Here is a 288,358-nt window from a genome sequence, read left to right on the forward strand (position 1 = left end):
TTGATGGTGTATAGTGACCTTGGCAGTCAACTTTCATCAGACAAACCAATTGAGCTATATTTATACACGTTTATAAATACGCCCTAATGCAATGATATAACGTATAACTCGCTGACAAACAATCAAGGTATTTGAATCCAAACGGGACTGAGCTGTATAAGTTATCACATGTTTTTTTCATATCATTATATCATGCCTTCAAAATTCACAATTAGACTTGAAACATATGTATCAAATTCTTCTTTCCCTTCAGCACTTTAATTACGCTTTCTCTAACCATGTTCCCAAATATGCATAATATTTGTGATTACTGAAAGTATATATGCACATGAATGTTCGTGATGAATCCTATTGTATCTAATATAAAATGTCTAAATCTAAACATGTTCGTAAATTGTATAATATAAAAAGATTCAGAAATCCAGACATTTTACAATTTATAGACTTCTCCCAAAAAAAATGCCCATCCGAAGAAAGTATAAATTTACTGACTTCGGTATGACAACTGGTAAAATAGTTGTATTACAACCGAGGTTGGAGGTTTTAGCGGGATACAGCTCTGTCCTGGTGTCTCGGTAATCTCCCCTTATAAATGGGCTACGTATCCAACTTCTTTCAACACAAAATGCCAGTGGACGTGTTTTTGTTAACCGTCTTTTGGTCCATGTGTTGGGATGTTTACAAACACTGTGTCCTTGCTCACGTGTATCAACGATGGTTCAAAGGACTCATTTAGGCAACACGTGAGACTCCTTAGATCAGTTTATGTGGCATGAACAAAATACATGAAACTTTGTATGGATAATAACTTCTCTATATTCTTTATCACGGCGTTTCAAAGCTCATTTCTTCTCCTTCCTCGTGTGAAATCATTTCATCCATCATCATGTATTCATGTTCTTCTAACTTCTTGGTTGGTTTGCATTTGCTCCATTCATGTATTTATAAATGTATTCGCTCGTTCGTTCGTTCGTTCGTTCGTTCATTCATTCCATTGCTTTGCTTATATTTATTGTTGCTTTTGTTTGGTTTTCACGAATAACATGTACTTCGTTATTTTATCGTGACTCGATCATGGCCGGAGATGTTGAAGTACAAGAGACGGTCATTTGATAAAAAAAATGTCTCCACGAAGAGGATGGAGGTAACAGATATCTGGATTACAATGGAAACATGTACTGACTTGCAGTCAAATTCTAATTCATCGTTTTGTTAAATAAGGAATGCACGGAGTGCCAGCTATTGCCTCTGATCTCTCGTTGCATCTCAAGCCACAAGGAGGCCAGCGTGTTGTGTGATCACTCTCAAATCCATACACACATGGACGGTCATTTGTGATATCCTGTGCTCCACAGCAGTTAAATGAACATTTTGATTTATTAATAGGAAACGGAAACATTTGACGAAGGGTTCAATACTTCTTCTAGGTTGCGTTAAATCATTTGGATTGCAGCCAGCTCTAAACCGAGGTCTTGTTGTGGTACAGTACGCCATTCCGGTTGGACCCGATGAAGTCAGATCTGACGATCAGATGGGAATAATGTTTGACCTGGGTGGTGGTGCGCCATGGCCACTTGTGATTATATACAGGAAACTACATACCAGATGGTAATTACATTAACGTATAAAACAGCTTTAACTCACCATTCTCTAAATAAAGCCAAAGCAGAAACACTTTAGGATTTATTGAAATGAGATATAACAGAAAGGGCGGTGGTACATTTGGCAGCTTGGTACCCGGTCACGCTTGGACAACCGGTTTGATTTCTCAAACAAAGAATACAAAGCGTCCATTTATTCATTTTTCTGTGTTTGCTTCTTAGATTAACGCCGCACTCAGCATTATATGTATGCGACATCTTGTACACACGTCGAAACAGGATCAACCCAACGGGATACATTGACATTCGATCAAACATACATACATACAAACATTTGTCCGATATCCATTTCACTCGATCATTGGATATCCATCACAACGGCACATCGTTTTTTTCAATCTCAACTCCCTGGGGAGCATACAACTCTTGCTGCCTACTAGGCGCACCGAGTTAATGTGGCTTTTCCACCCTTACGAGGTACCCATTCACAGCTGGGTGGACTGGGACAAATAGTCACAGTACTTTGTCCAAGTTTACTGCACGTTGCTGTACCCGCAACTAGGTGTCCAACCGATCTACTCAATCGTTTCTCTGGACAGGCAAAGGTTGCTGGGTATCAATACCTTTTCTCTACCCGAAATGCAAATAATCCACGCATATCGTTATGCTAAATGTTTGAGGATCTTCGAATAGTTTCGGGTGGAAAACAATGCGGGATAGTTTTGAGATGCATGCTTTGTAGGGCTGCAACGAGTCGGTTCGATTCATCGAAAATCGAATCTGACACCAATAAAACAATACCCTCTCTATTATAATAAAACATTGTTCTTGTTTTATTTAGCCACCGTAATCCTCTTTCTCAATTAAATCGTGAATTTCCAACATGAAAATACATTCTGATGGCAATTTAAACAATAAATAATAACTTGCTTGTATAGCATTGAACTCTATACACATGTATGTCCAACAAGCAAATCCTATCACCGGTTGTAAGACCACATGGACATCAAATTGTCCAAGATCTCTGAAGTAAAGTAATATCGTTCTGCTATTGCTCCTTGTTTATATAATATCCTTCATACAACAGAAATACGAAACCAACCAAAAAAGGCTGACGTCAGTTTACAATGCAGCTATCACTTCGTTGTGACTTTGGCGTTGACCTTGCATCCCTCTCAGGATATAACGCCATTTCCTCAGCATAACGCCTCGAAGGGCAGCTCGTAGACGCAGTTGAACGCATGTTTTCACGACCAGTCGTGATCAATATTTCACTAAGAGAAGGCTCCGCCCTCGAATCGCTTTCCCCACGTGGCATCTGACCAAAGTCGTTCCTTGTTCTCATCCATGGTCGCATATCGGGGGCAAGAAAATGGGGAGCTTCCGGGGGACATGCGCGAGTCTCGAGCACCATATATTGGGTCTGGTTGCAGCGTAGCCGTTGACGTTCCGCTTCGTTGTGTGCCTCTAGCTCGTTAACTGCTTCCGTAACTACTGGCGAAGGAGGTGCTGTGTCCACTTTGTGTTCCGGGCCAAAGAGTTCTTCATAACTTGGCGGCGCATCCAAAATAGCCCGGAGTTCAGCTGTTGAAACAGAGAAACAAATATGTGATAAACTGTGTTACCAATAATCAAGACAAGGTCTGAATGCAGACACGTGTATTCCCAACTAAGCAGCCGAGTACACGAGGATTGCATATCAACAAGAGGGGCGGATGCAGGGGCGCACAGTTCTTTTTCACCCATTTTCACGAGAGTTTCAATGGTCATGTAATAAACTTTCAGGACAAAAAACCGGGGGTGGGGGTGGGGAAGATCCCCCCACCCATCTCTGGATCCTTCTTTGACAAATGTAGTTTCAAAAAGCCACAGACATATCAGTATGAGTATTCTGCGTCGCAGATTCCCTTAGCTGTAATGGGTGAGGTGAGGTGAAATTGGGTTTAACGTCGTGCTTGAGAATATTTCGCTCATATGACAACGTGCATGCGTGTGTATGTGTATGTGCGGCTGCTTGTACTAGCCAAGACTTAAGCTGTTTTTTTTATAGTGCTAGCCCACTGAGATACCACGCCGCAGTGAAGCATGAATACCCCACTCAGACACATTATACTGACTCCGAGCCGACCAGTCCTTGTTGAACCCATTAATGCCGAGCGCCAGGCAGGGACCAACAAGTACGATATTTTAACGTCTTTTGGTATGACGCGGTCGGGGATCGAACCCGCGACCTTCCGCTCTCCGGGCGGACGCTCTAACCACTACACCACGGAGGCGGTCTTAGCTGTAATGACAGAGATGGAATTGTATAAATGGATCATTGAAAATCGGTCATGGCACAATTAAGGCTATTGGATCATGAAATAAACATTTGTCTTAAATTGAAGATCACGAAACTCAATCTATGGGAATATGTTGTCTGAGACATAAACATAGCGGAATATTGTTTTGGCTCTGCCAAAGAGAAAACTACGTGCTCAGTGGACTGAGACCGATTGAACTTTCTTGATGTGACAAACACCATATTGGAAACTACCGGTGTTGTTGGCCAACATATTTCATTTTTAACATCGCAGAAAATAACCACCGCGCGCCACTCATCGTTCTCAGCCTCCCACCTCTCATACAAGTTCCTGCAGTTTCTTAAAACTACGACTTTCATCATTTAGTTAGACAGACTAATCTTTTAGTGTCCCAGGGAGTTTTTTGCAGCAAGTAAACAGCTGGTAGGCGTGTCTGCGAAGCGGCGGATTCTCTATGCAATGTGTCCAACCCTTCCGTCAGTTCCCGTGGCGTGAAACGTACTTTCCATACTATTGTCGGTACGTAACACACACAATCGGACATTTAAGCATCAATGTAGCAATCGGAATATACAAACTCACGACAAAAATACATACGGTTCTCTCCCGAGTTTCTGGAGGCAGCCATTATGATCTAAAATTAGAACGCTATCCTCCGAAACATAGCTATACCGTATTCGTACTAAAAGATATTCAAATACACTTTCTTCTTCAGTGCAAGTAGTATGTTTACTGGTTACATAGTGAGCTGGCTGGGTTAACGCCTCGTTTACAATGTTGCAGCTATATCATGAGGTACCAGCTTAACATGTGAGGGATGGGTAAAAAGATGTTGGTCTCAGGCGTTTATCACTGTGATTTTTTCCAAAACCTACGACTATGATGCTGATAGAAAAATATAACATTACCGTGATTCGAAACAAGCATAGCTTTCTAAGAGTCGCAACACCGCACAGCGGATAATTGTGCCTTAAACCACTGGGCCACTCCAACCGATTTACACAATTGTAAAGCGCAGCACTGTCATTATTGTAAGAAATCCTCCATCGATTTCCGCAAAGTTTAATAAACTACATGTAGGCAGTTTTATTACCTGTATGAACATTTTATTATGAGCGTGAAGATCCGGATTAGAATTGATCTATCTGTGTCAACCTATGCTTGCGGTAAGAGACGACTAACGGGATTGGGTGCCCAGAATGTCAGTCACTAGATTGTCTGGTCCAGACTCGAGTATTTAGTGACCGCTGTCATATAGCTGGAATATTCCTGAGTACGGGGTTAAACAAACAAACAAACAAATAACAATGAACGTTTATTTAACACTGTGGTTAATCGATGAAATAGTATTTCACTATAAGGGTCATCCTTGTGGCATCGAAGACACAGTGAATGAGTTAGTTTCGATTTTTAACACTTCGTCTTAAAGTGTTTTTAATGCGGTAATTTATATCAGAACTGTAATTACTAATGGAAGACAAAGTTGAAACATTGTTAGAGGTTAATTCCTCTCAGACCAATCTCTTTCAACCTCCGTACAGTTTGACCGGATATCCTCCGAAGTGTAGGCACCCTGGCTGCTGTGCTCTAACCCGTGGCAGTACTATCACGCAAATGTAGTACCCGGATGTACCGAGCTTGGGCTGCAGTGGTGATTCGAGGTCTGCCTGTACGGGGACAGTCATTTGTTATACCTGTTTGGTTGTAACGAGCTGCAAGCCGTGATATCGTGCTCAGACTAACATTCAGACGCCTGGCAACAGAAGATTGGTAATCTCCAGCGTGTATTCTTTCAATGGCGATGTCAAGACGTAGCGTGGTGATTTGACCTTGAAACTCCTTCAAAACGAATGCCAATTTCCGAAAGCAATATGGAATTATATTACCAGACAGTGCATACTCTTTGTTGCACAATTTTTAACTGGAAGGTGATTTGTGTTGCGTTGTGGTGATGCCTTTTTAATCCTTGTAAGAAATCTCATCACAATCTACATTTTCAGGTAAAATCGATTTTTACTTGTGCAATTGTGTAAAATCATGTTATCAACACTTTCGTTACATATTTTGACGATTGTTTAAACACAATAGGTAATTAATAGATTTTTAAAAATACAGATCGCCTATGCGTTTCTTTTTTGGTGATAGTATATATGTACTACCGTGTAACGCTGAGATTTGCCTCTTCGTCGTTGACTTGGCTTTGGTACCCCTCATGGTGATTATACAAGTCCCTAAGAACCTATGAACTTCACAGATCCAGACAAACTGCCCATCATATATTTCGCCATTACCCAACTTATTTCGATTTGCTTGAGTACAAATACGCGGCATGAAAATGGACAAGCACTCAAGGTGGCCTTTACAGCTTGACAGACAGAGAGTTTATTTGCGTAATATCGGCCTAGTGGCCTATAATACAGTTATATAAATCGATGTACAGTGGTCAACTGGATCCAGCTCTTGTTTGGTGAGGTGAGGTGAAATTGGGTTTAACGTCGTGCTTGAGAATATTTCGCTCATATGACGACGTGCATGCGTGTGTATGTGTAGGTGCGGCAGCTTGTACTAGCCCAGACTGAAGCTGGTTTTATAGTGCTAGCCCACTGAGATACCATGCCGCAGTGAAGCATGAATACCCCACTCAGACACATTATACTGACTCCGAGCCGACCAGTCCTTGTTGTACCCATTAATGCCGAGCGCCAGGCAGGGACCAACAAGTACCATATCTTAACGTCTTTTGGTATGACGCGGTCGGGGATCGAACCCGCGTCCTTCCGCTCTCCGGGCGGACGCTCTAACCACTACACCACGGAGGCGGTCAGCTCTTGTTTGGAATACATTATGCAGAAATAAAGCAGTGAAATGTATTACCTGACTGTTGCTTGATTTGAAAAGATATTCTAAGGTTAATGGACCTCTATACACTTTTCGAAGTTGTAGCAAATATTTTTCACGCCAACATTCATAATATGTACATTAAAAAAAGACATTATTTACAGTTTGCGTGTCTATATTTGATAAAATTTTCACATTTTGTTACAGCAAAAATCGCGACCGGAGACAGCATCACAATGTATTGGGATTATTCTTAATATATTCGTTTCCAAATATTCAGCAGACTCGACACAAGGGAGCTTAAATACGTATACCCAAAGCAAATTATCAACATACACTGTGAACGATAACGTCAGTAAACATTAGCTAGCCCAGATACGTGTCTTGTGCCCTGAGTGAAACCTATCGACAGATAAGAGGGGTTTACCACGTGTGTACAGGACGCGTGATCTCTAGACTTGACTTTTGTTTGTTTTGTTTGTTGTTACACTCTAATATTCCAGATATATGGTGGTAGGCCGTAAATCAATGCGTCTGGACCTGACAATCCAGTGACTATCATCATGAGCATCGATACGATGGGATCCAATGACAGAAAGAAAAGAAAGAAGAAAAGTTGTTTATTACAGTGTGTCACACCCTGGTACAGAGTCCGGCCTCTTAATGCCTATGACACACAATAAGACAAGGATAAAACTATGATAATATTAAAATGGCATGCATCTAGTCACAACAGTACTGTAATAACCAGGGGCGGATACAGCTTTTTGAGAAGGGGGTGCGCACTATTGAGAAAAGGAGGGTGCACACTTCATTTTCACCCGAGTTTCAATGGTCATTTAACAAACTTTCAGCACAAAGGGGGTGCGCACCCCTGCAAACACACACCCACCCCCACCCCCACCCCATCCCCACCCGGATCCGCCTATTATAACCATCATACAGTGGCACCAACACCCCCCATGCTCACACGGTTCCGGATCTATACATAATACCGTACTGAATAAAACCCCTATATGAACAATTTCTTACATTCCCTCACTTCAATGTCAATGATATGTGTCAACCAAGTCAGCGACTCTGACTATCCGTGAGTCGCCTCTTCCGACAAGCATGGGCTGCCATAGACCAGAGCTCCGTTTCACAAAGCTATCGTAACGCTACGACTGTCGTACCTCCTGTACTGTAACATAGACTTACGACAGTCGTAGCACTACGATAGCTCTGTGAAACGGTCCCAGTTCTGCTCGGGTATCTGCACCAGCACTGCAGTGCGTGTGTCAGTCAGTCGGTATGATAACATCATGTGTCAGGTAGTCATACCTGTTTGCCAGATAACTGCAATGTCATGATCACGAGTGTTGAATTTTTTTTTATCTGTTTCAAACATATGAACGTTTGTGGTAAACATAACAAAACACGAATATTCCTCAAACTGCACAACAAATAAGACAAATGTCACTTTAGGATATTTTTATATTGGATTGTCTTGTTCAGACCCGATTTATTTACAAACAACACCATACATCTGTAATACTGCTGAAACAAATATCTGCTCATAATATAGTCACAATTGTACAATCGACTCTTCTTTTGGCAGAGATTTCTGTGGAAAGGGTTTTGTCGCTTCTATCTATTTGATCAAGGTTGTCCGACTACTTGAATTATAGTTAATTAGAATATTTATTCTGCCTTACTTAAAAAGGGAAAAAACAACGATGTGATTCTTCATCAGTGAGTATTACTTGACAAAGCTTTAAACGGCATTGTTAAAAGTAAGTATGTTGAAAATGATTATTATAATCATTCTTAGAAGTAACAGTTTATATAACAGCAAAAATAACACAAAAGTGGTTTTATAAATGAACAGTTTCCAGAAAAAATATTTTTCATAAAGATAAATGGAATTGTGATGGTAACAGTTTCATTCTTATATATTATTACTTTAGTCATAAACATCATAACATCATAAAAATATACTCTCTCTCTCTCTCTCTCTCTCTCTCTCTCTCTCTCTCTCTCTCTCTCTCTCTCTCTCTCTCTCTCTCTCTCTCTCTCTCTCTCTCTCTCTCTCTCTCTCTCTCTCTCTCTCTCTCTCTCTCTCTCTCTCTCTCTCTCTCTCTCACTCTCTCTCTCTCTCACACACACATACACACAAACACACACACACACACATAATGCACAACACTATCAGTGCAAGAATAAATCGTCTTACCGCTATAGTACGACGTGTTCTGCTGCGACATGGCGTAAGAGTCGCCGTCGACGTTGATGTATTAGGGTGTCAGTATCCCTGCCGCAGGTGTCACAGATTTCAAAGATCACATATCACAGTTCACGATGATAACACAACATCGTTTCGAAAGCAAGACTTAGAACCACAGTTTATCCATCACTGGTAATCTTCAAAACCCGCAGTGACACACTGAAAACACACAGAGTTGCATATACAATAACACTGTCTGACACAGCAGAATCAGAGATCTGGTCCTGCTCGCTTACATGCGATTATTCAAATCAAACATCAGGTTAACTTGTCTCTATGCGCTGTTGACTTAGTGTAAAGACACGTGATTTGGTTGTTGTGGTGATGATCTATATACCTGTATCACGTAGGCTGATACATCACGTGATATTAGTCATCACGTTACATTACTTACCAACGTTAATATGTCGAAATTGTCCGTTTGCTCAATAACATCCGGTTAGCGAGACTCGTGGGTATTGTACGTACGCTTCAATCAATACACGATAGTAACGTTGTTTGTTGCCTCCCCATTCAGAAATATTCCAGCTGTAGGTTAACAGTCTGTAAATAATCGATACTGGGCTTGCGAATACAGACGCGTCTTACTGCCAGTATGAGTTGCTGAAAACGAATTCTATTCCCGACCTTTAAGGGACTTCGTATAATTGTTAGACACTTTTTCCTATCTGCAGAACGGTGAAGATCCGGGTTAGAATTGGTCTTCAGAACCCATGCTTGTCGTAAGGGCGACTAACGGGATCGGTTGGTCAAGCTCGATGACTTTGTTGACACGTGTCATCGTATCACAATTGCGTAGTTCAATGCTCATGCTATTGATCACTGGATTGTCTGCTTCAGTCGTGTTTATTTACAGACTGCCGTTATTTGGCTGGACTATTGCTGAGTGCGGCGTTCAACAACCAACCAACCAACCAACCAGCCAGCCTATCTGCAGTTCTCTTTCTATTCAACCATTGTCCATCATCATGTGTTTGTATCAGTACTGGGACTTCGGACAGACCGGTTAGAAAAGTAAAGTTTGTCGTGTTTTTATTTATCTCCGATTTGTTGACCACCCTGCAGCTTTAGCGTATCCATAACTGTGTTAACTTCATCATCAGCTAGGGCGATGTTGTAGACATACAAATAAAACACGAGTTCTATTCCCATATACATATAGGCACAATGTGTGAAGCCCATTTCTGACTTTGTCTGCACTGATATCGCTGAAATGTTACTGAAAGCGGCGAAAAACTATCTTCACTCAACAGCAGCTGTTGTATGTCGTCACTGGGACGCTGTTAAGTCACTTAAAATATTGCAAAAGAACAAAACTTTTTGAGCTAATAAGTATAAGGTAAGACACAGACCCGATGAAAGCGTCAATGACGTTTGTAAATCTGTCGGGGCACCTGCACCTTCATCTCTTTCATCATAAACCCCTTCATCTGACTGAATTCCCTGGTGTATTCATACATATTGACAAACAGTTTACATGCATGTGTTATCACAGAAATAAACCATTACCTAACACAGAAGTAGTTATAATTAATATGATTAACTTACTGTCTTCAAATTATATATACAAACAGTCAAACGCATTACATTAAGAAGTAATGTATTGCCTGCTACAAGCAACTTTGATTTGTTAACGCCTCCAACATAACCATTGATGCTCAGGTAATGTTAATACTGTGGTTTTTGTGTTGTAATATGGGCCGGTGGTCTAGTTACGGAAATACTACGAAGTGAAACAGAGATTATATTTAACATACTTAAATACATGTAGTGTGTGTTCTTGAGTGCGTGCGTGCGTGCGTGTGTTTGTACTTGCGTGCGTGTGTGTGTGTTTCCAACAAGTATATCTAACATACAACAATAAGAACTAAGTATTCATGACCCACAAATATGTATTCGAATAACATACTTTTTAAAACTATTAAAAAACTATTGATTGACTAACTAAGAAAGCAAGTTATAATATAACCAATTCAGTTAATTGAACACCTGTTAAACTGACGTAAAATACTCTCTACAGTTGAAACTCAAAGTCTTGCTCTTAGCGCAAATACCTTGCAATCATTCTGTATCGTTTTGTTTCTTTAAAATGACAGTACGCCCGGCGAAATCTTTGAAAACGAAATTCGAGTGGCTATATTCCCTTTTGTGCATTATGTTATTAATGGGTGGTATAAAATATACTCCATGTCAAATATATTGTTTTTATTTGTTATTTGATCCATGTAGAAACGACTGTACCTCAACATCGTCTATAGAAGGGCTGCATTCTAGCCCAAGAATATATTAGTATTTATAAATTTTGGTTCAGCAAACCCAGAATTTTACATGTGGCATTTTCAATCAGTGATGATGAAGTTTATTGTTAGTTTACTTAAGTTTTACTTAAAATAGCCCTTCTTGTAAAGATTTTAGTTTGATTTTTAATACATAAAATATGCATTAAAAATCGCACTAAACTTCCCATCCAAAATACCTGTAAAATTGCAATGCAAATGATGATGAATGTTAAATGGTAATTTATATCCATCGCTCAAGAGGACCTATTTCAACATTCTACATTTTAATTTATTTTTGAAATATAATATTTGTTTAGTTTGACCTTCTGGTGTACAATTGTCCCATTGTCCCGTCCCATTACAATTTCTCTGTGAAATGGTTCGATAGTTTACACTTGCAGTCATTGCATGTAATTAGTTATAACTTAGTAACGACATGATATGGAACCTCAAGTATCGATGCATTTTAAAGCCAATATACCAATGTACTACACAGTATCGACTGACTGGTATGCAGTTATGACAAGGTCAGTAGAAAGTGCTACAATTGACCTCGGTCTCGCCTTATCATGGGAAAAGAAAAAGCTATTTAATCTGGAGAGCATAATACACTTTCCTGTCATTGTCATCAATTGTCATTCAAAATTGTGTGGCATGGCACACCTTTAAGTGATTTATTCTTTACATCGCCATGCAAAATGTGGTACTAATCACACCAATGAAATAATCATTATCTGGACAGAACATATTTCAATTTATACTTTTGGGCATAATGTGCAAACTATCTTCATAACCATGACACATCTTACTCTTGCATGCCAATTTTGATTACAATTGGACAACAATTTATGAATTGGATAATAGTGTGATGGGTGAAAAAACGGACGCGCAGAGCTCCTCTTGATGATAATAGTAAGAGTGTCATCGAAATTCATGATTATGCAAAACAACTTAAAATTATGGTTTCTTTTGAAACATGACTACACAACGACACTCTCTAAATTGTCCCACTCTCTCAAATCCCTCAAATCTCAAATCTTTTTAACGAGGCACCTTAATAAATATGCAATGCAAAGAAACGCAACCACACGTGTATTTACGTATGTTTAAAACTTTTATTACAATTTACGTAAATATTTATTACATTTTACCGCAACTAAAATAATTACAATTTACGTCAATTCTATTACAACTTTCGTAATATAATTTACGTCAATGCTTGTTACAGTTTACGTCAAGGGTTATTACAATTTGCTTCAAGTATTACAATTTACGTATTTATTACAGTTTACGTCGTAACAAAACCCCTTTTATCAACATGACTCACCATAGACCATTCTTAATGAGGCCTCATGAATATTCATATATGTACCAAAACGAGGCTAAATTGGGCACGGACACAATTGCATAATGGCGACAAATCTCAATGTATACTTCCTGGTTTCAAATTTCCCTTGAACGGTACATTACGAAACTGTCCAGTAGTTCAGGGAAATCGCAGAGAAATGTCGGCGATCTAGCCCCCTCAGCCACCTCGGCTGCCACAAAATGGAAGACGGACACCTGGTAATCCAGATCACCTACTTTGAGCGACCAACTGAGTGTACGTGAAACCCCAAATATAACATATCTTAAATTGACCACTTTCTGAATGGTATTGTGGATTCATTGTCTTAATCAGAAACTCTTGGGGTTTGGTGCTTCCCTTGCGTCGTGTACCCCTTGGCTTTGGTGATATCTCTCACTGATGTTCATTATCCATACTCCAGCGCATTGTATAGATGAACAACTGCATTAAATGACATCCTTTCATCCACTCGTTATATGCTTTTTGGGCATGCAAAGCCCAGCATCCTTTATCGCAAGTCACATGACTGAAAATTAGATGAATGTTAGACCGAACTGGTAGTCTCTAAATTTCATTTGAAACCGAACGCGTAGACCATGTTGTGTAGACCATTCTAAAAGGAAACAAATATACCGTTTACCAGGTAAGCAAATCTTACTAACGTTTTGTTGTAGAATTTGTATAAATAGAGATGTATATTCCCAAGGCTTCCTGATGCGTTAGACATTGTTGTATATGAGTTTGAATATATCATTATAATAGAAGGTAATATGATAGTGAGGTTCCCTGATAATTGTGGAGCAAAACTCATATAATTGTATTTTTCGAGTTTTAATAAATGTTTTGTTATTAACATTTCCATCACGTCTGTTGTGTTGATAGCAGCCATGTTGGTGGTCAAGCTGAAGTAGTGCGCAGTGTTGTATACATGCGCAGAGAAACGGTCTTAAAAACAGACGTACTTTCAAATTGATAGTGTCTAATATTATTGATTGTCCAATCAAATTCGCGTATTTCACGTAGTCATGTTATGTGCATCAAGTGACGGCCATACGGACAACATGCTTATATCCACGTGACCAATGTTGTATTACACCTTGTATATAACGGTAATTTTGCCAACACCTGTCACTCGAACCACCGTACTCGCACATCAAGGTAAGAGTGAGATACTGTGGGATGTGATGATACCTACGTATGGTAATGATCAGTCATATCATGACTTTAGCTTTCAATGATTGAACGAAAACCTACACCTTCCTACCCAATCACCATTTCCGTGTACTGCACGTACAATTTGAATACCCTACTCTTAACTCTGTGTGTATTTGTTTGTGCTTGTGTGTGTGTGCGTGGGTGGGTGTCCTTGTGTTCGTGTGCTAGATGCGTTTCTATATGTGTCCGAGGAAAACAGGGAGAATATTAAATCGATCAAAATGTTTCTGTCGGTGCAGATGTTCCGCTTTGTCGTGGTTGCCGTGCTTGCTGCTGTTGCCGTCGCAGCAGATTTGAACAGAGAGTGGGACATATTCAAAAGTACTTACAACAAAGATTACCTGACAAAGGAGGGTGAGGCCAACAGGTGAGAAGACATGTATTGTTGCGATAGACCCACAAACACATCTGAAACTCTCAATAGGTATGTGTGAAAAAATGTATATGAAATGATTTCACTATTTCAGGTCGTTTAGGATACATCGCCCTTTCATTTTAACGACACTTGCTTCCAAACTTACCATACGTCTAACCAATTATTCTAACTGAATGCTTACATGGAACTATACATGCATTTTATAGGTTTAATAAGGCCATTGCAAGAGTTCCCAAACCGTGGTCTGCCCTTTACCAGTTCGTGAATTATCTCCCTTGTATTCCAGACGCATGGTTTGGGAGAACAACGTGAAGTACATCCAGATTCACAACCTAGAGGCTGATAGAGGGTTGCACTCCTACAGACTCGGGGTCAACGAGTACGCAGACCTGGTGAGTTAACATCCATGGTCAATGTTCAGCCACGACAGGTTCAGGAATGAAAGAGTGAGGAAAACCTAACGTTACTATTGTACAATTCAGACTTAATCATGACAATGTGTTTCTGAAATACGATCAAATAGTAATGAGGCCAAGTATTCGCGAAAAGGTGAGCGTGTCCTACCCCTGGTGACACCCGTCACAAACACATGCACGGGCAAGTCAGTTTCTTCACATAGTACAAGACAAAGTAGCGAGTTGCATAAGACATCAAAATACCCTCTGCCTTACTGAGGTTTTGAATGCTGTAAGCTTTTGAAGCAACGTCTGGCAAGTGCCCCACGATCCTTTTCGAGGTTTAGTCAACAGAGCATGCTCGACTGTGCCTCAAGGTTGTGTTATATTGATACTACAGGAACTTAACTCGACATATTGGTTGACCATTAAAAAGCTGAAGTCATCCATCTTGTCATACAGCTATGTAGGTGAGTGAGTATGGTTTTACGCCGCTTTTAGCTATATTCCAGCAATTTCACTGCGGGGGAGACCAGAAATGGGCTTCACACATTTTACCCAAGTGGGGAATCGAACCTGCGTCTTCGGCGTGACAAGCGAACGCTTTAACCAATCGACTACCCCACCGCAACCTGATTTGGTATGAAATAGATGAGGATGCTCTGCTGGTCTCCCTTATTTTTAGCTGAAGCAGGTGCAGGCCCTGGAAGGGAACTGACTATTTGAGGGCTATTGAACTAAATCAGATCATTGATACCCTCTGTTGCACAATGTCAGTGCTAGTTCAGACTGACGACCTTGCTCACTCGCCGAACGCCACAAGCATAGACAATATTAGACATGTCATTGAGACTGACAAACCAAGGCTTATGAATAACGCTATGTCTCTCAGACCACGGAGGAGTTTGTGAAGCAGATGAACGGACTCTGGATGACCAACACCACAGGTGGCTCCACCTTCCTGCCCCCCAGTGTGGGAGAACTCCCGGCCGAGGTGGACTGGAGGACCAAGGGATACGTCACAGAGGTCAAGAACCAGGTAGGCCTACCGATCTACGTCTATCCATTACTAACGCGATGCAGACGTGGTCAAGTGGAGAGAGTGTGTGCCTGGAGAACAGAAGATCATGGCCACATCATACATTACCACGTTAATATTCCTTATCACTCTCAGTCAGTTTACTGTGTCTGAGTGTGTTATCCAGCGTAAATATATGATCATTTTAGTGGAATCACAGATAGAATCCCGACAGGAAATAACGTGAAGATGGAGGTGTGGACATTGTTTGTGTCCAGTGTCTGTGACGTGACGAGCGAACGCTTTAACGTAAATGATACCTCCTTGAATATTGGAGGAAAATAGAACATGTGAAACTAGTTCGATATGTCCATTATTTGTCATGGCATAGACTAGTGAATACCATTTCAGCTTGACTGCGGATCCTGCTGGGCGTTCTCCGCCACCGGCTCTCTGGAAGGCCAACACTTCAAGAAGACAGGACAACTCGTGTCTCTCTCCGAACAGAACCTCGTTGACTGCTCATTGGGTACATTACTCTGACTGTTTTCACTCATCTTGTTGGTACACATACCATGGGGATATGGTTCATTATCGAAGTGCATCAAGACGACTGAAGCTATTACACGCAGGATTACTAAATACAGTGTTTATTCCCAATATAGCCCATTTCTGGGGTCCCCCGCCGTGATATTGCTGGAATATTGCTAAAAGTGGCGTAAAACTCTCACTCACTCACAAATACAGAATATTGACCATCAACACAGCACACTCATGCAGAACCTTGCTGATTGAACTTGCACAAATCTCTAAGGTAAAAAGTAATGGGTTCAATGATAATTTCTGAAAAATAATAAATAACAGACTGGGGTTTTGACTTGCATCTACGAAGGATAAAATTACTATTCATCCATGGGTTCAGCATTCAGTATAACTTTGCTGATCTGAAGTGTTATTTACTGAAAAGTTGATTCTGTCGCAGGAAACAATTCCACACTTTCAGTCGGAACTTCAAACTAGTATTTTCTCCAAAACGCTGAAGTCAAGCAATTCTATTCTACGTGAATGGGCGAGTGGTGAAGGCTTGTTTCAGAACATGGGCAATGCTACAAGGCTAATGTCAGTGTGAAGAGGTGATCTCCAGGATTCCCTAGTTGATGCATGTCAACGTATCCCCATAGATGTCAGTCACTGGATTGTCTGGCCCAGACTCGTTTGTCTTGACCGCCGTCACACAGCTGGAATACTGTAATCTACAGACATACAAGACTACATTTTCATGATTGTTCCAGAAAACGCAGGTTGTGGAGGCGGGGTGGTACAATGGGCCTATCGGTACATAAAAGTCAACGAAGGCATCGACACTGAAACATCGTACCCATATGAAGCAAAGGTGAGATTACTGATGTCTCCTTGTATATTGCTGTTGTATCGAACAATGCTTTGAGAAAATAATATTTCAATGATTTATGATATACTAATTTTTAAGATATGAGTGGGTAAATATATAAATATCTTATTCCATACTTCCAATATGGGGACAGTGACCCGGGCTGGGATATGGGATGGAATGTAACGGTCAGAGTTACTTCAGTTTGGATTAACCCGTTAGCCGGATTACTTTCATCCAGTCTCAATTACACTGACTTTGGTTTCAGAGAAAGACATTTCTCGTGTCCCCCGCCGTGATATTGCTGGAATATTGCTAAAAGCGGCGCCTAACCAAACTCAGTCAGTCAGTCAGTTCAGAGAAAGATCAATAACAAAATACGTCATGAAGAGAACATTGTTTGGGCTTTTGTCAAGTAGCATGATTGTCTCATCTCTTACCTGTCATTGTTTGTTTCCCCTCTCATTCGATGAGATATACGGGTAATTTTAATAGAAAATACAGACATCATCTTGATATCGTTGTATGTGATCTCTGTGTCCCTAACATGAAGACCGCATGTCTTTATTACGCCCAGCTCAACTCTACAGAACGTAAGAGTGTGTGAGTGGGTGAGTGAGTGAGTGAGGGTGGGTGAGTGAGTGAGTTTGAGTGAGTGAAAACAAGCTCACTCATTCAATGTTTCATCTGACGTTCCAGGACGGGAGATGTCGATTCAAGAAGGCCAACATCGGCGCAACCGTTACCGGGTACACAGACATCCAGAAATATAGTGAGGCTGATCTTCAGAATGCCGTTGCCACGGTCGGCCCAGTCTCAGTCTGCATCGATGTCGGTCAGTTCAACTTCCAAATGTACAAGAGCGGCGTCTACGACGACTGGATGTGCAGCTCGACGCGTCTCAACCACGGCGTTTTGGCTGTAGGATATGGCACCAGCGAAGGCTTGGAGTATTGGCTGGTCAAGAACAGGTGATTAAATTGGGTCATTATGGGGATGTCTGTATGTACCTAGCGATAGGCTTTTGAAACAAATGTGTGGTTCCATTAAATATTGGAAAAAGTATTTGCAACCATTTTCTTTGTTATGGGAAAAAATGTTTCTCTCACCCTTCCAAGGGAATACTAGCCACAAAACCCATTCCACATCCGTAGGACTGTTACAACTCTTTGTATCACTTGCTTGATAACAGTGCTACTATCCATAGAACTTGGTTTTCATGTCTTCATTTGTTAACACCACTGTCCTCATCTGTTTACATCGTTGTCTTCATTTGTTAACACCACTGTCCTCATCTGTTTACATCATTGTCATCATTTGTTAACACCACTGTCCTCATCTGTTTACATCATTGTCTTCATTTGTTAACACCATTGTCCTCATCTGTTTACACCATTGTCTTGATTTGTTAACACCACTGTCCTCATCTGTTTACATCATTGTCTTCATTTGTTAACATCACTGTCCTCATCTGTTTACATCATTGTCTTCATTTGTTAACACCACTGTCCTCATCTGTTTACACCATTGTCTTCATTTGTTAACACCACTGTCCTCATCTGTTTACATCATTGTCTTCATTTGTTAACACCACTGTCCTCATCTGTTTACATCATTGTCTTCATTTGTTAACACCACTGTCCTCATCTGTTTACATCATTGTCTTCATTTGTTAACACCACTGTCCTCATCTGTTTACATCATTGTCTTCATTTGTTAACATCACTGTCCTCATCTGTTTACATCATTGTCTTCATTTGTTAACACCACTGTCCTCATCTGTTTACACCATTGTCTTCATTTGTTAACACCACTGTCCCTCATCTCTTTACATCATTGTCTTCATTTGTTAACACCACTGTCCTCATCTGTTTACATCATTGTCTTCATTTGTTAACACCACTGTCCTCATCTGTTTACACCATTGTCTTCATTTGTTAACACCACTGTCCCTCATCTGTTTACATCATTGTCTTCATTTGTTAACACCACTGTCCTCATCTGTTAACACTGTCCTCCATTGTCTTCATTTGTTAACACCACTGTCCTCATCTGTACATCACACCATTGTCATTGTCTTCATTTGTTAACACCACTGTCCTCATCTGTTTACATCCATTGTCTCATTGTCTTCATTTGTTAACACCACTGTCCTCATCTGTTTACACCATTGTCTTCATTTGTTAACACCACTGTCCTCATCTGTTTACACCATTGTCTTCATTTGTTAACACCACTGTCCTCATCTGTTTACATCATTGTCTTCATTTGTTAACACCACTGTCCTCATCTGTTTACACCATTGTCTTCATTTGTTAACACCACTGTCCTCATCTGTTTACACCATTGTCTTCATTTGTTAACATCACTGTCCTCATCTGTTTACATCATTGTCTTCATTTGTTAACACCACTGTCCTCATCTGTTTACACCATTGTCTTCATTTGTTAACACCACTGTCCTCATCTGTTTACATCATTGTCTTCATTTGTTAACATCACTGTCCTCATCTGTTTACATCATTGTCTTCATTTGTTAACACCACTGTCCTCATCTGTTTACATCATTGTCTTCATTTGTTAACACCACTGTCCTCATCTGTTTACATCATTGTCTTCATTTGTTAACACCACTGTCCTCATCTGTTTACATCATTGTCTTCATTTGTTAACACCACTGTCCTCATCTGTTTACATCATTGTCTTCATTTGTTAACACCACTGTCCCTCATCTGTTTTACATCATTGTCTTCATTTGTTAACACCACTGTCCCTCATCTGTTTACATTCATTGTCTTCATTTGTTAACATCACTGTCCCTCATCTGTTTACATCATTGTCTCTCATTTGTTTAACACCACTGTCCTCATCTGTTTACATCATTGTCTTCATTTGTTAACACCACTGTCCTCATCTGTTTTATCATTGTCTTCATTTGTTTTATTGTCCTCATCTTCATTGTCTTAACACACCACTGTCCTCATCTGTTTACATCATTGTCTTCTATTTGTTAACACCACTGTCCCTCATCTGTTTACATCATTGTCTTCATTTGTTAACACCACTGTCCTCATCTGTTTACATCATTGTCTTCATATTTGTTAACATCACTGTCCTCATCTGTTTACATCATTGTCTTCATTTGTTAACACACCACTGTCCTCATCTGTTTACACCATTGTCTTCATTTGTTAACATCACTGTCCTCATCTGTTTACATCATTGTCTTCATTTGTTAACACCACTGTCCCTCATCTGTTTACACCCATTGTCTCATTTGTTAACATCACTGTGTTCATCATCATTGTCTTCATTTGTTCATCATCTGTTTACATCATTGTCTCTTCTTGTTAACACCACTGTCCCTCATCTGTTTACATCATTGTCTTCATTTGTTAACATCACTGTCACCATCTCATTTGTTAACATCACCATTGTTCATTGTCTTCATTTGTTAACACCACTGTCCCTCATCTGTTTACACCACTTCGTCCCTCATCTGTTTACCTCATTCATTTTGTTTTAACACCACCGTCCCTCATCTGTTAACATCCATTGTTTACATCATTGTTAACACCACTGTCCCTCATCTGTTTACACCATTGTCTTCATTTGTTAACACCACTGTCCTCATCTGTTTACACATTGTCTTCATTTCATTGTCGTTTCATCATTGTTAATCTGTTTACATCACTGTCCTCATCTGTTTACATCCTCATTGTTTACCACCACCGTCCATTCATCTGTTTACATCATTGTCTCTCATCTGTTTACAACCCATTGTTCGTCATCTCATTTCACTTCATTTCTTTACATCATTGTCTGTTTTACGTTGCCGTCTCTGTTTAGATCACTTCCATTGTTCCTCATTCTGTTTACATCATTGTCTTCGTCTGTTTACATTTCACCGTTTACCCTTGTCATCTATTTGTATACTCCTTTTGGTATTTTTGTTTACATCATTGTCTTCATCTGTTTACATCGTTGTCTCTCATCTGTTTCATCTGTTTACATCATTGTTCTTCATCTGTTTACCCATCATTCTTTACATCACTATCTTCTATCTCTACCGTTGTTGTCTGTTTACATCATTAACCCTTTACACACTTCATCTGTATACATCTGTTGTCTTCATCTGTTTACATCATCTGTCCTCTGCATCTGCATTGTTTACATCATTGTCTTCGTCTGTTTGCATCATTGTCTGTTTCACACCCAGTGTCTTCATCTGTTTACATCTTTGTCTTCGTTTATCATCTTGTTTACATCATTGTCTGCTGTCATCATTGTCTTCTGTTTACTCCTGTGTATTCATCATCTGTTTACATCATTGTCTTCATCTTCTTGTTGTCTTACCCATCACTGTCTTCATCTGTTTTACATCATTGTCTTCTCTGCTCACATCATTGTCTTCATCTGTTCACCACATTATTCACCTGTTTACAGCTGTTGTCTTCATCTGTTTACATCGTTGTCTCATCTGTTTACACCGTTGTCATCTATATCGTGTTCATCTGACCGTTGTATTCATCGTTGTCTTCATCTGTTTACATCATTGTCATTACATCTGTTTAATGTATTCATATGTTGTCTTTACAGTTACAGCTGGGAGAATCGGGAGACAAGGGCTACATCAAGATGTCCAGAAACAAGAACAACCAGTGCTGTAGATCGCCACCAAGGCCTGCTACCCCGTTGTGTGAAGAAGCACTTTTACAAATAGGGTTTTCTGATCTCATATTAGGGTCAGATGAATCACTCAGATACTATACTTTCTGTTTATTTATTTCTTGTTAAACACCGCACTGAGCAATATTCCAGATATAAGATGACGGTCCAGGACAATCCAGTGATCCACATCGTGAGCAATTGGGATACGATGACATGTGTCAAACAAGTCAGCGAGCCTGACCTCACCTTCGATCTTTGTTTGTCGCATTTTACGACAAGCATGTTTTCCTGAAGATCAATTCTAACCTGGATCTCTCACACGGGCTTCAATACTTTCTGAGGGCACATGCCAACACCTCCATACTGGGTCGCGTCAGGGGAACCCCTTTTAAATGGATGGATGAGTAAACATTCTGAAACGACAGTCTTTAGGTGAAACTTACGTGCGTCACCATTCTGAAACCGTCGATGTTAGTTTACAAGATTACAAAATCAGATGCACAGTTCTGGAACATAACAACGAGAATTTGCACAGTTTCTATAACGAAATTTGTTCATATGGCGCGACCTAGTATGGGAGATATATGAGATATTCCTACTGAGACGTGTCCTATCGGAGTATAATACTCTTTGAATGTAATGAGATTGATTCTTTTCTAAAAAAATGCGGTTTAATATATACTTCCCAAAAAGAAACGCATATAGGAATTTCAACTGTATTTTTATGATTATTTTGAAACATCTTGTAGGCTTTATGGAGTCAATGAAATATAGCGACATTGCACATTTGAGAGGAAGACTTATCTGTTCTTTTGGCACCAAACCCCGAGGAGAAAGCAGCGGGTTTGAGTCCGTCACATGGAGACGTGTGGTGGCGCTGAAGTCAATACCTCGTGTGATCTCACAGTGGGCATCCAGAACTGCACGGCATCGCGCACGAATAAGTCTCAGAATCTCGTGTTGCCCAATCGCAGCCTACTCTGCCTGTAGTGCCTGTGCGGACAGCTGAAGCGCCCGTGGCTGAGGGTTACGGCGTCGCACCCGTCTGTCCAGGGCACCCCACAAGATGTCTGATCGGGTTTTTTAAGTCCGGTATCTTTGAGGGCCAGGAGCGTACATTGATGTTGTGGCTCTGGAGGAAGTCTCTAGTGTGACGTGCTGTGTGGGACTGGTGCATTGTCCCTGTTGAAACAACTTCCATCGTACGGCAGGTGATCGCTCCCCACATCATAACACCGCCCCAGCCGAATCTGTCCACCTTGGCAAATACAAGCGTCGGCGAAACGTTCATCATCGTCGACGTCTGTACACCACTTCTTTGCATCGCGTCGTTCCAATCCGTGGAAATCGTGATCTCATCACTGAACCAGATTCTACGCCAATTCGGTAGGTTCCATTGTTCTGGAACGTTGGTGCACTATTGAACCTCTAGATGTCGACGATGCTGTTGTCGACAGCACAGTGCCAAAAATAAGGTCTTCTAAGGCACGTAAACTCAGATACGTACCCTTCAAACTGTTCTGGATTTGTGACTGTGCAGAAAGCCTCCTCAATCCGGGTATTTGTCGAGCGGTCTCTCTGGTCGCGAGTAGCTGTTCTGATGACGCAGGTGATGTGTAATTCCTGTATTTCAAATATCAGCTCCGATGAGACATTTAGATAAATGATTTTGTAATCAAAATATTTTCCAATAAAATATAAATAAAAGAACGTTTGAATAGTCAGTGATACGTAAAGGTTCCTCCATTTGACATCAGTGCCACTGAATACACAGTATTACTGTCCTTTTTGGCTAAAATGCGGTTTAATATATTTCAAATATCAGCTCCAACAGAAACATTTCCATAAATGATTGTGTAAAGAGCTCGGCTAACTGGGCTTGTATTGGGTTCAGGCTTTGATATTAATTAATACGTTTGGATTATATTGACTGTATTAGCAATAAGTGACTGTGGAATACCTAGTGTCAAATATTGGCATATTTTGCTATATTTGTGTATTTCATTCTTTCGGTCTAACCATACAGCACCACGTGGCCTCAGTTTTCGCGCATTGTGTTTGCATTTGGGGAAACCTCGACAGATGCCGAATTTGCAGAGAAACATGAATCAATGATATCCAAACATTTGAAGCCAAAGCATGAGGATGGCCGAGTTCTGAGTGATGCGACTTCGGCATTACCTATCAAATGTGTTGTCATTTTACATTCTGTTGCCCCAAGATTACCTTTGACAAACTTGAGTCCAATTGCTCTGGTTTGAGATAATAAATCTCTGACCGATGTGCAGTTTGATATCGATATTTTGCATGGTCAGTGAAGTATGATGTGGTCTAGCAACATTTAACTTAACTTTCCCTCCTGGACAGTGACCTTTCAAAATTAGTTCATATACCGGTCACAAGTGTTAGATTCAAACCAGTGTGTATCAAATCCACCTGTTACATCCCACGTCAACACTCCACAGGCAGCCAGTCCCGTCCTTGGTACTTCCCCTCAAACCTTTTTAGTTTTCTTGTTTGAGGTGATTGCTGGATGGGTTAAAGCAACAACCAAGGAGGATCAGACCAATCGCCTTGTGTCGGAGGCAAAAACACATCTCCGCATCGATGTTTCCAGGGATCTCCTACCTGCACTAACTGTTGAGGTATACTAATAGACAATGCCTTGGTATTTCTAACCATAATGCAATGGAACTGTACAAGACACCTTTCTTTGGCCAGAGAGTCATTCTTGAATGAATGGTTATCTTGGTCTCCGACAAGACAGACTAACAAACAATCTAACTACTAAAAATCCTCGGAGAGGTGGTTGTGCTATACATATTAAGTCTGATTTGTCGCATATGGTTCCCAAGTTACCAAACCGCCATATAGCTGGGATATTGCTGAGCGCGGCGTTAAACAACAAACCAACTCAAGTTACCAAAAGCAGTGTATGAGGCTAATGCGGTAAACAATCATTTGGGGAAAGGTAAAACCATTGCTATTGGTAATATCTATAATGCAGGTAAGCCAAACGGATTACAATGGTCAAATTGTTGAACACCTTTTAGATGCAGCAGTCTTTGTCCTTTTAAACGATGGTAAATTACTCGCATGGATTTTGGTGAAAAGTCTTTTCTCCCTTGGATCTTTCAATGATATCCCAATTGCGTAGATAGATGTTCATGCTGTTGATCAGTGGATTGTCTGGTTCAGACTCGATTATTTACAGACCGCCGCCATATAGCGGGAATGTTGCAGTCAGGCGTAAAACTAAACTCACTCACTTCAATGATGTCATCACCAATAGTCAGTAAATGTAGCTGGGATGTATTTCAGGAAGATGCGTTAGGTAGTGACCATTTTCCTGTTTTTATTGAAATTCAGGCCCGACCACATCGCGTTTCTTGTGATAATTCAAGAAGACTAAAGATATACTCGTAACCACAGGGGCGTGTCACGCTTAGAAACAGCGTTAGAAAGACATATAGGTATATAGACCCTACCCTAGTACTATATAAAAAGGAAAGGGATGTAACGACGGAACCACCCCCTCCTCAATCTAAGTTAGATTTCACCACGTAAACTATTTTTAAGTCCCCGCCGAGGCCTACGGATCAAAAGCGAGGTGATTTTCCTACAAAATGAGCTATAAATGGTCACAATCGGATCATTATTTCAAAAGTTATACGCCACGACTCACCGAAAACAGCTACCTTCGCAATTCCAAGCCAAAATCATGGATCACCCAAGACAGCGAAAACTCACCTATTAAATTCGTTTATTAATTCCAGCCACGTTGACAGCACCTATGTAGGGCTAGATTCGATCGGCAGCTCCATTCTTCGGGTCTAAAAACTTATTGCAACATCTACAAATCATTTCCTCGACAGTAAGCAGACATTTTCTCCAAAACCATCGGCAATCATACTCATTTGTCGGCCATAGATGGCCTTGACATTCAAGTGATCTGAGCAGATCCGCAGAAACGAAATTGGGCCATCCGATTGGTGGAAAATATAGTATGCTGTAAGATTTTGACTGTTTGCTAATGGCGCGAAATATGAACTTTGCAATAATCCTTTATTTTGGATTATGTACGGAACAGTAAATTGTTAAGAATAGTTTTAGAGGTTGTAAAAATGCTTTCGATATTGATTCATTTTTAGGAAATTATATTTATAAATATTTAACCTCTAAAATTATCCTTACAAATTTACTGGTCAGGTCACTTAAACGTCAAGGCCATCTATGGCCGACAAGTGAGTATGATTGCCGATGGTTTTGGAGAAAATGTCTGCTTACTGTCGAGGAAATGATTTGTAGATGTTGCAATAAGTTTTAGACCCGAAGAATGGCGCTGCCGATCGAATCTAGCCCTACATAGGTGCTGTCAACGTGGCTGGAATTAATAAACGAATTTAATAGGTGAGTTTTCGCTGTCTTGGGTGATCCATGATTTTGGCTTGGAATTGCGGAGGTAGCTGTTTTCGGTGAGTCGTGGCGTATAACTTTTGAAATAATGATCCGATTGTGACCATTTATAGCTCATTTTGTAGGAAATCACCTCGCTTTTGATCCGTAGGCCTCGGCGGGCCTTAAAAATAGTTTACGTGGTGAAATCTAACTTAGATTGAGGAGGGGGTGGTTCCGTCGTTACATCCCTTTCCTTTTATATAGTACTAGGGTAGGGTCTATATACCTATATGTCTTTCTAACGCTGTTTCTAAGCGTGACAAGCCCGAACCAGCACACGTCCGAATCTCTCTCCCCTTCATAGGAAAGACCTCCCACCACATCAGCCGTCTGTTGAAGCAACAAGCCGGCATCGAAACCTACTTCGCCAACTCTACACGACTGAACCCCTACTGCAAGTCAATGGCAGGAACATATCTAAACTACAAAAAACAAAACAAAGGTGTTGTCTACAAACACTTAACATCTACCAAACATCAGACCGAAAATCGGCCACCTCAGAACACATCACCAACTGTCCTAATCACAACGTCAAGTGGGATAATATGGAAATATTATCAAGAAAAAAACCCAGGACTTCACCAAAAGGAAATTTGCAGAAGCAGTTTAAATCTGACCACACAAAACATCAATCGACAGAGACCGATGATATATGAGCCCATCCACATACAATGAACAGATAAAAACAACAGAACTGCAACCGAGCTAATTAGTCCAATCTGCTATCATGTAAATTCTGTCCAGCCCCCTTCAACTGTTGGCTTCCTCTTACTGTTACTATATTATTACCAATATCTATTGTTGTTGTTGTTGATGTTGTTGTTGTTGTTGTTGTTGTTGTTGTTGTTGTTGTTAATCCCTTTGATATATACCCTCATGTTGTCTTACATAATCCCTGTAATATGTATATCAATTGGTTCTGGTCTGTATCGCTTCAGTCTTGCTGGACAACGATATAAGAATCTACACCGAAACGTTGCATCATAATATAATAAAGAAATTGTTCTCCATAAAGTATCGTACCTTTCTTATTGCAGCTTTATCAAGAACACATAATTCATCACCTGGTGCAGATGAGCTATGCTATGAAATGTTTAAGCGTATGCCAGATTCTGCTCTAGCTGTTAGTCGGGAACCTTTGAATTTACGTTGATGTTCTGGATCCTGTCCTAAGACACTAAGACATGCCAAATAGTTCCAGTGCCCAAACCATGAAAAGATCCATCGCTTCCTGCATCATATATACCGATTGCTCTCACCTCCAAGCTTTGTACAATCATGGACAAAATACTAACTAATCGCGTGAACTATTATCTTGAATAAAAAGAACTTCTTAATCAAATCAAGCCAGGATTCAGAAAGGGACGTTCATGTGTAGATCATGATGTTCGTCTTGAAACTGAAGCACAGAAAGCTCTATGCAACCAAGAGTACATGTTATGTGTATTTCACCTACTGAAATACACTCTTGTTTGACAACGGTACAAGAATCTGTATCGGAACATCGCACTCACGACAACGGTACAAGAATCCGTATCGGAATATTGCACTCACGACAACGGTACAAGAATCTGTATCGGAACATCGCACTCACGAAAAAAAAGTTGTCATCTATAAAACATTGTGCTTTTTTGTACGTATCAACTTCTAAAATGCCACTCAAACAAGTGTGTATTTCTTGATATCGAAAAGGTTTATGATTTGGAGACAAGGCTTGCTCGTCAAATTGTGGACACTTTTAATTAGAGGTAACATGTTTAAGTGGATAAGGCATGAATATTTATCAGGCTTTATTTGTGTTTATCACAGTCAGTAAGCGCGTATGATAAGCACAAAGCGATCTTAGCGCTTAAGTGACCTTAACACGGGCGCTTTGTAGAAAGGGGCTAAGGGCATTTCCCTAAGTCATGTTCTGGCCACAGAGTGAGTGGGTGAGTTTAGTTTTACGCCGCATTTAGCAATATTCCACCAATACCACGGAAACATGCTTCAGACATTGTAGGGGGATTGAACCCGTGTCTTCGGCGTGACGAGCGAACGTTTTAAGCACTAGGCTACCCCTACCGCCCCGCTTGGCCACAGGACGCTTTGTGAAACAGGGCACGGGACAATTCCACAATGTCGTGGTGGGCCGTAGAGATACGTTATCGTAAACAGTCTATATTAAAAGTGCTCATTCAGTAAACAAATATTTGGCCAGACAAGAAACACACTTCGTTCACATCGCACAAGGTTGGGACCTTCAAAATCTCTTTTGGAAGAATGATGTGCTCTGGCATGTCGGCAATCTAGCGTTTGTTTGGCAGATAAGACTTAGGACCTAGGCTGTTCTGGCTTCAACCGGGAAGGTTGTTATAATTGGATACCATTACAAATTACAATGGGGAATAAAACAAAACCAGAATATTTGGAGACAGATGTTTCGACACATCCGGACCTACTCTGTGGAACAGTCTGCCATTCAGCCTGAGGTCACATCATGAACTGTCAGCGTTCAAAGCAAATCTAAAGACCTACTTCTTCGGAAAGGCTTACGATGTTCCTCAACAGGGACCCTTGACAAGTCTTTCAACTGCAAGTTCCTAGCTCAGTATAGTTGTTACGACGTAAATTGTAATAAAAACGCAAATTGTAATACTTGCAGCAAATTGTAATAAACTGGGCGTAAATTGTAATAAAAACATAAATTGTAATAAAAATTGACGTAAATTGTAATACGCAAATTGCAATAATAATTGACGTAAATTGTAATAATTTTCGTTGCGGTAAAATATAATAAATATTTACGTAAATTGTAATAACAGTTTTAATCACTCGTAAATACGCGTATTACGACGTAAATTGTAGTAAAAACGTAAATTGTAATACTTGCAGCAAATTGTAATAACCCTTGACGTAATTGTAATAAAAACGTAAATTGTAATAAAAGTTGACGTAAATTATAATACGCAAATTGTAATAAAAATTGACGTAAATTGTAATAATTTTAGTTGCGGTAAAATGTAATAAATATTTACGTAAATTGTAATGACAGTTTCAATCGTTCGTAAATACGCGTGTGTTCGTTTTTCATTGCATTTCAAACATCATATAAGCTTGTGAGGGCGATAACTCAAGAAAAAGAAATGATGGATTTTGTTCAAATTTGGTACCAAGGTTGTCGTGGCGAGATTCACAGACAGGGACGCATTCCAAACCGATTTGCGTAATGCAGTTGTCATCGATTCCTCTAACGTCAACATTTTGAGTGAACATTTCATAACTGGCCTTAAATCGGTTTTAGATAAACATGCACCATGCATAGAAAAAGAATGTAATTTTAAGACCAAGAAGTCCCTGGTACAATGAAGAAGTCAAAAAGTCCAAGTCAGAGCGACGCCAAACTGAAAGACGGTGGAGGAAGTCTGGTCTCGAAATCCACAGACAAATCTTCAAGCAAGCACGAAATAAAACAGCCTACCTGATGAAACAAGCCAAACGTAAATACTCAAAAAAAAGACAAGATTAAAGAACATAGAGGAAACAGCAGAAATCTGCATACTTTCTTGAAGTCTCTCCAGGGAACTCATAAAATCACCAGATTGCCAGATCATCAACATGAAGCTGATCTAGCCAACAAGTTCAACATATTCTTCCTTGAGAAAATCAGTTCTATTCGAGAAAAGTTAACGTAAAATGTTCTACGAGATTGTCAATGTTAGCTTACAGTCTGGCATATTTCCAGAGGTTTTCAAAGAAGCAGTTTGTTAGCGCGATAACTCTAATGTAGAAAAATTGATAGATTTTGATTGAAAGAGCAATCAGACTGATAACTCAAGAAAGAATTGATAGATTTTTGATTCAATTTTATACAACCAGTTGATTGGGGAACTTGTGCTCATTTTGAGTTTACAGCGAAAATTGTATTGTTTTGCACATTTCTAACTTTTTAGTGCGAAAACACAAGAAAGAAGTAATATATTCTGCTTAAAAGTATGTTAGGAAAATGTGCTGGGAGTATAGTCTAACGCCAGTCGAATTCAGTGATCTTCGGATAATGTTCAAGGTCACAGCGAGTATGCTTGCGATATCCCCCAAACTAACGGATGGAATTTGTTCGCTTTTTGTATCAAGGCATCCGATTACAGTTTCGATAACGTTTAGATAATTTGCAGGGTCACGCAGAGGATTATTGCGATATACAGATATTGACATGTGGCGGAAGTAATAGCTGTGTTTGTGACAAAGACCTTTACATTACGGATTTTCAAAATTTTGTTAGCTATTGGTTTCCATAATTTCATGTTAATTCTACCAGCTGTGAAATTATTTGTGACACGTCTTAAAACTACCAGAGATTATTTGTGTTTGCTTTGAATATTAAAGTTAATTGTTTGCCATTATGGAGTTATTTTCACTGTTGACACAAGGAAATAGTTTACGAGCAACAGCCTTCAATATTTTAATGTTAATTACATTTTGAAGTTCTTCATGGCATATCCAAAAATAACAGGATATTGTTTGTTTACGCTTTGAAAAGTACGTTTATTCTTGGTTTAAACATTTTTATTCATGAAATTATGAATGGATTGGCCAACAAGCTCCGAGGAGCTTATTTGAAGGCCGCTCCAATAAACACATACATGTATAAGTAAATGCAGATTTAGAAACAGATGACTCATTGTTACAAGTCTTACCAGCAATCAAGATAAGGATAATGCATGAATATCGATTCGTTTGTTTAGCAGTCAAAATCAAAGTATTTATGAAACATAAAATCGATCAGATCTTATTATGTAATCATGAATAGATTTTGATAATTTGTGTAGATCATTGCTAGTGAGGGATGTACATCCCCATAGTACAGTGTTGATACTAAACCCCTTTAAATAGAAATATGATTTTTGTCTCAATTCCGTGTATTTATTGCATGTGAAGAAATAATGCACAGCATTTTCGACTGGATGACCACATGAGCACGAGGGGCTGTCGATGATGTGTCTATCAAACCAAACAGCATTCAAATTGCTACAACGGAGCCTGAGACGAGAATGGATAATTTGGCATCTTCTTGGTCCATAGATTAGGTCAAAGATAATAGTTTTGTTATTTAGTCTTAATATCGAGTTTTTGAATCGTGATAAAGTATCAATATTTTGAATTTCAGAACTTAGGGAATTCCATAGTTTTATTGTATCAGGTAGAAATGATCTGGCACATGTCATCGTTCTACATTTAACTGATCGCACTGATAAATTAGTTTTCTTCTGAAGTGTATTGATTTTGTTTTGTTAGGATTGAATGAAACCTTCCATTCTTTGGCCCAATTTGACATTCTTAATAAGTTATTATTTAAAAAGTCTGCAGCAATGTCAGGATCATCAATTATAACATATAGAGACGTGTCGTCTCTGCAAAAAGTCTAATATTACTAGCAATATCATCTACAATATCATAAATATATATTATGAACATTAGGGGTCCTAAGACTGATCATTGAGGGACGCCTGCTAATTATTATTATTAGGATATTTATATAGCGCACATATCCACGCAACTAGTGCATGCTCAAGGCGCTGGGTTTTTTTCCCTCGATCACGGGGTGTCAATCTCAACGGCACATCGTATTATCAATCTCAACTCCTCCCTGGGGAGTATACAACTCTTGCCGCCACTAGGCGCACCGAGTTATTGTGGCTTTCTCATCCTAACGAGGTACCCATTCACAGCTGGGTTGACTGGGACACATAGTCACAGTACTTTCTCAAAGTTCACTGCACGTTGCTGTACCCGCAACTAGGTGTTTGCACGTATTCATGTGGCCAACATCTGTTCATATATCAACGGATTCGTGGGTTCTTTTAAGTGCACAGGGTTGTGTACTGTACACTAGGGGTTGTGACAACATTGAAAGAGTCTGCACACAAAGTTGAAAAAAAAGGTTTCTACACCCGTGGACATGTTATCCCGGCACCTCCAAGCTCACTGGATCACTAGCCTGGCGCCTTAGCCAGCTCGCCCAGAGCGCCCCTCATACTGGTCAAGGATTTGATGTGTGTCCATTAATTACAACTCGCTGGGTTCTACCATTCAAATAACCTTCAAACCACTTTAGTAGGTTACGTTGAATTCCATAAGATTTCAATTTATGCAGGATTCCTTTTTGCCAAACTTAATCAAACGCTCTGCTAACATCGCAAAATACCGCTCTTACTTCTTTTCCATCGTCTAGTGCTTTAGCTTTGGAATCATATAGATAGGTTAGCTGATTAGTTGTCGAGTCGCCGGGAGTAAAAACCAGATTGGAGATTTGACAGAAGGTTATTATCTCTCAGAAAATTAAATTCAAATACTTTAGCAATACAACTTGTTAATGCTACCGCTCTATAATAAGAACAATCGTATATATTACCTGTTTTATGGACAGGAATTACGTACGCTTCTGTCCAGAAGGTGGGGAACTTAGACAGTTCTAATGACAAATTAAACAATTTAGTTAGGATCGGGGCTAGTGGGTTGGCACACGTTTTTAATACTTTGTTTCCGATTTTATCAGGACCTGTTGCTTTAGTAGTATCTACAGATAGCAATATATTCTTAACTCCCCCAATCTCCAATATTATATCTGTCAAAGTACTATCACAACGCTCATTAAGAGGAGGGGGGTCGTCATCAGGGTCTATTACTTCAGATTAATTGGTGAAATGCCAATAATTCTTAACTAGTTTCCATCAACTTTTTGTTCCAGTTGATTCACCTATTGCGATATCAATTTGCTTGTGTGCTGCTTGTTAGCTTTACGTACAGACGATATTACCTTATTTCTAACGGGTCTGAATTTTTGCCATTCTAGCGGACGGTTAGTTCTCCTAGCGATTTTGTGTTGCCTATTACGTTTTCTAATAAGTGAGCATATTTCATTATTCATCCATAACGGGTCTCTTGGCCTAATCGGCACGGTTTTGTTTGGTATGTTCGCGTCGCAAACGTTGAGTAAATCGTCGGTTAGTTGGGATGCTATCAGATCGATTTTTTCAGTTTCCGTTAGCTTATTACCAGTAGCAGTTATGTCTTGTTTCGTGCGTTCCATATTCGCTGGAGAGTAATCATAGATTTTCCGCTTGTAGCACACTTCTTTCTGTATATCTGATTCGATGTTAACATAAACCGGACAATGGTCACTGCATATCGGATCTAGCACTCCCGAATTCCGTACTTTATCCAAACATGTGACAAATATCAAATCAATCAATGTACGAGAATGAGAAGTGATCCGCGTGGGTTCAGATATTAGTTGCTTGAGTCAATATGCAGCTCTTAAGTAATAATTTTTTTGTTTATTTTCGCTCAATATATCTAACTTAAAATCACCTGCAATGATAGTATACATATTTAAATCCACGGCATTTGCAATGCTGTTGTCAATAAGATCCCAATATACTTCACTTCTGTCTGCTCTATAGAATGTACCTATTAGATATGTTTGTTTCTTACATTTAAGTTTTATCCATATTGCCTCGAGCCCAGTTATATCCAATTCATCTATTTGCATTGCACACATATTATCTTTAACATACACCGCAACCCCGCCGCCTCGGCTTTCTCTATCTTTACGAAATGGCGCATGAAAACCCGGAATATTAATTTCTTTGTTATCTATCGCCGAATATAACCATGATTCGGTCAGACATATTGCATCATAGGTGCCCAACTCAATTTCTAATATATCTACTTTTTCTCTCAAACTTCTAACATTCAGATGAATTATTTTCAGGTCAGTATGAATAAGAGGTCCAGGGTGGGGATGTACATCGAAAATTTGGGTAATGTTGTGTCGCTTTTCTTCATGCACATGAGGCTGAACCGTAATGGATCGCCACAATAGTTCCGGTTAGAAATGCAGTCTATTTTACCTCGTCATTTATAACGTCCGAGACGGCTAGGTTAACATGGCTAGGTTAACATGACACGTATCGTAAACATACCTACACAATCACTTATATTATAATTGTCGTCTTATATTACACGGCCTTGACCTACCTCTCAACACTTTGTTATTTATCATGTGAGCTAGGTTATGTAACTCGAAAACATCAGACATACAATTTGTGCAATGTTTGTGTCGCTTTTCTTGAGGCTCATGAGGCGGAACTGTAATGGATCGCCACAATAGTTCTGCTTAGAAATGCAGTCTTTTATCTCTAATGTTCAGCAATTAACAAAGTTGAGGTCACCACGCCTCACCAGTGGGACACGCAACAAACTTCGTCTTTGGCCCAAAGTAATAACAGGGCCTATCGTGTAGAATCTCTCAGCAGCAGTAAAAGTGTCAGCCACAAAATCAGTATGACACCTTCCACCCTCTAGAAAATCTTGTCGCCTTGGAACTAGCCACAGAATGTCCAGGTTACTGACAACATACAAGGTGAGTGAGTGTGAGTGAGTTTAGTTTTCTACGCCGCACTCAGTGTGTCAGTTTCAGTGATGTAAGTCGTACACGCTAACCATTTTGCTGAAACATTAGCAGGGTGAAACGGGTTTCGAACCCACGATCATAGGTTCCTCGTGTGCCCAAGGGACGCAACTCGGCTCAGCGACCTTCCGCGGCTTTAACATTCGTTAAATTTGCAATTGTTAGTGAGTGAGTGAGTGTAGTTTTACGCCGCACTCAGCAATATTCAAGCTATATGGCGGTGGTCTCTAAATAATCCAGTCTGGACTAGACAATCTAGGGATCAACAGCATGGGCATCGATCTGCGCAATTTGGAACTGATGGCATGTGTCAACCAAGTCAGCGAGCCTGACCACCCGATCCCTTTAGTCGCATCTTAGTACAAGCATAGTCGCCTTTTGTGGCAAGCATGGGTTGCTGAAGACATATTCTACCCCTGTATGAGGACGTGGGTAACAAGTATCCAGATTGAGATTAACCGTATAAAGCGCATGAGAATGGTGCAAACTGTAAATTTACTGTACATAAACAAACAAAGGGGCAGGTTTCAAAGCGCGAGCTATGGAAAGTTATACATTTTTATATACATAGTGTAACTGAAATATTACTATATTACGGTCAAAGAGAGCAGATATGTATTTCATTTTGATGAACATTTTTTAAATATGTAGCTGATATAACAATAAGTGTGGTTAAGTCTTCAGAGGAAACAGCAAAGTGCGACAATGGCGAGTGACTTCATGCAACAACCATTCTCTCTCAACTCTGATCGATATTGTCCTCCGAAGACTGACTGACTGAGTTTAGTTTTACGCCGCTTTTAGCAATATTCCAGTAATATCACGGCGGGGGACACCAGAAATGGGCTTCACACATTGTGCCCATGTGGGGAATCGAACCCGGGTCTTCGGCGTGACGAGCCAACGCTTTAACCACTAGGCTACCCACCGCCCCTGTCCTCCGAACACATCGTTCAATGTTTGTTGATCATTGCCAGAATGTTAATCGTAGAGTGTTTGTAGTTTTAATTTATGGCTAAATTGCTCAAAATTCGCCAACAGCTGAGGACATGATATAAATCCAGCTAGGGACCATGCACGTAGCAAAAGTAACGTAAGCCCCCATGGTCCCTAGGATGGTGATCTACCTTCAGTTGGTGGCGATCTAGAGCCCAATTTTAGATTGTTATTTTGAAACGATTTAGCATTTTACACTGAACTCAAAGTAGTTTTTATTAATGTGTGATAATCTAGTCGTTATACTGTCCTTTGCTTTAATAGTGTTATTAAAAAATATATAATAGTCTATATACTTCTACTTAGTATATATACCATTTTTGTCGTCACGATATGGCTGAAATATTGCCGATGTGACTTAAAATTCTAACTCACTCGCTCACTTGCACATTTTCTTTCCTGAAGTTTGTGATGCATGTATTGCAGATTTTGCGTTTTTGGGAGTACCAAGATAAAAGTCAACCAAATAGGGATCGTGAGGCTGGAACATAGCAAAACAAATATGCTTGAGGTTGACAGATAATATGTAGAAAAATAAAACATAACAACAGCTGCATTTGTATCATATTCTAGGTGAGGCTGACTACATTTTGAACGCCCCTCGTAGATATACCCGTCAGAACACACACACACACACACACACACACACACACACACACACACCAACACATGCATTCATATACCCGTTAGAATACCCTCTCTATACACATATCAAAACACTTCAACAGATATTTGCCCCAAAGCATGATCAGAGAACAGTTGGAGATTTTATATCGAATATATATCTGGACGAATATTATTATTATATTTTCCATAAGTATATTTATCAATCTGAAGGTCGCCCAATTCAATTGGTGTCCGCACATCCTCCCAACGCACCTGGGTACTACTTTTAAGCAAAATTTGTCCATTCTTTCTTGAGCTATCGCCCTTACAAGCTTATATGATGTATGAAATGCAACGAAAAAGGAACACATGCGTATTTACGAATGAATAAAACTGTTATTACAATTTACGTAAATATTTATTACATTTTACCGCAACAAAAATTATTACAATTTACGTCAATTTTTATTACAATTTACGTTTTTATTACAATTTACGCCAAGGGTTATTACAATTTGCTGCAAGTATTACAATTTACGTTTTATTACAATTTACGTCGTAACAACGCGTGTGTTTGTTTTTCGTTGCATTTCATACATCATATAAGCTTGTTAGGGAAATAACTCAAGAAAGAAATAATGGATTTTGTTCAAATTTGGTACCAAGGTATATTGGCGAGATTCATCGACACAAGTGAAATTGAGTGACCTTAAGATAATTTGCAAGGTCACAGCAAAATTCTGAGGGTTTTACCAATATAAAGATTGTCAGCGAGATAACCCAAGAAAGAATTAACAAATCTTAGCTAAATGACGAAAATGATATTCGTCCTGATATATAATCGATATAAAATCTCTAACTGTCCGCTGTATCATGTCTTTTCGCAAATATCTGTTGAGCTTTTGATATGTATACATATACAGTCGGGTTGGGGTGGGGGTAGGTTTCTAACGGGTATATCAAATCAAATCAAATCAAATTAGACATTTGTATAGCGCTACATATCCAGAGTCCTGCTCATGTGCGCTTAGTCGAATGCTCGTTTGAAGAGGATGGTTTTGAGACAAGATCGGAAACTGTTGATATTTTCCGACTGACATTTTCAGACATTTTCAGGTAATCCACTCCAGAGTATAGCACCCGCTCTGCTAAATGATCTGTCCCCGTATGTTGTGGTTCGGACAAATGGAATATCTAAGCTTTGCTGACTAGCTGATCTGAGTGACCTTCCAGGCTTGTGGAGGTTGACTAGTTCCTGGAGATAGAATGGAGCAAGCCCTTTAATCGACTTTGAAGTTTGAATACAACTCTGTCTTTTACAGGGAGCCAGTGTAAGTCCTTCAGGACTGGTGTTATGTGCACATACATATGTGTGCGTGTTATGGGCCTGGCACAGAAGAAATAGACTATTATGAAGTTTGAAAGTCATTTTGGTATAAACATATTTTATTATAATTTATGAAAATGAATTGGGATTGGTGAGCTTATGTTAACCCCGCTCCCATGCAACATAAAACACAAAATGAAATGGAGGATGTGACGTCATCGATATTGACTATTGCATAAATATATTTTTAAGTATACATCAAATAAAACTATTCTCTAAGTAGTCATAATTAGAGAGTTACAGTTGTGTGTGTCTAACAAGCTACTGTAGAAATATAAATCAACCATGAGAAGGTTGTTGAATTAATTTAAGTATTTCCCTGAGAAAATTTGAAGCCTTGTGTCTTGATGATATAATCGTGGACAGATTCAACTATTTTCTGGTTTACACAAGGAGTAAATTCTTTGTGTCCGTTCAAAATGGTATCCAGGTTATAACGGGTAGTGCCGGGTAAAAATAATTTGGCATAAGAGGCAGTTCGACTGTAAACTTGTATTTCAGAGTTATTTCTTAAACTATATCTTGTAGTTTCGGAGAAGGATGTAAATCTGAGTAGGTAAATTAATTTCTCTTTCAAATGATCACGAAGTTACCTTCACAAAGTGTATGTTAATCAATTTATCTTATAAAGTTTCATTAAGACTTCCACAAGATTCAGTTACATAACAAATCAGTAATTAGCTAGGGTTAATCCATTCTTTCAGACAGGGGAGTATGGTGTGTTTTCTTTGTTAATTACCTACTCCACTGTCTCATAACTGGGAGTCTCACAATTGGGAGTTCTCACAAATGGGAGTAGACCAAAAACAAACACACGCGTATTTACGAGTGATTAAAACTGTTATTACAATTTACGTAAATATTTATTATATTTTACCGCAACGAAAATTATTACAATTTACGTCAATGTTTATTACAATTTGCGTATTACTATTTACGTCAATTTTTATTACAATTTACGTTTTTATTACAATTTACGTCAAGTTTATTACAATTTGCTGCAAGTATTACAATTTGCGTTTTTATTACAATTTACGTCGTAACAATAGTGCTTTTGAGTGGTTCTACCAGATCCTAGCGCTCTACAAATATGTTTATAGATAGAGAGATGGGGAAGATATTTCATGCATTCAATACGAAAGAATATGATAATGTGACTTATCCCCCCACCAGTCAAACCCCATCAGGTTGCGTTAAAGACCATGTCACCGCATTCCATTCGCGTAGATTGATGCTCATGCTGTTGATCACTGGATTGTCTGGATTATTTACCTACCGCTGTCATACAGGTGGAATATTGCTGAGTGCGGGGTTAAATAACGAAGAAACATTCAGCCTTGCAGACAACCCAGGTATCTTTCAACAGCCCTTATCGCATGTCATATGACTGCATTATACTATTTGACTTCAACACAAGTTGCATCAAATGACGGTCACACAAACCACATGTTTAAAGCCATGTGAGCAATGTTGTAGATAACACCGTGTATATAGGGGTTACTTCACAAGCATCTGTCACTCAAGCCACCGTCCTCGCCAAGGTAAGAGGCGACACGGTAGACATTGTATGAAGTGAAAGTAGCTTAACGATTAAGTGACTTTGACTCTCAAACTATGTCAGATCATGGTCTTTATTACTGTATGAGTGAGTGAGTGAGTGAGTGAGTGAGTGAGTTTTACTCCACTTTTGGCAATATTCAACCTCTGTCAAGGCGAAGGACACATGAAAGGGTTTCACATGGTGTTCACATGTGAGCAATCAACCCGGTTCTCGATGTGACGAGTGACGCTTTCACAACTAGACTACTTCACCAGCCCAGCCTATTGTGATGTCCTCTAATCATTTAAAAAAAAAATATATTATTTTAACAATTTGAAACTTGAAATTCCAAAATTCTTTAAAATTTGCTTTTTACCGTTTGTGATGGCACGCGTACACAGTGTATACGTTACAGTAAATGTGTCAAATTAGGAAATGTGTAAATGTGGTCGTATGAAGTGTATTCATGGCTGTTTTTGTGTGCGATCTTGTCTTAGTCATTTCAACGGCAAACAATATCCCCCCACGAACCAAAACCACATCAGGTTGCTTTCAATATTAATAATACCCTAGTAACTGGTCGTGTGTGTGTGTGTGTGTGTGCGTGCGTGCGTGTGCGTGTGTGTGTGTGTGTGCGTGTGTGTATGTGTATTTACATGCACAAGTCTGCACATCTGCATTTACGTACATGTATTTCGAAATGTCTCTAAGGAAGCTATCTTTATTGATTAAAATGTTTCTGTCGGTGCAGATGTTCCGCTTTGTCGTGGTTGCCGTGCTTGCTGCTGTTGCCATCGCAGCAGATTTGAACAGAGAGTGGAACATATTCAAAAGTACTTACAACAAGGATTACCTGACAAAGGCGGATGAGGCCAACAGGTGAGAAGACAGTCATCTAAAACTTTCAGTCGATCTGTGATAAAAGTCTTGAAAAAAATTAAACTAACATCTCAAATTTAACATTCCATTTTCCATTTTCCGTAAAGATAGAAACAGAATCAGACCGAGTTATCTACCCCTGTTTCTGTCCCTATGATATCGACTGTCTGATTAACACTCATAGAAACAGAATCAGACCGAGTTATCTACCCCTGTTTCTGTCCCAACACTCATAGTTAACACTATGACGTATTATAGGCCAGACCCCTGATGGTTTATCATCATATATTGGCACAAACACTGCAACACCAGTTGAATGCTTGCACTCCGTTACAGTTTGTTTTATCTTTGAACTACGTTCTAGTTTACAGGACACAATAGTGTTATCTAAACCTGTGTGCATTATAAGTTGTTCACTGGTCACGAGTTTCATTCGGGCTTAGGGAACATGATCAAACATAGATGGTACATCAACTGGGCCCCGAGGGACCAGTGAAGAACATATTTATCTTACCGACCACCTTATCGGATGATAACAAGAAGTACCAGTTAGGCAATTAGCCAATACTGGATTTTCAGGTGATATAGAATCTAGCAGAAGATACGAAAAACGAATTGAGAGTTATTTTCCTTTCATCGATTTGCATTCGCAAAGCATCGGTAATTTCCGTACTGCATACGTGACACAATTATTCGAGAGAAACAAATTACTAACACGAAGTACCAAATGAATTCCCACAGTTCGGCATTCCCAGCGGGTAACCTAGAAAGTGTTATTCGCTTTTAAGCGGCATACATTGAAAATAATAGAAGAGCGCTCAGCCAATCAGAAAACGGCATTTATATATGTGTGAGTAAGATAAATATTCATGGAAACATCATGCTATAACTGTGTAAACTTTTTAACCCAGACATTCTCATTGATATCCCAACCCCGCGTCCCTTCGTATATTGAAGTGTTTGAAGCAATAACTGTTCAGACGCTTAGGGGTCCGGACTGGAGAGGTTTCACTGTATTCAGGTAGATATCTTTCCTTTCCTTGATATTCAACAACACCCTGTAAATAGTATGGTAAATGTGAATTCAAAGTATAGATGTCACTTTAAATATTATACTTAAACATATACAATTCATACATCATGATGACAGTGTGAGATTTTCATGATATAACGTAGAGTGACGTGACTTAACGTAACGTAACGTAACATAACATAGCTAAAAATAAGGTAACGTAACGTAACATAAAACAAATCGGACTTTGCTTTTATATAACATAACATAATATAATACGAATGACAATTATCATATACATCTATAATGATATAACGTTACTGAAACAGCAAAACAGTGGTTTGCTGGCTCCAGTCTTGTTGAACATGGAAATCAGCTTTTGTACCGATCTCTGTTTCTGTAAAACAGTTATCCAACAAATCATGGCCCAAAGGAAGTTCATATGCATTATGGGTATTCTATCTGCAGCACGACTGTAACCTTGTCTGCCCTTTACCAGTCCGTGAATTATCTCCCTTGTATTCCAGACGCATGGTTTGGGTGAACAACGTGAAGTACATCCAGACTCACAACCTAGAGGCTGATAGAGGGTTGCACTCCTACAGACTCGGGGTCAACGAGTATGCAGACCTGGTGAGTTAACAACCATGACATGAGGCTCGGACGGGCGTGGGCTTTGATCAGTATTTCAATTTTACATGAGATAAAATGAAACAGTGAATGAGAATGGTTTTTCGCCGCTTTACACAATATTCCATCCCTAACATGGCGAGGGGCACCAACCTTGAACAGTAATCCAGTCAGTGTGTCAGTTTCAGTGATGTAAGTCGTACACGCTAACCATTTTGCTGAAACATTAGCAGGGTGAAACGGGCTTCGAACCCACGATCATAGGTTCCTGGTGTGCCCAAGGGACGCAACTCGGCTCAGCGACCTTCCGCGGCTTTAACATACGTTAATTTTGCAATTGTTAGTGAGTGAGTGAGTTTAGTTTTACGCCGCACTCAGCAATATTCAAGCTATATGGCCTCGGTCTGTAAATAATCCAGTCTGGACCAGACAATCAAGGGATCAACAGCATGGGCATCGATCTGCGCAACTGGGAACCGATGACATGTGTCAACCAAGTCAGCGAGCCTGACCACCCGATCCCGTTAGTCGCCTCTTACGACAAGCATGGGTTACTGAAGATCAATATTCAAACCTGGATCTTCACGGGTCTGCAATTGTTAAGTAATACAACACCGTGACACATGCTGAAGACGTTTCTCACAAGCATAGACATGATGCTGACAAACCAAGGCTTATACTGAAGAGAGTAACGCTATGTATTGTCTCTCAGACCACGAAGGAGTTTGTGAAGCAGATGAACGGATTCCGGATGACCAACACCACAGGTGGCTCCACCTTCCTGCCCCCCAGTGTGGGAGAACTCCCGGCCGAGGTGGACTGGAGGACCAAGGGATACGTCACAGAGGTCAAAACCAGGTAGGCCTACCGATCTACGTCTGTCCATTACTAACGCGGTGAAGACGTGGTCAAGTGGAGAGAGTGTGTGCCTGGAGCATAGAAGATCAGGGGTTCAATCCCATGACCATGTCATACATTACGACGTTACCATTCCTCATCATTCTGTCTGGTACTCGGCATCAACGAGATAAAACACATTCAGGGCCTAGATTTTAGAAGCTCTCTTAGAGCCTGTTGAAGTGTCACAGAGACCTGAGATCGCCTAATCGTTTCTTACTGTGGGTATTGTTTGCATCAATGTTGGGAATCAAACCAGTGTCTGTGACGTGACGAGCGAACGCTTCAACTAAAATGATACCTCCTTGAATACTGGAGGAAAGTAGAAGACAAAAAAAAATTGTTGGATATGTTCATTATTTGTGAGTGAGTGAGTATGGTTTTGCGCCGCTTTTAGCAATATTCCAGCAATATCACGGCGGGGGACACCAGAAATGGGCTTCACACATTGTGCCCATGTGGGGAATCGAACCCGGATCTTCGGCGTGACGAGCCAACGCTTTAACCACTAGGCTACCCCACCGCCCCTCATTATTTGTCATGGCATAGACTAGTGAATACCATTTCAGCTTAGCTGCGGATCCTGCTGGGCATTTTCCGCCACCGGCTCTCTGGAAGGCCAACACTTTAAGAAGACTGGACAACTCGTGTCTCTCTCCGAGCAGAACCTCGTCGACTGCTCCAAACCTGAAGGTATTGTCAGACTGTGAGCTAGCTGGTAACCCTTGCCTATTTGAACAGTATTACTGTTATATCAAGGTATCCCATATCAATATAGGAGGAATTCTTGTAGGTCTTGGATTATTGACTGTTTATTGAAATACACGAGTATAGGTATCTTCTTTGAGTGGCATTTCAGAGGTGATCTCCAGCATTCCCTGGTTGATGCATGTCAACGTATCCCCATAGATCGATGCTTTCTGCCTTGGATCTTTCAATGATATCCCAATTGCGTAGATAGATGCTCATGATGTTGATCAGTGGATTGTTTGGTCCAGACTCGAGTATTTACGGACCGCCGTCATATAGTTGGAATATTGAAGTATGCGGAGAGAAACTACAGGTAAACAAACAAACAAAACTACTTTTTAATGATTGTTCCAGGAAACCATGGTTGTGGAGGCGGGCTGATGGATTTCGCCTTTGAGTACATAAAGGTCAACCAGGGCATCGACACTGAAACATCGTACCCATATGTTGGAAGGGTGAGATTACTGATGACTCCTTTTGTACCGAATATTACTGATGTATCGAACAATACTATCAAAAAAAGTCTAAATTAATTTACGATACACCTTTTTATTTCTGAAACTATGAGTGGGTATAGATTTATAAATCTAAATATCCAAGTATCTTAGTCTTTTCCATAATTCCGATATAGACATATTGACATGTAATAAAAAAGGGCCTCTTATGAGGGTTGGATCTAACAGTCAGAGTCGCCCCTTACGAGGGTTGGATCTAACAGTCAGAGTCGCCCCTTATGAGGGTTGGATCTAACAGTCAGAGTCGCCCCTTATGAGGACTGGATCTAACAGTCAGAGTCGCCCCTTATGAGGGTTGGATCGAACAGTCGGAGTCGCCCCTTATGAGGGTTGAATCTAACAGTCAGAGTCGCCCCTTATGAGGGTTGGATCTAACAGTCAGAGTCGCCCCTTATGAGGGTTGGATCTAACAGTCAGAGTCGCCCCTTATGAAGGTTGGATCTAACAGTCAGAGTCGCCCCTTATGAGGGTTGGATCTAACAGTCAGAGTCGCCCCTTATGAGGGTTGGATCTAACAGTCAGAGTCGCCCCTTATGAGGGTTGGATCTAACAGTCAGAGTCGCCCGTTATGAGGGTTGGATCTAACAGTCAGAGTCGCCCCTTATGAGGGTTGGATCTAACAGTCAGAGTCGCCCCTTATGAGGGTTGGATCTAACAGTCAGAGTCGCCCCTTATGAGGGTTGGTTCTAACAATCAGAGTCGCCCCTTATGAGGGTTGGATCTAACAGTCAGAGTCGCCCCTTATGAGGGTTGGATCTAACAGTCAGAGTCGCCCCTTATGAGGGTTGGATCTAAAAATCAGAGTCGCACCTTATGAGGGTTGGATCTAACAGTCAGAGTCGCCCCTTATGAGGGTTGGATCTAACAGTCAGAGTCGCCCCTTATGAGGGTTGGTTCTAACAATCAGAGTCGCCCCTTATGAGGGTTGGATCTAACAGTCAGAGTCGCACCTTATGAGGGTTGGATATAACAGTCAGAGTCGCCCCTTATGAGGGTTGGATCTAACAGTCAGAGTCGCCCCTTATGAGGGTTGGATCTAACAATCAGAGTCGCCCCTTATGAGGGTTGGATCTAACAATCAGAGTCGCCCCTTATGAGGGTTGGATCTAACAGTCAGAGTCGCACCTTATGAGGGTGGGATCTAACAGTCAGAGTCGCCCCTTATGAGGGTTGGATCTAACAGTCAGAGTCGCCCCTTATGAGGGTTGGATATAACAGTCAGAGTCGCCCCTTATGAGGGTTGGATCTAACAGTCAGAGTCGCCCCTTATGAGGGTTGGATCTAACAATCAGAGTCGCCCCTTATGAGGGTTGGATCTAACAATCAGAGTCGCCCCTTATGAGGGTTGGATCTAACAGTCAGAGTCGCACCTTATGAGGGTGGGATCTAACAGTCAGAGTCGCCCCTTATGAGGGTTGGATCTAACAGTCAGAGTCGCCCCTTATGAGGGTTGGATCTAACAGTCAGAGTCGCCCCTTATGAGGGTTGGATCTAACAGTCAGAGTCGCCCCTTACGAGGGTTGGATCTAACAGTCAGAGTCGCCCCTTACGAGGGTTGGATCTAACAGTCAGAGTCGCCCCTTATGAGGGTTGGATCTAACAGTCAGAGTCGCCCCTTATGAGGGTTGGATCTAACAGTCAGAGTCGCCCCTTATGAGGGTTGGATCTAACAGTCAGAGTCGCCCCTTATGACAAAATACGCCATGAATAGAACTTTGGTTGGGTTTTTGTCAAATAGCATGATTGCCTCGATGAGATATACAGGTAATTTTAACAGAAAATGCAGACATCAACTTCATATCGTTGTATGTGATCTCTGTACCCCTAACATCAAGACCGCATGTGAGTGAGTGAGTGAGTGGGTGGGCGGGTGGGTGGGTGAGTGAGCGAAAACAAACTCACTCATTCAATATTTCATCTGACGTTCCAGGACGGGAGATGTCGATTCAAGAAAGCCAACATCGGCGCAACCGATACCGGGTACACAGACATCCAGAAAGGTAACGAGGCTGATCTTCAGAATGCCGTTGCCACGGTCGGCCCAATCTCAGTCGGCATCGATGCCAGTCGCCCCACCTTCCATCTGTACAAGAGCGGCGTCTACGACGACCCGATGTGCAGCACGACGCGTCTCGACCACGGCGTTTTGGCTGCAGGATATGGCACCAGCGAGGACTTGGAGTACTGGCTGGTCAAGAACAGGTGATTATCTTTGATCATTTTTGTGATGCTATGGTTTCTATGTACCAGGAATATGCTTTTGACAAAAATATGTGGTTCCATTAAATATTGGAAAAGTATATGCAACCATTTTCTTTGTTATGGGGAAAAATGTTTCTCTCACCTTTCCAGGCGAATATACGCGACAAAACCAATTCCACAACCATAGGAAATCTCTACTGGAAGTGGAGTCGACGGTACAATTCCGATTATACACCGATTATGTGTTTATGAATGGCTGTCAAAGTAGTGATAATACCAGGTGTTCTCGGCAAAGATGAGCGTGGCCTGTTCCGCCTAGACAAACGTCATATAAACATATGCAAGGGTTAATAAGCTGTTCGACTTCTTTGAGTGGCATTTTAAAAGTTGGAAGTCAGATAGAACAAGTATATATGGATGACAACTTCTTTTATTCTAGAGCACGACGTTTCGATACAGGTTCTTGTATCGTTTTCAAGTGAGATTCAAATTTAGGCACGTAGAGCTCGAGTCAAAATAAGTAATTGCACCGGAAGTCGTTTTTTGTCACTGATGTGTCAAATTTGAAATTTCCTCCACATGTTTACCATGAAACCTTGTGAAAGCTTTACTGAGACCTTGACTGTGGTAACCTGGATCGAACAACTTCTGAGTAAAAGAGGTATGTCGTGAAAGAGCGTGCTGAATTGTCCCTGAAAGGTTGTCAAATGTAATATTCAAATACTGAAGCGCCTGTAGTACTGCTCACCTTGAAGGGACAGCTGACTATTTGAAAGTTGTCTTTCAGCCTTCTGGAGAATGTCTTTCCTCAGGGACCACAGAATGGGATGGTCTTCATCTGTTTATATCACTGTCTTCATCTGTTTATATCACTGTCTTCATCTGTTTACAGCACTGTCTTCATCTGTTTACATCGTTGTCTTCATCTGTTTATAAATATTACTGTCTTACTCTGTTTACATCGCTGTCTACATCGTTGTCTTCATCTGTTTTACAGCTGGGGAGAATCGTGGGGAGACAAGGGCTACCTCAAGATGTCCAGAAACAAGGACAATCAGTGCGGTATCGCCAGCCAGGCCAGCTACCCCCTTGTGTGAAGAAGTATATAGGGTTTCCCGATCTCATTACAAATCAGATGATTTGCACAGATATTATACTTTCTGAGTCAAGATGTGCCGACACCTACATACTGGGTCGCGTCAGGAGAACCCCTTCTAAATGATGTTCATATGGCGCGACCCCCTATGTTCTCCTCCAGAGAGACATTCTTATCCGAGTAATACATTTGAATGTAATGATATTGATTTTTTCTAAAATGCTGTTTAATATATTTCGGATATCAGCTCCAGTGTGATTTGTCAATCAATGATTCTGTAATAAGAGTGTTTTTAAATAAAATATAATTAAAAGAGAGTAGTTTTCGAATAGTCAGTCAGGTTCCCTCCATCTGGAAACAGTGCCGGTGAATACACTTTATAACTGTCCAAGAATCGTACATAGCAGTGAGTGAACTGGGTTTAACTCTTTGGACAGTATTAATATTAATTATTTCTAAGATGCCTTGCGGTTAGAACAATCGAAAAAAAAATACATTATGAGACAATAAAGGTATGGTTTTTTGATGACGTAACAATTGAATGACGTTATCCCGTCACTGCGCCATTCTAGTGTGCCCCCTCGTAATCGAATTATTTTACATTATTGTATGTGACAATGTAAGTGACGTCACGATGCATGTCAGTTGTCATCGCCTCGTACGGCCTCCTACAGTAAACTACTCCGTTGCATCCCGTTTCTTGGTTTGCAGTTGCTACACGCAGCTAACATTACTGGTGGAAACATTACGTTTATGTTTTACGACGTTTAAAATGTGTCAATTCGACTAACAAGTTTTCAGCGACACGGTAACGTTCGCAATGTTTACATTCCCACAATGCAATCGTGGAATGTCGCTTGACTACTCAGCTTCATCTGGATGTACTGATCTAAACTTACGTTGGTAGTAGAAATGCGACGTTCAGATTGCCCCATATGGTTTACGTTAATGACAGATGTAATTAAAATAATTCAGAGAAGATATTTAATCCGAACGTAAACCGTCATCAAACTGTTATCATTTTTTTTTTCTGGTAACGTTCGTCTTAACGTAGGGGGGCAGACACATCAATAGAACAGCGCATCAGTTAGCCCTGTGCGAGGATTCTTAATTAAGGTCACCGACACCGTCATTTGTTTTCTGCCTTAAATTAATCGTAATTATCCTTAGAAAGTATTAAATTTAGTATCTTAGAAAAGATGTAAAGTTCGCTCTACCCCAATGTGTTTTGTAATAAAGTATAGTTTTGCCCTGAACTATTATAACATCAAAGCACTCGGACTACCGTCCTCGTGCTTTAATTATGTGTTTTGTAATAAAGTATAGTTTTGCCCTGAACTACCGTCCTCGTGCTTTAATTATAATACTTCAGGGCAAAACTATACTTTATTACAAAACACATTTGGGTAGAGCGAACTTTATTTCCTAAATAACACATGATGTTGATTCAAATTAATGTGGAAAAGAAGCCCTTAGGCATCTACATGTCTCATTCGCTTACTGCTGGAAACCCATGAAAGAGGAATAGTGTTGTCAAAGCAGAAGCATTATTTAAGTAGTGTGAGCATCAATGACCAGCGCATCCGGAAACACAAAGGGACGCAACACTTGACAGAAACTTCCATCGACTTTGGACTTTCGATGTTTTCAAACCAGAACTGTGGCATCTTGATCGATGTGAATGAGTCCGTCAAGTTCAATTTAAGTAAATAAATGCGACGAAAAGCCTTGCCATACTCGTAGGCGGTATCAAAGAGTCCGTTACCTATAGTTAGAAAAGGCGAGCCTTACTAAAAGCATCGGTTGCACCCATCATTAAGACATAGAATAGGCATGTTACCTGTAAACCTGAAAATACATATCAACAATGGTACAAGTCAAACGTGAGAATGGCATTGGAAATCATATTCGCAACTGATGCGCAATAACGAGAAATTACCTGCACATACCCGAGGAAGAGCCGCATGACGCTCTTCGAAAGCATGTTAGAAAGAGCATGTTTTGATTGTACCTCAAAAGTTATACAATTTAAACGCCAAGGCTAAAGCTGTTGGAATATCGCAAGACATAAACGGAAGGTGAGGTCATCCCTCTCTTCCTTTCGTCACGCTGAATGACATTTGATGGTGAAACAGATGGTCCCTGGTTTCTCGTGTTTATGAATCACAACGAAATTAGTAGTGTTCCCTTGTTTTCCCAATCGAGCAGAACTTTCGATCCATATGTATACAATGAGCAAACAATCAAACAATTATCTGTTCATTGTATAGAAAGGGCAATAGTTGTGAATGGTAAATAATTCTCCAGTATTGTATAGAAAGGGTAATAGTTGTGAATGGTAAATAATTCTCCAGTATTGTATAGAAAGGGCAATAGTTGTGAATGGTAAATAATTCTCCAGTATTGTATAGAAAGGGCAATAGTTGTGAATGGTAAATAATTCTCCAGTATTGTATAGAAAGGGCAATAGTTCATGAGCGACTTCAAATGCAGTGTTGGCCTTCAAAGGTCGGATAGCGTGAAACTTGGTCAGATATCCTTGATAATGTGGATTGATTCTGTAGCCGCCATCCTTGTCGGTTTACGCGTCAACTAAGTCGACTTGACCTCTCTCGTTCAGTTCCCTGGCAGATAGGGGTTTCACAACCACTCCCGAAGCTGTCTCCTTCCTACTACGTTTCTCAATACACGCCCCACCTTTGTACGATAATATCAAGCATCTAGAGATATCGGATTACGTATCTTGGGCGCTTTCTTCTCACCACCATGGTTCTGTGTGAACTCCACTATTGTTTCCTTGGTGAACATGAACTTGCCGCCTTTCTTCGTTACTTTGTCCACTCCATCCATGGAAACATCACGTTTTACATTTGACCACTTTCTAAATGACATTGTGTGTTCAAGAGAATACCTTGTCAAGAAGTTGTACTCCTTTGACATGGTTTGTCCAGTCTTTCCTTTGTGTTCAAATACGTTTCCATGGGAACATTTCAGTTCAAAGCCGATTGCATTACACTAAATTTTATATTTCAAACAATAATGAGAAGTATACTAACGGACAATAAAAGAAATCAAAATCCGTTTGTAGACGTAAAGTATAAATAACTGCTTTACCATCCATCCATAGTTGTTACACGGCTACACATATACAAGAAACACGGCATGAATACTACTCACACTTTGCTAAGGATCAAATCATGGATTCAACAGAAAACTATGATGTGAGGTCAAATTTGGTTTAAATATCTAAGCTTATTGTAAGCATGGATCCTAGGTTTCAGTGTGTCATTTCATCTTGTGGAACACATACCTGCTATTGACAGGTGTTGTGTACTTGTCAATGACACGTTCCATGATTTGCAAAATGGTTGATTGGTGCCATGAAAACCATTTTTATGGTTACTCATGTATCAAGTGCATGAGGTTAAATTAAAGTGACTGCTTGCCTAAAGAGGGGTTACCATGTTATCATTTGTCTAGTTTTAAATGGATACAATTTTAAATTATATATCTACTTTTAAGTAAAGTTGTGAATTTTTGTGATCCTTTGCAAAGTGTGAGTAGTGTATAATGATCAGCCTCTATTTGTATCTCAGCATCAAGTTTGAAGATCTTAGCGCTACTTAAGGTGACCTTAACATAGGCTTACGATCACAGCTGCGCTCAGCTCGCTTTGTGGCGGTGGGGTAGCCCAGTGGTTAAAGCGTTGGCTCGTCACGCCGAAGACCCCAAATGGGTACAACGTGTGAAGCCCATTTCTGGTGTCCCCCCGCCGTGATGTTGCTGGAATATTGCTAAAAGCGGCGTAAAGCCAAACTCAGTCAGTCAGTCAGATCACTTTCTGGAACGATGTCATAGTAGGTCACAGGGCTACGTTATCGTATCGCTTTTTCAGTAAACAAATATTGGGCCAGACACGAAACACACATTGCGATCACATCTGGCGATATTCGGAATCTCTTTTGGAAGAATGCACTGCTTAGGCATGTCGGACTTAGGACCAAGGTTGTTCAGGCTTTATCCAGGAAGGCTGTTTGGATACCGTTAAGACAGGGAAGATATTTCATGCACCCGGTTGAGTTAAAGGCCATTATTTATTATAATTAACTCAACTTTCTGTTTACGTCGATCGAGTGGTCAGGCTCGCTGATCGATGCTCATGCCGTTGATCACTGGATTGTCAGGTCCAGACTCGATTATATACCGACCGCTGTCATACAGCTGAGAGGTTACAGCTGGGGGAGGTTAGAGGTTAAACAAGAACAAAACATTCAGCCTTGCAGACAACCCAGATATATTTCAACATCCCTTATCGCATGTCATATGACTGCAATATACTATTTGACTTCAACACAAGATGCATCAAATGACTGTCACACAAACCACATGTTTAAAGCCATGTGAGCAATGTTGTAGATAACACCGTGTATATAACGGTAACTTCACAAGCACCTGTCACTCATCCCACCGTCCTCGCCAAGGTAAGACATTTTATGAAGTGAAAATACCTTCACGATTAAGTGACTCTCAAACTGTCAGGTTATGGACTTAGAGATGTCGTTAATGTACTTATAGGAAACTTGTCTTAACTTTGATCGTGTTCTCTTTATTGTGTGAGTGAGTGAGTGAGTGAGTACTATGTTTTTTACTCCACTTTGGGCAATATTCAACCGTTATCTAGGCGAAGGACACCTTAACGGGCTTTACACAGTGTTCACATGTGTGGAATCAACCCATCTCGACGCGTGTACAACTAGACTTCTCCACCAGCATTGTGATGTGTGAGTGCACACTGTCCGCTTATCAATTCAAGTTTACTAAAAATTAATTTTAACAATTTGAAACTTGAAATGCAAACATTCTTTGAAATTTGCGTTTAACCATTGTTGAACACTGGTACAGATAAATGTATATATCCAAATTGTTCTTTTCAACCTTTTCATTATTTAGTTAAATATTTTGGATTTTACCTTGGGTCAGAGTACATCCACTAGATCCATGTGTTTTGCACGAAGTGTCCATGCACCGGTGCATTTAAAACGGGGGCGGTGGGGTAGCATTGAGGTTAAAGCCTTCGCCTTCGCTTAAAGCGCCGTAAAACCATACTCACTCATTCACTCACTGAATTTAAAATGCATTTGTGATGGCACGCGTACACAGTGTATATAGGCAGATCAAGGTGAAACGTCAACATCAAGGACATCAGACTCACAGCCCAAATAGTTGTTGTATTGTCTTCATGTGTAGTCGTATGAAGTGTATGCATGGCTGTTTGTGTGTGCGATCTTGTCTAGTCATTTCAACAGCAAACAATATCCCCCCACGAACCAAACCACACCAGGTTGCTTTCAATATTAATAATAAGCGCGCGTGCGTGTGTGTGTGTGTACTTACGTTCGCAAGTCCTGACATCTGCATTTACGTACATGTATTTCGAAATGTCTCTAAGGAAGCTATCTTTATTGATTAAAATGTTTCTGTCGGTGCAGATGTTCCGCTTTGTCGTGCTTGCCGTGCTTGCTGCTGTTGCCGTCGCAGCAGATTTGAACAGAGAGTGGAACATATTCAAAAGTACTTACAACAAGGATTACCTGACAAAGGCGGATGAGGCCAACAGGTGAGAAGAAACATTTAAAACTTTCAATCGATCTGTGATAAAAGTCTTGAAAAAAATTAAACTAAAATCTCAAATTTAACATTCCATTTTCCATTTTCCGTAAAGATAGAAACAGAATCAGACAGAGTTATCTACCCCTGTTTCTGTCCCTATGATATCGACTGTCTGATTAACGCTCATAGAAACAGAATCAGACCGAGTTATCTACCCCTGTTACTGTCCCAACACTCATAGTTAACACTGTGACGTATAATAGGCCAGACCACTGATGGTTTATAATCAGATATGGGCTCAAACACTGCCAGTCCAGTTGAATGCTTGCACTCCGTTACAGTTTGTCTTTATCTTTGAACTACGTTCTAGTTTACACCACACAATACTGTAATCTAAAACTGCGAGCATATATTCATGGACACGTCACTCTATAACAGTGCACACCCCTTAACCCGGACAGTCTCATATCCCAAACCTGCGTCACTTCATGAAGTTTTTCAAGCAATAACTGTACGGACACTAATGGGTCCGGAATGGAGAGGTTTCACTGTTTTCAGGTGGATGTCTTGCTTTGACAACTACATATTCAACAACAACCCGTAAATAGTATGGTAAATGTGAATTCAAAGTATAGATATCACTTTAAATATTTTACTTGAACATATACAATTCATACATCCCACGATGACAGTGTGAGATTGTAATGTACTTTAAATCTACATCCACCCAGTTGTGTAACCTGACATGTTTTATATATAGCATAATATAACGTAACGTGACATAACATGACTTAAAGTAAGGTAAAATAACGTACATAAAACAAGTCTGACCTTGTTTTTATATATTACATTAGATTACAGTATAGGATATTTCCACAGCGCACATATCCACGCACTAGTCCATGCTCAAGGCGCTGGTATTTTTCCCCTTGATCATTGGATGTCAATCTCACTGGCATATCTTATCATCTCAACTCCCTGGGGATCATACAACTCTTGCTGCCAAAAGGCGCACCGAGTTATTGCGGCTTTCCCATCCTTACGAGGTACCCATTCACAGCTGGTGGACTGGGACACATAGTCACAGTACTTTATCCAAGTTTACTGCACATTGATGTACCCACGTATTCATGTGGCCACCATCTGGTCATTTACCAACGGATTCGTGGGTTCTTTTAAGTGCACAGGGTTGTGTACTGTACACTAGCGGTTGTGACAACACTGAAAGAGTCTGCACACAAAGCTGACTCCAAGGTTACTACTACCAATCAAAAGTTTAGTAAATGTAACCACTTACTTCAATCAACTATTCTGAACTAGATTTTGCAAAATATTCCATACTGTTTAAAAGTCCTATTTACACATGACCTGATGTGTTGTAAAACAAATTCGTAATGTTGAAAAGAATAGTGTCACGAGTTCAATAAATGATGAAACTCAGTGAAAATTGGCGAATTCTTAACAAACTTTACAGCAAAACACAGCTGTTCACATGCACGATATTTGCACATGTTTTTCAGCAATTTGATGCATGATCCTCATGCACTTTTCCCCTAAGTTAGTGGAGAAATTCATCTTCGATGTAACCACATATATATGCATATTATATAGTGAATGCTTTAAGCGAGTCTAAAGTTTGATGAGTAGTATAATATATTATGATACGATACAATACGATACAATGCAATATAATATAACATACGTCACGGACGTTTTTGGTTCTGTAGAGCAATTTTTTTTACAAATCACGACCCAAAGGAAGTGTACATGCATGGTCGTTGTCTGTTCTTTACCAGTCCGTGAATTATCTCCCTTGTATTCCAGACGCATGGTTTGGGAGAACAACGTGAAGTACATCCAGATTCACAACCTAGAGGCTGATAGAGGGTTACACTCCTACAGACTCGGGGTCAACGAGTACGCAGACCTGGTGAGTAAACAGCCATGACATGTGGCTCGGACGTGCATGGGCTTTGATCAGTATTTTCATGATAAAATGAAACAGTTGGTTTTACGCCGCTTTTAACAATATTCCATCCCTAACATGGCGAGGGGCACCAACCTTGAACAGTAATCCAGTCAGTGTGTCAGTTTCAGTGATGCAGGTCCTACACGCTGACCACTTTGCTGAAACATTAGCAGGGTGAAACGGGCTTCGAACCCACGATCATAGGTTCCGAGTGTGCCCAAGGGACGCAACTCGGCTCAGCATCTTAACGCTGCTTTAACATACGTCAGTTTTACCGTGACACATGCTGAAGGCATTTCTCACAAACAGGCATGCTGCTGACAAATCAAGGCTTATACTGAAGAGAGTAACGCTATGTATTGTCTCTCAGACCACGGAGGAGTTTGTGAAGCAGATGAACGGACTCCGGATGACCAACACCACAGGTGGCTCCACCTTCCTGCCCCCCAGTGTGGGAGAACTCCCGGCCGAGGTGGACTGGAGGCCCAAGGGATACGTCACAGAGGTCAAGAACCAGGTAGGCCTACGGATTTACATATCTTCCTTCACAACTTTGATGAAGACCGGATATCTGGTTAAGTGGATGGAGTGTCTGCCTCGACAATGGTGAGTCGGTGATTCGATCCCCAGAACCCCTGGCATTTAGAATATGTCTGAACTGGGTATCTCAGTTAGCTGCCATTGTAATACGGACATACACCAGCCATCTCCAAGCACACGCGTGTACGCACGTTACTATATATATGCTTGAACGCGACATTAAACCCTACTTGGCCTACCCTTCTCTGTACTACTACCGCAATGAACTGATATTGTGTTGACAAACTAAGAATCCTTTAGACGGATCTGCGTGATTGTTGGGTTTGAATCCCCGATCATCAGATCCTGACACTTCAAAGGTACGCAACTCTGTTCACTCGTTATATGTGATGTCTTATAACAATCTTTGGCAAAACATATGCGCAGTTTGATTTATTCCTTTATAACTATGAACTCCAAAGAAGAAATTCGAACTGACTCAGAAAACTGAGATTGCCTTATAGTCACATCACATCTGTTGTCACTGTTGTCCATTAGCCATGAGTAAACGTATCAACAACAAATTACCCACCGATTTTCAGAATCATGGTGAAACACGAAAGATAGAAAAATAGACAGGAGACATGCGCATGAAATATCATGATTTTTCTCTGTCGACCTTCACATTCAGCTTAAATGCGGAGGGTGCTGGGCGTTCTCCGCCACCGGCTCTCTGGAAGGCCAACACTTCAAGAAGGTTGGAAAACTGGTGTCTCTGTCGGAACAGAACCTGATCGACTGCTCCAAGCCTGAAGGTACTGTCAGATTGTGAGCATGTATATCAGCTAAATGCTAAATACTGAATCACTTGGATGTTTCCCAATATGGTGAAAGACACGGACATGGAGTTGACAAACCAAGATTTTGAACGGAACGCAGATCTTTTAACGGGTTGTTTAGTATGTACTCATGAACATTAATCAAGCACCACCATTTTTATAGTGCGAAAACACTACACGCTACCGTGTATGCTTTTAAAACCAAAATGGTAAATGTAACGTACTTGATTCTGATTGACAAAACAACTAAAACTGAAACTGAAATTTGGTAACAATCTACCTGCAAGTATGATCCCCTGTTTGGACCAATGAGTGAGTCAGTTTACTTTTACGCCACACTCAGCAATATTCCAGCTATATGGCGTAGGTCTGTAAATAATAGAGTCTGGACCAGAAAATCCAGTGATCAACAGCATGAGCATCGATCTGCGCAATTGGGAACCGATGACATGTGTCAACCAAGCCAGCGAGCCTGACCACCCGATCCCGTTAGTCGCCTCTCACGACAAGCATGGGTTGCTGAAAGTTCATTCTAAACCGGACCTTCACGGGTGTGTTTGGACCAAAATTGTTTAAAAGTGCCCATGGATTCAGGTGGTGATTAATTAATGGTCATGTGTATAGGACTAACAACAGAATTCCGTAAGTTTTGAGACATCCCTGACCTGGTAAAATATTAGTCTCTCTGTTATCCATAAGGTCGAATGCTTTTTTCACTTAACCTGTTTCTGCAGCTGCGATATTGATAGCTCTCATAATCAAAGTACACCATCACCGATAACCTCTTGGTTTGAACTGTTCATCTCTGAGAAGGGATATCAGCTATTGGGTTCTCGTGGCTGCAATTGAAGTCGATAAAGCGATGTCCCCTCTGGGTTTCAATAATAATGTCATTTAAATAGATGCCCTCTTTCGTCTACCTTCATCAAAGGGGCGGTGGGGTAGCCTAGTGGTTAAAGCGTTGGCTCGTCACGCCGAAGACCCGGGTTCGAATCCCCACATGGGTACATTGTGTGAAGCCCATTTCTGGTGTCCCCCGCCGTGATGTTGCTGGAATATTGCTAAAAGCGGCGTAAAACTAAACTCAGTCAGTCAGACCTTCATCAAAGGTGCAACCAATCAATTTCAGGTCGAGTAGTGCCGGTTGTAGGGTTAATAAGGGCTTGTCGCTGTAGTGAAGAGTTCCACTATTTGACAGGTGTAATGACCCCGAGATGATCTGGGTTAAACTGGTTATAGTGGTCAGGATTTGCTGATGCATATCATAGTGTCCACCCAATTGCTTTGATAGAATCTCATGATGTCAATCGCTACGTGTATATTGTCTGATCTAGATTATTTTCGCCTTTATGAAGCTGGAATATTGCAGTTTGTGGCGTTAAACAACAACAACACACACACTAAACAAAACAACAAACAAACAGACCATTAAACATGGCTATTAATAATTGTTCCAGGAAACAATGGTTGCGGAGGCGGTCTTATGAACTTAGCCTTTGAGTACATACAGCTCAACTTTGGCATCGACACTGAAGCGTCGTACCCGTATGTAGGAAGGGTGAGATTACTTACGTCTCCTGTTGTATCGAATACTACTTTTGTATCGAATACTACTTTTGTAGAATAATGCTATCAGTGAGATTATTTAACGTGTCGTAATGTATTTTGTTTAAGAATTTCCAATCCACTCAAATCTCTGACTGAATGAGATATATAAGTATGCTAAGTATCCTTTCACACTTCCGAACTAGAAATATCGGATCGGTCTAAGGCGAAAAACGGACCCTGGTACTGGTTAGATCCAATGGTAACATAACAGTAAAATTGGCTTGCGCCCTTCATTGAAATAATACGGTGTATAAGTCTCACTTGAGCGAAATAACACTTTTTGTCTTTCCTCAATTGCAATAGATATAGTTTCAGAGAAAGAATATTAATTCAGTTAGAAAGTACGGTATGAATACAACTTTTGTCTCTTCTTACATAGAATATTGTTTCATCTCGTGTCTTTGTTCGGTTCATCAGGTCACTCGATTAGATTACCGGGTTATTTTACAATAAAATACAAAGGTCATTTATATATCTTTATATAAGATTCGTTATGCCTTGCAACTGAATACCGTATTTCATTTATTGAATGCCTGCCCCAATGACCTATTACTAGATAAGGTTTTGAAAGAATTAGATTAGCTAAAGGCAGATTTCTCTCCAGTACATTTGAATGATATTAACATGCCTGCCCCCATAAATGACCTATTACTAGATAAGGTTTTGAAAGAATTAGATTAGCTAAAGGCAGATTTCTCTCCAGTACATTTGAATGATATTAACATGCCTGCCCCCATAAATGACCTATTACTAGATAAGGTTTTGAAAGAATTAGATTAGCTAAAGGCAGATTTCTCTCCAGTACATTTGAATGATATTAACCTCTTTAGATCTCTTGTCGATCGTACGATTGAAATAGAGGTTGTGCCTTAAGCAATATGGAAGAAAGTGAGTGAGTGAGTGAATGAATAAGTCAGAGAGTGAGTAGATTATTGAGTGACTGAGTGAATGGTCAATCTTGTGGGCGAGTATGATTTTAAGTCTCTTGTAGCAATATTGCAGCCTTATCAATCAGGGTACACCAGAAACTGACATCACACATTATACTCAAGTGGGAAACCGAACCACTTACATGTCTTCTGTGTGATGAACGAATGCTGTAACCACAAGGCAAGCCCACTACTTAACAGATGGGTAGATCGACCCCCCACCGTCACACTAAACTACGGACTGTGTCTAAATGTAAACTGACGTTGATAAAGCCTCTTCATACGTATTCATTATGTGAACGTAACGTATATGTTTTAAAGTAAACGCTTCATTTTGTGCAGCCCTTACTACCTCGGTTTTTCCATTGACGTTCTGGGAAGGTGGGGTAGCCTAGTGGTTAAAGCGTTCGCTCGTCACGCCGAAAACCCGGGTTCCATTCCCCACATGGGTACAATGTGTGAAGCCCATTTCTGGTGTTCCCCGCCATGATATTGCTGGAATATTGCTAAAAGCGACGTAAAACCATTCTCAATCACTCACCCGTGATTAACGTTCCAGGACGACAGGTGTCGATTCAAGAAAGCCGACATTGGTGCCACCGATATAGGGTTCATGGACATACAGCGAGGCGATGAGGATGACCTTCAGCATGCCGTTGCCACGGTCGGCCCAATCTCGGTTGCCATCGACGCCAGTCGTCCCACCTTCCACCTATACAAGAGCGGCGTCTACGACGACCCGTCATGCAATAACATTACTCTCGACCACGGCGTTTTGGCTGTAGGATATGGCACCAGTGATGGATTGGCCTACTGGCTGGTCAAGAACAGGTGATTAACTTTGATGAGTACTGTAGTGATATCATTTGAAAGTACGAGGCAATATATTCAACTTGCTTCATCCATTTTACATCCCTGTCTTCATCTGTTTACAACGCTGTCTTCATCTGTCTACAGCACTGTCTTCGTCTGTTTACATCGCTGCTTTCGTCTGTTTACGTCGCTGTCTTGATTTGTTTACATCGCTGTCTTCATCTGCTTACATCATTGTCTTCGTCTGTATACATCATTATCTTGATCTGTTTACACGACAATCTTCATCTGTTTACATCGCTGTCTTCATCTGTGTAAATCATTGTCTTCATCAGTTTACACAGTTGGCTACATCGTTGTCTGCATCTGTTAACAACGCTGTCTTCATCTGTTTACAGCTGGGGAGAATCCTGGGGAGACAAGGGCTACCTCAAGATGTCCAGGAACAAGGGCAACCAGTGCGGTATCGCCACCCTCGCCAGCTACCCCCGTGTGTGAAGAAGGACCCCACTGCAAAACACCACTTGTAGACAGAGCAGAGTTTTGCAGATGCATTAACATCACATTTATTATTCCGATACGATACCTTTCTGTGTGAGATCTGAAGCCTTCGTGAATTAAAACGTGACACGACCTCCTATTTTATGGGAAGTTTGGCATATGGTCCTGCTAGAAGACATCGTATTGAAGTAATACAGCGGAGTGTGATGAAACCTTTGTTTACAATGCTGGGATAAATATTATGTCAAATAAAAACCATGTTGAAAGATACCCATTTTTGTGATAGAACAAAATCAATACCATATGAATGAAAGAAAGTGTCTGAATGGTTTGGAATACGGAAAGGCTAACCTATTTGAGATCAGTACCAGTGAAGGCAGGTTCAGCGTCCTATAACGCTGTATGAGTGAATGAATTAGTTTTAAAGCTTTGGATAGTATTTGAATTCCATAATATTTGACGGACAGTCAACTTAATCTGGGAGAATTGCCCACAGACATTTATTCCTTGAAACCTAAGAATGTAAGCAAGACTGGAACGTTAGTAAGAGTCTGCGGATCCCGACATGCCAAGGGACGACACTCTCGACTGAAAATTGACAATTTGGATAAGCTGTGGCAGGATACGCTCACCTTTTCGCGAACATCTGAGTTTGACAATTTGAAACAGCTGAATTTTCAACTATAAAAATTTTCAAGATAAAAAAGTTCAAATATCGATTTCAGTTCATTCTGGTAATTAAATGCATTTTCCTGCACTTATGTCAAAACTCAGACTTCAGTTTGTTTCGAGAAATCGGGACCTGGTATCATCACTATTTCATAGTGATTCATCAACACATGCTCTGTCATCGTATCGCATGGTCACAATCACTGGATTGTCTGGTCCAGACTCGATTTGTTTACAAACAACATCGTACAGCTGTAATACTGCTGGACCAAATATACATTCGTCAAAATTGTACAATCGACTCTTCTTTTAGCAGCGATTTCTTCTAGATGTGGACAGGCTTCTGCCACTTCTATTGTCAGCATCTGGATGGGTGTGAATGACGTCGTCAAGCTCATACTATATAACTAGTCAAACATGATATCCATTTGGAGGTCGGGTGCCTAAGTACTTAAAGCTTCTGTGGGTCATGACAAGCCTGGGTTCGATTACCCACATAGGCACAAAATGTGTGACGCTGGAAAAAGTAGCGTTAAACAATCATCCTCGGAAGGGAGTCCTTGAACAGACATACTGACAATCTCAACTCATCAATCATTTACATTCACATTTCTAATACTCCGTAAAGTTTCCATCCTCGATAATCTCCAGGGTATACGTTCCGATAAATCTCCACTATGCCCTGGATGCATCTACGGCTCGAGCCGATGATTATATTACCTCCCTTGGTTGGCTTTTTATCCAATCAGGTGTCTACGCTGGGAAGTTGAGCGTACCAATCACAACTCACTTTCGCTTTTTTAAATTATTTAACCGATTAAACTTGGCAACACAATAATATATTGTTGCAGAGGTACTCTAAAAGAGGTAGGAGTTCTCACACATATATTTTTTTAAGATTTTAGACCTGTCAATTTGTCTGTATCTTTTTTCCCCAAAATCGCGGCTGCGACCGCTATCTTTGTTGACACTGGCAAGCTCGGTTGTAACGGCGACTTATCTGATTGGCTACAGTGAGAATGCGGAGCCAGCAAGGGAGGTAATAAAATCGTCGGCTCGAGACGTAGATACATCCAGGGTATAGTGGAGATTTATCGGAACGTATACCCTTGAGATTATCAAGGATGTAAAGTTTCGTGATGGAATCAAACTTCAGCAGCCCAGGCCTGCAAGTTGCGACTCATGGTGTCTCAGTGATCAATGATAGATCCAACAAACAACATATTTATCATAATTTCCAGTCTTTTATATTGTAACCAAACTCCTCATATGAGAATCTTTTAGAGAAAATATCGTGTGTGTAGTCAATTATTTTGTTGATACGCCGCTTTTGGGGCGTTGTGTAGTGCTGGAGAGACGAGGTTGTATTTCTCCTGTGGAAACTTCCTTCTGGGTTTCCAACAGCACTAAATCGATTCCACCAAGAATACTAAACACACTAATAATGTCATCCACACAGTATATACTCATGTTTGTCATCTTATTCCACCAAGAATACTACACACACTAATAATGTTATCCACACAGTATATACTCATGTTTGTCATCTTATTCCACCAAGAATACTACACACACTAATAATGTTATCCACACAGTATATACTCATGTTTATCATCTCATTCCACCAAGAATACTACACACAATAATAATGTCATCCACACAGTATATACTCATGTTTGTCATCTCATTCCACCAAGAATACTACACACACTAACAATGTTATCCACACAGTATATACTCATGTTTGTCATCTTATTCCACCAAAAATACTACACACACTAATAATGTTATCCACACAGTATATACTCATGTTTGTCATCTCATTCCACCAAGAATACTACACACACTAATAATGTTATCTACACAGTATATACTCATGTTTGTCATCTTATTCCACCAAGAATACTACACACACTAATAATGTTATCCACACAGTATATACTCATGTTTGTCATCTCATTCCACCAAGAATACTACAAACACTAATAATGTCATCCACACAGTATATACTCATGTTTGTCATTTCATTCCACCAAGAATACTACACACACTAATAATGTCATCCACACAGTATATACTCATGTTTGCCATCTTATTCCATCGAAAATACTACACACACTAATAATGTCATCCACACAGTATATACTCATGTTTGTCATCTCATTCCACCAAGAATACTACACACACTAATAATGTTATCCACACAGTATATACTCATGTTTGTCATTTTATTCCACCACGAATACTACACACACTAACAATGTCATCCACACAGTATATACTCATGTTTGTCATCTTATTCCACCAATACTACAAACACTAATAATGTTATCCACACAGTATATACTCATGTTTGTCATCTTATTCCACCAAGAATACTACACACACTAATAATGTTATCCACACAGTATATACTCATGTTTGTCATCTCATTTCACCAAGAATACTACACACACTAATAATGGTATCCATTCCACAGTAGTATATACTCATGTTTGTCATCTTATTCCACCAAGAATACTACAAACAATAATAATGTTATCCACACAGTATATACTCATGTTTGTCATCTTATTCCACCAAGAATACTACACACACTAATAATGTTATCCACACAGTATATACTCATGTTTGTCATCTCATTCCACCAAGAATACTACACACACTAATAATGTTATCCACACAGTATATACTCATGTTTGTCATCTTATTCCACCAAGAATACTACACACACTAATAATGTTATCCACACAGTATATACTCATGTTTGTCATCTCATTCCACCAAGAATACTACACACACTAATAATTTTATCCACACAGTATATACTCATGTTTGTCATCTTATTCCACCAGCTACAAAATTAATATCAATAATGGCTCAGCTGTTCACGCGTGGGGTTGTGTTCTGTTTCGATTTTATGAAGGTCCTATAATATGTGTCAGCACAACACGTGTTACAAACTGATTTTATTCCACAGAGGTTTGACAATCCTGTTCACATTTCTGCCATGAACACGGTTGTTGGACAATTAAGAGGTCGCAATTCGCTGTGCAGAGTTGCGTCCCTTAGAATTGCCAGAAACCGTTGATCGTGAGTTCGAGTTTAGTGAGCGAGTGAGTTTAGTTTTACACCGCACTCAGCAATATTCCAGCTATATGGCGGCGTGAGTTCGAAACCACGTTTACCATCATTATTTCAGCCCCCTGCCTGTGCTGCTTGTTTTCACGAAAGAGTTTAACATTTTAGATCTGCATTATCTAGGCGTTCTTCACAGATCAACGTGGCAATCTTGATATAACTGAAATCATGTTCAAAACAGTATAAAAACACTTCATTTACTCACACTTCCGCCAGGCCTCCGTAGGCGCTTTGCCCTTTAGTTGTCCTGAATATATTCTGTTGAAGTTGGCAACGATGGCGTCAAATGGGTTCCTGATAATCAGCAGGACCTTGTCTGGAGTAAAGGTGTTGTTGGGATACCTGAGGTGAGTCTTGATAGCCACGACGGAGTTGTCCGCTCGCTCTTCTCCGCAGAAGACACCGCTCAGGATTTTGGCGTTGTGGACGGAGCCTGTTGCTAGCCCTTGCGTGAGAAAAGGGGGGAAAATCAGTTAATGCGTTACCTTTTCACAAACGCTATCATTTTATCGGCATAAATCATCTGATTATTCTCATTGATCATTCTATCCTACATGAATCATCAAGGTGCTTTCGTTGGCCATTCACTCAATAATGAATCATCCACCGGCTCTCTCATAGTTATCAGTCCCTCTGACATGAATCAACTAGGGATTCTCAATGATCAAGCCTTCAGGCATGCATCAACTAGAGATTCTCAATGATCAAGCCTTCAGACATGAATCAACTAGAGATTTTCAAGCATCAATCCGTCTGATATGAATCAACTATGGATTCTCAATGATCATTCTCTCTGACATGAACCACTGATCATCAGCTGACATATAGGTGTTCTTGCTAACCGTTTACGAACCATTTAATCTCTGTGACAGGAACCATACTTTTGTATTTGTCATTTCCTCTAACATACCTTAACTAAGAACCATCCTATTGTATCCCAACTGCATATATCAATGCTCATGATGTTGATCACTGGATTGTCTGGTCCAGACTTGATTATTTACAGACCGCCGCAATATGGCTGGAATATTGCTGAGTGCGGCGTAAAACAACAAACAAACATAAGAATCGTCCTCGGATCGTGTTGGTTTCCCACACGAATATTCCCACGTGTCTGTCCTGACATATACAGTACAACCAGAAATTATTGAGAATTTAAAGATCGTAATTTATTTATTTTTTTCACTCATTACTCACGTATTAAATGTGAATATAAGCAGAACATAACTCCAGATTCAAAGACAGGTGAACAGTTAGTATTTTGTCAAGTCACCATGGGCAGCAATGCAGGCTTCTATGCGGCGGGGCATAAACTACTGATCAAAGAAGTTAGAAAGTCGTGGTCCATGCTGTCCCAATATGGGACCACCTCTTCTTTCATTTCAGCAATATTTGTCAGACCATTCTTATTGACACTTTCCTTCATAAGTCCCCAAACATTTTCTATTGGGTTTAGGTCAGGGCTATAGCTTGGCCAATCTAATAATGTCATATTTTGGGTCCGAAACCTGGCCTGTGAATGCTTTGAACGATGTTTTGGGTCGTTGTCCTGCTGGAGCAGATGGAAGTAAATGTCCCTCGAGAATATCTGTGTACCGCTCACTGTTCGTATTCCCTTCAAATACACAGAGGGGCGTTGCCCCCAACACATATATGCCACCCCACACGTTAAATTTCGGACTGTACTTTGGGCGCTGATACATAGGTTTTTCAGTTTGTTTGGTCCAGAATTTCAGTGTATTAGGAAACAGCCACACAGAACTTTCATCTGAGAAAATCACATTGTCCCAGTTAAAATTTCTATGCTGTAAGCACCAGTTCAACCTTTGCTCCTTTTGTTCAGGTTTCATGATCGGTGATGGAATTCCTCGACTTTTCTGCCAACCCATTGCATGCAGCTCAGTGCTAATTGTCTCCTTACAGACAGCCACAGTTCCTCTATCAAGCATGTCCAGCCTTAAGTTTTCTAAACTCCTTCGTTTGTTTTTAGAAACAAGAATACCAAGCCGCCTCCTGTCAACGACAGTCAATTTTCTTGGCTTACCTGCGCCTCCCTGGTGCTCAATGCCATATCCATTTGCAATATTTTTCAAAACACGATAAACAGTGGACAAAGGGATGCCTGTTCTACTTCAAATCACTTTAGCTGATCTGATGTCCTTGTTATAATACTCTAAAATCAACTTCCTCTTCTCTAAATCATCCATACTGAGGACCACTGAAAATGTCGTCTGCTAGCAAGTAAACAAAGGGGGATAACTCTTCACAAACTAATGAAAACGGATTAACGGAGTTGTCTCTCTTGAATAAACCCAAGCACTTGATAGCTGGTCAAGGTTGTTTATACTAGAAATCCAATTAAACATATTCCTAAAATTCTCAATAATTTCTGGTCATACTATACAACTGCCTCACCTGTCATTTGCTCTATGAGATGTCTCGTCCAGGTATTGCCAGTCCCGGGGAAGCTAGCCAGTGCAGTCAAGGGGAGGGGTCGGTCCGAGAACCTTATACCTGATCTACAGCCCGGTGAGGTGTGGTTGTGGTCAAGTATGCCTCTCAGTTTTAAGTTCACAGCGTTGACGTCAACTGTTTGATGCTTTGCGTCCGACCATCTCGGCGTTCCGTCAACATCACCTCGACGTTGTACATCAGAAAACATCCAGGTTGTTACATGCAGAAAGAAACTGGTGATGATGTAAATAAGCATCATTAACACCGTCAGGAGGATTAGAAAACATTTCCTATTAACAGTTCCCATCGCACAATATTTGAAAAACCCAAAATATGTCAGCTTTTACGAACACTATCTTTAAAAGAAACCAGTGTGTGGCAAATCAAGTTGATTACATAGGTGTGTGTCGGGGTTACAGAACAAGACACAGATGTGGCAACACATGACTCTGAAAAGAATTATTAACATATATTGTGTACTGTCCGCTGCTCAGCCGAGAGCAGATGTTGCAAAAGAATGATTCTGTATGTCAATAACGACTGAGGTACATATCCGCTTGTTATTATGAAAGTACTACATGTGTCGTAGTGTGTATGCGCTCGTTCCTTTACGCTGAACTCGGCAATATCCCAACTGTAGGACCGCAGTATGTAAATAATCTAGTCTGGACCACACAATCCAGTGATTGCCAATATCAACATCCACTGCAACATCCACTCTTTTGGGTTGCGTTAACAAAGTGTAACAAACAAGATCAATGTAGTCTCCGTTTACGATCAACCGATATTATGAGGGTCCAAATATCACCCGTAAATACTACGGACATCTACATATTAGCAATGATTGGATATGGAACATGTGTACTTCTGAATATATTATTTATTGATAATAAAGTGAATTTATGGTTGGGTGAGTGGGAGTGAATTTATGCTTGGGTGAGTGAGTGACAGAGAGTGAGTGCGAATGTAAGTGTGAATGTGAGTGAGTGAGTGAGACTGGTTTAACGCGGATCTGGAAAAGTCAGTTCAGTTCTATGCATTCTGCATCTTCTGGAAGATTCGAGTACAACTATAGACATATTTGATACATGCTTATTTCTGTTTTAGATACGATTTAACCTTACGAATGTCGTCCCCTTTCTTCTCCGGGGTACAGTGTTAGTGCCCCGCTGTTAAGAGAGAGGAAACCATAGCATAAACAAAAGTAGATAGAATCTGGCGTAACGATAAATACATGGGACAATTGACTGACAAGTCAGGAAGATAAACAGAATCATCCTATTAATGTCATAGTGGCATTCAAGAATATTCAGCAGGGAGAAAATTGAAAATAGGAAACTTGTATTGATTACATATTTAGGAAAGTTTAGCCAGGATCAGTTGTCCCGGGGAACAGATTCTCACGCAATATAATGACAACAGGTCTGATAGTAAACACCGGTCGGGGGGTGCAGACGGGTGGTGGGATAACGGTAGACTGACGTTTAGTCTCTGAATAGTCATAATTTTGATAGAAACAAATAATTCCATTTGAATTGAAGGGGAACCCCAGTGAGATGGGGGATTCGGAACATAAGGAAATCTAAACGTTCTTCATTAAGGGCTTCACCATAGCATAAAGGGGCGGACGCAGGGAAACTAATGTGGTTCAGGGACTGAGACATTCTAGGATAACGGTAACAGGAGACAATGCAGTAATACAATAATAGATGGCATGAACGCTCAGCTGACCGCAGAAACGGGGAGCATCAATGTGAAGGTCTTTTATGTCCGCTTCTTTGTGTTCGCAATTTGCATGGTGCGCAGAGACGAGGTATATCATCCTCGATACTGTAAATCACGAAATTTTTGCGAGCATGATATTTTTGCGAAAATTCGAATGACTTGAGGTCGCAAAATTATCATGACGTAATTTGATGGTCAAACGCAATAAACAATTAACAAATAATGTGTCTCATTATCTCTAATATTATTCACCAGTTCATATAATTAACATCGGATCTATACAATACATTAATTAAGCAATGACAGCAACTTGGGGGAAGACTAATTACTTCGGGGTATTCGTTCCGATAAATCCCGCTCCACTCCGCTCTACTAGAACGTATACCCTAGAGATTATCGAGGATGGCTGGTATGTATGTATTGTATGTATATATATGTATCTTGTGATATGTGTCTCCTGTCTGAAGGAGTGGGGATTCACCCCGGTTGTGTTTCTACGTTTGTGTCATTAATATACTGGCGTTCTGGTGGATTTCACTGTGTACAGTGAAACGTGTGAGATGTTACGTGGCAATGTTATTAATTGTGTGAGTTCCATGCTCAAACCAAATGGCAAAAGAGGTGGACCTCGTCCTTAAAAGGACGAAATATCTATGGCATCGAGTCTTTTGTGACAAAATCAAACTTATCTCGAAGCAATCGTAGAGAAGAGTTCTTTTAACCAGACTTCGTCTTGGGCATTGTGGTCTTGGTGCATGTCTTAATATTATTAATACAGATGCTTTTTGCAAATTGCACAGTGTGTAATCGGCTAGATAATGTGGCTCATTATTGACCTCATTGCCAAAAATATGTAAATCAACATTAAGGCGATGGTGGAATCTCTTACAGCTCTCAATATTGACCCCTCATTGGCTGGACTGTTATGCTTGGGGAATATCGTTCGCCATGAAGTTCAGCATGTCATTCTTGATTATATTACAGCGTGTGGCAGCTTTACTACTTTATAAAGGTTTATAAACTTAGCAAACCTTTGTGATAGGCAAGGTGTAAATGGGCCTATCAAACTGCTACTAATCAATCAATCAAGGTTGAAGGTACTACCACATATATATGGACCTTTCCAGCATAGTCTGACCCAGAATAGTATGGAAGTTCCAGGAGTCACGCCATATAAAAAAGGTACGTTTTTTACTCGGTCATCGCACATTACAAGAGTGAGTGAGTGAGTTTAGCTTTACGCTGCACTCAGCAATATTCTGGACCAGACAATCCAGTGATCAAAAGCATGAGCATCGATCTTACAAGAAGACCAACAGTAATTGTTATGATCACTTTTCACCCGGATTCTCAGCCTCGGCCTATTTTGGAGGCTTGACCACTGTAGTAGTGAGGTGAATATTACCGTCACTGTCTTATTGCTATAATTACTTCCCTTATATCATAATGCAACTGCATTTGTAACGCCACTCTGTACTGTCGTTGTATTCCATTTGTCGTGATTTGTAAACATAGTTACTGTTATAATTCAATTGTTAATTATATCATGGTGTGTTAACTATTTTAACACGGAACACTGACACGGGAGCGAAAACTGGAGAGTGGAAAACGGCACTTATTTAACAGTAGATCGGTAATAACCATCCAGCAGACTTAACTGGGATCCTCGAATTTCTGTGGACAGACGCTATAACAGGTATATATAATTCATTTGGAGTGACCTTGTGATGAACTCAACTCACTAACTGGTTCGATTATACACGTTGATAAATATACTGGAGAGACGAGAGTCGTAAAATGTGAACGTCAGCGTTTAAAGGCTTTAACTACTACTGCTACTGCTACTTCTTTACGGACAACCCGTGAAGGTCCGGGTTAGAATGAACTTTCAGTAACCCATGCTTGTCGTAAGAGGCGACTAACGCGATCGGGTGGCCAGGCTCGCTGACTTGGTTGACACATTTCATCGGTTCCCAACTGTGCAGATCGATGCTCATGCTGCCGATCACTGGATTGTCTGGTCCAGATTCGATTATTTACAGAACTTCGCCATATAGGTGGGGAATATTGCTGAGTGTGGCGTAAAACTCAACTCACTCACTCACCCTTTTACGGACAAGCCTGTAAAACGCGATATTTCTCTCCTCCGTACATTATTCATTTTCATTTCAATGTAGTATGTTAAAATTCCTTTGAAAAATAAGCTTTAAATTTGTAAAGATCTAAGATCTATCTTCGGGTGAATTGGTAGGGGCCCATTCTACAGAGTGACCCTGGGTTGAAGTACGATCGTCTCAGCGCTAATTAATCACCCTGTGGAACGAGCACCTCTGATGTTTCAAGCTAAACAGTCAAGAAATCGGAGGTTTAAGAAACGTGATTTTAACGTTTCATTAGATCATAAAATAAATGTGTACTTTACTATACAAACCCAGTAAGTATACTTACATTTCAGAAAGGGCCGCAACTGGGAGTTTGTGAGTACGGCGAAAGTGGTGGTGAAACTTCTGAACTCCGATTGGCGACTGAATCTGTCAAAGCAAAATATGCCTGCACTTCAGGTGACAAAATATTGGATCTCTTTTTTTGTCATCTTTTTATTGCGTAAAGTAAGGTCAAATACTCCGACACGCAGTCTTCACACTAGAACAAATCTAGCGGGGAAATGCACTACAACGTTTGCAAAGTTGCACAACCCTTGGAATTCACAAACTCTTTATTTAGGAATGTGTGCTGCAGTCATTTCACAAAGCAGAACGCAAATATTTCAAACGATTTGCAAATAAAAATGTGCCCATTGGCACACAGAATATTCAACACAAAGGTTTGTGAACATGCTATTTGTTATAATTGGGCAAAATGTTTTTCTCGTGGTATATGAGATCAGATAGGTGTTGTTTTTTTCGCCCGAGGCAAATTCACCCGAGCGCTGGAACAGGTGCGTGCGGTGTCTTTGTTGACGAAGGTTCAACCACGAGAGGGCGCTACGAGAAATTGCGCGGATTACAACGTGCTGTGTTGATTTCATGTGTGGAAAGTGACACGCGTACGCAAGAAATCCGATCTTTCATATATCTCTCTTCGCATGTAAGTATATCATATTACACGTGTCGTACTAGACACAAAGCTGGATATGCATTACACATCTCCGCTTACCAAGATAGTCAGTTGTGAAATGTTTTGACACAAGTTTCCGAGATGAGATTTTGACAGTTTTATGACAGATTTTACGTCGGCGTTTTGTCACAGGTGTTTTCTAGTTGCTGTTATTGGTTTGGAATATTCCTGAAGTTGGATGCAAGTCACTATTTGGTAGGTAACCCGCCTAAGGCCTTAATGAGGTCATTTGTGAAGAAATCCTTTGCTCTCGATAGTTGACAGTGACACATTGCTGGACAAATTGGCTTCTTTCATCTCTAATTAGGCGAGGTCAAATCTTTCGGATGAACAGGTTCTTATGGATGTTTTTCCCCTGTTCTCGACTGAAATACAGACTTTGTTGTAATATTATGGATTTGCAAAATGTTTTTGACATTAAGTTTTTCTTTACTCTCCAATATATGTTTTATGTTTGGGAATATTTACGAACTTTGACAGAAGTATTTTCTCAGAGAAGCCAGACCTCGAAGTCAGACTCAGAGTAACATGAACGAGGAGACCTGCAATATTATAAGGTATTCCCCATTATAAGGTGTGGATCTACCTACCATGTCCTGGATGGTCAGTCAACATGTTCTGTAAGAAAAATACACCTCCCTGGAATGTATAATGAAGCATACTTTATGGATAACAACTTGATGTGTCTTGCATAGAACATGTATATTCTGACTAGGGTGTGGCCTTTTGTTGTTTTTTTGTTTCAGGCTAAAATATCTTAACACATTCCAAGTTATATCTGTCACCAGTTTAAAACAATTGTCTTTGTCTATTTATAACTTAATTTGAATTGGTTTAAGTTTAGTTACGGTCAGTGTTTCTTTGCTCTGTTCTCCTAACATGTCGGCTTGTTCCTTTGTCTCAACACCTGCCCATAGACTGGGAACACTACCTGTACATATTAGTGATGCCTTAGCCACAACTCTTAGTCTGTCGTACAGACCCTGAAGCAAATATATCCAAGAAAGTCCACGCAAGTCTAGAAAATGTGGCAAGTCTAGATTTCCTCAGCTTCAGGGCTCCTTTTCATTTTATTATATATTTTTTTACTATGAACTTTTTTCAGTAAAATATGTTCATTTCAGAGACTAGTTGTTAGTCTATCACAACTCCAACAACCATTTTTAACAGATAGATACTGAGAGCACAGGTGGCCCAGTAGACTAAAGTGTTGCATGTGTCGAGTTGATGTTATGCCTTATTATGGTTCTGATATCATATACCAACATGTGTTATAAATTGATAACATTCCACAAATAATTTTAAAATGGGATAACATTTCTGTTGAAGCACAGTTGGTGTATTTTACTGAGACAATACTATTCCTTTTACACAGTTACGTCCCCTTAATGTGTCTGGCACCTATATAGTCATGGGTTTGAATCCTAATTGTTCATGATTATGTTTGCTTCCCAGCACCACAGGGGTGGAAATAACTTTAAAATTGCTAGTGTACTCCGGTACAGTGGCACATGTAAAAACACTTCCCTGATAATTTTTCCACTATCCCGGCCCTTTTCTTGTTGGGCAATGGGTTATTTCCACCCCTGCACCATATCTATACTTATGACTCTCACAAAGAGCTTCAGGTCTAACGCTTGTATGACCACAGACTTTCCTCCAGTATCAAGCTGCCATGACATCTGCAACTCAAAATACTGCTCAGGGTGGTGCTAAACAGTGTTAGAACCAACTGTAAACATTCCTGATATATCAGATTGAAAAATCACTAATTCGTCTCTATGTATACTCTAGTTTTGCTAAGAACATTTTTTATCTTTCCGCGGTACACAAAGCAGATTCTCATGTTGTCTTGTACGTGTTTATCTAAACAGAGACTATCTGGTGATCCCTAACAAAAGTTGAGTAGTATATATTGCATTCTTATCTTATGTCACTTCTGCCCCAAGGTTGTTGTATCACCTCCTTTGTATGTATCACGGTACATATAAGCATCCATTTAGTAACACTTTTCAGTAAACAACAGTTAAAAATGGCCATGACATGAGCTATAGACGTTCAGGTTAAAAAAACAAAACAGCAAAGAATCCTCTTACTTAGGCAGGGTGGTGGGGTAGCCTAGTGGTTAAAGCGATCGTCAAACTGAAGACCCGGGTTCGATTCCTCACATGGGTACAATGTATGAAGCCCATTTTCTAGTGTCCCCCGCCATGATATTGCTGGAATATTGCTAAAAGGCGTAAAAGTAAACTCACTCACTAACTCTCTTTTACTTGGGCACTGAGTTAATTGACTTTTTGATGCCTCCAAAGAATTGTCTGCCACATAAAGTAAATGTTTAAAATGAATTTAATTACAGGACATGGAGTTTCATTACTTTCCTGTTGACCTTCTTTGAAGCTTGTCCATTTCTCAAATTAGTTATAAATGTCTTCTCAATTTTTAATTTACACCAAAATGTAAGTTGTTGCGAACTGTACATTACATAAATCTATCACTTAAGTTTTGAAGGGCAGAACCTGACATGTCCAACGTGTTTATGCAAATACTTGATATGAGTCATTTTTGTGTATTGTGGAAAGATAAAAATATGTTTACAGTTGAGTAATATTATAATTTTGACATTAATATCCTGTTAAATGTTTTATTGCTTCTGCAAAAGTAGACAGTTTCCAAGTTTTGTATTTTAAAGACATGTTTATCTGGTCTCAAAATCTGTTGTGTTCTAAGTGAGAGTGAGACCCAGGAGGAGCACCCTAGGCTGGAATAAATTAATTATTACACTGACCTACTTCATCACAACATTGTGGGCACTTCACATCACTGAGGTTGGCTGCTTGCATCACTGGGTACAGTCACTTCATTTTACATGAATATGTCATGTACAATGTACCCTAATTCACTTCTATCAACACTGAACATTCAAATATGCCGTTAATAGTTTATATTATTAATATGGAAAATAAGAAGCCTTTTGCCTTATATTTTGCCTATTTTAGAAGAATAATATTGAATTTACTGTGGCATGCTGTGCATTGAATTTATCATGTTTTTCAACTTTTTTAACAATATATATAAATCATCATTATGGAATTGATAACATTATTCTTTATTTATTATCATTATTATAATGTTTTCAGGTCACAACGAATTGATTCCCAGTATTAGATTTTGATGTTGTTTTTAGATTAATGTACTGCATGGGTTTTTTAGGTTATAATAGATGCCCAGGACCTGTGTTGGTTCTACGATGCAACTTCATGGGCTTGGTGGTCTCAGGGATTGGGATAGAGAACTTTGACAATGGGCCATTTTCAGGATTATTAGCCATTTTCTGAATTTAAAATGGGCCACTGCCCTTGTACCAATAGTAAACTTCAAAATTTTAATGGGCCATTTTTTATTCTAATGTCCAAAATGGCCCATTGCCCCTGCCTTTCCCAATCCCTGGTGGTCAGAGTCCCTTACGTGGTTGATTGTAACAGTTTAGCATCTTATCCTGAATGTGTGGATCATAACTCAGAATATCAGTCACCTGATTGTATGGTCCAGACTCGGCTCCTGTCACAATGTCAGACTGCCATCATAACAGGAATGTTGACATGGGGAGGGGTATGTGTATATACCCAGTGCAACAAAGAAAACAACATACCGTATTTCCTCCAATAAGTGTTTTTTTTTAATAAATGTATTCTCACTTGATCCCAAAATAGATTTATTAAGGAATGGTCCCTAACTTTGACGTAACACGCACTAAGAACTATACTATATACCCAGTAAGAGCACTAAAAGTCGGGTCTGTAATAAGTGCCGGGTCTGGAAGTCCTTTGAAAAAATAAGTGTCTGGGCACTTATTAGAGGAAATATGGTAATGAACACAGCCAGGCAGTTAGTTGATAAAGCTAGTGAATAACAAAAGGATAAGAGGTGGATGCCAGAGATGTACATATCAAAGGGAAAGTTTTGAAAGAAGATGTTGTTATCCACAAATATGTTATATTTACACGCACACTGAGGCAAGTATGTTTCACATGGTGTCTTCTCAGGCAAATTACCTTGTTCAAACTAGGCCTCAATTCTCTCAGCTGCAAATTTGTACCCATTTGGATGAGATGGCAATGTGACTTAAAATATCTGGGTGTATACTTATACTTCATTCAAGTGCACAGTGATCCACTGACCCTGGTGGTAGTGGTTTCACCTTATCATTTACTTGGTAAATGGAGCCTTGATGTATATATGGATGTATTGTAAGTGAATCATGGAAATTTTGGATAACATCTTCACATTCAGTTGATGGCAACTTTGAGTTTATGATAATACATGGTTGGATACTAGGGCTGCGCAATATAACGGTTTACCGGTATTTACCGGTTCAGACATGAAAACGATACGTATTGCAATACGCTGATTGAAAACCGGTATTTTACATGCATTCGGAAAACTTCGTAACACTCGGAAATCTTTGGATATTTCCGTTTTTTTTAATTGTTCTTTTCCCTGTTTCATTAGTGCCAAATGTTACTTACATTTTTATTTTGTCATGATTAAAGGTTTTTATAAAAGGTTAATCAATCATAGTGAGTTTGTTGTGTTTTTGCTTTATAATCAAGCATTAACTCAATTATAAGTAGTTTTTGTTAAAAACACAATCCTTGCAATATATTGCAATACATATCGCAATATATGCTTCCGCATCGCAATATATCGCAATATGAAAATTCTCTGCAATACACACCCCTATTGGATACCAGTTAGGTACTAAACACTTATTATTCTTATTTCCAGCGTTTGACAAAATGTATAAATGAGAATCCAGTATGCAGGCTTGTAAAACGCAGGTATAGAAAGCATTATAGTGCATCCTGAAGGATGCATGCATAGTTATATTCATTATACTAAAGTTCTCAACAAATATATAGATAAGTGTTAATGAGTTTAGTTTTACGCCTCTTTTAGCAATATTCCAGCAATATCACGGTGGGGACACCAGAAATGGGTATAGATGATAAGAGTCCTGTATGTACCAGTAATATAAGTATTTTTATATCGTACCTTACGGTGCACTACACTTTCACATTTTGTCTAACATTCTTTTTCCTGTAAAAACCCTTGAAATATAATTTGGGGTTCTGTTCAAATCCTACCCTCACTACCCAAGAGCTATGTAACTGACATCACTCTCATATCATGATTATTGCTGTTATTATGCCCTCATCCAATCATCACCATGTTCACGAGTTAACCAATAACTGCCACCACAATGCTGTCATCTCAATATCAGACAGCATCACTTTTGAAATCATAATTTCATTCTCATCATTTGTCTGTAATTGTAGGGATCTTTTGTTTTGTTGAAATTTATGTAAATTTATGTAATTATTACTGTAAAATATCAAAAGATATTGTTTTCTTGCAGTTTGGTTTGACAATGATGAGATAGTTTAGTGCCGAGCATCATGGGAAGTAATATGGAAGCAAGCGATGTCTTGGCTGCTGCTCTTGAACAGATGGACGGCATCATAGCTAGTGAGTTGTCTCCCTTTGTATGTTTCACATTCCTGGTGGAGGGGATTGTAAGAACAACTATTAATGTTGCAAATAAGTTTAACTGTAATTTATTATATGTAACCATGGTGATGGCAGTAATTGACGTGAATGGTTGTGGTGGAATGAATTTGTTACGAAATATATTACAAAATATCGTTTGTTGTTTTGTTCAAAATAATCATTTTAAGAAACTATTCCTCTGTCACATTTTATTTCCCTTTTGTTCACCCTCTTTTTTGATAGTTCATAGTTATTGAGATGGAGTAGTGTGTATGAAGCCAGCTACCAGATGATGACTGACAGATGATTACAATTGTACGATAATCTTTATTGTGGTGGTGGTATAGAAGATGAAATATATTCTGATTCTTTTTTTTTTCTTTTTTTTAATTTCCATTTTTATGTTACAATTTCCATTACAGCAGCTTTATGTTCTTCAATTGAAAGTATTTTAAGTGTACAGTGAGTAGCGTTGATGTAAATACATAATGTGTACATTACCTCTTATATATATAGTACACATATATACAAAATACATGTAGTTATAGTCAGTCAGTTATAGTATTTCGAAAAAGTAAATGGAAGGATGACCAGAAAGAATGAAAACTTGCATAGTTACAATTAGAAAAGGCAATAAATTTTGAGATTTCATAATATTTTAATACTTCTTTTTGAAACCATATAAAATTAGGTTTCACTGCTTTCTTACTACATTTATACAACATATATTTGATTATTATTATATATATTCTGATTCTTGATTGTCCTGAGACTTGATTCATTCTAGGGACGCATTGAACATACAATGAAGCAAAAATATTTCGTTTCATGAATACAGGGTGATGGATGTGAATATTTTACATGAATATTTTATGTTCCATATATAGGAGCTAAACTAACAAACATGTCTTGTAATAACTTAGACTAAAACATTTCAGTGATATTTTTGGTAAAGCAAATAAGCAATACTTTGCAACAATGCCTCTCATTGCCTGATACTTTAGTTAACAATACAAATGGGACTTTGCAAACTGACACAAGTTTAGCTGCTACACAGCTTGTATACATTCACTTTATATATAGTTTGCATATCTTACTTTAATTAATACCATTTCAAAACAAATTCGTACATATTTGACTTTAAGGCAATTCTATGAATTGAATTCCTGAAGAAATACAGTTCATCATAATAGCCCTAATTGATACCAACCCACAACACATGCTTTGTGCTGTTATATCTGTATATGCAGCAAGGAGGTGCTAGTTGTCAGTGTATCAATAATATTAAAGGGGGAAGCAAATTACTGCTGCAGCATTGAAGTCTAAGATCCATTTAATGTACAACTTACACTGTAAGGATTTATTTCAAAGGCTTTCAGAGGCCCACATAAGCTGAGTATCCAGGTAAAGTACGCATAGAAAATTTCCAATTACGCATTGAAAAAATAATTGTTGCATACCAATTACGCATTTAAGATGTTAGATACGAAAAAAGTTTAAAACAAATGCGTACAGAATATATTAATAAAAATCGCTTGCGTAATGAAAAGGACATCGATTGCTATCAAATTGTACTGTTAGTATAGGACAAGTGTTGTACTGTTAGTATAGGATGAGTGATTTTTTATGAAATCATTTCCATTATATTTAAGTTGGTTTTGATTAGGTATGACATAAGGCAATACATACCTGCTTAGTAAACTTACTCAATGACGTAATACTTAGGTGAGTAAAATGACCGAAATACGCACATATTTGAAAGCAGTGGGTAACGGAAAATGAAATACCGACTCAACATTCATAATACCCACTACAAAAAAATACAATGGGTACTGTACCCACATGAGCTAAATCTTATCTGGGGCTCTGGGCGTTTGATTTCCATATTTCAAGAATAAAGAACTTGTTATTTTTAACAGTTTCTTGTGTTCATGGTTTTCCAACTTCTAAATGCCCGTCAAATACTTGGTATTAATTTCATTTTATTACCAGGAATCACTTTGACAGGGGACCAGATTCAGTTGCTTGGTTACCTGACCCTTTCATGTTCATAATGCCAGTCACTGGATTGTCTGGCCCAGACTTCATTGTTGTCATTAATAGAACAGAACCACTGGCGGCTCCATACTTTTACCGAACCAGATGTTGAAGATGTTGAGATGATGTTAGTTACAGTGTTGTTGACATAGGTGGATGTGGTTGTTACCATGGTTACTGATACTTGGAACAACCCCTGAGTCTGTCCACAGCCTGTGTTCCATCAGTGGTAGGAGAACCACATCACATGTTGTATAAATAAGTTGTATAGCTGGTTAACAAATGACAAAAAAAAATTTTACATGTATGTTTTTGTTCTTGGACAATTGCTATTTTTCTATGTATTCATATTGGTGGTCCTAGGATGGGATATAAAACACCTGTCAGGTGTACAGAAGCAGTGTTCCTCATCAGTGTGTGGTCATGTGTGTGCAGGGTTTAATGCAGCATGTATGTGCCCAACAGTCTAATGCTTCAGCTGTACATGGAACATGGAGGGTCTCCATTGCTGAGGGCACATTGTATATTTATTTTTTTTACATAAATTAATTTAGTCTGTGATTTAAGAAGTCCCAGTCACTTCTAGAAACAGTTCCAGCTTCGAGTATATAAATAATGTACTTGCACAATGGGTACAAGGGGACTAAACATGACAGTGTTTACATAAACCATGATTAGGCCAGACCAGTTTTATTTATTGTTTTACAGATTTTTTTCCTCAGAACACCTAAATGCAGGAGGGAAATAAAAATCACCAGTCAAAGTGATATTCCTTTTAGATGCTAAAGTAAAATTATTTATGAAGTACATATGAGGGAAAAACAGTCTAAAAACACTTTCTGGGTAAGTTTACATTTTTGGCCAATAAAAGCATTAGGATTTTATTTATTTAGCGGGCAAAAATTAATTATTTTTATTTTCTTATTTTTGAAAAAATGACCGATGGATCCGTAAAACAAGAAATAAAATTGTCCATGCCTTACTGCCAAAAGCAAGTTCACAAAAACTGTGTTTGTTATTCTTATATCAGGGCTCGATTTAGTGCTTTGTTACTTGCGTTGGTGCAACCCAATATTACAAAGTGCAACCTAGTTATTAGTCTAACTTGCACCAGGTGCAAGTCAATTTTTGAGTGGGTAAACTTCTGAATAAAACATCTAAATAATTCAATAGCATATTTCTTTCATTACAAATTGCAATAAAAGCAGTGCAAAAGGAGGTTTTTATGTTGATGCAAGTAGGTTAACATCTATTGAATCGAGGCCTGTATATGTATTTGGATACAAATCCTTATACTAGTTATATTTAAGTAAGTTTTCACACACAAGTTGTCCTACAAAGTATTTTATGGCATTTTTATTATGTAATGTGCCAAGCACTTTGACTATCTGATACTGAAAATACTGTAAAAAACAATCTAAAAAATGCCTTGTAAGTTTACATTTTTGGCCATTACAAACATTTGGATTTTATTTTTGGAGCGGGGAAAATTCATTTTAATTTATTTTCTTATTCTTGAAAAAATACGACCGGCGGATGTGTAAAACAAGAAATAAATGGCCTTATGTCAAAAATCAAAATCACCAGTAGATCCCAATAGCTTGGTTAAATCATTAAGTCTCTGTTTAAATGATTTCCTGGGACCTTAAAGTGGTCTTAAAGCTACAACTATCACAGTCTATGCTAAATATTAGTACTATGATCATCTTAGGATATCAGTTTGTCATGGGTCTATGCTAAACCGTTCAATGTTTCTTTACCAAACTTGGCACATAGATAGGTCTGGTGATGAACTTGGATTTCTGAATAAAATGTTTTTGCATTTCCATGGCAATAAGCTTAATGTCGACTGAAATTGGTGGCTGTACTCCTTTCTAGAGCTTTTTCCACTTTGTAGGTATTCAACCTAACGACATAAATCAACAGTACCACTCTATTTCCAGTATCAACATTACTGAGGTACATCAAACCGTGGAAGCACTCAGCCAGTCTGTTGTTGATACAAGCATGCTAGTATATGAATAGTTTACATGTGTATGTTTTCAATAGAACAATGTAACATTTGACATAGTCATTACTAGTTGACATATTCATGAAGAGTATTTTACCATTGCAGGAGATATTGATGACTTTGTCTTCTTGTTGATAAGGCCAATAAAAAATATATGTCCGTTTCCTATTACATGCTTTTTAAAAATAGGGTAGGTGGGTCAATTTGTATCTTTTTTTAATACTTTTTTATATCCTTTTTCTTTCTTTTTCTTATTCTTTTTTTTTTTAATTTTTTTTATAAGTAGCACCAGGTGGGCACCTGAGAATGTCTTCCAGGATACCATATCATGTAGTGACCATGCCTTGTGATGAAACATTGAAAGATTTCTATATCAAATCATTATTTATGTTATTCATTTGCAGATTTTGTCAGTGAGAGCCCATTAAGCCAATTTAGTGCAATCCATTTTAATCCTACGTACACTGAAAAACATGAAAACATCATACTCGATTTGGATGAAAATGATGAGTTGAAGTGCGCTCCAGTCATGATATTGACTTGGTTAAAAAAAGATTTAGGGTCGGGGGGTTACTGGAAAAAGATATATATTTTGGGGGGTCCTAATGTAGAATTGCATGTCAAATATGTGTAACTGTCAGTTAAAATTTGGCAAAGAATACATCAGTGTCAATGACTGATTTTCTATTAGCATGAAAATCTTCATCTGTAAAAGGCATGATTGTTCAAAACGTGACCAATGATGTAAAGGTAAACGTCAAGTGACCGTATGTTCATGTCTTTGGCCCCATTCCAGAATAGATCGTGACAGTTAGGCCTCTTTAACCGCTTGGAAAACTATATTTCCACTTATCAATTGATCGAACCTTTTGTTTCAGTATGTTTCCACCATTAATTATTTGTATCATGATTTTAGGCACCAAATTTGATTTCCATATGAACGGATCATCAGAAACCAACGGAGATTCGTGGTTGACAGACAAGCACGCCATAGAGAAGAGTTCCACACCCTTGGTGGAAGATTTAAGGAAGACAACGGATAACATATCAGTGGATTCCTCGTCCTCAGAAGTCAATGTCAGGGTCACGCCAAGGCCACAGGTAGGAGCTGTTCACTGAAGTATTCTGACCTGCTTCAAGTCTGATATGAGTTAGACATGTTTGGCTGGTTCACAGGAGAATCTTATTTTCATGGAATTCTCCGCTGTTGTGAAGCTTTCAGCGTCTGAGTGTGTTCATCACGCTAATCAGTTTGGGTGCAGCGAAACTGAAAGCAAAGATACGAAAGATATCAGAAAAATCAGAGATGCCAGAAAAACAACACAATTTTTTGTTTTCAATGAGTGAAAAAATCGCACCAGACTTTCTTATCCGTTGACTGTCTTGAGTCTGAGTCACACATTTAACGTGTTAAAATAACGAAAGTCAAAATTATCCCAAACAGCTGATTTGTAAAATTTATTTTTAATCTCTACTTTGATAGGGTTATACTTTCATTGTGTATTTATTTTGTATCATTAAGCTTCCAGATGCAGGATATCATTTTAATACCAGTTATCGCAACGCATCAAAGTTTTTGTGTATCACTTCACCTTTACAAAACATGGTGAAGAAGCACTATGTACTTATGTAATAGCCATGCAACAATGTAAGAGGCGACTAACGGGATCAGGTCGTCAGGCTCGCTGGCTTGGTTGACACGTCATCGGTTCTCAATTGCGCAGATCGATGCTCATGCTGTTGATCACTGGTTTGTCTGGTCCAGACTCACTTATTTACAGACCGCCGTCATATAGCTAGAATATTGCTGAGTGCGGCGTAAAACTACACTCACTCACTCATTGGTCCAAACAGGGGATCATACTTGCAGGTAGATTGTTACCAAATTTCAGTTTCAGTTTTAGTTGTTTTGTCAATCGGGAATCGGAACTGCCAGTACATTTTTCCTTCAAATGCTCCTTAAAAATGTGAAGAGGCCAGTTTTATGTTATCACATTTGCATGATAACCCAGTGTAGCATGTAACAGATCCGTATTGATGGTTCAGATGCAATCCATGATCCACGACCATGTTATACATGAACTCTGCAGCAGCACATGTTGGAGAGGAGTGCTTACGTCTCCCTTACATTGATGAACATTACTGTTACGAGGTCACGTGACATGTGACACGCTTAGGTCACCACACGTCTATATGCAAAGCAGCCTGAAGCAGTACTTTTAACAGAATCTTTTACTGTAAGTTTTAGATAGACAGACTGGACCCCAAACTATAAAGAATATTGAATGGAATCGGATAAAAAAAATTCAGTGTACCCAGGTGGCACGACTAAAAGTTTCTAAATAATATATGATTCATTTAATAAATTTGTCTTGAATCAAATGAATCAAAACATTGTTTGCATCCTATTTAAAATGTTTAACGATGGCACTCTCAATCATAAAGCATTAAATGGATGTAGTCATTTCTAATACCTGTCCACATAACAGGAAGTCCCATTTTGGCTGATAACATAGTTTGTTGGTTAGGTTGATATGTTATTGCTCTCCTAGCACTATACTAATGTTCTTGTCATCAAAGAGGGGCAGTGGGGTAGCCTAGTGGTTAAATTGTTAGCTCATCACGCCGAAGACCCGGGTTCGAATCCCCACACGGGTACAATGTGTGGAGCCCATTTCTGGTGTCCCCCGCCGTGATGTAGCTGGAATATTGCTAAAAGCGGCGTAAAACCAAACTCAGTCTGACAGTCAGTCTTGCTGTCAAAACATCAAACCACAATTTTTATTGGGTGTCGGTGAAGGTTTGATGACCATACCGGAAAGTATAAAAGTTGGGATAGATATTTAATTAATTAACTGTATGTCCATATTGTTTGATGTGCCTTATTGACAAACCTTAAAGCCACACAGCTGTGTGTGTTAATTACTGATGGAGAAGTTACTTAAGTACATGCGTGGTTGAAGGATCTGTTTAGATAATTTCTTGCGCTATGGTGCAATCTTCTATATCCTATCCAGAGATGTCATTTGATAAGCGGGTGATGGGAGGCAAAAAGCTGTCTATGAACCTATTAACCAGAGATATATCGAAATGGTGTCTGTGTGGAGACACATGGCTAGGGCTGGGACGATACACTATGTCATGATGCGATACATATCGTGATATTTTACCTGCGATATGATACGTATCACGATAGATACACCTTGAAAGAATGACGCGGTATCAAGATTTCAAATGATTTTTCCCAGTTATTTGTGTTTGACAATAACACTATTGCAATAAACAAACAAGTAACTCCATCATACTTGTGTATTTTTCTCTAAATAAGTACTGTAACATGTTTAAGATAATACTGTTTCAAAAAAAAGTTGTGTATCATTTTGTATCCATACATTAGTCGACAATACGATAGCTGTCTCAAACTTAAATGTATCGCAATGCATCGATACATCGGTGAATCGTCCCAGCCCTACACGTGGCTGAGTGGTGCTCATGTGCTGGGTCAAGACAACTTGCTTATGTTATACACTTCTCAAAACAATTTATAGAACACCTGATTCTCTCATATTACTTCAACCCATGAAGATCCGGGTTAGAATTGATCTTCAGTAACCCATGCTTGTAAGAGGCGACTAACGGGATCAGGTGGTCAGTCTTGCTGAATTGGTTGACACATGTCATCGGTTCCCAGTTGTGCAGATCGATGCTCATGCTGTTGATCAATGGATTGTTTGGTCCAGACTGCCGCCATATAGCTGGAATATTGCTGAGTACGGCATAAAACTAAGCTCACTCACTCACTTCACGACATGAGATGACATTTTGGTCCAGTATCAGTCACTGGATTGTCTGGTTTAGACTTGACTATTTGTCATATTAGTGAAAAAGCAAACAGCATGGCTGGAATCTTGTGGCATAATCAATATCAGTCTTATAAACAATGGATTTTGTGTAAGGTGTTTATGTCAGTCGATTTAGGCCTGTATCATTTATTGCCTTGTCGAGGAAGAGCACCCCACTGATTGGCCTGAACTCCAACATGACGTCAGAATGAACTGACTCCAAGTAGCAGGCTGGTACCAGGTGCATCCATGTGGGTGGAGTTGCCAAAGTGACGTCATCGTATTGTGATCATGTCAAGTGACAACAGGCACCAATGATGGACATTGTCATTAATTAGTAGCAACAGTCACTGTTGACTAATGATGTGCATTGTCGCAAGTGTCGTATAACGTTGTGTTGAGGTACATAAATTGCTGAGGATGTAAGATACAGTATTGATAGATGCTAATACCCATTATCCCAGAACCTTGAATTGTAAAGAATAACTGATGTGAAATGTGATGGTTCATGCATTGGTTTGTTGGATATAAAGTCTTCCTTCTATTTTAACTTATAATTTTCATGCTTCACTTAACACAGGTTATTACTGTCTACTATCAATCTAGTCATGTGTTATTCAAAGAAAATTGATTAGCTTTCTGCTAACGTCCTTTCACAAGAATTCTTCTGTAACATTTTATTGACAAACGTAATCAGAAGTACTTCGTCTTATCTCAATGGCGGCTTATTAACGAATGTTCCTCTTACCTTAACATTTTATTGGTGTCAGTTCAGAGATATCTTTTTAGGACTATCACAGGCGTTCCTTGTGCCAAGAGGCTGAGGTATGTTAGGAGTCTGGTGCTTTGGCCTGTTAACCATTTAGATGCTGAAAATATATACATATGAATGAGGTGTTTTAAACAGTTTATTATATTGTGACTTTTAAAAGCAAAGGCTTTTATGGGTACTCTAGTGAAAACATTTTTTTCTCTTCTTTGAAACAAATACCCACTCATGAAACTTCAAACAATTTGGTTCAGTGAGGTTCAGATATATTTTTGTCAAACCATCATATGGGTACTCAGTTGAAAGGAAATTTCATGTAGATTCAAGTAAATACTCATTCTTTATGTTTTGGGTGATTTAATAACTTTATTATTACTTAATATGAAAGGACTTTTGCCTCCAGTGGTGTGAAGGTTAATTGATGACAGCCATGTTCCGGCTGCAGGCCATCCCAATAGGATCTGATGGTAGCCAGCTACATAAACACTGGCACAACCACTTCATTATCCAAACCCCTCTCAACTGGGATGTTTTCTGCTGGTTTTTCAGTCGCCCAGCGCTAGTTTTATAAGCTTCATATGCTGGGCAGGACCGGAGTGTGTGCCTCATTCCAGGAATTACACTGTTGCAGAAAATCATACCGCCACTATTCAAGGCTTGTTCCATGGCTTGACTTAATGCTCTGAGGAGCTCGTGATATGGCTGTGTTTTTGTGGGAGCAATTATCATCAAACAATTCCGGAAGCTCAGATCGAGGCAGTGATTTTATGATCCTTGTCATACATCTTCAGTTAGTATATTGCGCCTGGTTGGATTTATGCAACTGAACCGTGGCAGAAACTTTAACAAAGTTTTTATCCTTGAAAGGATTTCCATATTTCAGGACTTGTAAGTCATATTCCTGTCAGAAACTGTTTGTCTCGTCAAGAGTAGTGGTGAAGGTGGTTGTGGGTTTCATTTATTCTTTATGATGGAGACTTTAAAAAATGACCTTTTTTGGTATTAGGACTGTTGTCGGAAGGAAACCAAGGAGCAGGTATATGGAAACTGTTGAAGAAAGTGCTGTACGGAAAGTGTTGATCACTAATGTATTTCCCCACATTTCACTTCGTGAGTGACATTTGTGATCAACAAGCACCTGCTATTTATCAAGATCTCCCTGCAGCTAACACCCTACTGTTTCCATGATAGCGAACTATCACAATATCGGCTACAGGAGCTCAGAGCAGACTCACAACTGTGACCTGTGCTGAGATTATTTTAAAAAGGCACAAATCTCAGATTAATTATAATCGGATTTCAGTTATTTGATTTTTAACTGCAACCAATTTTCTCAATTCTGAATCTGACAAAAATATAGCAACCGAAGCACAATTTACTGAGTTTTTTTGTGATATAGATCAGCTATAGTCATATATATTTCCATTCTTACATTGGTTGATTGAAAACCAATTTACTGGACTTGTGTGAAGGTGGTTTTACATCTTGGTGTCCGTGGATGAGGAATTCACAAGATTGAAGCTGTATAGGATCAAATGTTACTTGTGAAACACTTTGACAGATTGCTGGGATTCCTTGGCTCACCTGTGTTTGGACATTTATTTGGCTTAACTAAACACTCGCCATTTCATTTACCACTTGCGGATGGGGATATTTTCGTCAAATACACTTCCGACTTGCAACATGTGCACCTTCTATAAATACATCAGCTGAAATTGCCATCAGCTTTGGAGGAGTCGTTAATCGATGTGCCTTGAAATTTACGGTCCAGTACCTATCTTTGAAGAGTGACTTACCATTTATACCTCACGGAATCAAAGAGGTGAAACATGTAATTGGATAACCAGATACATGGCATGAGATGATTCTTTGCGATAACCCTTGAGGACTGTTTCCATATTCTTAAATAGCAGTACCTACCAGGATGTCAGGTTCTGTCAGAGCAGTAACAGTCGTTGTGTCAGTCTCAAAGTGATGAAAATTTGTTTTTTTTATTTAAATAGAAATTGAAAAAGCAGTTCCAGTTTTTTATTCAGATGAAATTAAAAATTTATTTCCTCACTTCCTGATCTCCTCAGCGGCATCACTTAAACAGAAGGTGAACTGATTTCAAATGTCTACTATGCAGCATTAACCATTGTACCTTGCAATTGCTACTTTCAACAGCTGACCGGCTAAGCTAAACATTTAGGGTAAAAATATCTGAATTTGTTTCTGGGAAGCTGGGGTTGATGTAAACTCAAACAAGGTAACTCTCAGCTATACAATTAGATCATCCCTTGACAACTCTGTAAACAAACAGACCACAGCAACAGGGAGACAGAGCCATGGATTACAGAGGTTACCATGACTACCACTACCTGTTTTATCAGACATTACCACGGCGACGAAGAGAGGTAAGGCTATTATTTTTTGTTTCCAAAGTGTCAGCAACAAGTTGTTTATTTGGTTTAGCTATTAGCTCATGGTATCTGGCAAGGTGAGAAGCCTCTCTCTGTCAAATCCATCATTCGTGTCAGTGACGACCTTTTTTATTCCAATAATATTTGTACGCCTTGAAACTGTGTTGTTGATTTTGTGAGGGAAAGGTTACATAGTGACTAAAAAATAAACATGTTGTAATTCAGTCAAACAAAAACTTAAATACCATGAAACATACAGAAGTTTCAATTAATTTGGTAGTTATTACCAAAACATGTTTGATTTGTACTTGATTAAAATCAGCATCTAAATGGTTTGGGCGTTTCCTTTGAATAAAAACTTGATTGCAAAATATTAATGAATTCGCTGAATGGATAACTTCTATTAGTGCATGTAAGCTATCACTGCACTAAAGAATGTTGAATGAAGGCATGTTTGGACATTAAAAGATAAAGAAGGTATAACTTACATTAAGACTGCAACCAGTCTCCTTGTAACTTCTATAAAGCGGAAAAATAATATTCTTGGTAATTAAAATTCCTTTCTGAGATTTTTACTTCCTGTCTAGATTATCTTGAATAAATTTATGACAAATTTCACCCAAAGCCATTGAGCGTCATTGTCTAAACAATATCTGTTACTGTGGGCTTTGTAGCAGACCCTTGGGTCATTGTCTAAACAATATCTGTAACTGTGGAGTCTGTAACAGATCCTTGGGTCATTTTCTAAACAATATCTGTTACTGTGAGTTCTGTAGCACACCCATGGGTCATTGTTTAAAGGTCACATGCAACGTAAAACACAACTTGCAGATTTTGACACCTTTCGGTATGGACTTACAGATACAAATCATCAAAAATGCAAATTCAACTTATAAAATTGAAAAATAACGCGATGAAAACTCCCCCGGAAAATCAGAGTTCAAACGATTCACTAAATTCACCCCAGCTGGGGGTGAAAAGTGGTTTCAACAGCTGTGCTGCGCTGGGCTGGGCTGCGCTCATTGGTGGAAGGAAAAAAAGTCATAGGAAAAAAAGTCGTAGAAAAAAAGTCATAGGAAAAATAACTATTATAAAACATCCTGTTCTCCAGTTATTTACTTTGTTAAAGGATAATGGGATTAAAAGTCATAAGTCACACGATTGTTTGTTTAACTTACTTTCAGCTTGACGATATCACACCGATTAATGGATTCATGGGATTATCAGTTAGGACAACTGACTAATGTAGTGCTTTTGCAGATGGTCCCTGTTGCAGATGATAGTGTTATGATGATAGTGCATTTTATGATGTCATGTATTTTACTTGAATGATTACATTAATTTTATAAGTTGGGTTCAAATGGGGTAGTGCTGTTGATGATAATGTTGTTATGACTTGTTAAATGAATACATTATCACCTTTTTTTAGTTCATGACTTTTTTCCTGTGACTTTTTTCCTACCCAAATCTATGACTTTTTTTCCATGAATATTTTTGCTATGACTTTTTTTTTTCTACAACCCGCTCATTGCGCATGCGCAGTGAATAGGTTCGCGCAGCTTGGAAGCGGGATGTCCGGATTATTAGGTCGTGAGCAGGAGTAGTCTAATCCAAACAAATAGTTAATAATCTATTCGTTACATAAAGAACCTTTGTTAGGATCTAGATCTACTCATCTATGTGTCAACCAGTGAGGCGTTCGACATTTCAAGACGGAAAACCTTCGCTGGCGGTGAGTACACGGTGAAGGCTTTGATGTGAGCTATTTTTCTAATGTTTTGTTGATATTTCACAGGCGCGAGCTTTTTATAGGTTATGACAGTAGATTACCGATTTAACTGTTTATATAATTTCATTTGTCTATTTCACCACACGTTCTTCTTACTGAGTCACTTTCTCAGTTTGATACTTAAAAGCAATGTCATTATTTAGCATTGACAGAATTTCTAACTGTGATATAGATATGTCTTTGTCACAGACAAAACTCAATGTTGTGTTTTATTGACACCTTTGTGTCTGCCTGCTTGTATGCTAATGACAATATGCGACTTCCATCACTGACCACATGCAATTTGAACTATAACACCATAAACAAAACGCATTGATTTATGGCTCGTGCACCCGAGTTCGGTCTCTGTCACATTATGTAATTACACAGACAGACAGGTGTGATACTTGTACACATGACGTGTTATGATGTCTGTTGATTGCAAAATGTTATGCACAAAAAATGAGCATGTATTTTCAAAACCCAACATATAGACACACACAATGAGCTGTGAGGACATCGGCAAATGAACCAGCCAATGAAAGCCTTCATTACCCTTGAGTGCACACCCACCCTCTCTGAGTTGGTTCGGTATCCTGGGTGCTTCGTTTCGAGGGAAGTAAACCCAAGTACAAAATATTGCACTTTTGATTTGCGATTGTATGCTTATAATTTTTTTTAAATGTTTTTTCATAATCAGCAATGTATATTATATGTCATGAATAAGTGATAATTGTGTTTAGTTATGTTTGATTTTTGTGGTTGCATATGGCCTTTAAACAATATCTGTTTCTGGCAACAGGACCCAGTTGAGACATTTACGTCTCAGAGATTTCTGTCTCAGTGCAAAGGACTCCGACATTTTTGGGGTCCACGGCTTGAACAATGGGGTCCACGGCTTGAACAATGGGGTCCACGGCTGGCAAACATATCATGCAATCGCTTGAAACATTTTATGATATTTTTGTAAAGAAAACGAGCAATACATCGTGAAAATGCCACCTGGTTTTGTTAACAGCACTGAAAGGGGACTTGACAAGCTGACACGTTGCATAACCAGATTACTGCTGGGCTTGTATGCACATCCCAGTTTGCATATATCGCTTTGATAAATTACAGATGAGTTTAAATATTAAATGCTTGTGAAAATTCTTAAATATTTGATTCTAGTGACCTCAAGTATGGAATTGAAGTAATACGGTTTGATTCACCAAATGCACAAGTGGGTTGTAACAGTGAGCCCCGGAGTACACGAACCCCACAGAGTAATCACGTGAACAAACACAGTCTGTGCCTTCAGGATATCTCCGACATGGACCAACTGATATCACATCATATTTGTACACGTATTAGATATTTGCCGTAGTGATAAAATTAATGAGGGGTATAAATCAGAATGCTGGCCTGTCAACTTGGCTGTGGGGCGGTGGGGTAGCCTTGTGGTTCAAATGTTCTCTAGTCACGCTGAAGGCCTGGGTTCGATTCCCCACATGGGTACAAAGTGTGAAGCCCACTTCTAGTGTCCCCTGCTGTAATATTGCTGGAATATTGTTAAAAGCAGCGTGAAACCATGCTCAGCTCGCTCACTCACTCTCTCTCTCTCTCTCTCTCTCACTCACTCACTCACTCACTCACTCACTCACTCACTCACTCACTCACTCACTCACTCACTCACTCAACTGTACTACCCTGTCACACTGTCTGGTAGTAGTTCTAAACGGCTTCAAAATTTTCATAAGAAAATGTGAAGTAGTAGTAGTAGTAGTCATGGTAGTAGTAGCTGTAGCCGCAGCAGCACCAGTAATGATAACAACCATGACATATATAATATTATCACATATAACAACAATTGTGATGACAATGTACATATGTAATGAAAACAGTACAACTGAAATATTACCCAGGGTGCCACTGCATTAAGCTATCTTAGTGCTGCGGTGATTGTAACTTCTATAGCTTCACATAGATTCTGACAGTTGTCATGCTTTGGTTTTTTAATAGTCAATGACCTGGTAAATAAGTGCTTTTGAATTTCATTCTCAGCTCCCTAGGGAGCACATCAATATAATCAAGAAGAGAAGTTGTTCAGTGTCTTATAATGCCCTTGATTACAGAGGATGTGTTTTCTGAAACTGATGTTGATATCAAGGATGCTAATTATTGTTATATTGCACTAAAATATAGGACCCGTGAAGATCCGGGGTAGAATAGGTCTTCAGCAACCCATGTGCTTGCCATAAAAAGGCGACTATCTTGTCGTAAGAGGCGACTAACGGGATCGGGTGGTCAGTTTAGCTGACTTGGTTGACACATGTCATCGGTTCCCAATTGCGCAGATCGATGCTCATGCTGTTGATCACTGGATTGTCTGGTCCAGACTCGATTATTTACAGACCGCCGCCATATAGCTGGAATATTGCTGAGTGCGGCGTAAAACTCAACTCACTCACTCACTCACTAAAATATAGTGTGAAATACAAATTCTTGACTTATTTTAATCCAGTTAATAAACTTAAAGTTTTTTTGAACATGTTTAAGTTGACAGTTCGCTGGTATAAATCTCAGAGAGTCAATTGTTGAGAGGCATGAATAATGTAATGTGTCATGAGATACATGCAGTGTGGCAACAGAGAGCGCCATTGTGACCTAGTTTCGATGAAAACAATTGAAATTTACATATGTTAAATATACAAGCCTTCCTTCAGTAGAACTGAGAGAATATTATACAGACACTTTACACAAGCATGTGTCTTGTGTTACAGTGGTGACTTGCTTTTCAGGGCCGTGAAACAAGATCATTAGATGTATGAGCACAATGGCTCTTACTTTCGAAAATATCCTTCTCAAATCTCAGGTCCCTTTCTTTTTACTTCATAGACTGACCGCCTACGTGGTATAGTGGTTAGAGCGTCCGCCCGGAGAGCGGAAGGTCGCGAGTTCGATCCCCGACCGCGTCATACCAAAAGACGTTAAAATATGGTACTTGTTGGTCCCTGCCTGGCGTTCGGCATTAATGGGTACAACAAGGACTGGTCGGCTCGGAGTCAGTATAATGTGTCTGAGTGGGGTATTCATGCTTCACTACAGTGATGGTATCTCAGTGGGCTAGCACTATAAAACCAACTTCAGTCTGGGCTAGTACAAGCAGCCGCACATACACATACACACGCATACATGTCGTCATATGAGCGAAATATTCTCAAGCACGACATTAAACCCAATTTCACCTCACCTCACCTCACCTCACCTTTTAATTCATAGACTATTTTTAAGGGCATATTTTGTTATGTTAGGACCATGCCTGTGATGCTTTTGTTTATATAGCAAGGGTAATTTGTTGTCATTAAAACAACAGTACAATATGGTTTAAAACACATTTGGTTATTTTTTTACCATCATGTAGCATGATGAACAAATAAACAATGCAGCTTTTTATTAACATGTCATATTCTTTCAAGAATAGTACAAAATGTGCCCTCATAGTAAGTATAAACACAGGCAAATATTTAAAATGTGTCATTTAGGATGTATCAACCACACATGCACCTGGTGGCATAGGTTGAAAAGGTTGCAGTTTGCTGTGCAAAGTTGTGTCCCTTATGTGCACCAGAAGCCGATGATCAGCATTTAGATGCCAAATTTATCATTATCATGTTTTTAGTTTTGTCAGCACCTATGTTACACAATGGGGTTTACACAAGTACTAAACATGTAATTCACTCACCCACTCACTCATTCATGTCCACCAATCACTCACGCCCACTCCCCGTCATAATAGTCTAATGGTACATGGAATGATTTATAAGAACACCTGTATTGTCAGATACATACATTTGTTGGTATAAATCTGCCAAGATGATATTTTGAGGAGAATGGCAGCAAGTCTTGGACAATTTCATCTGTTCTTGGAGTATGCCAGTGATAAGTTTGGTTCTAATGAGGCATGTTTTGGCAAACCTCCCAATTGGTGTGAATTTGTTGGCTGATGTTTACAGTACAGCATAACATGTCATCTCTGCCTGGGCCGACACCAGCTGACTTTGATTCAACACAAACATTCATCTTATCATCTAATTTGAGGATCGCTATCACAAGTGTGTCTGGTTCCCTATTAATCTGGGTTTAACTGCAGTGAGTTCAAGAGCAGTGGTCGGGATATATGTCTGATAATGTCAGATACTGCCACAATATTTATCTGGTCATGTCTGTGATGGGAATTTTGGTAATTGTTTGTCAAAATGTTAGCTTTCCAATAAAAAGAGACAGATCCTGGTTTAACCAGTACATGCATGTGGATTGGGGATTTGGGATTGGGGTTGAGTGTTGCTTTGGATGTTATTAAATGTTTTAAATGATTTAAATGTTTTCTGTGAATGATTGAACAATTTTTTAATTTAAAGGTGTCATTTGTATGTTGATTCGACTAACAGCTAGTCTCTGAAATTAATATATTTTACAGAAAATATAAGTTTTTAAATTAAAATTGTAAATACAGTAAAAAGGAGCACAGGGACTTTCTTCATTTTCAGCCTGAAGCTGTGGAAATCTAGACTTGCCACATTTTCTAGACTTGCGTTGAGATTTCTTGGTTATATTTGCTTCAGGGTCTGTATGACAGACTATATGTTGATATAAAGTGTTTTGGCTGAGGAACTGTTTCTCTAATTGGTAGATGAGCTGCAATGATGTAAAACCCAGACATTTAAAACTATAACAGCTGTAACCTAGCCTCACTTATGACACAGGCTTGCTATGAAAATATTAGTTTATAATCACATTCTCTTGTGTTAAATGGCCTGATGTGGGGCTTGAGATGGTAAGCTGATAATGTGTCGTTCCAAGTTTGTTTGGGGCATCTTGGTCGATTCATCAGTCAGTTTTGAAATCATAGTCCAATATATACTTCCCATCAAAAGTTTAGACTCACTTAAAACACTCACTATATGTTATGTATATATATATATATTACATCGAAGATTGACTTCTCCACTAACTTGGGGGGACCAACTGCAAACCCTATGCAGATGAATTGCACGAGGATCATGAATCAAATTGCTGAAAAGCATGTGCAAATATCGTACATGCTGCGTTTTGGTGTAAAGGTTTGTTTAGAATTCACAATTTTTTTATGCCACCGCCATATATGGCTGGGGGCATATAGGGTTACCCTCCGTCCGTCCGTCCGTCCGTCCGTCCATCCGTACGAAACAGGGAATGTAATCTATCCACTTCTCCACAAAAAACGCTCTGTGGAATTCAATGAACTTATACATGGGCTTTCTTGGGACTCTAATGGTGTGCATCTCATATTTTGTTTTTGTGTTTTATTGTTTTTTGTAAGTTTAGAGACATTTGAACTTAGGTACATTGTACATGTTGCTGAATTTCTCTATGATGATAGTGTAATAGGGGATGAAGTCTATCCACTTCTCCACAAAAACTGCTCAACAGAATTGGATGAACTTCTACATGTCTTTCGTAGGGACTCTAAAGGTGTGCATCTCATACCTTGTTCATCCAATTTCTTAATTTTGTTGCTATACAGATGTTTCAACTTAGTTGAATTTGGTTCTATTCATCCTGTTCGTCCCATACAACAGGGGGTGTACCTTATCTACTTCTCCTCAAAAACCACAGCACAAAACTCATTTAGCTTACATACATCTTTTATAGAGACTCTAAAGGTGTGCATCTCATATTTTGTTTTTGTATTTTATAGTTTTTTGCATGTTTAGAGACATTTGAACTTAGATAAATTTTGTTGAATTTCTCTCTGATGATAGTGAAATAGGGGATTAAGTCTATCCACTTCTCCACAAAAACTGCTCAACAGAATTGATTAAGCTTATACATGTGTTTCATTGGGACTCGAAAGGTGTGCATCTCATAGTTGCATAGATGTTTATTGAACTTGTTCGTGAATTTTGTTCAATTATTGATCTTTATATGATAATAGGTTGTGTTGAACCTTCATGATATAGGTTTAATTGTACTGTGGTAAGTTCATTGTGACATACATTTACAAATAAGTATTTACCTTGGACACTTTGGATATATTTATTTTATAATCAACCATGATATTTATTTAGTAGAAATTAATCACCAGAGCACACTCAGTGTAGAGAACTCTTCCTACAGCAGCGGGGGCATCCGTGTCCCTGAACACAATTTTTTTCTTGTTTTTTAATAATCTTTTCAACATTATGAATTTGTTTTACAATATATATTATCAGTACATCTGTAAACCGTACCTTGAGACAGTATGGAATATTTTACAAAATTTAGTTTAGAACAGTTGCCTGAAGTAAGTGGCTATATTTACACTAGTGAGTCTAAACTTTTGATGGGAAGTATATCTCTACCTCAGTCTCCACTGGACCAGGGAAGCTGCAGACATCACATACTTCTCCCCACAAACAGCCAAACTGAAAAAACTATTTATAACTATGTAATCATTTTCCTTTTAAACTCTTTGGGACGAACCAAAGTTTCCTGTGAGGCGCTAGTAAGATTAGAGTGACATTAGCTTCTCATCCTAACGGGTACCCATTCACTGCTGCATGAGCAGCAGCATATTTTGAGCGGTCTCTTACTGAAGGAGAGGATACATGAAACTAAGACAGTTTTGGTTGTGCTCACCAACCATATTTTTTGTTAGCATTAACATAGATATATTATTTCAAGGTTTTGATATGCTTAAGCCCTCAGGGGCAGTAGGGTATGCTTATGGTTAAAGCATTCACTTGTTGAGCTGAGGGCCATGGTTTAATTCCTTACATGGTGCAATGTGTAAAGGCCATTTCTGGTGTCACCTGCCATGATATTGCTGGTATATTGCCAGTGTTACAAACTCCCAAAATTCCAAGCCAGCAAGCCGGACTGGTAACTGTAAAAAATTACCAGTCCGGATACAAACTTGCCTGTCCGGTTTTCAAAAAAAACAAACTGTGACTGCCATTTCCAACTCGCGCAAGTTCCATTCACTGTTTGTCGGCATCGCAATGAACTACATAGCACTAACAGGCAATGCACCGAGTTTAGGTAAACTGAAAGTACATGTGTTATGATTGGTTATCGTAACATGAACTGTACAATCGTATGTAGTTTAACATAATTTTCATAATACCTTAAACACCTCGAACTGACGATACGAGAACCTGTCTGATATTATGATATATTTACTTAGGGGTAAAAATATCTACCAGACCACCGTACAGGCTACTTTTGAAATTTGACCGTCCGAGATGAAAATAGACCATTCCGGACGGTCGGGCAGGCGGGAATTTTAAACGCTGATATTGCTAAAAGTGGCGTAAAACAGCTCTTTCTCACCGACTCACGGCATACAAACAAGCACATCAGTTTCTCATGCAGTAGTCTTTAGGCAATACTGGTCCCCATTTCACTCCCCTTATATAAATTTAAAGAGATTTATGAATGTGAAGCTCTCGTAAAATCCTTAAGTCACAAACCTGAATCTCACAATGACAAGAGTTGTGGATGTGATCAGGTAGGTCTCTAATCTGCCATAAGTGTGCAGGGATAGAATGAGTTTTCATTTTTTCTTCAGAGCTCTAACAAATTCAAGTAGTTTACTCTTTCCTTTTCATTGAAATTGTTAAAACCTTTTTCAGTTTGATACTTAAGGTTTATTTATTTAAATAAATTCCTCTATGCTTTGAAAGTCTGTGTGGTCATTTTCCATGTTCGTCAAATTCACTTGTGAAAGTACTTTAAAACTTTAGCCTATCCCACCTTAACCTGCCCATGCCTTATGTACATGCAGTGTTAAGGTCAAGCTGCCAGAACAGAAGGATTTAGAAACAAGGTTTTGTGTTCACTACATCAGTGGAAGCATAGAGAACATGTTATGAACACGCCATTGTAGGTGGACATAGGCCCTGTTTGCGCTGAATTGTTTGTTTGCCAAGTTTTGGGTGTATTTTGAATCACATGCCTGTGTTTTAAAGGTATAATGACTTCAAACATGTCATCTGTTCAGTGTTTGCTGAAACCTCTCTGGCTGGATCATGTGACTGCATCATGTGCAAAATGATCTGACCAAGTGATGCTTGGAGAGTTCATGAAATGTGAGATAACACTGGCAATATTTTCCCCCCACTTTATTTAATTTTAACCTACTTTATTTGAATTATTAGGTGCAGTGGGTTAGATTGTTGTTACTGTGTGCAATTGTCGTGACAAAGGCCTTATTTCGATTGCCCTTTATAATATGTATGATATGTGAAGCAAATTTATGGTGTCCCCAGCTGTGATATTGCTGGAATATTGCTGGAATATTGCTGGAATATTGCTTAAAGCAGTGGAAAGCCAGACTCACTCAAGGTTACTATAGAACGGTTTTGCAGTTTTCAAATGTAGCCATTGCTGACATTGAGCTCTCTGTAAAACATAAGACAAGATATTTGCTTGGTGCATGATGGGAGTTGGGAAAAAAATATGCCGAGATTAAAACATCCAGTGATTAATAGTATGAGCAATGGTCCATACCAGAGGGTTACGATGACATGTCACTTTGCTTGACAACCTAAGTCATTTTTTATAACCTGCTCTGGAGAGCATAGCTTCTGTCTTCAAATCAGAGGTGGTAATTGTGATTTGAAACCTTTGATTTACCAATTAGGGGCCTGTTTCACAAAATGATCTTAGCGCTAAAACTGTTGTAAGTCTAAGTTATAGTATGGGAGATACGATAGTCGAGCACTATGATCGCTACGATCGTGAATGATTGATTCATAGGAGAATCTGCTTTCAATGAGTAGTAGTGAACAGTTGAACTTGTAATTCAGTAGGTCAATGTTCTAAGTGTTTGATAACAGTAGTAACTGACATCTTTGTATAGGCCATGAATTTCGTCTTGACAGTGTTATATATTCTGATAATGTTTTTCGTAAACTTACAACTGATTTGTTTGACATTCAAGTATCCTCCTGCTAGTGTTGTAGTGTTTAGATTTGGCACCAGGTAGATGAGGGTCCTTCTGTCGCAGTGTGTGAGGTGACGACATGGTGTGAATGTTGACACCAAAGTATCACGAGTCGCGAGTCAACTGGTACGTCAGGCCTCATGAGAGAGGAATGTTCAAGGTTTGGCTCTGCCTCGACACCACACACAAAACTGATTTTGGATCTGATCATTCAAATCAATTGAGTAAACCAGTGTATATTTTTTACCCGACTTTTATTTTCATGACATGCAGTGTTATTCTTGTTTTAAAAAGGATAAGATAAAAGATAACCATTTTTCAATGAAATTTTTAAAGCACTGTTTAAAGTGTTAACCTCGACACAGCGAAGACCTGAGTTTATTTCCCCACAATGATACATTGTGTCAAACCTATTTCTTCTTCTCATTTCCCCTATCGTTTCTAAATGCTGGTATGTTATAAATGGAAAATGATATTTTATTACCTTTCACTCACTTCCAAACTATTGTAAGTAAATCTTGCTTTTTTTCATAACATTTTAGTTTTGTTTAAGGAGTAGTAAAATACCCAGTCATGTTGAGTTGCATCTAAGTTATCTAATGGTTGCCTTTATGTGATTTTAGAATCCTGAAAGTGGTCAAGTGAATATTAAGTCAGTAAGTCTCCAATAATCGTAACCAATGTTCCTTGTAGTCAAGCTGTCTATTGGGCAAGAATTTAAAATCCTGTGTTTCATGTCAGGATATTCTGTTGAACTTTAATCTTTATGCTGCAGATATTCTTGAAAATGTTTGGTGAGCAACAGAGCCATGTATCAACTTTTGTTAACCTTTGGCATGATATATTTTAGCAGTATGGAAACATGCAAACTTGTCCAGCTGCTGTAAGCTTGTTCTTTAGTTGCCTAGTATTGACATCTGTGAGAGCAGCAATGCTGCCCTGTAGCATTGGTTCTGCAATTCTATATTTGGCCATAAGTGTGGGGCAGTGGGGTAGCCTTGTGGTGAAAGACCCGGGTTCGAATCCCCACATAGGCTCAATGTGTGAAGCCCGTTTGTGGTGTCCCCCGCCGTGATATTGCTGGAATATTGCTAAAAGTGGCGTAAAACTAAACTCAGTCAGTCAGTCCTATAAGTGTGCTGATGACATTAACAACAACATTAACAACAACATCAACAACAATTATTGTGACTACAACAATAAACAACACAGGGGTGGAAATAACCCATTGCCCGACACCCGAGTCCAGTGATTTTTTCTGTCGGGCAAGCAAATTTGTATATCACACTGTACCGGTGTCCAGTTGATATTCCAATGTTAATTATGTTGTTTATTTAAAATATCAACAAGAAAATGGCCGGTATAGTATATTATCAGGGCAAGTGATTTTACATGTGCCACTGTACGGGAGTACACTAGCAATTTTAAAGTTATTTCCACCCCTGCAACAGTGATACTAAATCAAAAATAAATATTTATCACAAATATCATAAAGACTGTTGTTGAAGGATTGGTTTACACAGCACCAGTAGATTAAGAGATATAGTGTAGCCTGTTACATTTACCGGCAGGTCTGGAGTCTCAAAAACTGTTGGAATTGTATTAGCCCTCAGGTCTACACCGGGATAACTAACCCATGCTTATGAATTAGTGCCCTTTGTATCTCAACTGGGGCGGGGGGGTAGCCTATTGGTTAAAGCATTGGCTCGTCACGCTGAAGACCCGGGTTCGAATCCCCACATGGGTACAATATGTGAAGCCCATTTCTGGTGTTCCCCGCTGTGATGTTGCTGGAATATTGCTAAAAGCGGCGTAAAACCAAACTCAGTCAGTCAGTGTATCTCAGCTGACAATTGGTTAAGACTGTGCTATAATTATAACAAAGGACAACTTTATTGCACAACTGAACCAACAACTACAGGTTAACTCTGTATAAGAGGGACTTTATGTAGGTTTTCACTGATGCTGATATAAATGTCAGTACCAATTCCCTGACTAGAACTTTGATTTGCCCAATTAATATTATAGTTATTAAAAATGTTATGACTTTCTAGAGGTGACTTGGCTTCCACTGACAGGAAGATGAATAAAGACGATTAGTACTTATTTTTACACAATCATTGAACCAAATGATTTAACTATATTTATAGTTTATAGAATGTTCCCGCTGTTCCTTCAAGGAATGCTGTGCAATACATATCTTATCTACAAATCAGGCATTCTGGAGAAAACCAATGATGTCCCATTGACTTGTACTCAATTTGGGGGACAAGTTTGGAAACTGCTATGTTTTATTGTACATGGTGTACAACTTTCTGATGTGCACCGAGGCATGGGGTAGCAAATATGCTATTTTCTTCTTAAACTTTATCTCGGTTGTTCTTTCTGAACTAAGGGTGGTCTTTTTTGTCTTCTTTGTTTAAGTGAACATTGTTCCTCATTAGAAGTCAAAATGACCAGGTCACCGACATTTAACATACTGGTATGTCTGTTAACAGGAAACAAAAACTCGGCACCCTGGTTCCATTAGGTAAGGGGAGACAACTCATATGTTATGTTTTAGACAGTCTTGACACTAAGTAATTTAGAAGCTTTCCATTTCAGTTCAAAACCAATTCGTTTCACCGGACAAGACCCCTAATTATTGATTCTGTAGATTGCTTGTTTTAAAAGCCCTACAGTATGATTGGAAACTATCATGTGACTTATCAAGAACTCCCATTTGTCTCATGCTGAATGTGTGGGCTTGTTGTTGTACAGCCATTATATATCTGTACCCTGTCAGCTACGTGTGTCCATGTTTACATTTCTGACAGTAATGTATACGGCCTGTCTTAAATGTGATGTACTTCGCCATCATAGCGACATGACCTTTGACCCTCCTCAGTTTGTGAGAGCCACTTCATTCACAGAGAAAGGGTCTCATTAAAAGTCGCAGTTATCAACTCCAGAGACTTGAGTACATAGCTTTGTATCATTTAAAACAATCATTAGTGGATATGTTGATATAAGTGGGACATTTTCTTGATGATTGTTTACATTAAAACACTCGACTACTTCTAATGATATTCTTAATAATCCCTATCTTAGCACTGCCTTTGTAATCATTACCTTGGGTTATAGACTTTGTTCTGAATTAGAAATATGTGGATGAATAGTCATTCAGCCTTTTGTAGGAAAACTTGTCATTACATATAATCTGGGAATTTGATATAGACTCATAATCATTTATTACACCAATTGCTCTGCAGAGTTGTGCACTGGCAATTAGAAATCTAAGTGGATGAATAGTCGAGTGAGTGAGTCTCTTTCTTTGAAATCAACTTATTTATGACAAGGACACCAGAAATGGGCTTCACACATTGTAACCATGTGGGGAATCGAACCTAGGTCTTCGGCTGGAGGAGCGAACGCTTTAACCATTAGGCTTCCTCACCGCCCTTGCACCTTGCTGGTGCTGATATTGACCCCCAAAGCTATCATACTTCCAAGATGTCTATCCTTTAACATGTCTCAAATAGACATCCAGATAAGCTGTGGATTTGTTGGTGAAATATGTTTAACTGTTTCATTCATTTATATGTATGATTTATAGCTTTATAGCTTGAGTCCTGTGTTTTCTTGTGTATATTGACTGAAACACCTGGATCTGGGTTGGAAATTCTCTTAAGCAACCCATGTTTGTCGTAAATATGGTCAGGCTCGCAGGACCGTACGTAATTTATGGCAATTTGGGGTGATGATGATTTTTATGGAGAAGCATGTACAGTGTGAATATTACTGATTTATTTGACATCAAAGTCATTGTTGTGATTATTACGTAAATTGCCACTTGAGATCACACTTAAGCAGTAAATGTGTACAATCGCTTAGAATACTTATCACTGTTTTATGAATACATCAAATGGCCGCAAGGGAGGAAAAATATATTGAGTACGGACAATAACATGTTAGTAGAGTCAATAAATTATCATGCTCCATGCTAAGTTTTAATTTAACATGGCTGATTTCAAGTTGGAGTGGGGGCGGTGGGGTAGCCTAATGGTTAAAGCGTTGGCACATATCAAAGATGAATCCCCCATGGGCACAATGCTTGAAGCCCATTTCTGGTGTTAACGTGATGTTGCTGGAATTTCAGCGGTAAAACCAAAGTTGGAGTCAGCAGCAAGTTGGAGTGCAGAAATAAAAATAAAATTTTTAAAATAATCCCAGGATATTGAGCCTTGTGGTTAATGCATTTGATCGTCATGCCGAAGACACAGGTTCTATTCCCCAGATGGGTACACCTATGTGTCAAGCCCATTTCTGGTGTCCCTTGATATGCATCTATATGTCATCAAATACCTTGTTATGTTTTCTTTCTTACCTGAACCAACTACAACGCACACAGTAAACATAGTTTGTTAAATATAGATTGTTTATTCTTATTTTATTCTTATTACAATTATTCTTTTCAAATCTTGCATAATCATATCTCAAGCTTGAACCAAGTTGAAGTTCTTGGTGAGCCTGCACACTCTGTAATAAGTAAAAGATGGCGTGTGACGGCAAGTACTTTGGAAACCTCTCCACGTACACAACTGCTACAAGTGGGTGTGTGTTGTAAATGCTGCTTCCACATTGCGCTACATGCATAAGTGTAATTACCTAATTTAAACTACCTGTCCCAACGTCACCTGAGACAGGTGAAATCTACCTGTCCTTAACGAGATCACCTTCTCCAAACATGACAAATACCTGCGCACAGCATACAGGTCACACCTTGACTGATGCTGAGAGAAGGTAATTAGAGTCGTTGACCAACTTCCAGCAAAGACCAAGAAAACAAACGATTTCCAGACAACTAGGATTATTTTGAAATGATGTGAATATTTGTGGAAGTTGTGAAGAATGGAGAATCTTAATGTGTTGACAGGTACGATTGTGTTTATGTTTGTGTAGTTTTTGTTTGTGTTGTTCAAAGGTAATAGGTTCGTCTATATTTAACAAACAATTATATAATATTGAAGAAACTTTATGGATAACAGCTTCTTTTATTTCGTGATTGCGACGTAAAGTTTGTTCAATATTGTACTTCCCAACTTCTAAAATGCCACTCAAAGAAGTTAAACAACTATATATATAGTTATTGTATTTTGTTGTTATGTGCACTTGAGTATAAAACAAACTCCATTGAATTATTGTAATCTTATTAATGCGCACTTGAGTATAAAGCAATATGTCTTCAATTTTTGTGCGGACAATTATTGTATTTTCTCATGTAATGATCATTTGAGTAAAACACATTCCCCTTTCATGTTCTGAAAACATCTTTATCTAAATGCCATTCAAAGACTTGATTTTCGCCTTATGTATAATGCGCAGTTGAAAACTACGTTTCATGATTTCATTTACTAGAAAATGGATGACAGACCTAGTCACTGTAAACGTAAATTATGTGATTTCTAGACAGTGATTATCTGAAACACAAGACATTTGTTCATGATGTAAACAGTTTGATGTAAACATGGATTATTTACCTGTAAAATATGCCAGAAGTAGCAGTCTTTGTCCAGTGATTCAGAAAAACACTGCAATAAAATCATGTCAGTATGCTTTGCAGAGTAATGTGATATCATTGGTGAAGATGGCATGACACTGGAATGACATCATTTATCTCTTGTTTCCGGAATCTGTTTAGAACTACTGTTTATACTTAAGACTCTAAATATTACTGTTAGGCCAGACCAATTTTACTTCATGTTTTACGGATCCACCGGTCGTATTTTTTCAAGAATATGAAAAAAAAGAAGTTAATTTTCCCTGCTCAAAAAATAAATTTTGAAATTTCAAAAAATTAGGTGTGCAAGAAAATGTTTTTAGAGTGTTTTTTTTTGCCACATATATACTTTATAAATTGCCAAAAGTAAAATACTTTTAGTATATAAAAGGAATATTACTTTGACTGGTGATTTCTATTATTATTATTTTTCCCTCCTGCCTTTCGGTTTTCTGAGGACAAAAATCCGTAAAACAAGAAATGAAATTGGTCTGGCCTTAACAAACTAGAACTGTAAAAAGAAAGTATGATGATGGTGATGCATGGTCACTTGGGGTGGGACGGGTCCACAATTTTTATGTGGGTGCCCCACCCCCTATTACGCTACCCTACCCAGATACCCGTTATGTTAATTCCTAACATCAAATTTGCAAGGAATGGCAATATATTCTTCAGCTTGGAGGCTAATATTTCGAGTTTTTCAATATCTTAACCATGTATTATATTCAAAAGAAGTGACGGTAAATTATGTATAAATTTTCAAAGACAATACAACCTATTAATCATGAAAGACCATAATGGGTCCGGGTATTGAGACGGGTACCCGGGTCCAACTCATTACCCACTCGTCCCGGGCATCCCAGTAACCCATCCCAGCCCTAATGCTCACCATCATGTCTGTCTATGTCAGATCGATCATAAATACACAAAGCCATTTACAACATGTGCACAGTGGTGCAGTGGTTAGCATGCTGGCCTCTCACGCAAAAGGCCCGGGTTCGAATCCCGGTGGAGACACCAAAATCTGTGACCTGGGTCTCATACTGTGTTGTGTCCCTGGGCAAGGCACTTCGTCCACATTGCACTCAGTCCACCCAGCTGTTTAAAATGGGAACCTGAAAAGCGGATGTACGGACCTATACGGTCGTGCTTAGCGCTTAGTAGCAGCTTTGAAAGTACAATTCCGTCAGGATAATAATGTAACGCCAGAGAACAGCATCGCGTTAGATTCTAGGCGCAAAAATTAGCATTATTATTATGTTATTTTTGAGATTACACTTTCTCAGTAAAGTACAGATTTCTAGTACTTTTGTTAGGTTGAGTCACATCTGGGATTCAAAGCCACACTCTCAGAGTCAGACACCTAATTGCCAGCACAAAAATTCAGTGATCTAACCCGCTCAGCCACAGCATTTTCCACTAAAATAGAAGTCTGACAACTTGTCGTCGATATCATATTTTTTGTGTAACCCATTGGATGAGGGTAAATCAGATATATCAACAAGAAATGATAAAGTTTAAGACAACAGGCACTCAAATGAGATTCTGATTATTTCAAAATCGCCCCCATGAACCCCCCATTCGATAATACAATATATTAAGTTTTCCACTGAAAATAGGTTTTCCTGTTGTCATCCCTGGTATATTTCATTCTGTTTAGATATACACTTGACGTCTTATGAAAATAAGTTTGGTTTATCAAGTAAAATGATACATATATATCCGTGACAAAAGTGGAACAGTATAATATATGGAGGATGTTTGTTTGAACATCTCAGGTGATAGCGTTCATCAATAGAGAGATCTATTTTATCAGTTAAACGCATTATTTGACAAGGAAAAGAAATGTTGTATTTATGACATATTTTCATGCCTATCACAGGCTGAAAGTCATAGTGCCAAAAATGGCAGACCGAAATTAGTTTGACAATGAAATATTGATTAGATACCTGTATATAAACTAGGCATTTTTTCACCTATAATTAAAAAAAAATACATTGATATTTGGCATTGATGATTAATACAAAATGAATGTCACTTGTGTGGGCATGGTGTGAGTGAGTGAGTTTAGTTTCACGCTGATTTTAGCAATATTCCACCAATATCACGACAAGGGACACCAGAAATGGGCTTAACAGATTGTATCCGTGTGGGGAATAGGATCTTAGGCATGACAAGCCAACACCTTAACGACTAAGTTACCCTATCGCCCCTCCGTGTAGGCGTGGTCAAGGAGAATTGGTATTACTTCTTTGAGAGGCATTTTAGAAGTTGTATAGATGAAGGAAAACCAAGTTCTGTGGATAGTCAACTTCTTTATTGCAATGAGTGCGACGTTTCGGTGTAGGTACTTGCTTGATAACGGTGTTAGTACCTACACTGAAACGTCACACTCATTGCAATAAAGAAGTTGACTATCCATAGAACTTGGTTTTCCGAGAATTAGTATGAAACATATTTCTTTACCTATTCTCTCCATGATAGATATAAAATCTTCAATGTCCTCATGCAGTTTATGGAAGTCCATTGTGGTAGTCTGACCTAAGATAGGTCTTCATTCTGACAATTTGATCTTGAAAAGGTCTTCATTCCAACAGTTTGACCTTGAAGAGGTCTTCATTCCAACAGTTTGACCTTGAAAAGGTCGTATGTATAACTCAGTACAAGCCGTGAAAATGGCTATATTCTGCCTCACAAGAATGATTTAGCCATCTCAGATTCACGCTGACTACAGACAACGATGTTACAAGGCTATTGTGTTACTTGTACTCAATAACCATTACGCAAAATGTATTACCTGAAACTCCTATAAGCCTCTGGCATATCACGATTTGTTAGAAAACATACAAGTTAGGTAATTAGAATGCTTTATAGAGAAGCATGTCATATTCTTCAACATCAGTTTCTCTCATATTCTGACATACAGTGTATCATGAAATAGCTATCAATATTCTTTGACAGTCACATAACAGTTCTATTCTTGTTCACTTGAAATTATAAATCAAAGAAATTTTTCTGAATATTTAAAAAAAATCATAAAATGCAATCCAATTTCTGTTAAGATTGATAATAGATCCCTTCAGCCAGGTAACAAGGTGTTTATTTGTGTATATACAAGGCTTTGATAAATTGATTGTTAGAATGTCATCCTTACCTGCAACACTTACCAAACACTTCAGCGTAACAATAAGGGGTAGTGGGGTAGCCTAGTTGTTAAAGCGTGTTCGATCGTCACGCCGAAGACCCAGGTTCGTTTCCCTACATGGGTACAATGTACGAAGCCCATTTCTGGTCTCATATTGCTAAAAGCGGCATAAAACTCAACTCACTCACTCACTGACATAAGTTAACTCATCAGTTAACTTCACATTTCCCCCCTCTATTCATGGCATGAACATTATATAAAAAGTCAATGTAGTTTCTTTTAGTTAAGTATTTTAGTTTCCAAACAACTTTTGATTCCTGTATGTTCGTAGAGGCATGTTGCCCCTGTGTGTAAAGCATCAACTTCCACTGGCTGTATCAGGTGGTGCTCAGCTGAGTAATTACCTGTAGAAAGGTTTCCCAGATGGAACGGATCCTCCCAGAACTATGGCAAGAAGGCAGAAGGAATTACGTTAGCCTCTGATCCCAAACTGTGAGATGAAATCCCTTGACTAGAGTTATGGCGAGAATGAGAGGGGAGGGTGTGTTGATTCCTCCTGAGTGGTGGTACTAATACTTCAAAAACACAGCCGCTAAGCACTCATAGATGAAGGTGAAATATAATGATGGCTCAGTGAGTGCTGTGGAATATTTTCTTGTAAGATTTAATTCATATTGACTAGCAATGGAAGTACCCCAGGTTAGATCAGTTCCGATTTACATGTTTTTCAAAAGGCATGAAGATATGATGGAAGACAATGCTTAATTGCGTATTACTCACAGTGTGAATGGCCACACATCCTTGTGTATTATACATCCCTATTCAGGGTCCATTTATTGGGTGAACCCATGAAGATATGATGGAAGATAATGCTTAGTTGCGTATTACTCACAGTGCCTATGGCCACACAGCCTGGTGTATTATACATCCCTATTCAGGGTCCATTTATTGGGTGAACCCATGAAGATATGGGTTCGAATGTCTTCAGCAACCCATGCTCTTCGTTATTGGCGACTAACAGGATTGGGTGGTCAGGCTCGCTGACTCGGTTGACACCATCCCAATTGTCATTGTATCCCACTTGTGTCGACAATGATAATAATACTTTATTACCTTGAAAGAAATTCATTTTGCATCAATGCAGAGGTCTTGTACAAAACAAATAAAGGGCGAGCAGCACTGCCAGTAACACGTGATACATAAAACAAGCGCAGTCGACATACATACATGTATGTTTAATGATCATTTAAGAGAGGAATGCTGAAAGGAATGAATGTATTTTGACCTCTATTGGATTTAAAACGCGATACCTAAATATCTCCTTCCAGAAGGAACCTTGACAAATTCACTATGTAACACATGGTCTGGATCGACAGACAAAATGTTCATAGATAATTTAAATTCTTTTTGTCATAAAGATATGACTGATTGTTAAACAAAACTCCTGCTATTTTTCCCGTGATTAAAACAACTTTTTCTAATGATCGATGCTCATGCTGTTGATCATAATGGATGTGTTATTTACAGATCGCTGCCATATAGCTGGAATTTGCGGAGTATAGTGTCAAACAACACACAAGATCATATTTGGGGTCATCAGTGTTATTCTGATCTGCTGATAGCTGAGTGTAACAGACCAAACAATATTTTATACACTTCACACTTCAGACTTGCTGAATTTGCAAACTGGATTTGCCCTGCTTGGATGGGTGTTTAGCTTTGTTGATAACGGGATTGGTTCATCACACAAAAGACAAGTATGATTCCCAAGACTGGTGTTATGTGTCCGTCTATGTCTCTTGCTGTGAGCTCGCTCACTCACTCACTTACTCACTCAGACGATGTATGGAGAGTTGTTTCCCTTGTAACATGTAGGATCTGGATCACTTTGGGCTTTCCTGCCCTGTCTGACACACCATGATCAGTAAAAACACTGTTGAAATCTGTGTTGAAGCACATTCACTCATTCCAATGCAGGCAGACAGACACATTCACTCATTCCAATGCAGGCAGACACACGCACACACACATACACACACACCTTGACTTACTATTACTGTTTACCCTTGGAAATAGCAGGACACAGACGGCTAGAAATGTCAGTCTTGATATTTGAGTCCAGGAAAACAGATAGACAGATCGTGGAAAGGTCAAAGATGGAGAGATTTGAGGAGAGGTCTTGAAATGGGCCAGTTTGGGAGATTAATGTGACAATAAGTTCTCCTGAAAGGTCAGAGATGTTGTCAGCTGTCCCTGGAAGATGTTAGTGATGTGTAGATGTTGATTACCCCAAGATGCTTCTCTCCATATAATAGAATTTTGCCTTATAGTTGATGAAACGTATAATGCAGTTGACATTGGCAGTTGGCTGGTAGGAAATCTATTTGTGCAATGGAGATCTGATCTCTCACGCATTCTCTCTCTCACTCACTCACCCACTCGCTCACCACCCTCCCACCCTCTCTCCTACTCACTCTCCTACTCAACCACTTACTCGCTTGTCGTAAGAGGATACAATTATCATTTCATCAGGCAAAACTAACATCGTGGATCATGATATCATTTACTGGATTGTCTCATTCACTTGTATAACCTGCCAGTGTTGTACAGCTTTAATATTCCTGACATTTTAACATGAAACCTCCACAATACAATTACATGTAGCTGCAATTGAGACAATGCCATTGTTTTTAATGGCATCGGTCTCAAATACATACATAACGTACATAATAGAACCAGATACTTAAACTTGCATGCTCTTGGTTGCCATGCAACTAGTGTACCTGCGGCTTTGTTGTGTACAGGATCAGTGCCTGTATATTATCTACAAGAGACACATGTAGTCAGCTCCCAGTAGTTACTCATCCTTGTTATCTGTGTCTCGAGGTAACCTTTATGTTCGACTTCAAGTCATAGAATTACACCACCATCTGTGTAGTTATGTTCAAGGTTTTTCCTAATATCCTTCAGAAAAATAGCTGTGTTATTATGTAACATGACAATCTCACACAAGAGATTCTCATCTGGTACTTAGAGACCGAGACCAACCAGTTGATAAAGCCGTATGGCATCACCCTCTGAGACTGAAGGAGGTTGAGCCAGGAAGATCTGGTATTTTACTTTCAAAAATATTTTTTTACGGAAAATGCTGAAAGTTTGAACAGAGGAAACAGTTCTGTGTTGAGGTATTGATGAAAATATAGTATTCAATCTGTTAAATTAAGTGCAGATATTTAATGGTATTTGATTAGGCTGATAATAACTGTGTTACAATAACTGTGTTACAGTAGTTTCACCTGCTCATGCAGAATCAGATGGTTCTCAGATTCCTGTTCTTTACCTATTTCAAAGTAAGCAAACAGAAGCAGAAATAATTCACATTTTGTAAAGTGAATTTAACCTTTGTTTATATGAATATTTAAACAGACATTACCAGAATCTACTAGAACTGTTTCATCCAAGAGAAATGCACACCTGCAAGCCTGTTACTAGTGAACAGTAACATAATTGTTTGACCTGGTTTATCATTAACAAAGATTCCTTCTGCATGCTGGGTAGATTAGGTGTATTCCTCACCAGATAATATTCCAACGGCAAGGTTTGAACAGGGAGCTCCGGAATCAATGGCGCTACCAAAATATGGTGTTAGTGAACACTGTGAGTGAGTTTTGACAGAAAGGGCAGCAGATTGTGTTTATCTTGGCAGAGATTCTGATATTCCTGTGTGATACCATTAATAACAAGGGAACTGTACTATACATTCCATCGTGCTGCCGTGTCTTGCCTGTGCTGCTACGTTGTATAACGTGTATAACAACCGGTAGCAATTAATGAATGAAGTGCCTCCATTGGAAGCTGTGGGAATGAGTTCTCAGACAAATGAGCTAATTGACACGAGTGGCCTCAGTAAGAGACGGGAAGTGACCGTCACATTCACATATGACGTCGTCAACACTGTTAACATGGAGGACGACTTCGGTCAGTCGTTCTGGGAGCACCGGGAAAGCAGGACAGAAATACAGGTAGCTCACTTTTGGTGATTGATGTTGCAGGCATGTGATAAGTGATAGATAATGATTCCAGGTTTGTATTGTTTTGTCTTTACCCAATATTTTAATGATAACAGATGAATTTTGATCCAGATTACCTTAAGTACAAAACATTTTGACAAAGACTAATGTCAGGTGCGTCATTAGGATCTACTTTTTATGTATGTTTTTAAAAATCTCTATCAGTAACCATATATGAAGTGAATAACATTTTGAAAGAATGATTAGGTTAATGTGTTGTGTTAACTTGTCTTTATTTAACTTCTCTTTACTTTACTTTACTTGTTTTATTAGATTAATTACTTATATATTTTTTTAAATTTTAATTGATGTGGATTGTAACATGACTTAGTATTCGTGTGTGAATTATTGTTGATACAGGTCTTTCTTCACTGACAATTTTTCAAAAATTATTAGAAAACTATTTGTTCATGTGAGTACCAGTTACTCTCTTGATGTTTTGCTCAATGATGCTGATGAAAATGACACTGGAAGGAAGTAAATATCTGTCAGAAGATTACCACTTTTCATTGCCCATAGTTCATTGTAATAATAAAAGAAACATTTAAGAAAGGTAGCATAGGATTGTGACGTCCATGAAACTGGGTTTTATATTGGTCTGTACAGTCTTTTGTTTGTCTGGCTGACACAGACATTCAGCTGTAGAATGGTAAATCTGGCGCCAACTTTCAGGTTTGGCATGTGTTGTGGGAATGTGGCACAGATGCCGTGATGGACTCTGATATACCTGCTGACTTGGGGTCGGCATGCAACGTTACTCCTGGTGTACGCATGTCCGGTCTTTAATTGCCCAGTAATTTCCTTCCGAGAGTTGTAGGCAGCCCTGAAAATAGACCGTACAGAGCAGATGGATTTCCTGCCAAGGAATTGCTTCACATGTTATCTGAAGGGTGTGTGGCTTGTTGTCCGGAACACTGAGTTATTGTTTGAAGTGTTGCCCAGATCTGATCAAATAAATCTATTGATGGTGTCAGTTTGGATGGGAGTATTACTTGTGTTTTTGAGTTTGTTTTGGAGAGCATTAGGAGATAGGGTGACAATATTCACAGACAGCATTATATTTATGCCAGACACCTATGTGATAAAGTGGTGCAGGATCACCTTCTCTGCACACCGACCACAGAGCAGGTGAAGTAAACAAGCAGCTTAACTCTTGACAGTTTATAGGGTTTTGGTACTGCCACACACGAAAACACATTACATATAGTGCAGGGGTGGAAATAACTTTACAATTGCTAGTGTACTCCGGTACAGTGGCACATGTAAACTCACTTGCCCTGATACTTTTTCCACTATACTGGCTGTTTTCTTGTTAATTTTTTAAATAAACAACATAATTAACATTGGAAAGTCACCTGGACACCGGTACAGCGTGATAACAAATTTGCTTGCTCGACAGAAAAAAACACTGGACTCGGACGTCGGGCAATGGGTTATTTCCACCCCTGTAGTGTCACTTGTCGGAGGGGTACATAAAGTACTTGAGCTTCATTTCTGTGGAAGCGGTGGTAGCTGAGGATGTCAAATTGCTGAATTTGTGTGCTGGCAATTTAAGTTGTCTTGATTATCCTTTTCGTTGGGCTAACAATGTGACCCTCAGTATATGTTTTCATTGTTAGGCAGCAGATATTTTGCTCCAGTGATATGGTTTGACAGCATTGTCTCATGGTCATAGGTTTCACTACAGTGTCAAATGTAAAAAAGACTTATTTCACTTCCAACTTGCATCCTCCCAAGTCAAGCTTCCGTTATGATAAATGGAATTTTATTCAAAGTGGAGTTAAAGCAAACTTACTCACTTAAAGTTATTAGTAACGTGGCCTTGTGTGTAGTAATACACCTGTCGATAATAAAAAATATGCTTTGCAAAATAGTCTGAAATAATCAGATGTTAAAGGTCACATGCAACGTAAAAAACAACTTTGCAGATTCTGATACCTTTCGGTATGGACTTACCGAAACAAATCATCAAAAATGCAAATTCAACTTATAAAGTTGAAAAATAACGCGATGAAAAAAAACGGTGTTCAAACGATTCACGAATTTTCCCCTGACTTTTCTGGGGAAAACTGGTTTCAACAGCTGGGCTGCGCTCATAGCATGTGCGCAGTGAAACAGGTTCGCGCAACTTGGAAGCGGGCTGTTCGGTGAATACTCGGTGAAGGCTTTGGTGTGAGCTATTTTCCTAATGTTTTGTTGATATCTCACAGGCGCGAGCTTTTTATATGTTATGACAGTAAATAAACTGTTTATATAATTTCATTTGTCTATTTCACCACACCTTCTTCTTACCGAGTCACTTTCTCAGTTCGATACTTAAAAGCAATGTCATTATTTAGCGTTGACAGAATTTCTAACTGTGATATAGATATGTCGTTGTCACAGACAAAACTCAATGTCTTGTTTTATTGACACCTGTGTGTCTGCCTGCCTGTCTGCTAATGACAATATTCAATATACAACTGCGATCACTGACCACATGCAATTTGAACTTAACACCAATCAGGCTATACACCATAAACAAAACGCATTGATTTATGGCCCGAGTTCGGTCTCTGTCACATTATGTAATTACACAGACAGGCAGGTGTGATACTTGAACATATAACATGTTATGATGTCTGTTGATTGCAAAAATGTTATACACAAAAAATGAGCATGTATTTACAAAACCCAACATCTCTATATATACACACACAATAAGCCGTGAGGTCATCTGCAAATGAACCAGCCGTTACACTTGAGTGCACACCCACCCGCTCTGACTTGGTTCGGTATCCCGGCTGCTTCGTTTCCTTGGAAGTAAATCCAAGTACACAATATTGCACTTTTGATTTGCGATTGTACGCTTATAATTTTGTTTATATGTTTTTTCATAACCAGCAATGTATATTATATGTCATGAATAAGTGATAATTGTGTTTTAATTATGTTTGATTTTTTGGTTGCATGTGACCTTTAACATTTTTACATAACATCATGAATCACTTGAGCTTTAATTTAATGTCATAGTTTTTGCGGAGATCATGTGTAATGACTTTTTCATGGCGAACTAAATTCGCTTCATCAGCAGAATGCTATTTTAAGAAACTAATTCTCTGATTTGCTATTTTGTGTCCATTAAAAGCTAAGTGATGGTTCATGACAGTTTAATGGGAGTTTGGTTACACAGTTATCAAAATATTAGTTCTGAAACTGAGCCATTCATTACGAATAATCCTCAGAGGCCCCTGAAATACATTTACATTCATGGTGGCCCAGATTCAGGTAAAATGATTGTGGTTTGAATTTGATTGTGTGGATTCCCAGTTAGAATGTCCCTGGAACAACATATGCAGGTTGTAATAGAGGGTATCAAGCGGCTGGTTGATTGAGTGTCATCGTAGACCCAGCTACATGGATCATTGCTCACCTTTTTGCGAATACTTGGTGTCGGTAATTCATAAACACTCAATATATGGTCAGAACTGTACAAGGGCAGTGGGGTGGCCTAGTGGTTGAAACGTTCGCTCGTCACGCCAAAGACCCGGGTTCGATTCCCCACATGTGCAAAATGTGTAAAACCCATTTCTGGTGTCCCCCGTTATGATATTGCTGGAATATTGCTAAAAGCGACGTAAAACCCAACTCATTCACTCACTCAGAACTGTACAATCCAGAGGACTTTTGGAAGAGATACCTTGTGAATATGTTGAGGGTTTTGCCACATTTTATTCAATGACCGTGTTGTGTGGACTTCATTGTTTACAGTCCAAGGTCATCACTGAAATATTTCTGAAACATTAAACAACATACAAACAAGATTCATTGAATCATAACTGTCTGATGTAAGTTGTCACATTGGGAAATGAAATCAGAAAACATCCAGTGTCTTTCTTAGTCATTAAAGTGTGAGAGAAATGCAAACATCCCTACGTGTATTTTTTAACTGTTAGTTTGGCATATCTAGTCCAGTTAAGATCTTCAGCAACCCTTGCTTGTTGTGAAATGGACTAACATGATTCAGTGTTCACGGTAGGAAAAAAAGCTTTGCATTCCTAAAACGCATACACCCCAAGAATCTTCTGTGGGCATACACCGCATGTGTAAAATTTTGAAATTTACACATCCTTTCCTTGCATTGAAGTGCTTGTCGTCATCATTCGCAAGTCAAATTAGCTTAGAGAAACTTTATTTTGTTTTGTTGTTTTCTTGGGGAAAATATGTTTTTCAGTTACTTGTCCTAAGAACACAAAATGTTTTTCCTGCAGAACACGCAGGTAGAAAATATCATGCATGAAATTTATTTGCGTGAAACACACAGGTTTTTGCGTTAACACGAACACATACTGTGCTTGGGTGGACACTAGTCTGCCGTACAGACCCTGAAGCAAATATATCCAAGAAAGCCCACGCAAGTCTAGAAAATGTGGCAAGTCTAGATTTCCTCAGCTTCTGAAAATGAAGAAAGTGTCAGGGCTCCTTTTCATTATATTATATTAATTTTACTATGAACTTTTTTCAGTAAAATATGTTCACATCAGAGACTAGTTGTTAGTCTAGGTGGCCACTCATTGACATGGGTGATGCATGTCATCATATCTGATGGTGCTCATGATGTCGGTCACTGGTTGGCAGGGTACAGAGCTGATTATTTATTGGGTGCTGTCATATAGATGAGGGGCGGTGTGGTTAAAGTGTTGGCTCGTCATGCTGAAGACCCATTGTGATATTGCTGGAATATTGCTGAAAGAGGTGTAAAACCATACTCACTCACTCACTCACTCACTCACTCACTCACTCACTCACGTGTTCATATCAGCTTAAGGTTCCAGATATTTACAAATTAATCATCGGCATTTATCGAACCATCTACATAATGTCAAACGTCAATGCAGGCGTGTACCATTACACAAAGCTTTGATTACAGTATTCTTCTAAGGTTCAGAAACTGCTGCCTTTCAAAAGTGCATGTTGATATACCTTTATTCATATGACCTCCACCGTTGACTAGACTGCCATTGTTTGTAAACATCTTTGATCACTCAACTGATGTCCAGAAGCCGACATGATGAATCACTGGCCTTGGGATATGGTCCCAGGTACACACTTGTAGCGTGTGTTGAGGTGTGTGCGTGTGTGACGGGAGATATCTTCCTATTGCCATCATACAATAAGACGGGACACTACTTGCCTGAATGAAAGAGGAGGTATTTGTGCAGGAAACTTAACTATGTCATACGGGCAGGCCCACAATAAGTAGCTACGGATCTACTTACGATCCACGGTATTAGTGGTGTTTATACAGCCTATATGGCTGGGATTTAATGGAACATATGTAGGTAAGATTGTTTGTTTGATTTAATGTTTAAAAGCCAGTTGATATCATTTTAGGAGGGCGAAATCTGTTGTTTGGGGTCAGGTATTGAGATATATACATATGTACGGTGCTACAGTGTGTATTCAATCTCATACTGAAACTCAGTCAACATGTCCAAATTGTATAACTCATTCCCAGGCTGAGACTTTGGAGCAAATATTGATCTGAAATCTATTCTGTTTGGAATAACCAATGTATGGTTACTTAAGTCTCTCAGTATATCTTGCTCCTTGTCAGTCTCTCTCTCTTTCCTTCTTTCTGTATGTCCCAGCGGTAGTGGGAATGATTTCCCCATACTAAGCATATGATTCTGAACTTTCTCTCTCTGCTAGGTGACATAACGGGATCAGGCTACCAGCTTCGCTGAACTTGGTTGATGCTCTCTCTCTCTCTCTCTCTCTCTCTCTCTCTCTCTCTCTCTCTCTCTCTCTCTCTCTCTCTCTCTCTCTCTCTCTCTCTCTCTCTCTCTCTCTCTCTCTCTCTCTCTCTCTCTCTCTCTCTCTCTCTCTCTCTCTCTCTCTCTCTCTCTCTCTCTCTCTCTCTCTCTCTCTCTCTCTCTCTCTCTCTCTCTCTCTCTCTCTCTCTCTCTCTCACTCTCTCTCTCTCTCATCTCTCCTCTCTCTCTTACTCTCTCCTCTCACTGTCTCTCTCTCACTCTCTCTCTCTCTCCTCTCTCTCTCTCTCTCTCTCTCACTCTCACTCTCTCTCTCTCACTCACTCTCTCATTCTCTCTCTCTCACTCTCTCTCTCTCTCTCTCTCACTCTCTCTCTCTCTCATACATCATGATGATAGGTAAAACAGTGCAGTTAATGATCATGATAATGTCAATTGACGACCGATGTACAGTTAAAGTTGTGTACATTTCTGTTCTGTGTAATGCTAGCAGTGCTTGTCATATTCATCACAATCACTTCTGATCGCCAGAACACATTACTAACTGACGCAATGTATTTAAAAGGTCACTTCTGACCTGTTATTGCAGCTACACTCAGCCATTTGTTTACACTTTTGACAGTTGAACTACTGGATGGAAACAATGGACCCACAATGCAGTTTGGTGACCTTGTGACCTCTCTAATGGTTACCATGTTGCATTAAGTGCACTTGAGCACCTGTGATGCACTAGGCGCAGTATAAATAGCTCTGGCACAGATGTATGTGGAAACACTTGAACCATATGTCTTCAAACACATCATTGACATCAAACCCTGGAAGATGAGCTGGTGTCAAATTTCTTAATATTGTCTGGCCATTCTTTTGATGAAACACTCCATTTTCTTTGGAAGATTGGAAAACTTTTGGTTTCAAAATGTGAAAAATTTGGAATGACAAAGTGGAATGACAAATTCAAATCAACAAGGGAAATGAACACTTCAATTTGAACGACATGCTTGTACTTACATGACTCACTGTGAAGGGCAACACCTAACAGGACTTTACTGTAACACTGAAATACTGTATCCCACGCCATGAGATCTCAGATTTGGTCCCTTACAATCTGGTTGGTCATAACTGGTGACTTAGACTTATGCTTACTCAATATATATAATTTTAATAGTAACAAATAATACCATTTAAATTGAAAACTAGCCCCAGTGAGGTCGGAGAACCTGAGTAAGTCCAAGCCTGCTTCATTAACAGATTTAGCATTGCAGGGAGAGCTAGGCAGAAGGGGAAATAATGTGGGGAGTTAAGCCCACAATCCTCAATAATAGTTGTAAACTGTCTGTTGGTTGGTCACCATGTTGGCTGTGTATTGGTTGGTCACCATGTTGGCTGTGTATTGGTTGGTCACCATGTTGGCTGTGTATTGGTTGGTCACCATGTTGGCTGTGTGTTGGTTGGTCACCATGTTGGCTGTGTGTTGGTTGGTCACCATGTTGGCTGTGTGTTGGTTGGTCACCATGTTGGCTGTGTATTGGTTGGTCACCATGTGGGCTGTGTATTGGTTGGTCACCATGTTGGCTGTGTGTTGGTTGGTCACCATGTTGGCTGTGTGTTAGTTGGTCACCATGCTGGCTGTGTATTGGTTGGTCCTTTTCTTGTTTAAAATGATTTTTATGGCCACTTAAAGAAGTGACCGTGAAGGTCCGGGTTAGAATATTGGCCTTCAGTAACCCATGCTTGTCGTAAGAGGCGACTAACGGGATCGGGTGGTCAGGCTCGCTGACTTGGGTGACACATGTCATCGGTTCCCCTTTGCGCAGATAGATGCTCATTTTGTTGATCACTGGATTGTCTGGTCCAGACTCGATTATTTACAGACTGCCGCCATATAGCTGGAATATTGCTGAGTGCGGTGTAAAACTAAACTCACACACTCAAACACTATGGGAAATGTTTCTTTAGAAATTTAATAATCTCATTACTTTAACACAACACTTGATTTCCATGAAAATTAATTCTGTCTGCACAATAGTTCATCAGACAATAAACTGAAATATAATTGTTTCTTATGGAGAAGCATGGCTGGCCAGTGGTCTAAATATGTCAGAGAAGAGTTTTCTCCCTTTTTTGGATCTGCAAGTATGGGTTTGAATCTCTGCCAATGTTTTTTACATAAAGCTTTCATTTTCATCATTAGCTTGTCAGAAATGTCCGTTGTGACCTCATTGCTGTGATATTGTGTTGATATTGTGTCGTGCCTTTGTGCAGTGTTCACAAATCGTGATTCAAAGGAACAGGACATTGGGTCCTGTAAGTTTCAGATGTCTGTCTGACCCATTGAAAATTCACAGGACCCATAGAATAAAAGTAAACGCACATTTCAGATTTAGCATTTCTTATAATTGGCGCTGAAATTATAAACAAACATAAGATTTATAAACAGCAAACAGTTGTCACATGTCCCATATAACAACTTCAGTCAAAGTCATTGTGAAATATACAGTCAGACACTGGGGCCAGTGGGTTGTAGACTTCTATCGGACTGTTGGCAAATCTGCCGGATTTGTCAGAGGGTAAGGCGCTATTCGTGAACACTGTTTGTGTATCGTCCAAGCTCTAGTAATTTCCGTCATGATTTCTGAAAATTAACTATATGGCTAAGGTCACATCCTTGAACACTATTGAGCTCTTCCGCAAATGGCAGTCAATAAACCAGCAAATATGAAGTGGTGAAATATGTTTGCACTTAATGCCCCCCTAACAACAAGAATTCTGGGTCCAGTGGCCGTATTTGAGAAGTTCTATAAATATACAGTCCACATGTTGACGATAGTGTTACTGTAGATGAAAGTGGCATTGATTTACTATAAAGGATTCAGTTACAAAAAATCAAAGTATCTGTCTGGTTATGTCAGATAAGAATTGTTACAGTCAATAAATTCAGAAGCTTTGCGATAAATGGTTCCTCAGATTCTCGGCAATAATGTTGAAGAAGGGGCCAATGTTGCCGTAATGTGATACAATCGGCAGCCCACTAAACACCCTCTACCAAACCAATGTGACAGCCTGCCAAGTTCGGCAGTCATAAAATGTTTTTTTATCTCAGTTAGGTGTAAGTAAGTAGTTGTGGGGAAACTTGTAGGACACTGAGCATGTTTCCAGATAGGAACAAATTATTCCCTCGGGGAGAAAGCCTTCAGAGGTTTTACCCTGCTTGCAATATCTTTTATGAAAATTTAGGTGAAATGCCTCAAAAAATGTTGTATGACACTCAATATGTTTGTAGTTAATCTTTTATACCAGTGTAAAATTATTATTTTTCACCTGGCTTAAGATAACCATGTGATACGTTTCTGGGGTGGGGATACGTTTCTGGTGATCAAATGCTCTGGAAAACAATAACATTGCCAAACATTGAAGAACATAAAAATTTCATCTCCTTCCTTCAGGAATTTTGTTTTCTTTTGTCTTAAAGCTGTGGTCAATTATCTATTTTCTGTTTGTGACCAAAACCCTGGCCTGCCATTCCTTTCTTTCAAGCATTTTGCATGATGGGTATGTATGTTTTTTGGAGGAGGGATGGTGCTCTTTTATAGACGTACTGGCTTCAACATACTTCGTCAAAGTAAGTAAATAATGATATAGATCATTACTCAAAACAGATATATCATGGAAATATTTCAAAACAAGTAGCTAAAAAGTGACGTTTCTATCAGTATTCAGATAAATCACAGATTAAAAAAATGACATCAGAAGACATGAACAGAAGATATATAAAAGTGTTTCAGGGAAATGCTTATCAGTTTATGTCAAGAAGTAAAAGTTTCTGAATTGAAGTTTGTTTTCAAATGTTTCCATAGTGGGTTGTTTCAAAATAGACATTAAACTTGTTTGCTTTGAGTTGCAAAGCTGCTTAGGTAATATGCTAATCTTGAAAGAAGAACACCAATATATACATGTCTCCTATTCAGCTACCAACAAAACACACCATGTTAATGTCAGCACAACCTTCAGATTAGCCGGTATATATAGTCCACGCAGAGTTCTACCGCGACATAAAGATCTGGATACCATACAAAGGACATGAAATATCCTTGTAATGCAGACGTAACAATATAATGCCTTCCACCTTTCTTGGCTTATTGTAGCCAGCAGACGGCACATGTAGAGTGCCCTGGTTTCACAACAGTGAGCCTCATGTTGGTATGCTGTATATTTTGGTCATATCACACCCAATTCTTACATAGCTGGCACTGTGATACGGCTATGAGTACCTTGCCACTCCGAGCTTATCGGAGTTCATTCACCACCTAGATGATGCTAGTTGTTGCGGACGTTAGTGTGTTTTACCGCTTTGATACATTTTGTGATAGTAACTCGGGTGGTCATGTATCGCCGGAGCTTCCCCTGTCCAGATGTAAGTACGGATGTATATGTGATGCTGATGTGCCGTTTCATCCTCCTACCTGTCGTAGAGTGTGTTTGTTTAGTCCACGCATGTGTTTCAGCTGTGGTGTTTGGACAGGGGGGTATTTGAGTATTTCTTGTATTCACGTAACCCCAGTTGGAGTTTGTCAGAGAGCAAATACGCACATATTTCTGTTTGCTGCTAACAGGTGTGATTTCCATCAGTGATGATGTGAGCCGAGGGAGTCGTGTAGCTGGAGGTAGGCTGCTCGGTGTACTGCGACTCTATCTCACACTCATCAACAGACACCTAGCTGCAGGTGCATCTCTTGGGATGTGATGCAGTGGCTTGCTGGTCCTGGTGGATATCGGGGCAGAATGCCCTCAGTAACATAGCTGATTTTGTGTCATCGTTTATCGGGACAGAATGCTCCTCAATAACATGGTTGATTTTGTGTCATCGTTGATTGTGTGATCAGATACGTATTTATTTGTATTTCAAATCATGTTATACGAGTAATATCCCACTCTTCCTGATATCTCCACATTGACCACTCATGATCAGATGAACATAAGACACACTACATTACACAGACACTGTAGATCTACAATTACTCAGATTACTTTCATTGAACCTGTTACAACACATTGGCATTACTTTTCACTGACAGAAGGAATGTATGGTTATCATCGAAACATCAAAGCCAAGAGATAAACATAAAATGTGGGATGAATATTGGGATGAGTATTTGAAGTAGTTACAATCCGCCACAGATTTGATGTTTGGTAGTTGTTAGCTGTCTTCTTTATAGCCACTGACAGGTAATGGTGACTTAGGAGAGGTCTGTCAAATAGAGAGATAAGTTTTGTGAGGAATGTGCTTTACACATGATCTTTTCAGCTCTTTATCTACTCACATTTAGTCAAATTATCTTAAGGTTTTTTGACAGCAGAATGTGTCCTTATTGATTATGTTGTGTTTTATTCTGTGTCATGTTGATTATGTGTCCTCGTTGATTGAGTCCTTGTGTTGAGGTTAACTGTGTTGTGGTCGATTATGTGAGTGAGTTTAGTCTTACGCTGCACTCAGCAATATTCCAGCTATAATAATAGAGTTTGGGCCAGACAATCCAGTGATCAACAGCATGAGCATCGATCTACACAATTGAGGTGCGATGACATGTGTCAAGCGAGTCAGCGAGCCTGACTACCCGATCGCGTTAGTCGCCTCTAACAACAAGCATGGGTTGCTGAAGACCAATTCCAAATCTTCACGGGTCGGTCAGTTATGTCCTTGTTGATTGTGTTGTGGTTGATTATGTGTCCTTGTTGATTGTGTTGTGGTTGATTCTGTGTCCTTGTTGATTGTGTTTTGGTTGATTATGTGTCCTTGTTGATTGTGTTGTGGTTGATTCTGTGTCCTTGTTGATTGTGTTTTGGTTGATTATGTGTCCTTGTTGATTGTGTTGTGGTTGATTCTGTGTCCTTGTTGATTGTGTTGTGGTTGATTCTGTGTCCTTGTTGATTGTGTTTTGGTTGATTATGTGTCCTTGTTGATTGTGTTGTGGTTGATTCTGTGTCCTTGTTGATTGTGTTGTGGTTGATTATGTGTCCTTGTTGCTTGTCTTGTGGTTGATTATGTGTCCTTGTTGATTGTCTTGTGGTTGACTATATGTCCTTGTTGATTGTGTTGGGGTTGATTATGTGTCCTTGTTGATTGCGTTGTGGTTGATTATGTGTCCTTGTTGATTGTGTTGTGGTTGACTATATGTCCTTGTTGATTGTCTTGTGGTTGACTATATGTCCTTGTTGATTGTGTTGGGGTTGATTATGTGTCCTTGTTGATTGTGTTGTGGTTGATTATGTGTCCTTGTTGATTGTGTTGTGGTTGACTATATGTCCTTGTTGATTGTCTTGTGGTTGATTATTGTCCTTGTTGTTGTCTTGTGGTTGATTATGTGTCCTTGTTGATTGTCTTGTGGTTGATTATGTGTCCTTGTTGATTGTCTTGTGGTTGATTATGTGTCCTTGTTGATTGTCTTGTGGTTGATTATGTGTCCTTGTTGATTGTCTTGTGGTTGATTATGTGTCCTTGTTGATTGTCTTGTGGTTGATTATGTGTCCTTGTTGATTGTCTTGTGGTTGATTATGTGTCCTTGTTGATTGTCTTGGAGTTGATTATGTGTCCTTGTTAATTGTCTTGTGGTTGACTATGTGTCCTTGTTGATTGTGTTGTGGTTGATTATGTGTCCTAGTTGATTGTGTTCTTGTGTTGTGGTTGATTGTGTGTCCTTGTTGATTGTGTTCTAGTGTTGTGGTTGATTGTGTGTCCTAGTTGATTGTGTTCTAGTGTTGTGGTTGATTGTGTTCTAGTGTTGTGGTTGATTGTGTGTTTTTCTTCATTGAGTCTTTTTGAGTCTTAGTTTGATTGTTTGGTGGGTTTATTGTGTGTTGTTTTTTAATGTGTGTCCTTATTGAATGTGTGTCCTTGTTTTTGTTGTGGTTGATTGTGTACTCTTGTTTATTGTGTGTCCATGTTTATTCTTTGGAAGGAGATGGTCTGTTGATGAACCACTTTTTACTTACATTTAGAAAACTATACCGAAAAATATCTCTCCTTTTTATAATTAAGACTTTTTTCATGCTATTTGTGATATAAAATGCCATCAGTAAACATTTCTGCAGGGAATAGAAACCAAACTGCATTGTTAACACATTTAATGCATAATCTGGTTATACTTATTTAATGAAGTTTCTGATTGAATTAATTAAATAGGTGAAATCCCAGAAATAGACCTAGCAGCGTTTGTGACGAGATTAGCATGGTAACAAGATTTGGTGACATTCTATTTCTGGTGTTACATGCTGGCAGTGATGTTTTTGAATCGGCATTCGTACACTTGAGAATCCACTCCTCGGCACTTCCATGTTGTTGTCCATTATACACAGAAAAATGATAGATTTAAGAATCTCACAGTGATTCAACTAATTTGCAATTTCATGTTTCTATTTATAGCACCCTCACGTGCGTTTCATCTGGCCATTGTTGATAATTTGAGAAAACAGGCTAATATCTTATATCTCTGAAACAATGGTGGGAAGTTTGGTGATACTTTCAATTCAGTTCTATGATTTGAAGGTACATGTCATTTGAAACTGAGATAGCAATGCTAGTGACGGGTATATGTATTGGCGTGACGTTGACTTACAATTTTCTGAAATAATGATTCATATGTTCCGATGCATAGTATTGTGTAGCTCATTTTATTGCATGCATTCATTTGTCTGTAATTGTATGAATCTGACTGTAAATAATCCAAGTGACTTGTTCAAAATTGACACAATTACTGGTGATTTCCAGTAGGGGTGGGTATTACAGAGAATTTTCATATTGCTATATTGCGATGCGGAAGCATATATTGCGATAAGTATCGCAATATATTGCAAGAATTATTTTTTTAACAAAAACTATTTATAATCGAGTTAATGCTTGATTATAAAGCAAAAACACAACAAAATCACTATGATTGATTAACCTTTAATAAAAACTTTTAATCATGACAAAATAAAAATGTAAGTAACAGTTGGCACTAATGAAATAGGGAAAAGAACAATTTAAAAAACGGAAATATCCGAAGATTTCCGAGTGTTACGAATTTTTCCGAATGCATGCCAAAATACCGGTTTTTGATCAGCATATCGCAATACGTATCGTTTTCATGTCTGAACCAGTAAATACCGGTAAACCGGTTATATTGCGCAGCCCTAATTTCCAGACCACATTTTGACAATGTTTGTGACATTAGCACAGTAGACACATCATACACACACTGGTTGTATTGGCTTTGCTTTTTTTAATCTCATAAATCAGTGTCTAATTCCTGAATATCACGATGTTTATATGTCTTGTTTCTTGCATAAACCTTTCCAACAAAATGAAAATATGCATGAGCTTGACAAACACTATATTCCAGTATTTTCTTAGTTTATTGTAGGATAATATCTTTAGTGGTATAGTCATACTCCATGGCTTCGCCGAAAATATCACACTGGTCGCAGCGTTGCCCACTGACATGTGACTGATCACATTACCCAGCCATACAGAGAACCTTGCATATAGCTATAGTAGATTGCACCTGCCGAACAACAGAATCTTGGTTCTACTTTTCTCTGATAGAAGTACAGACATATTATAAACATCAAGGCCAAGAGACCAAATATGGATGAGAGAATCATTATTTCAAAATAATTAGTCGCCAAGAGATTTGATTTTGGGCTGCCACCACTAGTTAACTTCATGATAATCATCGGTGCCAAACCCTTTGATGATGAAATAGGTGCCATTAGAATCCTGGCAGATAAGGAGATATGTTTTGTGTAGGACATGCTACACATCATCTTCTTCTTCCGTTCTCCTGAGACCTGATCTTGTCATATTACTTAGCTAGATAAGCTTCTGACAGCAGACTGAGTCGGCGCTGGTGGTCTGGAGCTAGGTACTTTGCTGGAGCATAAATCATTTGTACTTATGGTTGTAACAGGATCTTATTCCATTGTGAGATGTCTAATGGGATTCTTACCTTGTTGTGGAATGTATTGAGGGCAAGTGCCAGTAATTGGAAATTATCCAAATCTAGTCTCGCTTACTGACCCCAGAAAATGTATTTGTAATAAAACAATCACCCCATTAAATTCCAATCCTCTGCTCCAGCAGCCTATCCTGTACTCATTGTCAGCTTATACTCATCCCGTTCTCAGGGGCGGTGGGGTAGCCTAATGGTTAAAGCGTTGGCTCGTCACGCGGAAGACCCGGGTTCGAATCCCCATATGGGTACCGGTACAATGTGTGAAGCCCATTTCTGGTGTCCCCCGCCGTGATGTTGCTGGAATACTGCTAAAAGAGGCGTAAAACCAAACTCAGTCAGTCAGTCATCCCGTTCTCAGCTCAGCTGCCTATACTTACCCCTTTCTAATCTCACTCAGAGATTTATGTGTTACTTTTTTCCGAAAAAGTATTTTTGTTAATTTTGTACACCCTTAATTCAGGTACTTTGTACCCCAATCCAAAGCTGAAAATGCACAATGTATATTTAAATACTATAAAATACAAATGTTCTGTGTAACACTCTCTATGTGAACTCTCTCAGTTGTAAGATAACCACGTCATCACTACGACTGTAGCTTTGAATCTTAAATATTTTATTGTCAGAACTGCACGGCATTTCCGTACCATTGCAATACATTTTTCAAATTATATTTATTGCAACATTTTATCTGAGAACTGTTATATTGGGTAAAGAACATATATGAAGTTTTTGTGATAATCTTTATGGTTTAAATTAAAATCTAAACAGATTTTCATTCACAACAAATGTTTTCTTCGTTATTCAATGACAAATGGCATACTGTGATACTATAAATTGTATCAAAAAAATCCCTGACTATTAATACTAATTTTGAGATTGATGTTATCAGAACCATAACATCTATGTTTAGGGACTTATGATATAGAAAATATGATTGACATGTACAGTTAGTGTCAATCACTGTCAAACACTTTGGTGCCCAGTATGAATCGCAATACGGGTACCTGAATCGCAATATATTGCAATACAATTTATTTGCCGAAACACAGCCCCAGACATCACAGTAGAAGGATGGAGGATGTCATGCTCAATGATATATTATTAAACTGAAACCGCAAGTTTTGCACACAACTCAATCAAAATTGTTCAGATAATGAATAGATATCATTAAGCTGAATGGCAATTTTATTAAATGTGAATAATGACCATATGAATAACAATTACACAACTTCATGGATAACGTCTTGTTTATGGCATTTAGCGACATTTCGATTGGACTCATCTAGCTGATGTGATTTCAACCAAGTAATCATAAACAAACAAAGAAATAAACAATAAATATGTTTTCTTATTTGCTTACCACTTTCTAGAATGCCTTCACACCGACAAGAAGCCATGATTTTAAAGGAACATATGCAAGCATGGTTAGGAGTCTGAATATTTCCGGGATCCATTTGTATTATCAATCTTCAACCAATCAGATTGCAGAACGCTCATTTATTTCACACAGTCATTTATTACGGAGAAAGGCAACCCGAAACATTTGCTTGCCTTGAAAGGATGACATGTATAAGCCTAATGAAAAGATAAATAATTTATGCTGACCTTCGATATATCTTCCTGACTTGAACTGCCACGTGGGTTTCGTGTCAAGTATCATCCTTGATTTACAAAAGCATCCTGAAAGTGAATATGACGTAGATTGAAGCAGCCTTTCAATAATAGTTGAGTCAGTAAATATTTCATAAATATTTCATAATGACTCATCCACATTTGTGCATACTTAACGATTACACGCCACATGAAACAGGAAGCATGGTAGGTTGGTTCGGGAGTCAAGTTTCTGGATCAGTAATCAAGAGAATTCATGATAAGACATTTTTCATGACCTTATATCACAGATAAAGGGTTATATTTTTGTCAGTCATCTTACTCACAGTTACACAGAACACCCTACAACATCCTGGAATATCTTAAATCTTCCTTCATCATCCATCAACATCCTACATCTCAGATTAAAGACAACATTGTCATCTGTTACAAAACTATGTAGACATCCCCTCTTTAGGTGGTGCAGTTGTGTGTGGCACCATAATCCCAACTGTGTCATCACCGTGTTCCCTGTGTTAGATCTGCATGAAGTCTATGATTATATCTGGGTCGGTGGGATAGGCTAGTGGTTAAAGCGTTTTCCTGTCACGCTGAAGACCTGGGTTCGATTCCTTACATGGGTACATTGTGTGAAGCCCATTTCTGGTGTCCCCTGCCGTGATATTGCTGGAATATCGTTAAAAGCGGCGTAAAACCATACTCACTTTTCACATTGAAACTGTTGTATTTTTGCAGGTGAATGGATACCTTTCTGAGACAGCGGAAGATCGCGTGCGACGACTGGAGGCGGACAAGGCGAGTTTGTCGCTGCAAGTGAGCGTGCTTGGAGACCAGGTTGAGGCTCAGGCGGAGAAGATCCGCGACATGGAACAGCATCTTGACGACAGACGGAACAGACTCATCACGTCCGAAGAAATGCTTCAGGCGGTGAGTCAGTTCTCAGGTTCTTCCTTCAGTTCACATCACATCTACAGCAGCACTCGGATGGTTGGGTAGACACGTGGTTCAAGCCTGTCATGCTGAACCCCTTGGTTTGATTCTGCATGTGTCCCAACACTAATGGAGCTGATGTATTTATATTAGATTGTGGTACCAGACTTGATTATTGACTGGCCACTGTCACACAGCTGGGATACACCATTCAACAACGATCCAACAATCAAATCAGTCAAAACATTGTTGAAAGTTACAGTGTTCCTATTTGACCTTCCACCTCAGTTGTGTGGTAGATCGCGCCTTGAAAAACGAAAGTCAGTGATTCGATTCCTTGCTGTGTAATGCTTAAGAATATGTTACAAGTTGCTATCCTCGCAACAAATCAGCCTTTGTCCAGGCTAGTACAAGTACATACAAGCTAGTCTGTCTCACACTCCCTGAACAACATTATTTTCCCTTCATTCACGGAATGAAGCTAGTTTAGATTCTCTTCAGGTTCAGCTTCAAATCACACTCATTATAAGTTGAGTTCTTTCTTTCTGTCAAAATTATATATTCAGAGACTAAGTGTCAGTCTAACATCCATGCATCAAGTTTCTTGACAAGTGAAATGAAAGTGACTTCAATTCTGTTTCACCTCACCGCACCCATACAAATGATTTGAAACAAGTCATTATGACCCAAATGGCAACAGTGAAAACTGTTTTTAGACACAGGCTTGTAAACGCTCATGATTAATACTGTAGCCAATGAAGGACCTCTGGTAAGAGTGTAACAATGTTTCTGGAGGATTTCAAACTTTGTCAATGAAATCAGATGCAATAAAAGAGCATCCAGCTTCTGTTCAGCATGGAGTTGGAGTACAGTTTTGTGACAACTTAAAATCCTATTCAGCGAGATGGAATCTTGTTTAAGTGAAATTAATATTGCTTGGTGTTACATTGTATGTTGGTTGTGCGGTATGTTTGAGGCATGTCTAGGAATCTTGTCCTTCAGATTACTGATAAACATAGCAGCATTGGCCATGTTTGTGTATTCAACAGTCAGTGGAGATCCATGGTTACAATTTCCCTTGCAGACATTCCTTTATATATATATATTAACATGGGCGAAAAGTGCTATTTTCTCTCTCATCATGACCGCCTTTGTGGTGTAGTGGTTAGAGCGTCCGCGGAGAGCTGATGGTCGCGTGTTCGATCCCCAACCGCGTCATACCAAAAGACGTTAAAATATGGTACTTGTTGGTCCCTGCCTAGCGCTCGGCATTAATGATTACAACAAGGACTGGTCGGCTCGGAGTCAGTATAATGTGTCTGAGTGGGGTATTCATGCTTCACTGCGGCATGGTATCTCAGTGGGCTAGCACTATAAAACCAGCTTCAGTCTGGGCTAGTACAAGCAGGCGCACATACACATACACACGCATGCACGTCGTCATATGAGCAAAATGTTCTCAAGCACGACGTTAAACCCAATTTCACCTCACCTCACCTCTCTCATCATAGTATTCTACCTGAGCCATTTCCTTGATGCGACCCATGATGATCCAGATTAGAATTGGTCTTCAGCAACCCATGCTTGTTGTAAGAGGCGACTATTGGGATTGGGTGGTCAGGCTCGCTGACTTGGTTGACACATGTCATCGTATCCCAATAGGTTGATGCTCATGGTGTTGATCACTGGATTGTCTCGTCCAGATTTGATTATTTACAGACCGCCACCATATAGCTGGAATATTGAGAAACTTTCCTAGATGTTCCTGTAATGACTATTGGAGGATGTATAATTATAGCGATTCCGTTACATTCTAGTATGACTGCAGTCATTGTTTAATATCAACCATCAAAGTACAAGGTGCCCCTGTCATAGCCCTAATGTTAAAGATTAATGATCTTAGATTTAAATGCCATCTACTTGTTTGTTTATTATTTGGTGTCTCAATTGTTGTATATGTTCAATAAGTCCACAAAATTGTTATTGGGAACCCATTTGTCCTGTTTACAATCCATGCCTTCACAGTTCATTAGGGGGGAGACACACTAGGGGCGGCTCATTCATCACCACATGGGTACCATGTGTAAACCCAGCTTTGGTGCCCCCTGCCATGATATGGTTGGAATACTGTTAAAAGAAGCATAAACCTATGCTCACTTCCATTCTGTTAGACAACATCCAGTTTTGTCCAGATTGTAGATAAAAAGGAATGCAATATCTTTGTGATGCAAACATAGCTCCTGTTACACTAGCTAGGTTCCAGATTTGTTATTTCTTTTAGTTATATTATGTTGCCTTGTTGAACTTGGCACGGGGTAAAGAACTCTGGAATATCTGCTGACCATGCATTTCTAATTTGCTGACAGATTTATTACTAAATTACATGTCTAGACAGGAACATTTCCTGTGAACTTGGGCGGTGGGGTAGCTTAGTGGTTTAAGCGTTGGCTCGTCACGCCGAAGACCCGGGTTCGATTCCTCACATGTGTACAATGTGTAAGCCAATTTCTGGTGTCCCCTGCTGTGATATTGCTGGAATATTGCTAAAAGCGGCGTAAAACTAAACTCAGTCAGTCAGTCCTGTCACCTCCACTGGAGTAAATGGGTCGTCAGCACTCTGTACCATGTCCTAACTGAGGTCGATCAGATGGTCAGTGGTGACTTGGTAGGTTCATGACAGTGTGGAACATGGACCATATTGTCCACCAGTGCTTTGTCTGGTCCACACTTGAACATTTATAGGGCATCAGATCTTTGTGAACTGTCACAGCTTGCATACCCAATAGACTGGGGATGTTGTTTCACGAACCATCCTTTTGTACTACGACTGTCGTAAGACTGTGTTCAGGTGTGGGAGTTATGATCACTTAGAATCATTTTCACTCACACCTTAACCTGATATACCCTGATGTCACTGAAATATAGTTTAAATTGCCGTATGGAACATTTTTTTCTCTCATGAAAACGAGTCACAAGTTATCACAGCTGAGAACAAAAAACACTCACTCACTCCACACCTGGCTACACACACTGGAAGTTGTACTTGACTCTCTTCTCTGTATTCAGTCATACCCATGACACTACAGTTGTGTGGCGAACACTGACTTTGGTAAAAAAGTAACTGGCCTTTGTTATCTCAAGCTTAGGTTGACTTGACATATATCACATGGTCTTCAGGAGTGCCCTAGCCCCAAATGAAGCAAGTCTAGATTTGCTCAGTTTAAGGCTGAATCTCCCTTCTCACTGGGGCTCCTTTTCAATTTAAAATGTATTGTTTGTTTTTTATCAATAATATATGTATTCTGAGACTAAGCGTTGTCTATCATCGCAGAGTGCCTGATTATTATTCTTTTCCCTTCTGTACGGGATAGAATTGGTCTTCAGTAACCCATACTTGTCGTTGACAGATGTCATCGTATCCCAATTGCGTAGATCGATGTTTATACTGTTGATCACTGGATTAGACTCGATTATTGACAGACCGTCACCATATAGCTGGAATATTGCTGGGTGCGGCATAAAACTTACTCACTCTGTAGAGCCCATACTGTATTGGTTTAACTCTGAATGTAGCAAGTCTAGATTCTCCACAGGTGTAGGCATCCCTAACTCACTGGGGCCCCTTTTCAGTATAAGTGTAGCTGCTTGTTTCCACCATCTACATGTTTTCAGAGACCAAGCTTTAGTCTAAATTTTGAGTTTTGAAGGTTTTCCTGGAGCTGAAACATCTCATCCTGACTAATTCTGCCACAAAAAATGTTTTGGATCAAATTATCTGGTACTGTAAGAAAATCTGAAATGGGTTGGTCAAAGGATACACTGAATTAGCTTAGATTTTCAGCTTCAGCGAACCCTTAACAAGAGCCCTAACGAGCAGCGGAGGCTCCACTTGCATCAGATTAACGGTGTACCTGCTTCACTGACCTCGATCTGTCTGCTTCAGTACATCACTGACCTCGATCTGTGTGTTTCTGTAACATGTCCATTAGCACCTATCATCTCTTACCTGAGGGGGTCAAGTTATCAATTCACCATCGTATGTTTGTAATTAGTGTGTGATTAGTCAAGTGAGCTTATGTCCTGGGCTGTTTGTCCAGGGTGCCATGCATCATATGAAACAATTTCTGTCCAGAATCCCCATTACGTATGAAATTGTAACTTCACATGCTTGTTCCAATCATTGATGACGTCACAATTTGTTCAACATCTTCACATACGATTTTCAATATGGCTGCCAAAGAAATTTGGTTCATGTATTGTTGGAAGTGGGGCTCAATATGTATTTTCCTTTTTCATGATTTTTTAAATTTTAATGTTGACTTAGCTTTGCAGTTTGACCGTGCCTGTATTTAAGTAATTACTGTGTAAAATAACACATAAAGATCAATTTTGATCTCAATGGACTATTGCAATTTAAATATGTGTCAGACACTGCTGATTTGAGAATGTTACAGACATAAAGATCAATTTCAATCAATGGACTATTGTAATTTAAATATTTGTCGGACACTGATGATTTGAGAATATTACAGACAAAAGTTACTGTAATCAAAGTGCAGTAACTATGATAGCTTGGAGACATTTGAATGTTTATTTTGTTGACCTTTTCAGTTTGACCATCATTGTAACTAAGTAATATTGTGTAATTAACACAGAGAGATCAATACCAATCACAAAGGGCCACTGAAATGACAAAGTGTACAAATCCATTGTAATTTAAGTGTCACTGATGATTTGAGATTATGTAGACATGCCCTCAGACAAAAGTTACTGTGATCAAGTTGCATTATCTATGTAGCTTTTGAATGTTGTTTGGGGTCAAAAGTCAAAAGTCACTCTAAAAATAAATTTTCTTTTTCTTTGAAAGTATTTACATTATCAAGGATATAATAAGGGTTTGGTTGATTTGAAAATTTGTACCTAAGAAAAAATAAATATAATTAGAATATTAAGCTGGAAATATAGTTTTCCCATAATATTTATTTCTGATACTGAATTGGTAATTTAAATCTACATCACCTAGTCCAACAGGCTCCATAACTTTCATTGAAGAGAAGATTAATTTCTTTTTAATTACTCTGTAAATAAGACTGAAATTCAGTTTAATGAGCTCCCTTGCCCAGGTGACAGTTTTATTGCTACCCCCCTTTTGAGCTTTTACATCATCTTCACCATAGAGACTGGGGAGCATTATTGACATGTGGGGGAGTAGGGTACAAAGAGTTACCTCCCCTAGTTAATGCCCTTGACCTTGCTAACAGAGAGCTGTGATAAAGAAGTTAGAAGTGTTTGTAATTGTTTTAACTCAGGATTGAGGTGTTATTTCACACTTTAGGTAAGTCAGATACATTCCTACTCACTTTTTAGCCATTTTCCCTCAAAACTGGCCAATAATGGGTCCAGGAAACATTATGAGGGAATGTTTACAAACATGGACAGAGCCCGTCTGATTTTACCATGTGGTATTCCCCTGGTTGGAGTGATCCTCGGCATGTAACCAGTGCATTGTTATCTTCCCAGGTAGGGTCAGAGCCTGAGGGGGGCTGGAGGGAGCAGGTCACTGTCATTGCTGCTGCTCTGGTTCTATAGACTCTTTATATTTGCTGGCCATAGATTGCTTGGTGTTCTGACAGGGTCTCAACTGTCAGTGATAGCCGAGATTGTATTCTCACTTCCTGCTGAATTAATGTACACCAGCTGTAAATATGCCTGTTCACATCTTGGCTTCAGTTTTAAAGCGGGGTCCATGAAACTTGAATAATTATTCACAAGGAATCACTTCTGCCCTGAAATGAAAAAGATTTAAAAGTCAGATTTAACAATGAAACTGAACTTTTTGACACATGTATAAGCTTGTTATTTACGACTTTAAAAACTTAGATTTCAATGATCAGAATTTGGGTATTACTTTAGATTAGAGACAAAGAAGTCTGACAGGGTTAGGTTTATAATGTCAGCGGCTTACTCATCCTCGTCAGTAATGAATTGTTAAGTAATGAGTCATTGATATAGTGTCAACATAACAGATCAATTGATCAACTCATCGGTGTATTTACAGTCCAATGTATCACATCATCTTCACTTTACCTGCTATTGTTAGCCTCGTAATCGTTGTTCGTGATGTGTTCTGATGAATATTGATTACTGATTGTACTGCCATTGATTACTACAACATTACTGTGTATTATCCTTGCACCCACCCACTCCTGGTGCACTGGGGTGTAGAGATCTCTGGCGCTAAAGTGAAACCAGCTGACAAAGTTGTTGCCATAGTAATGCTTGGAAATGTAGGAAAAAGATGTGTGGGTACTAGTAATTGAATAAGCAGGTATATTAAAAACACATGTTCAATGAGGCATTGATTGATTGAAGCCGATTACTTCTGTTCCAGCTAATTTCATCGAATATTTGTTGCTACTAAGGAATCGATCAGCTAATCTGTGATCAATCATTTTCCGTAGATCTTTGTTCGTTCAGATCAATATATTTGTTGGCAGATAATAATGTTGAGTCTCAATCATCAAATATCTGAAAACTTTCCCAGCCTGGTAATGCAGTGTATTTGTGATATTATCATTTACAAGTTTTGTTTTCTTATTTATGGGAATTTACTTTCGAGATATTTGATTAAAGATTGTTCTAATTCAGGAATATTTGACATTCAATTGCAGTTTTGAAATTTTGAAAAATACATCCCATTCCTAACATTGAAACTTTCATGATTATCTCAAAAATATGTACCTGTTAAGTTAATTAAGCCAATTAAAAAGAAATTTTTGAATCTGTAATAGTGTTAATGGTGCTAAGAATATTTTGTAATCTTTTCATCAATTTTTTAACTAGATTTACAAGAAAAACCAAAAAACAGCCTTTACTTCCTTACCATCTCTGAATTTTAGATCTCAATTTTGGACCAACACCAACATTATCTGGAAAGACATTTATATTTTGTCTGCAAAGATATTAATACCTTCTTGAACTATTCTTAAGATAAAAAACCCTCATAAATTCCCTATGTTAGAGATTATTCCAGAATGTTTTCATTGATCTTTTGCCAAACTTGCCAAATGTTGATAGTGTGTTCATCCTTCATGTATACTAAATAAATGCTATCTTCTCGTAACTCATTTTTGACAGGCTGATATGTTTAAAAATGATGTGATGAAAAGTTCTTGCCTACCATATTTTTTTCAGTAAGGGGACACAACTCTGCCACTCCTCATGTTTTTCATCCATGCAGATCAACTGCTGATAAATGAATGGTTCATGGTTGTTTGTCCCACTTTAAAGAGGGGTTATGTGGACAATTCAGGGAAGTGATAAATATAAAAGAATCCATATTCTAAAAGTCAGTGCCAGTTATTCGATTATGATGTGATTTCATTTTCTTTGTCACAGATTTACACAAAGTGTGTGCTATTTTTATGTTAATAGCTTAAGAAAAATTGTTGAAATCAGTTTGTAAAAATAACAATGTCAACTATAATGCTAACAAAGTGCTCACAACATCATACACAAAAGAACTGCTGAAGAAATATAAAATCAACAACTTTGTTGAGTGCGATAATACAAAACAAACCCCAGTCGATCTGTTGTCAGCCAATCAAGAAATAGTATTCTATCTGTGTGTATGGCCTTATTTGTTTAGAAATTTGTGTTGGTGGAAATTTCAGATGGTAAATGGTAAAAGTCTACCCGAAGGTAACAGTGTTGGTGATACGATCAGCAAGTGAAAACTCTTTCGCACAAAACAATAATAGAAATGTCATTAAATGGAAAATGCAGCTTTGCGTCGACTGACAGATATGATCTGTACATTGATTAATGACAAACTGTGTAACAGATTGTCTATACCAGTTGGAAAATATCTGATGACCAGCTTCCTTATTGTAAACATCCATACACGTCAGTGGGATGGTCTGTTTGGATAACATGTCGACATAACATTTGTGACGTCACTTGCTCGTCATGCTTGACCCTGTTTACATGACATGTTACCACACTGAGAGGTTTGGGACCAGGACAGACGGACAGAAATATTTATTCTTAACCTTACAACATGTGTCAATAGCAAGGTGTACAAGAGAGATAGTACAAGCTGAATGGCCCTTGACCTTACACAGGCTGATATATGTCATAAAATCCAGTACAGCTCTCTGGTGACACATGGGCCTCTTCAAACTACACAATAAATCTCAGTTCCGTGAAGGAGTGGAAATCTTTGTGTGTTATGATGTATGTTCTCTCTGTGGTTATTATGTCATTGTTTTGTGCCCCTGATGTGATATCGCTGGAATATTGCTAAAAGCGGCATAAAAATAAACTCACTCATTGTTTTGTGCATCTCTCACTCAAGGATGTTTAATCAATGCTACAAATTTCAAGGCCTTTGCACAACTTCCTAAAAGTTTGATCGCAGACATCTGACCAAAATCACATAATTGTTTTTTCCATAAAAAGCACAAAATATATAAATCTACATCCCCAATTAGTTTTTGAGTAGTTTGCATACAAATATGAAAATAAAATCAATAAACCCAACAGTATAGCAGTACTGTACATAATTACTCATGGTAACCCTTTCAGCTTGAGTACCTGTGTGTCTTTTGGAGTCATTATATATATGTATGCTGATTGAATCTGGGCTTCATGCACACAGCTCTTCTGTTTGAGAGATCAATAACTCAGAACATCTTGCTTTTTGTACGTGTGACATGTATGTTGATTATGTCTGTGTGACCTACTTGAGGCACATGAAGCTGACAACAGCTGTTTTGACGAGAGCATATTAGGGCTGGCTAAGACAAATTGATAACTGGAAATATCGTTGATGAGAATAATAATTTACGATTATCAATATGAAAACTTTGTCATCAATAATATCTTTCATTAACTCACACAGTACACAAAGTTCATCTTTATTCCTTGGTCACTTCTAAATCAAGAAGACTGTTTTTGTAGTAATCCATGCATCAAAGTTTCACTGCTCATCAGGGACATGAAATATGTTGAAATATTTGTTACTTTTTTAAAGATATATTTGCTCAAGGTTACTTTTCCAATATTTATTGATAATCAATCAATATTTTGTTTTTAATCATTAATCTCTATGATCTATACTGATAGCCAGCCCTTGAATATAATTTGTTATAAGTGAAGTCATTGGTTAAAAATCCCAGTAGTACAGATCCAAAGGAGTAAAAATGATTTAATACCCAAATACAACTATCAACCCCCCAATATAAATTATAACATTTGAATAGATAGTCAAACCTCAGTTTGTCCAAATAGAACATGGAGCACTGTAGCTTTAACTGAAGGCTTGATTTGTTATGATCACAAACTCTGTATGACAATCAAAATACATATGATATACATTTCATACCGACCTCAGCCACTTGATCTGTGTATACAAACAAGTTCAAGGAAGACATCTATTACAGTACACTATATAATAGGTTGAAATATGAGGTGCGAAAGATACATGACATTATAAATCAGTTTCACTTCTCTGAGAGCTCTGTATCAACTTGACCGAGATATAAATAGCCAAACAGAATTAAGATCAAATCAATTTTGCACAAACACATGTATGACATTTGTATGGTTGTTGTAACAAAGCTAAGTGACTACAAATATGATCGATGTTTAGGACCAGGCTATGTAAACTTTAAAGTGTATGTATTTTCCGGTACAGTATTTCTGCATTAAACTGCCCAAGTTTCAAAACTAACTGAAAATATGACTTGACAGCATCATGGACTGATGTAATGATTTTCTTATTGATGTTTTTGAACAGCAAGTGTTGCAAGCTGCTGTTCTTGCATTCTGTATTATACTTTGTCTCACAGTTCTTGTCCAGGGAAGGGATTGTGACGGGAGAGGTCCCTCGTAAGTACATTGTATACACTGTATGTTTGACTGGCATTTTAGAAGTTGTGTCAATGTCGTTCACTTTCAAATTTCTTCTACATTAATTCACAGCTACATGTATTTTGCAGACACCTATCTGACATGTTTGTTTAATGCTAACCATAGAATTGTATGGGACAGCTTTACCAGCTTTACCAGAATAGGGTGATAAGGATCAAATAGGAAGAAAAAAATGTCTTTCTTGCATTTGTGTGGTTTCATTTGCTTGTACGCTAAAATTGAATATCAGAAGTTTATATTTAACATCAACATCAAACTGTCTTGAAAATGGACATTCCTCACTAGTGAAACCAGTTGTACCCACATTTTGACAAACAGTGCTTAGGAGGCTATTGCAGTAATTTCTACCAGTATATACGATTGGAATGGTACTTTGTGGAATTCTTGTATTCCAATATAATGTATCCGGTATGTATCGCAAGTGATCATATTTGTCAGTACACAGCTAATAATGTTTCACAAGGTTTATTGAAGTCATTCAGTTTGTTACCTAATGTGCTTAGTGATATCTTGACCTTTCAAACTGTTTAATGTTCATGATTGAGCTTATTCAGAGACGTTGTGTGTTAGTGACTGTTGTGTGGTTAGTGTATCTGCGATGAAGCTATACATTCTTCCAATATTTACCGTACTCTTAATTATAGCTTAAAATAACAAGACTGGTTACTGTTGTAGTAGAAAGGAAACAATTTATCAAAATGGCAATCTATTGCAGTTATTTGCCCTTGAATTTTTCTTGAATAAAGGCATTTCAAAACATCAGTGGTATTGTCGATAGTATGCATAGCAATTGATAGATTCAATAGTTGCAAATATACGAAACATAAACTGTGCTTCAGAAATCTCAAGTTTTGCTGTCATATTGATAACCTGGACTGTGGTGAATTGTAAGGCTTGTGCTAACTTCAGATAGTTACTTGAGGGGAGGAAATTGGCCTACTTTGACAACGTCAGCAACACTTTTTGCTTTTGTGTTACCTTGATATCAATGTCAAACCCAAAGTAACATATGTTATATTTGGGATTACACTTTCTTTGTAAAGTACAGATTCTAGTACTTTTGTTGGATTGAGTTGGATCTGTACTTTACAAAGAAAGTGTAATCCCAAATATAACATATGTTACATTTGACCACTTTCTATTAATGGCATTGTGTATTTCAAACCCAAAGGTTAGTTATATTCTATCACAATTGTGAAAACGACCCAAGTAGTCACCCCTACTTTTGGGCATCAAAACCAATTTTGATACATCTCATGGTATCCCAGTTTCATAGATTGGTGTCCACCATGTCAGTCACGGGATTGTCTGGTCTTACTCTTTTGTGTCTGTTTTTTGTCATATCCATTATTCATTTGAATTAGATGTAGGTAAAATCTCGACATGATTATGTATTTACAGACTAACTTATATGCCAAAATATTGCAGCGTTAAACAATCTGTCCTAAGCATCCTTGCTCAGAGTAAATTCTGCTACAGTATAGGTTCCAGGAAAATACTGTTTTGACATATGGGTGTGTCTGACAATGGAAGTCAGTTTTGACAAGCGGGAGTGCCTCAGATGAGATTACCGTTAATCCAGTGGAATGATGCTGCGTTTGTGGTCAGTCAACACGACTGGAACATATCCGTGCAATTAGGTCATGCAATGAGGGCACCATTGGGCAGGTCTGGTTGCCTTTGGGTCATTGGCTGCATATGCAGGATTCTGTGGGTAAACAAGAAGGCAACATAAGTGTCACTTATGTCCGGAGGCCTGTACTTGAATATTTGAGTTATTTATATCTGAATCATTTTATGCAACTTTACAACTGAAAAACAAGATGCATACATAAATGTACTTTCATGCCTGTATATATATTCGTAATACATGTATTTATACTTTTTTGTGATTGTTATTATTAAGATCTTGATGCGTTACAGTTTGCACAGTAACCAGTTCCTTTTTTACTGTGTCCTTAGTGTCCTACCAACTGTCACACTTGTGAAGAAACTGTTTACACCCTGTTTACAGTTTTCAACACAAATAGTATCAACCTGTTTAAAATAATTTAAGCGTAATTGATTAAATGTTTTCCTTTTTGAAACAGGTTTTAGCAAATGGGTAAAAGGTTTTCAGGGAAGTATTTCCCTGAATATATGTAAAATAAAATTATTATAACAGCAATACTTTTGTGCCTCCACAAGAACCACAGTGGTAAGTATGCTGTTATAAGCAAGCATCCATTCTCTTACTTTATACATATAGGACAGGACTTAGCATCAGGTAAGACCCTGGTGGTCTGTGTCAGATGCTGGTGGAACAGCTAAAATAAGACAGGCGCTGGCATGTTTGATCAGGTTGGCCACCAGAGTTACTCAGCCTGTCAGTGTTGCATGTCACAGACTGCTTGACCTCGTAAATCAGGTTTCGAATTAACCTGTGGTGTAGTCTTGGTGTAGTCTTGCAGTGGCCGGAATGTTTGAGAGAAAGCATGCAACCTCCATTGAAATTTGTTTAGAGCTGGTCACATGTGGCCCAGTTGGCTGTGCAATTCACTATGCAGAGTTACTTCCCTTAGGTGTGCTTGAATCTTATGATGATGGGTTTGAATCTTGGTCTATCAGCACCATACTCAGCCTTAGAGTCCTGATGACTCTGCTTATCTTTGAGTGGTGGTGGGGTCAATTGGGTCGCATTCCAGTCATTTGCCAGTCATGCTTGTGTTTTGTTGTCAGATACTATAAACTGATTGCTAGTAAATTGCTGGACATGAGAAACTCACAGCTGAATGGGTAGCCTAGTGGCTAAAGTGTGTCACGAAGACCCGGTTTCCATGGCCAGTCATTGAGATGATCTATAAACAAAAGTGGAATTTGTGGATGTTTTGGTGGTTTATTAATGTATGTTTAACAGTCTCCCTTTATTTTATATGTTTGTGGTTTTTCTGTATCACACTAGATAATGGGCTAAAGTTCATTTAACTGATATCCTGTTCAAATTTGTGTTAAACTTACCTAAACTCACTCAAGGTCTTTGTCAGTATTTCTTGACCCTAAAACTTAAGGGAGTGCGGTGTGGGGTAGCCTAGTGGTGAAATCCCCACCAAGATGGGTACATGGGTCATGTGAAGCCCATTTCTGGTGTCCCCGCCCGTGATGTTGCTGGAATATTGCTAAAAGCAGCGTGAAACCAAACTCAGTCAGTCAGGGAGTCTTGATTTATATTTTCAACAGATTAGTTGCAGTCAGTATTTTTAACGGTTCATATATCATGTACAGTACGTCAAGTTCCACAACGTGACAAACACCTAAGACAAGCTCAACTGTGGTCTTTCTGCTTCCAAATGATATGCAGTGACACCTGAAGTACTGTTCCAGGCAACATTAATCCGTATTGACTCACTGCCTCACTCCCTCCAGTGCTGGTCAAGGATATCAATAAAACAATCTTTCAGAATATGATCTGTCAATATTCAAGAAGAACCCATATGAAATCTTAAACCCTGTTGGAAATTATTTCAAATCTTTAAAGTTTCTGTAATTGTTAATCAAGTTTCAATAACCAAGTGGTCGGCATACAGTGACACTTGTACAAGCTGCTATCCATTTGGTCTCTTGGACACAATAATGGCCTTCATTCAGCTCCTACATAAGCTGTATTTGTAAGTCTAATGATGGTCTGATTGTCATCAGACTCTAATTACAGTCTCACCTCACACGGAACCAATCACCGGCCCTTAATGCTCTGCAACTTGGACACCACACTCAGACGCAGACAAAACCTGGAAATAGCAAGCAAGAACAATGGTTTAATGGGTTTCGGATATCAGATGTGACTGTTAAGTCAGTAGGTGTCCGAGTTGTACTGGTGACCTTTCCTACAAACAAGGTCACTAAGTAGGAAGGGTAGGGGATGTAACAGTAGGCACTGTCTGTCTGGGACGGACACAGGATGATAGGAATTAGTGTTTCTACGTTTAACCTGATATTGTTCAGGATGGAGTCAGTGAGTTTAGTTTTACTCCGCTTTAGCAATATTCCAGCAATATCATGGTGGGGGGACTCCAGAAATGGGCTTCACACATTGTTGCCTATGTAACCTTCTTGATAGAGTGTCTTCTCAGTGAGCTGTTCTGTCCCTGACCATACCTGAAGATGTTACAAGATGGTACTTGTTGTTGCTCTGCCTTGTTCTCAGCATCAAGGTGATTTGTAGGACTTGTCAGTTTGGAGTTGGTATTTTGTGTCAGAGTGGGTTTTCATGTTGAACTGTAGCATTGGTATCTAAGTGCCCCACCTTGTACAAAATTGCAAAAGTCAACTGGTAATCAATACTGGTAAAAGTAGAACACACTATGTACACGCACGCACACACACAAATGCACGCACACACACACGCATGCACATACCATGCACTCATACAATTTTTTTTCTCTTTCTCTCTCTCACTCACTCACTCACACACAGAGATGTTCAGGTTTTGCTTTCTGAAATGAAAGGCCAAATGATTATTTATTTTGTCCACCTCATGTTACATCAGAACCGTCATTTCCGTCCATTGTCTCCAGTTATCCCTTCCTTGCAGTCAGACTCTTTTGTCATTTTGGAAGTTAATAGATTCATCACTATGGTAATGGGACAGTATTCCCTATTCAGAATTGAAAGTACCAGTTCAGTGTTTGCTGTTAAAATGTTAGCCTAGCGCAGTCTTATCATTGGTGAAATCGAGAAATTTGGACTTCCTGTATACAGGGAAATGATAAAATGGATTGTGATCACACTTTATTCAGTTTCACAGGGTTTTACATGACGCATGCAGGGGTGGAAATAACTTTAAAATTGCTAGTGTACTCCGGTACAGTGGCACATGTAAAATCACTTGCCCTGATCATTTTTCCACGATACTGGCCGATTTTCTTGTTGATTTTTTAAATAAACAACATAATTAACATTGGAAATTCAACTGGACACTGGTACAGCGTGACATACAAATTTGCTAGCCCGACAGAAAAAAACACTGGACTCGGGCGTCGGGCAATGGGTTATTTCCACCCCTAGCATGTTTCCTGATTATTTGACGTAACAATTTTGTAAAAGACTCTCAAAGTATCATCATACGAGTCAAGCTAGACGCAAGCTTTATGGGTGACCGTCAGAATTCAGTTCAATAAAATCAATTTGATAAGCATACAATGAGAGTTTTCGATAATAGTTTGAGTTTTACAGAGCTGTCAGATTGTTCCAGAGAACTCAGAGGAGACAGTAATCCTGGCTGTTTGATTTGAACTATGCTGTAGTTGCATTTGGTGGTGTGACATACACAGTTACATACTGAGAATAATTAACACAAATATCATGCCAATGAAGTGATTTGTTGGGACTCACCTTTGCAATTGGTAACTTGTCACAAAGTTCACAAATGTTGTCAGTAAATAATCTTCTTCCTTTTTTCATGCTAAAGGTCATTAGATATTTCTTTCAGTTCATGTCAATAACTGTACGTTACAGTGAATAATCACAAGTGCAATTATTTGTTCAGTATACTGGAGTTTGTTATGACAGAATTTAACAATGGAAATATTACTATTTATTAACTAATTATAGAAATGACAATACAAAACAAAACAATTAAATCTTTGCAGAACTCTTGCTTTTTGATTTACCCAAAGAAATGTTAAATTTTCATGACTCCCTAATATTTAAAATGACTCCCCCAAAATAAAGTCACCATGGCTTCCATTTTTTAACGTCTCTGTAAAACCCTGGTTTTAAATGTGTTTGGTTTGTGAATTGGGGTTCTATTTTGATGCTCCTGTATATTATATTTTAAAAAATCAGCTTGGATTTTATTTTGAGGTGAGATTGGCAAGAAAATCATTTCTGAACTTTTCTGTATCCAAAACTTTGTCTGCTTTCTTGAATTTGTCTTTTTTCCAACTTTAGTTTGCGATGATATACAGTGAATTAGGAGCTGAGCTTGATAGATGAGTATACACAACATTATCTGCAGAGTGGTTTTCAAAGTTGTGGACTGCCTGAGATGTCTAAATACGATATCAGCCTTAATCATGATTGGCTCATGAACTCTGTCTCCAAGTACACTGTCTCTGGTAAGATCAAAATGACAAATAACGGACTCCAGACATTATGTCCTATAGTTGCGTTGACCAAAGAACAAGGAAGGACTAAAACATTATTACATTCAGTCGGGAATTAAATGATTTTGGGAATTACATGACATTTGTTCCTGTAGTATCAATGTGATCATTAATTTTGGTGTCTTTCTTTTACGTCATGCAGGTATCCTGTATTTCAAAGTGATTTATGTGGAATGTAATTTGATACAAGAAGGAAGACCGCAAGATTAATTACAAATGGATGTTCAATAAGAAGATTATAAGTCTGTATAAATGCCCTGCCATCAGGTTTCAAAGTACCACTTTACTGGGTTTGAAACTTTGCCATGTACTTTAAGGTGAACTTAGAGATGTACTTTCACTCAAGTAACTTAGCAATGTACTTTCAAGTAAACTTAATGATGTACTTTCACTCAAGTAACTTAGCAGTGTACTTTCAAGTTAACTTAATGATGTGCTTTCACTTAAGTAACTTAGCACTGTACTTTCAAGTAAACTTAATGATGTACTTTCACTCAAGTAACTTAGCACTGTACTTTCAAGTAAACTTAATGATGTACTTTCACTTAAGTAACTTAGCACTGTACTTTCAAGTAAACTTAATGATGTACTTTCACTTAAGTAACTTAGCACTGTACTATCAAGTAAACTTAATGATGTACTTTCACTCAAGTAACTTAGCACTGTACTATCAAGTAAACTTAATGATGTACTTTCACTTAAGTAACTTAGCACTGTACTTTCAAGTAAACTTAATGATGTACTTTCACTTAAGTAACTTAGCACTGTACTTTCAAGTAAACTTAATGATGTACTTTCACTCAAGTAACTTAGCACTGTACTTTCAAGTAAACTTAATGATGTACTTTCACTCAAGTAACTTAGCACTGTACTTTCAAGTAAACTTAGCACTGTACTTTCAAGTAAACTTAATGATGTACTTTCACTCAAGTAACTTAGCACTGTACTTTCAAGTAAACTTAATGATGTACTTTCACTTAAGTAACTTAGCACTGTACTTTCAAGTCAACTTAATGATGTACTTTCACTCAAGTAACTTAGCACTGTACTATCAAGTAAACTTAATGATGTACTTTAACTCAAGTAAACTTGACGGTATGTGATTTTCCCGATATGCAGGTGTATTCAGGAATGTAAGGAATAAACATGGAAGGATGATACCTAAATTACAACTCCTTGTCTTGCTCATAGTAAATGAGGTCACTCTGTTCTGAAAGTGCAGTAAAATTTATTGAGTTAGCGCTATATTCAAACCTGCAGCTAAATATCATGTTAAGTGCCCTGTGGCATACTTCAAAACAAGTATGTTCCTATCCCTGCATAGTCATTGATTGTATATCACCAGGGTTTTACTTAACATGCATATGTGCATCCAGTACGCTCAAATATAGAGAATGGATGCAGAAAAAATAAAAGGGAAGCTCAGTGTTATTCATTGTACCCACAACACATCTATGACTTTGTTAAGTGTTTGTTTCATTCAGAGCAGTTACATGCATCATTTCATCCATCAGTCCTCATGATCAATGATTCATTCCAGGCTCTAAGGGGCGGTGGGGTAGCCCAGTGGTTAAAGCGTCCGCTCGTCACGCCGAAGACCCAGGTTCGAATCCCCACATGGGTACAATGTGTGAAGCCAATTTCTGGTGTCCCCGCCGTGAGAAATTATTTAAAACTAAAACCAAACTCAGTCAGTCAGTCCAGGCTCTAAAGAAATTATTAAAACAAAAACATACAAACATCTAAACTTCTTTATTTTGACAATTCAGGTGACGTTTCGGTCTAGATTCTTATACCAATGATCATTCCCCCATATACTTGAAACGTCACCAATTTCAAAATAAAGAAGTTGATCATCCATAAAGTTCTGTCATCTCTATACCAACTTCCAGAATGCCACTCTCTACACTGTTACTTCATAAGATCCTCATATGGCCCGCAAGGATCCTTAAGACTGATTACTGGGGGTCCCTGGGACACCGAAGTCTGTGAATCGAGGTAAAACCCTGTATCACAATACCAGCACAGCCTTATTAAATATATTGTAACACAGTTACATCTGTCAATTCGTCTCCTACCTTTTGAGCTTGATGTCTCCAAGTTCCATGACAATTGCCCTCAAGTTGAGACGTAGCAGTAACGCATCTCGGGATTGAAATCCCATGGATATTGGAGTGCACTGAAGTGTGTCACATTATTACTGAGATCATGACTTATGAAGCATGTCTTCACTGGTTCGTCCCATTGTCTGGCCAGGGATATTAAGTCCTCCCTTTTATCTGTTAAAGGAGAACTAAAATTCATGATAAGACTTCATAACCCCTACAAGCAACCTGTCATTATAACAGCACAGGGACTCAAGTTGGATCTGTCACATTGCCAGGCTAGTCCAGAGTCAGTCAAGTGTGTCTTATTCAAATCTTGCCTACCCTTCATCCATTGTGTGTGGAGATGCACCCGTGCTATAGTTTGTTGAAGTCATGTTGGCACAAATGACTGAATCGTCCTGCGAAGGTGGGGCAACTTGTGGGTCGACTGGTCACTGTCAAATATCAGTGTGACGCTGAAGGCTGGGATCCACGCTGTGTTGATATTACACCTGGGCCTTCAGCCTCAAATATCCCTACTCGGCCTTGGAATGCTTGTTTAAACTTACCTTTGTCGGGGTATAGGTAACACTGTACCTGATTTGGTTGGAGATTTACTGTGCATTGGACCATGGGGCAAGGTGATTCAAAACAGGTAAGATGTATTAACTTTGATTGATGTTCACCTTGCATATTCTGAGACGGGTCGGATGCGTTCAGGTAGCGTTCACATTGCTTGGCATGCTACACATTCCAGAGGTTTAACTTCAGGCTGGATCTTATTCCCAAATCTTATGCACTGCTCTGCACTGGAAGAAATACCAAAGATTCTTTTCAATTAAAATTGCCCACAAACAAATATGGCAGTTAGAACTGCCATTGCATATGTGTGAATCAGTTGGTTGTGTTTGGAGGGGATTATCAGATTGTGTTGTGTGCACAGCTTAACCCAGTTGTCTGACCCAGGAAACTGGAAGTATATCATCACGTTATCACAACCTGCTTAGACAGGGACTTCAGTTGGATGAAAACCGTTTCTTTGCTCACGCTACACTAACATTGTTTGTTCAAGCAAGTGTCAAGAGGTGCTGACTTTGTCTTACAATTGACACTGAGGAAAGTAAATAGCGATGATATAAGTGAGTTGTTCGTCAACTTACTGTAGTGGACAGTGTCCGAAACGAGGTTTGTTTATCACGGTCTCCAGTCACTTGGATCATGTCTTGAGTTGCTGCAGATGAAGTTTGACTGACCCGTTCATCTGGACACACACGAACATACAGGGGATTGTCTGTATGTCCCTGGACGTAAGTGGACAAAATGTAGTCCGTAGACACAAGCGAACAAACAGAGGATTGTCTCATATTTGGGTGGATATGTCGTGAGGAAACGGATACTTCGTATAGTTTCTGTTCTAAAGCTTCGTCATAATTTCATTTTGACAATTTTTAGTGTTGGTTTGGAGAGTTTGTTATATGTAGAGTTTACCAAGGTTGTCGTTCATGACAATATGGCTTTAACTACACTGTCGTGGAGCTGTTTGCCACAATTGTCATGCCTCTTTTAATCAGCTTAGTGTGCTGATACATGTCTTTACCTTGTCATCTATATATAGATAAAGAAGGTTATTCATGGAAAATTGTGCCAGACCTCGTTTAAACTCACGTCAGAGTGTAATCATTAATAGAAATATGATCCTGAACTCATTTTCTGAAAAGTCCATGCTTGATTTATGGCTCAGTAATTGTGGTTCTTGTTGCTTCTGTGTCTTCTCTGGTGAGATGTTAATGAACCGTTTAGAACTCTGTTAAAGAATGCCAAGGCAGATTTATCACCTGGTAATAACAACGTGTCCATTGTGAATTGAACTTGTCACAGTTTGTACAGTCCTTACAACAGTGGATGGTACCCTGAAAATTTCTGTCAAAGGTGTCCATTGAGAATTGTACTTGTCACAATTTGTACAGTATCTATAACAGTAGATGGTTCCCTGAAAAATTTCTGTCAATGCTAGAACTATTCATTGACGAATCTGATTGTATAAGTTGTGGTGATTTTCCCATGGAACTACTGATATATGAATGTGATGCGTGATCATGACACTGAGGTATGTTTTCCTTTAGACTTCCTATGAATATGCATCTGTGTTTCCTTTCGGTTATGCTCAAACTGCGGTGTGGTGAACTGTGATGTGACTTTGTCACACGTAATATCCCACATTCAAGGTGATTATGAGAAATTGGGGCAGTGAAAAGGATATTTCTACTTTAGCCAGAGTTTAAACTGGCTTAACTAGCTGAAAACAGGAAATTGTTCCTGAACTTTTTCCGACTTCACAAACCGAGTGCGGACACTCGTACTATTGTTTCAGTGTGGTGGCGTTAGCGGAACAACTGACCTTGATTTTGCAATTGTACATTGAAATTTGGAGAAATAGTTCTGAAAATTGTTTTCAATATGAGATCTGGACCACAGAAGAAAGGATTTGAAGCTTGTGTTGTGAAGTGAACAAACTACATCCTATTTTCTAAGCTGATGTTCGGAGGAATACTGTTTTCAAAGAGTTCAAGAATGAGGCCAGTACCCCAGAAAAGTGGATCAGCTGTTGTGAGAGAGTGTTTTTGAGTAAAAGAACGAAACTACTTACATTTCTTAGAAGATAAGTCCATACCACACCCAAAGCTGTAACTGGACACATCATTCCAGCCAACCACCCCACCCTGAGTTGACCGGCCGCTGGACTTGCCTGACATAAGCCTTCTGTGTGTGAAATGAGTTATACATGATATTCACCATAATCTATGTGAGTCAACACATGAGACACTTGCATTCCATCTCCCCTAACTGGAGTGGGACATTGGGGTAGACCAGGGGTCAAGCTATAGCTGCCGCTGTTTCCACTGAAGTGTCGCTTGACTCAAGGCGAAGGGTTCCTTCAATAAGTGTAACAAAATGGGACAAGGAGGATCAAAACAGGTGGGTGTTTAGCATTTTGTTTGTATGTTGTTGGTCTGGATGGGGAATAGTTTGTTTGGGGGTGCGAGGAGGTGTTAATGAGAGCTGGACGTACAGGTGTGTTTTTCCAGGTGGGTTTAATGATGACCTAGTTAAAGGAGAGGGCTGTGTCTTACTTGAGAGTTTGGAGAAGGTTTTTTGTATTTTAGATTTCACCCAATTTAAATGAATTCATTTACAAATGAGTGAAATTAGCCGCTACATGACAAAAATGTATGAGGCAAATATATACTATTTACTCATATGGATTTAGGTCAATTAGATTCTAGCTTATGCACAGGTTTGCTTGGATGACTCATTTGGCTGTTACAATACATGATTATAAATAAATATATTATATAACAGGGTTTATTTCAGAAAGCAATCACGGCTCTGTGAGTGTCGTAACTGTATGAGTGTTATGGTAGACATAGTGTTACAGTCGCTTTGTGAAAGGGCCTTGGTTCCTAATATCTGTGTATATTCCAAATAGTGTGTAAACACTTCATTTTGTATGTCAGTACATTATCATGTGTTTTGGTCCAAGTTTAAAAGTAGCATTTTAAATGCTTTTTTTAAACCAGAAGTTATTTACTTCGGAGTATATTTAGCTAATAACAGACTTAAATAGTCCTTCCTTGACAGATCCATCTTCATTGGAAAGGTGAGATGTTGTGTATGCCATCTCGATGTAACCAGCATCACATACCAGCTAGGCAGTCACCTGTATCCAGTGATATCATCCATCTTCCTCTGCATACAGCGAGTCTGTACACTCCTTCACAACGTCACCGACTATTTTGTTGTGTATCAGTACCCAGTGGTTGGGGGAGGAAGGATTTATATGTGTGAAGCCATGCTTGATATTCCCACCAAGTTTTGTCTAGACTGTCTCCCTTGGGATTCTGTGTCGGGATAGGTCTATTATGACCTATGTCGGTCATATGATCCGAAATGGGTGACTGTTTCATGAGGTGTCCAGATCAGAATAAGTCCCCAGTGACCCGTGCTTGTCATATAAAAAAAACTAAAAGATGGATAGGATGTCGCAAAATGGGTGACCCCCTCTCCTGGAGATTCTGGGCCAGGAAAAGGTCCATCGCTGTGACTGACCTCTATCTGTCATATTTTCTAAAATGAGTGACTATTTCATCATGAACCCTGATCAGAATTAGGCCCTAGTGACCTGTGCTTGTCACGTGAGCAAATTTAAGTGTGGATTGGATGCCGCAAAAATGGGTGACCCCATCTCATGGAGATTCTGGGCTAGAATTGGTCCCCAGTGACATTTAAGGCAGATACAATTGGATGGATACAATGGATGACCTTGCTAGCAGTTCAGGATGCCGTTGTACAAAACAACCTTAGAGCTTAGGTGATTGTAACTCTCATACATCAACATAGACTTACGACAGTCTTAGGGCTGAGATGATCGTAACTCTCATACGTCAACATAGACTAACGACAGTCTTAGAGCTAAGGTGATCGTAACTCTCATACGTCAACATAGACTTACGACAGTCTTAGGGCTGAGGTGTTCATAACTCTCATACGTCAACATAGACTAACGATAGTGTTAGCGCTAAGGTGATCGTAACTCTCATACGTCAACATAGACTTACGACAGTCTTAGGGCTGAGGGGATCGTAACTCTCATACGTCAAAATAGACTAATGACAGTCTTAGCACTAAGGTGATCGTAACTCTCATACGTCAACATAGACTTATGGCAGTCTTAAGGCTGAGGTGATCGTAACTCTCATATGTCAACATAGACTTATGACAGTCTGAGGGCTGACGTTGTTTTGTACAACCAGATCAATGCTCACCTGATGCCATCAGTCTGTGGTTTGTGTGGCACCTGTATACAAAATATATGAATAATTAAATCTACATGTTAAGCACATCTTGATTTCTTCCTGAAGAGATTCCTTTGGTTTCCTTGCAGGATATAATTACAATTTGTCACAAGGAAGTGTAATGACTTTTATATTTCAGAAACTGAAATTCCCTCCATGTTGTCCATTACACTTTTCATGTGTCCTGTTTAATCTCAGCATGAAGGCAAAGTTGACTGTTCCAGGAAGTTAGGGTTTTTGTGCAGAGTTAAGGAACCGACAATTTGTACTGAACTGATGGGAGGATGGAGGGGGGACATAAAGGGTTAGGATTTTCTATGGAGACTGAATATTTTTCAGCTATAGTTTCAAGATTGTTAATTTGTTAATTAATACTTTAAGGCTTAATAAATGAGTTGTTACAAAGCATAATTTGGAACAATGATTATATTGTGGCAATTTCTTTCTCTCTTTTTAACCATATGACACATAATTACATTTTAACGCATTTACTGAGACATCTGGGCGTGGGTGGGGGCATGTGGGTTGGACTGGGTGCTATTTTTAGAACTGGGATTTTCACTGAAATTGAATTTACACAAACTTGACACACCTGCTTTTGAAACAGTGATTTAGTATTTACATTGAGTCACAGTATATGTATTTTCAATGGAAATTTCTGCCTGGCACAGTGACCGTCAGTCCTCAAATTTACCAGTCCTGTTATTTTATACTGGTCAGTATCTGGTATGTACAGCAGAGGAAATACATGGATCTTTTGTCCAGTTAGTGCAATAACAAGAAGGCAAAAAGCTGGGAACAGCCATAAAAATAGTTACGGTAATTTTAACTACTGCTTACTGACCGGATATGTAGAACCAGTTAATCAAGTAGTAATCACAGGTTAGATTATTACAAGAGGGCTTGCCTGAGTCTTGTGAAAATACAGGTAGACTTCAATCTAGGTTGCCTGGACCACTCTTCTGATGTCATAGGGCTGATTTTAGAGTAACCTACTTGCACGGTGCAACCTAAGATAAAAACCTTGAGTTGCACCAGCCAATTCCAGTTGCACTGCTTTTATTGCAATATGTAGGTGCAATTATTTAGATGTTTTATTCATAAGTATACCCACTCAAAAATTGGCTTGCACCTGGTGCAAGTTAGGCCAATAACTTGGTTGCACTTTGTAATATTGGGTTGCACCAGTGTATGTAACAAAGCACTAAATTGAGCCCTGTGTCACTTGTTGGATATGTGTTGTGAAGGTTAAACAATTTTTAGAAATTAAACTAGTTAATAGAATGCAGATAAGAATACAGTGACAACTAGTGGTGGTCCGATTAATTGAAATAATCGAAGATTGGTCGTAGTGACTAAACGACCAAGCAATCGATCATGTTTTCTCATAATCGAACACAAACAATTCTGGAACACTTGTTTTCATTAACAATATTTTCACATGGTTGGTTTTGTCTGTTACATTTTGTAAGCACTACAAGGCTTGTTTCAAGTCATGATTGAATTTATCTTAAAGGCTCCAAGAAATTTATGTTTCTAACATACTAGTCATCCTTTAAAGATGTGAAATTTTGCCAAAAAGCCCCCAAAGAACTACGTTTTTTTCCTTATTTTTATGTGCATTAACAAATTTCATAAATGACGCTAACCAATTATTTTCGATGATTGATCGGTTGTAATGAACCAATCATCAACTATGAGATTTTAACCAATTCCCAACACTAGTGACAACTAAAACAAAGTCTGATGTCACTATAGTTGCATATGTGTGGTGAAGTCTCCCCCTCTGTCACTTGTGAGATCAGATTTAAAGTGATTTATAGAAATCAGATGTGGTTTCATCAAGACTACAGATTATCGCGATATATCATGCTGATTATTAAAAAATTACATATCTGAAATCCTAAATATCCAAGTTATTGCCTCAGCAGGCGTTTGCATTTCTGCTACAATGAAGTAGTCTGTGGTACAGACCCTGAAACAAGTATATCAAGAAAAAACCATTCAAGTCTAGATTTCCACAGTTTCTGAAAATGAAGAAATTTTCTGGGCTTCTTTTCATTATATTTTATGATTGTATTTTACAAACTGTTTCTTTTCTGTAAAATAAGTTCCTTTCTGAGACTAGATGTTAGTATAACAATGAAGCAAAACAAACCACTGTTTCATTGTGACTCTTCCACTTCATGGCCGGAGCAGGCTGTTGTTGATTTTACTCAGCTTCCATATCTCTGCTGGAATCCTGAAGTGTACTGTTGTTGAGTTAGTTCTGTTGTTTGAATCTAGCTTGACTGTTGACCTTGGTCGATATTTCCAGTTTGTAAAATAACTCTCAGAGAACCTCCAGGACATATGTTTCAATTTCCCATCCATATTTCTCGTAGGTCTGACGTCAATGATGTTCTTCTGCTTGTCCAGTAACAAGTGATGCTATATGGGTTGTTGTCTTTTTCTGCCATCTTTCCTGTTGCTTTGCCTCCAGCCTCTTCATGTATATCTATGGCAGCTGTGTCAGCAAGGATGTTATAAGATGCCATGATGAATGAATCTTTCATCTGTTTCCAGTCATAAAGCCTGCTGGATTCTATCTAGGATTCTAAACTTGGCAGGCAGACCTGCAAAAAATCATTAATTTGGTCAAATGTTTTTTCATTGCTCTATTTTTTCTATTTTGAAATGTACTTCAACATTACATTCAGGTAAAAACTTTGTTGTGATGAAAAATTAAGCATTTTAGTCTCTTTCTCTGCACTTTTTGCTGTTTTAAGGGTTAATACAAGTCTATGAAACCAGAACATTAGTTCTGTTAATCTGGGAAATGTTTTATTCCAGGTTGGTAATGTTTACATACATTTGCTGCAGACCTTAAGATCCAGATAATCCCATTGTATTGGACAGTTTAACTAACATATGATCTCTGAAATAAATTTGGTATAAGGTTAAATATATATAATTATATAAAGGAATCCTCAAGTACTAAGGTACTCTCAAGTCAGTTAGAATTAATCTTCAGCAACCCATGCTTGTCGTAAGAGGCATCTATCAGGATTAGGTGGTCAGGTTTGCTGACTTCGTTGACACATGTCATCGATATCATATCCCAATTACGTAGATCAATGCTTATGCTGTTGATCACTGGATTGCCTGGTCCAGGCTCAGTTATTTACGCACCGCCACCATATAGCTGGAATATTGCTGAGTGTGACATAAAACTAAACTCACTCACTCTCTCAAGTCAGTTGTGGAGCTGTAGTGGAGACAGGAATAGAAGTTCCTGCTCGCGGGTGTGGACTTGGGGAAAATTCTCGTGCATGTCATAGTGGATATGTTCAATTGATCTTTTCACTAAATTCAGTGATTTCTCTCAAAAATGTTAATTGTTTTAATGAACATTTTCAAATCTGGACTGAGTGAGTGAAATTTCTTCTCCTTATAAATTTAAGGACATTTTCGGGGCACCTGTCTATTCAAAGATAACATAACCAAAAATATCATTGAAAAAGTATTTCATTTTAAAGACTTAATGTTCTTGTACCTTGCGTCTTATGATTTGACAACCGCCTCTGTGGTGTAGTGGTTAGAGTGACCGCCCAGAGAGCAGAAGGTCGCAGGTTCGATCCCCAGCCGTGTCATACCAAAAGACCTTAAAATATGGTACTTGTTAGTCCTTGCCTGGCGCTCTGCAATAATGGGTAAGACAAGGACTGGTCGGCATGGAGTCAGTATAATGTGTCTGAGTGGGGTATTCATGCTTAATTCATGCATGGTATCTGAGTGAACTAGCACTTATGAAACATACAAGCAGCCACACATACACACGCATGCACATTGTCATATGAGTGAAACATTCTCAAGTACAACGTTAAACCCCATTTCAACTTACCTCCCTTTATGATGTGTGAGCGTATCTGACATTACTGGATATCCTCGATAGGTGCAGGAATACAAAGATTCAAACACTAACAAACCTGAAAATAATGTATGACCTTTATAATATGTGTGTGGGTTGACTGAAAGTTTCATAATTTGTGTCTTCAGGCAAAAATAAGAAATAGTTATATTGCCCATGTTATCAATTTCAGTTTGGACATGTTAGAAAGCAGTTTCCAGTTTCATGACGTTCATGTAACTTATGATAAAGGTTTGGAGCTGCACTTCCTTTTTCATCATGTTTATTGGATCGCTACTGCTCTTAGTCTGAAGATCCAGGTTAAAATTTGTCTACAGCAACTCCTACCTGTCATAAGTGGTGATTAACATAAACATAATTGGGTGGTCAGGCTTGCTGACTTGGTTGACCCATGTCATCGTATCCCAATTGCGTAGATGGGTGCTCGTGCTGTTGATCACTCGATTTACAGACCGCTCCCATACAGCTGGAATATATTGCTGAGTACGGCGTTAAACAATTAAAATCAAGATCGGAATGTGCAATTACCCAGTCACGAGTTTGACAATAAATTAATGAAACAGGTTTAGTTGTCAGGAAGTCAGCATACTTTGTGGAGTATCCATGTTAAACTGCTCCATGGTATCTAAGCACTATGAACCCTACCTTAGTCCACACTCACATGAGTAGCATACAGATCATTTAGAAGATGAGTAATCTTGAGACTGACATTAAATCCCATTATGCTGCACATCATCTTTATTCGGTGCTATGAAAGCATCTGAAATGAGATATAATCTATTTCTGATGAACGCAATTAGATTCTGTGGTCAGCCATTTCATGTTCTTTGAGGAGGGTCTGAATTTCTTTTGAAAACAAACAGGGTTTTTTTCTGTGAAAGGCTCAACCCCAAAACATAAAATGATTGGCCGCTTACTCTAGGAGTGCCTTAAGTAAGTCCACTAACGAAATTTGGAAATGCCTCTATTTTATCTTGCTGATGCACTGCCAGTTTGACCTTCAGATAAACGTGAGCATGCCTCGTCATTATCTATACACATATGTACCAATAAAGTCTCAGCCAATTTGCAGTCGGAAACTCACACCTGATAAACTGTTTGAAGTGCTAGATATTGTATCTTCCAGAGCTCACAACCACAATTTTAGGACATATGCAGACACTTAAACACCCTACAGTAGACTCCAGGTCCTAATAAAGCACACCCAATATGCAGTAAAGTATTCGCACTGTACGACATGGATGTTAGCAGTGCATTAGCCGCCCACACTTCTTGGTGATATGCAGAACTGACAACACAGCTTTGTAGTGGCCATGCTTCACTCGGTTCCTTGCTACTTTCTCCACGACTGATGATGTGGTGTGAGATGTCTGCTGTTGCTGACGCTGGATGTGTGGTCGGCCTCTACCAGGTCTGAGTACACACCTGAGACACCTTCTTCCTGGCTCCCATGAGGATGGTGATTTGTCTGATCTGTTGGTCCTATTGACCAGTAGCAGCAGGCGATTAATGTCAAGAGTTCAATTCCTTGTGTGTTTTAGGCACATTGGTGGCCTTTTCGTCTAAGGTGTCACAGTTCACTATGCACAGTTGTGTCCAAATATGATCACAGGTTCAGATCTGTAATTATCTGCTATTAAAATGGACTCCGTCCGTCCATGCGTCGGTCCCGTTTCCGTGCACATCTTTTCCGGAGCATAACTCTAAAACCGTTCAATGTTTCTTCACCAAACTTGACACATAGATAGATCTGGTGGTGAACTGGTTGGTGCCTTTTGGTAGTTATGGATTTCTGAATAAAATATTTTCAAACAAGTTTGACAGACTGAAATTGGTGGTAATGCTCTTTTCCGGAGCAGAGCTCTTTTCCGGAGCAGAACTTTAAAACCGTTCAGTATTTCTTCACCAAACGTGATAAATAGATAGGTATGGTGGGGTACTGGTGCCTTTTGGTAGTTTTGGATTTCTGAATAAAGTGTTTTTGGCGTTTCCATGGCAACAAGTTTCACTTTGACTGAAATTGGTGGTTGTACTCTTTTCCAGAGCAGAGCATAAAAACTGTTCACTGTTTCATCACAAAATTTCATACATAGATAGATCTGGTGGTGAACTGGTGCCTTTTGGTATTTTTGGATTTCTGAATAAAACATTTTTTGCATTTCCATGGCAACAAGTTTGACTTAGACTGAAATTGGTGCTAGTATTCTTTTCCGGAGCAGAACTCTAAAACCATGCAATGTTTCTTCACCAAACTTGGCATTTAGATAGATCTGGTGGTGGACTGGTGCCTTTTGGTATTTTTGGATTTCTGAATAAAATATTTTTGGCGTTTTGATGGCAACAAGTTTGACTTAAACTGAAATTGGTGGTAGTGCTCTTTTCTGGAGCAGAACTTAAAAACTATTCACTGTTTCATCACAAAATTTCATGCATAGGTAGGTCTAGTGGTGAACTGGTGCCTTTTGCTAGTTTTGGATTTCTGAATAAAATGGGTTTTTTTTGCGTTTCCATGGCAACAATTTTGGCTTCAACTGAATTTGGTGGTAGTGCTCCTTTCTGGAGCTTAACTTTGAAACCTTTCAGTACTCTCTTTTCCGCTTAGCTATATACACGCCAACACATTTGACGCAATCATAACTCGTAGACATGTTCATGAAGAGTATTTTGCCATTGTGGGGGATATTGATGACTTTGTCTTCTTGTTTGTGTTTATTAAGTTCTAGGTATGTCTCACCCAAATTCCCCATTTCTGGTGTCCCTTGACTATTGCTAAAAGTGGCGTAAAAGCACTCACTCACTCACTCTAGGTTTGTCAACAGCTTACCTGTGCTTGGGGATTTTTGTGGTGGTATACGAAAAAGTTCATGTTTTTTATGTATCTTTTAACTATATTTTAAGGAACGTTGGTCTAATATCCCTTATTTGCCTCCGATATGTTTGTAGGTTTTTCTGTATCACACTAGGATAATGGCAAATGCATAAGACCTGGTTCATTTTAACTGATATCCTGTTCAAATTTGTGTTAAACTTACCTAAACTCACTCAAGGTCTTTGTCAGTATTTCTTGACCTCTAAAGGGCGGTGGGGTAGCCTAGTGGTTAAAGCGTTGGCTCGTCACGCCGAAGACCCGGGTTCGAATCCCCACATGGGTACAATGTGTGAAGCCCATTTCTGGTGTCCCCCGCCGTGATGTTCCTGGAATATTGCTAAAAGCGGCGTAAAACCAAACTCACTCACTCACTCACTAAAACTTAGGATGCTTATACTTTCCATCAATCCCTCCAAATTTAGGAAAAGATGCCTAATGAGAACTGCATGACTCTCTTCACCGAACCCTTGGAAGCACTAGAATCTGTGTATGTAAGACAGTTGTGAGAACGTCTGATGTATATCAACACATTCCTCTGCTTCTATATTGAGCGGGGATGACCACATGTCCCTGACACCTGAACAGGGGTCATTTCGCGGCCTTTGAAGTGTGAAAGAACGCTGCCAGCAGATCGTCTGTGTTACTGAAGTGGCTGTATATCATCTCACGGCGATAGGGGATGCGTGTGTGTTGGGGGGGGAGTTTAGCACCCTGACTGAAATATTGATAAATAAATAATATGAATACATACATGCAAAAATGGAAAATAGGCACATTGAACTGGCCCTAATCCCCATGAAATCAGCATCAGAAAAGAAAAGGTAAAGAAACATTTGTGTAATAAATGATTTCAAAGGCAATGTTACTATGCCATTAGTTATCGACCACCTCAATTACCTGTAGTTGATAATGTGGAATTTTTGTCCCTAATCCCCATGAAATCAGCATCAAAAAAGAAAAGGTAAAGAAACATTTGAGTAGTAAATGATTTCAAAGGCAATGTTACTATGCAATTAGTTATCGACCACCTCAATTACCAGTAGTTGATAATGTGGAATTTTTGTCCTTTACTCACTGTGGCGGTGGGGTAGCCCAGTGGTTGAAGTGCTCACTCATCACGCCGAAAACCCAGGTTCAAGTCCCCACATGGGTACAATGTGTGAAGTCCATTTCTGGTGTCCCCTGCCGTGATATTGCCAGAGTATTGCTAAGAGCGGCATAAAACTAAATTCACTCACTCACTCACTCACTCCTGATCGTAATTTGAGAGTACTTTGTTATCAGGAGTACATTTTCACCATCAAGTCAATCTGTTCTTTTACCAGGTATTAATCAGTCTAGACTCTCAACTTCAATTATTTATGTGCACATACACCTGCTATCATGATGCAATGAAGTGGATATCTTTACCATATGTGTCGAGTATTTCAACCCTCTGCATCCAGAATTCTTCATACTTCAAGTTAGCTTCCTGACCAGGGAGTTTTTGTAGTGTAGAGGATTCCAGTGCTGTAGAATAGCATGTCTCCTCTATAGTTAACTCACCTGAACCTTTGACCTCTGCACCCTTGGGTTGCAAGAAATGTAACACTGTGTCCCTGTCTCCCCCACCACCTGGTGTGTTCCGCTACACATGGTGCTGTTGTAAAGCAGTACTGGAGAAGGTGAAATGTCACAGACTTGGCCACACATATCGGGAGGGTTGGTAACCATGGGATCTTTGTCTGGCATTAAGTTTGCGAGACCTACAAATGCCGTATGCCTTTCCATGACCTACAAATGCATTATACCTTTCTATCACCTACACACCCTTTAAGATCCGGGTTAGATTTGATCTTCAGTAACCCATGCTTGTCATAAGAGGCAACTAACAGGATTGGTCGTCAGGCTCGCAGTCTTGGTTGACACATGTCATCGTATTCCAGTTGTGTAGATCGATGCTCATGCTGTTGATCACTGGATTGTCTGGTCCAGACTCGATTATTTATAGACCGGCACCATATAGCTGGAATATTGCTGAGTGCTTCATAAAACTATCTCACTCACTCACTCTACTCACTCCATCACCTACAAATACCTTATGCCTTTCCATCGCCTACAAATACCTTGTGCCTTTACAAGGCCTACAAATTCAACACCTGCAATCATCAATTGGTTTGACAACACTGACAGGTGTCAAATGATTTTACAACACCTTGCCATGGCAATGCCTACAAATTCCAAATGCTTTTGAAAAATTTTAGAGCACTAAATACTTTTGCTAATGCAACAACTACTTTTGCCAAATGTCTTTGCAATACCTTCGAACAAATGCCCATTCCTAAACCTATAACCTGCGGCATAAAACATCCACTCTCTCACTTCCGCTTTGCTTATTTGACCCTGAATGTAAACAGGAATATAAGTGGTATGGACAGCATGAAAGCCCTTTTGACTACAGTTCATTATAGAATAATCGGACAGATAACCAAACCAGATTGTTTGTAGAAATCTCTTTGTAGCTTTGTAGCTTTGGACTTAGCCATGTGCACCACTGTCTGAGAGTTCCCGCAGAGTGTTGCTGGAGGTGGCTACATACCAGTGATGTTCTGAGGAAAGGGAAGAGGTGGTATCCCACAGCTGATGCTATCTCACTGTGCATCAAATTCTGTCACCATCTTGAATGTCAGAAACTCACCACTTGTTACACCCGAAATTAAAAGCTAGGTAAAGTTCATAGCTCCAGAAATATGTCTGTGGTAGAAAGGTGAGAGGAGAGCGCCAGCGTTGCAAGATTCTGTTCAACCGAAGGCAGTCTGTTTCTGTGACCTTTCACCTTTCCGGTACCTCTTGAAGGATCTGGGTAGTGATGAGCCTCTGGAACTGGAGATGTTCAGGTGAACGTGATCGCCCAGTGCTCTGGCAGGTGAACGGAATGAGAGATATGAGAAATATTGCTTTTAACATCTATCATTACACTTATGACCTATGGGCAGCATTCAGCCCTTGTAGAAAAACTGTCATGTTACAGAGCTGAATTACGGTTACTGAGTTGACAAGATCGTTTGTTTCACCCAGCCTAAAGTGTTTTTATGAATATTATTTGAACCTTTTGCATATAGCTTGACATGATGTTGTTTGAAGTTAAAGATAGACTGACTGAGTTTGGTTTTTACGCCACTTTTAGCAATATTCCAGCAACATCACGGTGGGGGACACCAGAAATGGGCTTCACACATTGTGCCCATGTGGGTCATCAGCGTGACGAGCCAACGCTTTAACCATTAGGCTACCCCACCGCCCCGGTTAAAGATAGAGATTATTAACATTACAGTGTTTAGTTGATACAAGTTCAGCTTCAGTCACTTTTAATGTTGTGTTTAATTTATGACCCATTGCAATTATCAACAGCCCACTGATTGAAATGTATTACCCACTCTTGCCAGAAGTGACTAGTATTCGTAAACATGGGTTAAAAGCAATGAAGAATAGTTCCATCCTATCACAGGAACTCAACTGAACATCAGGTGTTAATACCTGTCCTAACAAGTTCAGACTCGTGGGGAAGGCAGCTGAATGTGTGATGGCTGTGTGTGATATTGTCCCAGGACAGTGGATCATGCTGTCAGTTGAATGGTTTGTCTGCACCAAATTCGATATTTGTTGTATCATTCCCCATTCCCTCACCGACAGGTGTCTGATAATCATGGTAACTTACCTGTGTGCAGGCCTGGGTCTCTACAGGTGTCATAGAGAATATGGCATGTTGGTCGTGAGTTTCTTTCACCACACCTGTGTAAAGTTTACCTGTAACAGGAATACTAGATATTGGAGATGAATGGCGCGCCTGCAAACTTGTCCTCAACTCATCTAAGATACAATAATATCTTAAGTTTCCAAGTTTAAGAAGCTGATGTTTATCAACATTGTTATAAAAGATTGGTGTTACCTCACAGTGTTATGTTTGACCAGCCTAGAATTGTGGCTTCTTCTGATAACAATGTCTTGTGAATTTGATTTGACATGTTTCACATCCTAAACCCTTAATAAATTGTCATACTGGTCCCTTAGACTGTCCAGTGGGTTCATAGAGAAGCCCTGTCTTGTCTGACACCAGCATTAGTCCTTTGTCTGTTTGGGAACCCATGAAGATCTGTCTTAGAAGTTGTCTTCAATAACCCATGTTTGTCCTAAGAGGCAACTAAAGGGATTGGGTGGTCAGGCTTGCTGACTTGGTTGACATGTCATCATATCTTGATTGTGTAGATTGATACTCATGCTGTTGGTCACTGGATTGTCTGGTCCAGATTCGATTATTTACAGACCACTGCCATTTAGCTTGAATATTGCTGAGTGAGGCATAAAACTAAACTCACTCACTCACTCACTACTGACTGCAGAATTTTAACAGCATCTTCTCAATTCCATACTGACAGGGGCGGTGGGGGTAGCCTAATGGTTAAAGTGTTGGCTCGTCATGCCGAAGACCCGGGTTCGAATCCCCACATGGGTACAATGTGTGAAGCCCATTTCTGGTTTCCCCCGCTGTGATGTTGCTGAAATATTGCTAAAAGCGGTGTAAAAGCAAAACTCAGTCAGTCAGCCATACTGACACTACATCAACCATTGAAACAACATTCACTCAGTTACACACAGACAATCCATCAAACACCCAACCCACACCTTACACACTGGACAATGTCTGTCTGTACAATATCAGGCATCATGGTGTTATCTATTGTCTGTGACTTCAGAGCACTCAGATATGTATAGGCATGCTCAGGTATTTCTCGCCTCCTTTGTGATTGAAGACCATGGTATGTGACTTATTGCCAGACTGTAACCCCAGACCACCGTGATTATGGAACACTTGTAATATAGTGCTGAAAGTTGAAGATTGTGTGTCAGGGATGAGATTGAAGAGTTATCAGGAATTCTACACTTCCCTTGCTGAGTGATTCCGGTATCATATAGGTCACCAGTGCTTTCTGCTTGTTTGAAGAAAATTGGTTTAGCGGTCACATGACCTACCAACAATTATTCACTCACTCACTCCACCACTCAACCACTCAGACCACCCACCTACCCACACACCCCTGAAGATCCAGGTTAGAAGTGGTCTTCAGCAACCAATGCTTGTCATAAAGGTGCCATTGTATACCAGTTGCCTAGATCGATACTCTCTCTCACTCACTCACTCACTCACTCACTCACTCACTCATCATAATTTGGTTGAGATAGTGGTCAAGTGAGGGTCAGATTGTCCCCTGGTTACGTCCTCTCCCCCCATCCCATTTCTTCATTTACTTCACACCCCCCAGCCACCCATATGGAATCCAGAGGAGCTTTGGCACCTGCCTGGCACCAGTCATTGTATCCCATAGACATGCACTGTTGTTCATAGTATCTACCTCTGTCTGGACTATGTGCAAGCCCCAGTCATATAGGTGAAATACTACAGTGTTAAGCAACAACAGCAGAAACAGATCACCATTACCTAACGCCTAGTATGTCTCACAGTCCCTGAACCACATTATTTCCCTACTGCCTAGCCCTCCCTGCAATGCTAAGCCCTAAATGAAGCCAAGATTTCCTCAGGTTCTGAATCTCTGGTTTCCCTGGGGCTCCTTTTCAATTTATGTGTGTTTATTTGTTACTATCAAAATCATATATATTCAGAGACTTAGCGTTTGTCTACCTAACACCCGGAAGGAAGCACTAGATGTTCGCTACCCCTTCACCCCCTTATGTCCCTGAGCCCTGAAGGTGTATCAGAAACAGATGTGGGGGTGTTGTACCCAGCACTTCGCCTCCCTGACCCCCTGAGGTGGGGGAGAAATAGGAACCCCGCCCCACCCCCTGTTTGAAAGGAAGGGGCATGTTTATCACTGGGCTGCACGTCAAAGGTGATGCTGGGATGAGTCAGGGAGATACTTAGATACATTCTGGTTGTCATGGAAACACAACCAGCTGCAGATGCTGCATGAGAATGGGGATGGTATAAAATATCAATTTTATGTTTTGGGCTGTAAGTGGAGATAATGATTATGTCAATTCTTAAACTATTTTAGAATTAGGAAATATACTTTCCTATCAGTAAATATTGCCATTCCTTTGTTGTGTCATCTGTCTGACGCATTCAGATCCTGAAAAACTTAATGTGAACACATGTGTTACATCATTACAGTAAATATTTTAAAATTATTTTGAGATGCCCTGTTTTAGGACAAGATTTTGAAGGGAAGAGGGGAAGGGTCATAGGTGTGGAAAGTAGGTGCCTGTTTTTAACATCATCCTAAGACCAGCGATAAAGAGATGTTATTTCTGAAAACAGATAAAAGAAATCCTCACGTTTCTTATAGGTATAAACATATCTTTCTCAGCAACAGCAACAAGGAAGGCTTGGGTAGGGTGTCTTAAATTACCTGTAGTATAAGTTTTGTTTTTTTGATGAATGATAGAACATGTCTGATATTGCTTATGTTTTCGTTTTTAATAAAAGGAATATTTTTTTTACAATTTTTTGTTTTTGAAAGTACATCCTTATTCTACTATTACTTGCTTTTTGAAAGGACATCCTTATTTATGGCTTGGCCTTCAACAGGGGAGGGCAACCAAGAACAGATTGGATATCCAAGATGTGGGTCTTACAAAAACAGGTCTGTTTTGACTCATTTTGAGACCATCTGTATTCCCCACAAACAGAGTTACAAAGTAACATACCATATTTCCCATATTAATCACCCTGCCCAACTTAAAGACAAATTTTTGGGTGGTGGGGTAGCCTAGCGGTTAAAGCGTTCACTCGTCATGCCGAAGACCCTGGTTCGATTACCCAGATGGGTACAATGTGTGAAGCCCATTTCTGGTGTCCCCCACCATGATATTGTAGGAATATTGCTAAAAGTGGCATAAAACCATATTCACTCACTCAAAGACAAATTTGTAAGTAATCTTTATAAGCACCTCTTATGAAGACACAAATTTACAGGACATTATCCATATTGCCTTGTGTGTATTAGATGTTTTGCTCACTTGACTTTCCAGTTTTCGGAAGGACTTGTCATCATCATAGTTAGTGGCCATTGTCAGTTGATCAGTCAAAATCTTGAAAATTGAACTAAGGAAGCTGAAATTTCATTTACTTTGTTCCAACCAGAAATGGCAAGCCAGTTTTGTTTGAGAGGTTCAAATTTTAACAAAAGCTGAATATAACCATTACTTAGGTTGATTTTGCTTTTTCAAAATATCTCTGAAATTGCCTGACGGAAGGGAGTCAAACTTCAAGAAGCTCTCATAATGGACACATTTTGTGTTCACCCAGTATCAACATATTTCCAGTGTGTTTTTTCCCTCATGATTCTGCTGATGTTTGAACAATGTTAACCTCTGAGAACAATTTAACATGCCCACCTTTATCAAGTTTCCGAGTACGAATTACAGTATGTAAACTGGTCTGAGACGAGTAACAATGAGGAATGACAAGTGACATTTCCTTGTTCACTGCCACTCTGAGTACCCAGGTAGATTTCAGCTCTTAGCCTGACTGTTCTTGAAGAGGACATGTAAATATTCATCGGTTTCTGACCCAGCATGCTGAATGTCTATAGGGTGTGATGTAGGAAGTGACATTGCCTTGTTTACTGCCTCTTTTACACCCAAGCTAGTCCGTCTCCCAGACTTCACATTATATATTTAAAACAGGAGTTCAAGTCAAGTTGTTTTGGTCTCCATTATCATTCATTCATTCATTCATTCATTCATTCATTTTAGATGGGGGTGGGGTAGCCTAGTGGTTAAAGTGTTGGCTCGTCTCAGCCGAAGACCCGAAGTTCGAATCCCCAGATGGGTACAATGTGTGAAGCCCATTTCTGGTGTCCCCGTCGTGATGTTGCTGGAATATTGCTAAAAGCGCGTAAAACCACAAATTTTAACAAAAGCTGAATATAACCATTACTTAGGTTGATTTTGCTTTTCAAAATATCTCTGAAATTGCCTGCCGGAAGGGAGTCAAACTTCAAGAAGCTCTCATAATGGACACATTTTGTGTTCACCCAGTATCAACATATTTCCAGTGTGTTTTTTTCCCTCATGATTCTGCTGATGTTTGAACAATGTTAACCTCTGAGAACAATTTAACATGCCCACCTTTATCAAGTTTCCGAGTACGAATTACAGTATGTAAACTGGTCTGAGACGAGTAACAATGAGGAATGACAAGTGACATTTCCTTGTTCACTGCCACTCTGAGTACCCAGGTAGATTTCAGCTCTTAGCCTGACTGTTCTTGAAGAGGACATGTAAATATTCATCGGTTTCTGACCCAGCATGCTGAATGTCTATAGGGTGTGATGTAGGAAGTGACATTGCCTTGTTTACTGCCTCTTTTACACCCAAGCTAGTCCGTCTCCCAGACTTCACATTATATATTAAAAACAGGAGTTCAAGTCAAGTTGTTTTGGTCTCCTATTTCATTCATTCATTCATTCATTCATTCATTTGGGGCGGTGGGGTAGCCTAGTGGTTAAAGTGTTGGCTCGTCTCGCCGAAGACCCGAGTTCGAATCCCCAGATGGGTACAATGTGTGAAGCCCATTTCTGGTGTCCCCCGTCGTGATGTTGCTGGAATATTGCTAAAAGCGGCGTAAAACCAAACTCAGTCAGTCATTTTATAGAAGATGCATATTTTTACACAAGATAACTATTTTAGGGACATTAGGGTTGTCCTCCATCAGTTAGATGGCAGCTCCCGCAGCAGATTATTTATGAACTGCTGAATATATAAATGACTTTCTAGCCCTGGTTATGTAAGGATGGCTATATATGTTTGTGTCCTGTCACATGCACACAGGCTAGAATGTTTGATCTTTGCTGTCGGCCTGACATCTGCATGGTGACATTTCCGTGTAGACATGTGGAGTTGTGATCCTCCCACAATGCAGCAGCCTACAAGGTTTGCACTGCAGCTTTCAAGTAGATTTCTCTTGGCGTACACTGTCAAGACACATTGATTGAGTTGTATGTCGGAACCCTTTGAATCTATTGTTAATATCGTTTGTCATTTGGATGCAAGACTAGTGTGGTGAGTTATTTAAAAACGTTCACATCCTCACAAGGTTGGACGGTTTGGGTAAGAAATTACCTTCCTAAAGGTCACAAGAGTTAATTAGGTGCAGAAATAAAAAATACTTTCCTTCTCTCTTACTACTGGAAGTAAGTAACCTTGGTTTTTTCAATGGCGAATATTAGCATGTATGATCAGTTTTAGATTATTTGAGTTTTGTAATTTGCAGTGAAGAGTTGTGTCTCTCAGCTGTGCCAGGTTCTGTAGAACATGGGATAAATCTAAGTTTTTCCCCAATCTTTGGCCTGCATTAGTGTAAGCTTCCCTCCGGCGTTTAGATCACAAACCAGAACATCCATGAAGTTCAGACTATAACAGTTGAAATCAAGCTCATTCATGCACTTTGAACTTCAACAATTGTTTATTTATTCGTTCGGTAAACCACCAAGTGTTATTTCCCAATCGACTTTTTCTGAATGTTCAAAACAGTTTCCCGTGTCCTATATGGGTTAATGAGGCTAATATTAAATTCTAAACCTGTGAGCAAAGGTGAAGATGATAACTTGTAAATACGTTTCCATGGGGATGAAGATAAGCTATCCTCTACACATTTCCTTTTTTCTGTGCCCCTTAGTTCACAGAGTTAAACATTTGATAGTAGGTGTAGGATATCTGTATTAATCAAAAACTTTGAAACATTCAAGATTATGTGCAAAATCAAAAGAAGATTTTATTTGCTGAAATGGAAAATATATGTTTACCAGACTTAAAATGATAACATAACCATAAGTCTGCTAGTTGTGTGCAAGTATAAATTCCTGTAGGCTAATAGAAATTTCTTCGTTTCCCAAAAGTTTTATCATTACATGTGCATTTTATCTTTTCTGGGCGAGGAAAGCCCTTAAGTTTTTTTTCTCACCTGTTTTTGAGAGATATGCTTTGATGAAAGTATTCATATGAAATTGGCTGTAAATTGTTTCAGCTGTCAGACAAATACTGATATGTATGTACAAGACGTATGTAAGACAAGTTAGTAAGTAGAAAAATCATGGCACACAAACAGAATTTTGAGTGAAATGCTTTGTTAGAACATTTGCAAATGGGTATTCAAATGAAAGCAAATTGTTTCAGGATTATGAAAAATGGCCACACATATAGGATAGCAACAAAAATTTCAAAAAGTGCCAAAGGTTAAGTGTGTGGGATTTTTGCACCTTCTGTTGAAAGTGTATACACCTGTATCTGAAGGATGGCAGAGGTTTAGCAGCTGGCTCAAGTGCTGGAGGCAATTTGCTGGTTTAGTAATCTGAAACATATGTGGTCTGAACCTGTCATCTTAATACAATGACTGGAGGAACACAGGCTTGTACATCTTCCGAACATCCGCTGATGCATTCTTCAGGCTGTTTATGTATACTGTGATCGTATCTCCAGGTACTGGTTCTTTGCTTTGGGGCCTGTTTACATCAGATGCAAAAATATTTTATGAGATTTTCAGTGGTTTCTTTGTTTAAATGCCAGGTTGATTATCTGTACGTTCATGTTGGAGATTTTCTGGAGAAAATGTGTTTTTTGAGTGGATGTAGATGACTGACATGGAGAAGGAAGAATACCTGTCTAAGTCAGGTGAGCCAAGTAATATTGGGCTTGAAAAGGGTGACTGTTACCAGAAGCTTCCTCTGTCAAAAGGAAAAAAGAATATAATTTACTATAAACGTCTACAATTCAGTAATCTAGTGGACTTATGTTTCATAATTCAGTTCGACTTGATTTACGTCAATACAATTTCCACATTGATATTTAACTGTTTTTGTGGCTCTGTTGCCAGGGGAAACGGACTTTGTTAATGATATTCTGGAATGTCCTTGGGAAGTTTTGGATAATGTGACAATACAAATTCTTTACAATCCTCAAAAATGCCAAACAAATCTGATTATATGCTTGTTTTAGTTCAGCCCTGTTTTTGATCAGCAAATGAAAATGTTGATTTTAGTCATATACTATTTCTTAAAACAATGTTGAATTGTTTTAAAAATTATTTGTTTTCTTTTGCTGATAAGGCAGAAGTTGTGTCTTGGTTAAAATTGTCTAAGACATTGTTGTGTTCAGTGTTGGATGTTGAGCATTGCTAAAATCCAATGATCAAAGGTTTAAATTCCAGATTTCTTCAGATTTGAATTGCCACAATCATACATGAAAATATATGACTCAAAGTCTCAAATATTCAACTACCCACCCACCCACTCATTCACTCACTCTCACCCTCATTCATTCTCTCTCACTTTCCTACTTTCTCTGTTATTTGTTGTATGTATTCCGCCCTTGCTTAAGAAATAACAGATTGATGGTTTTGATGCCTTTCCTAGTCAAGAAGACCAACACCTTAGCAGCAGCACAACACGCTGCCCTGTCAGGACAGCTAGCCTCCAACAACATGTCTGATGATGAATACCGGATCCTATTTCCCTGGATTTCTTGTTCCGCAGTGAAGCACTCAGGCTTAATTACTGTATATGTATGTCCAGTGATCACAAATTCGTCCCTGCCTGACCAGTTATGTCTAAGCTGACCGTTATCGCCAAACAGCTGGCTTGTCAATTCCCTTTTCACCGACCATTATGTGACCTTGCCAGGCCTATTTGGCCATCAATATTGTCTTATTGGGAGGCAATACTGTCTGAACCAATTCCGGACACACTCTTGCAGCAGCGGTCAGTCTCCTGTTCGTGACAAGATTTGAAAATGCAGAGAGATAAATTATGAATTTGCCAAATTAGATCAAGATAAAAGATCAAATATTGTATTGTGCAAACGTTCCATACAGAAACAGTGACAATGTTCTATAAACTACATAAACAAGATATATAATGAATCATACATATATATGAGTAACAATTAGTGGAAGAAGATTACAGAATTTCCACAGCGAGGTCAAAATTAACATATACCCACAAATTTGGGACTATCAAAATTCAACATTTCCTTGTTGACTAGCATTTATATGTACACATGTTCGATAGCAGCACTCAAGCAGATTGACCTTGTAAATGAGTGAAAGGTTTATTTCTAACCTTGTGCAAGCATATGCAATGTTTGAGTGGGGTTCCCAAGTGGTTAAGGTGTTAGCTCATCAGGCCAAAATCCTGGGTTTGATTCCCCACAAAGATGCAATGTGTGAAACCCACTTCAATGACCCTTGTGATGGAGTATTGCTGAAGTTGCAAATACAAGACTAATGGGATCGGGTGGTCAGACGTGCTGACTTGGTTGACACATGTCATCGGTTCCCAATTGCGCAGATCGATGCTCATGCTGTTGATCACTGGATTGTCTGGTCCAGACTCGATTGTTTACAGACTGCCGCCATAAAGCTGTAATATTGCTAAGTGCGGCGTAAAACTAAACTCGCTCGCTCACTCACTCAAGACCCAGTGTGTGGTCTGGTTCACTTCTGTACTTCTGGGCTGTTATGTGATGTCAACTTCACTTCATTCTTTTCAGTTTCTTTGAAATGGATGTTTTTAAATGCTTCTGGCAAAATGATTTAGTCTCCACTCCAATCTGTATCTGTTATAAAGCCATCCATTAAATCCTGTTTCCTGTTGATATGTGTTTTGTCAGCATCCAACCCATGGATGGGTTTCATCGAGGTCCTGTGTCCTGCATCACTTTGGGCATTCTTTACACATCTACCTGTCGTTGTACTACTGTTCAAAACAACATTAGCTCACTCCCTCACTCACTCACTTTACACAGCTACCTGTCGTACTACTGTTCAAAACATTAGTTCGCTCGCTCACTCACTCACTCACTCACTTTACGCATCTACCTGTCGTACTACTGTTCAAAACAACATTAGCTCCTCACTCATTCACTCACTCACTCACTTTACACATCTACCTGTCGTTGTACTACTGTTCAAGACAACATTAGCTTGCTCACTCACTCCTCTTAAAACAATGTTTCCTGAAAACTTCATATTCCTGTGGAGGTGTAAAAGATTCATTTGCATATCTCATCAGCCCTAACACAAAGAAACAATTCTTGTGGAAAGCAAGATGAATTGCATTTTTGTTTTGTGTGAAAGAAAAGCAAAATCATTAAAAAAAAGTCTGTAGTGATTTTCACGCAGATATTCCTTTCTAACTTTCAGATTCTTTCCATATCTGTATCTTCATGTGTCTTCTAATTGGATTGACAAAATCTGGCATTAAGTGGCAGTGACCTCCTACCCCAGTAATCCCATGCTAATACCTACAGGGCCACCGATCCCTGTTGTTGCCTGCAGATCAATTAACTCAAGACAATAGATCGCCCTCCATAATCCCCAGTCCAGCGGACATAACTGCTGGCCGCTTGACCATAACATAACTGCAAGCAGTCAGGCTGGGAATCGTAAATTCTCTCAGATTGGGAATGTCAGAATTGTCTGTGATAGTGACAACTGGGGGAGAGAGATAGGAGGCACTGAGCCAGTGTCTTGAGAGTAGGGTGTCTTTGTGTGGCAGGAAATGTCCAGGAGCCTTTTGGTCTGATAGTGGTAGGTAAGAATCTGTGTATGTTTAGTCTTAGCTAATAATTACATTGCTGTGATATGTTTATTTTATTTGCCATATTTTAATGAGTGTCCTCTGACCCTGTTCTGTATGTCTGGAGATTGTGTATGCAATCAAGTCTAAAATTCATATGTCAGTCAGTATTTTCTTGTTTGTAATACTGGTGTTTTACATGAAACAGTGTGGAAAAGTCACATAATTATTGCCAAGTAAATACTGAACGTTGAAGTTTGGGAATGTGAATAGTTGGGGATGAGGTGTTGGGGCGAGATGGAATTTTACTGCACATAAACGTCCCCCAAAATATTCCCGACCCTAACTTTTTTGTTAGTTGTTGTTGGTGGTTCATTGCATAATGGATACAGTTTTGATGATGATGATGATGGTGATGGTGGTGATGATGGTGGTGATGATGATGATAGAGATGAGTAAGATGTTTATAGTTGTGGATGGTGATCTTGTGAAGATTGTTGTGGTTATAATTATGAAATGATGATGGTGATGATGATGATGATGATGACGAATACAATAACAATGGGTCATCATGAACTGCACGAAATTCAGTAAAACCTTACTGATATTGTATATTGTGTGGAAAAGAAATCTGCAGTACAAGCCTGTGTGTGTTTTTCTAGAGATAGCCAGAGGATTGGTCTGTAGCTGAGTATTGATGGATCGTTATGACTGACTGTAGTACCAGAAGATGACCCTAATAATTGATTGTAAGGCTGTTGGGCCGTCATTATGAGCCCTACCCCCAGGGCTAGCTGATCACCCCCCCAGACAGATCTGGTGAGGACATGATGATCACACATTATCATGATTCCTCAGAGTGTTCTTCTACACTTTCAGTGAACTGGCCATACTTTATTAGGCAAACATTTTCATTCAAATTGTTCTGTTCAAAGGGAAATTATGCCCCCTGATTTGATGTCCATAACCAGTCTGAGTTTTTATTTGCTTTTTGGACTCGACAACTGAAAGACGTATACATTAGCATAGACTTCCGATCTTAATATTCATACTGTAACATGGACTTGCAGTCGTAGCACTGACGATACAACACCCATACTTTAACATAGATTTAACGATAGTCTTGTACTGAGGTGATCTTAAAACCGTACTTTAGCATAGACTTTAACAACAGTCATAGCACTAAGGTGATCTCAACACCCATACTTTAACATGGACTTATAATATTCGTAGCACTATGGCAATCTTTTAACTCATGCTGTAATATGCACTTACGATAGTTATAGCACTGAGGGGATCTCAACACCCATACCCTTACATGGACTTACGATATTCGTAGCACTATGGCAATCTTTTAACTCATGCTGTAATATGCACTTACGATAGTTATAGCGCTAAGGTGATCTCAACACCCATACTTTAACATGGACTTACGATATTCGTAGCACTATGGCAATCTTTTAACTCACGCTGTAATATGCACTTACGATAGTTATAGCGCTAAGGTGATCTCAACACCCATACCCTAACATGGACTTACGATATTCGTAGCACTATGGCAATCTTTTAACTCATGCTATAATATGCACTTACGATAGTTATAGCGCTAAGGTGATCTCAACACCCATACCCTAACATGGACTTACGATATTCGTAGCACTATGGCAATCTTTTAACTCATGCTGTAATATGCACTTACGATAGTTATAGCACTGAGGTGATCTCAACACCCATACCCTAACATGGACTTACGATATTCGTAGCACTATGGCAATCTTTTAACTCATGCTGTAATATGCACTTACGATAGTTATAGCGCTAAGGTGATCTCAACACCCATACTTTAACATGGACTTACGATATTCGTAGCACTATGGCAATCTTTTAACTCATGCTGTAATATGCACTTACGATAGTTATAGCGCTAAGGTGATCTCAACACCCATACCCTAACATGGACTTACGATATTCGTAGCACTATGGCAATCTTTTAACTCATGCTGTAATATGCACTTACGATAGTTATAGCGCTAAGGTGATCTCAACACCCATACCCTAACATGGACTTACGATATTCGTAGCACTATGGCAATCTTTTAACTCATGCTGTAATATGCACTTACGATAGTTATAGCACTGAGGTGATCTTAACAGCCATACTCAAGCATAGAGTTGCTGTAGTGCTTTGTGCAAGCAATTCGTAATCACTTAATTCAGGCAGTCATCTCTAGATTGATATTCATTATAAAAGTTTACATTCAAAGAAGATGAATGGGTTCAACTTAAATGGTTAGTATTCCCCTTTAAGTTTATGATATCTTTAAAGGAAGGTTATTTCAGCCCAACTTGTTTTTCAGCAATAAAGTGCATAAACTGTGAACAGAAATAGTTTTATTGGTGTTTGAATATGATGTTGAGAAGACTTCACTGCCAAATGAAGCTACTTTTAGAAGCTTTAGTGGGAAAATTTATTAAGTCATTGAAACTAACAGTGCATAGCTTTGTTTGTGCGATGTTCTTGTTTTATTTTGATTGTCGAAAGTAAATCAGATTTGTTAAACATCCTTCTCCTAATTAATTTATTTGAAAGGCATTAGTCAGCATCTCTGAGAACAAATAAATCATCAACTGTCAAAGCTAAGTATCAATTTTGATATCAAAGTTATTCTTTTTTATGGTTTCAGTAAATACACAATAGTTAAATTACTATTGACCCACCAAATAGCAAACATTGTGAAAAGCAATGATTGCAAATATGTCGATATCCTTCTGTTATCAGCAGCTAGAGACTGTTGTGTAATGGCAATAAATCAGAAACCATTTTGATGTTTTGGTATTTGAAGTCAAATAATTGATTTCACATCTCGGCAAATCCTATCCATCAAGAAATCGGTGGAACGGCTCTGACCAAACAGATGTCATAAAAGTTGATTGTGAGACGGCAATGACCAGAGGGGGTTTCCCTCGGACAGCCATTGGTGTGAATCTGGTTATTGGAACACTTGAGCAAACCTGTTCTCCTTGTCTGGGTTGTCAACTATGGAGGCCCTCAGGGTATGTCAGGCCAAGCTGAGGGGGACTTTGCTGAAGCTACTGTAGTCAGTGACACTAGTCTGTCTAGGGAAATATCTACCTGGACAGACACTGCTATGAAGGAACAGGTAAGGGTAACACGGTGTATTTGTGTGATGTACAGATGTGGTGTACCAGAAGGTGTATTGGTCAACAGCCGCGGAAAACTGTAATGGGAATCTTACCTCTGTGATTTTTCAGAATTTCAATCATTTGGATGTTGAGGTTGAATTTATTGTATTAAAATTATCTGTCAATCAAGGTTTTCATATCACCCTAATGTTAAAAGTTTAAATTTAGGGTTCTCACAATTCAAAATACAGGAACAAGTTTAAGGACTCCCAAGAGCCCCTATGTTTTGAACACTGTTCAATTATTATGAATTAAGCCACCAACATTGTGGGTTTCAATGGAGTTTAAGTGAGTGTTGAATGAGAGTATTTCAAAGAAGATGTTTGGTCCGTATAGATTTTCTTAATTAGGTCAGATTCATTGTGTCACATTTGAAAGTTAAATGGATGTTGGGGGGATAAGGATTTTCACATTACGTATTTAGGCAGTGCGTGATAGTTGCATCAACAAACTAGAGAGCAGACATCTTTGGTAGATTACTGATGTACTTGAAAAAGGTTGCGATTTGAATGGTCTCTGACTGATCATCTTAGACATCAAATTTTAGAGACAGTTTGATAAACTACTTGACCTCTGTTCAGTAATGGAATGTTTTTGAAATATATGTATCTCATCTCATGATTAAGGATTGATCAGATGACAGATACTGTAACGTTGAGTACAGAAACTAAGAATGTCCGCTTATTTCCTTTGGATGTAGAAGGTAATACATGTGGAAAGCATGTACAAACGATTTCTCTGTTAGTTCTGTCCTGAAACAGTCAAGGCTCAGAACGTCCATTTCTTTACTGTCCATTTTGTTTAAACAATCACTAAGTTGTGATATAAACAAATCCTCTGATATATTTAACATAAGATATCACGCATACTTTGTAATTATTTGCTGTTGATACAGTTGTAAGAGAGGAACCCCTTTTTTAATGTCTGAGTTTCTATTATAAATATACAATGGTCCAACACTGATTGGGATGCTAAGGAGGTGGATTGTGTACCTCAGGCTTTAGGGTAGCTTCCAGAATACCCTGTTTTACCTGTGCGGGTAACCTCGCTGCAAGGCTGTACTTAATAGCCCATTGGTATATAGTCATTCTATCCTTTAAAGAGGCAAGTCTAGATAAGGTGACACTACAGTACTAAGCACACCTGTCTGTTCGAGGTATATTTTACATTTTTTAGAAATTATCCTTTAAACTATTAATTTTGACCTTAGTGACTTGTGCAAGTCTAGCTTTAGGGATGCAAACCATTTTGCTGCCAACCACCATTAGTGTCTGTGGTTTTAACCACAAGTCCATAACTCATGTCACGTGAAATTTATTTCGGTTTCATAAGCTTTGCTAATAAAACATACATTAACATGTTAAACCAACTGGAAATAATGTGAAATGACTGGGCCAGGCCAGTAGACATTAGAGTGTACTGCACCCTTATTTAGACTTGGAAACAGGATTGAATTACTCCACATCCATGGATTCATCTTTCAGAACAGACTTGGAGCAAGACTGTTTTTCATGCCCCTGTTAAAAACTGAAGATTTATAGGGTCTGTATATTCAAAAGCTGAAGCATGAACCCTGCACTCCCTTACTTGAAGCACTGCTGTTAGACTTGCACAAGTATCTAAGGTAATAATTAATAGTTTAAATGATAATTTCTAAAAAATGTAACTTTCCCTCAAACAGACAGATCGTCCTTAGATTGTACTGTCCGCTTATCTAGACTTGCCTCTTTAAAGGCTGAACCTGAGGAAATCTAGACTTGCTTAATTTAGGGCTTGAGCACTGCAGAGAGGGCTTGGCAGTAGGGAAATTAATGTGGTTCAGGGACTGTGAGACAGACTACACTGCTGTCTACATTCAGACTTATGGTGCTGCACTTGGTCCATGCTGTGATGAAGTTGTTGAATAGTGCTGACTCGGGGGTAAAACTATCATGTACACCGTGACATCACTTGGTAAGAACTTGAAGCAGATGGTGATGTTATATATAATACATGACTGGTTGACATGTTTATGGTGTAGGATTACATAAGGAACACTAGACCTAGACACTGCTTGTGTCCTGATGAATTATGCAGGTACGCCTGAAGGTCATTCATATACATGAAGGGAACAAATTCATCAACAGAGCTACAGATTACCTTTTGGGTCTTTGAGTTATGTACTCGCTTGTGTTCATCTCCATCTGGTATCCTAATTTTCCTTTGAGTAACCAAATAAATTGTACCCACCTCACTCAAACTCAATTTGGTGTTTTCCATTAATTTTGAAAATATAATAAGTTTAGATGTTAGTGTTTGTTATTTATATTTGATCTTTAATATGAGAAACGACTAGAAAGACTGCAAGTTGTCAAGTTCATGTCCTGAAAAAGAACCTCTCAATATACCTCAGTTATTTTATCTATCCACCGGTACGCAAGCTAAGATTTGACATTTTTGTGTGTACGCATGTAAGATCACATTTATTGAGTATTTAAAAAATTCAAGCGTATTGGTATGCAATAGTCTTAATAGGAATTGAGTTTTCTCATAAATATTTGCGTAATTTACGCAGATAGGCAGCTTATCTGTACTTCTGCATCAAGAGGCAGATTGATTGTTAGATAGAGGCTGTGGGTATTTGAATGTCAAGTTTGGTCATTGGGCAGTGTGTGAAATTTATGCTGGTACTGTGGTCCCTGGCTAGTAAAAATTCATCAGGACCACTAAATGATAAGTTTGCAGTGGTCCTGGTGTCCAGTGAATTTTGCATCGATGGTTAAGTAAATCTACGCATGTTATTTTGGACCAGTGAAGTACAGACAAGACCACTAATTATTGTCCACTCACTGGTCCTGTGGTCTAGTGGGAAATTTTGAAAGGTGTCTTTCCCTGCTGGGGCTCTCAAATATAAAACTTTGGATATACAGCAATCACTGGATAACGTTGTCTGTACATTTTGAAATTTGAAATAAACGGTTTCCTAAATCATAAGAATATGGATAGTTAGAGCTGCTTATTTCTCTGATCTTCATGATTTGGTGTTGCGAAATATGCAGACATTCTTCAGTCGTGTTTTAGTCATCTTCATTGAGTTTTAGCCTTTGGTTACTTTAGCAGGTTTGAATCATGGGTACAATGTGCAAGCCCATTTCAAATGATATGGAATATTGGAATGTCAGTCAGTCAGTCCAGTCAGAGAGTTTTATTTACTACTTTGCATGCCCAAATGATATGGGGAAAGCTAACTTGCATGCCCTAGGATTGATCCAAGGCTGTATTGAAGGCTAAGTCCATGGATGTATAGTAATTCTTTCCTTTAAAGACGCAAGTCTAGATAAGTGGACACTACATCTAAGAATGCCAGTCTGTTAGAGGTACATTTAGGTTTTTTGGAAATTATCCTTTAAACTATTGATTATTACCTTAGAGACTTGTGCAAGTCTATGCATGCCCGAGCTGTGTGATATTTCTGTGAACCATGGTTCAGGTGCTGCGAAACCAAGAAACATGGTCAGACAGAATCTCGGATTCAAACCCACAATCATAAATTCCTGGCATGTCTAAGGGGCATCACTCTGCTCTGCAGTACATTAGCAGTTACACAACACCAAATGTTTTCCCATAGACTTCTATAGTAACCTTATATGATTTTTAAATTATCCAGGCTATCAACAGCCATTCCATGTACACATGGATTCAGTCCAGCCTCTAAACTACAATAAAACACAATTTCTGGCAAAATTGTCAGGCTCATTTTCGAGCACAGGAAGCGGAACACATCAACCCCAGTTCCGCACCAAATGTCACCTACTGGAAAATATCTGTACACACAATAAGCATAAGTCATGGTGATAGAAATGACAGCACTAAATACTTAAAATTGTGGTCAGTTTTAATTACTGGATGGATGTGCTTTTTAAAAAAACATAAACATCTTACACTATTTCATCCAATCACAGCTGTCACATGTCTCTGTCTCTTCAGTTGTTTACATACGGTGCTCCTCAGGGAGCATGTGATTCTGATTTAGTGTAGTGGAACCTAGATGAGAGCCTCCCATGCCTTACAGGACCCAACAACCACCTGAGGCAAAAAAATAACAGAACATTAGTAACATCACGCAGCCAAGGTCATTGGAACTGTTTATTGTGAACTGAGAAAGATAACAATAGCTCACTAATGATGATCTGTGGTTTGTAAACACAAGGAGGTTTACACAATACCTGATACGCAGGGAACCTGTGGTGAATTATGACAATGCTTTACCTGAATTTGCTTCCCAGCTTGATTGGGATCTGACATTAATTTTTGTTGTTAGGATTCTTCTCCATCAACATGTTACTAATAAATGTTTCCACAAGCTATTACTTCTAAATACCCGTGAAGGTCCGGGTTAGAATGAGCCTTTAGTAACCCATGCTTGTCGTAAGAGGCGACTAATGGATCGGGTGGTCAGGCTCGCTGACTTGGTTGACACATGTCATCGGTTCCCAATTGCGCAGATCGATGCTCATGCTGTTGATCACTGGATTGTCTTGGTCCAGACTCGATTATTTACAGACGGCCGCCATTTAGCTGGAATATTGCTGAGTGCGGCGTAAAACTAAACTCACTCACTCACTATTACTTCTAAACATTTTCAAAATGTGCTAGTCCTAAATATCTTCAGCATGGTATTACTTATAAATGTCTTCATCATGTTACTTCTAAACATCTTCAGCAAGGTATTATGTATAAACTCCTTCAACATGCCAGTTAATGTTTTCATCAGTTTTACTAATGAATGTCTTCATCCACATACATTTCTGAACATCTTCATCGACAGGTTACACATAAATGGTGTCTTCATCCATCTGTTGCTTTTACAGGACTATAACACTAAGAATGTAGAAAAACGATGACATATGACATTTTATATCTTTATGTGGTACACTTGATATTTCATGCCCATTGTATGGATGGAGAAGTAGCCTAGTGGTTAAAGAGTTTGCTCTTCATGCCGAAAACCTGGGTTTGATTCCCCACCCATCTTTTGTATCCCTAGACTAATGCTTAGTCTCTGAATTTATTACCCACGTGGTCAACATATGGGTAGTTGCATGCTAATCTCGTACGTCATACAAGTGTCGTATCGCGTTGACCTGTGTCGTAACGACTTGACCTGAGATTCTAACGATTTCATTGGATAACCAATGACCTGTCAATTAGGTCATGTTGTGACAGAACTACTTGTTCATTCATAACAAACACGTGAATTCATTCATTCTACAACTTATATGCATTGTGGGAATGTAAACAGTGCGAACGTTGCCGTATTGCTGTTTAATTGTGAATCTAACTGAAATATTGTATCCGTCGAAAAACATAAACGCAATGTTTCCACCAGTGATTTAGCCAAGTGAAGCAACTGCAAACCAAGAAAAGGGGTGCTACGGAGTAGTTTACTGTAGGAGGCTGTACGAGGCGATGACAACTAACATGCATCGTGACGTCGGTTACCAAGGGAGCAGACGTAGTGACGTCAATACAGTGTGACGTCATGCAAAAGTGAACTACAGAACAAAATTCTTCCGCAACCTCTTTATGAAATCGGTTTCGGTTTGAAACCATAGCAATAACAAAAATATGTTGATTTGTCAATTTAAAGCATGTAAGACGTTGGTAATAAATAAAATACCACACTCTGTCCCATTACACATACGAATTATACGAAACTTGTGACCTTCCTATGGTATCTGACCGAGCGAAAGCGAGGTCAGAAACCATAGGAAGGACATTCGTTTCGAATAATTTGTATGTAATGAGACTTCGTGTAGTATTCTCTTTATATATAATTTTGATGGTAACAAACAAGCCCATTTAGATTTAAAAGGAGACCCAGGGAGACCAGAGATGAACCTGAGGACATCTAGACTTGCTTTATTTAGGGCTTTAGCACTGCAGAGAGGCTAGGCAGTAGGGAAAATAATGTGGTTCAGGGACTGTGAGACAGACTCTTGTATCCCCTGCCCTGATATTGCTGGAATATTGCTAAAAGCGGCATAAAACTTCACTCACTCACTCACAACTGGTTTGTTGCACTGAAGTATTATTTTTGATAGAATATAATGGAATGTGATATGTTCTTACATACGATTGATATGAAATATGTCTAACATGATATGGGATTATAATATGAATCGATACAAGATTAAGATGTAACCTGATGCAGGCAATGAGTATCGTTAAGCATAACATCGCAGTATGTTGGTGAATCGTGACATCCTTAGTATGTATGAGATCATGTTTCTTGTATACAGTATCTCTTTTGAAACAGTAAAAACCTTTTATCAATTTATATAATGATCAGTGAGATTTACTGACAGTAATTTTCACATAAACTAAACTAAAGTGATGCGGTTGTCAAAGATATCCTAAGGCAAAAGATGCCTGCATTTGCTGAGTAGCTTGATCTGTGTTAAGACGTATGGCTCCTGTCCAGCAAATGACAAGTCTTTGCTGCATTTCCTACCTAGTTTTGTCAAAGATCAACTAATGAAGGGACCAGGCGATAACTAAAATGAACTGATAGCATTGTCTGACAGTCAGCTGAAGCCAGCATGTATCTCAAAGAAGTTATCACCATTCTTCACCTGATGAAGAAAATGTGGGAAAAAGCTTGAATAGAGTATATAGCTGAACATTTGACATCTTAATAGAATCTGAGATGGTTTCTTGTGTTTTCTGACAGTTGCAGAGTTGCAAGTGAAACCATGCTAAGTTTGTAGAAGTGTCTTTCAGTATATGCCACTCAACAAAATTCAGGGTCATCTAATTCCTTTATATTGCTGACCGCCTCCGTGGTGTAGTGGTAAGAGCGTCTGCCCGGAGAGCGGAAGATCGCGGGTTTGATCCCCGACCGCGTCATACCAAAAGACGTTAAAATATGGTACTTGTTGGTCCCTGCCTGCGGCGCTCGGCATTAATGGGTACAACAAGGACTGGTCGGCTATAGTTGTCTGTCCCATGAGTTTGTCTGTCCCATGAGTAATATACAAAGAAGAATCTAAGGGAATTTCTTCATCTGAGAGGAAATTGAAGAAATCCAGTTGAAATGTTAACATTATCTTTTGGTTATACTCTTATTTTTTAGTGTAGATGACAGATCATTACTCTCTTGCAGACCCTGGAGGATTGTTGTTTCTGAAAGCAATCACCCCCATTTTCATCTCCATGTCAACTCTTAGAAGCCAATACTCATGTCCTTATAAGGTCTTACCCTGAAATTAAGAGTCTTGAGGTTCTTGTATTACTTGTTGGTTCCTTTGTAGAATGACTGTAATTCTTCACAGCTATATTTGAGGGACTTGTCTTCAGTGTAAGTCTACAGTAGCCCATACATTATATGCTAGGCCATATCATTATGGTAAAGTTTCTATGCTGAATAGCTGGCAGGGGTGGCCCAGTTGTTGGAGGTGCTTCAGTTTGTTGTGCAGAGTTGCTTCCCTTTGAAACCTATCACCAGGGGTTCAGATTTAAGTTTGCTGAGTTTGTTTTTGGCTTTGTCATCACCATTATGTGCTCCAGGTTTCTCCTAAGTGGTAAAGATGTAAAACCTGTACTACTTTAGACTTTACTCCCCATCTAGCTGACACATTGGTGATAAAGCTGGAATACTGTTCAAAACTGACAAGCTCCGTTGTAGAATTAATTCCTTTTATTCTTCTACAAAGCTTCATTTAGGGACAGTATGTCATTCCAGAGAGACTCTGGATGTCCAAAGTCAATCATTCCCATTCTTAGTGGGACCATCAGAATTGTGATATATGGGCTTTTTGGATCAGACCATCAATTTTTTTTAATTTAAGTATTCATGGTTAAGTCTTTAAGTTTCAATTTCACTTTGCGAGGGTGTGAGAGCTTCCTCATGTCTGATTTCACGAAGAAGCCATTAGATGAGCTGTGGGAAAAGAAAGGTAATGCATAAACCAGCCATTAGTATTGTTTGTGTTCATGAGTTTGTGCCACAAAGTAGTACACCTTGTTTTGTCACTAAGTCTCAAATGTGAATCAATAGGTAAAAAATTCAAAGTAAGCCTGTATGAATCATTATGATGTTTACATGGATTGGGTTTCCCCGCAGAGCAGATAAAAAGGGGAGTGATTCCACTGGCCACCATGTTTTATGCCTGCTTGGCCAGGTGCGTACAGACTCTGCAGGGAATCTATCAGCAAGGAGCACATGAGGAGAGTCGGAGCCTATCAGAGGCCACACAACTATCACCAAATACTGGCTATCGCCACAGACCGGTAATCAGCCTGCCATGCAGTGCTGCTGTGATGGGCCTGGCAGATAGGAGGAGACTTTCACTAGACAAGACAGCCGACATCCATAGCAATTACAGTGGTGTCAGGAAGCGGGGCAGCTCTTCGCTGGACGAACACCAACACTTCTCTGTTGTCATTTGAGGAAACTTTGCTCTTTGTCAGGATTACAGACTTCTTATGTTGCTGTGACACCAGAAATTGGTACCGATTACTTTGGCGCTGGAATATTGTCCAGTGCTGTGAATTCATTTTCTAAGGAGCTGTGTTATATACACAGGTGTGCTGAGTGATTGGAATCTGGCAGTTTGGTGACAGATTTGCAATTACTTGTCTCAGAAGAGAAAGTGTTCAATGTGGGGAAAGAAGCTGAATTTCGTACTTCAAATGGATTGAGGAAAAGGAATTTCTGGATAATTGGAGATTTCTTTGGTTTCCCTGGATACAGCTAAATATCTGAGTTCTTGTTATGAGTGAGTGATTCCTTCAGTCAAGTAATCACTTAAATTAGTGGTAGATGCTTGTAGAAGAGTGGTTCGAGATTGAGGTTCTAGAAGAAGCAAAATTGATAGGAAGTGTTTCCATATCTCGTAAATCTATCAGTCTTGAAAGCCCTATATATTTTTTTCTTCTTGTGAAACCAGCCATTTCCTTGATGTGTATGTAAGATAAGCGATGTAATTGTTCAGAGGAAGTGTTCCAAGGTCGACAGGTGCTTCAAGAGAAAAGGAGGAAAAGTGATCAAAGTTGAATCTCTTTCTGGAATTGCACTTACAAAGGAGCTGTCTCATTCTTATTCATCTGCGACATTTGTAACAGACAGAAGATGTCACCCTCAGTCAACAGATAGCTTCATGATGTCATATGGGAATGTTTCTCCGTCCTAGACATGATGTCTTCTTGAAATATAGGCGATGCTTCAAAACTTCAACTTGGCTCTCTGAAAAGAATGTGTGGAAAGCTTAGGGATGTTGTACTTCGTGTGTCTGGAGTGCTCATGTTTAGTCTCTGGCCTGCTCAGGATAACAGATTCTCGAAAAAAGTTATGCCTCCCTATGAATGATAGTGTATGGTCGCAAGAAATGGTTTCATGAATGACTTGCTCACAGCTATTTCTCTGAATTGAAATGTCATCAAGAGGAGGGAGTGATTCTCAGACAAGCTCAGAATAGATTGATTGATTGCTATATTAAATGTCAGAAGAAGTTTTATGCTCTGTGTATATCATATGCCTGTGATTGATGTTTCAATTGACTGCGTATATCAAGGGAATGGTATATGAATCATGCCATGTTGTTCATATTTCTAAGCTGCAATACCAGTGACTGAAGGTGTATCCAAATGAGATTATTTTTATAATTACATTTATCATTTGGCATTCCATTTATTTTGATATTTTCATAAGAAAGTTCTCCATGGCTGTGTCTAATATCAAAGTAATATATCGTTAATCACATTATGTCAGAAAACAGATTTAGGTACCATGCTATTCACCCCAAAACAAGTAATGTTTCAGAGATGCTTTTGTGTTTGCAAATGGTTAAGACATTTAATCAACTGCCTTTGATAACAACAGCATTGAAGTGAAGGGCTCATATTCTAATTTACCTCTAAAACTGAGATAACAAATATACTGAGATTGTTTTGATATCATCTAATTTGAAGTTATCAGGTTAGCAGTCAGTATGGACGTAGAAGCCTTTTTCAGCCTGTGCAACATTGATGCTGAATATGTTGATGCAAGGGGGAGAGAGCACCAGACAAGGTCAGCTAATAGTACTTGAGACTAACAAAATAAACAGTTTCTCTGATGAAGAGGATAGCTCAAGCCTTTGAAGATCAGGCATCTTGGTTTAAAAAAAAATTAACTTGCATATTTTTCTTCCAAAGGTGTGGAAGGGGTTCAAATGCGTCCGTCCAAACATAAAAACAAAATAGTTCTCCAAATAGCTTCACCTAACCTTGATAATAAACCTATTGATATCTTACACTGGCATTCTTTAGATTATTGTCATTTGCAAGTAAACTGAGCGTGATGGTTCTGGGCTGGGTATTACAAGACTGGCTCTATCTGCTCTGTGTAGATAGTCCAGGCTTCGGCCTTTCATCTGCAGCTCTCCAGCTGTTCTCAACACTCATAGGTCCTGCAGTTACTGTTGTACTCCTCACTGTCTCAGCTATAAACAGTTGAAGCAGACCAAACTTTAAAGTTTTCTTTCAACATGAGATAAGTCCTGATGTTACTGCTTCAGTCAGAGCATGTTCGTGTCTTGCTTGACGATAACTCAGGCCTTAATGATCACTTAATAATTATTCTGTTGCATTTGATGCAGTTAAAAACATTATTAAGCCATTTTTTCATTTTTTAGAAATTTTTGCCCTGAGTCCCAAAAGAATCTATTTTGTTACATGTAATATCGTAGCTGTGAAATATATATGTTCCTATATGTTTTCCCGTGCAAAATGTACTTGTTGCTCATGAGTGCAGGGGTGTAATTATGTTTCAGACAGGTGTACTGATTTTGGTTGAGAAGATGAACACTTTTATGAACATTTTCAAAGAATTTCATTTAAATGTACAAAAGAACCTTGTCACGTATGATTAGGAATAATGTTTAACCAAGAAAAAAAAGGAAGTGAAAACATTGTTCGAACAAATGACACTTTTAAAAAAGATTTTTTTCAATTTTCATAATTTCATCACATTTATGAAAGACAGTCTTCATTATGCCATAATTGCTAATCTGAATTAAGAATAAAACTATTAGGAATAAGAATATTCTATACAAGGAGGGCTTAGTGATATTTGAATGAGACTTTGGAACATTTGTTTGTATTTCTTTGAGGACTTGTTCAGTCCTATGAGATTAATATATGGTCATTTTCAGTCCATAATGATGTTATCCCCCCACTTCCCCAATCCACAAGTGATAAATACTGTTTCTGTCAGTTGGCCCCATTCCCACGTGTTAATATGTCATTGCCAGTAGTGTTAATTTGGGAAAGTGATATAGTCAATCATCCCACAGGATGTACCTACAGAAGTGTACAATTACCATGTGCCTCTTTATTGATTCAACTGTTTGGTGGACAGACAAGATTTAGGAGAGATTAGTGGATGTTGGATTGGAATATTATTTCATGTCCTTTTGGATTTTGATTTGTCATTTCATGGTGTATAAATTGTTGAAAACTAGTGGGGTGTTCTCAAGTTACAGAAAGGTAAATTATTTGTTTTGAGTTATTTATTAGTGGTTGGTTTTGGGGGATGGATGGGGGTTGCAGATTTTATGTTGAATACAGTTTGGTTGTTGGAAAAAGGTTCAGTTTACTTCTCAGCAAACTTGCAGCCAACTGTAGATGCTAGATTTTAATATATGTTTAAAGGGAACTTATTTTGGCTTCATGACAAAGCAATTACTAAAGGGAAATCTGAAAGTAGTGATGTTTGTGTGGGACATTAAGATGTCCTAAGAAAAGGGAAATAGCACGTGGGAGAAGTGCCTCTCCAGTCTTCAAGTGAACAAAATTTGAACTTACATAATGACAGCCTGTAAGTGCCTTGTCAGTTAGGAATAATCAGAAACTTGTGACATGAAGCAATAGTAGAAATTAACCTGAAACATTTATTAGTGAATTGAAACTTTTAACGTTTGAAAAATTTACAAGGTCTCGCAGACTAATGACCAGATTATATGTTTTGTTGGCTTCATGGCAAAGAGATCACCGAAGGAAAATCTGGAAGTGGTGATGTTTGTGTGGGACATTAAGATGGCCCAAGAAAAGGGGAATCTGGAAGTGGTGATATTTGTGTTTCAAATTAGGATGTCCCAAGGAAAAGGGAATCTGGAAGTAATGATGTTTGTGTGGGACAGTAAAATGGCCCAAGGAAAGGTAAACTGGAAGTAGTAAGGTTTGTGTGGGACATTAAGATGGCCCAAAAGGTGAATCTATAAGTAGTCATGTTTGTGTTGGACATTTAGATGGCCCAAGGATAGGGTAATCTAGAAGTAGTCATTTTTGAGTGGGACATTAAGATGGCCCAATGAAGGGGAACCGATAAGTACTCATGTTTGTGTTGGACATTTAGATGGCCAAAGGTATAAAGAATCTGGAATAATAATATTTGCAAGACACATAGAGATAGCCCAAGGTAAGGAGAATGTGGGAGTAGTGATGCAGGTGTTTGTTTGTTAGTCCAAGAGGGATGTTGCCCAGGCTCCCTTGGGGCGTGGGATCAGGAAACAGGAAGGAAACTAAGTCATTCCCTGTCAAGAACATGGCTACAAAAACAGCCAACACATACAGGATTCTTTCACCTGAACTAACGAGGGGGAGAGGTCGGCATCTGGCTTTGATACCAGACTCCCAAAGATATAGATTTCTGCTTCATGCAATCGCTGTATCTTTTGGCACTGAGAATAGGAAATAGGGTGCGGGAGAAATGCCTCTCCAGTCTTCAAGTGAACAAAATTTGAAGTTACGTAATGACAGCCTGTAAGTGCCTTGTCAATTAGGAATTATCAGAAACTTGTGACATAAAGCAGAAGTAGAAAATAACCTGAACGTTTACTAGTGAATTGTGATAACACAAGACAACTTGAATACGAATTACACATGAATCAACTGAACTATTTTGGCATCTTGATTATATAAAATCCAAATGAGTGCTCAAGTTGGACTTCCTGGCTCTGCCATGAGTTCCTATTTGTTTCCATGAGATATTTTGACATTTTCTGTCAGAATCTATGAAAAGAAACCCTCAAAAGATATGTATATGTATATATCTTTTGAGGGTTTATGTATATATCTTTTGAGGGTTTCTTTTCATAGATTCTTACAGAAAATGTCAAAATATCTCATGGTAACAAATAGGAACTCTTGGCAGAGCCAGGAAGTCCAACTTGAGCACTCATTTGGATTTTATATAATCAAGATGCCAAAATAGTTCAGTTGATTCATGTGTAATTATAAGTATTCAAGTTGTCTTGAAATATTTTTGTCACAGACCATCTGCACTTCTTGTCGGTGTTCCATGGAAACAACATGAAAGTCTCTGGGGAAATCTGCTTTGTTTGTTGTATCTGCATGTAGTGTCCATGCTGAGTAGTGAAACTCCATGTTCAGCAAATCTTGGCCCGGCTTCATCTAATTTGCCTCTGAAACCTTGCTTCTCTCTCAAAAGCAAGAGAATCATCAGATGAATTTAGAATTTTGCCCAAAAAAATATTGTGAGATGTTGTGTCCAGCCCAACTGCTGTTTACAGACAGTTCTTCTGAAATGATATCCCAACAGTATTGACTGTGTGGACAAAAAGAGATTTACCTTCAGAGAGACAGAAACATTCTAGAGGGAGCCAATGTTTTTCCAAATGTGATGTGAAAGACCTCATGATTCATACAACAAAAGCGGGACTCCTGCTAGGCATCTGTAGAACAGATTAGAGTAAACACACCCAGGGTTCATCCAGGTCTTCTCAGCAGACGGCAGTAAACACAGGAACTGGGGATGGTTACTGAACTTCGCCCATCCAACCTGGAGTACGAGTGTGTGGTATTCCTTGACAACCTGTTGCCTGGTTACAAAACAATTGCGCAGCTACAGGTCATCCACCCTGGGGTACTAGTGTGTGGTATTCCTTGACAGCCTGTTGTCTGGTTACCAAACAATTGCGCATCACAGGCCATCCACACAGGTGACAAGTGAGTGGTACACCTTGACAACCTGTTGCCAGGTTACCAAACAATTGCGCATCCACAGGCCATCCACACAGGTGACAAGTGAGTGGTACACCTTGACAACCTGTTGCCTGGTTACCACTAATTGTACACCCACAGGCCAACCACACAAGGGGACAAGTGAGTGGTACACCTTGACAACCTGTTGCCTGATTCATGGAATTCCTTCCTTGGTGGGCTGTGGGGTAGCCTAGTGGTTAAAGCGTTTGTTCATAACGCCGAAGACCCGGGTTCGATTCCCTACATGGGTACAATGTTTGAAGCCCATTTCTGGTGTCCCCTGCAATGATATTGCTGGAATATTGCTAAAAGCGGTGCAAAACTGAACTCACTCACTCACTCCTTTCATCCTTGTTCTGTTCCTGCTGTCTTTGTTGCCAGCTGGAGATGAAGGTTACAGTGGGGCTACTTGGGGTTAGATCACATGTTTAGGCTGATTGACTTAAATGGAAAATACTATGTTGGAAATGCAGCAAAATAAGATAAACACACCCTTTACGTAATTTAAACTACATTACAAATAAGTGTTCTTTCCAAAATACTGTATATCATCCAAGAAAGATCTGCTGCAAGTCTATAACCATGGTTTGCTTGAATGGATGTTTTTTGAAGTTATGATATGAGAGTGTAAGACGTTGGTTGGTGGACTGATAGGCAGCCTGGTAATTTGAGTCACTCCATGATAGATTAAAATATGCCAGACAAATTGTTATGACAGTTTTTTCCTGTAAGCCTGACAATAATTTTCAGAAATGGTCACAAAAGTAAATACCAATGACAGTTTTATTGCCATTCATTACATCAAGAAAATTTAAATGTCCTCCTTTGAGTGTGTGGGTCTGTAAGGATTTGACTGACTTTTGACTATTGCATTAATATTTGTTTGTGGTGTGTCTTCTAACAAAGATTTGTATATGATTCTCATCAATTATTAACATTATTTGAAAAACCTGGCATAGACAAATAAAAACTTAAACATGGCATTAATTCGTTTCCAACTGATATGAGCATATGTGTCTTCAGTTGCAGTTATGGCTGGAAATTCTAGCCCACAGCTGTTGCCACCATGTCTTTTCCATTTCAAACTGCATGAAGTAAAACTTTTAATTTTGTTACGTTGTGTAAAAGAAAGAGAGCCGTTTCCTAGATGTACATCTATTTTGGGATTATTTGATGACGAAGATGTGACTCATCACTTAAATTAGTTTCACAGAACTCACAAGTAAAATTATCTATTTTTCTTTTAAACAAAGTCACATAAAGGATATGATATTTATAGCAGCATCAGCTGGAAACTAAAATTGTAAATGATCAATATTTGATGGTTTTAACAGTGAGATGATTCCTCCATCAAAACGTATTAATATAACATCTCTAACAAAGCCAATCCTAGCATTGTAAATGTTCCTGGAACCAAGACATTAACTTCAGTTCTTCACTTACACATCTCATCTTTGTAACGCTAAAATATTCTACTTTTTGAGGTGAGGTGAAATTGGGTTTAACGTCGTGCTTGAGAATATTTCGCTCATATGACGACATGTATGCATGTGTATGTGTATGTGCGGCTGCTTGTACTAGCCCAGACATAAGCTGGTTTTATAGTGCTAGCCCACTGAGAAACCATGCCGCAGTGAAGCATGAATACCCCACTCAGACACATTATACTGACTCCAAGCCGACTAGTCCTTATTGTACCCATTAATGCCGAGCGCCAGGCAGGTACCAACAAGTACCATATTTTAACGTCTTTTGGTATGACGCGGTCGGGGATCGAACCCGCGACCTTCCGCTCTCCAGGCGGATGCTCTAACCACTACACCAAGGAGGCGGTCCTCTACTTTTTGATAACAGTGACAGTGGTATATAGATATGGTCATGGTTATGGAATCTTTACTTCCTGATGCTGTATGCCTATCATCTCTGTTGGGATTCTGGTTTAGAAATGGTCCTAACCAGCCCATGCTGGTCATAAGAGGGGGATGAGCGAGTGAGTGAGTTCAGATCTATAGTCACATCGGCAATATTTTAGCCATATCGTGGCTAAAGTTGGGAGCATCACACTGAGGGACTTTGTAGATTATATTGCCTGTGCCTATCAATGTAGATCTTTAGGGCAGTGAGGTAGCCGAGTGGTTAAAGCATTCACTCGTCACGCTAAAGCCCCAGGTTCTATTCCCCACGTGGGTACAACATGTGATTCTATTGTTCCTGCTTTGATGGTGTTGGAATATTGCTAAAAGTGGCGTAAAACCTTATTCGCTCTCTCGCTTTATTCAGAATATCAATCATTAATAGGTTTGATCCCCGACCGCGTCATACCAAAAGACGTTAAAATATGGTACTTGTTGGTCCCTGCCTGGGGCTCGGCATTAATGGGTACAACAAGGACTGGTCGGCTCGGAGTCAGTATCATGTGTCTGAGTGGGGTATTCATGCTTCACTGCGGCATGGTATCTCAGTGGGCTAGCACTATAAAAACAGCTTAAGTCTGGGCTAGTACAAGCAGCCGCACATACACATACACACGCATGCACGTCGTCATATGAGCGAAATATTCTCAAGCACGACGTTAAACCCAATTTCATCTCACCTCACCTCAGAATATCAATCACTTGGCAAACTGATATAAACGAGTATAATTACAAGACACAGTCTGAATGTGCAATTAAACAACAGACAAGTGCCTGTCAGGGACGTGAATGGCAATAACAAAGTATACAAGATTTGTCTAAACCATTTCTGATGTTATTAGCTTGCATCGTTATGTCGCAGCTGTCTGCTATATCATGTTCTGTAATATCTATTGATTCATGAAAGTGAGGCTCCAAGAGTTGCTTCAAACATGCTGATTCAGTGTGAGTATGCCATCAGACAAGATGTGGGTCAATCCACGTGTAAAGCACTCAAGAGAAGGGAGAAAAAGGTATGCGAAAGTAAAAAACATGTTGGGGTTTCCGATGCAAGTCATCTACACGTTTATTCTTGCTTGAGTGAGATAACATATGATGCTGGCGAGAAGAGAGAAAAAACAAGACGATATCCTACACAGGAAACCTGTTGCTTGCACCGACTTACATCACGGCAGAGGTCGTTGATTAACTCGTAATTGTGGGAGAAACACGATACAAACCTGTGGCACCTGGATAGAGCATTGTCTTGCATCGTTACCTTGATGGAAAGCAAAGATTGACTTGGTGGGTAAAAAACACCCTTCAGTGTTCACTGGATACGGGCTTCTTCAATGGGACTTTGTTGACTTTGTCAGACGTCCCTGTGACTTTTGGAAACGGGAGCAGAGGAGAGATAAGTTTGTCTACTGTTGATTCCTCATCTTCTGACTTTATCAGGTTGGAGGATTGGGAATGGATGCAGTGTTACCTTGTGCTTTGACTGAAACATTCACATGAAGTGGTTTTACGCTGATGGAGGCTGTCTACTTGGATGGCTCTTTGTCGTAAAGGGATAATGGATGCTTTCTTTTGAGGATGGTTATCTTCGAATCTCTAGGATTGGTATAGTTCTTATCTAATTACAAGTCCTGGTGAAGTCAGGAAAAGGTTTGGCTCAGTTTTTTTTCGGTTATTTCTTTTAGTTATATCATGGTTTGGATAATATCAGTTTGTCTTGTCTGTTGAGTGTTGGGAAGAATCCTGTTCATGTACATGACAACCACAAGGCCTAGATTTTTTAAGCTCTCTTAGGGCTAAGATAGTCGTAAGTTAATGTTAATGTAAGGCACTTATCTTACTGCTAAGAGAGCTTCGAAAATCTAGGCCCTGGACCTGTTGGAAGGGTACAGCAGAAAGCTACTACTCCCAGAGATACAGTACAGCTTCAAATGGATCATTCATAAAGTTGTACTTCGTGGAGAAGAAACCATTTTGTTGCCATGTTGATAAAACAACAGAAGGTTCTATTATCTTATATGGATGTCATTGTGTGTGTTCTTGTAGGGAAATAAATTGCCTGGTTGTGAAATGTATGCTTATAAGTTTCACCAGATTACAAGATTCTGTGTGGTCTGGATTAGTGTAAAGGTTCAGTGTGGTCGGGATTAGTGTAAAGGTTCAGTGTGGTCTGGATTAGTGTAAAGGTTCAGGCATTCACTCATCATCCCGACGGACCAGTTGTGATTCCCCATGAACTTTTGCGGCAATCCTACTAAAACCACATTCAGGTGAAATTGTAAGAAAGGATTCACCATGGAAATCAAGCAAGGAGTATTGCGGTGGGATACTAATTATTAAAGTACAGAAGACGGAGGCCCAGTAGTATCTGGAAGGCAGTGAGAAGACTGCTGATATCAAACAAAATATGGAAAACTTCATGTAGTGTGGAATGTTCTCTCATTTGAAGAGTAGTGACAGCCTCAAGAGAATCATGACGCATCATGTGTACATCCTCACAGTACTGAATCTTGTGATTATGGGACTTTCTAAAAACTTTCCACAAATATGAAGATGGATTAATGAGGATGATAAACTAATATGAACGGAAAATGGGTGTTTTTCTGTGAAATCTTTTCCGTCTGCTAATACACGTCTGCTTAAAGTTGATGATTCACAGGATGTTTTTTCAGTGAATCCGTCTGCTACAGAAGAGATCTGCGTGTAGGAGGATGCAAATCAAAATCTAATTGCTTCAAACTAACACAGATAAAAGTCTGCCTGAATTTATTTTTATTTTTTTGATTCTATATAATTATCTGGCTTTAAATTGTGCCCTTATCGTGAAGTTAAATTGCTATCAATTTTCAGAATCATGTTGAGTTTAATTTCAAACTGACTGTATTATATGACTATTTTTTCATTCAGTCGTATGGTGTATCTGGTTACAAGATAAAAGGAGCTAGGATGAGCCTACTCACGTGTTTATTCCCAATTGCAGAATTATATTGTGCACACTTCTCTTTTCAGTTGTGGATTATTTTGAAGAGAATTGAAACTGTTGTGAGATTCCTAAAAACTGTTGCTCTTGATCAAAAGTCATGATATTGCTAAAAACTGACTGTTGAGGATATGATATCGTGAAAAGTGACTTTTGAGGATATGCTATTCTGAAAACTGTGCCAGAGCAATAATACTGAACATGTCACGTACAAATGGAGTCCGCCCAGCAAGCACTGGAGCTTATGTCTCCATGTGGGAGAGCAAATTACAGGAGCTTATGGTAAGGACTGGTGTTTATAATGCATGCCCTGAAACTCTTTACAGGTTTGGAGGGTTGCCACGGAAACAGTGCTGTTGTAGTTGATGATGCTTATGTTAGATACATATACAATGTGTCCCCTAGCAATTAACAACATGAATATGGCATGCTGCTTGCAGTACGGTGTGATTCTTACAGTAATACCAGGTACTGAAAAAGTTAAGGTCCTCAAGATTCTTTCACTGTTTATCGGTGGCGGTGGGGTAGCCTAGTGGTTGAAGCGTTTGCTCGTCACTCCGAAGACCCGGGTTCGATTCCCCACATGGGTACAATGTGTGAAGTCCATTTCTGGTGTCCCCGCCTTGATATTGCTGGAATATTGCTATACCCATACCCATACCAGGGTTCGAAATGCCCCATATATTAGTGTGCCATGGCACGGTAATTATTGAAATGGCACGGCTAAAAAATGTTCTCAGTGCCCTTTTGACACGCCTGATTTTTCAGAGACATAACTCACATTTAGTCATTTAATCCCCAAACAATTTTTTTTTTTCCCAAATTAAATAATACCATACATATTTGAATGCTCATAAACCCATTTCTTTATTTAACATTAATTTCAAATGATCATCATCATTGTCATTTATTCTAAAAACATGTGGGCATACTCAATTTCTGAAAGGCACACCTAAAATATTTGTCTGGTGCCCTAAGGCACACTTAGAAAAAAAAGTATTTCTATCCCTGCATACCCATACCCATACACTCACTGACTCAGTGTGTAGAGCCAATTTCTTACGTTGCCTGCTGTGATAGTGCTGAAATATTGTTGCTAGTTGCATTAAAACACCAGGGTGATAATATAGCAATATTGGTGCAATTATTGCAATAGTATGTGATAATTTGATAATTTATGTAAGAGACAACCTAATGGAATGTGAGTGACCCGTTACTTCGTTAATCACATGTCTTTGTGCCTGAGTAAGATGTTATGCAAAATATCGACCACAAGTTTCTGACTCCCGACCTTATTATTCAGACCTCCAAGATATAGCTGGAATAATGCTGACTGTGCAGTCAGACCACAAACCAAAAAGTGTGATTGTGTATGTTGTTTGGTAATCATAAATCATATCTCCTTGACCAATTTTCTCGTCCAGTGTCACAGTCACGTCCATGCTTGTTATTGCCAATGTGATGTTTCATATGTGTATTTCTTGTATAAGATAGGAGCCCACACAGGATAAGTTACAGGACAAGACTAGGGTTAGGAGTGAAACAGTGTATTTAAAATCATGGCCTTGCAAGAACATGACAACCATTACTGTCATGTCGCCATTGGTAACCTGAAGTCTGTTCTTATGTCTTCCACCAGACAAGCAGGTTCCCATCAGTCAGTGATGGTCTTCTGTAAACACATGATATATCCTGCAATCAAGTATACTGCCGTCACTAACACTATCCTGCCCATGTTTAATGGCTCAGCGTTCGCAGCCCATGTTTAATGGCTCAGCGTTCGCAGCCCATGTACAATGCTGGAGGATGCTGTGACTACAGTCTGTAGATTTTTCAGCAGGTGAAGTGACTTTGTAGAAATGTGAAGTAACCTGCAGTCAGTGGCTTTATGACTGTGAAATTGCTACCTTAGTGTGAAAAATACTCCATGAAACCCACACCTCATCACAAAGTACCAGTCGATTCCCCCATACCATGCCCATCGTTCCCTATCCCAAATGTCCCATCCACCGCCCCAGGTGGTATCTCCCATCCCCCCATTCCTCCATTCCCACATGCCTCATCCCCCATGGGGGTGTGTGGGTAGCCTAGTGGTTAAAGCGTTTGCTCATCACGCCGAAGACCTGGGTTCGATTCCCCACATGGGTACAATGTGTGAAGCCCATTTCTGGTGTCCCCCACTGTGATATTGCTTGAATATTGCTAAAAGCGGCGTAAACTAAACTCACTCACTCATCCCCCATGCTCCCATTCCCACATGCCTCATCCCCCATATCCCCATGGCCTCATCCTCCCATGCCCCCATGCCTGTTTCCCATGCCCATCACGACCTATTCAATGTTGTACCTTTATCAATACACACACCATGTCATCTTGTTAACGTGCATGTACAACTGCATATTTGGTGATTAACAACAAGTGTTAATGCATCTGTGTTGTCTTAAGCTTGGGTGAAATCTCATCCCGTGAAGCAATCACGGGATTTGTCTTGTACTAACACATTAAGGATGGTTAGCAGGCATCTTGATAAACCTCCCCAAGGGGACCAATAGTCATATAGAAGCATCCTGTTTGTATAACATGCCTTAGAACAATATGCTGCCACCAAATTAGATGGAGTATGTGCCTGCCTAGAAAAACTTGTGACCTGGAAATGCAAGTGTGAGCTTGTGCCAGTACAAGTAATGGATCGCTCGGCCATTATCATCCTTCAAGTCCTGTTACAAAGTGTTTGTGGAAGATTTGTCTGTGAATAGAGCATTGTTTGGAGACTGATGGTGGGGAACAGAAGGATTTAGAAACCCAAGATCAGAAGCATCACAAGAATGTTGATGCTCAGAGTGTGATAATGCCATTATTAGGTTGTAGGTTATTAATTCCAGAACTACTGCCATGGACACTGTGTTTTGAACGTTCTTGGTTGCACAATCACCCATTGTCTTCGTGATTGTATATTCTCCCCCATTTCTCCCTCCTCTCTCTCTCTCTTTCTCTCTCTCTTCCCCTCTCCTCTTTCTCTCTCTCTCTCTCTCTTTCTCCTCTCTCCTCTCTCTCCTCTCCTCTCTTTCTCTCTCCTCCTCTTTCTTCTCCTCTCCTCCTCCTCTCTTTCTCCTCCTCCTCTCCTCTCTCTCTCCTCCTCCTCTTCCTCTCCTCCTCTCTTTCTCTCTCTCTCTTCTCCTCTCCTCTCCTCCTCTTTTCTCTCCTCTCCTCCCTCTCCTCTCTTTCTCCCTCTCTCCTCTCTTTCTCCTCTCTCTCCTCTCCTCTCTCTTCTCCTTTCTCTCTTTCTTCTCTCTCTCTCTCTCTTTCTCCTCTCTCCTCTCCTCCTCTTTCTCTCTCCTCCCTCTCCCTCCCTCCTCTCTCCTCTCTCTCCTCTCTCCTCTCCTCCTCTCTTTCTCCTCTCTCCTCTTCCTCTCTCTCTCTTTCTCTTTCTCTCTCTTCCCTCCTCTCTCCTCTCTCTCTTTCTCCTCTCTCCTCTCCTCCCTCCTCCTCTTCCCTCTCTCTCTCTCTCTCCCTCCCTCTCTCTCTCTTCCCTCTCTCTCTCTGTTTTGCAACTGGAATAAAGCGTTCATGTATTTTAACAAAGGACTGTACAAGATGCCCGTTGGAAACAGAAGCTGATATATTACAAGGAAGCGCAGTGAGCGTGATCGTTATAAATGTGCTGAAATCCTTGGGCTGATTCTATTTCTAGTAGGCACATCTCCAATACCTGTTGAGAGGGATATCTGATACGTGTTTACATGTTTTTCTGTCCAGAAGATGAACATGTACCTGATTTATGGCTGAGATGGCTGTTTGAGGTATCGGTTGCTTCATGGAGTTGATTAGGAAATTATTGGACTGTTTTTAGAAAAAATATTCATCAGACCCTGAAATATATTTTTGTGAAGAAATGGAAATGAAGAATTATGGATTGACTAAATACATGGGTGGTCTTACCCTTGCTGGATGTGATTGGGCAATGCTACTTGTTGTAGTGTGCTCTGGAAGAGCAGACAGTTGGTGCTGTATAGACCATTCCATGTCCTGAGAGATTTTATATCTTCTCTGGCCCCCCAGAGTAGACATGTTATTTAGTCCAGCCAAGATAAAGGTCTTGCCTGTCCTAGCCTGTGAGATATCTTATTTGTCCACACCAGGCAGAAATCTTACTTGTCCTAACGGTTGATGTCTTACTTGTCCTAACAGAGCAGACATATTACTTGTCCTAAAGGCTGATGTCTTACTTATCCTAACAGATAAGACATCTTACTTGTCCTAAAGGCTGATGTCTTACTTATCCAAACAGAGCAGACGTCTTACTTGTCCAAAAGGCTGATGTCTTACTTATCCCAACAGAAAGACGTCTTACTTGTCCTTAAGGCTGATGTCTTACTTATCCTAACAGAGCAGACATCTTACTTGTCCTAAAGGCTGATGTCTTACTTATCCTAACAGATAAGACATCTTACTTGTCCAAAAGGCTGATGTCTTACTTATCCCAACAGAGCAGACATCTTACTTGTCCTAAAGGCTGATGTCTTACTTATCCTAACAGAGCAGACATCTTACTTGTCCTAAAGGCTGATGTCTTACTTATCCCAACAGAGCAGACATCTTACTTGTCCTAAAGGCTGATGTCTTACTTATCCCAACAGAGCAGACATCTTACTTGTCCTAAAGGCTGATGTCTTACTTATCCTAACAGAGCAGACATCTTACTTGTCCTAAAGGCTGATGTCTTACTTATCCTAACAGAGCAGACATCTTACTTGTCCTAAAGGCTGATGTCTTACTTATCCTAACAGAGCAGACATCTTACTTGTCCTAAAGGCTGATGTCTTACTTATCCCAACAGAGCAGACATCTTACTTGTCCTAAAGGCTGATGTCTTACTTATCCCAACAGAGCAGACATCTTACTTGTCCAAAAGGCTGATGTCTTACTTATCCTAACAGAGCAGACATCTTACTTGTCCTAAAGGCTGATGTCTTACTTGTCCTAAAGGCTGATGTCTTACTTCTATCCCAAAAAAGAGCAGACATGTCTTACTCTGAGCAGACATCCACTTGTCCTAAAGGCTGATGTCTTACTTGTCCCTAACAGAGCAGACATGCTACTTGTCCTAAAGGCTGATGTCTTACTTGTCCTAACAGAGCAGAAGTCTTTCTTGTCCTAAAGGCTGATGTTTTACTTATCCAAAAGAGCAGACATCTTTCTTGTCCTAGGCAGTGACACATCCTTTTTGTCCTGGATGGGCAGACATCTTATATCTTATCTTGGCCTGAATGCTGGATGTCTTAGTTATCACTGACATGGAACAATGAAGACTTCCAGCCTCTAACAGTAAATAAGATCCATAAGAGGCTGGAAGCCTTGCTTGGTCCATCCAGGTAGAGATGGAACTTTGCCTAGATGGACAGACATCATATTTGTCAATGCAGGCCGTGAAAAGGCTGGATGTCTTACTTATCCCAAAACAGAGCAGACATCTTACTTGTCCTAAAGGCTGATGTCTTACTTGTCCCAACAGAGCAGACATCTTACTTGTCCTAAAGGCTGATGTCTTACTTATCCCAACAGAGCAGACATCTTACTTGTCCTAAAGGCTGATGTCTTACTTATCCTAACAGAGCAGACATCTTACTTGTCCTAAAGGCTGATGTCTTACTTATCCCATCAGAGCAGACATCTTACTTGTCTTAAAGGCTGATGTCTTACTTGTCCTAAAGGCTGATGTCTTACTTATCCCAACTGAGCAGACATCTTACTTGTCCTAAAGGCTGATGTCTTACTTATCCAAACAGATAAGACATCTTACTTGTCCAAAAGGCTGATGTCTTACTTATCCTAATAGAGCAGACATCTTACTTGTCCTCAAGGCTGATGTCTTACTTGTCCCAACAGACATCTTACTTGTCCTAAAGGCTGATGTCTTACTTATCCCAACAGAGCAGACATGTTACTTGTCCTAAAGGCTGATGTCTTACTTGTCCAAACAGAGCAGACATGTTACTTGTCCTAAAGGCTGATGTCTTACTTGTCCTAACAGAGCAGACGTCTTTCTTGTCCTAAAGGCTGATGTCTTACTTATCCCAAAAGAGCAGACATCTTTCTTGTCCTAGGCAGTGACACATCCTTTTTGTCCTGGATGGGCAGACATCTTATATCTTATCTTGGCCTGAATGCTGGATGTCTTAGTTATCACTGACATGGAACAATGAAGACTTCCAGCCTCTAACAGTAAATAAGATCCATAAGAGGCTGGAAGCCTTGCTTGGTCCATCCAGGTAGAGATGGAACTTGGCCTAGATGGACAGACATCATATTTGTCAATGCAGGGCAGAAATCTTACTTGGCCTAAAGGCTGGATGTCTTACTTATCCGAAAAGAGCAGATGTCTTACTTGTCCTAAGGGCTGATGTCTTACTTGTCCTAACAGGGCAGATATCTTATTTACCCTAAAAGGCTGGAAGTCTTACTTGTTCCATGCACAGCAGTGATCCTGTCCAGTTCTTGTGGGCCACCAATGCCAGGCAAAGCTGGAGGATGTGTGTTGATCTGTAACTTACCTGATAGACAATTTGTGCGTCCATTAGTGCCCCCACGGCACACATCACCTCCCAACATACATCAAACCCAGGAAATTAGTTACGGTAACTGTTGCACCCACCATGAATTTATAGGCTCAGCTGTCAAAACGGGACTGAACCATTACATCGGACACACGCAGACCTCCATGGGGCAGGGATTATAGTAAATGTTTCATCAAGTTTATTGCCCACAGTTCCACCAACAAGAGTACTTCATTGTACTGAAGCGCCCCTGGTAATTGATAACCATATGGTTGGCGCCACATGTTGCTATTTATCATAGAGAGCAATTTTTGAAGTATGGGCACAGGAAAGAACTAAAGTAATACGTTATTGGCATCAAGCTGCCCTCTTTCCAAGTGTAATGATTATTGTTTGGTTGTTTCTACGCAGCAACTAAAACAGAAAAAGGAGAACTATATACATCACTCAAAAACAATCTTGTACAGGCAACCAATTGATGTCAGAGTAGGATTCATGTTCAGTGATTGAAATTAGCATGGAATTCATGTCCTTATCATCACACAAAGTTGGCAGTGGGTTGGCCATGTGAAGCCCTTTTCTGGTGTCCCCTGCCATGATGTTACTGGAATACTGCTAACAGAGGCGTAAAATCATACTTATCCACTCGCTCATCACTCTATTGAGAAAAAGTCAAAAGTTTGCCTCTGTGTATGATGATGTATGTATGTATGTATGTATGTATGTATGTATATATGTATGTATGTATGTATATATGTATGTATGTATGTGTATGTATACAGGGATCGATTTAGTGTTTTGTTACTTGCACTGGTGCAACCTAATATTACAAAGTGCAACCTAGTTATTTGTCTAACTTGCACCAGGTGCAAGTCAATTTTGAGAAATATATTAACAATAAATCTAACATTACAGGCATAATTATGTCAGCTCATTTTTCTTCTAAACTTTAAATAATTCAATGGCATATTTCTTTCATTACACATTGCAATGAAAGCAGTGCAATTGGAATTTGGCTGGTGCAACTAGGTTTTTATCTTAGGTTGCACCTGGTGCAAGTAGGTTAATAACTCCTAAATCGAGCCCTGGTATACAAAACAGAAACAAGAGTACTATTTTCTTGATTCTTGATAACAGATTGTCATGCTAAAGATAATTGAAGTTTTAGACATATTTCTATTCACTATGGTGACTTTGTAGGAATATACAGCCCAAGTTAAATGTTCCCTTTCAGATGTAGAGCCAAACAATATGCTCCCATATATTGAACGGTCCGTTGAGTAATGTATTATCAGTTTCGCAATAAGTTTTGAGCAAATAAACACGACAATGTCAGAGCCTTCTAAAGCCGTTCTTGAGATTGTAGTAAGAAGGCTTTTTTATTGGTTCATCTCATCGACGGGAATCCATTAAAGTTATTAATATTGTTCTTGATATGGCTTGCTGACAAGAAAGCTGGAAAGGCCATTACCATCATTAGTGAAGATGGTATCAACTTAATGAGTATGACAGGAAATGCATCAGAAATATGATTACTGAACATTCATCTGTGGTGTTGCCAGTTAAGACTTCCCAGTTGGAGACTGACATAGAATTGTTTACATGCATCATTGATGAAGAATTTGTCTTGATGAAGTTTTGATAAGTTTTGAATGAAGCTTTGATGGGTTTGACTCGCCTCTGTAATGTCAGCTTCGCTTCAGTTTCCTCCCATCGACCTGACACGCTGTGATGAAGCCGAAATACTGCACAAACCAGCATCGAACCTACTTCACTCACTCACTCACTCACTCACTCACTCACTCACTCATAGTGACTCCAAGGAAGTGTCATGACATTGTGTGTTGACCTCCCAAACAGCATAGTTAAGATTGCTCGCTCGCTCGCTCACTCACTCACTCACTCACTCATATTAACTCCAAGGAAGTGTCATGACATTGTGGGTTGACCTCCCCAGTAGCATAATTTCACTCACTCACTCACTCACTCACTCATAGTGACACCAAGGAAGTGTCATGACATTGTGGGTTGACCTCCCCAATAGCATAATTTCACTCACTCACTCACTCACTTTTTTGTGTCTCCAATTTTTTAAATCCTGTCATATGGTCCAAGTTTTTCGTGAATATTTTTACCTACCAACAGAGCAGATGATTCACAGCCATTAAGAATCGCCCAGAACATCAATCACAATGATTGACAAAAGTATCATAACACTCTTTCCTTCCCACTTCTTTTACAGATTGCAGCTATCAAAGACTCAGCATGGAGAATTTTCAAGAACTGATTTGTTTATTATACACCTAGTTTTAAACATGTAACTTTTGGTTGCAGGAGCTGTTGACGCGGACGTCGCTAGAGACTCACAAGCTGGATCTGATGGCGGAGATCTCCAGCCTCAAGATCAAGCTGGCTACAGCAGACAAGGACAGACGCGAGTTAGACGACCGACTGCGGTCAGCACAGGTGGGTGTTTGTTTTTCGTATGATATTTCTGGGGACGTTTTTTATTTTATTTGTTCCAGAAAAAAATTATCAGAAATAGCAGTAAGAAACTGTTCATTGAACATGGTGTTCTCAAAAACTCCTATTATGAGCAACCCATGTTTGTCGTAAGAGGCAAGTAATGGGATCGGTTAGTCAGGCTTGCTGACCGCGGCCGCGTCATACCATAAGACTTTAAAATATGGTACTTGTTGTTCCCTGCCTGTCGCTCAGCATTAATGGATAAAACAAGGACTGGTTGTGTCTGAGTGGGGTATTCATGCTTAACTACAGCATTGTATCTCAGTGGGCCAGCACTATAAACCACCTTAAGTCTGGGCTAGTACAAGCAGCCACTCATACACACGCATGCACGACGTCATATGAGCGAAATATTCTGATGTACGATGTTAAACCTCATTTCACCATACCTCACCAAGTGCGGAAATCGATGCTCATGCTGTTGATCATTGGACTGTCTGGTCTTTTAGACCGCCGTCATATAGCTGGAATAATACTGTGTGCGGCTTAAAACAAAACACCTAACCACCCTATCACGGCAAAACAATTCCAAGTCTTCAAGCAGTGATAAAGAAATTAGAGATATTGACAAACACTCTGATCCATGGAGACTCGTGCCAGTGGGAATGGGAGAAGCTAAATGGCCGTTCACTGCTAACAACAAATATTTATATGTGTACAAATACATACAGCATTGAGTGATAAACCCATCATTTCACTGATGTAATAGTGTTCGCGGTAGAAAAAAAGCTTTGTGTTCCTGAAACTCTGTTGTGTGCATGCACAGCAGGTGTATGTCCAAGCCAGTGTGCGTTGACGTGTCTAGGGGGGTATGGGGTCCCCCTGTGAAAATTTTGAAATTTAGTTCTAATTTCCTTCCATTTTAGAGCATGTTGTCATTATTTGCAAGTCAAATTAGCTAAGATAAAATTTATTTTATTTGGCAAAATGCGTTTTTTCGGTTACTTGTTCCCAGAACACAAAAAGCTTTGCGTGCAGAACACACAGGTAGAAAATATCATGTGTGATATGTTACTTTATTTGCGTGCAACACGCAGGTTTTTGCGTTAACGTGAACATTGTAATAATGGACTGTGTGTTGCATCAAGTGTTTCTTGATCCACTAGTGTATGATAGCCTTTCAGGGGGATTCTTGTTGGGAAAATTAATTGGTTTATTAGTCACATACTTTTTACAATTTTCACAGAGACAAATAACAGAACTCGAGGCCAAAAACACTATAAAAGAAGCGGAAATCTGCGATCTAAGATCACGGCTTGGGAAGAATGGCACAATTATCCCAGCTGAATCTGGAGGTATGTGATTAAATACAGCTTGAACACTAACTTCTTCTGAAGGAGTTGTTTGTAAGATTTCAAGTACACCTTACGTTAGGTTCCTTAACAAGCCATAGCTGTTTCATGATTAGGTTGAAGTATCAAAAGAAAGATCCTTAGGATATCTGGATGACTTAAAGTTTGCTTCATGAATCTTATAAAATTTGAAGATGCCGTTGAAGTAGAATTTCAGAAATAATAATAATTTGATGCAAGAGGAATATTTCATATCTTGTGACCTGGAAACTATTTTGTCTCAGGTTAAGGTGAAAAATTCTTTGTTTTATTTTAATTTGACTTTTACTTTAAATGACAACTAAATTATGCAGTATAGATGGTGTTATGTTTAATACAGATATGCAGTGTTGATAATGTCATGCACGAGAAATAGTTTGTAATAAAAGCTTGTATTAGCATTTCTTGATTACTATCTTTCATTGACTTTTGGGTTTGTGTCGAATGTGTTCCTTTATTGCTCATCATAGAAGAAATAATGTCAGTTTTTATTGAAGTTTTTACATTTTCTATAATTGTGAAACCCAATCAGTGCATGGTATGGACTGCAATTATTTAGCATATTAATATTTGAACAATATCATTTTGTAGACTTGAATGTTGTGTTGTAATCTGCATGTGTGTTGTGTGTAGTTGCAGAAATTGTCTCCTAACATTTAAAAAAAATATTTATTTGTCCACTCTCAGAGTACCTTAATAATGTGATGGATAATCTCACACTCTCTTTTATGTGTACCTGGGAGTTACTAGCTTTGTAAATATGTGTGTAATATAACCTGCAAGATGTTCGTTTTCCTCTTAGATGGTTTGAAGTGCATTTTCTGGAGGTGATGCTTGTGCATGGAATAAGTATTTGGTTAGACATTCTGTGGCATGCCAAAATTGATCAGTTAAGGGAAAAAGTGAATTGACAAAATTCAAAATGGCTGCTGCATCCTCTCAGTGCATCACTGCTTGAGCACGTAACGTATGACCTTCACATTTCAGGAGACGTCTCAAGAGATTCAGTTCGCGAGCGAACGTTAGATAGACTAAAGCGAAAACGTAAGACCGTCTTGCGGTGTTCACCTGACACTAACATCCTCACCCTCCTATAACCAGAGTTATCTCCCTTGATAACAGTCCCGCAGAATCAGTAATTAGCTAGATTAGATTCCTTGAGGGCTGAGATCATTGATTGGTGCATTTCAAAGCATGTTCTATATTTACAAGTCTAATATGGCAGTGCATTAAAGTAGTGGGGCAGGTTCATACCATTAGCAGATTTGGAGTAGTGTTGCAGTGAATGTGTTAATCAGCTTTGTTAAATGTGTTTTATATTACTGGACCATACTGTATCACATGAATAGTAGTTAGGAAACTAGAAGTAGTATAGACAGATAGTATGTGGTATCTTAACTGTAATCATTGTGCTCATCTTATTTCGTTCATGTAGTCTACAGTGTAGAAGCCATTTCTATAAGTTTAATCACTCATACCTGTCAAAATTTTTATGGTAACCTTTTGTTTCTTTTGCACACCAGGATTAATATTGCCTTTCTTGAATATTTCACTTTGACATTTCTCTCCACCCCTTTGTTCCAATTCACTTTCATTCATCGCCATTCTGGGGAGCGTTGCACCTGCTTTGTGTTTACCAGCTTTGAATCTGTTTGCTTCTTTGATGTTGCTGCTTGAATGACTTTTCACATTTCTTCAGCATTACTAGTGAATACATTTATGTTTTTATTTTATTTTGAAAAGTTTATTGTGTTCTTAAGCACTGGTTAATGTGTTTGTCACAATTGTATTATTCAGACATTTTTCAGTTAATGTAAGTTTAGGTATGATTATCTTCCTCTTCACAACTGAAGTTAATTTAAATCTTATGAGCTCAGTCTGTCAAAGACTAGCTGAGATATTTGAATACCTTGGCAAACGTCATAGTTATTTCCATCCAATAAGTTTTCATTTTATTGTATCATCTGATACCGGGGCTCCAAACAGATCATATCAGGTGAGCCTTGTAATCTGCAAGCTTTGAATATTTTCAGTTTTATAATTAGGTCCAGTGTCTGTATAGCAAAGAAAGGATGAAAATAGGAAGTTCCAAATGGAGAATAAAAAAGTGATTTTTCTTTAGAACTAAAATCAAGATCTTTGAGAAAAGCGGTAAAATCGTGATCAGATGATTCTATTGATAAATTTAGAATGTAGTGCAGATAAGAAGTTTCTGACATTGCAGATAGCTGAGATCAGTTTGGGTCCAAGACATGAATTTAATCAATGAATTCATTTTTAACCAGCTTTTCAAGATGTACACATTTTCTTTTCTTCTTTTTCTCTCCTTTTTTTTTTCTTGCTTATGGTCATAACATCCCCCAAGCAATATTCTGAAACAAAATCTATATATTATTTTTTTCAAACTTTAAGAGAAAATTATCATTTTAACATGATCTTGACAAGAGTTTCATATTGGGTTCAGATTGTTATAAAAGGATGTTTTCAATTTAAACCATAAGGATAATCACAAAAACTTCATATGTGTTCTTTCCCCAATATACCGGTTCTCAGAAAATATATTGCAATACATATCATTTGAAAAGTATTACGACATACCGGTATATCTGTAGTGCCGTGTAGTCCTACTACATAAATATGTATACTGCCTCTGTGGTGTAGAAGTAAGAGTGTCTGCCCGGAGAGTGGAAGGTCATGGGTTCGATCCCTGGCTGTGCCATACCAAAAGATGTTAAAATATGGTACTTGTTGATCCCTGCCTGGTGCTCGATATTAATGGGTATAACAAGGACTGGTCAGCTCAGAGTCAGTATACTGTGTCTGAGTAGGGTATTCATGCTTCAATGCGGCATGGTATCTCAGTGAGCTAGCACTATAAATCCAGCCTAAGCCGGGGCTAGTACAAGCAGCCACACATACACACGCATGCACATCGTCATATGAGCGAGTAAGAGGCAACTAACAGGATCGGGTGGTCAGGCTTGCTGACTTACTTGACACATGTCATCGGTTCCCAATTGCACAGATCGATGCTCATGCTGTTGATCACTGGATTGTCTGGTCCAGACTCAATTATTTACAGACCGCCGCCATATAGCTGGAATATTGCAGAGTGCGGCGTAGAACTAAACTCACTCATTCATATGAGCGAAATATTCTTAAGTACAACGTTAAACCCGATTTCACCTCACCTAACAGAAATATGTTCCCTAAACCTGTCCATACAAGACATGTAGACTTTCACCAGCTAAGTGCAAGGCAATGTTGAAGTTTGTATTGAACTCTGAATACCAGTTGAGCACCTTCCCTTCAGGAATCTGCGTATTATTTCTATTGTATTTCATCTGATATTCTAGGAAAACAGTGATCCTGAGAAGTCTTGGAACAATCCGAGAATGCGAAGTTGTGGGTTTAAATAATCTCTGGAATAATCATTAACTGATGTATTTCAGAAACGGAAGTTGAAAAGCTTAAGAAGGCTGTGGATTCACTGATGATCGCCAATGATGACAAGGTATGAGGGACTTTGGATTCTTCTTGAGTGATTTGGGGGTCTCAGTTGATGTGAAAAGAAGGCAGAGTTTAGGTTTACACCTTTATTCCAGGTGTCGACCGCATAGTCATAGTCATAGACAAAGACAAAAAAACTCCTTGGTCATGCGAGCGTGATAATATACTACCATACATCACGTTCAACTCTCGCTCAGTCAACCAATCGCACGCCTCCACTAGGCGCATGCGCATAGGCTGCTTAGCAGACGACGGTAAGATAACCATTCTTACAACAGATGTTGTGTAAACACTGAACACCCAGAACAAAATCATTTTGTCACTGTGATCAAGGACCCCCAAAGATCCTGGTTTGATTTGGTCTTCAGTAACCCATGCTTCTTGTAAGAGGCGACCAGCATGATCAAGTAGTTGGGCCAGTTGCCTTGGTGGATGCATTTTATTACGTCCAGATTTCGCAGAATGATGCTCATGATGTCAATCACTGGATTGTGTGGCCCAACTTTCATTATTCACAGACCGCAATCACATTGCTGGAATAATGCTGAGTTTGTTACATGACAAACAAACCAACATCTCTGACATGTGGTTGTCATGTATCAGGAAGGAACAAATGTCCTTTAATGATGTGCCAGATTCCATTACTAAGTGAATGTTCAAGGCACAACATTATCAGTGCCCCAGTCACATCCTACCTGGTACCCATTGTCTGCTTGGTCAAGAGATATCCTGAACAAAGCATCTTGCTAAAGACACTGCTTGTAACATGTGTTTCAGTGTGGTTAGAGACAAAGTCATGTATACTCTCAGGAGTTTACGACTCACAAGACCGCACGCCACCACATATCAGCATGCGAGGTTAGATGAAGCTCCAGTAGCTTATGTTTGTTGCAGGATTGGGTGTTCATTCTCACTGAAGTGATACAATCTACACCGACATGGATTGTTGCTTATCATATCAAGCAGTGGATTTCCCATCCAGACGGGAATATTTACAGGCCACATTCATTTATCAGGAATATTGCTGCCTGCAGAATTACACATTAAACACCCTAACATTGTTATGATTGACTGTTTCAGGAACGGAAACTGGACGATATGAAGCGACTGCTGAAACGATATCGACGTGTGGAGGAGTTACTTGTTCAAGCACAAGGTCGCAAAGGTGAATTATTCTGCTCAGTGAGGATAGTGCTTGAAATATTTTAACATCACAGTGCCTCTATGAAATATCCTATTAATTGGTCAAGTTTATGTACTTGTTTCTTCTCGTTTCATCCTCATTTCAAAACTTTGAAAATTTACTGCAAGCAGGTATGTTCATGTTGTGGTACAGACTTTTCAAAAGCATGTTTGTGTATGTTTTCTTAGGTGTTGGACTATTTTTTGCGTCATACAAATAATCCTCGTTAATGTCTCATGATGATGTGTTTTTGTTGCAGTTGTAGACGAGCTGCTTATAAACGAAGATGACACCAGTTCCACCAGCTCATCTACTAACGCCCTCTGTAGGTGACGCCATTCGAGAAAACTCACATGTAAGGGGACACAACTCTATACAGTGACTGAATACATTGAACAATAATGCATTAAGAATGTCTATCTTCAAGGCTACTGTGTATAACATGATTCTATGCAAGGATGAGAGCAACTGCATACCTAGGGCTGATTTCATCACATAAGATGTCAATAAATATTAATCATTTGTGCTTTTACTGCTGATAAAACAATGTTTATGAAACAGATTATGTCTAGCAAGTTGAAAAATGCATCTTAAATATGCTCTAACATATGTTATATTTGGGATTTAAATATGCTCCATAGGTTTAAGTATGACCTTGTGACATGTCATCACTTTTTATACTAGTGCAGTACACTTTCGTGTCTATCAGTCATCAAAACACTGAAGAGCTTGTACATGTAGTAGAGCTCGTCACAAAATATGAAGAGCACTGCTCAGTATCCTACGTGATCAATGAACGAATTTAGCCCTCGCATCAGATTTTGTCAGCTGTTGCCTGAGAAAGGCGTCAAATCTGAATGCTATGTAATTTTGATGAGATGGCGTAATGAGGGATGTAAATTTTGATGAGATGGCGTAATGAGGGATCAGAAAGTATTATATATATAACAGGTGTAGGAATACAGCTATCTCGTCATATGTGCTACTCAAAGAAGTTTAGAAACCCATGATGTATTTTCAAACGAATATAGTTAGTCTGTTATGAACACATAACGTCACATGAACACATCTGGTGTTCTGTTCTTTCGTGTAGTATATAAGAAATACAACCGTTACATATGTACATACCTTCACTTTACCTGGGTTCGATTCCCCACATGGGTACAATGTGTGAAGCCCATTTCTGGTGTCCCCCGCCGTGATATTGCTGGAATATTGCTAAAAGCGGCGTGAAACTCACTCACTCACTCACCTTCACTTTGTTTGTTACAGTTTGAGTACAATGACGGCCGCCACTACCTCGCATCCCCCAGTGCAACAAGCACACCAGGTAAATACAACATCGACGTGAGGGAGGGAGAATGTATTATCAGAGTCTCGGCAGTATATTGTAATGGGCTTCACAAAGTGAAAATCGAACGAAGGGCTTAGAACTGAAGAGCTGGTCCATTGAGCACTCCATCTCCTGGATGCCTATGATGTGGAGAAAATCACATGTAGAGGAAGGAATCGGTCATATCTTTAGTGTTATATGGTGTGGATTTGTTTTGGGGTTTTTTTTTGGGGGTTCAGTCAAATGATGATCTGGTATGTATATAAACTTGGGTCAGTGGGGAGCCAAGTAGTTAAAGGGATCACTTGACAAGTCAAGGTCTCCAGTTGGATCTCCCACATGTGAAAGTTGGGTGAAGTGTCATAAAACTATATTCATTCACTCACTGATTCAGAAATGACATGTGCACTTTTAAACATTTCTCTCTTCAGCAGGACAATCTGCATTTTTATGTTTTGATCTTCTTGAGACATACACTAGCTCAGTTTTGCCATAAGTTTCAATCTCAAAAGTGCAAAAAGTTGTAAGCAGAGTTGATTTTGACAATGCTAATGCTACTTTTGCTGATGCTGTTGCAGTTCATGCAGGCGACCGAACTGGACCGAACCAATATGGAACACCCCATCTACCGCCAAACACACGCGAAGCCCTCGGCATGACGCGGTCAAACAGTTGTGAAAGCGTGGCACCGGCACAGCAGAAAGTAAGTACACTGCTAAATATCAGGAGATTTGGGTGTTTGAAAGCTCCCAAACAACCCATGATTTATTGTCTGAATCAACTAACTGGATTATGCAGTCAGGCCTGGTGGTTTGGTTGACTGCATGTCCTTACCCTGACAGAATGGAATGATATTTAAATGATTATAACCACTGGAGTGTCTGATCCAGACTCAGTTATTCACACGCCAACATTTTTAGAGTTTTAAACTTCAAACAAGTTTCAACTTTAGAATCTACTTTATTCTTCAATGAAATCCTTATTCAAGTCTTCTTGTCATTTCAGACTCCGTCCACAAGTAAGAAGAAGGGTGGAGCTACCGACACTGTCGGTTACGGTACGTTGCCTAAAGAGCGTTTTAGGGAGCAGGAAGTCAAAGAGCCCAAGCGCAATCGAGGCTTCCCCATGTTTGGGAAAACTCTAATGCGAGTCCGATCAGGAAAGCGGAGCTGCTCTGCGCCCAACTTAGGTGACACCATGCTTCAATCTCAGCATGTGCATCCGTCCTTGCACCTGCTGCATGGCCGGCCAATGAGGGAGCTCCATTGAGGGAACTCGACCAATCACTGAACAGCATGTTTATGTCAGTGTTAACACATTTGCCAGGTCCCTTCAATCTAATTTGATGCTGATATTTTAAACCTTAATATTTCACCTTGTGTCACCATGGTAATGGAATAGATTTGTATTTTGTACATACACATTGTTCACTTCAGTCCCTCTTTTTAAAATCTCTTCCACATTCAGAAAATGTCGGCAAATTTACTCTTTTTAAATTCACTATGTCAATTAGGTGATTTTTATGGTAGCTAAGGGCCATTCTCATTTAATGATCATTTCTGATTCTGACCAGTCAGTAATCAGAATGCATAGCTGCAGACCAATCAGCAATGTTTCACAAGATCATTGATGATTCTGTCCAATCAGTAATAAGAATGCATAGCTCTGGACCAATCAGCAGTCCTTCCCTTGAACAAATGAGCTATGAGATTCTTGAGAGGCTCATTGGCAGAAGAGGCCAATCATTGTCCTGCATGGTGTGTTATTAAATACAGCCCTCTAACCTGTGTGATATAGATAGAAGTAGACATGTTATACCCTGATGCCCCCTTCCTTGATACCATCACATAGATGTTTGAATTAAGCCCACAGCATCACTGCCGATGCTTCATACTGCCTACTGCGGTGAGCGCTCCTCTTCAAAACAACTTAGTAAGAGACGTCCCATTTATTAATCAATTCTTTTCATTTTCTAAATTAACTTGTTTGGAAATTCTCATTATTTATACTGTTTTCATGACCAGTACCTCTAAAGAAAGTCTTAACAGTCTTTTTGCCCCAGAAAACCCCAAGTCTTACAGTCTTACATGGACCCCAGAAGTCTTACATTACCCCCAGAAGTCTTACATTGACCCCCCAGAAGTCTTACATTCTGACTTCTCTCCCCGTATATTGTGTGTTGCCTTGATTATAATGAAATACTGTTTGATACTATCGTTGTTGTCTTAACACAATATTTTGTTACAATTAGTTAGATAAACAGATATTCCTGCTAACCATGTTTGAGACATATTCAAGATCCGTTCCACATTCGTATATGCATTTTGATATATTCACACACACCTTCCACCATAAGAAATATTCTTACACATCAGGTGGCATGCACAAGTATATTTAGCAGCACAGAACTATATCTACTATTCACACTTTGCTAAGGATCAAATCATGGATTCAACAGAAAACTATGATGTGGAGTCAAATTTGGTTTAAATATCTAAGCTTATTGTAAGCATGGATCCTAGGTTTCAGTATGTCACTGCATCTTGTGGATCCCATACCTGCTATTGACAGGTGTTGTGTACTTGTCAATGACTCGTTCCATGATTTGCAAATTGGTTGATTGGTGCCATGAAAACCATTGTTATGGTTACTCATGTCTCAAGTGCATAAGGTTAGATTAAAGTGACTGTTTGCCTAAAGAGGGATTGCCATATCATTATTTATCTAGATATAAATGGATACAATTTCATATTATAAATCTACGTTTAAGTAAAGTTGTGAATATTTGTGATCCTTAGCAAAGTGTGAGTAGTATATAATCATAAATATATGCAACCTGTATTTTATGTAAGATGTCATGTTTACACCGGTAGATGAATTGTCTAGAGTGGGAGAACTCAGGTGTGCTGGACACCTGTGATAGTGGGTTCAAATCACAGTTCATACCAATTTCTGGATGGATCAGCACTTTACCTATTTTCATTGGTTTCACCCAAGTGGTTGTGGTTAGAGGCCTGCATTACTTAAGGTATTCCTCCCGCTTCAAGCTGACGTGCCATGATGTGTCTGAAATACGTTTCGAAATGGCGTTAAACAAACCCAGTCACTCAGTCATAATCTTAAACACATGTCTTGATTTCAACCTGTCTTGAAGAAATCTCTATAAATCTCTACGGTGGCCTCTTGGGATTCCTGTGAAGTAGTTTCCAGTTATGAGACAAACACTTGGATCAGGTTGCCATGGTAACTTGGTTGATGTCATTCAGTGTAGATCATTGTCATCATATTAATCACTGGATTGTCTGGCCCTGAGTTGTTACAGACCACTCTCATCTTGCTGGAATATTGCTTAGTGTTGGTTTAAGTGACAAACACTGTATGGTGATTGGATGGTAGTGATCGCTGAGTCTTTAGTCATAGTCCTTGGCCTTGTGGTTTAAGTGTTTGCTCGTCATGTCAAAGGCTGGGTTTAATTCCCACATCAGTGTCAATCCCATCCCTGGTGTCTCCAGTTGTGGAGGAACATGTACATGCAAACCCATGAAGAACCACCTATGCAGATAAAGGTTTTCACCACCAAGGTTTAGTTTGTCAGACACAGATATGGTAAGTCAAGTTCAGCTCTCTAGGGTAGGCACAGTAAGCAAAACGTTGATTGTTTCAAGTGTAGGAAACACGAGGTGACACAGCCACATGATGTAATACCTAAATGCTATGTTATGCGTTGAAGAACGAGGTTGCATGTTTTGCAGCTCACACTGAAGTTGTCACAGATGATGAAGATGGTCTTCAGCATCTAGGACATGGAAGTAATATAACCCACGATAAGAAGAAGCGAGGTCTTCGGAGGTTGTTCGGAAAGTGAGTAAGATTGAAAGTAGTTGAAGGACAATAGTATAGATTGAAACTAGTTGAAGGACAATAGTATGGACATAGAAGTAATATAACCCACGATAAGAAGAAGCGAGGTCTTGAGGAGGTTGTTTGGAAAGTGAGTAAGATTGAAATTAGTTGAAGGACAATAGTATGGACATGGAAGTAATATAACCCACGATAAGAAGAAGCGAGGTCTTCGGAGGTTGTTTGGAAAGTGAGTAAGATTGAAATTAGTTGAAGGACAATAGTATGGTATCATGCTCACTGACATGTATTTGAAGTTCTTTATATTCCACACAGACATCCATTCTTGGTCTTTGAAATGTAACTTTAAATCTTAAACTCTTTTGGAAGGTAAATATTTAAAGTTTTACGTTGCATAGTGTTACATGTTGATTCCCATGTTGAAACAGGAGTTAACTGAAATCACTCCATAAAAGAACCCAACAAGAAACCAACAAACATAAAAATGTAATAAAAATCAACAATTTTTACGAAGTTTACAAATCACTACCATTCACTTCAGAGGAATTACAATAGCAGTACAGATTAGAGTAGCACTACAACAGTGGTCATGCCTCCGAGGCTGGGAATTCCGGGTGAAAAGTGATCTTCACTCAATTCCCGGTATTGAGATGAGAGGCTAGACTGCCTCTCCTTTATATCCATATAATGCTTCCAGGATTTTCTCTCTTGGATAAAGTCATATAGCTGGAATATTGCTAAAAGCGGCGTAAAACCAAACTCACTCACTTTCTTGGTCAGCACCGCCATATAGCTGGAATATTGCTGAGTTGCGGCGTAAAAACAACTCACTCACTCACTCTCTTGGGTGGTGGGGTAGCCCAGTGGTTAAATTGTTTGCTTGTCCCACCGAAGACCCAGGTTCAATTCCCCGAATGGGTACAATGTGTGAAGCCCATTTCTGGTGTCCCTCGCCGTGATATTGCTGGAATATTGCTAAAAGCGGGGTAAAGTTTCACTAGCTCACACACTGAAACTCACTCACTCTCTTGGTCAGACTACACTGGAATATTCAGGATATAATACAAATGTAAAGGATATATATATAGTTACATGCACACCACAACCCTCTACAGAACCTAAAATGAAACAATGTAACACATTTGCAACACTGTTTACAACATCTACAAACACTGCCACATCACAATAGCTTGTTATATAACCAATGATGCTGATTTCTTCAGATTAAAACGAAGCAGTTCTCAGGACTTTGATGGTGATCGCGAGGGGGAGTTCCGACGTGGGGGTGTACGAGCTACCGCCACAGCAAGGCTGGGCTGGTCAAAAGATCTCAAGGGAACGACGTAAGTGAGCCAAGACCCCTGGGGCTCCATTCTGCCTATATCCTATCTGTTCTGCTCTCTGCTTTAATATTCTTGATGGGGCAGTGGGTAAACCATCTGCTAGTTGTGCTCAATACCGAGGTTCAAATCCACACAGGCACATGATGCAACGTGTGTTGTCGAATCTAGGAGATCAATGTAAATATTTTAGTGCCATATAATATTTAATCACTAGATAATGTTTTTGTATTTTTTTTTCTTAGTTGAATGTAAGTAATATACATGTGTGTTACAGAGATCTTGACATCCCGTTTGCCCGATGGGACGGTGACCGTGTCACAGCCTGGATGAACGACATCGGCCTAAACATGTATGTGGTGGACTGCAAACGCTGGGTGCGCAACGGAGAACAGTTACTACGTGCGTCGACACAAGACCTTGAAAAGGTTGGTACAACCAAGGGGAGATAATCAAATTTCTAGAACTCTTGCCTGATGACCATCTGGTAATCATGTTGTGATGAATGAAGCATTCTGATACAGCATTAGTATGATGCCTCAACTATACCAGCTGTATTGTACACTTAAACATGATGTCATGTGTACAAAGGGAGATAACCAGTCTGTCAGGACAACTCAGACTGCCTGTGTTGTACAGTTTTTATGCCTTGTAGTTAAAGGTCACATAAACCCTAGGGGTACAAATACATAAATCACTAACTGGCATCGTTATAAATGAAACCCCGTCATTAAAACTACTCATTTCGACCTTTAATTGACTTAAATCGACCTTTTGACAACAGTGCACAATTCTCACCCTTGAACGAAATTTCAACCAATCATGGTGCGTCTGTGTGCCGTCATATGAGGAATAGCTTTGAGGGCGATGCAGAATTCATCTACATTTTAGGGGTAAATTATCTTGTTTACAAGCTTGTATAAACATGAAATCGTGACAATTGTTGTGGAAAATGAAAGCTATATGTTCTCACAATCTACTGTCATTTAATTTTGTCTCCTGCTTTCACCTTAGTTTTCGAGTTACAACTTGTTTTCATAGGCGATTCTTTCAAAATCGATTGGTGTCGTTAGGCCCTATTTGTATAATGACTGATCTAAACTGATCCCATTTTCTGTGTTTTTACCTCGATATTTAATCATTTCATATAAAAATCTGTTTGTATTCTCAAAACAGTGTCGGCCCATAAGTTTTCACATGTAATACAGCAATTAATACTCCCTTGTTGTAACCCGTGTTAGGTGGTATAAACTTACACATGTTATTTGTCATCATTCACTTGATGGTCAGTTAATGAATTTATAACAGGTATAATTAGTGGTAACACACTTAGATTACCGACAAAGGTTCCCACTTGGCATTTCTTGTGTCTGGAGTAAATATTCAACATTATAAACATCGATCAAAGGATTAACCGATAACACGCTGATTGATTAATTACTTTTATCTTACACAGCGGAATTGTCAAAAGGTAGTGTTTATGTATGTAGATTTACTAATCTATACTGAATACACTCTGTCGTGGTCGGTGTCTCATGTAAAAACAACGTGCTTGCGTTCAAAGGATTAACCGGCAATACATTGATTGATTGCCCATTATTGGCTAACTAAATTACTGTTTTTAAAGAAAGCGGACATTATGCAATTAGTTGCCAGGTGTGCTATCTTGGGTGACCAATGAGACTATACACCAATACCTGAAAAGATTTATCACTTTTCGTATATTAAACTTTTAAAAGACACATCATTTGGAACAGTTTTGTGGATATTGATGGATACATTCCCGAACAAGGTAATGGCCTGATATTGTTCCTATAACTTTAATCTGTTTTAATTTTAATATTTGCATTTTGTTTTTATTCATTTTGTCGTAGCATTCAACAGAATCATTGTTTTCGCCGTTGAAGTGTAATGGAGACAGACAACATACACTAGGAATTGTGTGCGGATTATGATTCACATTGGAAAACTATATAATGTCTAGCTATTACAGTTCTGTTATAAATTCACTATAAGTATCAGCAGATCGTCTGCTTTCTATTAAGTTTCAAAATGCATACAATTATGATTATTAAGACAGACATTGATAGTATCTACATACTGGTGAGTCTACTGGTGCCTTTTGGTAGTTTTGGAATAAAATAAAATACATTTTTTGTCATTTCCATGGCAACAAGTTTGACTAAAACTGAAATTAGTGGTAGTGCTCTTTTCCTCGAGCAGAACTCTAAAACCATTCACTATTTCTTCACCAAACTTGGCACATAGATTGGTCTGGTGGTGTACTGGTGCCTTTTGGTAGTTTTGGAATTCTGGATAAAATATTTTTGTCATTTCCATGGCAACAAGTTTGACTAAAACTGAAATTAGTGGTAGTGCTCTTTTCCGGAGCAGAACTCTAAAACCGTTCAATGTTTCTTCACCAAACTTGGCACATAGATTGGTCTGGTGGTGTACTGGTGCCTTTTGGTAGTTTTGGATTTCTGAGTAAAATATTTTTGTCATTTCCATGGCATCAAGTTTGACTTAGATTGAAATTGGTGATAGTGCTCCTTTCTGGAGCAGAACTTTGAAAACCTTTCAATACTCTCCTTCCACTTTTCTATATACACACCTAAATATTTGACATAATCATAACTCGTAGACATAATCATGAAGAGTATTTTGCCATTGCGGGGGATATTGATGACTTTGTCTTCTTGTTGATAAATATTTTTGGAAATACGTAGAGGATATTTTGTTAATATTGTCAAATAGCATGTACCGAACAAAATATTCTATTTATTATATTTTGATCATTGTTTATAAATGATCGAGACATCGAGTAAGTCTGCAGGTAGCAAAAGTAATGTAAGTCCCCATGGTTCCTAGTATGGTGATCTACCTTCAGTTGTTGGCGATCTATAGCCTGTGTTTTATACTGTACTGTCTTCTTTAATTGGAATGTTTTAACTTTGCTCACTAGTTTTATATTCACATCTGATATTCTCTAGTATTTTACTGTCCATCGTCGACAGGTTTTAATCCTCCAAATGTTTTCACTTTTTATTGTATAAATTGTATTCATCACGATAAGGCTGAGATATTGCCGATGTGACATTAAATATTAACTCACTCACTCTTTAGTATTTTTACTGTCCATCGTCGACAGGTTTTAATCCTCCAAATGTTTTCACTTTTTATTGTATAAATTGTATTCGTCACGATATGGCTGAGATATTGACGATGTGGCGTTAAATATTAACTCACTCACTCACTTGATGTGAGTTAGCATCACTAGGTATGAAACTGTGTTGTATGAATGTGTGTCTAGTTTGAAACCATGAATGTATTTCTTGCAGGAACTGGGGATGAAGAATGGCCTTCATCGGAAGAAGCTTCAGTTGGCCCTGCAGGCAATTGGATCAGAGTCCACGGAGAAACTGGCAGAACTGGATCACAACTGGGTGGCTCGTAAGTCCAATACTTTACCAGTTCACCAACGTTACCTTGACGCTTGACAAAAGAGTCTGATCAGGAAAAATTGTGATGTAATGAACAGTTTGGGACGTGAGGTGGATACTGTTTGCATGACTCCAAATGCACTCTTGTACGACACACAGATGATGAGGTCACTTACTTCACTGTCTTTGATGTTCATTGCTGGGGACTATAGGGAAGAGACCTATGGGATACTTTGTGGAACTGGGCGCACAGTCTTCTACGTGAAGAGACCTAAGGGATTCTTTGTAGAATTGGGGCCACAGTCTTCTACGTGAAGAGACCTAAGGGATTCTTTGTAGAACTGGGGCCACAGTCTTCTACGGGAAGAGACCTAAGGGATTCTTTGTAGAACTGGGGCCACAGTCTTCTACATGAAGAGACCTAAGGGATTCTTTGTAGAACTAGGGGCCACAGTCTTCTACGGGAAGAGACCTAAGGGATTCTTTGTAGAACTGGGGCCACAGTCTTCTACATGAAGAGACCTAAGGGATTCTTGATAGAACTGGGGGCACAGTCTTCTACATGAAGAGACCTAAGGGATTCTTTGTAGAACTGGGGCCACAGTCTTCTACGTGAAGAGACCTAAGGGATTCTTGATAGAACTGGGGGCACAGTCTTCTACATGAAGAGACCTAAGGGTTTCTTTGTAGAACTGGGGCCACAGTCTTCTACGGGAAGAGACCTAAGGGATTCTTTGTAGAACTAGGGCCACAGTCTTCTACGTGAAGAGACCTAATGGATTCTTTGTAGAACTGGGGCCACAGTCTTCTACAGGAAGAGACCTAAGGGATTCTTTGTAGAATTGGGGCCACAGTCTTCTCAAGAGACCTAAGGGATTCTTTGTGGAACTGGGGCCACAGTCTTCTCGCGGGAAGAGACCTAATGGATTCTTTGTAGAACTGGGGCCACAGTCTTCTACGTGAAGAGACCTAAGGGATTCTTTGTAGAACTGGGGCCACAGTCTTCTACATGAAGAGACCTAATGGATTCTTTGTAGAACTGGGGCCACAGTCTTCTACGTGAAGAGATCTAAGGGATTCTTGGTAGAACTGGGGCCACAGTCTTCTGCGGGAAGAGACCTAATGGATTCTTTGTAGAACTGGGGCCACAGTCTTCTACGTGAAGAGACCTAAGGGGTTCTTTGTAGAATTCGGGCCACAGTCTTCTACGGGAAGAGATGTAAGGGGTTCTTTGTACAACTGGGGCCACAGTCTTCTACTGTTTTACATTCCGTGTACAGTGTTGCATCCTTATCATGCCCTAAACCTCTATCAGATGTGTATGGTATTTGTGAATGATGTGGGGCTGCCTATCAGTTTGGTATGTTCCTTGTTTTAGGCTGGCTGGATGACATCGGGCTGCCTCAGTACAAGGATTCTTTCTATGATGCACGAATTGATGGCAGGATGCTTCACTATATGACTGTGGTGAGTCAAAGCATTGTCATCCTAGGGATGAATAACTGGACAGGATTGTTGGTGGAGCTACTTGATAAGAGTCATTGTAATTTTGGGATACCTGGATGGTTTGTGTAGAGCACATATCCTCCCATTAGTGAGTGAGAATAGTCTACCACCACTTTTAGCAATATTCCTCAGCAGAAGAAACCAGAAATGGGCTCCAGACATTGTACCCCTGTGGGGACTCGAACCTGGTACTCTGGTGTGCCAAGTGAATGCTTTAACCACTAGGCTATGCCTTTACGCATTTTTATGGTTGGAGATCTGGATGGTTTTGTTGCACAGATTTGACTTTTTAAATTTCCCTTGTGTTTTTAGTTTTTTAGTCTAAAATATCTATACTTGTCTACCGTCTATAATGTCCCTCTCCCTCAGTCTATACTTGTCTCCTGTCTATAATGTCCCTCTCCCTCAGTCTATACTTGTCTCCTGTCTATAATGTCCCTCTCCCTCAGTCTATACTTGTTCTACTGTCTATAATGTCCTTCTCCCTCAGTCTATACTTGTTCTGCTGTCTATAATGTCCCTCTCCCTCAGTCTATACTTGTCTACTGTCTATAATGTCCCTCTCCCTAAGTCTATACTTGTTCTACTGTCTATAATGTCCCTCTCCTTCAGTCTATACTTGTCTACTGTCTATACTGTCCCTCTCCTTCAGTCTATACTTGTCTACTGTCTATCCCCTCTGTCTTTATGACTTGCTGTCTATAACTCCCCCTTCCCCTGCAGGAGGATCTGTTGGCCCTGCGGGTGAGCAACGAGCTGCACCACATCAGCATCAAGCGAGGTATTCAGGTGTTGAGGATCAACGGGTTCAACCAGCAGTGCCTCAAACGCCGACCGTCAACTCAAGAGGTGGGCTCTACTGTCAAGCTAGTTTATAATGTTCATTTAATCAAATATGAACACTTGGTATTTCACTAAAACATATTAAATTTTAGTTTTTTCAATGCTTATAACATTTTTATGTTCTCAAATGTATTATATCAATGTTTATCTGGCGTTTCTGTCTTTTAATTGATAACTGATGTTGATGTGTGTACATCCAGGGCCACCTGATGAACATTGCTGGTGATGTTGCGTTGTGGACCAACCACCGCGTGATGGAGTGGCTGCGAACTATTGACCTGTCGGAGTACGCCCCCAACATGCGGGGGAGTGCAGTGCACGGGGCAATCATGGTGAGTACATGTGTCCGACCAGCAACTGAAGACTAGACCTTCCTGTTGTCCTTCATACAGGTTACTTGTTACCCTGCCCAGCACATGGCGCTCATGGTGTAAAACAAGGGCTCAGTTAGTAGACTATGACTCATCTGGAAGGATGTCTGATCTGTTAAACTCCAATCTGGTGTCTCACTGTGCTGGCATATAATATAACCGTGCACACTCACACATGTACACTCACTAACTCCACACACTCACACTCACTCCACACACTCACACATGCACACTCACACATGTACACTCACTAACTCCACACACTCACACATGCACACTCACACATGTACACTCACTAACTCCACACACTCACACATGTACACTCACTAACTCCACACACTCACACACACTCCACTCCTCACACTCACACACACACTCACACATGCACACTCACACATGTACACTCACTAACTCCACACACTCACATGTACACTCCCACTAACTCACACACACTCACACTCACTCCACACACTCACACACATGTACACTCCACACACACACACTCACTCCACACACTTACACATGTACACTCACTCACCTCCTCACACACACTCCACACACTCACACATGTACACTCACTAACTCCACACACTCACACATGTACACTCACTAACTCCACACATTCACACTCACTCCACACACTCACACATGTACACTCCTCACACTCACTCCACATACTTACACATGTACACTCACACTCACTCCACACATGTACACTCCACACACTCACACATGTACACTCACACTCACTCCACACACTCACACATGTACACTCACACTCACTCCACACATGTACACTCACACTCACTCCACACACTCACACATGTACACTCCACACACTCACACATGTACACTCACTCCACACACTCACGCTCACTCCACACACTCACACATGTACACTCACACTCACTCCACACACTCACACATGTACACTCACACACACACTCTCACACATGTACACTCACACTCACTCCACACACTCACACATTACCATGTTAGTACAGTTATCTTGCACATAAAACATCATTTCCCCCCACATCATCTCAGCTTTAGTTTCGTTCCTCTATTGTTTCATTCCTTTTGTTCCAGTCATGTTATCGCTACAATGTTGTAAACCATTCCTACTCCTGTGTTCTTTGAATCCAGCAACTGTCTAAAATCTCAAATATTCAACAGTTGTGTAATGACAATGAACCCTTGCCTTTATGCCTATTTTCAACCACTACATTCAATACGTTCATGGACTCATGGTTCGTCTTTTGCCCCTGCAGGTGCTAGAGCCACGCTTCAACGCAGAGCTGTTTGCTCAGCTGCTGTCCATCCCGACCAGCAAGACCTTACTACGACGCCACCTCAGTACGCACTTCGTCAGTCTGATTGGTCCAGATGTACAGCAGAAGAAGAGGGAGTTCGAGGCTTCCTCAGGATATATTCCTCTCATGCCCAGCAACAAGATCAAGGTGGGTAACCTTATACAAATCTGCCTTGTTTTTACCACACACATCAAAGGGGTAATTTAGAGTTCTGAGTTAATTCCCTTTGAGGTGCCAGGATCTGGTTATCGTAGGTTCAGCAACCTGATGATTATCATTTGTAGCCTTGTGGTCTAAGTCAGCACAGTTTTTGTTGAAGAGTTAATTTCCTTTGAGGTGCCAGGAACTGCTTGTCATAGGTTCATCCACGTGATGATTATCCTTTGTATGATATTTCTGAGCTGCTGGGTTTTACTAATGTAGTGAGAATCTAAGCCTGCTGGCTTACCTCCAACATTATGCTGAAACTCTGTGATATGGGTGTACCATTCAAGAGTAGGGCTGGCTAAAAAGATTGATAATCAGAAATATTGTTGATGAAAAGAATGATGAAAGATTATTGATATGAAACTAGTGTTGTCGATCATACCTTACATAGACTGTTGCAATGAGATCAAGTGTAAATGTACACTCATAGTACACAAAGTTGTGTCAAAGGCTGCTTCTCAAGTATTTCAGGAGGCTGCTTTCTGTTGGGCATCCATGCCTACATGTTTCACCACTCACTAGTGATGTGAAATATCTTCAATTTCTTGTAGCGGAATTTTAATCAAATTTACGTCCAATATTTATCAATAATCAATCGATATTAGTTGGCGATTATCAAGCTAAGTGATTCCCAGCCATATTCAAAAGTAAGTTGAATAGGCTGAGGGGTTTAGGAGTTAGCTATACATGGTGGAGACACGGTATTGAAGACCATGGATTCACTTCAGACTGCACAAGGAGGTATTAGAGTTGCACATTATTGTTTTTCAGAAGGGAAAGTTTGGAATATTTGGCCATAAGCGGAGCAAGTCCGAGACAGAAGCTGATGGATTCATCTGTCCCATGGACATCTCCTCCCCTGTAGACAGAGAGAAACTGCGTAATGGAACAACCAATGGAACACACGATGTGAGTACATCCCCCTCTCAGACAGTAGGCCTGACTTGACCACTGCTTTGGGGGGTGTTCTGTCCGTTTGCAAGAGTGGGCTCCAGTGGTCAGTTGACATTCTCCAGTTAATCTGTTAAAGCTAGGCTGTTGGTCTGAGACAGAAAGTCATCAACCAGCCAACATTTGATTGTTCTGGGTTTGAATCCCTGATCCACGCTTATAATCCTCTTAGATTGTACTCAAGCTCAGTTGCATGTTTCATAGCGTATCAGTATATCCTCGAACCTGACAGCCATGGATGGATTGTCTGGTCCTGACTTGATCCGGACTCAAGTCTTTACAGACCCCCATCATGTAGCTGTCCCCCATGTGGCCCCCATCATATAGCTGTCCCCCATCATATCGTGATGTCCCCCATCATGTAGCTGAACAACAAGCTGTGTGATGTCAGACTCAGCTCTTTACAGTAGCTGTCCCCCCATCATATAGCTGTCCCCATCATATAGCTGTCCCCATCATATAGCTGTCCCCATCATGTAGCTGTCCCCATCATATAGCTGTCCCCCATCATATAGCTGGCCCCCATCATATAGCTGACCCCCATCATATAGCTGTCCCCATCATGTAGCTGTCCCCATCATGTAGCTGTCCCCCATCATCAGTGATCCCCATCAGTGTGATGTCCCCATCAAGTAGCTGTACAATCCCCATCATATAGCTGTCCCCCATCATATAGCTGTCCCCATCATGTAGCTGTCCCCATCATATGTAGCTGTCCCCCCATCATATAGCTGTCCCCATCATGTAGCTGTCCCCATCATATAGCTGTCCCCATCATGTAGCTGTCCCCCATCATGTAGCTGTCCCCATCCCCATCATGTAGCTGTCCCCATCATGTAGCTGTCCCCATCATATAGCTGTCCCCATCATGTATGCTGTCCCAACATCATGTGATGTCAGACTCTGTCCCCCATCATTTAGCTGTCCCCATCATTTAGCTGCCCCCCATGTATCATCATGTAGCTGTCCCCATCATGTAAGCCCCCATCATGTAGCTGTGATGTAGTTGGCCCCAATCATGTAGCTGACCCCATCATGTAGCTAACCTATTGAGCTGTGATGTCCCCCATCATGTAGCTGTCCCCATCAAGTGTGATGCTGTCCCCATCATGTAGCTGGCTACAGACCCCATCATGTAGCTGTCCCCATCATGATGCTGGCCCCCATCAAGCTGTCCCCATGTCAGACTAGCTGTACAAACCCCATCATAGCTGTCCCTAGCTGTCCAAGTGTAGCTCAGAGTCATGTTGGACCCCATCATTTAACAAACAAGTGTGATGTTGAACAACAAACAAACCAGTTCTGACGTAACATGTTGAACAAGTTTAAACAATCAGGGTATCTAAGCTTGGAAGGAACTGAGGTTTCGCTCATAAGATATGAATGAATGAATGAATGAATGAATGAATGAATGAATGACAGTCATATAGTAAAGGCAATTTCTGAGAATGATTCCTCATGATATCTGTTGTTTGATGTTTGTCTCAGTATGTGCATGAGTCTGTGTCGTCTTTCAGCCCAAGACAGAGAAAGCAGCCAAAGAAATCGGTGCCTTCTCTAAGGAAATAAACTCTCTCACAGTAAGTCTTTGTTGCTTGTGTTGACTTCGGATTGAATTCCATTTTTGCCTGATAAATGTTGGGTTTGTCAACACTATACCTGTATTCCGTGCTTCTACCACAATGCTTTGGGCTTTCTTCCCACACTGACATTATGTGCTGAAAGAGAAACACTGTTCAAAACAATAGCTGTTTTCATGATTTCACTTTAGTGGCAAACCCAATGCCTGTATCACTTCACGGTTTCAACCCACATTCAACTGATCTGGCGGCCCCATGCCGTGATATTGCTGGAGTATTGCTAGGGCAGTGGGGTAGCCCAGTTGTTAAAGCATTCGCTTGTCACGCCAAAGACCCAGGTTCCATTCCCCACATGGGTACAATGTGTGAAGCCCATTTCTGGTGTTCCCTGTCGTGATATTGCTGGAATATTGCAAAAAGTGGCGTAAAACCATACTCATTCACTCACTCACTGGAGAATTGCTAAAAGCAGTGTAAAACCATACTCACTCACTCACTCACATTCAGCTGATATTACGGAAATACTATTCAAAGCAGCATTCAACCAAATTCACTCAAAGTGGTGTTGAAAAAGACACACTTAATTATTTGGTGGATTTTGTCTTTTCAGAGTGGCTGGGTATGATAATGTACAAGGACATGGGGAGTTTCATACAAAAATATGAGAATATTCACATATTGCCATCATATAGTTGGAATATTGCAGAACAACAGACATACCGGAATGGGCTGAGGGCTGTTTTTGGATGTGATCAGTGTTGTTTTCACCCAGCTTGATCATGTTTATGTCAGCTTTCTCTTGTCAGCTAACATGTGTCCTTTTTCTTTCAGAACATGCTAGCACACGACCGATTCTTCGAGAATGTCCAAACTTCCAATGTATGACTGGTCTAGCAGTGTCTGTCACATTTCCGTCCACCCGTCAGTTCTACTGTCTCGGTGGGCTTGGAATCTCGCCTCTAAGTCAAAGGGAGATAACTCCTGTATAGCCATGCTTCACATGGCTCTCAAACAGATACACGTCCTTCAACACTATCTTCAACGGTGTCTTTTACCAGGACGACCCAGTTCTAACACATGCATGCTACTGCAGTGCATTATGGGAGAATTCATGTCATGCACTGATCAAATTTCACAGACGATATACTAAATGTTAGCAGTCCAGTGACTGTTTTAACCCGAGATGTTTACTATGTGGACATTGCCGTAGCCTTGGTGCAGAGATAAGGCTCGCTCTGTAGATGTGTACAGCCATATTTTTATAGGAATCTTGTATGATAGTGTAGATACTGTTGATATGTGACATGTAAATAGTACAGCATAGTACATTGTTGTGGTAGGTACAGATATTGGATCCGTTTTGTAGAAATGTTGCCGAGTCTACTAGGTAGTGTGCACTGAAAGTCGATAGTTTGAGAGCAGCTCATACCAAAATGTGTCATTCAAAAATGATCGATTTTCTCTTTGAGACATTGAGATTTTTAATTGTGCTTCCTATTTCTTGTGTTAGACATTTTGTTGCTGTTGATGTATCGTTTTTTAATCAAATCAAGGTAGTGTTTTATTGCCAGATTTCAATTCGTAAGCTCACCAGTGCTACCCGATATGTTTTATGAGGAGTGAGTGGATTTTTACAAAGTAATTTTATACAAAACATAGAAAACCAATGTCAGTTTGCCAAATTATAATTCTCTTCCAACTCTTCAAACCTTCCTCTCTCAAAAAACACAACCCATTTACAGACCAGAAGACAAAAACAAACATCGGTTGAACGTTTGACCTTTGAATTTTCGGTCAAGAATGAGGTGGGAGGGAATCTGAAATAGAATTGTGCACATTTGCTAATTCCATCCAGATGTTTTCCTGTCAAGGAGAGCATTAGTTGTGTGGAAAGCAAGTTTTGAACATGTACTGCCAATTTGTTTGTCCCATTGCTTTGTGTCTTGACATTTCGCTTGGTCACCATTCGTTTATTAATATGCACTTAGCTGCTTTGAATATAGATGTACTATATTCTTTACTACTTCTTAGGTTTGTGACACAATGCTGCTTTGTATTATTAACCTGACAACATATTATTTACCCTCTTTAGGGAAAGTTCAAAACCTTGTAGTCTCTTACGACTCCTTGTTATTATAAACCTATCAATTGTACGAAAAATATTTTCATACCATATTTATAGTATACGGATAAAATCTGATACTGTTAGATTTTGATAATTTGATTTTAAAATATGACACTGCTGTGGATGACACTGTGGTGCTGATAGTCGTGAAAGTTGTATAAGGAGTGACATGCTTTGAAAGATGATCAGAACTGGTTATACAGTCCAAGATAGTGATGAGGCAAGCTATTCTCGAAACGTTGAAAGCCCTACTAACTTCTTAACCCCATTCTTAACACATTGGCTACAATCAAAGTTAAGAATTCTAGTAGCTACGGACTTTTCGAGAATAAGGGCCCAGAGGGTGTATTGGTTTACTGTGTTGAGAACGACTAAAGACCCTCTTCAAGATGCTAGGTGCTAAAGATTGTCCTATACCCCAGTGTTCCTGTCGTTGCTGTGTACTGAGAAGGGTAAATCCCTGAATCCCAGACTTATTTATGTAGGTTTGTCAAGTGTATGCTGACATGTCACTTCGGTACACTGATATTTTCACGATCAAATCATCATATAATTTTTTAGGCCAATATCTGGTCAACAACACAAAGGGTTCTATATAGGGTCTGAATGTTGAGTCTAGGAATCTGCTGTCAGAAATGTTGAATTCATGATGAAGCACCGGCAACTAAATGACCTACTATACAAGGACATCAACATTAGGAAGGATAAAGCTGCAAGACCTGTAGACCATATCCTCATGCATCCATGTCTGATAAGGACAGTTGATATTCAGCTGTAATGTTCAAGAATATTGGTAAATGCGGTCTAAAACCCAGTTCCTTAAAATACTGTTGTTTTTGGCTTGTGAACATGTAAGACGGTGAATGCTGCACTGAAGAGGGTCAAGGTCATTGAAATTAACAGCTTGCTAAAGTGCAAGCAAAATCTTGTGCTAAGCATTTGATTGGGTGATTGTGAAAGACAGTTCTGTCAGCAAAACTGATTAATGGTGATTTTAATGTAAATGAGAAACTTATATAAATTTAGCTGTTGGTTTATGATTGGAATAAGAATCAGAACACAACTGAATTTTGTATATGTATACATTGTTTCAAGTGCCACCAGCAACATACCTATTCATGTCAGGTTGTGATGAGATTGACCATGTGTGCCTATCATGTAACATTAATCACCTTACCAAACTGGGAACTCAGTTGTTTTCACCAATAAGATATTTTTCAAGTTTACTTTTTTGCAAATGAAAATGTTTTGGAAATATTGCTGATGTTTGTAAAGTCAGTGATCATGTACACATTTTCCAAGGTTTCAATTCAACAAGACAATGTTGATATTCAGTGAGTTGTTTGTACCAACTTCCCAGTTTAGTATTGTAATATAAGAGTATATTTCCTTATCCGACTTGGCTAAACTGCCATGACCAGCTCAAAGTCTTGCCCAAGAAACTTGGACATCCCAGATGCAGTGCAACTTGTAGTTACATTCAGTTCATTTTAGCTTTTGAAAGAAAAATTTAGGAAGGAGATGCTTCAAAAAATACTTGACACTGTTCAAAGTAATGTCACCATTAAATTATTCGCTTCGATAATTATATCTTTTTTCATGGCATTGTCTGCAGAAAAGGACATTAAATTCTATTATGGTAACAATAAAATGATATGTAGTGGGAGGTGTCCTAAATTTTTGTTTTGTTCTTTGTTATTTCTTTCCTGTTTAAGATAAACAGTTCATGGCATCAGTGAAGATTAACTGTCGACGGGTGTGATTCACATGAAACATGAATGTTTGCTTAGACTTCTCATCTGGTAAATTCTATAAGTAAAATGAAGCTGATGTATATCAATTTACTTCATCAGTAGGTACTTTGGTGACAATCTTATGTGATGTGGAGTGTTATAGAGAGTAGGGGAAGTGATATTCAAATATTTTGTTATGGCCTCGGTAATGAAAGAGGTGCGCACAGGTAAAGTTGAGGCCTTTGCTTCTGGGATGTCCTGAGTTGTTCTCTTTAGACTGATATTCTCATGCTGATATTGTCTTTGAACACGGTTATTTTTAGAATGTTTACCCAACAACTGATTATATGTCTTATACAATGAAACTCGACCAACATCCAATTTTGCCTTCACAATAATATTTTTCTGCCTCTATCTTTATAAAAGAATTATGTCAGACCCACTGTCAAGAATAGCATTGTCACAGCAATGCATTGTCAGAATATTTTTGTCAGCACAAGTTTGTAAAAAGTTGTATCTGATAGACTTGGATGTTTGTGAGTGATATTTTTCTTTGTTATATCAAGCACTAAAGAACATTATCTCATTTGTGGTACATATTTTGATATATTTTCATGTACAGCCATATATCATATTTGATATATGTCATGTTTGCCGTCTTAAGTTTTGATGTGTACTCTACAGCAGTTGGGGTCAGCACTGACATTAAAGGTTATGCACATCAGATGTGGACGGTGGGGTAGCCTTGTGGTTAAAGCGTTTGCTTGTCACGCCGAAGACCTGGGTTCGATTCCCCACATGGTAACAATGTGTGAAGTCCATTTCTGGTGTCCCCCGCCGTGATATTGCTGGAAAATTGCTAAAAGCAGCGCAATGTTTCACTAGCTCACACACTGATTGCTAGAATAAACTTCTTTCTTTCTTTTTCCAAAAAAGGAAGAAAGATATTGTGATTTTAGTGTGTATGTCAACAAGATTAAAGTTGAGCTTGGTGTAAAACATCTCAGGGATTGTGTCTAATCTGACAGTAACGCGACGTGATATTTCCAAGTTCATGCAAGAACTTGTGTGACATTGTCATCACAGATATATGGCTGTACATGACCACACAATCATGTTCTCTCACTAGTGCTGACCATATGTATGTGTAATCCACATTTCCTTTACTGCCGTTACATTGCTGTTCCTGTTTCATGTTAGCTTAGTTTCCACTGTTGTACCTCTGTCTGTGTTAGTGAGCAGGTATGCCATAGTTTTCAGTAAAAGTCTTCCAGCTCCCAATGGGGGAGCAGAGGGGTTACATTGGATGTGAGGTGTGACATCACTACGCTAACAATCTAATGACATAAACAGGATGAGCTATGTAGCAAGATAATTTTAGAGTTTAATGGCTCTTATGTACTAAGTTAATTGATGGGCTAACTTACATGTTCAGACATATATAGATGGGTTAACTGAATTGAAGGGAGATAACTTCTTTCTATAACAGTAATGTAAGTTGGTAAAGTTAAGTGTTCACTTTAATGTTTGTTGTTTAATGCCGCACTCAGCAATATTCCAGCTATATGGCGGCGGTCTTCACTTTAATAAGAATTGAAATAGATGGGTTATCTGAGGTGTAAGGAAAAAGTGAGGGCTTACCTTCAAAGTAAGAAGATACGGTGAGGGCTTATCTTCAGTATGATAAGTATCGCTTGAAAAATTACATTTGCTGCAGAGTAATCTATTTTCTTTAAGAACTGTTATGAAACAGCCAATATTTTGTTGTACTGATGACTATCATCATTTAAATAAGGCGAAATATTGTTACCCAAATTGCCAAACTTTAAAGGGTACTGAGGGTGTACTTGCTGGTAAAGCTAACATGTCTAACAATAGAACTCTCGAGCTTATTGCCAAGGTACTGGTACTGCTCGATAAGATGGTACTGTGTGATACAGTTTGAGGCAAGGGTACTGCTCAATACAGCGATACTGCCTGATATGATGGTACTGTTCGATACAGTGATAGAGCTTGACATGATGGTACTGCCTGATACAAGGGTACAGCTTGATATGATGGTACTGTTCGATACAGTGAGAGCTTGACATGATGGTACTGCCTTATACAGAGGTACAGCTTGACACGAAGGTACTGGCTGATACAGTGATACAGCTTGACATGATGGTACTGTCAGATACAGGGGTACTGTTTGACACGAGCCGTGCCTGATACAGCGGTACAGCTCAGACATGTTTGTGATGCCACTTCACGAACACCATCAGTGTGAACCCAGCCCGAGGTTGTAGAAACTGTATATAACTTGTACATAGACACCCCGTCCACCCACCCACTCACTCACCCACCCATCCTGCTTCTGTTCACAATCTGTAGGTGGCCAACTGGCAGTTTTAGTGCACTTTTACCAAATTTTATCTTATAACGAAATGCTACAATTACTTTTTGAAAATGTTCAAATATTTTTTATAATTTCTTTCTGCTCATTCTTGTCTTAGAATTGTCAAATATCCAATCCAAATTTTAGATTTTGAGATTCAGTAAAATGTATGCATGTTCAGAATTTGTGACCACTCACTTCATGGGTCAGGTTTAACGTCACGTTTCAGCACGTTATATCAACTAGGTTCAGTCTTAACCCTAACAAACAGAAGAAAAGTCCACTTGTATGTTTTTTAAATATGATACTGCCACTGTATATTCTGTCTCTTTGGTATAATGCTACACAGAAACTACTAGTTCATCTATAAACAAAGAGAAAAATGTCATATGACTTCAGTCTGGCTTGTTTTCCCACTGATCAATTGGGTATGCTTATCTGGCTCCCAGACTTGAGAGAAGGACTTTATGAAGAAATCTGACTCATCTAGAATTATTTGGCAAGTGAGATTGTAACAGCCTGCATTAATCATTCTTGGGGCTCGATGTAAATTTGACCCGTTGATTATATTTTGAAATAAGATCCTTTATTTCTGAGACGAAATGTTAATCCACGGGCAATGCCTGGTGACAGAAAGAGGGAGAGTTGTCACAAAAGTTTCTTCAGATAATATATTTTTCAGCCAACATGAATAATCTACTGAAAGACATGTAGTGTTTAATGCTTGGGAACAAAATTTGTACTACTTATATATATTTGTTTGCTTTCTCTGTCTGTTAAACCCTGACAATTTTTAGTTTCTTCCAATCTGTACACATATATTCAGTTGAAATAATCAGTTCACTTTTCAAATATATCGATTCATGATCCATTAATATATTTTGCCTTGCCTTTATGGCAAATATTTTTGATAACTAAAACTACGCCGAAGACACGGGTTCGAATCCAAACATGGGCACAATGTGTGAAGCCCATTTTCGCCGTGATATTGCTGGAATATTGCTAAAAGCGGCGTAAAACTAAACTCAGTCAGTGATATCTAAAACTGATGTCATGTTTTACATTACTTTGATTGCTAACTTTGTAATAATTTCACAACAAATAATGTTTCTTAATGCAGGTGATAGCTTCTGTTCACCCTTCACGGTTCTGCACATGTATAAACTGTTGTTTTTAGCCATCATATAGACCTGTTTTTCATCATCAGTTAACAATTTATATTTACTTTGTTTCAAACTGTCATTTATCATTTTAAAAGTCAGTCATTGATTTGTTTTCATGTTTTAATATGTTACGAAACAAAACGTAAGATGTACGGTTGTTAGATGCCTTGCAAACTGAAAACATTGGCAGGAATCAAGAGGAACTAGGCCACGAGTTTTACAGGATTCAAGCTGGACTTATCCTGGAGTGGGTACTTTAAACTTGTCAGGAATGAAATAACACATTCTTGTGTTCAAGACCTGGATGGTAACTTCGATTCCGACAATGATGTGGCTTGAATTGTAATCTGTCAAATCCAGGGCATGTTCCACATGTGGTCTTATAGCTAAGATGGTCGTAACTCCCATACTTTAACACTGACTTACGACAGTCTTAGTTTCAGGATCTCCATGTTGAACAAGTCCAAGAGAACCAGCTTCAGATATACCAAGTTGTCATCTCGTATAACATCTATTTCAGAAACCATAGTTCAACTGATCTGTGTCGGTGGATTACAAAGGGTTAATTGCCAATGCAACAAATCAGTAACGTATTGAGAAGATAGGCAAGAGTGAGATTACATACTTGTGGTGTTTATGAACTTAGCATAAATACTAGCCCTGCCATGCTGATATTCACAGTTATATCTTGAATATGGTTCTCTTTCCATTATTGACAGCGACAGATCTAACCTTACCTTGGTCAGACTGAGGCAGAGTGTCTGCAACCTAGTTCAGATGGTGGGTTTTATTTTGAGTGAGAGAGCATCTGAACTCTTAAAGAATTTGACTGGCTGCAAGTGTATGTGTCATGTTACTTTGTGTTTCCATAATGTAATAAACAGCATTATGAAATAGTCATGTGTCTGGTTTCCTTAACCTGTTCAGTTGATGTACGGAAATACCACAGCTGGCCAGTTCAGCAACAAACTTCTCGCATTTTACAATCACATCAAGAAACTCATCCAAAAACAGGGGTAGTAGCAGATGAACATTACAATATTCATGAGTCCGAGTTGATTGCTGGCTGATGATAGGTTTGTTAGTTTCTTGTTTAACGCCACACTCAGCAACATTCCAGCGGCGGTCTGGACCAGACAATCCAGTGACCAACAGCTTGGGCATCAATCTAAGCAAATGCGGATACGATGACATTTGTTAGCCAAGTCAGCCCGATCCCTGCCTCTTGTGACAGGCATGGGTTACTGAACTGGGTTACCAATTCTAACCCAGATCTTCACAGACTTCAGACACAATGGTATTAGGCACTATATCTGGTAACTCCCTCCATTATTTGGTGGATAGTGCGACTGAATGGTCATTGGTTGAATCCCATGACATGAAAACAAGACATTAAGATAAGGTGCCCACTGCCCACCCTGATACTTGCCCATAGACTAGAAAATCACGTGTTGGACAATGTGTTTTGAGCTTCAAGAACATCTGTCAGAAATGAAAGCAAATCTCATCTGAAGATCTAATGAGGAAACAATACGTGGTACGCTTAACGTCTTCAATGGTAACCTCCATGTAAAAACATTGGCTAAGACAGGAAGTGGGCATCCCCATGAGCACCTGTTGTGCTCTCCTTTATGCGGGTGTTTCCTTATGTCCAGGAATCAGAATGTCTGCTCGTTTTAGCAAAATCCAAACAATGTAATCCACCAAGCGTTCGTAACGTTACGACCTGTCGCAACTCTATAGTTTATCATAGGTTTACGAATGTCGTAGCGATACGTCCCTTTTATATGGATCGGGACCCAGACGTGTGAGGTGAAGTGAAATTGGGTTTAACGTCGTGCTTGAGAATATTTCGCTCATATGACGACGTGCATGCGTGTGTATGTGTATGTGTGGCTGCTTGTACTAGCCCAGACTTAAGCTGGTTTTATAGTGCTAGCCCACTGAGATATATACCATGCCGCAGTGAAGCATGAATACCCCACTCAGACACATTATACTGACTCCAAGCCGACCAGTCCTTGTACCCATTAATGCCGAACGCCAAGCATACCATATTTTAACGTCTTTTGGTATGACGCGGTCGGGGATCGAACCCGCGACCCACCGCTCTCCGGGCGGACGCTCTAACCACGGAGGCGGTAGACGTGTAGTTAAGCTTGATGTATCTGTATTGTCTTATATCGTTCAAGAACCTTCAACTAGCCAGTCCCTTTCCCTTTACTCAGCAAGCCGAACTAGAAATACATGAGACCAGTGAGACCGCCATATCTCACTTCTACTTGGACTGAAATACATGAGAAACTGCTTCAAAGTGCTCCTTTTTGTTGTTGTTTAACGCCGCACTCACCAATGTTCCAGCTATATTTACGCCTGTAAATAATCGAGACCAGAAAGGTCAATGAACAATAGCATGAGCATCGATCTATCTAATTGGGACCCAGTGACATGTGTCAACCTGGTGAGCGAGCCTGGACACCCGATCCCGTTAGTCACCTTACGACAAGGATGAGTTACTGAAGCCGCGGTGGCTGAGCGGTCAAGGCGTCTGACTTTGTGTGCTGGCGATTAGGTGCCTGACTCTGAGGGTGTGGGTTCAAATCCCGAATGGGACTCAACCCAACAAAAGTACTAGAATCTGTACTTTACTAAGAAAGTGTAATCCCAAATAGAAGATATGTTACATTTAACCACTTTCTAAATGGCATTGTGTATTTCATGGGTTACTGAAAGACCAGACTGCCTCCGTGGTGTAGTGGTTAGAGCGTCCGTCCGGAAAACGGAAGGTCGCGTCATACCTTGAATGAATGAATGACATACGGAGTTAAAAAATATCACCATTAGTAGCTTCTGTTAAATGAGGAAGTCATTCAGGTGAACATTGAAGAAGTTATTGTACGAAATGTAAAATTGATATTCAGTGAAGTGATCGCACCTCTACAGGACAGTGGTTCCAGGGGTAGACACACCTTTATAAAACAGATTCTGTTGAAAGTGGCGTTCTTCAGTATTTTCTGTGAACACAGAAAGCCTTTTCTTGATTATAATCAAGATTACGGGTATCTTTGACACAGTGACTTGGTCGTGCATTGGGTGGACCCAGCAATATGTTTCCCTGTGTACGGATGTTTATTCAGCTCTTGAATCTACCACAAAAAGGAGGAATGGACACATCTTCGTATTTTAGAGTCAAGCCAAAAACTGATAGTACCGACAACTATTTTGGCAGACTTCTTCTTCAGTTAACATACTGCCATTATATACTATTCACACTTAGCTAAGGATCAAATCATGGATTTAACAGAAAACTATGATTGATGTGGGGTCTAATTTGGTTTAAATATTCTAAGCTTATTGTAAGCATGGATCCCTGATTTCAGTTTGTCATTTCATCTTGTGGAACCCATACCTGCTATTGACAGGTGTTGTGTACTTGTCAATGACTCGTTCGATGATTTGCAAAATGGTTGATTTTTTTATGGTTACTCATTTATCAAGTGCATAGGGTTAGATTAAAGTGACTATTTGCCTAAAGAGGGGTTATGGTATTATTATTTATCCAGTTTTTAATGGATACAATTTCAAATTATAAATCTACGTTTAAGTAAAGTGGTGAATTTTGTGATCCTTAGCAAAGTGTGAGTAGTATATATGTGGCAATATTCATATATCACTTATACCAAGTTCTTTGATCAGATAATTGATGTAGTAACGCAATACCTGCAATTGTTTTGTAATTGAGGCTTTTCATGCATGGCAGCCACCCAGGATGACAGGGGGCTGGGACACAATGGGTTTCCTCCGTGTTAGCTTGTGCAGTCTGACAATGACAACTTCACACATTGATTTAACCCACTTTGAAAGACAGTGGCTTGAAATCTGGTTCTTAGTTTTGCTGACAAAAAGTCATGTTCTGCCCCAGTTGGTTCTAAAGAAACTACATGTATTTGCATGTTCTGCCCCAGTTGGTTCTAAAGAAACTACATGTATTTGCATGTTCTGCCCCAGTTGGTTCTAAAGAAACTACATGTATTTGCATGTTCTGCCCCAGTTGGTTCTAAAGAAACTACATGTATTTGCATGTTCTGCCCCAGTTGGTTCTAAAGAAACTACATGTATTTGCATTTCGTCAGGGCCTACTTGAAGATTTTGTAATAAATCATTCCTGAATGTGGTAAGCTCGCTCTGAAAAGGTCATTCTTCCTTGGTGATTTTACAGACCAGTCACGAAGGTCTGCTATTGTGGAGCACTTAGCTTATGTTAGTAAATCTGTTGTGCCAGCTGAAGGTGACAGTCACAATGTCAAGCCCATAACTGTTTTGAGAGATACTGATGCTCTCCAAACGCTGTTTTTACGCTGTTTTCGAAGGGGTCATAAATTCTATCTGTGGTTTAGTTAGAGTGTTTACGTGATTATACTAGTGAACCCGTTTTGTGAGATTGAAGACTGATTTGGTGTGTGGGTTTTCTTAAGGTGGGGGATGTAGACACTCTCCTGGTGCTGTAGAAACATGAAAATGATGAACCCGGTTTCTAAAATTGATTTTAGTGGAGCCTTTCTTTGGAGGAATTTGATTGAGACATAAAACATATTAAAGGCAAAGACGATATCAACGCTGATTTGGAACTTTGGTACTTAGCTGATTTGGTACTTTGACTAGCAAAAACATTTTTCACTCAAACTGTCTCCGCATGGGGTTGGGATGGTGGTTTCATTGTAACGCAGTGCTGTAATTGTGTTATGTTATTGTTTCTGTTAAGATTCGACCCGTGAAGATCCGGGTTAGAATTGATCTTCAGCAACCGATGCTTGTCGTAAGATGCGTCTAACGGGATCGGGTTGTCAGGCTCGCTGACTTGTTTGACATCGTATCCAAATTGCGTAGATTGATGTACATGCTATTTTTATTTTTTCAATTTTTTAATTTTGAATCTCCATACATCCAGGTCATACAGTTCATTACATAACGGGTTGGTATAAACACGATTCGCAAATATATACAAAGTCGATTTACAGGCAAATGTGCATTCAGGTAGAAATGAATAGGTACTTGACAATATAATAGCAGTACATTATATATAGCGCTAGATTAACAGAACAGATTGTGACATAATGACCAAAATTTTGTGAAGCTGTCATATTTGCAATTTGAGTAGGCATTAAAACGTTCAGCATAATATGTTGTCTTTACGTCTTCTATAATGTAGTTCAAATTTGGTGTTTTATCTCTTTGTTTCATTTTGTATATATTATATTTCACTACTGTTATTATCAAATTCAGAACATGGTTTCTCTTTTCACAATATCCTAGAATAATATTTTTCTTTGAAAAGATAATATTTGACCCTGTTTTTTCGAATATCCATTCTTCTATTTTCTTCCAAATAGTTTTTATGACTTTACAGTCACAAAATAGATGTAAAATTGATTCTTTCTCGGATTTGCAAAATGTGCATGTGTTAGAATCTTTATATTTCATTTTTGTTAGCAAATCATTTGTTGGCAGAAACCTATGCAGTATGCTGTATTGAAACCAAGAGTGTTTTACACTATTATACGATTTAAAGGGTTTTTTTTCCATCGTTTCCCATATGTTATCCTCAATAGACTCATTAAGTTCTTTTTGCCACATGTTTCGGTATGTTAAAGGTTTTCCAGATTTTCCATTTATGAGTATGTCATAGATATCTCTACATCCCTTTGGGTTTCCTACTATATTTCGTAAAAGATAGGGCAAAATCGGAGATTGGATTTTCTCTTCAATATGGACGTTTATGGATTTGAAGCAGTATTTAATTGATACTATTATTCCTTGACGCTCTAGGAAGTTAGCTTTGCACCCAAACTATTTTTTAAATTGTTCCACTGTTACATGTACAGTGGACTTTGTATAATCCGACGCTCACTGGGACCGGGAAAAAATGTCGGATTATACAGAGTGTCGGATAATTCAATGTCTCCTTGCTGAATGTAGGAAAAAAAGTAACAGGAAAATACGAAACAGTACAAAAGTAACAAATAAAAGTAACAAAAATGTGCTTGTAATTGTTTTGATATACTTTGATAAAAAAAAGAAAACAAACCACTGAAAAAGTGTTTCTTTTTTTCCTGTTGCTTTTTTTCCTAGCAAAATATATTACTTTTTTCCGTTTCTTTTTTCCTGTTACTTTTTTTTCGATCACCCTCCTTGCTTGACTATTTTTCAAACAGTACCATGCATTGTAACTGGCTTATATCATGAAATTAATGCTTAATAGCTATTTTCTTGGTAAAAAAAGGGAAACACAAATTCTTTTTTACATGTACATGTATATCATCGGATTTATTATCTTCAGTACAATATACAAACATGTACTACTATCACAATCATATTCACACTTTGATAATTGATCTCACCAAATTCATCGATCCCTTTTCACAGCCCATTCATCCCATGCTGGACAAAACATACCTAGGTCCTCACATTGGCCACTCAGCGTGTAAAACCAAGGTACAGGCGTTCTCACACTGCTAATTACCTCCCAGTTAGCAAGTGCCTGGACCAAAGAGATTACCAGTAACAGGATGTTAGTTGTCAACTGGCCATTGACAGGTTGATTGGCTATTTTAGTCCAATATGGGGAGAGGATGTCGGATTGTACAGATTAATAGTGTCACTGGGACCAGAAAATGGTGTCGGAATTCGGAATGTACAGATGTCGGATAATTCACTGTTTAAATGATGATAATATAGAAGAACGCTGCCGGGACCCTAAAAATATGTCGGAATTCACAGATTGTCGGATAATTCAGATGCCGGATTATACAGAGTCCACTGTACATGCTATTGATCACTTGATTGTCTGGCCCAGACTCGATTATTCTAGCCGCCATATAGCTGGAATATTGCTGAGTGAGGCGTAAAACTAAACTCACTCACTCACTCTCACTCACTCACTCACTCCATATTTAAGATTATTTGTCATCACCACCACACATCCAACAGTAGATAATGGCGACCATTATGTGAATGACTGCATGAAGATCTGACATCATAGGTTGGAGAAGAATATCTGTTAGCTGTGGCAAAACATACAATACAATACACATACATATAAAACCTAGTAACATATTTAACAAACAAATCACCAATAACTTTGAGGTTTAGTGTTGGGAAACATGAACAGCACAAACCATGCATAGCTAACATTCAGTCATCATATTAACGAATGTGAAGACACGCGTCTTGATTATCAACGTTCATGCTGTCGACCCCCAAAATGTGTAGTAGAGTCCATGGCTGACGCGTTATGTGTGCTTGTATCTGACATCTGCAGATAAACATTGATATTCCTGCATACAAGATTTTTCCATTTTAATAATCTTAAAGCCGTTGTGATAGTCGACAGAAAATATCAGATCAAGTAAGATCAGGTAAGTAATGCCTGTACGTTATCTGCAATTCATAATATATCCTGTACAAAATAATACTACCATTCACATACAGCTTGGCGGTAAGTTAAGAGGACGGTTGAATGTTTCCTAGTAACGTCACAATTCAAAGTGATTCAGTGGCAGTTAAATAACGACTTCAGTATGAATTTCTTAGGTAAGATGTTTAGTGGCGGTGTCCTTGAAAAGGATTAAATAATGTAATATATTTGTCCATAGTTTAACATATTACTCTGTAATTTTAAGTTTTCACTAATAAACTCTCTATTTTCTAATGTACTTGAACAAGGCCTATATCACAATGAAAAGAACCCTTTTTCAAATTTAGGTCAGTTCACTGACCTTGAAACTGTGAGGTACATTGGTTGCCTGCTTAAAGTACCCAACACAAGATAAGCTACTTGCCAATCGAAACTGCACTTTAGGCTTTAAAATATAACTGAAATACACATCTAAGTTACCTTACACAAGATCAGAACAAAACTGACTTTATAAATCAGGTCAGTGTGACCTAAGCAAACATTAACCTCACATCTGTGGTGTTTGATTGCACACTGACACACCACCACATCAGCGAGGTACAAAGTCAGTCAAACCTTGTAGCTATAGGGCCAAACTTCAGAGCAGAAAAAGAACTTTTAAAAGTTCGTTCTTGCTGGTGTTTCACGAGCATAGACAAAAATAGGTACGTTTTTGTATTGTATTGTTCATGTTCATGATCATGTTGTCACCTCTGAGCCCCAGGCCCTCGTGTCTTTGCGAGGATTAAAGAATAAAAAAATATTGTTTTTGAGATGACCCCCGATTCGAAAAGCTTCACAGTATAATACATTATGACAGGCCCTCGTGTCTTTGCGAGGATTAAAGATTAAAACATATTGTTTTTGAGATGACCCCATAATATATTATACTGTGAAGCATTTCGAATCGGGGGTGATCTCAAAAGATTTTTTTATTCTTTAATCCTCGCAAAGACACGAGGGCCTGTGCTCTGAGCGTGATTCACAATGGTGAGTTTCTCATGGCGCCATTGCTCATTGACCAACGTAACATTCTTCACAACGTTATGAAACAATGTGGTCTGTGATGCTGTAGGTGTGTACAGATGGGCCAGGTGACCACGTGAGTTTCAAGTTACGGATAGGACGGCGTTGTAGAGGTGAACGTTGAATCAGTTGTAATTGATAATGTAGTGTCTGGGGTGTATATAGTACTCCACACAAGATACGCTGTCAGGTCATTGTGTTCACAACCATGATGTAGGTTAGAGGCTTGCATCTTACACAGCACGGATCAGCGGATCAGCTAGCGAAGCACAACCTCAATCAATGTTCTCAGCCATAGTCCCCAACATCGGAGCACAAACTGAACTTAAAGAAATTCATTCCTGCTGGCTATCACGAGAAAAGGCAAAATTAGGTAACTCTTTGTATTTTATTGTATATGCCTTAGGGCTGGGACTGGTAACCCGGATACCCGGGACAGGTGGTTAATGAGTTTTATATAGCGCAACGTGCAGCATACAGTGTTGCATATAGCGTCACACCAGATATAGCATATTGTATATGGGGTCACATCCAACATATGCTGTATATTGCGCAACATCCAACATAAGTTGTATAAAGTGTCATATAGGGCTCTGACGGGTAGCAAAAATCGGACTCAAGTACCCGGGGGATAAAACCCGACCCGGACTCGAGTACCCGAAACTTATAGTATAAATTTTAGTGAGAGCTATGTGTTTGTTTTAGGTAGTTTTCAATGGAATTTCACGCAAGAATGCAGCGCTTCTAAGTTATAACGTCTGTATTAAATTACACGAAATCTTTCCTTAAAACACGTGGTTATCAATTTGACGAAACACAAACCTCAACTCATGATTTGACTAGCATCGGTCAATGCAGGGCCACATTACTCAACTGAGCACTGGCGCAAACAGCCCACAGCAGAAACCAGTTCATGTGAGCTATAGCGTCACGTGTCGCAACACGTGGTTATGAATACACAAAACTCGAGGGTTTGAAAAGCTTTGAGACTGGGGTAACAATGAGGCTCAACCCACAATGCAGAGAACAAAATTCCGAAAAAAACAAGCCATTGTCAAAATCAGAACATTTATTAAAGCACATTTCGTTTATCCAATATTAAATGTGAATTTCTGTGAAAAAAATTGCACATTGTAACAAAGTGCATCATGGACGATCGCCCACGCGTCTAATGGTAAGAGTACATGATTTTAGATCCCACTCGTCTGTGATGTAATGCCCTGTGACGGTGATGTATTAAACCGTGGGTGGCACAGCTGGTCCAGATATCTGTTGTCAAAGATACGCCAGGTTACTGCTATAGAATATCTTGAAGCTGAGTTTTGGTGTCGGAATATTACTTCATAAGGTAATCATGGAGGGTCTTTGGGCATGTTACTATACTCAGCAGCAAAACAAACGTCAGTACAAATTCAAAATTAGATAGGCACTGTAATCAAATCATTACAGAATTTGACATAAGCGGATCAAAACTATGTTTGTGTACAATATCTTGACACATCAATGAATTTCAAGACATTACGTGAACGTTTGCAGTCCATACATACCTTTGACTTCAGTATCTAGTGTGACCACCACGAGCGGCAATAACTGCAGCACAGCGTCTATGCATGGGGTGCATCAATCGATTGATGATGGCCATTGGTACTTGGAACCACACTCTGAGAAAGGCCTGGCGCAACAAATCGGCTGTGTTCGGCCTTGGTATGACATTAATCAGTCTCCTCTGAATTTCATCCCAAAGATGTTCAATTGGGTTTAAATCAGGACTAAGGGCTGGCCACTGCATAACGTTGACACCGTTCTGCTGTAGGAAGTCCCATGTAGCTCTTGCAGTATGGGCCCGGGCGTTATCATGCTGGAAAATGTTGTTCCGGTGACGTGCGAAATGTGGGAAAGCTTGGTCGATGTAGCTCACCGCTGTGATGCCGCTTCCTCTCCCTGGACCAAGGTTCTGGAACACCACTGCACCTCCCCATGAGTCTCTTTCACACAAATTGGTCTGAGTAACGCTGGCCACGTCGTCGCCATATTCTTGTTCTGCCATCTGGAGTTGATACGCAGTACCGACTCTTATCTGTGAACAGAACAGTACTCCACTGCCTGTATCGCCAGTTTTTATGTTGTAGGGCAAACTGTAGACGTTCACGCCGATGACGAGGGGTGAGGATAGCTCCACGGTAAGGTCTACGGCAATGGAGGTTCCCGCTGTTAAGACGTCGGCGTACTGTATCAGGACTGATTGGTCTTCCGTGTGTTCCCACTGTCTGTCGTGCTGTTTCGGATGCCTGCATGAAGGAATTCTGTACATGCTGTCGCACAACATGGCGGTCTTGTCGCCTTGGTGTCAGCCTTGGTCTGCCAGTACGGGGGCGATCATTTGTGGTGTTGGTGGCCCGGAAACGTTGCTGCAGCCTGGAGATGGTCCGAACGTTGACCTGGAAGTGATTGGTAACGGCTTGTGCAGTGTGGCCAGCTTCAAGTCTTCCTAGCGCCTGGTTCCTCTGAGCTGTCGTGAGTCGCGGCATCCTGCTGACGTTGTAATGTGAATGTTTCAACCAGGTTTGGGGGGTGCATTTTATAGGGCTGGTCCCTGTGAACAGCACGTGCAGCATGAGTTGCATGAAAAACATGGAGAACACCGTACCATCTCCGAGATCAGGTTGCGTTTTTTAGACCATTTCCTGGGTTCCATTCTGAGTTTGGGAAGGAATGTCTTTGCTCAGGTAAAGTTGGAGATGTTGTCAAAAATATACAATCAAAATATTAAATGAGTTTGTGAAGGACAATTCCAAACTGACGTTTCTTTTGCTGCTTGGTATATATAACTTGGATTCAGTGAGTGACAAAAATCACGAAAACCTTTACCTTTAAAAAAGGTCTGAGGTCTCTAACGCACATCATCATGGCCTTGCGTGTGAGTATCTCGTATGTTTTTAAGTCAAGTTTTTTTCGGTTGTAACCCCCCAAATATCCCTTCGTCAGCGTGGATTGCTTTTTGACTGGATTTTGGGAAGAATCGTCCACACTGACGGACTTGTGTTTTCATGTTAAGATGTTTTCTCATTGAGTTTGTTGAGCTCCCTGCATAACTCAGCATAATGCCACAAAGGCGACACTTGGTTTTGTGTTTTGAAGTGTCAAGATCAAAATGGGCCCATACGTTCGACCTTTTCTGATCCATCACTGCACACGTTGTCACGTTTAGTTAAGAGTTATCTCCCTTTGTCGGGTACTCGCGTCCTGGAATTTGGACTCGAGTCCTGCCGTACCCGACCCGTTGCCGGGTACTCGAGTACCCGTCAGAGCCCTAGTGTCATATCCGAGATATCGTATTGTATATAACATATCAAACGACCTATCATGTTGTATATAGCACCATATCCGACATATCATATTGTATATAGGGCCACATCTGATCTTTCCATATCATAAAGTATATAGGCTTTATAGCATTACATCCGACATGCCATGTTGTATATAGCATCATATACGACATGTCATATTGTTTAAAGCACCACATCAGACATATCATGCTGTATATTGCATGACACCCCTTGTATCTCATTGTCTATTGCATCACATCTGATCTATCATATTGTATAATGCACCACAACCAACATATCATGTTGTATATTGCATACACCTCAGACATACTATGTTGTATATAGCGCCACATCCAACATACCATGTTGTACATAGAGCCACACCCAACATATCATGTTGTATATAGCGCAACACCCGACATACCATGTTGTATATAGAGTCACGTCCGTCACTTGTTGTACATAGTGTCTTATCTGACATATATTGTATATAGGTCTTATCTAATATATGTTATATATTGTGCCACATCTGACATATCATGCTGTCTTATGTCACATCCAATGTGTATTGTATATTGCGCCACATCCGACTTATTGTGTTGTATGTTGCGTCATATATCCGCCCTATAATAATTGTTCCCAATGTTACATCAGTGCACCTACAAATATGTTATCTAATTAATCAATACATAAAGATCAAGATTTTACAAAAGCGGTTGTTGCATACACAGGTCAGGTTTGAAATACTGGGAATAATGGATGCCATTTATTTGCAAATTTCTTCATTTCATTCTTTCTTTTGGCAATGAAGCTTTCAACAGAAAAAATATCTTTTAAAGGCTTTATAAAGTTATTGCATTTTGGAATGTTGTTTTTCAAAGAAGAGACATACATATGTCTTTTTGCTGAAATTATTATATGATAAAGTAATGGGATTTTACTTAAGGAACCAAAATACACCAAACTTTTTGTCAAATTAACTTTTTGTATGAAATGGGTGTTAATCCAAATTTGAAGATCATTCCAAAACTTCTTAGTTTCACAACATTCCCAGTAAACATGGCACAAGTTTTCATCCTCATCTTTACAAAAGCTGCATGAGGCACTTTGGATAAGGTTAATTTTTAATAGTTCCTCTTTGGTATAGATAATACCATGTACAAATTTAAATTGGAAATCTAAGAGTTTTACATCATTAATGTCTTGTCTGTAAGCCATAAGTCATTGGCCAATCAAAATCAGTATCATCAAACACTTTCTCCCATTTATGACACATATGAGGGTTATTATTATTAAATAGCAATATATCATAAAATAATCTTGATCCCTGTAATGATTTCATAAAATTCTTTTGATAAGAATTTAGATTCAAGTCATAGTTATGTATATATCTGTGATTTGTTATTGTATTTTTCCATGATTCAGGTAACATATTTAAAACATATCTATGATCTAATTCTGTCCCTTTTATTGAATATTTACTTTTCAAAGATTCAAAAGACATCAAACCTCCTTCATCATACATGTCTTTGATGGTTAATAGTCCTTTATTTGCCCAATGTCTGATATAATGATTTTGGTTGTTAAAGGTATGATTAAACCATAATGGCTGTGCTAATATTTCATCAATGTTGCTTTCCTCTATGGTTATGTTAGAACAATACATATTCCATGTATTTAAAACATCTTTCCAATATGGATTATGAATATCAGCAATATTATATAAATTAGCACCAAATTTCATGATATCATGTAAAGGAAAATTGCATGGATTGCATATTGATAATTTTCTCAAATAAAGTCTCAAAGTGGACAGTTTCAAGGCATTGATAAAGGTATTTATGTCAATCATTCTTACTCCCCCATGTATGTAATCTTTTTTCAAAGTACTTCTCTTAATTTTGTCCTTTTTGTCATTCCAAATGAAGGAAAATATTTTATCAAGGGAGGTAACAAAATCTTGGGGTGGGTTTGGTAAAGTATTAGAAATATGAACTAACTTTGAAATAGCCAGTGTCTTGATAACAGTGATTTTGCCGATTAGTGTTAAATGTCTTTTCTCCACACAGCCAATAATCTGTTAATTTCCTCTAGTTTTTTCTTTGTATTGATGATCCATAAATCCTTCAGTTCGGCGTTAAATATAATTCCCAGAACATCAAATTCATTTTTTCGCCATTCAATATTCAAATCCTGACATAGTTTATCTCCACAGCCTGTTTTTGAACCAATCCAGATTGCTTTAGTTTTATCAATATTTATTTTTAGTCCTGACATCTTATAGAAGGTATTAATTGTATCAACAGCAGAATAAAGACATTTCTCTGTACCATCTAAAAACAATTCAGTATCATCTGCATATTGTCCTAATTTATACTCCGTATCATCAATTACTTTACCTTTGATATTTTCATTTTGTCTTATCATGCATCCAAGGATTTCAGCTACAAAAAGGAAAAGATATGGTGATAACGGATTCCCTTGTCTACAGCCCCGTATATTTGAAAAGAATTCTGAGAGATGTCCATTTTGAATAACACCAGAAGTTGTATTATAGGTAAGGATATTTATCCAGTTAATAATTTGGGGACCAAAACCAAACTTTTTAAATACCAAATTGATAAAATCTTTAGAGACAGTATCAAATGCCTTTTCAAAATCGATCAAAATTAATAAACCTGGGATGTCTCTTCTTTTTGTCTCAAACATAATGTCATACAGTAATCTTGTGTTTTCGCTTATATTTCTACCAGGTATAAATCCAGTCTGATTTTCATGAATCAGAGAGTACAAGGTTGTTTTTAAACGATTAGAAATACAAGTGCTTACTATTTTATACAGTGAATTCAATAAAGTTATTGGTCTCCAGTTTTTTAAAAGGGTTCTGTTTTTATTTGGCTTGGGTATACATGTAATGACACCTCTTTTCATTGTAAAAGACATTTGATTCTTATTAAAAATATCTTTAATAAATCTATAGATCCAATATTTAAGGTCTTTCCAGAAATATTTAAAGAAATCTATTGGAAATCCATCTACTCCAGGACTTTTGTTATTTTTCATATACTCTCCCAAAAAGAAAAGCATAATGAAAATAGCAATTTCATGTAGCAATGAATTAAAACGTGAGTCATTTTACAAAAGGTTTTGCTCTGTTTAGGAGTCCTATGGTGTTTATGTTTTGAAACATCACAACAAAACGCACCATCCGTACAATACCCGTATTTAACAGCATGATTTTCAATTTCGGCGTGTAGTGTCACAGAATACACAATTCACATGCAATGCACGTGAAAGTTGGGGATCAGATAGTCTTAATGATGGGTATAAAAGGTTGATCGCAGTCTGTCGATTATTCACTGTATTCGGAATATTGTTGACGAACGCACAATGCCACGTCTAAGTGAAGCCAACCGTCATATCGCCATTGGTTTGCTTGAAGCTAGCCAGTCTCAACGTGCAGTTGTGCGACGCATGAATGTTCACCAAAGCACCATTTTACGGCTCTGGGAGAGATATCGCCGGCAGAATTCGGTAGCAGATGCCCCTCGTAGTGGGCGACCTCGAGCGACCACTGCGGCGCAGGATCGCTACATCCGGGTACATCACCTGCGTCATCGAACAGCTACGGCGACCAGTACAGCTCGACAAGTACCCGGATTGAAGAGGCTTTCTGCACAGACCGTCAGGAACAGGTTGAGAGAGGCTAGTTTACGTGCCAGAAGACCTAATTTTGGCCATGTGCTTCGACAACAACATCGTCCACTTCGAGTTCAATGGTGCACCAACGTTCAGGCACGTTGGAACCTACCGAATTGGCGTAGAATCTGGTTCAGTGATGAATCACGATTTCTATTGGAACGACGAGATGGAAGAATGCGGGTGTACAGACGTCGACGTGAACGTTTCGCCGACGCTTGCGTTCCCCAGGTGGACAGATTCGGCCGGGGAAGTGTTATGATGTGGGGAGAGATCACCTGTCGTAGGAGAAGTGATTTGGTGACGATCCAGGGCAACCTGACAGCTCAACGGTACTGTGACGAAATCCTACGCCCACACCTCCTTCCAATCATTGATCGCCAGAGGGAGTTGTTTCAACAGGACAATGCCAGGCCCCACACAGCACGTCACACTAGAGACTTCCTCCGAACCACAACGTCAATGTGCTCCCCTGGCCCTTAAGATCACCGGACTTAAACCCGATCCAACATCTGTGGGATGCCCTGGACAGACGGGTGCGACGCCGTAACCCTCAGCCCCAGACACTTCAGCAACTCGCACAGGCACTACAGGCAGAGTGGGCTGCGATTGGGCAACACGAGATTCTGAGACTTATTCGTTCGATGCCGAGGCGATGCCGTGCAGTTCTGGATGCCCCACGGTGGTCACACGAGGTATTGACTTCAGCGCCACCACACGTCTCCATGTGACACTCAAACTGACTTTCTTCGAGTTGGAGTTGGTCTGCATTCCCAGTGTGCAATTTCGCTATATTTCATTGACTCATAAAGCCTACAAGATGTTTCAAAATAAACATAAAAATACAGTTGAAATTCCTATATGTTTTTTTGGGAGAGTATGTTTTAACAGCCAATGTTATTTCTTCCATGTCAATATCTTTTTTCTAATTTGTTTCTAAGATAGTCACTTAAAGTGGGTGTTACCACATCTTGTAAACAAGTATCATCCTCGTATTTCCCGCCAGAAGAGTAAAGTTTTTTGTAAAATGTTTTTACTTCATTTAAGATAGAATAGCTGTCAGTAATTTCGTCATTGTTATCCGTGACAATCTTATTAATTGATTTGCTGACATAATTTCTATTTTCTAGGTTGCAAAAATATTTGGTTGTTTTCCCCCTCTTCATACCATAAAATTCTGTTTCTGAGCTGTATATCCCTTATTTCATCTTCTTTAATTTGTTGTAGTTCAAGTTTATGTTTTGCAAGTTCGGATAATAAATTTTCCTCAATAGTTTGAAAGTCCTTTCTTATTGATTCTTCATAGTCTTTAATTTTAGTTGCTAATTCTGAGGATTTATCAATGGTTTTCTTTTTTAGAAAGGTTGAAAATGAAATTGATTTTCCTCTAACTTTCATAAGGAAGGTTTCTAAAAATAAACTATCATCAATCTTAAGTTTTATATTAAGGTCATTAGCATTTTTATCATATACATCAATATCTGAGTATTCTTCAACTGTGTCCTTTAATATGGATCTAACAAGTTCACTATAATCAGGTTGTAACAATAAAGAAGTATTAAATTTCCAATACCCCCACCCTTTTTTTCGGTTAATAGTATTTGTGGTCCGTGGACCGTTTTATAGCCTGGTAGAATATCGGAATCAAGTGTAAGGTTCAGCAAATCTTGTGAGATTAAAAAAAGTCCAGTCTGGCTTGTTGCCTTGGATGCTTTTTCCACCATGTAAATTTTTTCAGATTATCATTTGAATCCCGCCAAACATCCACAAGATCATCAGCTGCAATTGTGTCTAAAACTACTTTTCTGGCCTTGGGATTGTTAATATTTTTGTAATTTTCTAAATCAATGGAAGGATCAAGAACCAGATTCCAATCCCCTACCATAACCAGAGATTCATTCTCAAAATTGGATATACTTTCAAAAAGCTTTAAATAAAATAATGGGTCATCAATATTTGTACAGTTATGTCTGCAATAATAACTTTTCCACCTTCATCTTCCAGGGTTTTATGTATAGTGAGATCAATATTATTATTGAAAAGTATTGCAACACCTCTTGAATTGGACTTGAAAGGTGCAATTATACTCTGCAATCCCCATTCATTTCTCATTTTATTAACATCTTCTTTGGCTATATGGATATCTTGTAAGCAAATTATTGAGTATGATTTCTTTCTATAGAGATTCATAACTTCTTTCCTTTTGTTTTTATCTGCCAGACCCCTACAGTTAGCTGAAATCATCTTTATCTTTTTGATATTATCCATCTGATAACCAGGTTAAAAACAAAGTAGTTTTAAGCATTGAAATATAATTGAAGTCTCTAAAATTATGCTTGAGTTTTGTAACTAGATATATGTATAGATGCTGTATTTCAAAACATGTCGGATCATCTGATATAAAAGGTTGAGAACAATGTCTTGATTTTTGGAAGACTACTAAAAATATGATGTAGTAAACATAAGCACTGAAAGCTGTTGAAAAGAAAGAACTGAGGCCCTAAACTTGTATCGGTGAGTCTTGTGACAATATCATTCAAAACGCAGTTGTCAGTGTTGATATGTTAGAGGAAAACGTATGTGATGTGCATCGCTCCTTTACAACAGAGATGTACATGCCTCTCACCACCCCAACAGTTATATTACGTGCATTTCAGGTACAATCTTATCACTTCCGCGGGCCAGGTATTCTGCTACTTATCTTCCCTCGTGTGTACATTTCCTTTTTCCTGTTGTAGACACACACAAGACTGGGCACATTCGCTGACGTTGGAAACAGGATGTTGTCCGAGTTCATACTGGGGACAGCTGTTGTGCTGTTTCTCGCCTACATATATCAGTCAAAACGGAAATACAGCAGCATGCCTCCGGGTCCGAAACCACTGCCAATACTTGGCAATTTCTTCGAAATAAATGAGGGTACAATGGCACAAGATCTCACTCATTTGGGTTCTCAATACAATGGCATATTCACTGTTCATCTGCTAACGACGCCGGCAATCATTCTGGATAATGTCAAAAGCATAAGGGACCTCCTTCTTTCTCCTGAATATGCTGACATCTTCAGTGGAAGGGTGAGCTCATATTTCAGCAAGCATTTGGTGCCACATGATATGGCATTGCAGACGATTAGTGAACTACAGCAGTACATGAGAAAGTTGACCTTTCGTGGAATAAAACAGTACGGAACTGCACTGAAAAATGTTGAGCACCACGCCCAAGTAGAAATCCAAGAAATTATCAAGAGGTGCAGAGAAAGAAATGGCGTCTCGTTTGACCCGTTGGAAGACCTGAATCAGTATGTCAGCAACGTGATCTTAATTTTGGTAAGTTGGCATATTCTGAAGAATAGTAACTAATAATCGTTGTGGTGATTACTAATTAGGTACATGAATAATGGTCTACATAGTCGTGTAAAATGGTGTTTTCATGATTAAGAGGATTAAATTTGTGAAATGATTACTGGTTTGCCTATGCACCACAAAGGTCTTGATGAACTGTGGCATTCACCAATCTTGTACATATAATTTCAGATTTGTGGACAAAGATTTGAACCTGGTCATAAGACACTGGAGATGTGTGGCAATATTGCCACTGAGTTTGTGTACCTCTTCAACTTCAAGAACCAGATTCTCATGGACAATGTCCCGTTCAGTACAATGTTGATACCAGACCTAAGACGGGCATGTCAAACCATGAAGGGCAGTTACCATTATTTCACTGAGGCTATTGACAAAATATCACAGGTAATGCTCACAACCCCAACAAAGATATGTTCAACTGTCGTCAAGTAAATGACGCTTGTTTGAAGCTGCTTCTACTGCATGTGTACTATGATAACAGACACTACTAACCAAGAATGAGTGTGGGGTTATTGGGAAGTTAATACTTCCTTACTCTTACATCCTGAATATGCTGAATCAGTAGGATCAATCTTGAAGGATTGAAGAATGCTTAGATACTGAACCTATTGGTGAAGGTATTGATGATTCTGATATTAAACTGAAGATTGATGATATCTTTGGAAAGAACTTAAGGGTTTGATTTATCAGTGGTGTTTCAAGAAGAAATAAGATGTCTCTTACCATGAAGAGCGGCGTTTTGATATTAGAGGTACATATATGGATCTTGGATATGTTTTGAAAAAGGGTTCAAGATTATTTTATGATAATGATTTTGAATGGCGTATGATTTTTATATTTGCAGAAAGAATTTGAAAGATGTAAAACTTTTAGATTTTCAGTTTACATATTTGCACAGAATTATTTATACTAAAAAGAGCTTTTGAAAATGAAACTTGTTGACAATGTAGTATGTAGCTTTTGTAATGTTGATAGTGAAACTTTATGTTATATATATTGTGAATGTAATGTAACTTTTGTAAGCCAAACCTTCTGGAAAGAACTTGAAAATTGATAATCCAACCAATCATATAATCTTTTCTGCTAAATCTTAGAACAATAACTTTGATAAATCTTCAGACAAATGATGTTCGTTATTCTCAATATTTAATTTCTGACTTAATCTTTAATCGAAGCTGAATAACTTTACTGGATTATAATTTCTTTATGCTATCAGTTGATATACAATCTTTGTTGAACCCAATGAACTTTGAACATGCATTTGTACATTTATTGCTTTACTCTGCTTGTATTCAATTATTGGAACAAATAAAAAGAATTGAAAAAAAAGATATATATTGAATATTATTGTATAAAACGGAGCAATTAACGCTTGAGGTGATTGTAAAATGTTATCAGCTAAAAATATATCTTTGTAGGAATCAAAAGGTACGATGCCCGACTGTCTCTACACATTGCTGTTAAAAGAGCGTGAGGAGGGAATGTTATCAATGGGAAACGTAAAAGGAATACTGATGGATATCCTGATTGGAGGTAATACAATACAAATGATATTTTGCTTTGACGTCTTTCTGTTTATCTTTGTACATAATGAACTTTACATGTTTTCGGGTTACCGAAGGACAAATACTCATGGACAATCACAATTATCAGTACACAGGTGTCTGATTGTTACATTCAACTACCATTCAATATTTTATGTGGACAGGTATTATCACAACAAAAGGAACCCTTTACAGTGCCCTAGCGGCAATGGTAAACTTCCCCAAGGTCCAGAAGAAGATCCAGGAGGAGATCCAAAGGGTGGTTGGAAAGGACCGACTTCCGGATTTGGAGGACCGGAACAAAATGCCCTACACCAGGGCAGTAGAATTGGAATTATATCGTTACTTTACGCCCGTTGGAACGCCTGGTCCAAGGCATTTGACACAAGATTGCACCTATAAGGGTTACAGCATTCCAAAGGGAACAATGGTGCGTTTCAGTAATACTTAAGGACCATATATCTGCAAATAGCTTCCTTCATGGCATATATATTTCATAGTACATATTACCAACTGGTTATCTAACACGATCTACAAACTCATTACACAATCCTTATCGTCTATTTATTCCTCTCCTTTGATCTTGTAAGATGGTACCTGCTGATTCCAAGCTGAATCTAAAACGTTTATCGGGAGTCAGTCCGCACGAGAACTATGTGTGATATATACCAATAAACAACAAAGAAATGTGATATAATTAAAAATTGTATTCTCAAATCAACTCCTCAAATAAATACAAAGGTATAACTATGACAGTACAAATAGACTGACAGTACAAATTCAGAGGAAGTGAAATAACACAAGAGCAGGGATTATAGCAACAAAGCTCATGATGGCAATATTCAGGAACAGTAGCCCAACATGCAACTAGTCCTGGCGGGATATGATCATCACACAATGCTGGTCTACTGGTGACTTGAGATGTACTGTGAGATGAGAGGCAATAACTCACTCCCTTCATATCCAAGAAAAAGCCGAGATAATTCCACAATAGTCTCAAAGGCAGATGGTTCTAGTATAGGCTTTCCAGATTATTCATCATTGTTCTCAGCACCACTGGAGATGCCTCTACGGTTGTAGCACAAGTCGAAATATATCACACCATTGGCTCTACAGGTACTATATGTAAGAAGTTAAACATTGATGTACAATGTATAACGCTGCCTCATAACATTATTTATTTCACTTAACAGATAATTACCCTCAATGACACCATCAATTAATAACACAATTCTACTGAATCTTTCTTTTGCAGGTTACTTACAATGTGTGGCGAGTACATCATGATGAATCATTTTGGGAGAATCCCTTCACATTTGATCCAACCAGATTCCTGGATGAACATGGCGAACTGCTGCCACCGGAGGAGGAAAAACGTCAGAGGTAAACATTCAAAGTACAGGACGTGTTTCAGCTGAATCACATTATGTTTGGAAATGAAGGCTCGGACAGCAATTACCACATTGATTATGGTTCTGACCAACCTAGGATTCTAATTTGGACGACCAACACAGTCGGATGCTGGCAGATTGTTTTTACAGTCAGCTCTTAGCCATACAAAATAACAAGATCAGGAATGAGAGATTTCAATACATGTACAAGTCTTTGAAGGGCATTTAGAAGTAGAATGCATACGAAAAGCAAGATTTATGGATGTCAACTTCTTTATTGGAGGAGCAAGCATACACTCCAAAACGTCGTGCTATTCACAATAAAGAAGTTGACATCCATAAATCTTGCTTTTCTTATGTATAAGTGTTTCATTTCATTGCAGACTGTTGACGTTTGGCATCGGAAAGCGTTCTTGCATTGGCGAGAAGCTGGCCCGAGTGAGGATATTTCTTGGACTGACGTCCCTACTCCAAAACTTCGACCTGACTCGTGATCCATCGGAACCTTTCCCTTCACCCGACCCCCGTACATACCAGTGTGGATTTATCTCACAACCACCTCCTTACAAGCTACAATTCAAACCTCGACAATGAGATCATCAATGCACCAGTTATACAGACACATATTCAAATTGATGAGATGTTACATAGGAGTCAGAAATTGTTCATTCTGAACCATTCAACACAGGATCCTGGCATGGCATCTTGGTACACATTGGGACATCTTTTTGGACTCTATGTCACATGTGTCATAGTTCTAAAATGACTATAGTTAATCCATAATTATGGCGGTCATAATTAAATGATAAGTTTTGTATTAGCATCAATATTGTTTTGACCAATAGCGATGTTAGTTGCTAGCTGTCCATGTATGAGTGAGTGAGTTTAGTTTTACGCCGCCTTTAGCAATATTCCAGCAACATCACGTCGGGGGACACCAGAAATGGGCTTCACACATTGTAGCCATGTGGGGAGTCGAATCCGGGCCTTCAGCGTGACGAACTAACGCTTTAACCACTAGGCTACCCCATCGTCCCTGTCCACGTATGAACCAACAAGACTGTAACCAGTAATTATGTAACTCAGTCAAACTTCGACGGCTGGGGTTATGTACCAGACTGTACCAGGCTGTTCATGGCCAAACGCATCATTATTGTAAATAGATAATGTCAGGTGGTAACGTTAAATATATTCAGCGGTTACTGCACTCTGTAACTAACAAACGATTGTAGTATAGCGTTTATTCTTTGAATTATATATAATATATATTGAAAAAGAGCCCCAGTGGGATGTGAGATTCAGAACCAGAGGAAATCTAAATTTGCTTCTTTAAGGGGGCTTCAGCATTGCAGAAGGGATAATAATGTGCTTAAAAATTGTCAATATGGAAATCCACCTGCCACTTAATGTCAATGATTTGCACGTGCAAGTCGCTCTATCCATGGAAAGTGGAAGACAATAAACATGTATTGATGCTTTTTTAACTGTCGTTCACTGTTCAGGTACCTGTTTGAAATCGCAGCTTAAATTAAGACAGTTTTGACACTTGCTGAAAGGGGTCAGGCTACAGGCCTTTTGGAATCTGATCAAACTCTTTACTGTGAATCAGGGTGCTATTGGTAGATTATGGCAGAAACAAGATTGATGCTAATACAAAACGTATGAACATATATATATACCTTGGGCAACATATATATACATATATATATATATATATATATATATATATATATTGACTCCTATGTGTGTGTGTATATATATATATATACTGCCCAAAGGTCTACTGATAATATATATGATGTGCTGCCCAAAGGTCTGTTAAAAATAACAGATAGGATGTGTTGCCCAATAGGCTGTGATTATGGCAGACGGGATGTGTTGCCCAATAGGCTGTGATTATAACAGATAGGATGTGTTACCCAACATTCTGATGATTATGATATACATATATTTCCCTGATTATGATATACATATATTGCCCAAGAGTCTTCTGAATATTCATATATACATATAGAAGGGCGAGGGGAACATAAACAAACATCGAGGGTACATCAACCTATGGGCCCCGAGGGACCAGTGAACAACGTATTTATCTTACCGAACACCTTAATGTTAATTTGGAATTGTTTGAAGGACGGATGCAAATCTTTTTGTAGCCATCGCTAGATTTTGCTCACAAGAAAAACAGATTTAGAGTTATCTCCCTTCCATCGATTTGCATTCGCAAAATATCGGTAATTTCCGTACATCATACGTGATTCAGTGTTATTCGAGATAAAGAATTACTACCACGAAGTACCAAATGAGTTGCCATTGACAGCGGGGTACATTGAAATGTTACTTGCCTGTAAGCGGGGTACATTGAAAATAATAGAAGAGCGCTCCGCTAGTCAGAAAGCGACATTTATGTGTGAGGTAAGATAAATATATCTATATATGATAAGTTGCCCGCTCGTTAACACAATACATCCTATTCATCATAAACACAGACCTTTAGACAACACATCCTAGTTGTATACAATGGAATTGAGAATCGAAAGCTTGATTGTTTTACTAATGACCTACCAAAAATATGATGAAAAGAGGCCGAGCTAAACACATTCTTGACTTTGTATCTTGAAATGATATGTTATGAGTGTTCACTTATCTTGATATCTAGAAAGAAACTATTAAAAACTGTTGGTGCCCTTTGACTTCCAGTGCATCTGCTGATAAACAGTATATCCATCTTTACATTTTAGTACCTTCTCACAGATACAACATCTGAATCCTGAAAAGGTAAAGGAAGAAACTGTATCTGCTGACATGGAATACAGGTGTCTTTAGTTCTCATTTGCTGAATATACTGTGTATGAAGGACACAAATCATTAATGCAAATGTATTGACATTTACATGAATCATTTGATAACAACCCATTTAAACACCTGATACAATTATGTAAAACAAATTTATTTGAGAACCCACCCATCCCCACTCTCAACCACCCCTGTGATATGAACAGAATGGTGTCAGAACCTTCATACACCTGATTATCTGATGGACGATTGAAGTAGGCAATATGTTAATTTATATACTCTGTATTGAGAAATGCCAATATTTTCTCTTCATGGGTCTGGTCTGAATTGTGTGCACTACGAACCACGACACGCATCAGCTCTCTATGAAACTGTGGTAAGATATGAGTAGATAGTAGCCTGAAAAGTGAAAATGATATCTCTATAAAAACATGATAATTGCAGGGATTAAGTTTTGAATTGTAAATGTTTGGACATCATTCAAGTGCGAAAGTCAATAGAAAAGCTTAAAAATGTTGAAAATTGCCCTATTGATATATGAAAAGAGCAAATTCTGCCAGTTTTCAAAATTTTACATTTTCGGTAAAGTTTTCCATGATCAGAACCACAATACTTGTCTAGAACTGCTTGTTATGAGACTAATACAGTTTGTCTTTAAATTTTTCATATATGTCATTAAAGACAGGCTATCTGTATATAGCACTTTTCCATGTGTATCAATTAATCTCTTATTGGCCATTTTGAATTTCTTGTTACATTTATCAATAGTAAAAGATCCTGTATTGAGATAATACCTAAAACATGTATTGCTGCACACGGTACTGATCGGCACACTACCATTCAAGATAACTGTACTAATATTGAGAAGGATTGAACAATTTGCAAAGATTCATGAGGCATTACTTCATGAGGTATTGCAAGTTTGTGGTGCTGAGTTCTAAAGGTAGGCCAGAACATTGTTAAGGTTAGGGATGCCTAAATACATCGATGCATTGCTATTTTGTCTAAGACGGTACAATTATCAATACATTCAAAACTGTATTGATATTTAGTTTTGAAAGTATCTGTTAAATTTACATTTATCAAATGTATCATGTTATTTTGATGTTATAAGAGTTATAAATGATTTTTTTTATGCCCAAAGATGGGAAATTAGAACTTTTTAATCTCTGAGGATAAAAAATGTTGATCTTTTCATGGACAATTATAAAATATGAAATATTAATGTTCAAAATGTAACTAAATTCACGCAATAATGCAGCGAAAAATAGGGATCGTGATACATATCAAATCATGACATGAGTATCGATTCATGAAAATTATGTATCGCGACATCCCTAGTTAAGGTAGAAATAAATTTAACAAAGTTGTGAAAATAGTATTCACAATTTAAACCTACTAACGTGAAGGTATTGATCTCTGGATCACATAACCTACCCCCTTCCTCCCTTTCGAATGCCTCAGAAACTCCTCCTCTGATTCTGCAATTTGAAGATCATATTTCTCCTCTGCCAAGCTCGTTCATAATTGTTTGCATTATGTAACATTAAAATGTTAACAGTATTATTCTCAAAATGATTATGAACTTAAATTCAAAACTGAGATTAAGAAATTATATTTTTTCTTCTGAACTGATAAAGTATTTAAAATACTACTAGATTTAGTTATTATCCTAACAACATACATAAATTATGAATTTACAATGTTTCATATTCAGAAACTTTTTTAAAATAAAATTAACCTACCAGACATAAACTGGATTGGATATGATTTCAACGTCTAACAGGACCATCCGGGACTAGCACTTAGTCTCTGAAAATATATAATTTTGATAGAAACAAAAATTCCTTTTAAACTGAAAAGGGGCTTCAGTGAGATGGGAGATTCCTGAATCCAAGTAAATCTAGACTTGCTTCAATTAGGGATGTAGCATTGCAGAAAGGCATTGACGGAAGTAAAAATAATGTAGTTCAGGAACTATGAGACAGGCTTGACCTTTCCAGACTTTTTACAATTTTGTCAACTTTGAACTTGATTTGAAGAGTGACCAAAGGAAAACACTTGTGCCATCAAGTCAATTTGAATGGAATTTAAGAATACCCATAATATCATACATAGTATGCATGAACATAAACTTTTGTGATGAAACATAGTTTCAATTTACTCACACAATATACATAGTTATGTCTTTATTAATGGTGTCAAATATGTTCTCTTCACGATATGGCTGCAATATTGCCGAGGTGACGTTAAATAATAACTCACTCCCTCACTCACGTTATTCATGGGTTGCTTCTAAGTCATGTTCAGGATGCAGTTTTGTTAGTCATCCATGCATAAATGTCAAAACTCACCACTAATACAAAATATGTTGATTTCTTTCAGATTTCTTTTGATTTTTGTTCAAAGTTACTATTCCTAATAACGATTATCGATTCTATGATTTATATCAATACTGTCTGCCCAGTGCTGTTCAGAGATGTAGATATTAGTCGACAGTGCAAACTATCAGCCGATGATGGGCCAATGATGAATGATGCACCCTACCTGAATAGATGCACCAAAGCGGCATTTCTGAAACTGTTGTTATGGCTTTGTAAAGGTAACTTACAACAGAAAGAGGTTTTAATTCTTACTGTTTTTATTGAAAGGAATGTTCACCTCAATTTTACAAAAAAAGTTATTTTAAGAAACCCCCTCTTTGAACAAAATTACCCTTTTATGCAATTTGACCGCTAAGGGAACTTAAAAAAACATATAGACTAATAACATATCCCTGCATAGAAACAGTTGGACTATTGACCTATTGACCTGTGGACAGACAAGGTTATAGTCCTGGGCCAAATGCAAGAAAAGTTTTTATCTTTCAGGATCTCTCAGCAGCAGTAAAAGTGTTATCCGGTAATTAAAAATTCTTGTCATAACCAGCCACAAAATGTATCAGGTTACGAAAAAAACAAACAAGGTTTTACCCAGACAGCCATTACTTGTAGGTAATAAGGTTGTAGGCTACAATGTAAGTAACCAGATTAAGGTAATTAGTATTATTAGCATGAAAATGGTGCAAAATATACAGTTTATCACTTAACACTGATGTTTTTACTCTGATAGACCAGTGGAGGAGATATACTGCACAATGATACCCAAAGGGGCAGGGCTCAAAGCAGGAGTACAAAAAGCTATATTTGAAAGTTAGAAACTCTTGATAAAAATAATGTAACTGAAACATATTATGGTCAAGCGAGCAGATGCATATTTCCTTTGCATGAACATTTAGGAAATGTGTAGCTGATCATATAAAAATGTGTAGTTCAGCTATCAGAGGAAACAGCAAAGAGCGGACAATCGAGAGTGACATCATGAAACTATAACTACAAGTCTTCCTCAACACTGCAGTATCAGCTCATTATTTGAGCAAACCCATGCCAATGAGTATGAACACCATGTTCTAATAGAGGGTGACAAGCACTGATGCAGTCAAAATATGCAGTGTGGGTGATAAAACCGGTTGTAATGTGTTATGCTATCTCTATATTTGGCCTTTAAGTAAATTTACTGAATTCAATTCTTACAGATTTGGTTAGTTCCTGAAGTTAGAAAAGGTTTGTGGACTGTTTTTGCGGTTTTATTTATTTATTAGTTGGTAGATATATATTTAAAATAAGAAAAAAATATTTCGGTGCGAAAGTCAGTCTGATACCCTGAATATAAAGCGTCAGAATGAGAGCCGGTTTTTTTTGCCGCACCGGACCTGATCGCAAGTGGTTCATAAATTACTTGGTTCCCTATCTGCTGACCGACTAGATATGCGTCTAAGTACAAGAATGTACGCTGGCCTAAAGGAAAAGGTTAATTTCACTCACTGAGTGAACATATAATGCGTTGTGATTAGCTGTAACGGGGTGTGGATCTAGTCTGTCTCACAGTCCCTGAACCAAAATAGTATTTTCCCTACTGCCTAGCCCTTTCTGCAATGCTAAAGCCCTAAATGAAACAAGTCTAGATTTCCTCAGGTTCTGGTTTCCCTGGGGCTCCTTTTCAATTTATAATGGGTTTGATTGTTACCATCAAAATTTTATAAATTCAGAGACTAAGCGATAGTCTAGGTGTGGATCAAGTGGCAACATGATACGAGACCTCACAATCGTGATCAAGTTACTAGCAAACAATTTCTTCCAGTTGCGAAATCTTGAAATAAATTGTGTCATGGGACAGGCATCGCCTTTGATACAATTGTACATACTGCTGTTTTCAACAAAATACTCCGATTACGATACAAACCATGCATTTTCCATAGCTTTGTGCTGCCAAGTCACCTCGTGTAATGTGCGAAAACTGTAGCAAACGGGATCCAATTTGACACAAAACGTGAATGGGCCTTCGTGTGAAACATGAATTCAATTTATTTACAGATTATTACAGTGTTATTTTGATTGAAGTATCAAATGTTTTAAGTATTTAAACGTGTTCTTCGTGGCATATTAGTCTCGTCTGTCAGCTCCAACAATATCTACAGACATTATTGGATTATTAGCTAAGTGACGTCATCATGTCGGGTGGACGTGTCTCTCGGCTCTCACCATGGCTTCTGATTTTACCTTACAGAAGGTTCTACTGAGGCAAATGTTGATACTAAAGGTATGAAATAGCATTTACACATTTAACTGAACGAAGTATCTCCCTGAAATACATCATGATCTGAAAGTTCTACATGCTGACAGTAGTGGGGCAACATTCACATGTGATCAGCCATCTTGAATTCACGGGAGCAACATGTGGTATATGTAACCCTTATCATACTACTTTTTAATTATCAAACTTCTGAAACACTTAATGGAGACACCATTGGTCTCCACCAAACGAAATCGTTCAAACGTGTCCACTTCACCCGTGACCGACACTTTAAACAAGAGACAGTGTAACTTAAGCTCTGGCGGCCAGTGTCTGGATACAGCTAGTGACCTATCTAATTCCATGATGAGTGACCAGGAAACCACCGATGCAGTATTTGTTACTGATGAACCTTATGCTAGCTCGTTTATCAACCAATTCTTGGTTGCTTTACAACATAAGACAGTTCTGTCTGTGATAGGAGCTGCTGTTGGTGAGGCTATCAAACCAAAACTCAGACAAGAGATGAACGCTATCGTTCAGAAGAACAATGAATTAGAGAATGAAATTACTATTCTAAAAGACTGCATCACAGAAAAGGACAAAGTTATACACACCCTTACTGACAGTCTAGATAGACTTGAACAACACTCCAGAAGTAACAATATCCGCGTGGCGGGTATACCTTAGAAGCAGGGTGAAAATACAAACCAACTTATTATTAATGTGGCAAAGGCAATTAGAATTGATATTACATCCTCTGACATTGATGTCAGCCATAGAGTCCCCCGCTTCCTTCCTAAACCTCAGGCTCAAGCAGGACCTATTATTGTACGCTTATCAAACACCACCAAATAAAGCCTGATTACTAACAAGAAGAAACTGAAAGACCAGCGTGTGTGACCAGGCAGCAAGATCTCCATCAGTGAAGATCTAACCAGAAAGAGGGCTGCACTAGCACGGCAGGCGAGGGATCTTGTCAAGGAGAATAGGGTGGAATCCTCATGGGTGACAGGGGGTGTCGTCATCGTCAAGATGAAAGATGGCACACAGAAGAAGGTGTCTACAGCCGCCAATTATCAGGAAATATGTGAAGCTACACGTCTCATATCTGTGATCAGGCTAAGCCACAAACCATCAACAATTAATGAAGTGTTCTAGTGTGTCACACATTCCTATTTGTCTGCTATAATTACATAAACCAACCTTAATGGGGTGAGTTTCTTTGTAATATATATTTTTTATAATGTTTATTGATAATGCCTCATGTCTCTTGGGCGTGGATTGTGTCTCATAAACAGCAAGAAATCTTTACTGAACTAATCCATCTCTTCAAGACATTCAACTGATGGCGGGATATTACTACATTATATATTGTGAGTATTATTGTGCCTGTGTACAGTGTAGTGTTAAACCCAGTGTTACGATAAACACATCATCAATCTGATGCTGAAAACCTGGTGAAAACACAACTGATATATACACTCAACAAATATGCAATAAACCTAAAAGTGATAGATTGAAATGCACGTGTATATTTGTATCAAGCAAATCAATCATACGAACAACAACGTTCCCTGCTCGTCGGGCAACCTCGCAGACTATTCTAATAATGCATATCGCCTACTCTGAATATTCTAACTCTCCATGCAACATCTGACTGACTGACTGACTGAGTTTGGTTTTACGCCGCTTTTAGCAATATTCCAGCAACATCACGGCGGGGGGACACCAGAAATGGGCTTCACACATTGTACCCATGTGGGGATTCGAACCCGGGCCTTCGGCGTGACGAGCCAACGCTTTAACCATTAGGCTACCCCGGTGACCGGACAAAATCCACCTGGACAAAATCCACCCGGACAAGATCCACCCCAACTTTATATTGTTTGTAAGCCAGATCGATGGGAGTTGATATAACTCAGTATAGGATGGTAGTTTGGTTGTTTGCTGCTATTACCTCTAGAAGAAATAGTCGCCGTTTGATAGGTTTACATATTGCTGCATAGTCCCTAGTATGTGTTTAGGTGCTCGTTACTTTGTAATGATTTCTTTATTATTGATATACTGTGGAGACGTACATCCAAACCCGGGTCCTGATCTTAGTATTATCCATTTAAACATACGTAGCTTGCGAGATAAAGTTGATCTACTTGCTGCCGAATACAGTCATTATGACGTCATTTGTTTATCGGAGACTTGGTTAAGTCATGACGTAACAAATGATCCTATACTTATATCCGGGTATCACCCGCCACTTCGTAAAGATAGACCGACAAGGGGAGGAAGGGTCGCGATTTACGTGAAGGATAACCTGTTCTATAAACATGCAGCAGATCTTGATGTTCCCGGCTTAGAAGCTATTTGGGTCGAAGTGATTACAAACAATAATAAACTTCTAGTAGACCGATCCAGTCTGTCAATCAAAACTGGCGCATGCGTCAATTTTGGCCAATCAGCAGGCCGGGCGCGCTGTGTGGATTTGTCAGACTTATTTCCGGGGTCAAACGATGCCTCCGAAGCGATGTGCTTCGAATTATGCCATTTACACGCGCTGTATCTATTACATATTGCTGTGATTTGATGTGTACTTTTAACAAAACCATTACGGACAAGACAAAAGCAAATTGAGGCGGGTCAAGGAGCGCGATAGGTCTCGCGATCAGATAATTGTCTGCACCATCGTTCACGAAACCTACGTCATGCCCGCAGATGAGAATTTGCACGAATTTCCACACTTTTGCACATGTGAAAAATCATTACCAATTGATGACAACAAATAGCTTTGCAAAAAGACTTTGCAAGTGTTATAAACACGGACAATTCTTGTAACTACAACATTGTTTTTACTTAACGTTTTAGTCACTACTGGGCATTGAGGTGGTACGCCATAAAGCTGAAATGAGACAGGCGAGAAAGCCGTGGCACAATGTAAACAAATCTGACAGCGATCTGATTTCGGTTCTAGGGTCGACCGAAATAGCAAAACGTTTTACGTTAAAGAATAATGTGGCGGATACTGTTCCCTTCGCTCTTAGATATTCTTAAATTTGTGACATTTTAGGATGTTTTAAGTATCAAAAGCACAATCCGAAGGCCTGCACAATATCTTGTTAATAGTGCAAAATATTCGAGGAGTAATATATTTTATTCAAACGAAAATATTGTCAGTGTCAGCATGCAGTTGCTTATCATGCAATATCCAAATATCACAATTAATTCATATGAGTGCCTATAAAACTATGCTTCAAATATTTCAGAATTTTATAAAGAGATGGATGGGACTTTGAATTGAATTACGTTCCTCCATGTGGATCGAATACGAAAACTATATGTGAGAAGAAGTAGTGACTTTCTGGAGCATTGGGCGGAGTGAAATAAAGTGTATATATCTTAATTATGAGGACATTTGAAGTTTTGTTACAACATAAAATTATTCACATTCACATATATTGGTACATTTTAGGAGCAATATTGCAACTGTCATTTTGATTAAGTCACTGGAAATGATAGCAAGGTATGTTTAAAGAATCTTGCTCTTTTTAGTAAATGTGGAAGGGTAATACAATAAATAACAATCTAATCAATTATAAATAATTATTTAATTGATTGACATATCAGATTCACATGATTTTAAGGCAGAACTAGGCAAACAAACACTATACAAATCATGACAGGACAATCACTTGGTATTAACTTAGTTTGTTAGCTCCTGCTTTTAGATTTTTTTAAAATAATACATTTACTAATAAGATAATTCTGAAAGTGATTGCTAGTATCATAACTCATCAAAGTTATTTCAACATCCAGAGAATTTGACAAAGCAACCCTACGTTTTGGCCACTTCCTGGTCAGGCATTATCCAGTCCTGGAACAGAATAACTTACAAAAATCTCAGTTGACTTTTCATGTAATGGAATAAATATTGAAACATATTTAACCCAGACTTGATGTGATTTTTCTTATAAATCATCCGTTTTGAGGAGGTTATTATCACATATTCATGACATATAGTATACATTGCTGATTATGTAAAAACATATAAACGAAATTATATGTGTACAATCGCAAATCAAAAGTGCAATATTTTGTACTTGGGTTTACTTCCCTAGAAACGAAGCAGCCGAGATACCGAAACCAGCCGGTCATTGTGTGTGTATATTTAGAGATGTTGGGTTTTATCAATACATGCTCATTTTTTGTGTATAACATTTTGCAATCAACAGACATCATAACATGTCATGTGTACAAGTATCACCACTGCCTGTCTGTGTAATTACATAACGTGACAGAGACCGAACTCGGGCCATAAATCAATGCGTTTTGTTTATGGTGTATAGCCTGACAGGTGTTGTGTATTGAATATTGTCATTAGCAGACGGGCAGGCAGACACATATGTGTCAATAAAACAAACATTGAGTTTTGTCTGTGACAACGACATATCTATATCACAGTTAGAAATTCTGTCAATGCTAAATAATGACATTGCTTTTAAGTATCGAACTGAGAAAGTGACTCGGTAAGAAGAACGTGGCGAAATAGACAAATGAAATTATATAAACAGTTAAATCGGTAATCTACTGTCATAACATATAAAAAGCTCGCGCCTGTGAAATATCAACAAAACATTAGAAAAATGGCTCACATCAAAGACTTCACCGAGTATTCACCGGACAACCCGCTTCCAAGCTGCGCAAACCTATTTCACTGCGCATGTACTATGAGCGCAGCCCAGCTGTTGAAACCACTTCAATTCCCCCGAGCGCTGGGGGAAAATTAGTGAATCGTTTGAACTCCGATTTCGCGCGGTTTTTTTCATCGCGTTATTTTTGAACTTTATAAGTTGAATTTGTATTTTTGACGATTTGTTTCGGTAAGTCCATACCGAAGGTATCAGAATCTGCAAAGTTGTGTTTTACGTTGCATGTGACCTTTAAGATGTTGGTTTTGGACAAATCGTTCAAGGTTTGTTGATGGTTATTTGGAAAATGAGCCTTATATTATTGCACACTGGTTTGTAGGAGGTGAACGCTTTTCATGTGTGTTTTCCTAACCTTATGCTATGACTTTTACCAAATTTTGAATCAATCTTACTATAATTGTTATGACACTAGTAAGTATCTCAGAAAGGGAAATGGATAAAAAGTTAGAAATGTCCTCTAGGGATCAGATCTAATAAAACAAATTATCATTGTTTAAGAAGCAATAATGTCACTTTGTATTTGTATTGACAAAAAGCTTTGAACTTAGGATATATTCTTTGCACCTTATTTGTACTAGTAGTAAGCAGTTAAATATTTCTGATGAAAAACAATATTTTTGTATTTTGTGTAACATTCTATTTCAATGCTAGTTAATTGTTCGGGTAACAGTTAGTGGATCCTCTGCTCAAAGATTTGCATCACAGGTTTCCTATTTCTGGAAGATGGGTCACTGGACAGGTGCAACCTGTATCTTGGATCTTCTTTGTGTTCTGGTGCTGTGACATACCTGTACATAAACGCTGGCAGTTCATGAAGTCAAGTATTGTGGAAGTTTGTATGTAAGTTAGGATTCCACAACAAACTACATGCATTGTATAGAAAAATAAAATGGAAAGGATGGTTTAAAAACATGGATTTCCTTATATTCAGTGTCATTTTAGGATGGTGTACAGATTTTGAAGAGGGAAACTTTACTGAGAATTGCTGCAGATCAGCTGCGGAATATTTGCTTCTTGGTATGTCCAGAGTACATCCATGGAAACGATTTTTCATCGGGCATGTAACTCATTTTCACTCGCCAATTGCAATCTGCCAAGAACAATATATTAAAAATCACATACCTATAACTTGCATGTTTAAATTATCATTCACAAACGACGGATACCAAAGTACCACAAGCATTATTCATCAACAACGTTCTCAATCACGTACGTTTCGCCGGCGGTGATGCCATTGTCATTAGTCAGTGGTTGTCCCCTCTAACGTCAAAAACGAAGTGGGCGGGGCTGGATCGGTCTATTGGCACGTTCTATAGAGCCGACTTAAGCAATCGTTATTGGGATCTGATTTGATGATTCCTTTCAAATGGCTATAAACAGAAATGTTAGATTCTTCATATTAGGAGATTTCAATGCCAATATGCTCGACATGAGTAATAATAAGATACATAATCTTCAAATCATGTATGACCTAGTTCAGCTTATTACTGACCCTACAATGGTGACTCAAAACACTAGCACCTTGTTAGATATTATACTTACTTCAGCCTCAGGCATTGTAACTGATTCTGGCGTTCTCAGTCCAATCTGCAGCGACCATTGCCAAGTTTATGTTTCTTTGAAATTTGGGAAACACTCCAAGGATGCATTTAAGAGAACCATTTATGGCTATAACCGTGCAGACTACGATGGGTTAAGTCATATTATATCGTCAACCGATTGGGACACTCTGTTTAGTGATGATATCAATAGCTCTGTTGAAACTTTTACATCTAGAATAAGTAGACTCATCAATAACTATATTCCAATAAAGAAATCGTTATAAGACCTCGTGACTGTATACGGATGAACGGATATCTGCCAAAACTAATGAGGAAAAGAAACCGCCTACATAAAGTTGCCAAACGAAAAAATGATACCTTTTATTGGGAATGTTTCAAAGTGGCTAGAAACAAAGTCATTTCGGAAGTTAGAAAAGCTAAACGCGCATATGATTTGAAACTTGATGATATCATTAACTCTGAGGGAGAAACTAAATCATGGTGGCGGTTAGTTAATAAGCATATTAAGAAAAATAGAAATTTAGGTAAACAGTTTCCACCTATCACCCATAACGGTACTGTTCTAGAAGCTGTAGATTACATTGCTAATGCGTTTAAAGGAGAATACTAGACAATTGCAATAATTTGCTGGGTGAAAGACAAAGTCATCAGAAACATGTACCCCAATTTTTATTTAAAAAATATGGTTTATTTTGTTTTTATCGCGAAAACAGTTTCTGTTATCTGAGCTTCGGCCAGTATGCATATTCCGCTGGAACTCAAGTGACCTTTCCGCTCGTGACGTCATATGTGACAAGCGTCCGCCATTTTGCCAAAGAACAAGCGCTACAGTAATACAAATCGTGTTGTTTCTGTCTTTTTGTAAATGGTACGATGGTGTATTCCGTTGCCTTGGGATGCACGGAATCATCGAACAATGGAAAGAGCCGCAATTTCTTCTGTTTTCCAAGTAAAGAGACAAATTTAGGCAGGAGAAATGCTCCGATCACTCCGTCATTCCGAAAGAGACATGCACACATGGGGTATCAAAACCCCAAAGCTAGTCTGAAGAAGGAAGAAGTACCCACGAGATTCATTTATACACCATCATTCCCTGTTACAATTTACTCTCAGTAGTATTTTTAACATAAATTAGATTGCCAGTCGAATTGCCCCCGCTACAAATTGCCCCAGCAAATTTAGTCAAATTGCCCCCAAGTTTTGGTCAGATTGCCCAAGGGGGTAGGCAAAACGCCCAAATTTATTTTCTTCATATAAAAGTATATACGTAGTTATGAGTTTACTAATGGAATATTTCTCAGAAATATTACTTCCTAATATCTTTTATAAGAAGAACATAATATCAAAGTTGACAAAAACTATGCATTTACGGCAATTATTTAATCATTTTAAATAATTTTGACCAAATTAGAATGAATGACCAAATTGGCTAGGGCATTTTGTAGCTGGGGCAGTTCGACTGGTACCCATGGGGTATATAGTATCAAAATCAGTAAGTGATTTCACATGAGCTTGAAAATGTTTTGCTATAACGTTCTTTTCGGTTTGGAGTCCTAAATGCTGCAGTCTACCCGAAACATTGCCGAATACAACGGCAAATCATGATGTACTTGTTGCTTTCATTGTTTTCCATTTTGTCCAATGACGCACGTCGGCATCAGACTCGCTATTTGTTCTGTATTCTCATTGGCTGACAAGATGTCATTCTAAGGCTATGGCCGAGTGCCATAACTAGGGCTGGGACGAGTAGGAAACAATGGAATCGAGTACCCGCATGTACGTACCAGAATCGGAATCGAGTACCCGGAAATGTAAGAAATACATTCGGGTCAACTTTCTGAATTTTCAATTTTGACAGAGATTATTGTAGAAAATTTAAACAGTTGGTAATAAGACATTAAAACTGACCTCAAGCTATTTAATTTACGTCTGTTTAACCAATATAGAGAGTAACACCATTACTTACATTCCTCGTTATAACAACGAACGTTTTGTTCCTGCTGCTACTGTAACTTAACTACTCACTGCTCATGCACAGATAAATTACAGTCATTAAAACTATGCTCCATTAATCGGACAATACCAATGATGTAAAACCCCGTGAATTTCCGGGTTAGAATATGGATCTTCAGTAACCCATGCTTGTCGTAAGAGGCGACTAACGGGATCGGGTGGTCAGACTCACTGACTTGTTTGACATATGTCATCGGCTCCCAATTGCGAACATCTATGCTCATGTTGTTGATCACTGGATTGTCTGGTCCAGACTCGATTATTTACAGACCTCCGCCATATAGCCGGAATATTGCTGAGTGCGGCGTAAAACTAAACTCACTCACTCAATGATGTAAATGTGTGTTACGTCAAAATGAAAAAGACAAGCTATTGTCTGCCCTTGTCATTACAGAGCTCTCTCCCTTTCCGGATAATCGATTCCTAGAAATAGGACTCGATTCCAGCTGTACCCGACCCGGATTCGAGTACCCGAGTACCCGTCCCAGCCTTAGCCATAACTATTTCCATAACCAAACACTGGGGGAACATACTACATTGTCCTGACTAATGTTTAGTATTTTATAATTCACCAGTTTTCGGGGACTAACTTACCTGCGTCGCGAGTATTATGCTCGACCAGGCTGGGATCTTGCATGGAGACTTGATACGTTATTAATGAGAACTAGGATCCTAAATCTCTTCAACAAAATAACTCCAGTGTAATTTTCGTAGCAGATGATTTCTATTTTCCCCCGTCTGAAGCATAATTATTTTGCTTTTTAAACCCAGGCACCCTACAGTCACCCATTTGGCACATAAGGAACTGCAATCACATTTCCCCAAAAATTCTTAGGGACTGGTCATATATTGATATGAGTGGGTTTGTTGTTTGGAGCTGTATCACATATTGATGACAAATTGTATTATTGTTAAATGGTATGGTCTATTTTAAAATTTATTTTGACCTCAAGCGGTGCCTCCGTTTCGCTTGATTCTTCTTCATCTTCACTGGAAGATTGTCTTGCAAGATGTAAAATCGGATCGTATGGATACGGTCTAACATTCATTTCCGAAATGACATCAGGAACATCTTTTACTGCTTCAGAATCCATGGACACTGAGGAAGCCATTAGCAACAGGCACATATGACGTCATGTCACGTGATAACTCCCCTGCTCATTTACTGCAGGGTGTTTCCGTAATAGGCGGAAATACGAGTACTTTTTGGTGTTTTTATTGCTATTTTACCAATTTTTTGGTCAATTTTAATCACGGAAGGTGTCTTTTAGATTATCCTTTACAATATATCTAAAGTTTTGTTTTCGTTCGTATTCTCCTTTAATGAATATTTTACAGAGCAAGCCCAAGTCGACGAACCTAATATCGACTCACCTCCTCCCATTTACAGCGAAAACAAAATATATTTTCTATAACGGAAAATGAAGTCTATGATATCCTGCTGTGTCTTGACACAAAGAAAGCTAAGGGTCCTGATAATATCAGCCATCAATTATTAAAAGTTTTAGCTCGGCCTCTTCGTAGACCCGTTACGAAGCCATGGGCGGATCCAGGAATTTTGAAATGGGGTGGGTGGGGTGGAGGGTGTGTGTTTCAGGGGGTTCGAACCCCTTGAACCCCCCATTGGTCTCGCCAACGCAAACAAAATCTTCAATGTGGTTTTAAGTCATTTCTCGTCTATATAAACGATTTAACAAATGGAATAGTAAGTAACGTTAAACTCTTCGCTGACGATACTTCCCTATGCTTAGTAATTGAAGATCCGTTTCAGAATAAGACATCGCTTTATAATGACCTAGAACGTATGTCAGACTGGGCTAGCAAGTGGCAGGTTAAGTTCAATCCTGAAAAAACAGAAGCTATCATAATGTTATGTTATAAGACTAATGCAAGTCCGAAACTTCAACTAACACTTAACAATACTGCGATTCCTGAAGTTTGTGAACATAAACACCTTGGTCTGATTTTACGAGATGATGGAAAATGGCAGAAACATATTGATTATATACTAACCAAAGCAAGCCCACTAATAAATTGTCTGAGAAGTTTGGCGTGTGTCTTACTTTAATAATTTTTTTCCCACCCAAAGGCATTCTGACATCAATATTTTGAGTTTTATCTATGCAATGGGATTTATGACTGAACACCTGTACTACTTTGGACATTCTTTATTTTGTGCGATTATATATATATATATATATATATATATATATATATATATATATATATATATATGTATGTATGTATGTATGTGTGTGTGTATGTGTATATATATATATATATCACATAGATAAATAAAAACAGAATGCCTTTTTCTCCAACATGTTTCGTTCTTTACTCTTCAGGGAGATTGTAGCGGTTAAAGTATGACGTCATTACATATATATTGTGACGTCACAATAGGGACAACATTCTAGAGCGACAAGGTCACAGCTTGCAATGGTTTAACATTGGTTTGAACTTGTCTATGAAGTAGTGTTCTTTTAAAATTCGTTTTACTTTGTCCGAATTTTGAACTTGATAAAAAGGAAATATTGTAAATTTAACATCGTTTCCTTTCGCACAGACATCTAGATGTTCACTCAGTGGGATACATCGGGTTTCAGGACACTTTATTTGTTGTTTGTGGACACGAACCCGGGCTCTTAAATTTCTGATTGACCAATATACTGTTCATTACAGCCTGTGCATGTTATGACATATATTATGTTTTGGGAAGAGTAGTCAAAAATCTGTTTTACATAGAATTCTCCGTGTCTAGCTCGTGAAAGTTACAGAGTGTCCTTCAACAATATGTCGACATGTTCCACAGTTACCTCTGTTGCATCTAGACACAGTAGGATTTGATAAATTCTGTTTCTTTAAAATATATTTGGGTTTTGTTAGTATCTTTTTAAGATTCTGATTTTGTCTTTTGCTATTTATTAGTTTTCTAGATTTCAGCATTGATTTCAGTTTACATATATGTATGTATGTATGTATGTATGTATGTGTGTGTGTGTGTGTGTGTGTGTGTGTGTGTGTGTGTGTGTGTGTGTGTGTGTGTGTGTGTGTGTGTGTGTGTGTGTGTGTGTGTGTGTGTGTGTGTGTGTGTGTATTCAACTCGAAGATGTCATGGGAGCAGAGAAACAACTCGTCTTGTTTCTCTGCTCCCATGACATCTTCTCGTTCAATACATTACACCAAAATGCACAAGTATATTTTTATATACCCTCTTTTCTTGCATTAATCAGTTACTTAATCAAGCAAATCATTGCGTAGCGGTAGGGGTTCAATACGGAATCTGGGGTACAATACGGACTTTGACCACGTCATCCGTATTGCAACCCTGTATCACTATCCTAAGTTTACATGGGTATATCATAAAATGTACACTGTCAACCACTAACTTTACACTGATAGCCATCTGATTCAACCCGATGTATACAATGTACTGTGCATGTATTCACATAATTATTGCATATTTAGATATGATGTAAAATAGTCAATAACACTGCAACCGTTCTCAGATATACCTGTATACCTGGCCTATAGTAGTACAACATATGTATAAATTATGAATTTCAAACCTATTGTCACATGAAGTTCTGTGAACTAAAGGAACGCTTTGTTCCTCCAAAAAGCTGACGTATCATTGCCAGACATACCCAGCGTATCTGGTGGGTTGCTATCACACCCAACACGTGCGTTCATATAGTCGCATGTGACTTTCTCAAAGTTATGATCAGTGTGTTCTGTGAGCCTCTGGTCAACTTTCCCTATTGTCCTGCTTTTATTTGCTGTGGCACAGCAGGCATTCCCATTATTACCACACCTTTATTACCACACCATTATTACCACACCTTTATTACCACACCTTTATTACCACACCATTATTACCACACCTTTATTACCACACCTTTATTACTACACCTTTATTACCACTACATTTTTTACCACACCTTTATTACCTTTTTACCACACCTTTATTACCACACCTTTATTATTACTTTACACCACCTTTATTACTTTATTACACCATTTTACCACACCTTTATTACCACACCATTATTACCACACCTTTTACCACACCTTTATGACCACACATTATTTACCTTTTACCACACCTTTATTACCACACCTTTATTACCACACCATTATTACCACACCTTTATTCCCACACCATTATTACCACACCTTTATTACCACACCATTATTACCACACCTTTTTATTACCACACCATTATTACCACACCTTTATTACCACACCTTTATTACACACTTTACGATACACCTTTATTACCAAACCTTTATTACTACACCTTTATTATTACCACACCTTTATTACCACACCATTATTATTACCTTTACACCATTATTACCTTTACACCCAAACCTTTATTACTACACCTTTATTACCACACCTTTATTACCACACCATTATTACCACACCTTTTTTACTACACACGATATGTTTAGTGATCATTACTATGCCTTCTGCAAACATCGATATTGTGTAGACATAGAATTTTGTGCAAACATGTAAACACCGCCTACCATCATCGGATAATCTATGAGCCCCAAAAATATAAACGTGATACAGATACTTGTATCGAGAACTTTGTTGAAACAAATGATAAGTGTATGTTATTGTTGTGTTTTGTTTACATTAAACTATATATGTTCCAAATTGATAAGTATTGATAAAGTGTACACCTTATTATTGACATGAGCCCCTGATAATTTTAAGGTTTCTTTTGTTTCCCGGTCTGATCCTTAGTTGTCATCCATGGCTATGGAGGGAGCGAAATCACAGGACCGGTCATTTTGTCTCCGATGCTGGAGGTGGACTGGCAGAGTCTATTTGAGTAGCTGAGGTGTCACCTATGGCACCAGCTGAGGGTCGTGCAGTATGTGAATGTACATACCACTGTCTTGTTTCATTGCCATTTTTGTAATAGCTAATCGTACCTTTATTTCTGAGATCGAACAAACGCTCACGCTGTAGATTAGTGAAATCAGTAGCAATTCGTATATTATAGTTCCGACAGTGTTCAAGATGACGTAAGGCTGGGGTGTGGGTGTGTGGTTTACCTTGACAATGCCAACGTATCATATATGTCATGACGATCGGGTTTCTTTTCTACGTGTGTTCGATTTGCTCTCAAAGTCTATCTTCAATACTGTATATGTTCGTGTAATAGATAGTCTGTCAATATCTTTGCCCATCTCAGATGCAGAAGTTCCAAGAATCATTTGTTAGTAAGATCACTTGAGGCGGAATGAGCTGGAATGCCGTCGGAATGAATATTCCTGGAAATTCGAACTTCATTCTAAAACTTCTTTCTCCATTCCGAATGCACTCCAATTATTCATGTCAATTCTTGTAACATGCCGAATGTTTTGAGGTACATTCGAAGTGGAAATATATCGAACAACATTTGAAGTGCATTCTAACTGCATTCTAAATATTCTTACTACATTCTAACTGCATTCTAAGTATTCCGAACGTATTCGAGGGAGAATCGAGAAGGCAAGCCACTTCAAATCCTGCAAGAATGTCCCGAATGTACCTCGAATGTATTTGGATATCTGGTGGAATTTAGGTGGAATATTCTTCAAACGTATCGGAATATTTCGATTGCACTTATATAGCTCGAATGTACATCAAATACACCTCGAATACAGTAAGAACATCCCGAATGCTCTTCAAATGAGCCCTGACGTCATCAGAATAACGCCGAATCGCATAAAAACGTAGCCACCTGTCACTGAAACTTCAGATATCATTCACATTTTCAAGTTGCGCAAGTTGTCTCCAGCCTCCTGGCACCACGTTGTGCTGCTCATCTTCCTAATCCACCATACCATTGTGGAGATTAGGATAACGAGTCCTCGTCAAGTTGTGCAGGCAGACACAGCATTCAATGATGTCCTTCACAACGGAAGACCTTGGCAGCATGGTGGTGAGGAGGATTTGCCATCTCTGGGCCATGATTCCAAATGCATTTTCCACTACCCCGCTACCATTTTCCACTCGGCACCTACTGATCCTGTACTTGTAGATTCTCTCGTCTCTCTGGAGAGTCCTATGACCATACGGTTTCATCAAGAAGGTCCTTATTCCAATGGCATCATCTCCGAGAATAACGCATGGCACACGCTAGTCATCTTGGGGTAAGGGGAACGGATAAGGAAATCCCATGCTCTCGTCTGCAAGGCATTCCTTGAGCTCGCACACGTTGAAGATCTGAGCATCATACATACTTCCGTAAGCACCAACGCCCACCCACAGGAACCTGTAATTTCCATTTAAGGGCCATGAGGACCACAGAGTAAGGGCCATGAGGACCAAAGAGTAAGGACCATGAGGACCACAGAGTAAGGGCCATGAGGACCACAGAGTAAGGGCCATGAGGACCACAGAGTAAGAGCCATGAGGACCACAGAGTAAGGGCCATGAGGACCACAGAGAAGAAGCCCTTGTAGTTGTGGTAAAATATGCCGGTCTTATGGACACATGTTTGCCATCTAAAACTCCTACGACATGAGGAATATTCGACCTGTTTCTGAATACATCTTCAATGGGTGCCCATTCTTCTGGAGTGGTAGGACAGACGATAACCTCATCCTTGTATTCCTCCACAATGACCTTACATACTTCTGGGATGATTCAGGCTGATTGTGTTCCTTGCCACGCGGAAGCTGTACATGATGCTTTGGTACCTATCACCTGAAGCCAGGAACCTCAATGTGATGGCTAGCTTCAAGCCTGGAGGTAGCGCATTTCTCATATATGTACCCTGCTTCTGTATTCTTGGTCCCACTTTCTGCACCAACTCATCAAACATAGCAGGCTCCATCCTAAGGTAGTTGAAGAGTGACTGCGTGTCCTCAACTCTGAGCTCCTCCATCAGTCTTGTATAATGTCCATACAGCCTCCTCCTTTCCTCTGGTAGCCATTGTCTGGTCTAGAATCTCCTGGGTCTTCTCCTGTTTGTTTCTTCTCCTGGTCCCCTCCGCACCTCTTTCCATCAGGGCATGCTGGAGGACATCAATCTGGAACAACGCAACATGGTCCAGGGGGTCCATACTCTACAGGAGTTGGGCAATATGACTGATGAATAGTCCAGATTCAACAGGTTTTTATACCCCATCGTGGAACATTCCGGCAGCATTCTTGATGCATTTCGGACATTCGTGTTACAATCTAAGTGCATTTGAGGGACATTTGAAATATTCGTGCTGCATTCCGATGTAATTCTTTAACATTCGATCCATATTCGGGGGTCATTCCAAGACTGTTCTGAATGCATTCTAAGTAAATTCGTTCAGCATTCGAGGTACGTTTCAACTGAAATCCGAGTGCTATTCACGCAGCAATCGAACCGGACTCATACGGCAGTGGAAATTCATTTTAAGTATTCTTAGTGTATTCTTTCGACATTCTAATTATTCCTATTGTATTCCGATTCATTAGAGTTGCATTCATGATCTATTACATTTGGAATGAGTAAGAATCATTCGAGGCGGGTTCGAAGTGCGTTCTAAGTATTCCAACAGCATTCTTACAAAGCTTGAAAAAACTTGTTTATTTTGACATTCTCTCCCGAATGCGGTTCGAATTTTTGAAATATTGTTTTTCTGTCTGATTCTCCTTGATTCCTGTCAATTCGAAGTAGGTGTGAAGGACCCTTTAGTTTTTGTTTTCATTATTAACATCTCTGGTCATTTTCTGTCTAAAGTCTTCCAGTCCATCTATGGTATCACATCTGCTTGTATTCAAGTCTTTCATCGTACCTGGGCCTGGTTTCAACATAATAACACAACCTGCTGTGCTAGTATCCTGAACAAAACTGTGTATGTTTCAGACATGGTATGCTTCATTGATCAGGGTGATGCGATCTGTTACCAATGTGACACAATCCATTTAGTGAGGTACATCCTCAATATTGTCTCTATCAGTAGGGTTTGTGTTCGGTCACCTTTGGTCCTAGCTGTGAAAAGCTAATACAACGTCGCAGATGATCATCTTAGAATGCATAATAACAGAGACTTTGTTTATGCTGCTATACACGTTTTATTCTTGTAGGTAGATAATTTACGTACAAGTGAGTAAGGATTGCTTAATGCCACTTTTAGCAATAATCAATATTGTTACTATTTGCCACAGTCATCCCACGTAGACCACGTCGACCACGTCGACCAGGTAGACCAGGTAGACCACGTTGACCACGTTGACCACGTTGACCAGGTAGACCAAGTAGACCAGGTAGACCACGTTGACCACGTTGACCACGTAGACCATGTAGACCACGTTGACCAGGTAGACCACGTAGACCACGTAGACTGTTGACATTCATCGGGACTTTGCCTAGCGGGCCGATCGGCTGCAAAGATACATTTTATTCATTCAACCACAGTCACTTTTAATCTTCATCTGTTTTCTTTCTCAATTTAACAACAAACAGTGGCCATTGTTTTCTTTCGTTTGAAATAACTTCAGCTATGAACGTCAAATCATTGTTGATTTTCTTGACACAATCGTGTACTGCAATAACAGACAGAGAGACAAACAGAAGTGTATTCAGTATTCAAGCCATATGACCTATAGTACAGTTGTGTTATATTTTTACATTACACAGTCACGTGGAGTGAGTGAGTGAGTATGGTTTTTACGCCGCTTTTAGCAATATCACGGCGGGGGACACCAGAAATAGGCTTCACACATTGTACCCATGTGGGGAATCGAACCCGTGTCTTCGGCGTGAGGACTAAACGCTTTAACCACTAGGTTACCCCACCGCCCCACAGTCAATATAAATAAATATACATACATATATTACCGTCTAATTTCAAAAATCTTTTTTAGGAATATTGAAACAGATATTATTATATTTAGATTCCTTGAGTTTAACAGGTTTTTCATTTGTTGTTCATCTGTGTACACAGTTGAGATCATAGGGAGGTATCTGCTCCTAAGAAACTGGTAATGTTTACAAATGAGAAGAACATGAAACTCATCCTCGACATAGCCTTCATTACAAAAATGACATAAACTTTGTTAGAGGCATATTTACCAACACAAACAAAGAAATGTTTAAAATATAAATCGTGATTTTTTTTCGATGGAATCGTTATACATTGTATTTAACTCCCCATATTTCGGAACCATATAGAAGAATTGGGGCTATTTTTCTGTCAAAAAGTTTAGAAACAACTGGGAAAGATATAAACATATTTGCTTTATGGACCTTATATACGAGGATCAAGGCTTTAGATGCTTGCAAAGCTAGCTGCTTGCAGGCTGCTGACCATGATAATATGGAGGATACAATCAATCCTAAATATTTGTGGTGTGAAAACAATAACATTTGTCTTTTTCAGGTTTACTTCAAGGCCCCATTTCTCACAATATAACTGACGAGCATTTAACTATTTCTGGAGGCCACTAACTGAAAATGATAATAAAGCAATATCATCTGCAAATAGTAATAGCATTATATCAATAATATCTTGTGAAACAAAAACTCCATAGTCACACCCGTTATACATTTCGGTTACAAGTTCATTTATGCAAAATATAAATAGGACTGGACTGAGGACGCAGCCCTGTCTTACACCAGATGAAGTTTTGAAACATTCTGTGATTCCTTTATCTGTCCTGATACATGCCTTAATTGGTGAATACATACTCTGTAGAGCATTTGACAATTTACCTTTAGTAATTAATAAATACATCATTTTCTTTCTATCAACATAGTCAAACGCCTTTTTAAAATCTCTAAAGACACAGTAAAAACGATTTTTCGGTTTACTTAAATATTTTGTACACAAAGCTTGAAGGATAAATGTATTGTCTGATGGTGAATAATTGGGTCTAAATCCAGCTTGGGATTCTGATAACAAATCGTTTACAATGTTCTAATACGTTTTTTTCACTCACAGAAGAAAACACTTTGCCAGTCACGTTCAAGAGAGAAATACCTCGATAGTTATTTGGATCAGATATGTTTCAACATTTATGTAGAGCTATAATCATTCCTATGTTCCAGGAGTCTGGGAAAACACCAGTATCTAAAATTCTATTAGAAAGTTGCTTAAGATAAGGATTTATAAGATTAGCGATACCTTTGAGATATTCAGGCGGAATACCATCCTCACCTGCTGCTTCACCTCCTATTAAATCATTTAATGCTTGTTTGATTTCATATTCAGTGATTTCACCTGACCAGAGCTGATCAGTAAAAGGTATAGGCATGTCATTACAATGTTGACATGAATGTGAATCCAAACATTCATGAACACATTTATCAAATTCATTTATATCTCTAACAGATGATGGATTCAAGAGATCCTTGAAATTTTGAAACCAAACGTCAGGGGTTCTGTCATCCAGTCGTGCGTTACTTTTAGATATTTCTTAATAGTCATCCAGAACTCTTTGCAATCACTCATATTTGCAGCTTCGTTTAATTTCTGACTCATATGTATTTTGTGCAGATTTTGTTTAGTTTTACACATCTTTCTAAATTCAGATTTTGCAGATGGATAATATTTTCAGTTAGAGTCACTCTTGAGTGCCCTGAACCGATATAGTAGCATATATTTTTTAGATTTAAGTTGACTGCACTCTGCATCAAACCATAACGGTTGCTGTTTAAAATGTTCACTTCTAGACCATCTACAAACTGCTCCCGCCTTTTCCCAAAAAATAAATCAGTATATCAGCTAATTTCTTAACTGCAGCATTTACGTCAGTTTGTAAAGAAGAAATAAAATCGTCAAACATATGACTGCATTCTCTGCTGCAAACATATTCCTAGTATAATGGAATTCTATCTTTCGGAAGCCTGTACTTAGGAACAGGAATGAGGGCAATATTAATGGTGGTTCTTTGGCTTGCTCTATTGGTGTCCTCTCACTTAGCCAGATTCTGTCAAAACAGGTCTCTCACATAGCCAGAGTGGGATTTGGCTGACTAGGGTTACACCTGGTCAAGATGAGCCATAGTTTGTTTCAACAAAATGCCCATTTAGTGAGATTAGTCAAATTTGTATTAAAGTGAGATTGGGTATTATTTGAAATTTTTTTGAGGATTGAGGAAATGCTCAGTTAGTGACATTAGTCACATTTGTATTTAAGTGGGATACATTGATGTGGTATAATTTGAATTATTTTGGAGGATTTCAGGAAATGCTCAATTAGTGATATTAGTGAAATGATTTTAACTAGTCCAAGATTATTTATGCAAAAATAATTATTATTCCGAGCACAAACATTTAGGCCTCTGGTTTCAAAAAGAAAGACGCAAATTGGACGTCTCTCTTTGTAACTCTGGTGTAAGAAGATTTTCAAAACTGCATAAAACCGGCAAGTGATCAGACTCGGTTCTGTTAAGAACTGCCAAATCAGAAACGGAAGAGAAAATATCAGATGATACAAGAACGTAGTCAACAGTACTACTCCAATAACTAGTCATCAGTGAGAGAATCGCCAATGCTTCACTTTTCTTTTGCCAATGACGTTACATAACGTCTCAAATCACCGGAAGACCAGCATTGTGTATGACCATCAGCATACCCTGCCAGGCCTCGATGCATGTTGGAAGACTGTTACCGAGAGGTAAATATTACCATCACTGTCTTCATTGCTAGAATCACTGCTCTTGTATTATACTGCCTCTGAATTTGTAATGCCACTCTTTTTTTAATCAAGGACAAAATACCCCGGACACCCCTAAAAACCCCACCCGGACACAATCCCTCCCCCATCCTTAACATTAAAACTGACAAAATCGCCCCTACTTATCTTTAGCTTTAGATTTAAGGTTCTTTAATCGTTGTTATCTTGTTTTGACCACAGCTTCATTCACAATTGCAGAAGAGTTGCAGAAGATTGTTTTAGCTATGTAAACTGGCATAGAACTGGCAAAATATAGACTAAATCCCCCCTACTCATCTTTAGCTTGGTTCTCCACGTCTGGAATTCGGAACTTCCGCGTCCATGTAACTATACTCTTCGCACCTTCATCTGTCAAACCTGTCTATCCTCGACGTTGCCGTGCAGATAGTCAACGGTCCTGAAGCTCTTCCCTGCTTGCAGGCGTCAACCCTCGATCACGACCGAGCAAAGACGAACAATGTCAATATTCATTATTTAATCCCCCTGCTAATGTACTGGGCCTCGTTGTGTACTTGAGTAACTTAAACGCATAAACAACCAAACTACAGTTTCCGATATTTGAACCTCAAATCTGAGTTTCTCAAGTCAAGTCAAGTATTTTTTATTCCGTATGTAGGCCACAGGCCCATATACAACATACATACATTTGTTTACAAGTATAGATACACTTTAAAGGGCATACATATCAATAATACACGTGTTATTTGTTCAAATAGATTTCTTGTCAGTATACTGAACATTTTTGATAATATTTGGATGACAGGGCATTTTCCTCCTTCGTGGCGTCATGCCATTGTTGTACCAATACCTAAGCCTGGCCGGGATCATACAGATCCATCAAACTACAGACCTATTTCATTAACTAGCTGCGTTTGCAAGATCATGGAACGGATGGTCAATAATAGATTAGCGTGGTTTCTAGAATCCAATAATCTAATTACTAGCATTCATTGTGGTTTTCGTAAAAATAGAAGCACTATTGACCATTTGGTTCGACTAGAATCATTTGTTAAAAATTCCATAGTAAATAACCAGCATGCTGTATCAATCTTTTTCGACCTAGAGAAAGCTTATGATACAACATGGAAACATGGTATTTTAAGAGATATACATGACTTTGGTTTGAGAGGCCGTTTGCCTCATTTTATATCACAGTTTTTAGCTGACAGGCAATTTCAAGTGCGTGTTGGATCAACCCTGTCTGACCATTATAATCAGGATCAGGGGGTTCCACAAGGCAGTATTTTGTCCGTTACTTTGTTTAGCATAAAATCAATAGTCTTTCAAAAGTATTAAATGACTCAATAGATGGGTCATTGTTTGTGGATGATTTTAACGTTTCATGTCGTGGTAAAAATATGCATACCATTGAGAGACAATTACAGATGTGTTTAAATAAAATTCATAAATGGTCACTTGAGAATGGCTTTAAATTTTCACAGATAAAGACCGAATGTATACATTTCTGTCGAAAATATAAGCCTCATAAAGATCCCGAACTGTACTTGGATGGCTCTCCAATTAACGTTGTAAAGGAAGCCAAGTTTTTGGGACTGATTTTTGACAAGCATTTGACCTTTTTACCACATATTAAGTCTTTGAAGACTAAATGCCTGAAGGCATTAGATCTATTAAAAGTCGTGTCCAATTCAAAGTGGGGAGGGGATCAAACTACTCTCCTTCATTTGTACAGATCACTCATCCGGTCAAAACTTGATTATGGCTCCATTGTATATGGTGGAGCCTGTAAAAGCAATTTGAAACTACTGGATTCTGTCCATCACCAAGGTCTCCGACTTTGTCTTGGATCTTTCCGAACTGCTCCTATTGATAGTATTTATGTTGAAGCTGACGAGCCTTCTCTCAAGCAACGCCGTATCAAATTGTCTTTGCAGTATATTACTAAACTATCTTCTAATCAGTCGAACCCTGCATATAACTGTGTCTTCCATCCTCTCTATGAGGATCTGTACAACAAAAAGTCTTCTCTTGTTCCGCCTCTTGGGCACAGAATTAAACCATTCATTGCTGCTGCCGGCATTGAGCTGGAAAATATAGCTCCTTCCCGTTTGCTTTCTTCTCCTCCTTGGCAATTGGTGAGGCCAGATGTTGACTTAACATTAACCACATTTAAAAAATCCGAAACTAATGATTTACAGTATAAACAAGAATTTAGTCAATTAAGAAATAAATATAATACGTATAAATCCTTATTTACGGATGGATCCAAGGATGGTGGCGCGGTGGCTTGTGCCACTGTCATTGGGTCCAAAACAATATCTTCTCGGCTACCAAATAATAGTTCTATTTTCACAGCAGAAGCTAACGCCATATTAACAGCTCTTAAATATATAAATAAACACCGTAAATATAAACAATACATCATCTTTTCAGATTCTCTTTCTTGCCTTCAGGCGATTAAAAACCTTTCTTGCAATCATCCACTTTTATTAGAAATTCTTGAATTGTATAATGAGCTTGCTACTGGCCAATGCGACATCGTCTTTTGTTGGTTACCCAGCCACGTTGGCATTTCTGGGAACACAATGGTTGATATTGCTGCTAAGGCAGCACTCAACAAATCTGTGACACCACTTCTTATTCCAAACTCTGATTACAAAGCTAGCATTAGAACTTACATCCGTGATCTGATGCAGAAGAAGTGGGACACCCAAGTAGGTATTAATAAATTACATGCAATAAAACCAACTATCGGTTACACTTACTTGGGTTGTCAGTCCAGATTTGAAGAGGTCATCATACGACGATGTCGTATTGGCCACACAAGATATACGCATGAGTACCTATTAAAAGGTGAGGATCCTCCGTTTTGTATCCCTTGTGATGAACGAATCACGGTCAAGCATGTCTTGCTTGACTGTGTTGAGTATTCCATCACAAGGGATATCTATTTCAAATCACGAACGATGAAGGATCTTTTTAATATTATCAGTTCTCATTTAGTTATTGCGTTTTTAAAAGAATTAGATTTGTTGAATGAATTGTAAATAGATAAATATTTTATAATTGGTAGTTTAATTCAGCAGTTGAGATTGTTAGTGGCTGTATCCTCACAGGGGGTTGAAGCACTGTAAAATTATTGTCCTGTGGGGGTACATAAGTCCCAAAACATTCAAACTAAATTTAAATATACCATTAGTTTTAATCGTAGAATATGTGTTATTTTAACTTATGGCTAATTTGTCAAAACTTGCTGACGGCTGAAGGGATGGTGTAAATCCAGCTAGGGTCCATGCAGGAAGCAAATGTACTGTAAGTCCCCATGGTCCCTAGTATGGTGATCTACCTTCAGTTGTTAGCGATCTATAGCCCATTTTTATATTGTGTTGTCCCCCCATAGTTAAAATGTTTTAGATTCAATTACTAGTTTTACATATATACCTGTGATAATCTAGTTATTTTACTGTCCTTCGTTGGCAGAATTTTATAATTTCACTTAAATTGTTGATATATCTATAACTTGCTTTAGTCACGATATGGCTGAAATATTGCCGATATGACTAAAAATCTTAACTCACTTACTCACTCTTGTCAGTATAAATATAATATTTAATATAAACATATATACACACCTTTATAAACATTTAAAATCTACAAATCTGTGGTTTAAAGAAAATTTATTGGAGTTTGATTGCTCTGATTTTATTAGCATGAAAGATATATTTAAATAAATTTCTTAAAAGTGTTTCATTATTTGTTGATAAGACTTTCTCAAAGATCACATATACTCGGGGGGGGGGGGTACAAATGCATAAATTATGTAATGGCATCGTTACAATTCAAACCCAGTCATTAAAACTACTCATTTAGACCCTTAATTAACTTAAATTGACAATTCTCTCCCGCGAATGAAATTTCAACCAATCAGAGGGGCGCATCTCCGTGACGTAATGTGAGGTATTGATATGAGGGGCACTGTAGAATTCATGTACATTTCCGGGGGGTAAATTTTCTTGTTTATGGGTTTGTCTAAACCAGAAATCGTGACAATTGTTGTGAAAAATGAAAGCTTTATGTTTTCACAATCTACTTTCATTTAATCTTGTCACCTGCTTTGCCTAGCTTCCGAGTCACAACTTGTTTTCATAGACGATTCTGTCAAAATCGCTTGTTGTCATAACCGTTACCTGTTGGCTAGGTCTGGCTTTTGTTCCCCAATATACTCTGGTGTTAAACCATTTATGTCAAGTGATTTCAATATGGTTAATTCAGTGGGTTGGCATATCGGTACAAAGCAGACTCTAACAGTTTTGTGGAAGCCGCGGTGGTTGAGCGGTCTAGACGTCTGACTTTGTGTGCTGGTGATTAGGTGCCTGACTCTGAGGGTGTGGGTTCGAATCCCGGATGGGACTCAACCCCAAAAAGTACTACAATCTGTACTTTACTAAAAAAGTGTAATCCCAAATATAACATATGTTACATTTGACCACTTTCTAAAATAGCATTGTGTATTTCATAGATTCTAACATGTCCGGAAGTAATTCAGACAGCGACAATCTTTCTATTCAGTTTTCAATGAAGAAACAATCGCTAGGCCTTATTTGTTAGTGAAAGTGAAAACGATGATCAGCCTCGCTCATCACGATCAACTACTATCTACATGGTGGTGAGTGGATGTTAACCACGTGAATGTAGCAAGACATTTACCGCACAATATTGTCACTTCGACCCTCACCTCACTTCCGTTGAAGAAATAGTTATGTTACAAGTTGTGTCATGCAAAATCCCCTTGGTCATGATTCAAATACATATTTAACTACGAGTAGAAAGTAGTTTTGATTTTCTGAGTTGATGAAAACAAACCATAATCTCATTTACTCTCGAACAGACTTTAGCCCGTGACGTACGATTTTTAAAAATGGCGGCGTCCTGTCGCGAACATCCGACAGTTTGAGAATAAATGCTACATAGGTGTGTTCTCACCGAGTTACAAAATCAAAACTACTTTGTACTGGTAGTAAAATATGTATTTGATTGATGGCCAATAGGATTTTGCATGACATAGCTTATGACATAACATTCTTTTTCAGAAGAAGTCCTCCTTGGGGTACATATAAGCATTAAAATGTCCATTTTAAATCCTACGACAGTTGTAACTATATTTTTAATAAAATATTTACAAAACAAAAAACTCGTTTTGTCTTGTGAGACCACCCCTACAGGGCCCCACCGGACCAACACAGCCAAGAGCAGGTAACTCTCGCCGTCTACCTCGTACCTCACTTTTCATGCTGTCGTTCTGTTGAGTAGACGTGCGTGGTGTTCGTTTCGAGTTTGCTCTCCTACCGATACGATGAGTGTAAAAGATCTCAATCTGTATGTATGGTTCCTTTCTCTACGCACGGGCGTTAGATGGAATATGTTGATATTTTCATTCATCTTTTGTTGTAACTTTGCCGTGGGTTCTCTGTTTTCCAGCCATGTGGCAGGCAAAATGGCGGACCGCGCGATCGTGGTTTCCTTGCTATATGTTCTTGGTAGCTTATAGTAGGGAGTTCATATATTATGTTTGCATATTATATGGAAGGCTTGCCTAAATTTTCTTTCTTTTCAGCGAATTTGTGTTAAGTCGTTGTTGAGTAATTTTGATAGTGTTCGTTTCGTATCACTCAACTTTACTCTATCACTAGTATGTACACGCAGGGGTGGCTAGCCTTTTTTCTGCTTTGCATTGTATGTTTAGTATTTAAATGGCTGTAGCTTGTAGCATTTATATATCGCCCGTGCGGGTTATTCTTGCTATTACTTGTGTTTATGTGTTTGCTGCTTCACAGTTCCTGCTACTAACACTGGCGTGGTTGTGTTTGTTGCAGTTTAAGCCCTGTGCGTTGTGCCGTGCACACTACTGCCACAGGATGGTCATAAAGTTTCATACGTTTACACACAACGTGGCTCATAGGCCGAGGTTGTGGTTTTTGTCTGGGTTTCTGCGCCTCACGCGGATTCTTCCCGACACGCAGATTTTATGTTTTTCACTAATCTGCTTCAGGCGGGGGATAATATTTTATAAAAGGTTTCTGAGGAAATCCCTTTATCGTTCCCCCGCAAACAATGTTGCTGACTTAAATATGACTCAATTTG

The 288,358-nt window shown here is 39.0% G+C and overlaps 4 protein-coding genes and 2 long non-coding RNA genes across 12 annotated transcripts; 3 read left to right on the plus strand and 3 right to left on the minus strand.

Moving 5' to 3' along the window:
• Positions 1 to 2,408: 2,408 nt before the first annotated feature.
• Positions 2,409 to 9,294, minus strand: LOC124271243. Of its 2 annotated transcripts, none has more exons than XM_046706332.1 (2): positions 8,958 to 9,294; positions 2,409 to 3,185 (listed from the first exon to the last, which is right to left on the minus strand). In XM_046706332.1, the coding sequence occupies exons 1-2, from the start codon at positions 8,986 to 8,988 to the stop codon at positions 2,719 to 2,721; spliced, it is 498 nt and encodes a 165-aa protein (XP_046562288.1). In that variant the 5' UTR covers positions 8,989 to 9,294; the 3' UTR covers positions 2,409 to 2,718. The 2 variants fall into 2 exon arrangements, with proteins under 2 accessions (XP_046562288.1, XP_046562290.1); XM_046706334.1 differs by lacking the exon at positions 8,958 to 9,294 and adding an exon at positions 4,502 to 4,589.
• A 4,795-nt stretch (positions 9,295 to 14,089) lies between these two features.
• Positions 14,090 to 60,220, plus strand: LOC124271224 (cathepsin L-like). The gene is made up of 14 exons (XM_046706301.1): positions 14,090 to 14,217; positions 14,513 to 14,618; positions 15,514 to 15,660; positions 43,126 to 43,249; positions 43,661 to 43,761; positions 45,752 to 46,023; positions 47,021 to 47,119; positions 52,569 to 52,736; positions 54,554 to 54,659; positions 55,069 to 55,215; positions 55,909 to 56,032; positions 57,514 to 57,614; positions 59,153 to 59,424; positions 59,805 to 60,220. Exons 1-14 carry the CDS (start codon positions 14,090 to 14,092, stop codon positions 59,902 to 59,904), a joined length of 1,995 nt encoding a protein of 664 aa, XP_046562257.1. The 3' UTR covers positions 59,905 to 60,220.
• A 16,222-nt stretch (positions 60,221 to 76,442) lies between these two features.
• Positions 76,443 to 229,360, plus strand: LOC124271244 (liprin-beta-2-like). Its single transcript, XM_046706335.1, is given in 24 exon segments — positions 76,443 to 76,542; positions 81,528 to 81,712; positions 128,180 to 128,371; positions 202,745 to 202,876; positions 204,123 to 204,231; positions 205,255 to 205,311; positions 207,720 to 207,781; positions 208,858 to 208,942; positions 209,220 to 209,272; positions 209,274 to 209,315; positions 210,233 to 210,290; positions 210,872 to 210,996; positions 211,299 to 211,350; positions 214,046 to 214,154; positions 215,378 to 215,497; positions 215,772 to 215,922; positions 218,836 to 218,947; positions 220,316 to 220,404; positions 221,167 to 221,292; positions 221,487 to 221,618; positions 222,929 to 223,117; positions 223,949 to 224,086; positions 225,646 to 225,708; positions 226,540 to 229,360. Coding segments are annotated over 24 exon segments (2,505 nt in total). The 5' UTR covers positions 76,443 to 76,472; the 3' UTR covers positions 226,594 to 229,360.
• Positions 132,745 to 148,450, minus strand: LOC124271245. Of its 3 annotated transcripts, none has more exons than XR_006896982.1 (4): positions 147,221 to 148,450; positions 142,002 to 142,071; positions 139,879 to 140,015; positions 132,745 to 134,160 (listed from the first exon to the last, which is right to left on the minus strand). It is a non-coding gene; the product is annotated as an uncharacterized LOC124271245 (long non-coding RNA). The 3 variants fall into 3 exon arrangements; XR_006896981.1 differs by lacking the exon at positions 147,221 to 148,450 and adding an exon at positions 146,526 to 147,155; XR_006896980.1 differs by lacking the exons at positions 142,002 to 142,071; positions 147,221 to 148,450 and adding an exon at positions 140,543 to 141,018.
• Positions 229,361 to 241,101: 11,741 nt separating the features above from the next.
• LOC124271246 (cytochrome P450 2C30-like) lies at positions 241,102 to 255,840 on the plus strand. Of its 4 annotated transcripts, XM_046706339.1 has the most exons (8): positions 241,444 to 241,958; positions 247,348 to 247,468; positions 251,349 to 251,936; positions 252,144 to 252,356; positions 253,391 to 253,505; positions 253,681 to 253,946; positions 254,772 to 254,899; positions 255,291 to 255,840. In XM_046706339.1, the coding sequence occupies exons 3-8, from the start codon at positions 251,391 to 251,393 to the stop codon at positions 255,499 to 255,501; spliced, it is 1,479 nt and encodes a 492-aa protein (XP_046562295.1). In that variant the 5' UTR covers positions 241,444 to 241,958; positions 247,348 to 247,468; positions 251,349 to 251,390; the 3' UTR covers positions 255,502 to 255,840. The 4 variants fall into 4 exon arrangements, with proteins under 4 accessions (XP_046562294.1, XP_046562295.1, XP_046562292.1 ...); XM_046706338.1 differs by lacking the exons at positions 241,444 to 241,958; positions 247,348 to 247,468 and adding an exon at positions 241,102 to 241,224; XM_046706336.1 differs by lacking the exon at positions 247,348 to 247,468.
• On the minus strand, positions 242,358 to 259,223 carry LOC124271247. The gene is made up of 3 exons (XR_006896983.1): positions 259,141 to 259,223; positions 254,754 to 254,758; positions 242,358 to 242,369 (listed from the first exon to the last, which is right to left on the minus strand). It is a non-coding gene; the product is annotated as an uncharacterized LOC124271247 (long non-coding RNA).
• Between the last annotated feature and the right edge of the window lie 29,135 nt (positions 259,224 to 288,358).

Source organism: Haliotis rubra, unplaced genomic scaffold, assembly GCF_003918875.1.
Source record: "Haliotis rubra isolate DU_JTF1 unplaced genomic scaffold, ASM391887v1 Scf159, whole genome shotgun sequence".
Taxonomy (NCBI): Eukaryota; Metazoa; Mollusca; class Gastropoda; order Lepetellida; family Haliotidae; genus Haliotis; species Haliotis rubra.

What these genes read in the sequence shown, in the direction of transcription:
- LOC124271243 (XM_046706332.1), bottom strand. Translation starts at nt 8,988, where the DNA reads ATGTCGCAGCAGAACACGTCGTACTATAGCG. An exon ending in GAACACGTCGTACTATAGCG is followed by an intron (nt 3,186 to 8,957) that starts GTAAGACGATTT and finishes CTGTTTCAACAG; the next exon opens with CTGAACTCCGGGCTATTTTG.
- LOC124271224 (XM_046706301.1), top strand. Translation starts at nt 14,090, where the DNA reads ATGTTCCGCTTTGTCGTGGTTGCCGTGCTTGCTGCTGTTGCCGTCGCA. An exon ending in TCAACGAGTACGCAGACCTG is followed by an intron (nt 14,619 to 15,513) that starts GTGAGTTAACAT and finishes TATGTCTCTCAG; the next exon opens with ACCACGGAGGAGTTTGTGAA. An exon ending in TACTGGCTGGTCAAGAACAG is followed by an intron (nt 46,024 to 47,020) that starts GTGATTATCTTT and finishes TCTGTTTTACAG; the next exon opens with CTGGGGAGAATCGTGGGGAG.
- LOC124271246 (XM_046706338.1), top strand. Translation starts at nt 251,391, where the DNA reads ATGTTGTCCGAGTTCATACTGGGGACAGCTGTTGTGCTGTTTCTCGCC. An exon ending in GATGGATATCCTGATTGGAG is followed by an intron (nt 253,506 to 253,680) that starts GTAATACAATAC and finishes TTATGTGGACAG; the next exon opens with GTATTATCACAACAAAAGGA. An exon ending in GCATTCCAAAGGGAACAATG is followed by an intron (nt 253,947 to 254,771) that starts GTGCGTTTCAGT and finishes TTTCTTTTGCAG; the next exon opens with GTTACTTACAATGTGTGGCG.